The sequence below is a fragment of the Stegodyphus dumicola genome, chromosome 4 (assembly GCF_044657685.1).
Source record: "Stegodyphus dumicola isolate Sdum_Otavi_A_Nest chromosome 4, ASM4465768v1".
Classification (NCBI taxonomy): domain Eukaryota; kingdom Metazoa; phylum Arthropoda; class Arachnida; order Araneae; family Eresidae; genus Stegodyphus; species Stegodyphus dumicola.
The window spans coordinates 44,656,257-44,944,614 of record NC_140771.1 but is presented as its reverse complement, the minus strand read 5'-3'; the positions used below and the strand labels follow the sequence as shown (position 1 = coordinate 44,944,614).

Here is a 288,358-nt window from a genome sequence, read left to right as displayed (position 1 = left end):
ATGAACTTTTTCCTCCAAGAAAAGAAAAAGTATATAAAAATTATTTGTTTTTGCTACCTTTTACAATTTTCACTTTTTTATGAGACAAAACATTCGTAATAAAGTGAAACTACAACATTAGATATTTTTATTCTTAAAACTGCTATACATATCTGTTATAAATTAATTATATAAACAAATATGAATGTTTAGGAAAGAGATTCTGCATATTATGTACTTCAGTTGCAAAAAAAATTGAAATTTTCAAAATTCAGTTGTTTACTTTTTGCGTTTTTTCTGGTAGAGTTTAAGCAACTGAAACCCTGTGACATAAAGTTTCGTATACGTATATATGCAGCATTTTGTATATGTTAAAGTAGTTGACAATCAAAAAAATAATTATTTCTTGATGACCCTGAAATGAAGAATTTATGTATTAACTCGTAACCCAAATTATGAAGTTGATAAAATTCAAATTCGAAAAATTTGGAATATTTTATTTTCTAAGATTTCAAGATGGACAGCTAACTATTAAGTAATAGTTTATTATGAATTTAATTTATTTGAAATTATTTAGCTTAAAGTAGAATCATAATTTTTAATCTGATTATAAATTTAAACTAACAAAATATTTCATCAAACTAATATTACAACTTCTTTAGCGATTTACATAATAAATAATCATTATTGATATGGTATTAATATACGAAAAGAAAAGGATACAAATTTAAATTTATTAATCTTTTTTAAAAACTATTATAACCGTTTTCTAGCGTAAGTATAATTTTTAAATCTCATCCCTTTTTTATCTGTATTTATTTCAGGTGCCTCTGTAGAACGATTATTTCTTACATTTAAATGTAAAAGAGAAAAATCAGTCTAAAATTTGAATTGCCCAGAGGAAAGTGATTAATCTAGCAGAACACAGCTAAAAAAGGAAACTAAATAATTAATTCATTCTAATATTTCAAAAGATAATTCATCTTTGAAACAATACAATGATTTCCAATAGAGATATGCTATGAAAATATTCAATAAAGCTTCTTTTATTGCACAGAAAATAAAAAAATAATTTTCCAATGTCTGTGTCACTGTCGTAAAAGTTTAATTCTCCATATGGATATCTGAAATTAACAAAGGCAATAAATAATAAACAGCCTAAATACAAAGAAAGTACTAAGCTCTTTGTCAATAACGTGATTTAGCTGAAGCAGTACTTACGCCAATAGTGCCACTAATCTTGAATTAGACATTAATTGTTCCCCACAATAAAAAGACTTGCTTCTGGATGCATGACCTGAAAATATATTCATTTACTTTTCATGCAATGAATTGCTCTAAGACTTTCCTGTTTCCTCAAGCACAAAAACTGACACATTGAATGATCAATCCCACTTGGAAATGGTTTAACCAGCCCTTAACTCTTGCTTTTAATCTCCAACGATCTGTCTCGAATATTTTTTGAGCCCACCAGCGGCCGAGCGGTAAAGTCGCTGAACACTGGTAGTTCGGTCCGAGGTTCGAATCCCGCGAACGGGCTGGCTGCATGGGCGTTTTCGTGGTTTTCCACATGTGTAAAGTGTATACGAGCCAGTTTCCCTTAGAAAGTCCTCCACGAAGGCATCCCTCCCCTTAGGCAGATAGCCCTCGTGTGCTTTGCCATAATTAAATACTACTACTACTACTACGAATACTTTTTTGATGATCTTAACATTTTTATCATATTGATCTTTACTCGTCCAGTGCACGGGGAGAACTAAGCTTTTTTGACTGCTCAATGATCTCTCTCAAATTGTTTTTGATCAATCTTATTTTGGAAAAATTAATTGTAAATTTCTTGTAAATATTACTTGTAAACGTAAACCTTGATCAGCTGAATGCGTCAATAATAGTTTAAAATCTTAAAGTCAATTAATAAAATAAATAATTATTTTCTTACATACAAATTCAATATTTTTTACCATAATCTTTTTCATGTTTATAATATTTTTCATAATCTCGACTGGTGTCGAGGTTAAAATGTTTTTTTAGTAGTTCAGAATGGCAACAAAAGGAAAGAAAAGAAGAACCAATACATTTAAAATAAAATGTATCTCTGAAGTTCTTTTTTCGAGTGTTCCTTTTTACTAAATAAAAAAACCTATACTTATTATTTTCAAAACACTTCCAGCTGCAACTATAAGTCCACGTTATGCATACTTTTTCTCTTCGCTTTCCTTTTTCTTCCAGAGTCGTAGCTAGGGTTTTCAGCGCCCAGGGAAAACTGAAGATTTCGCGCCACCTACTGCTTGCCAAGGATGGAAAACATTTAATTCTAAAATGTCGTAACATCAGTTTGGCGCTCCTTGGATTCTTCGCCCGGGACAGATGCCCCCCTTTCTCCCCTCTAGCTACGCCCCTGTTTTCTTCGCCATTTTTTTTCTCTTTGCCTTCCTGAATTATATTAACTAAGCTACTAATGTCACTGTTAACGTCAAGAACAATTACTAAAGTAATAATAAATAAGAACTAAAGTAGGCAACTGATGCCTGAATGCTTGGCTTATAATAATCTGTAGATTGTATTATTGGAAACTTAAAATTCACAATTTTAAATGCATAAAAATAACATCTTACATTTTTTCCAAAATAAAAGCTTTAAAACTTAGGATTGCATTTTAAATTGTTTTACAAATCGTTGTATCTACAACTTCAAAACAAAGAAACATTAAACTAAAAATTTGATATTTTACAATGTCTTCAAGTATTAGTATTATTGTTAAAAAATTGGCCGTATAACTTCAGGAATAAATATGCCAGAAGAACAAAAAATAAATAAATAAAAACAAGAGTTTGGAACCTTTTATAACCATCATCATCATCATCATCAATATTGCCGGCATATTGCTGCTTTTACGCAATGTTTCCGGCTCATGACACATAAGCCCGAAGGGCGCATGACGGTAGTAAGCAATGACTATTGAAATGAGGCATCAGTAATTAAGCAGTAACAATTTTTACAGGTGAGAATTTTAATAAAATAGTGGTTACAATTTTGAAATACTCAAAAGCTAAGAATCTTTTGTCACAAGCTTTCACCTTCTGAATAAATGGTTTTAATCAAATAAACTCAAATATAAAACACAATTTTACGTTTTATTTTACACTTTTTAGTCTAAAGAATATAGAAAAGCAACAAAGAAAGAAAATCACTGCCCACTGAATGTAGGAAATTTTTTTTTTCAGGTTACGTTGTAAAGAACTTAATTTTTAGTCTAACAAATTATTTTTAGTTTTACTTTCCTTTTCCCCCTGATTTCAGTTTTCTGCCGGAAAGTAAAATTTTAAATGACGTAGTATGCTAATCTAAACATGTTTCAGAAGCAGTATTTAAGCTGCGTTTAAAGAATTCGAAAAGAGTAGTAGTGGACTTAGTTCTGATGTTTATGCTGCGTGTTTGAAATTAACTCTTTAGTCGGTGTTAGACACCTTTCAGTTTATATTGATATTTCTAGGCTCGACTTTGCTGTGTATAGCCGATTTAACGTTAGTTAAGCTAAGGAGCCAGTCGTTAGCCACTCATATTTATTAGAGGTTTGTTACATTTTTATTTTCTGTTAAATTTAAGTTAGCCACAAGTGGTGGTGATTTGTGAGCACCAAGTGCGTGCATCTGTTAATTTTAGTTCAAATAAAAAAAGGTTGTTTAAAACCTTCTTCTGCAGTATTTATTTTTCAAAGACATAGCGAGTATTCTCTACTTCTCCTTCTACGTTGTATGTTTCTAAACAGAACACATAGTCTCTATAACGTAAGATTGTTATCAATGCTTTTAATATCTTTTTATTTAAAAATTTGGCCTCATCATCCTCATTTAAACTTGAATTTGCTAATAACCAAGGAATGAATCTTTTAACTTAAAAATACATTGTTATCAATATGGTGCGATAGTTAAAAATTCGAATATTTTTTGAAAAGCCGTCGAAATTCAGCAAATAAGGTTTAATTGCATAGAAATTCCAAAAATCTTTATTTGAAAGACTATGTTTTGTTCTATTTGATGGCGTTAAGGTCAAATTTTAGGATGGTTATTTTGATAATTAAACAAGGACTTGTGACAAAAATTTGAAACAAAGTTGCAAAAATATGAATCTTTTCCAAAAACATGTGCCAATCATTCTCTATATACGTCAGTGTGATACTTCCGGTGAAAATATACCTTTTCATCATTAACTCATTTCAATTGAGGTCTATATTTTTTCTAAGTATATGAAATATATCGGAAAGAAAGAATTAACATATGAAATAATTAATCAGAAACAAGAACATTATTATATAAAATAAGAACAAGATATTTAATTTAGCAGTTGCCAAAGGGAAACGTCGACACATATATGCAACGGCAGAAAATCGTTTGGTTTGTATTGTCCTAAGTAAAACCATCTAATACTTGTGACAATCAATAAAGCGACTTAAGCCTGTTGTTAAAATGCTACATCAGCTTAGATGCAAATACCAAGTAATATTCTTTGTGTCGTTAATGTTTTACCAATGGGTAAAAGCAATTTAGTTCTAAAATACTTCGAAACAATATATGCTTCAGCCAGATTTCAAATGAAACATCATAGTTCTAATCTCAACATTTTCCCCGTCATTTAACATTTATAGCACTTCAAAAATCACAGCAAATCTTGCGTGCGGAACAATTTCATTACAAAAATAGAAAATTAAAGGTCGCCGCTTTCTAAACACGATCCGACCAACTTCTTGGCAAACTAACATCAAGTACTTAAAAAACGAGCCTAAGCTTTGAAAACCCCTTGTCACGGCGTTCAAAGTTTGAGACTAAGAACAAGGCACCTCTAATGAACGCGCCTGTGGTATTAATTAATCCCTCGGAGAAGGGCGAGAGCTCTGGAGAACGTCCGCTAACGATTTCAGCCAACAGAGCAATCGCCAACAAAGCGCGAAGGATCAAAAGAGCAGGGGCGGCAGGGGCACCCGGAGGCGCCCCTTTCCTCCGGTGGCGGTCGTATTTGGTCTGCGTGTTTGGAGCCTTGCAGCCACCGGAGTTGACTAACACAGAAGCGCAGGGTCGCCTGTCACAAACATCGGCCGCTGATTGCGTCAATAAGGCGGAAAACACGCGCAAAACCGTGACCGCGGGCAGCGCTGTCATTAGTGCGCTTGGCCCGTCTTCGCGCCAAGGGTTGTCGTAAATACGAGGCCCTATGTTTCGCAGCGGCCTGCTCCAAGAAATGACACATGCCCCCACGGAATCTCCGTGCAGCCCCCACCAACACAAATAATCCGATAGAATTTTTTTCTTATTCTTACCCCCTTTTTTCTTTTGCTGCCCCCTCCAGCCTTCTTTCATGCCTGGCAAGAGTGGCGTATTGGAAGTATAAGGCAGGAAAGAAACACGGTCGTGTGTTTTCAAGAAAGTTGTCGATAAAAACTATCGATGTTTCGATATCTTACACGGAAAAATTTAGGAGGAGTAAAATATTTTTGGATTCGTTAGCTTTGTGGAGTTGAGTCTAGTGGAATGGACTGAACTGTTTTGTAAACTCAAATAACATGGCTTTTAATTATAAATACCAGTACTTTATCAGTTTACAAAACACAGCAGTAATAATCTTTTTCAATAAAGTCTTGGATTCGTCTCCAAGGGGTGTTTTAGTAAGGGCTTTAGATGAAGGAATTCTCTGTTTTATGAATACTCTGGATAAAACCGCTTGGCATCGAACATGCAAAGTTATTAAAATCTTATCAAACTTATTAATCTTAAAAATCTATCTTAAATTTATCTTATTAAAGTTTTATCAAGAAATAATTTGAGATAACTAACATTTTGGTGTACGTTTCTTCATTTTCATTCCATGCTGCCAAATATATCATCACCGCTAGAGGACTCCTGTCGTAGAAAACTTGTCTGAACTGTGGGATTATCATGTTTTGAGTCGTAACGATAACAAATTTTCGACAATGTTATCACAGCAGAGGATACAACCGAAATTTTCCGGAATATGAATTAAAACATGCTTTTCCATATGCTTTTTTGTTTCATTGATAAATCAAATAGTAAAATTACGCTAAATAATTTGGCTTTCCTAAATAATTACTTGTATGGTATCCTTTCAATTTTTCATCTTAAAATTTCATATATTAATCGATTACCAAACTTTTTCTTCAAATTCAATAAAATTATTTAACATATAATTTTCAAGCTTTTTAAAAAATACCTTAATTCAAAATTTTATCTGAAATATTTATCTTTAATATTTGTTCTTGTTTGACTATATCGGTGAGAATAACCATCGAAAAAATGAATAGTAAAAAAATTATTATAACCTCACGGAAAACTCTGATTAAAATCTGCAAATTTATTGCAAAACTACAGAGCTCACCAAAATGGCTGAGTGGATAAGTCCACTAAATACTGGTATTTTCAGCCGGGTTCGAACTCTAATGAAGCGGCCGGCTGCATGATTGGTTTTCTTGGTTTTTATCACGTATAAAGTTAATACCGGGCCAGTTAAAAAGGAAGGAATTCCATTTCTTAAGCAGATAGTCCTCGTTTGCTTTGCTATAAATAATCTTAGGCAAACGCTAGGATGTTCTTAAATTTTGTCCAAATTAGTTTAGATGACCAAAATTAAATTTTTTTAAAACTATAATTCAGAATTTAGCGAGTCTACACTATAAAAATTTTAATAATTGTGACAATGGGCTTGTTGAAACAAAAAGGCCTTAATATTATTAATTATGGTTATTCACGTTGGTTATATGGTTGCTATCATGATATTTTTCATGCAAATCTTCCCGCACAAAGTTTAATAATTTTGAAAATGATGCTATACTAATAGAAATGCTATAAAATTAAAAACAAATACATTAGCCCTGCTTTCCGAGAATTTTCTGATCTTCTTTTATTATTTCTAGTAGCACATTAATTACTTAGCTTTCAATTTAATGTTATGAGGAAACGAGATACTTTTTGCGAAAACTAATTTTTCTTAAAGTCGGTTTTGTGAAATTTTTGCAAACTACGTATTAAAAAAATCATGAAAATCTTAATATGTAAATTGCTGCACATTTTTATGAGATTAAAAATAATAAAACATAAATATCCATTAATAGCAGATTATCGTGAAAATAGGAGAATTCTTTGTCATAATACCGTAGAATAAGAACATTTCCAACTGAATGATAGTTTGAACTTTTTTATGTTTCCTTCTAATTAAAGTAAGTCAGATCAGGGACCGAGTGGTTAAGAACGCTGAATAATGGGAGTTCAACCCTATTTCAATCTTAGACGAACACGCTGGTTACATAATTACTTTTCGTAGATTTCGCCATTTGTAACGTGAATACGAGTCAGTTTCCCACAAGTCGTCAACGAAGGCATCTCTTCCCTTAGACAGATAACCTTCGTACATTTTGCGCTATTCAAATAAACATTACCTAACCCAACTTAAGTAGAAAGTATAAAAAGAGACTCTTCAATCAGGAATTACAACTCTTTTCATTAGATCTTTCAAAAACAAGTCTACGTGGCCTGATTAAATCAAAAGAAAACTAAGCTGTCGTCGTACTTCAGAAAGAAGTATGCGCACTGCCTACCATTCATATGTAACAAATAAAATATATAAGATCAGAATATAAATCATAAGCAGAAAAATAGAAGTATGGTTTACTTCTGTTTCTTAAAAGCAAGAAATTTAGGAAAGAATTTCGATATCGATTTCTTTACGAATGTATGCATAATGCATCTACTCTGAAACCAGGTTTGTAGTTTCTTCACTTCTCCAATCATGAATATAAAATTAATATTTTTCTAGATAAAATAAGCTACTTTATTGAAACAAACATTGTGTATTTAGATTTTCCGCAAGTTTATGCGACAATATGAGGAAAACTTTTGTTGCACTCAGAACAATGTTTTTTTACACATCGAAGGTGAGCTGGCGCTTGCAGTTTATGCCAGCAGTGGAGAACAGAAAATCAAAGCCTTATTACCATGGTAGAGTATTAAGAAATTTGCCATTTTAAAAAGAACGTATTGAAGTTTATTTTTCAGTTTCCGATTGCAAAACTCTGACTGTTATGCGAGTTCTGATTAGCTGAAGCTTCGCATCATCCAGGATGAACTTAGAGATTATATTTTTAATTTAGCGGGAATATCAGAATCAGAAATCAGGAACATACAGCTGGTATATAATAGGAAGCTTTTAAGAATGGCCGACAAACGAAGCTCGAATAAACCAGCGCGAGTTCTTAACACAGCAATTTTTCAGGGGCATCAGAGAATAGGACTATAGATATTATAAAGTCTATTCATATATTCCAGTTCACGAGTCAAAATACAATCTTTAACAACCAAAACATTATGTACGTATTTAGTATGTTGAATTTTAGTCAATGCTCTTTCATTTCTTCCATGTTTGCTCTTCTTTTACAGTTTCAGAGAAACACCTCGATATTTATCGTTACCAACCAGATAAGCTGTCCTTTATGGCTAATAAAATTCCTGGAAGAGATAATTTTTATTACGTTATATTTCATTTTCTGAACATCATTTTCGTCAGTATTTAGAATAAGAATACCGTCCTTTCGTCCCTTCATACGAGGCAACAATAGCCCATCTGTTAGGTGGCTCTATAATAAGACTTCCGGCCTTAGTAGTGGTCAACGCCTATAAACCGCTGGAGCCTGCTGTTTGAACAAAACGAAAAATTCAGAATCACTTTGGCTGTTTAATAAGTGTCCGTTAAGTTCCTCTTTCGCTATTTCGTAAATTTTGCATTTTTACAGCAGTTTAAAATTTGTTTCTGTATAACATGGATTCTGAAATAATTATTGATCTATAATATGAAATTGATTCTTCTTTTAAAGTCAGAAACTTCCTTAACGGAATATTTTCAGAATTTTCTGGATTCCTTACGGCATGTTACGCTATTATGCTTTTATCATCCATGTGCTTTGGCAAGTACTGTCATTACTCGAAATATATCATCTTTAATTTATTTTGTACTCGAACTTGCAAACAGGGCGCTGCTATTTTCTTTTAGTTTATTTTCATGTTTAATTTTTTTTAATAATTAAAAAAAACTGAGCGATTTAAAAGCAATAAACGCAATTCTTAATAATTTAAATCTTCATTTTATTTTAATAGTATGCCTGATGTAATATAAAACAATTTATAATATAGTTAATTATAATTTATAATAAGATTTTTATCATTATTATAATTAGAAAAAGATGTTCCTTTAATGCCATGCATTACGTATACATGGTGTATCAGCACAGCGGTAACAAACTTTCAGGAGAGATATAGTGTACACCTAGACGATGGGAAATCACATAGCAATGCATGGTCGGAAACGCTTTCCTGGAGTGATAGTGACAACATAAAACGCAAGAAATGAAGAACACAAACAGTGAGAAAAAACGTGGTTTATTATGTTTAGTATAGCAGAAACCTATTACAAATAAGAGCAAAAACAAAGAATGATCGTCATTAAAGAAGTGTTCGAAATTACGACCCCGGACCGTGATGCAGGTCTCACTTCTCTGGTGGGTGGAAGATCTGCATCGCAAATGACAGATGACATCGAAGATGCATGACGTGCGGTTCCTGCATCAGATCCGGGTCGTAATTTCGAACACCTTTTTCGATGATATTCGTTGTCTCTTTATGTTTTTTTTTTTTTTTTGTTTGTTTTTTGTTTTTGTGGTACTCCGAATAATAAACATGTTTTCTCACCCCGTTAATGCCCTTTCTTTCTTGACTTTTGTGTCATCACTAGCATGCCAGGAAAGCGTTTCTGACCGTGCATTCCCATGTGATTTCCCATTGTATAAGTGTACTCTATCTCTCCTGAAAGTTTGTTACCGCTATACTGATACAGCCTGTATATACGATGTATAGCCGCTTGATTGGCTTGTCATTTCATTTATAATTATAATTTTGATTTAGAGTCTATTGTCTTCAGTTTTTAAACTTTCCATGTCGAATATTTCAGGGTTGCACTTTTCCTGCTTAAGTATTCGACAGTCAAAACTTTCTAAGACTGCTAATAGTGACGGATTTTTAAAACAAATCATTTACACTTCCTTGTTAATGATGTTAAATTATTATTAAATTCATTTTCGAATAAAACAAAAATTTAAATAAACTGAATACAATTTTAAGCGATCGCATAAAGCCGGAGACCTTGAAAGAGAAGATGACGCGTATTTCGTTATCGCACTGATTATAAAAATAGTTTTCCTACGTTTAAGAGCGATTATTTTCTTTGCTTATTTCTTTGTCTATGCTACAGGCTAAACACAATATGAAATACATAAAAGTACCTTTTAAGATATAGTTAAATGCACTAACAAAATGTTTTTTAAATAAAAATTGTTTCTACCTGTCACAATATTGATTATGGGTAATTAAAAATGAAATCATGAGGTACCTATATAAAAATTGAAGAGTGACACTAAAAAAATTTTAAAAAAAAACAGTAAAAATCATAATATAGAAGTAATATGAGAATAATAATATTCACTTTTTTTAAATTTCTGTTTGGATAATTTTACTTTAACGCCATTGCTAATAGCCCAAGATTTTATTTTTAGCCGTGTATGATCAAGAATACTTTCGAGGTTCAATCTAATTACCAGTTAAAACTTCTGTTTGTGTAACATTTTTGTGTTTCGAAAAACATATCGTCTTAGTACTTAGAAGCCTATAACTCTAAAAACACAGAGAAGGGATAAAACTTAACAAAAAGTTAATTAAGACATCTTACAGGCGCAACTAAATTTATCGAAACCAATTCACGGCTACCTGCGGAGTCTTTGAACACAAACGCTTGAATACGTACAACAGAACAAATAGGTTCAATAGTAAACAACCTAGCATCGACTACCTGTGACCTCTTACGTTCAGCACTAGGGAGACACTACAAGTAAATCGCTTAACAAAATTGGATCAGCGACCAGATGGACAACTCACGAAAGTTGCACGCTGATGCACTGCTAAAATTCTCTCTTTATATTAGACATTTGCTCGCTATTTAAACTTCACTTTATAAGGAATTTTTTCCCTTTTCAACACGTCTTTGTGATGTAACGGTAGCACACTCAGCGCGTATTTGGAGATGTTTAGGTTTGAATCCCGGCGAAAGTACTGCTCATTTTTCAAGTTTCTTGCTTTAAACTAGCCTAATATCTCTACAAACTAACATTCATTCTGTAAGGATCTTAAGTTTTACTAACGTTTATTTTATTTTAAATCTTTACTATCAATTCTTATTTTCTACTTCCGGCCAGAATTAAAAGCTTTAACTTATTTATCCAAATTTGTCTGCCGAACGTCAAGTACTTAAGTTGTGGCTTTTTGCCAAGCAAGAGAGAGGAAGGAGTTAGTACAAGCAGGCCGCTTGCCTTAACAGTTTTACTCGGTTGCTGGTTGCCTTCCAGGCCAGAGGTTTAATCCTCTTGATAATTTTAAACGTATTGTAGTGTTAACAGTTCTCTGTACTACATACGGCTTCCTGTTAATATACGGCCAATCTTCCACGTAGGCCCTTGTTTATTATTCCAAAGTTAAGTTAGAGTTTAGTTAATATTTTTATATTCTTACGTTCAGACCACAAGTGGTTGGTCTCTGTATTCCGAAGTACGGAAATCATTGTAAAGAGTGAAAAATAAAGGGTTTCGTATACCCTTCCTCTGTATCTTGTCTACTTCCCACATTTATTGAACATAGCTTTAGTAAGCTCCCTGTTCCGAGTCAGGTTCTTGAATGTTCCCCAAGCAAGTAAGGCGGAACACAGAACCTGATAATTCTAGTGAGATTAGCGGAAGAAACGGAAATTATAGGAAAGAATGTACATAAAAATAATATATTATTTAAATTATAACCTTATAAGTTTATTCTTTGTCTAAACTGAAACTTTAGCTCTAAAATCTTACTAGATAGGTTGCGAGTTATCCTCCGTCTCAAGTGGTACGCCAAAGACTTGGAAAGGTTTTAAAACAACCCTTTGATTAAACAAAACTGTAAACATAAAGCGCTTGGCTTTTTGCTACAAATAACCACTACTTGTAGAGAGCTAAATTTAACGATAATAGGCAAATAAAGCTTTAACGTTGATAAGTAGTCTAAGACTACACAGAGATAATAGCTTAAGATATAGGCTGGCTCAACCTAACTGGTGGGTGTGTTTATCGTACCAATCGGCTACTACTACAAATCTGCAAAGCCGGTAAAATTACATTTAACTAGAGCTGGCAGGATTCTAATAATGCTATGCGAGTGCCAGAAACTCTCTCAATATCAAAAGCCATCAGCTAAAATGCACTGCAAATTTGAATTCTGGTGAGGAATATGGAAAGAAGACGTTAAAGTAAAGATCAAAATCATAATAACTGGTTAGCTTAGTTTAACATAAGCACCTTACAACATTGCATCTTATATTAATTAAAAACAACTTTTTGTTGTAATTAACTCAAACTTTATAACGTAGAAATTTTTTGGTGCTACTTTGGTAGACGGTTGCACGGATTTTTGGCGATTTACGTTGGCACAATTGTTGGCGCGAATTTTACAATCGTCAGCCATCTTGAAAAGCGCTGTTTTTACGCATAGTAAAGTATTCGAAACTTAAAAAAATAAATAAATAAATAAATAAATATCGTTAAAAGTAATGGATTAATTTTTTGTTAAAAATGTCTTTTTTTTAAGATGGCAGGCAAGTGTAAATAAATACATTTACTATGAGTATAAAGTACTAAAGTAAGGCTATTATTACTTTCATATAGCAAAAAAGAGAATAAAAACACTGCTATAAAAACATTGTGCCAACGTTTAATTAGATTAAAATATTACTAAAATTGAATATCGAATTAAAAACCATCCTACCAACATTTAAAAGAATTAGAATATTATTAAATTCAAATACTTTAAAATACGTTTCATAAAATATAATTAACATTAAAACATATGTGACAATAATTATCTCAGCAATTTTTGAAAATAGTGTATTAATTTTTTTAACAAAAGTTGAAGTATACAATTATAAAATAAAAGAAAAATATGTACTTACATTTTTTTGAGTAATTTAACCTCTTGTTTATTAATAAGTACCACAAAAAAAATCGAAATCATAATTGAATCGGATCTTTTAACCATCTTCATCTGTTATCCAAATATCTCGCACTTCATTGAAGAAGCAATTAGCGAGGTTTCCTCCAAAATTTCCTCTGACGCTATTAACAATTTATAAATAAATCTTTGATTAGGAAAGACAGGTTGGCCAAAATAAAGTCTCAAAGGGCAATTTTTTTATTCCAATACCAATAATTCTTGGTAATTACCAATAACAACATTCGTCTTCGAAACGGAGATATCCATTCCATTTGAAATCCGAGGAATTCGAAGAGATGAATAATAAAATTTTAAAATGGCGCGGTAATGTACAAATATTCAGTAACCAATCAGGGAGCTGATTACATCACGCATATTAAAATTATTTAAATAATCATTCATAATAAAATAATTTTTAAAACAAATGCGAAATTAAATTTTATTTAAATATTTAACAGCCATAAATAATGTTTAAAACATTAGATTAAATTTATAGATATTAATAAAACCAATTACTTTTTAAGTAAGGTGACGTCATTGATTACATCATCCACAACATAAAATTATATAAAATATTATAAACAACAAAATTTTTATTTCAAATAAAAATGTAAAATTAAATTGATTTTCAATATTTAGAAGCCATAAATAATATTTAAAACACGGAAGTTATGTATAATAAAACGCATTATTTTTTTAATAAAATGACAGCAAAGTATCGGTTACCATAAATAACTTATCCAGCAATGGGTTTACCATAAGTTGTATTACTCGCCAAAAGGCAAATCGCCAAAAAGTCGCCAAAATCCGTGCAACCGTCTACCAAAGTAGCACCAATTTTTTATATGTATATTATATTTTACATACCTTTTACAACTTTATTAAAACTTTTAAATTGATTTGCTTCAAGATGCCATTCAGCACATTTTACTGGCTTAATTTGATATCACTTCGTTTAATGACTGCCAGATTTCTGTTATCTCTTAATGCAATTTTTCTGCTTCGTCTGTTGTTAAACTTCATCTCTCTGTCGTGCAATCTTTTAATGCTTTTCTTAAAAGTTTGTACTTGCATCTTGGTGATACTAGCGTGATTTTCCAAAATCATATAAGTCAATGATTGGTTTACTTGATTTTGGTAAATCACGCTATCACTATCTGCCTAAGAGAAGCGCCGCCTTCGTGGAGGACCTTTCTAAGACAAACTGGCTCGTATACAAATTACACATGAGGAAATCACGAAAACGTCCATGCAGCTAGCCCGTTAACCTAGAATCAAATCCAGGTTGAACTTTCAGTGTTCAGCGTCTTTACCTCTTGGCCACTGGTGAGCTGCATCTATTAATTATTATTTTCCAATGTGCATGTATATATAATATACATATATAAGTAATATATATATAATATACATATATAAGTAATATATATATAATATACATATATAAGTAATATATATATATATATGTGTGTGTGTGTGTGTGTGTATGCATCGAAAAACGATTTAATGTAATTATTTTTAACTTTATTATTAAATACCGCTTTCTTTGCACTTACGCCGCATGAAATATTCAACAAAAAAATCACAAAATATTTAAAAGCAGGATGTCTTTAGAATTTACGAAGAATGTTAAGTGTGGCCATACAATTTTTATACATTTGCTATATCATTTCTTCAAAAATAATACTTGGCGACATCTGGTGGCAACATTCTTTTATTTATCTTCTCGTACATTTTTTATATCCCTTATATTATTTCTTTAAAAATAATACATGGCGGTGGCAACATCCTTTTATTTGGAAAGTGATGCGAGTGAAAGAATGGCAAAAGACTAATAACAACTCTAAAAGGTTAACTCAAAATATCGGTGCTAAAAAAATAATAATAAAAAAAATTCAAGCCATCTTCTTAAGAAAACTAGGCATTGATATGACGAATCGAGAAAAGCTTAAAACAAAACCTCTGGTAGGAGCTTTAAAATCTGACTCCTTACAAATTTTTTTATTGCAATTCATGGAAAACCTGACTGCAATAGCCTTATTGCACTTCCATAAAATACTTATGTAATAATAATGTTAATTGGTTAATTGACGCTAAAATACAAGACCAGTACCTCGTTCACTTCATCATCTTCACAGCTCAGCTTAATAATTCTACTAATGTTTTAAAATTTTAGCTGTATGGAATCGATTGGAAAATTGTATTGATTAACATAATTTTGCTGCTGAGTCACAAACAACTAATGTTTAGATTTCACGTATGAATATACGGAATGAAAATCACAAACTGATGTTTAAATTCGTACATAAAAACATAAAAGTAGAAGATATAAGCCAGATCATGTCAGGATATTCAAGTGAATACGCGAAATGAAGAAATACAAACAACTAATATCCAAATTCTTACGTGAAAAAAAAAAAAAAAAAAAAAAAAAAAAACGCGGAATGAAGAAAGCATAAACAACTGATGTATAGATTCGTACCCTGAGGGTCTACAGAATGAGAAAACACAAAAACCTGATCCGTATATGAATGTACGGAATGAAAAAAACGCAAATAACTGATATCTGGAGTTGAACGCGTGGAATAAAAAGATACAAACCAAATGATATCAAGATGTATACATGAATACATGAATTAAGCTAATAGAAACAAGTAATGTTTATATTCGTGCATAAATGCACGGAACAGATGATACAAAAACTATTCGTAATGTATAAATCAATACATAAATAACGCAGACTAGAAAAATACAAACAATTCATGTCTAGATCCGTAAATGAATGCATGAAATAAGAAGATATGCAAATCGAATGATTCAGGATTTGTATATGAATGCGTAAAATGGAAGTCGAAAAAATTTGTTGCCTGGATCCGTATATGAATGCGTGAAATTAACACATTAGCAGCTGCTTTCCAGACCAGTAGTTATCTGAAAGCTGTCTATACTCAGGAGCTCATGAAATTAAATTTTTTGTTATTATGCAATCTCTATCATTCTCAGAAAAGTAAATGTTAAAAAAAGTATTAAAAATGTATCAATACTGCATCATAAATTTTTGTTAAAAATTGAAAGAAAACGTTATTTAATTAATTTTTATTGAATAATTTGAAAACTAATTTCTAAGTGTCATTATTATGTCATTACATAACATAATATTAATCCGTTAATGTACCTTATGGGTATATATAATGTACCATATGATTTGTAAAGCTAAATACCTAAGCTAATTAAATTATTAAAAACATCATTTAAATAGTTATTTTATATATTTAGCTTTGCGAATTATATGGTACATAAAATTCTGCCAAATTTGATACTAACTTGCGGAACCTTTGCAGAAGTTGCATGGAGTTCCTGAGTTCTACGGAAGACAATATGGAGAAGTAACTCTCTTTTTAAAATTTTTGAAAAGTAACACTTTTTAAAAATGAATCGCTCTAAACAGGGATGTATAAAACTGCTAAGTTTTCATTTAATTAACAACATCTTGAGAGAGTTCTTTCACACCTGACCCAACTCCCAGATCTCGTATCTTAATTGACTGGGTCATCAGTGGGGCTATATCAGGCACAATATATCTCAGGAATGATCATGATATACTTATTAGTGTACATATTTTCCATCGGAAGATACTTATGCCATAGCAAACGTAACTTGGTAATTTTTCTTTTGTAGTTGATCTCACTGCTCTAGAATCCTAATAATATATCCTCTAGAATATCCTCTAGAATAGATCCTAATAATGTATTCCTTGTTTGAGGAGGGGGGAATTCATGCTTGGAGGATCCCTATCACGTGCTCACCCTCAGGGGGTTCGCCGAAAACATCGCGGACGAAAGCGTCCCGGAGAAAACAACATAAAATGAAAACGTCATGGAACAAAATATCGTCGGAAAAAATAAAGTAAAGAGAAAATATTACAGTTCTAAAACATCGTGGCACAAAATACCGTTGTCGAAAATAAAGCGGTTCAAAAACATCGTCGTCTAAAATATCGTGGTAAAAATAAAGTACGTACAAATCATCGCATGCCGATAACATCGCAGACATGCGTTTTTCAGTCTGGTTTTAATCATACCAGTAGTAGAAAATCATATTAAGATATAGCAGCAAATGATTACTGCTATATCTTAATATGATTTCTATTACGTTTATTACATAAAACTGATCAAGCACTTTAGACTTTTGAAAATAATATCAAAATTTTTAAATTCGTAAAACTGAAATTAAAAGTTGTTTACGTTGAAATGTATGTTTACCCAGTGCTCTTTTTGCATTCAATATTTTCCCCAAAAAATATAAGCTTGAGCATTATTAATGTCTTTTGAGTGGGAAAATCGTGTCGTGAAAGTGTTCAGACATTTATTATTTAATAATTTTTTTTTTTAAATCTAAAAATTTTTAAATATTTTGATGGAGTGGTATTAGTTTTTAAAGGTTAGGTTATTTGAATATGGCAAAGCATTCGAGGTTTGCCTGCCTAAGAGGAGGCATGCCTTCGTGGAGGATTTTCCAAAGGATGTTGGGTCGTACAGTCAGTCCGTTCGATTGAAATAGAACCCAGATCTAACTCCCGGTATTCAGCGGTCTTAAACTGATTAAACTTATTCAGCGGTCTGGTGGGGCATAATCTTTCAAAAACTTTGTAGTCATAAGTTTTTTTTTTTTTTTTTTTTTTTTTTTTTTTTTTTTTAATAAAGCAGAAGACGGAACAAATGTGCAAAGCCCTTGGAAAGAAGGGAGAAAATACGTTATAACCTTATTTAATTTGTTTTGCATAAGTTATAAACGGACCTGTTCAGTAATTTTTCCTTGTTTTTTCTCCTTTCATCCTGTATTAGCAATTTCACCTGCTGCTTTAAGAAAATATATTTTGCTTTAAAATTCTATATTCCATGTCTTATTAAATAAATTAAATAAGATTCAGTTCAGGATACTGAGGAGATATTTTTAGTATTTCAAAAATTTTAAACAATCCAGACTGATAGTATTTGGGCTCAGGATCTTTATCTCATGGGAATTTGGAATTATTTTCCTGTTTAAATTTTTTCGCTAATGACTTCAAATTCCAATTTAAAATACATTTTCAAATGTCTATCTTGACCCATTTAACATCAGTAAACTTGAAATTATGCTTTTAAAGAACAGCGTACACTCTTATATTATAACTCTTTCTCTCTCCTTAATTTCTACTATTGGAATTAACTTCAATTTATGAAATTTTAAGTTCTGCTGCGTGCTAAAAACTGCAGCCTAATCAAAGATATTAAATTAATTTCTCTCACGAACTATTACCATCATTCAAAATTTTCATTTCTCATAACTCTAAGCAAAAATAGCGTAAGTTTTCTATTCTGTTACCGACTTAGAATTTTTAATTTGTCACTAGGCCGGTATATCCAGAATATCCAACTATTGCCTTAATAATCTCTAATAAGTGAAGAAATACCTAGTTTGGAAATATTTTTATTATTTTTAACGATACTGAATTGCATATCTTTGGTAGCCTTTTGGCCTTCTCTCATTTTGAATCCTGGCTTTTTGGCGCAATAAACAAAAAGCTGTTAAATACTCCTTTTCGGCAAACTTTCTTATAGATTTTTTAATAAATTTTTCTAATAGATTTTCTAATAGATCCCATTTTCTAGGGGCATATAGTGAACCGGTGAATTTCTAATTACACTTGCACTCTTGAACAAACCATGATAATAAAATGTTCAAATAAAAAAAATTCTAAGGAAATATTATTAATAATATTGAAAAAGACGATTTTTAGATTTTATCTATTGTGTTCCAATGCTAAACAGTTGCCTAAATTCACATAATTATTTGGTTATCTGGAAAGCTTTGCGGTTTTCCAAATCGAAGAGCGATCGATCTTTTGTTTATTTTGTTACTGCTGAGCAGGAGGGATCTTGATTGAAGCAAATGTTTAAGTACGGTTCTTTCTGCTCACGCTGCATAAGTCTAGCATGCACTGAGGCCTATTTTTTTCAAAATTCAAATGGTAAGAATGGAGAAACCAAAAGTTCATTTTCGTTATATTATGCTCTTTTATTTTGAAAAAGGAAAACTGCTAGTCAGACTCTTCGTAAAACTAATGCTGCGTATAAATAAATTCCTACTTCTAATGACAGTTTGAAGATGATAGCTAATTTGAGAAGTGCGGAAAGTTCAGTCTTGAAAATGATACCCATTTTGAATGACAATCCTCTGTAAACACGGACCTATTAAAAGAAATTAGCTCTGAACTCCCCATTATGCAATTCGGGAACTACAGACAAACAAAATATTTCTGAAAATACAGCATACGATCATTAGAAAAAGTTTGGGTATATTAGCCGTTACGATGTATGGGTACCCCATACTTTAACAAAACAGAATATATTTGCTCGAATTTCAACATGGGATTCTTTGCTGAAACTAAATAAAGATGCCCTTTCTTTGAAACGGCCCATTATTGGAAACAAGAATTCAATATACAATGATCTGGGAGTGGCAGACCAAAAAACTAATACTTTTCGTGTAGTGGGACTACAATGGTTTAGGTTATGTTATTGAATTACGGCAAAGCCTCGAGGGCTATCTACCTAAGGAAAGAGATGCCTTCGTAGAGGACTTTCTAAGGAAAACTGGCTCGTATACACGTTACACATGGGGAAAACCACGAAAACACCCATGCAGCCAGCCCGTTCGCGGGATTCGAACCTCTGACCGAACTACCAGTGTTCAGCGACTTTACCGCTCGGCTGTTGGTGGGCGTGATTACAATGAAATTTATATTATGAGTTGTTGCTATCAAATCATACAATTAATTCAGAAAATACCCTTCATAAATAGCAGTTTTAAAAGCTGAAATCGAAACATAGCCCCCATAACTGAGTAATCGTTCCATCACGACAATGCTCAGCCTCATATTTCGATGAATGTCAGAAAAAGACTTACTGAGTATGGCAGGGATGTTTTGTGTCACCTCTCATATTCATCAGATTTTGAATCTTGTGAGTTTTCCCTTCAAAATTTTCTGAAAGACCCGGAGTTCACTTTTTTTTTTTTAAAAAAAAAAAAAAAAGACTCAAACAGTAGTTCGATAATTTCTTACGAGTAAACTTTTCAAAAAAGGAATTTTCCAGTTGCCCCGGAGAAATGGCAAAAAGTCAAAGAGCAAAATTGTGCTTATATGACATGATGGAATTTTCTTATGTTTTGTACTGCTTCATTTATATTTATTATTAAAGGAAAAGAAACAAAATCTGATGTGCACACCGCATGACTTCCTTGTACGGAATATTAAATAATACGCATTTTTTCTTGCATTTCATTTAAACTTATTGGATTGAATTAAATCTACTTCGCCGACAGCGCATAAACCACAATAGAATAAATGCATTTTTTAAAACTCACTCTAGTATTTGTTTACCATAGCGACACTCTGGCGCTAAATTCACTTAACAGTATTATATTTCGTTCATATTATAACTCATAATGCACAAAATTTATATCATTTAAAGAATAGAATTATATAATCGTTGCCACATGTTCTATTCAAATACTTTAATAAAGCTAGAATGATGTATAAAATAAATTAAACAAATAAATCAAAAAAGAAACAGTTTTTCACAGACGATTGAGTATTTCTCATTCAATTAATTCAGTTCTCACTTCGCGAGAAAGCAAAAATACATAAAAACTCAAAATATCTATATTAAAAATTACGAAGTAAATTCTAATATAGATATTTATAAATTTTAATATAGATATTCCATAAAGGATTAAGCATGATTTAATTGGCAATAATAAATGAAGGCGTTATTTTTGTTGTTGCGAAGCTACGTTTCTCTAGATTGGCAACAAATCCACTATGCTGTTTCAAATGTAAACATCAATGGCCGCCATTAAAAAAAAGGCTCAGCGGCAATTAAACAACTTTAAAATTGCTGATAATTCTAAAAATATTGCACACAGATTTACTAAAGGTATAAAAACCTTAACCTGAAGATAAAAACAACATAATTCAATCATTTTTAAAGCAAAAAATGTACTATTTACAAACATATAAGAGTAAAGAAACTGAGATCACTGAGCCGGGTAACAAAGTGGATATATATATATAAATATATTTATATACGTTTGGTGCGGCCGATTGCAACCAAAATACGAGGTGCACATCTACATGTTATAGCAGTCCTTTATACAAAATTTCAACTTTCTGAGGCTACTCGTTTTTGAGTTATGCGAGATAGGCACGTACGTACATACGTTCGTACAGACGCCACGAAAAATTCTCTTCAGAATTAATTTTAAAGCAGTTTTATAATTTTTTTGGAGGAAACGAGTCTTTTATTCTGTCCTTACGTACAGATATCACGCAAAAACATCGTTAAATTGCATTCGATAGCTGTCAAAATGGATATTTTCGTTTAAATATGCTGCCAGAAACTTTTCGCGATTACTATACTTCCTTTTTACTTCGTACAAGGAAGTAAAAAAAGGCAAAACTTTTCGGATAGCCTAACATTTATTATATGAATGTCTTTATTCGCCGTTTGATTAGTGTCCGAAGTCCTTTGTGACATGATTTTCTCACTCTAAAGAAGAAATATTAATTTTCAAGCTCAATATTTTGTTTCTGAAAAACCATTTAAAACTGTAAGAAGTCTTCAAATGAACGAACGTTTTATGACTTCAGTGTCACGTATTTAAAAATTTGGCATTATTTCCCAAACCCAAAAGTGCCTCGAAACTTTGTGCTGTAAATGTTTCAGACACTGTAAATGTTCAAAAAAATTATGTAGGTAAAGTATACAACTTTGTTTCAATAAACTTGATATTAATAATATAATTATTCTCAAAAAAGATAACAAACTACTTATTTAGACACGAAGAAATTAAGAAAAATAATATTTGCATTTTCTAGTTAATCAAGTGCAACACGATTCGCCAATGAGCGCGATCAGTCGCCAACTTTAACGCTTCAATCTAAGGGAAAGCTGAGGCAGAACTCAACCCCACAACCAGAATTAACAAGCCTTTGGTTGGCTCGCTCGTTATTCGGCTCTGACACCTCCCAATCTGCGCGATATCTCGTTAAAAGAATCTCGTTCTCTGTCAGCTTACGTGACACTCTCCGAATTCCTCCCCTCTTCCGTCGTCGCAACGTACACCCCCTTTCCCCATCCCTTCATTCGTTTTAGCATTTGATGCTTTACAAAAGCGAACGCCAAATAAATGTATGCGATTCGGGAAGGCTAGTGCGTGCTTTTCGAACTGTACTCGTGACGTTTGTTACAGAATGATGAGATTGCAGACCTTCAATATGCTAACGTTCAAGTACAGCTGTAAATCAAAGTATTACTTGAACTAAGCACTTATTTAAACCAAGCTGAGAAAGCCATTAAGATGAAGAACAGTTCACGAGCTTCCAACCATTTCTGTTGCCAGAAACAAAACTGAAAATTGAAAACTGTATTAAATAATTCCTCCACCCACCTTCAAGCTATTCATTATTTTATACACATCGTTTGTATTTGCAAACCTAAGTATAAAAAAAAAAAAAAAAAAAAAAAAAAACCTTATAAGACCTCCTATGCTTCCAAACAATATTGATCTTCTGAGGAAATGGTTGTCGTATTATTGATTTATTATGTATTTAGATTATGTTCTTTGAATCTGTTAAAAATATACCGTAGCAGAAATGCGGTATATGAGTTTATTAACATCCGTCATGTTAATAAAAGTATGATTTATAAAAATAAGCAGCAAATAATGCAGGTATTAAATTTTTTTCACCCTTTTAATCTTCTAAAATTACATAAGTTACTATAATATCCTAAAATGCGAAAAAGAGATATTATGATTTTTTAAAGAATTACAATAAAATATACAATTTTTAGTTATTTGGAAGACAGTCAATGCTTGTTAAAATATTTATTCATTAAACCCTGCTTACTCGAATTTATTTTTGGGATGAAAATTACCTTACTTTAGTTACAGAATTTAGCGCTTTCTTAGAGAAAAGCCCAAAGTTCCTTTATTACATTCCTTCAACAAAAATTGTTCTGAAGAAAATGTTTAGAAACAGAATTGACCAACATTTTAAGGAATGTCTACTTATCTTTTAAAAAAATAAATAAATAAATAAATAAAAACATTATAAATTTAAATAAAATCTGAAGGCCTTCAGATTTGGCATTACGCCCAAAAGGGAGTTTTTTTAACGTTTTGTGTGCTTTCTTTATTTATGAAATATCATGTTATTCGCACTTAACCATAAAATTCCATTCAACAGCAATACCGCAAAATAATTTTAAAATGAGAATATATTTGGAATTTCCGATACACAGCCTCGGGCTTTATATATATATATATATATATAATTTTTTACTAAATAATATTGATTAATTGATTATATTATCTCCTAAGTTTAATTATAGTAGGATTATCTTAAAAGAGTGAATCCATACTAGTAAGTTATATTTTGAAAGATGTTTTGAAGTAACTTGAAAGTTAATTGTTAAAAATGTTTTAACGGGGACTGGAATTAAATCATGAATAACAAAATTTCAATTGTAAAAGAATAAATTAAAGGCAAGAATTAAATAAAATGCATGTAATCATTGTCATTGATCGGAAATTAGTTGACTTTTCAAGGGGAACAAACCAACTCCCGTTCAATGAACAATAATTAATAAATAAATACGAAGGTGTTTCGTCTTTACTCGAGCAATAAAGTTAAGCCAAACCGGCAATTCAAGCCAAGCCAAATATTTCCGTGAATAGAAAGGATTATGAACCAATGCTGATATTCAAAGAACTTATTCCTATTAAGCATTTTAGCCAATTCAATTTTGAGTGAAAAGCAATTTCTGCAGGAAAATTTCGATAATGCTCGAGTAACCGTCCCCCGACACCCTCGTGTTTATGCATTTGAGTTCAATATTGTTCGTAAAAATTAAACATTGGAAATTGTCATCATGAAATAGAATTCAAAGTAGTTGAAATAAACATTAGAAAATTACAAAATATAAGATAAATAATGCAAACTTTGTAAAAACAAATCAAAAATAAAATAAAAATAAAATGTATAAGAAGAAAAGTGAATTTACATGAAGATATAAAGGCCAGAAAATGTATTAATTAACTTACGTTCTTTCTAGTGGGGAGTGGGCAAAGTGTTCTCTTCGCGTCTGACTCAAAAGTGTAGTGTTTCCGAAAATTCTTTAGCGGCAGCGGGGTCTTTGAATAATAGCAGTCGGTAAGACTTGGGTGAAGTAATTTATGGTAGTGGGTGGGACTAGGAATGCTTGAGGGATGTATTCTGTGGAGTTCTTATTTGAGTGAAACCGTCTGTTAAAATTTTTTTGAAAATACTAGTGAATGGAAATTAATTAATTTCTGGCTAATTGTCGTGTCGAAACGATTAAGAATTTAAGAAAGGAAAAAAGTAATTTTCACTGTCAAAGAGCTATTTGACAGACTAAAGATTATGAAATAGGCCCATTTTTTTAGTAACAGCATAAGTCTGAAGACAATTAGCTTTTTACAATATATGTACAACTGAGTAATTACACTATATACAAATCCTTCAACTGATAGTCATCCAACTTATACCGCCTTCTCAGGTTTAGGAACAAATTATCATATCCCTATCAGTTAAATGATTTAGAGTGAGTATTTAACGCCAGCTCTTTTTAGGCAATAGTTAATAAATTGATTGGGTCCGTACAGTATTGCCATTGCTCGCTTTGAAATCGTTGAGTTTGTTAATCAAAAATTTGTTAAAAGTGTTACAAAATGCGAAATCGATAATAAAATAAATTTCAAATTCGGGCTTCCATATACCCATATTCAGTGGAAGATTACGTTATTCAAAATTGGATGGTTCTAGGTACCATTGTTTTAAAATAATGCGAGACACATGCATGCATTTACGTAGTTTATTCATTATATAATTTCTTTAAATGTAACGCAACGCGATAATATTTGGTGGCAAACAATTTGAAAAGTGAACCGACATTTAGTGAACCAACGCAAAATGCCAAAAAGGAATTAATAGCCCTTCTGGGTTAACGCCCTTTGGGCTAAAAATTCTTCATTTACCTAAAAAGTATATCTTGCCTCTTCTAAATTCTTAATTTAGGATTTATGAAAAAAAATTTACATCTTTTATAATTCTAACCTTATTATGAAGCATCTTAAAATCGAAAAATTCTAACTGAATATGGAATAAATTCCTACAACAAATCTATAACAGCTTTCTTGCATTATCAAACCTTTTCCTGATTTGCTCTATCTTCGGTTTTAATAGTTATAAATTATATCTCAATTTCCCATTATTTCATAATTATATCAACTACCAAACTAGTCTTTGTTTAAAAATAACAGGATCTCAATGGGTATGAATTACTCGTCGCAAATCTGCAACTTGTATCTTTTTTCTAAAGAATTTCAACTTCTTCGTCCACTTCCATATAACGATTTACAAAAATTTGCCTTCACTTGTACCCAGAATGTCACAAATTAAACAAGACCAACACAAATCAGCTTTCAGTGCATTACTTGGATACTAGTATTTGCAGTCTCCAAGAAATTAGTCTCTAAGAAATTGGGTTCGAAAGAAAAGAATTCAGTTTTCCTACCCTTAAGCTCACGGACTGGTTTAGAAATAGCTCCAAGAAAGTAATTGCTAATACTATTATGAATCAACCTAAACGGATTAAGAACATTTGTACCGAGAGAGAACAAAAGCAGCAAGAAGTATTTATTTCTTAGCAATACTTCTTTATTTAGCAGCTTCTTAGCAATTTCTTCCTTGTTTAGCAGCAAGAAGTAATTTCATGGAAATTTTATTTACTTTTAACGTTTGAATAAGTTCAAACGTTAAAAGTAAATAACATTTCCATGAAATTTATTCATGACTGATTATCAAACCTGAAATATTAATTTAGAACACTGTAAAAAAAATCTGTAAGGTTACTAAGAAAACTCATGGAAACTGGGATGCCATGGGTTATTTGAGTAACAGAAACAGGTGTTTTCTTTGTAACATTACAAGAGTTTTGCCTGTAATGGTTACAGATCTTTTTCTTGTAATATCACAGCATATAGTTATGTAAGTAGAACATATTTTTCTCATGTAAATTCCCAAACGATATATCTGTAATGGTTACAGATTATTTGCGTGTAATTTTACAGCAAATAATTATGTAAAAAGAACATGTTTTTCTCATGTAAAATCCCAAACGATATATCTGTAATGGTTACAGATTATTTGCGTGTAATATTACAGCAAATAATTATGTAAAAAGAACATGTTTTTCTCATGTAAAATCTCAACAGATATATCTGTAACCGTTACAGGTTATTTGCTTGTATTATTATAGCAAGTTATTATGTGAGTAGAAAATACTTTTCTTAAGTAAAATTCCAATGGTTGTATCTGTAAAGGTTTCAGATTATTTCCTTCTAATATCCCATTAAGTAATTATGTGTGTAGAATATATTTTTCATAGATAATACTAAAGTATATGTCTATAAAAGTAATAGATTTTTTTGTCTAAAATGATGCTTATTATAATAAAATATATTGAAATCAAGATGTTTTGAGTAAAACAAAATCTGCATGTGTATATCATTATACAGATATATGCAAGTGAAGCATAATAGTTTGGCTTTTTAAATTAGTCAATTTGACCTCAGAATAGCATTAATTTAAAAGATGCGCTTTCAACAGCAATGTTCTTTTTTCAAAAAGTAACATTAGTCTGTTGCAGAGTATTTTTGTTTTATGAAGAGAAACTTGTGTCTGATATTATTGAAAGGCCTTTCATATTATCATTTTGATTAATTTAAAAGTTCAAATTGATATGCTACTCCTTATATTTGCCCTGTAAAATAGCTGAAAAAAACAGTATGTTTTATTTGCATGTTTTAGTGTCAGTTAATAAGATATGTTCTAGAACTTTCTTTTTAGTAATTTTAGCTAAAATAGACACATGTTGCTTTAGATTTAACTTATATGAGTAAACGTGTTGCATGTTGATATGATCATATTATTACAGTAAAAGACATTTTGTGAAATATTTCTATGAAGAACTCAGAACAGCTGTTCTTCATATTTCAAAAATATATTCTCTCCTTCTAAAAAATGACATTTTCAGTAAATTAAAGAATTCAACATAGCAATGAACTTCATTTTGTTACTACAAGGAATTCAAATTTTGTTCATACGCTTGAATTACAACGTCTAACTAATTTTTTTATTCTTATCTGCACTCAGTGTTTGTCAACAGTCTGCTATTGTTTGAAATAATGCATAACTTTTTTACTTACCTTCAAATAATTTCCTTTGAATTAACTTTACAAGCATGACATTAGGTCTTTCATTAAAAACCTAATGTCATGCTTTTTGAATAAGAATAAAACTTTGCCAACTGACCTTAATTTTTAAAGCCTTGTTTCCCTTAAAATTCTTAATACAATTATGCCTTTAAGAAATTTATTTCTAAAATTAATACTTCAATTTAGCTTAAAATTTAATGCATTTTAATTTTACCTATAATTTTTTACAAACATAATATGTAATAAATCTAAGCTTAATATTTACCATTTCGAAAGTGATACTAAAAAAGTATTCCTAGTTATTATAAATTTCAAGATTCGCATACAAAATTGTGAAATAAACATGTGACAACAGAAAACAAACTTTATGCTCTCTCTATATTACAGCATGTTAATTAAGAAGTTTATTGAATTTATAATTTTATTGTGAAACACTATGAAGCAAATAATATGCTAATTAAAATACAGAAGTAAAAATAATTTATTACTTAATTCATAAACTTTACATAAAACCTGAAAAAAAGAATTAATTAAAAAATAACATAATATAATTTAATAAACATTTCATAAAAATTCGTTTCGACTGCTTGGAAAAAATGAATGGTTTTTCTCCTCTTTGTAAACCATGTCTCCTAAATAAAGAAAAAAACATTTCTTTTAAAATCATAATCATGCTCTTAAAAAGCTTATAAAAATTATTTTAATAGATGTTTTAAACATGTGCTTATAATCACTTTTAATCATATTTCTTTATAATATCTTAATTAATTAAGAACAGCTTAAATTCTTTAAAAAATTGGATTACAGTGAACCGTCTCATTACGACAAGCTACCTCAGTAAATCACTTTTTAAATTTAACCAGCATTCCTCATCAAATAACTAATTAGTAAACATAACTTCTCTAGGATGCCCACTATCATTTAAAGATCAAAATTTTCAGGAATCACGTATAGCTAGCTTAGAGAAGGTTCATTGTAGAAAAACAGCCAATATTCAAATATTTTCATAAATGAAGCCACCATAGTTATTAAATATAATATACAGTATACTTATATTCAGAATTCAGAACTTGAATAAATTTCTCGAACTGTTTTAGCATTCGAAAAATATTATATTTATTACCTTAAATTTCTAAAACAATATTACATATTCGTCCAAAGGAATCACTGGGACTCGGACAACATTTTCCCCCTAGCTTTCTTTTAGCACAAGATTCTGAATATGTTTTAAAGATTTAGGTAATGTTTGTCTTCCTTAAGGCGCTCACAAAACAAGTTACCCTAAATGTTTTGTCCGCATAGTGGTCATTTTCATCTTACTAACTGATTTGCTAGTGGATTTTGGGTGCATGGCCTATCATTGATGAAACAATAATAGTGAACAGCTTCAAGAAAATGGGGATATCTAATGCTCTTGATGCCATATTCCCACTTATTTTTACTAATTTTATCTTCCGAAAATTAAGAGGGAAAAATTAAACGAATAATTTAATTTCCAAAAGACACAGTCACAGTAGGAATATAACAAAGGAAAAGTAATCATGGATAAACTACTACTATCACAATATTATTTATTTAAAAGAAACCTCTATTTCAATAAGAATACACATAATTGCAATATCTAATAAGTTATCTCATTTCTTCTTTATAATTTGAACTTCTGTCATTCTCATTGTTGTTCTTGCAAATCCTTAGGCCTCAGATCATACATAAATAATTAGAGAAGGTTGTGGTCCGATGCTTGCTAGGGTGAACATTCAGCTGATATGGCAAAATTGCACAGTGAATAGCAGTTGGTATTTGCTTTCACTATCATAGATCATTGTTTGTATTAGGCTGACATAATATTCAACAGTTAGAAGAGAAAGATTCAACGGGGCCTTAAGTGTGCAAAAGTTTGCCTTTGTTAGTATGACGAAAACAATCATTATGTTGATAAATCCATTTTAAAATCTTGGGATATTCATTTTCTGAATGCATTAAAAGGGGGAAAATTATGTAAATATTTTTTTAATTTTCAGAATCTTGTTCTAAAGCTGGGTGGGGTGGAATATTCAACGCAATACGGTAATCCTGAAGATCATTGCTCGTGGCAGTACAAACTAAACGGTGATAACTTGCATGCTGTAGAAGAAGACACAAATTGCAGCTCCAGATGCATTAAATGCTTTGAGGTCTAGGGAGTAGCAGTGGGCAATACTAAGAGTGAAATTCAAGGTATAGGGAAGTAGGAATGAAAATTACTTTTATCAGATAACTTAAATGGTTATGTTACTAAGTGTTCTTATTGGAATGTAGGTTTCTTTTAAATAATAATACTATGATAGTTACCAGTAGTTCATTCATGAAAATTTTTGATTGTTTATGATCTTATTGTAATCACATCCTTCAAACTTAAATTGATTGCTTAATTTCCCCCTTGATTTTCATACTATAATATTAGTAAAAAGGAAGAAAAAAGTCTGCAAGTAAACATAACTCCTCTTTCTCCCTCTCTCTCTCTATATATATAGGTATGTATCTTCGTGTGCAACTAAGCAAACCAAATGTGACTTTTTCTTCTTTAAAAAAATTGTGTAAATAAATAGAATTAAATTCATTTCAAAGACTTATGACACATGAAATATACATGATCAAAATAAATTAGAAAATTAAGTTCAAATAAATTTTAAGCTAAATTACGTGTTGCAATGTAAGTTGCAATAATTCAGTTGTAATAATTAATACTAACAAAACCAAACATCATATTCCCATTCTGCAAAGTATAAAAATTCTTCTGCAAAACTGAAAAAATGACCAACACTTTGGCTTATTTGATAACTTTCAAATTCACTCCTTTGTTTGCATTTAGAATTTATAACTTCAATTTTCCACAGAAATTTGTTTTTGATTTAAAAAAATTTCACTGGCATAATTTCATTCACTTCAGCATATATTAATAGATGCAGAAGGTTTTTGTACCTTACATAATTTTAAATCTTATGTAAACTAACGTAATTAATAACAAAATCAAAACATAGATCAGAAACAGCATAAAATTTAATTAATAATTACTACTAGTGTCACACAAAATGCTATGAAATTAATTAATAAAATAAGAATGAGATAAAATATATAGAATTAATATTCCACATGTGTGAAGTTTGGAAGTTTTACGCTAAATATTTTTTTTAATTAAGTATTTTTAAAAATGACCCCTTAAAGCATGGGACCTTGCGTAATTAGAACTTGCAAATCCACTTCGCTAGTCTTTCATAACATTGCTTTAAGATATCAAAAATAATGCTACTGAAAGGCATGAATACTTACTTAAATTTGAAATTAATTTGGTTGACTTAAAATAATATTTAAAAAATAAATCTTCATATATACGTCTAAAAATCAGACCTTATTAATTTTCTTTTATTTGAACGATATCTGAATTCTGCCTTAGTTTGGACTAGTAAATCATTGGGTAGTTAAATGCCAAGCTATAAGAGAACTAACGTAGTTTACAAATGCACTGAATTTTATTTCCGGTATTAACTTTCAAAGAAAGTAAAGTTTTCTGCATATTTGCATCATTTGGATTGATAGAATATGGCAAAGCATGCAAAGGCTATCAGCCTAAAGGGAAGTATATATTCATGGGCGGTTTTTGTAAGGAAAAGTAGCTTGCATTTCCATTTATTCATGTGTGTAGATATATATATATATATTTACATTGTTAATGCTAAAATCAATGCTTCATTAAAAATTCATTATTATTTTATTTTTAATACAACATACAGATACAGAATTGTTTTAAATTCCAATAAACAATAATAATTTATTTTTAAGAAAACTTATTTTATGATTTATATATTATATTACATGAATAAGAGAAACATTTGTCAAGAAATGTATTAAACTTGTATTAGCAGATTCATGCTTTCCTAGTAACAAGACTATCATACTTCAAAACTGTATTAAAACTGGGCAAAATAAAATCAACATAAATTCTACATTAAATGTTTAAAAACTTATAAGTATGCAATGGTAGTTATATATACAATATAATATATGTTGTCATTTATAAAATATTAATGAAATGATACTTTTGGAAATAATGCACAAAATTTTAGTTTTGTTTTATAATTAGTTTAACGAATTGTTAGAAAAATATTTTAGGTCATTTCCATTTTTCCCCTGTTGATATTAGTATATTAAAATATATGGAATAATTAAGTTGCATCTAGTTAGTAAAACAAAACATTACGAAAAGTATGATACGGCATATTTTTAATCAATATAATTACTTCATTTTGGAATTATAATATTTTCGTAAGAAATTAATACCACTGAAAAAAATATTATTACACTAAAGGAATAAACGAGATTCTCGACCGCGTTGTTCAAGTTTTTGTAATTTTACTTCATAACACACTCGTACATAAACATATTAGACTGAATTATAAACCAGGTATAACTAATTAGATAATCCTAGAAAAAGAATAAACTAAACCTAGTAAGCAAAAAAATATATACATTACATTCAGAATTCTAAATGTTTATGTAAACGTTTCTCGCAAGGCCTGCCGGGAAAAAGATGTCAAACGTTCTTTGGTCAGACGATTGGAAAAGAACGCTAAAATGATTAGTTTTGTTTTGAACAACCACATTACCATTTCAATTATATACCACAAACAGTGATTAAATTTTGGAATAATTAGTTTTAAATAATAATACGGGCAATTTAAGGCGTAATTTATCGGATGCACGATGACAAAATACTACTATTAGATCTGCATTTGGAATAAATATTTTGCACTCTTTCAACTCATTAGACATTACGAACACTGATATTAATTAATCGCAAAGCTTAAACGTTTAAATACTTACTCACTACATATAACAGTGCAAAGTGCATGAGAATAATTTGCATAAAATGAACAAAAAATATTTCAAGCAGTAATTGTAAACATTTTCTTACTTACCTGCGCTATACAACCAACATGCATTCAGCCATGTTGTTTTCTGCAACTAGCTTTCAAACACTTTTCTCCTGATTGGCTAATTTCCAGTCAGTCACGTAATTCTTCTGCGCGGCTACTGAAACATTATCTGTAATGTTACAAGCAAATCAGCTGTTACCCCTACAGTTTGCTTTCAACCTGTTACCATTACAGGAAATTCTTCTGTAACTTTTTGATTTCTGTAACTTTACAAAACTTTTGCCTGTAAAGAGCGAACTTTTTTTTTACAGTGAAGTCAAACAACAAAAATCAGCGTTATATTTGCAAATTTTCACAGGACTAGTTTCGAACCATCATCCTTAATTGCCAAAGTGTCATCTTTGTGTCACAGTTTGACAGATTGTGTGTCACCTGTCACACTGACTGAGAGACTATGTCAGTCACCTTAATTAAACCTGGAATTGTCTACATGAAATTATCCTGACGATATGAAGTTTGTTCTTAAACCTTTTAGGAGGAAAAAGGCGGAGGTAGTAGAATATCTTTTCATAATGTATAAATATAAAAATTTAGTTCACTGTATAAAATTTGTATAACATCCCTTACTATTTATTGACTAAAAGACATCTTCTTTTCCAAAGTCGCTATAATATGTCGATTAGCATGAAAATTCTCTCCCTTCCTAAGATTGATATTTTCATTCTTCCTCATCTTTTAGTTAATATTAATTATTCATTTAACATGACGGCATTTATACATGGCGAGATTAATACTAGCCTACGGCAACCCAGCTACCGGCTTTCACCGCTCCTTTGAATGTGCCAACTTCTAACGACATTGTTCATCCCAAGTTCTAAGTAGTAAGTTCCTTTTTCTTCCACATGTTTTATAATTATTTTTTAAAATGTAATCTTTTAAATGCGAATTAAATTTATCAACCAAATTAATAAATTACTTCAAATTGTTTATACCTTGTAACTTTTCATAAATTTATATAACTTTAACAAATTTTTGATTAACAAACTCAGCGATTTAAAAGCGAGCAATGGCAAATTCTACGGGTGGGGGAACCTTTTTATCTCCAGCGTGCGAGACTGTGTATCGAAAATTCTAAAGATATGCTCATTTTAAAATTATTTTGCGACATTGCTCTTGAACTGAATTTTATGGTTTTGCAAAGAACATGATATTTAATAAATAAAGGTAACACACGAAACGTTAAAAAAAAAAAAAAAAAAAAAAAAAAAAAAAAAAAAAAACGCGCCTTTGGACGTAATTTAAAATCTGAAACCATTCAGTTTGGGGGAGGGTAGAGGAGCCACTTTTAATTTTCAGAGGTGCTGATAAACGTTTTATTTATTAATTTAGTACTTTGCTTAATTTAAAATGTACAGAAACAAAAACCGATTCACCAAAACAAAAGGATTAAAATAAGGAACAAAATGATTTTGCTAGCGAACAGGAGTTGTCACTCAATGGTTGACCTCCTCTTGACAAATTAAAAGTCAAAGAGTGCTAATACAGCTTTTCCGTAAGTATTTTTATTTTTATTCCCACTTCAAAATGCTTTTATATTAAAAGTTTGTTTTACCATTTTGATTTTTCTAGTTTTAATTTTAACAAAAGCAAAATGTTTTCATAACTTATATTTTTATAACAATTGTAGTATCATTACTTTAAATATATATATCTTATATTATTTTTTATATGCACGTTATATCGTCTTAAAAAAAGAACAAAGGAGGGCATATCAACATACAGATGTTTTCAAGGCGGAAGCTAAGTAAAGGAAGATGAAGTAGTAAGCTTACGAGTGCTATTTATACTGAAGTAGATGCAGTTGTAGAGACAAGTTATGATTGGTTAACTTAAGTTTCGTTGCCTTTTTCAAACGGTGTTATACAACACTGAAGGATATCGAATTTGGGAGAACAGATGAATTAAAGGCGAGAGCACAAATTCTAAAGTTAATTCTTAGTTAATTTTGAGCTCACCAATTATTTTTAAAGCAGTTATCGTATTTTGTTATATTTTACACACACAGATATGTACGTATATATACAGTGGTGGCCAAAATTGTGTACACTTTTGGAAATTTTTATGTTTTTGAACTTTGTATGCTTATATAAAATGTTACGTTTCGAAAAATGCAAACTTGTATATATCATTTTAAAGAGAATTTATTACTGAATTCAATACAAAACACAAAATTCAATTATTTGCGATACAAAAAAAAGTTATATGTACTTTAATATAAATAAAAAAACACAGTTATGAAGTGGTTTGTCATGTCTAACTTTCCTGGCCAATCACTGTTCTTGTTCTGAAAACCAATCAAATGTTAGGAACGGCCAGTAGAAGATGACATCATGTTTACACTTGAAACAATTCATTATTTTGCTTTGTTCTGTAGAAGGAGGACCTATTTCTTATACACTGCAATTACAAGTAGGAATTTTTGTAAAAATTTTTAATATTTAGTCAAGAAGCAATGATATCAAATAAAAGAGTAGATTGGAAACCTAGAGAGAGATGTAATATTATTGTGTTACGAGAAAGTGGTCTTCCCTATGCTGAAATTGCGAGACAGGTGCGTGGTTCAGTGACTACGTCTGGAGTCCGAAAGTTTTGTTTACGATATCAGGAGACAAATTCAATAAAAAACAAAGAAGGAAAAGGCCTAAAAAAGTGCGCCACATCTATTGATGACAGAAGAATAAAAAGACTATATCTCCAAGATAGAAAAATGTCATCAGCGGCCATCAGAAGTGATCTGAATGATGCTGGTGTTTCTGTGAGTTCAAGAACAATTAGGAGAAGATTAACAGATGTTGGACTGAAAGGTAGAATTCCACGAAAAAAGCCTTATCTTAATTTTCAGCAACGAAAAAAAAAGACTACAGTGGGCAAAGGAACACATTAATTGGACAGATGATCAGTGGTCACAAGTTATACGGAGTGATGAAACTAAGATATCGTTATTCGGTAGTGATGGGTAGTGATGGGTTCAAATACATATCCGAAAGAGTGTACTTGTATTTCTTGTTTGGTGCGGTATTGTACAGACATATTTTGAAGGGGTAAATGTGGAAGATGTCGAAGAAATAATTCAAGAAGCAGCGGCTAGTCTTTCTAATGATGAGTTCAAGGAATTAACTGAACAAGAAGAAAACAAAAATGTTGACAGCAGTGATTCAGAAGAAGAGCAAAAAGAACTTTCGATGGCGTTTGTAAAAAGGAGTTTGTCTACCATAACTGAAATAATGGATCAATTCATTGAAAATGATCCGAATTTTGACAGGAGCTCAAAAGTAAGGCGTGGTGTTAGAGATGCTCTATCCGTTTATGAAGAACTTTTAAGAGAACAACGCAAAAGAAAAAGGCAAACAACAGTAGATGCTTTTGTCACAAAAAGGCAGAACACTGAAAACGCGGAAGGCTAACTAAATATGACTGACTGAGAATTTTATTTGTTTTTTTTTTTAAGAATATTCGTTTTGTTATTTATATTTTGTTTTTATTTTTGCAAGAAATAATAATGTGGTATTAATTTGGGCTTTAAGAAATAAATGTTTGGTTTTATTTTTATTAAAAAAACATACTTTTTAAATTTAATACCTAACCAATTTCCTAGCCATCTTACCCTAACCCCAATATTTACATGTAAAGATAGCCTCGTTTAGCGCTGTTTCGCATTACGCTCTACTTTGATGGAACGTATCCCCCGCTATAAGCGGGGTCTTACTGTACATTGATTCGTCTTAATTTTAAAAATGAATGTACACTGCTTAAAAAAAGGGGGGGGACAGTGCTATATCTCGCGTTCTAGTGGGCCGATTGACAAAATTCAAACTGCGTTTTTCATGTCTCGAAAGAGCGACTTAGGATATATATTAGATTTATATATAGCACTATTCTAAAATAGGTATTTTGACACAAAATCGGACTTTTTCTGAAATAATATACCCTTTTTTTTACATATTTCGATTCTACCACTCAAATTATGCCAGAATGCCAAGTTTTGTAAAAATCGTACGTGTAGTTTTTAAAATATTAGCTCTCAAAATTTTAGCTCTTCAATGTTAATTGAATTTGGCAAATATTTACTAATATCTCTTTTTTTATTAAACTTTTTTGATTTTTCCTTTCACATTTCAAAATTTAGGTTCATTCCAAATAAAATTTACCCATTTATTGTGTTTTATTTTTTAAATTTCTATTTTTAAATAATTTTTATAAATTTTTCGAAAACAATTTTGAATTATAACCTATAAGATTTTTACCGTCATCTTAAAGTAGGTGTATTTCTAACCATACCTGCAAAAAATGAGACCTTTTTTATTTAAAATTTTCTAAGATATACACGAATTTACATAATTTCGCGTTTTGAAATTTGGCATCTTTTTCTTGAGCGATAAAAATGCCAAATGTGGTTTATGGACTTTTGTTACAGTGAATGCCACAGCTATTTTTAACCTTAAATTTCAAATAAAATTTTACAGAGAATTAATTATATATGAAATTTTTCCCCTCAATGATGCGTAATAAATATTTATTAATACTATATGAAAAGCTATTTTTTTTAAATTATACGTGATATTATTCAAATTTTTAACTATATTTTAATTTCTCTCTTTCTTCCTTTTTCTAAAAAAAAATATTTATAAATGTAAATTTTTATCTTCGGCGTTTTATCGTCTGCTACTTTACTTTAACTTCGTTTAAATCGAATTGTCTAAAACTGAGAACTTACTTTTGTTTTATGTTTGTTTGAATTTTATGAAAATATTTTATGACATTAACTGCATAATTTATTTCTAAACAAGCTGTTGCTTATGAAGTGGCTGAAATCTGCAACTACATAATGGCTGGATAAGTCAGCAGGTTTCTGTGGACAAGTAAGAATATAACTATAAACGACACTCAACATTCTGGATTCAATTAACAACAAGGGTACGATGTTTATTAAATGAATTTAAGAAGTTTTTAAACATAGAAAATCCACTTATTCTTTATCCTAAAATGTATTTTTATGCATAGCGTATTTTCATTATATCCTCAAAATTCTAATTTAGAATGCAATTGTCAAAAACTGAATTCTAATCATCAGTAATATAATAAGTAATTAGTACGGTTATTAATAAATCCTTCTTATAAAGTAATTGCAAATGTTTCAAAAACTTTGTGAATAAATTTTGAAAAAATTTGAAAAATTTTCTATTCTTTGTGAAAGTTTCAAAAACTTTGACTTTTCAAAAACTTTCTGAACGCAAATATTTTTCTATGCAAATATTTCTAATTTTATATTAATCAAGATTGCACACGATATTATTATTTACACTTCAATTCTTACCGGCAACTCTAGTAGAAGTTACAAATCAATTATATTTAATTAAGGTGTTGGTGTATTTAATTATGGTAAAGCACACGAGGGCTATCTGCCTAAGAGGAGGGATGCCTTCGTGGAGGACTTTCTAAGGGAAACTGGCTCGTATACACGTTACACATGGGGAAAACCACGAAAAAACTTCAGCCAGCCCGTTCGCGGGATTCGAACCTCGGGCCGAACTATCAGTGTTCAGCGACTTTACACCGCTCGGCCGTTTGTGGGCCTTTATGAAATGGAAGGCGATAACTGTATTTAAAATGATTGTCAGAAATACCAAGATTTTTCGAAAAGTTTAATGCTTTTTAATATACTTGCAGAATGCCTGAAGGAAAAGAGCCAGAATAAAGCAGAATGCCTGAAGAAAAACTGTTTAAAGCAGTGTATGCAAGTCATCCTAAGTTGAAATGTCGGTTGAAATCTCTCTTATTTATGTATCTTTTCTGAACGGAACACTAAAAGGCATGTTAACTGTGCTTTACTGTATTTTCTCTTTTAATATATGCAGTTTTTAAATGTTTCGTAGTCTGGGTCACAAAGTATTCTTCCGAAAGAAACGCAATTCAAATAAATAAAACCAAATTCTGGAAAATTTATATTAATAAATATATTTAAAATGCTCAGTTCGAATGAATAAATGGAAAATTTTAAAATAATTATCTGAAGAGACAATGCAACACTAAAACTTAAAAGACTAAAAATTTAAAAATTATCTAAAATAGTAACTATGACTAAAAATATAGTATAAAGAAAACTATTTGAAAAAAAAAATAAACGATGCACTTTTGATTTAAACTACGCAGTTCGAATAAGTAAATAGAAATTTTTAAAACTATTATTCGAAAGAAACTATGCAACGTAAATAATTAAAATGAAATTCGAAAAAGAAAAAAATTGCTTAAAATTAATAACAATTATTACTAAAAATATAATACTATAAAGAACATTATTTGAAAGAAGGAACTATTGAGTCTTTTTTTCCTCTCACGCAATGTAAAAATGGAAATGAAAATAAATTGCCACATATTAAGAAGTTCGCCAAGTGAACTAATTTTGGCGCAAACTGATTAAAAAGCGCCAACATAAATTGTTGAATTTCTCCGTAAATTTCGCACCAGATTTAACAAAATTTAATATTTAGGCATAATTGAGTCGTAGAATCGAAATATGTAAAAAAGTTGGTATGTTATTTTAGAAAAAGTCCGATTTTTGTGTCAAAATACCTATGTTAGAATAGTGCTATATATAAATCTAATACATATTCTAAGTTGCGCTTTCGAAACATGAAGAACACAATTTGAATTTCGTGAATCGGCCCAGTAGAACGGGAGATATAGAACTGTCCTTTTTTTTTAAGCAGTGTACATAGAAATTTATCGTATTTCGTTATGATTGTATTATAGAAATGTCTCGGATTTCTTTATGATTGGATAAACATCTATGGAGATGATTTTATATGGGTGGAAATAAAGACTGGAAATTCGTCAAGTTTATGTTTTGTTATCTTCATCTGTAAGCTTAACTCTCAGCCACGACGACTGCAATCTGATTCTTCTATGCTTCTTGGAATTATTTCATATAAATAAAAGTCCACAGGATATAAGTGCGGCGAAGTTTTTCTCCAATGGATGTGTAACAGGTTGTTTTCAAGTGTTCAGTGGTGTTTTCTCCGTGGTCGCTAAGTGAGAATGTTTACCAATTGGATATCAACAATTTCCAGTGACTGGACTGCGAAAGAAAAAATTAGAAAAGTGATTTAAATTAATGCCGTGTGTTGAAAGTACATTGATCGCTATAACATGATGACGTCTGCTAACGCTGTGATCTGCTTGAGTTTTTCTGTTTCAAGACCGGCTAAAGCAAAGCGAGGAAATATTAGCAAGGTAGAAGCTAGCAGAAGTGACGTAATTAGCTGCCAGGAGTATTCATACGAAGTTTGATGCACAAACCCAGCTAATCTATGATTGGTTAATTAGTAGTGTTACATAACGTAGAAAAGGCCCACCAGCGGCCGAGCGGTATAGTCGCTGAACACTTGTAGTTCGGTCCGAGGTTCGAATCCCGCGAACGGGCTGGCTGCATGGGTGTTTTCGTGGTTTTCCCCATGTGTAACGTGTATACGAGCCAGTTTCCCTTAGAAAGTCCTCCACGAAAGGCATCCCTCCTCTTAGGCAGATAGCCCTAGTGTGCTTTGCCATAATTAAATACACCACCACACCACACCATAACGTAGAAAAATGTCGAATTTGGGAGAACAAATGAATTTAGGTGGAGAGCATCAAATTTAGAATTTAATTTTGAGGTTGCTAATTATTATTAAAGCAGCTATCATATTTTGTTAATATATACATTTGGCTAATTTTTTTTGGCCTGTTTAATTATACGCTTCTAAGTTACTTCATTCAACTACAATTCTACTAACTTCCTTTACGGAGATAATATATTCAGCAATCCATTAGTAAATGTATATATATATTACTAATGCATATATATATATACGCAGAGCTTAAATAGCTCCGGTACTTCTCAGTTTCTGAGGCAAATCTTAATTCCAGCTCCTGAGCGCACAGGAGCCTTAAATAGGCTCCAGTTCTTCTTTTACGTAAGCGAAACATAGTTTCAGCACACAAATTTTATTCTAAAAATAAATATACTTCTAAAATCGGTTATAACTTCCGAATTTATGCCCGTGTTTCTCTGGAGACCAAACACTTTGGCGAAGGTTAAGACTTTTAAGGAAAAAAAAGCTCCTATCCACATAAATATACCTCTAAAAATAATAAGAATAATAGTAATAAGAATGAGCATGTTAAAAGCTCATTCTTATTACTTATTTTATTTATTTATTCCCCCCCTTCTTCCTGCCGGCCTATCAGAGGGCTCCGGCACTTCTGATTTATAAATTAAGTCCTGTACATATGTAAAACTAAAATATATACATTTAAAGTTAATAGTCTTAATTTTACTCTCGCTGAATAATTAACTATTGGGAGGAATAAGTCCATATTTTACGATATTACAAATTCTCCATCTTCACACTTATTTTAACGATTATTACTGAATATCATTTCAGAGTTTTAACGAAAGTTTCCCGCCAACGCAAATAACGTCTGCGCAAACAGTTCACATTGGCGTGTTTAATCATATTTTGTCAAACGATTTTTGAAAGAAAGAGACTTTCTTTAGAATACTGCATAGTCAAATTTGTAAAAAAATATTGTTATCATTAAGTACAAGGTATCTGAAATGGAACTATTACCCTACCAAATTAGAACCATCATTTATCTAGTTCTGTTGCAAAAGTCAGCTACACATGTCACCAAATCATGTGTACAGCTTTAGGTACTAATGTCGTATCATGGCATTCTGTAGGTTTGGTACCGAAACTTCATAAACACGCATTATGAAATTCAAGAAGCAGAGTGCTCTGGCTGGCCTACTGACGTTGATGGAGAACTTGTTGACGATGGTCAGCATGCAACTACTCGAGAGCTTGGTAAGGAGTTAGACGTTAGTGCCATGTCCATTAGTCGCGCTATGCATCGCATAAAATTGACGTACAAGTTCAAGCGCAGGGTGCCGTACGAGCTAACTCAGCTAAATAAGGACAGACATGTTCGAGCCTGCATTAATATGTTCGAATATCAACGCAAAGACAAAATTCTGGACCGGATTGTCACTTGTGATGATATGTGGATTTACTTCAACAATACAGACCGAAAAGGGGGTTTTTCAGCGCCCGGGAGCCCGTTGGCAGCGTCTCAAAGCGCAAATTGACTAACAACTAGTGGCTTTGTAACTAGTGGCAGTGCCGCGGTATGATCCACAAAGAGTATCTTGAAAAAGGTAAAACCCTCGACAGTAAGGTGTACAGCGAGATAGTCCGTGTTGACGCTGCTAACAAAGAAAACGTGGAACTGAGTTCCGGCGCAAAAAGGTAATTTTCCATCAAGATAATGCAAGACCACATGTGTCTGCATTCTCCGGCTGGACTCTGTACGGGCTAGTAGAGGAAAATGACAGTTCTGGACCGGGAGCTTAGGGAGCGGGAGTTGAGGGAGCTCCCGAGAAGGAAGGCTGAGCCGTGGGAGGAAGGCTTATCTGAAAATGGAGACAGCGAGCCTTATCAGGAAGTGGATACGGGTAGAGTAGTTGCTACGTCACAGAAAAAGGACGTGTGATTAGATTATTTTCTTTTTTTTAATTTGGTGATTTAGGCATTGAGTAGTTATATGATAATGTGTACTTATTTATATTGAGTTCTTAAAAACGTATATCAACTAGGTGTTTTAAGTGACTGATACAGTTATTATCTTGAAACAGATATTAGCATAAAATGAAATGTTTTCTTCACAGTATAACCTCTTCCGAAGATAATTATTTTCTTACTTTTATTTATCCTATGACTGAATATCTGCAAAATTGCTACATGTCATCACAATTTAATAAGAGATTATATTTTACTGATTTATCGGAGGTGATTTTCCTTTGTTAATAAATTTTTAGCCTTTGTGTTTTTTCTTCGTATTCCAACTGTTTTACTACGTATGTGATGATTATCTCCTAGTTACCCTGAATGAGGATTATTTTCGAATTTAATGATTGAGTGATCCTATACACTCAGAATGATCCTATACACTCAGAATTTTACCTTATTTCTTAAATCTTCTGTTCATAATATCATATATACTTTCCGTAATCTTCATTACATTACTCATTTTTATTCTTAAATTCATTTTACCCAGACTTTTTTCAGACTTGTTAGGCAATACTTTTAACTTATTCGTTATATTTTATGAGTGTAATTACTAAAACACGCATTTTCGTGTATTATATTATTAAATGTTAGATGTAATTTTTAACTTTTTTCGTTCTTTTCAACGTTAGCGATCTTCAACATATTCTGTATTTTAACTTATTTCATACATTTTCTAATCATATAGATGACTTGTATTTAATTTTAGATGTAACATTTCTAGCTTGTTTTGTACATTTTAACCTACACACTATTTAATATACTCAAATTTTTAACCACTTTATATTTTCACACTATCTATATACATGACTTTTACTTGATTTCTCGCATACATTTTAACCTCCATGATTTTCACTATAGTCCTAATTTTAACATAATTCCTGCATTTTCATATCATATACCTGACGTTTATTTAATTTTATGTGTAAATTTTAACTTATTTTCTATTTTTTAACGTTTTTAGTTTCCAACATACTCTGAGTTTTAATTAATTTGCTATATTTTCACACTACGTACATGACTTTTACTTTATTTCTCTCATACATTTTAACCTTCATAATTTCCAATATAGTCCTAATTTTAACATAATTGCTTTTTTCACATGATATACCTGACTTTTATTTAATTTTAGGTGTAAATTTTAACTTCTTTTCTATATTTTAACGTTTTAAGTTTTCAACATACTCTGAATTTTAACTAATTTGTTATATTTTCACATGACTTTCATTTAATTTGTAACGACTTTCATACGTTTCAACCTTCCTAATTTCAAACAGGCTCTTAATTTTAGCTTAATTCCTATATTTTCTGACCATGTATATGAGCTTTATTTAATTTTAGATTTAATTTTTAACTTCTTTTGTACATTTTAAACCTTCGTAATTTTTAATGTACTCTAATTTTGAACTTGCTTATTACATTTTTCTACCATATACCTAACTTATTTAATTCTAGATGTAAATTTTAACTCCTTTTCTGTTTTTTTTATTGTTTTTAGTTTCCAACATACTAAGACTTTTAACTAATTTGTTACAATTTCACATGACTTTCATTTAATTTGTAACGACTTTCATACGTTTTAACGCTCCTAATTTCAAACAGGCTCTTAATTTTAGCTTAATTCCTCTATTTTCTTACTATGTGTATGAGCTTTATTTCATTTTAGATATTATTTTTAACATGTTTCGTACATTTTATACCTTCGTAATTTTTAAAGTACTCTAATTTTGAACTTGTTTATTACATTTTTCTACTATACGCATGAACTTTAGATAATTTTAGATGTAATTTTCATACTTTTCCGGCACTGGGTTTCTTTCTAGTTTCCAACATACTCTAAAGTTTAACTCTGTTTTATAATTTTTGATTGTAATTGCGCTTGTGATTTTACTATTTCAGCTAAATTAACATGCTTAAATTTCTTAAACATAGAGATCGATTTCAATTAAGCATTTTATTTTACAACCTTTAACTGTTATTCATATCCAATTCGTTGAATAGTCCTTACTTAGTCCATATTTTATAGTACTATTTTAATTTCCAATTCTACAATTTATCATTCTGTAGTACTCTAACCATGACTTATCCTACTACTTTACTTCATTATTAAATTCATTCGCATTTCCAAACTTTAACATTTCCTGCATATTCTAGCATTTCCTTTTAATTTTTAACACCCTTTATATCTAAATATATATTTTTAAGCTCTTCAGTGTTACCAATGTTCAGTTTTGAATCTTGATTCTCATGAAGCTAGTTTGATAGATTCTGAATTTTTAGAATGAAATCTCAACTTTCATCCATAATTTTAGACCCATATTCATTCTTTCATGTACTCATACAAAATTCTTTCTTATTATTTTGAACGCTCAGTACCTTTTAATTCAGTAATTTGTTCTAATTGAATGCATTCTACATCACTTTAAATGTCTCGACTATGTAAATTTTCACTTTATTACCTTTTCCTACACTAAGTACAGATATTTCTGCCTTCATGAACGAATTTCATGTGAAATGGATGAAATTTGACGTTACATGTATAAAAGAAATTTCTAAGGTAAACATTTCCAGTATTGAATAAGAGATGAATGACCATTGATTTTACCCATTGGTTACCATTTCATCTCTTGAAAGTTTGTTTTATTGATATGCATTTATTTCTAACGCATAGTGTTAACACATTTTTTTAACTTAGTTCAGTTCCAACATAATTCACTAGACAATTTCATATCTAGACTATTTTTTAATTTCTTAGACTAAAATGTTCTTTTCGAAAATGTCAGTTTGCATTAATTTATTTACCAATTTATTTTCTTATGAACGAAATCTTTTGAAGTACTTTACACAACATATATAATTACCAATATACCTATATTTACAGAAGGAACCAAAGAGTAAGAGACATTTTACCCAAATCTCCACTAGAATTTCGAATATTTTAACAAATTTTCTTATCACATATACAGAAATTTCTTCGTACAATACTCATCATAGCAGTTAAATATTCCTTACTAATACACATTTAACAAGGAATAACTCATTTTCAATAAAAAAATTACTCCCAAATAAGTATTAAGGATTAGGAAAGGACCGTTAAACAAGTGATTAGGAAAGTGACGCCTGTTAAACTACCACTACTAGGATATGTACATATCCTTGTTTAACAACGCCTCACTTCCCTAATCGCTTGCTTACCAGTTGAAAATAATAAAACTACCCCTTCTTATTTTCATGGAGGTAGGAAAGGGAGGAGGGGCCAACCCGCGCTAAGAGTGAAGCACTGCTTTGAAGCTTGGGTCACCAGATGGGGTGTTCTTTGTTTACATTCAGAAGCTCTCTTGACACGGTTCTGATAGTATTTCGACACACGACAGTTCCAAACAAATCGAAAAAGGGACACTTTCGCATGAAAGAAACATGCATAGTGTGATGGATAATAGCAATTTGTATAGTTTAGTGACATTTACGCAAAAATCACATCTTGGTTATTTTTCGATAACTAACAACAGCGATTTTGATTATGAATTTGTTTCATAAAATTCTAAGCTGTTGAACTACAAAAATATAGATTTTAAGAAAAATGTTATGCTTAAAGAATGAAAAATACATTACGGTACAAATTATATACGTCTTTTGATACCCTTGATAGAGTATTCGCTACTTTTATTTTATTTTCCAAACGTCAAAATGTTTTAAATAAAACAAATTTTTTTCACATCCATATATTATTGTAACATGTACCTTTTAAAATTAAGTAACGCATTCAAGGGCTATCTGCCTAAAGAGAGAGATGCCATCATGGAGGAATTTTGAAGAAAAACTGACCGTTGAGTGGGTATTAAAAATAATACTTATAATTTTCATTCAAATTATATTCATATATATTTTTTATGTAAAACTTTCGGGTGTATGCTAAATTAGTGTAAATTACTTTACACGAAAAATATAGTGAATGCACAGAAATTAAAGATTTGCACATGCCGGAAATGAAAAATAGGAAATATGTATGGGTATTTATGCGTGTGCTTGCAAAAAGCATGCATCTGCCTTTGACAAAATACTTAAATATTCATTAAATTATTTATAAATGTATTTGAAATGAAGAATTTATTCACTTATAAACAACTGTGAAAGTACTGTGAAGAAATCTAATGATTAAATGTATCTAATTTATAATGATTATAAATGTTATCTAAACATATAATAACCTTAACATTGAATTGTAAACTTAAATTGAAATCCTGTTGACAAATACGTTATAAAACTATTTAAGCAAGAATTGTTCGTATTGGAAAGCAATCTGTTAAAAGGTATTGTAAAGCAAATGCTATGAGATGCGCACTTAAGAACGTAATAAATAGTTTTGGAATATGTATTGTTGAAATGAAGGGTAAAAAAAAATCTGATTAGTATAATTAAAAGAATTATTCCCCTTACATTTTATAATAACTCAGTTACAAGTTTTAAATAATACTTTAAAAAAAAAAAAACTTATTTTATTCCGTTTCAGAACTGTTCAGAGAAAGTCAAGTACTATTTAAAGTCTTTCGCTAATTCCTAATCATTCTCTAATTTAAAATGAACCGAATAGAGCATTTATTATAAATTGACTTACATTTTTCGATTTAAAAGATGCCTCAGAAGCCAAAAAATCCTGTCATATTTAAGAAAGTATTTTAGGAAGAAGGAAGAAGCTCTATAAATAGAAAAGAAATAATGCATAATTTTAATATTAATAATACAATAAACTTTTATCTTAATTTTTGTACCTTAACCGAATAAAATCGAATTACCTTATTTTTTTTTCTAATGTAATTAACGAAAACTTGTGAAAATATTTCATTCAAATTAAACCATTTTGAGAAAACTGTCCTGTGAAAAGTATAGCATTTAATTCCGTTCAGAATGAAATGTTGTTTAAAAATATGTTGTTTTCACATACTTAGGACTCTGAAGTGTTGTAGAAAAAGAAAATATACACATTTATATGTATATTTACGACGTAATTACAAAATATTTACATCCGAACGCGTCAAATCCCATAGAACTCAATGGTAAATGACCCAATGTTTTGGTCACCACGTAGGGATCGCCGGTGCTTCAGAGCAGGGTACGGGAGAAACTTGTTTAGGGCGACTCCATCTTACTTCCTACCTCCATGCTTAGTTTAGATGATTCACTTTCATAAGGTTGGATATATTGGCCATTGCCTTGAAGCGTGATGCTACATTTCTAAAAACGTGAAATGTGCTTAATATATGAAATATGCATAGAATTATATAAAATTTTGAAAAGTTTAAAGTATTCTTTAAGTAGGTCCTTGAGTACTGTAGTCTCTGTTCTGTATGTAATATAGATTATTCAGCTTTTCTTATAGTTTGTATTGTGTAACTGTAGTATTATGTGAAATTTATGGATGCTATGCTTCGAATATGGAACTTAAAAAATAGTTTTGTGCAGTAAAAAATGGTAAGCGATATGGGTATAAAATGTTATTAATTCGTTGTAATAGTTTGCGTATGAAAAATATAAACTTCTATTTTCGGGAAAAAATACCAGAAATGAAGCACTATCAGTAAACTTACTTTTTATTCATCATTCTGATCTCTGACAAGGTGTCTGTCCTTTTTATTCCGTTTGTATTTATAAATGTGTACGTTAGTCGAAATTGGGAGTAGTGAAGTATAAAAATGATTCTTTCTTCTTTTTGCAAAATTGCTATTAATTAAAAAGGAAAAAATGATGAATTACTCGTCCAAATGATAGTAATGCAACAGGAGGGCCCTCGTTTAAACAACCCATTTTATTTAAAAGTGTAAGTGATATAAACCAGTGGCATTTAAGACAAGCTGTATATGAAGTAACAATAAGGTTAGGTTATTTGTTATGTTATAAAGCTTTCAAGATCAATCTGCGTTAGGAAATTGACTGGAATGAAATACTCCAGAAAATTTTCGTAAAGAATATAAAAGATCATTCCTTTTATTATTTATGAATGCAGTTTTTTTTTTTTTTTTTTTCGTGTAGGAAGAGCAATTACATTCGAATAAAAGAACATAAAAGTATTTACATCTTATTTTTAGGGGACCAGAACGTCCTTCAATACTAGCAAAAGTTTTTATTAAACAAATAAAGGGAAAGAAAAGTTAGAAAAATAAACACAGACGGTATTTAAGGATAAAAATTTTATCGTAAATTCAACGAAGACATACACGAACAGGTATAATTTAATCTACAGGATTTATTGAGGGTTCCTCTTTATAACAGTAACGGACTGTTTTCATTTTTAAAGACTAGTATTTGAACAGCTGGTAGCGCCATCTGTTAATATGACGAGGAGCCATCAACAACTCAGTACGCCGATTTTTTGAAGTTTTGCATGTCCCTCTTATAAATATTTAACATTTCTATAATTTTTCAAATATATATAATTTAGCAAAATCTTAATGTAAGTATTTAATATAAATAATATTGTAAATTTTTTTAAAATCCGCAATTAAGGGAAAATGTCATATAAGTTGGAGAGAACACTTTTCATTTAATTTTATTTACTATAATAGATTTAGTAAACACAGAAAAAGCATTTAATTTTGGAATAATAGCCTAATTTTTATCATTGTTTAAAATTTCCAATGCTCACCTCCCTTTTTTTTTTTTTTTTTTTTTTTTTTTTGAGTCAATTTACGCCAATAAGCGTTTGACTGATCATAGAAGATGCACAATACTTCAAGTGGTTCAAACTGGACTGAACAGTGCAATTACGAGAATTTTATCCTCCATATTATTCATGAGCTCCTACATTATGTACTATCCAGAACAAGTTTCAATTCAATGGGACAAATCTAAGTACAATGTTGACAGATTATAATCCCTCACTAATTGAACAGCTAGTAAGAAAGGTATGAAAGTTGATTCAGAAATCTAAGCTCAACGGAGAACTCGTAAAAACGATATAAAGTCTCACTTTTATTATTCAAACACATCAATTCAATATGATATGTCTTCAAAATGTGAGTTTGGCTACACCTGCAAAGTTTGTAATAGGAAGAAATGAAGCAGCGTCCCTCAACATGGATTCAACACTCTGCACCTAAAGAAAAAAGAATTGACATTTCAGATAACATCTGGAATGCTGAAAATGCTATGTTCGTGACTGCAGCAGTGTGCTCTTTGGAATATATGATACTCACCTCAATATTGCCATAATATCTTTACATACTTGTAGCGTCTCACTTGTTTTTGTACACATACACTAAGTCAAGACTCTGATGTAGAGCTAAGCAATTTATTGCAACGTCTAGATAAGCAAACATATCATATTAAGTGTATAAAAGATTCTTTTATTAAAAACTCAAATAGGCTGAACAGAAGGCATTTCCGGTGCTTACAAACCAGCCAGCAATTATGGCATAAATTCAAAAGAAGAATTTTAAATTGAAACTAAATCTAAGTCTTTATTTAGCCAAAGGCTACGCAGAGATATTTAACACGCAAGTTAGCTCTAACTTATATCGGTGTGACAGCACAATCTGTAAGAACAATGCAATGCCATAGACAGGAATGCTATCGTAGAATATTAACTAGTAATGTGATCTTCAGCAGGAGGAAAAAGCTCTGACTAAAACAGTCTCCAATCCTCACTTAAATACACGTAAGTTAACATTTACATTCAGGCAAGAAAATGGAAAGGGAGAAGTAACAGTAAAGATTTGTAGCATAACTGGTTACATATAACATACAAGAGATAGTTGAAGACCTGGGTGGTGATGGCAAAGTATATGTGAAATGGAACCTCAGTGGCCAGCCCTTGAAATGCAGAAAAGATAGGTCATTTCTCCTGATCTGTTGAAAATACTTAAAGCTACTAAAAATGCATTGCCCCTATTAATGCATCGCCTACAGCCATCAATCAACAAAAAAGATCATGATTATACTATGGGATTATAAGAAAATTTCTTGATGTCTTGGAATACGGCCTATTTTGAGCAGTAAGTAGAACATTCAGATACTTTATAAATCCTGAGGAAGAAGAATGAAATAAATAAACCTATCCTGCTAAAGTCTACCATACTGGGCACAAACATAACACATAAATATCAACTAATAAAATCATTCCTTGGAGGGAACGGGTATGCAGTGGCATCATGAAAATGTTAAATTAGACTCTAGTGATATAGAAAATAATAGTTTTACAATATAACACCCTCCCATCCATAACACAGACCAGATCATGTGCCTTCAGGCTTCTATCGATTAGAAAAATCTACAAGGACAAAGGTCTGCTCATATAGACCAAAGAAAGTCACTAAATTGCACACCTAAAATTTTCTAAAAAAAAATTTCATGGGCTGGGCTCAATAATGATACATATGGAATGCTTACAATGCAGACTATGCTGAACAACACATTTATAGCCAAGAAAAGTAAAAACATATACAATTTGGAAAATTTCTACCAGTTAGGCAAATGTATTGACTTTATGCTAAAATTTGTAAACATACATGCTGACTTGTGCAATGCACTGATTTTCATTATCATTCATAATTTACCATTATCAAAATATAGCTTATATTTCTTATGAATGTGTGATTAAAAGTTAGAAAATTTGAAAATCTTAAATTCAAGATATCTAGTGTGAAAACAATGCAGATTGTTTTTGGTGATTTAAAAGTAAATAACATTTCCCTCATACCTTTAATTATGCTTTGCAAAATATTATTTTTTTAGAAAAGAAGACAGTAGGAACAATAAAAATTATAACACATGAAAACACTTATCAAAACAAGCAATTGCGAAATCCAGCTTAATGTTATCAGAAAGAATAATTACAAATATTAGGTATCGCTATACCTCCTTCCAAACACATATTACGGTATATATTTTATTTAAGGTTATATAAACTCAAAGAAGCAGAACAAAACTCTTAGAAATGCTAAATGTCCACCACCCCCCTCAAAGGTGGAACTTCGGCTTGGTTACAACTAAGGCCAAAAATGGTGGTTACTTTAATTATGGAGGCACCTACTAGATGGGCCACCTTTACCTTCTATGAAGAGACAGACAGTGTCAACTACAAAATGCTAAATGTTCCAACATAAGTAACAGGAAAATTAAGAAAACTATTTTTACAAGACAAAATAAGAATTTATTTCTGTATCAGTAGCATTTTCAACAATTAGAAGCCTAATGAAAATACTGCACAGTAGTTTTTAAAGCTTTAAAAAATTCTCTGGTAAAGGATAATCAGAAAACTATACAAAAGCGGCACATAAATATTTTAATACCATACTGATGTTCTTAGGTACAACAACTTAAAATCTTCGCACTCTGCATTCACATTCAGATTTTTATCTTGTTACCTCTTAAGTGATAAGCTTAGTTAATGGCTTTTGCATAAAAATTCTGTCACTAAGTAAAGATATCAAAAACATAAGATTATTAAAATAATTCTCAATATCTGCTTGGTCCTCAAAAAAGATACTCAAATTTAAAAAGTTCCATACAATTGTATTTTAATAGACATCCTGTTCAGGTGCATGATTATTAATTTTTAAATATGACTCAAATTCAATGAATTATGCCCAGACAACCTTTGTTTCCCTCTTTACAGACAATACTATTTCATACAATTTTGTGGTTTTTCATGAAAATGTTTTGCAAATTCATTCACAGCAAGTTTTAAGAAAGTTACTGCAGCGTCAAGTAATGAAGAAAATGGTTAGGATCACATCACCATGGAGGTGAAAAAAGATGCTGTTGAAAACTATGAAAATAACATATATCTGGGACTTGACTACTGCGTAGCATATGATCAGAATGGCAGTATCTATGACTTTGAAAAACAAAGATGCTATTAAGCAGGCTAATTTTGTGAAGGGACTGAAACTAATTACCAAATGAAGTTCAGAGACATTAGAGAGCATGTTGAGAAATAGTTTCTGATCCAGATTACAGAAAAACTTTTATATATAGAATATATGTCATGCATTGCATTTGTATTTTAATAAATAGTGTTATAAAAATAACAAGAAAAACTTTTATTTAACTATTTTCCCTTTATTTCTTATAAGAAAATTTTGTAATAAATCCACCTGCCATTGGTTAAGACCAAAGAATTACTCTTATTTTATTCAATGTGAATGATTTTAAATAACTGATTTCAAAATTTAATAGTCAATGCGAAAATTATGGAATATTTCATATGCTAAGTAAAACAAAAATATCCTATTTAAATGAAAAAACAGATGTTAGCTCAAACTGCATTATGCTGACTTCAGTATAATACAACATTGAACATAATGCAAAATAATGGATCTGATGTGTATACAATTTATTCCTAAAAGAATGATATCCAGTCCTAAAAAAACAAGCTACTGAAGAATGTTCTATATTTACTTTGAGATAATTACTTTTTGACTACAAATTTTATCAATTCCAATTCCATGAACAGACTACCAATGCAACACTGTGAAACATTATTAGGATTACAGCATCAAAAATGATAGATGGACTTCAAATCACTGGTAAGATATTTTGACACATCCCAGTATTTATGAAACAGAATGTCAGATTATTTTGAAAGATACAATGTATTATTATATTATTACAAATTACAGATAACAGTACAATTAAGACCTGATTTCTATTATTATATTCTAAAAATAAATAATTTGGTTATCAAAAATTTTATAATTTTGTTCTTCTGATGATAAATATAGATTTTCCCTCTAATCATTCATTACTGATTTAGATGCACATATAAATTTTACATGTATCTCATAAAATCTTTGGATGATGATAAAACTAACAACACCTACAAAAATATTCTTAAATTTACATATTTTGATTTACATGACAAAGTTAAAATTTACAACATGGTGGTAGAAATTTTCCCATCGCAAATAACTCATTTTTATTCAAGTCACCTTTCATTTCTGCTTAAGTGAAGTTTTACTCCATGTAAAATTGAACTACTTCAGTTAATTATACTAACTGTTAGTTACTAAGTTATTCACTATGCAATGAATAGTGTAATTATTCAATTCAACAGTGAATTGTCAACATGATGATAATGATAGATAATATATTATAAGCTGAATTTGGGTGTGGGGAGAGAGTATACAAAGAAGTGATTTCTAACCTGAGGAGGATGAACACATTAGCAGAGTCAAGGCATCTGAATTTTTGACATATCAAGCCTAAAAGATTTGCTGTAACTACCTCAAATTATTCATTCTCATTACATACAAATTATAGAATATTAATCCTATATGCAACACCATATTTATGAAACATCATCATTATAGCAATTTTAAAAAAGAAAAATGAACTTGGATATTGCAGTATAATATGCATATAGACACATAAAAATGCTACAATACACTACCTTAAAAAAGTATTTATTCCAAATTAGTGCCATAAAAATACTTAGCCTGTATTTGACGTTATGGATACATAAGAAAATAACTGCACTTGATTGCATTAATGTACACACATTACTCAGAGATTCTAAATCACACATTATGTCTTTAAGAATTTGTACATATATAACAGCACTGTAACAATGAAGTTAGTCTGGGAAAAAAGGGAATGGGGGGGGGGGAAACTCGCATAAAACAAATTAAATTCTAAGGTTAAAAAGTGCAATAAAGCAATTTAAGATATGACAAGCTGGAATGCTCGTTCCCCAGATTATAAACTGATGTAAAAAGTGGGGAATTTTTATAATTATTGTCGATTATAAAAAAACTTTGCATTAGTTCCTCTTTATGTCCACTTGGAAGTATAAAATAAATTTAGATTAAAGACAAATTTATGAAGACTCCATTTCTATTTTTCTGAAAAATTTTCAGATGAAACTGAAAAATATTTAAAAAAATTAAATAGGAAGAGAGTGGTGAAAATGTATAATGTTTTTAGGGATATAAAAAAAATTCATTCATTAAGTATGCTGCTCAGAAACTTTCTTTCTGCGAATAACTAGATTTAAATGAATTAAATTTTAAAATTACAGGCATAAATATTTGCTTCACACATGCATCATAAGCTAGCACATATAAAATCCGAGTAAACTATACTTTTACCAATAGGTGTGTTATTTGCTAATAAAGGTTAAGAATTAATTTTAAAAATGGGATATTAAGTTAGTAACCACAATGCAAGATATTCATATAAACAGTTGTTCTGAAACTGAAGATTATATCTGATTTAAAATGTAGAATGAAATATCATCAGCTTGAAAAATCTCTTAAAAAAAAAAACTAAAATAATAAGAACTATATGGTTCTCCAGCCTGGCAATGTAAAAGAATTAAAACCTGGCAGTGGACTTGAATCAAGATTCCAATGGATTGGTTTTAATACTCAACTAGCCAGTAAATTTAACAGTATTGTTAACTTGCTCATTAAATAGTCATTAACCATCTATAATAAAAATAAATTTGCTAATTAATACTGAAAACAGGCTAGCTTAGTGGCATTTCCTTTAACAATTGAATGATAACTAATTCAAATAAAAGACTGCCCTTTTAAAATTTTAATCTATTTACTGCTTTACATGCTTCTCAATTATGCATTGTTCTGAAAATATTTGTTACTAAATGAGACCAGTATTTACTAAAAAAATTTTACATCATATACCTTTTAAAGCTATTCATTAACTACATTAGCATTTGCCCTTTCAAGAACAAAATAAATACTATTCTTCATAATTCTCAAAACAAACAATTTTCCTTTAAAACTACAAGCAGTAACTCAATTATTCTTGTAAGATGCACTGTTAGAAAAAATTTATATTTTAATGCCTTTTAAATAATTATTCTTGTAAGATGCACTGTTAGAAAAAAATTATATTTTAATGCCTTTTAAATAATTATTCTTGTAAGATGCACTTTTAAAAAAAATTATATTTTAATGCCTTTTAAATATAATTTTTTTTTTGCACAGTTTAATGTAATGGTGTTTTCAAACAAGAACTATAAATATTAAATTTCCTTAAACCATTTAACTACAAATATCAATTTTCAAACCTGTGAAAAAAATTTACTTTCTGATTCTTCTGAGCAATAAACTTTTCAGGGGGTTCCCAGGAAAGATACAGTAATACAAATTAAATTCAGTGACATATTACACAAAAAATTAAAATTGAAGAAACATTTATATATGGCACAAATAAATTATAAAATTCTGATGAATATAAAACATAAACACATTGAAATTATAAATGGTAATACAGCTTCCACAAAGCAGAGTACATTACCACACATTTAAATATACTAAAAACTTAGCTATCTAATAAACTAAATGATTCTTTGATTTAAAAATTAGATGTACAATATTCACAATTAAACTGACTGGCAGTGTAAGTGGGCACTTTAAGGAAATGCTTGCAAAAGGCAAAACATTTCAATGATGTATTTCATTTGTTATAAAAAGTAATAAATTTCAAAATAATTTTTTTAAAACACATTATATATGGTTTATAGAACATCTCCAAGATCATTAAGGATAAAACTAAATCAAATTTAATTTTCATATAATTTTACTAAAGCATACATTATTTAGTAATGCATACATAAAAGTACAGAAATTTGCACTATTTTCTTCAACTAACAAGTTAAAAACTGTATGACTAAAACTGCAGAACAATTATTGTTTTTTATCATGAACACAACAGAAAAAATTACACTGCGAATTTAAAATTAAGACAAAATATTTAATATATGCATTTATGCACTTATATAAATTTCATACATATATATGTCTCACAAACCTATATTATTTTAAGAAAAATCCATATAAATAAGAAAAACAGATATATAAGATATTAATAGTGACCAAGTCCAACCTATCAAAGGTGTGAAACAGTATAATCTTTAAGTACAACTTCATACAAAATTGCAATACTCATCTTCACTGGTACAACACAGTAATTTAAGGCAAGTTCAGTTTGGCTCAGAGTTTAGTGATATGCAAAAAAATCACTCGCATAAAATGATATGGAACTAAAAACATAAAATTAGTTGCATTATATAAAAAATTTAACAAATAAACTGCACTTTAATGCCAGTTATTCACTACACTTAATTGCCACATCAGAAAATATACGTACATCTGAAAGGTCTTTAGGCAGTCAAAAAGAGATCAAATTCAGTATACAAAGCAAAATAGCCCATCAGATCAGATTTCCAAAATTTATCACACTATGAGCAACTATAGTACAGCCACAGAATTATTATAAATTCCAAATATTGCCTCCTAAATTAGTCACATTTAAATTTTGGCAACATTTTATCAAAAAGAACACTGTCTCATAAGAAAATAATTTATGCAGTTTTCTCCTCACTGATTTTATTTATGTACAGATAGTTAGTTTATTTCATAAAATTTAAGAAATGCATATTCATAAATCAAAAAGTGAAAATCATTCTTTTTGGAGAAAAAATATATCTGACTAAAACTTATTATGTTATATTACAACTAGCTGCCATTCATCAGTTGTTCAAAATGTAACACCAAACAAATACTGAAAAAAAAAAAAGTTTACATCTTTACACTTTTCCAAAAAATTACAAATCACTGCTCATAAGATGTCCTGCACTTTACTTTCCACTCCCCATCAATTTTTCTTCACTATTTCAAATCTATTTTAGTCTATCTTGTTTCACAATGTTAAATAAATACAATACAGTTAATAACGTACATACCCAAACCCTAAAAATGATTGTTGGAAAAAAGTTATTAAACACACCAGTAACAATGATTTTCAACACATTTTACAATTACTATACATATAACAATCCATATAAAGTTAATTCTCTTATGCAGGTACACAAAAGTTCATGTACTTAAATAACAAGGTTTCATAACAATAACAAAACTTCTTGAACCATTATTTAATACTACTACTTTTTCTTTTTTGTAAGATTCCTGTGAGATACAGTATGAGGTGTGAGTAAAGTTTCAGGAGTTCTCTCAGAAAGAATGCTGTTTGGAACTTGTAACATAGCTTGAGCAAATTTTCTTTGGCTGGGAAAGACAAACTAAAAGAAAATAGAATTAAAAAAAAAAAAAAAAAAAAATATTCAATATCAAATCAAAAATACAGATTGAAAATATGATCAGCATAATTTCTTTCAAAAAGATACCAGATTTTATATATTCATTACCTATAATTCATATTTATAAAAGAGACAGACAAAATATTCAAAACAAGTTTCACTTCACAGTTTGTTCAGTAGCAGAGATTAAAACCATAATTTAAATATATTATTCAATACATGACTGGATAATGATAAAACTTGCTTTCAATACCAAATTCCAAGTTTCATATTTGCAAATGCATTTTCATCCGGAGGATATATTCTGCAGAGAAATGCGTATTAAAGACAGATTTGATTCATTTTTTATTTCTATTATCTGCAACAATATCAGCAATGTCAGCATTTTTCTACTGATATTTTAAGAAAAAATACACAAAATTTTAATTCTCATATATATGAGAGAAAGCCATTAAAAAGGTCACAGACTGCTGTGGAATAACAAAAATAACCATGAATGTTTTGAAAGCTGTTATTAGATAGAAACACTACCATAATTCATACTAATTCAAGGGAACAATAGTACTGATCACTGATGGTGTGTCAGGGCAATGTGAAAATTTCTGTTAAAAAAAAGTGGAATACTATCCATTTCTGTGCTGCTAATGTATTTTCAGGAGTAGTCTTCAATGAGTAATTTTGTAAAGAAAACCAATGATTTTCTAGTAATAAAATTTCTAGTAATATGAATGGTATGGTTTGAAAGAATCAATGCACAATGCGACATTACACATCGTGCACATTATTTTAGTGCGCGATTCCTTCTTTTGTTGTGCAATTTATGGCACCGCCGTTGTGTTTTTGTTGTTACTGGCAGATGGTCACAAAAATTGAGTAAGCTTCGTGATGTTTTGGATGGGCGTTCAGTTCCTCTATGGCACTGATACTGTGCGTTGAGCTTTCCGGACGCCATCAAGGCTTCTGCAAGAGGTAGAATGAAATCAAGAAGTGGGGTTTTTCGATGTTTGAGTTCGCAGTATGCAATCCATGAGTTGACCACTGCGCTCATTAATAGGCAAAAAAATACTTTTTTCCACCACTTGCAAGATTTTCAATCTAATTCATAGACATTTGCCATTTGATCTGCAAGGTCACACCTCCCATGATTTTGTTGTAGAATTCGATTGCCACAGGGCACTCAAATTCTTCTTTGCTTCCATCTTTCATGGTGCGATTTACTTTAGTGTATTTAGCTTCGTGGCAATTACTTAGCATCATCACTTCCTTTGAATCAAGCCACCTCGCACACAATGTTCCATTTTTAGTTATGAGAAACTCAGCCTCACCCCTTTTGCTTAGTTTTGTTGCAAAATTAGGAACATCTTTGCATGTCTTGATGCACGTACCAATAGCAGGAAATTTCAGGGTTTCCATCAGGTGCACACTTGTAAAAAATCGGTCAAACGCAAGCATCACGTCTTTACTCGGATTGTCTCCGTTAGCTTTGATACTACCCATTCCCCGAGTTTGCCTTGAACTTCACCCGTTTCTCTTCCGGAATAAATGCTCATGTCATATACATATCCTATTTTTGAATCACATCACTGCCAAATTTTTATCCCTCTTTTCACAGGTTTCATCGGCATATATTATTTGAGGGATGAACATCCCTTGAATTTTGCCACTGATTCATCAACATCTTGATATGAGCTTTTGCTTCAGCACTGTTTGAAGGTTTGTTTCAGGCACGAAACAACCTCGTCAATATAATATGTTTTACTTGCATTTTCTGGCTTTTTTGGTGTAGCAAAATATAGTTTCGACAGCAACGTTTTACATCTGTCTCTTGAAATAGCATTTTTTATTGCTACATTTCCCAAAGAAGGATTAGATGACCAATAATGAGAGAATTTCGGCACCCTATCATAAGACATGACAAGCATGCATCCAAGGACAAGCATAATTTCAGAGGGGTCTGTAGGGTGAATTGTTTGTCCTAACTTTTCGAGTCGTTGGTTTGTGCATTGAGAGATCCAAATCGTAAGACTTTTTGGAAATATCTTGAGAAACACGTCCAATTCGGTAGCTGAACGATTTAATTTGAATAACAAACTAGGCAATGACTCTGCTGGAATTGTCATTCGAGGTTGGAAAGTTGAATCTGCATGAAACCATAAGATTGGTTTGCTGCCTGAAGCATTAGCTGATGGTATCTCATCAGCTGATGAAAATGATGCCGTATCAGTAACACTCAAAGCACCGCTGTTCTTTGTATTTTGGGGAATGGTATCATGATCGATATCCATTTCACACTCGTCTGAATCGGACGAGTACTGCAAATTATATGTTGGATCTTGAAAATCGGGATCGTCTATTTCATCATCCAAATCAATATCTTCGTCATCTGACTCTTCTAAAATTTTTTTGATTTCTTCATTAGTAAGTCCCCGGCGTCGAGTCATTTTAGACTGAATTAATATGTGCCTAAATTAAAAATAATACGCAACTATTTCAAAAGTAACCGAAAAATATAATATCTAGAGAAATGATCACATAGGACTGTTGGGACAATGTGTTCCCACTATCCAAGATGAGAGGGACACATATGTCCCGATAATAAAAACGGAAGTAAAACTTTGCCACTTACCAGTTTATTAGAGGTAATCCGCTTCGTGAGTAACTTATCTGGCCTTAGATTTATGGATAAATCAAAATTTAATCGAAAATAGGCAGTATTTTCCAAAACCAAACTATTCACGTTCGTAGAGTATGGAATGAGCTGCTACAACACTTCAAAAACGTGGGAATTGCATTATGTACGGTAGTGCCATCTATGTTCTGTGAATGAAAATACCTTCAAAAATATTGGCAGGACTGGTGGGAAAGTCTCTCATTAGACAGAGAAGCGTTTCTATCCCAAGAGTATTTTTTGAAATTTCCTTGGGAGGTATGTGTCCTGTCAGGTGCGAAAGGGTTAAATGCCTAAAACTACTGCATTGTACTGCGGTGTAATGTTGCAGCTTCAGTCAGCAATGCCTTTGATGCATCAAAAATATTGATTCCTACAATGATAATTGTTGCCTACAATGATAGATGTTGCTCTGCCACAATAATGTCAATCCTCATGTGGCATAGTCACCACACCAGTGTCTTGTGCACATTTGAGGACTTTGGTAGTCTTACTCATTGAGTTACTACAAGCCTGACAGTATTTGGTGTTATTCATGATCATTTTTCATTATCCTACAGCAATCTGTAACTTATTAACTGGATTCCCCTCATAATACTTATTTTACATTCAAATACAGAAAGATGAAAATTTATGTTTAAAACTCACCGTTTTCTCCCTTCTTTACCATTTTTAAGTTAGAAACTTCAAAAAAAGTTCTCATTTATAAAATTCAAATGTCAAGTTACAAAGATATGCTGGGAAAATCATAGTAAATGGTTGTTACAAATACTAAATTGATCCAACTCTGAACATTAGGCCCACCAGCAGCTGAGCGGTGAAGTCGCTGAACACTGGTAGTTCAGTCCAAGGTTTGAAACCCATGGGTGTTTTCGTGGTTTTCCCAACGCGTAATGTGTATACGAGCCAGTTTCTCTTAGAAAGTCCTCTATGAAGGCATCCCTCCCATTAGGCAGATAGCTCTCGAGGCTTTCCGTAATTAAATAACCTAACCTGAACATTAGAACTGGCACAAACATAACATTAGTTAAAAATATTAGAAGTATTGATAATTTAAATATATGCAACGGTTATTGTCATACTACACGTACATCCAAATGGTCTTTTGGCAACCAGAAAGGGATCAAATTCAGTATGCAAAGCAAAATAAGCTCATCAGATCAGATTTCAACATTTTACCACAATATGACAAACTACAGTACATACAACCACAGAATAATTCCAAATAAAAAATATTGCCTCCTAAATTATGCACATTGTCATGTTTACATTTTGACAACATTTGATCAAGAGTTTCAAAGGAAAATATTTATGCAGTTTTCTGCCCATCGATTTTATTCATATACAAACTGTTAGTTTATTTTATAAAAATTTGAGAAAGGCATATTCATAAATCAAAAAGTGAAAGGTCATTCTTTTTCAAAAGATTATTAAACTTTAAGTAAGAACTTGTATTAAAACAACTAAATGTAAAATCATCACTAGAAATTGTTACCCAACATGCAACATAATAAAACTGTACATAGTTAGATATAACTTTTACATATATTATTTTAATCAAAATACATTTAAATAATTAAAATGTTTAGAAATAAAGATTTTTAATCATTCTTGTCTCAAACCCAGAAATTTTAAATTAAATGCTTCATCAAAAACATTTTACTTATCTGTAATTACCCCTATGCAGTAATTAAATCATTTCATTATTACATGAAAAACCAAAAAGAGTGTTAGATTTATATTGGTACCTCAGCTAGAAGAGGAATTTTACATGAAATAAAACCACAATAAATAAATTATTAATTATTAAAGACAACTTAAATATAAAGAAAGACTGCTACAATGCTTAATCTTATTTGAATACGAATAGATAGTTACACCATGAATTAAAATAATTTGATATCAACTTCAAATGATGATAAATTAACATTAAAAGAGGAATAACAGTTAAAAATAGTTTTCAAAAAATTTTATTGGCAAATTATGCAATTAAATTAATCAGCTTACATAAATATGACAGAATAACTATGCTTTCTCATATAATTTTGAATAAAGATTGCTTTATAAATTATAAGTTATACTTTGATTGTTTTTGATGCCATTAGTTTACATTAATCAGAATATTAATTAAAAAAACTTTTTTTTAAATAAAACACTTTAGATATAAATAACATGAGTAATTATTAAATACTTTACAAAATGCTGTTGAAGGAAACTTACATTATTCAAAACAACAAGCACAAGATTGTCAATAAATACTGCAATATGCTGGTGCTGTCCAGTAAACCTATATATATAAAAAAATCAGTTCAATAGATTTTTTTAAAAAATTATTAAAAAAAAATAATGCTTTTTATTATTAAATCTATGGCATTTTGAGATTTGTGGAAATGTTGGATAAGAACATTAAAAGTTTCTAGAATGAACCTGAACAAAATTTTATTGGAAGTTTACTGACCACAGAATTTCTTAGCAAATACTCCTAAAATACTATCACAGTTACTAAACTATTCATAAGCTTTATCAAAAGCAGTTGTATAATTATAAGCCACAATCAAATTAAAATTTCAGACTAGTATTTACATAGGAACAAATAACTTGTATCTATGACATACTTACTTTTAAAAAGGGGGAGTTCATTTTTGCTTTCTTCAAAAGACTAACATAATTTTAATTAAAATTCTTCCATGCAACATGTTACATTGTGACAGTGATGTAATGTACTACTGAGCTATATTACTGTCATAATTCACATAATTCATACATATTTTATTAAAGAAAGAAACAGTGGCATAAAATCATAACTTTCATACACCCAACTATTTCATCAATGTCAAATTCTTTATTAAAGAAAAATCCATAAGGCAAAAAAATTTAGATATGCCATAGTTGCCAACCTTGAAATCTAAAAAAACAAGGAGGTTTTCTTGTTGTACAATGATGCCTTTCCAAATGAATTCCAAATATACTTCAATTCACTTTCTAATGCATAAGTCAAGTTACTGAACTGTAAATAATTTGACTCGGATTATAAAATATATTAATATTTAAATAGATATCCTAAATTTTACGTTCTGTGCCTAATTTTGATTTTTTAATGTCCTTAAAAAATCCTGAATAAGGAAGGAAGGCTTTCATTTATCAAAGTACTTTTAAAATGATGAAAATAAAATTATTAATGTACAAAGTATTTCTGAGGATAAAATTCACCATGTACTATGTATTGAAGTAAAACAAAATTAATACAAATAGACTAAACATTGCTTTATTCCTCATACAAAATTTTAAAAATGCCTATACTGGGTTAAGAAAATTTCAGACCAAACAAAATTTTAATAAGAAAAATTTAATATAAATAAAATGCAATAAGAAAAATATAAAATATGATAAAAATAACACAATTCAGATGAAAAGAAATTAATAGGAAAAATATTCCGAAATTCATTATAGGTGGGAAATGCAGTTTCATTAATTCAATAAATTTGCATTTATTGTGGGTGAAACGCTTTCCTTAGTAAAAGCTATAAAATAAAAAACTGAGATTTTCAATTATTTACAGGGAGACCAGGAGATATATTGAAAAACTGGGAGATTGGCAGCCATGAGTTACGTAATTGTTCGATATCACTTTTCCTCTATGCGACACACAATATTTTGGTATCAGTTACACAAATTTATCTTTTAGTAAACTTCAATGGTTCTTAAAATTGAATCAAATTAAATAAAAGAGTGGGGGAACCTAGCAACCTAAGATCTTTAAAAAAAGTTTCACATATTTTATAGGCTGGCTTTTACATTAAATTTCATTTTTATTAACTTACAGTGCTAAAGCTAATGTGCAGATTCTAAAGCAGAGATTACCTATATGTAGGTTATAAAACAAAAAAGCATACCATAAGCAGGAGAAAGTCATGATAAATTACCACTACACTCAAACCTGTTTCTGTGCTCTTTTTTTTGGGGGGGGGGGTTGGTATATAAAAATTTCAATCAAATTGGAACATAATTGATGAATTATCAAGAAAAAATTAAATAAATAATCAATAAAAAAAGGAGCTTCAATCTTGTATATCTGGCTACCGAGACATATGCAAGCATCTAGTGAAACAACAGTCATCGCAAAAACTGATCACCAACTACATGGTAACTGGAAAAAAAATTAACTCTAAACGAGTGCAGGGTAGTATCAAGTGATGAACGCGATTTTGAATTAGTTTGCCGCAAGAAAGTTCGTGTACAGTCAGACTACGGAGGATAATAGTTATAAGTTTTGAAAAGTTTTGTATGTGTAAAATAAGTACATATGTAAATAAAATATTTTAAAATGTTTGCATCTGTATTTTCTAAATCAGATTCTAAAAGGTTTGGTGAGATTCCAAGTAGCTGCCAAGCCTCGTGTCTTGATTTCATTAAAAAAAATCTGATGTGTACACCACATGACTTCCTTGTACGGAATATTAAATTATACACATTTTTTCTTGCATTTCATTTAAACTTATTGGACTGAATTAAATCTACTTCGCCGACAGCGCATAAACCACAATAGAATAAATGCATTCTTTAAAATTCACTCTAGTATTTGTTTACCATAGTGACACTCTGGTGCTAGATTCACTTAACAGTATTATATTTCGTTCATATTATAACTCATAATGCACAAAATTTATATCATTTAAAGAATAGAATTATCTAATTGTTGCCACATGTTCTATTCAAATACTATAATAAAGCTAGAACGATGTATAAAAGAAATTAGGCAAACAAAACAAAAAAGAAACAGTTTTTCACAGACGATTGAGCATTTCTCATTCAATTAATTCAGTTCTCACTTTGCGAGAAGGCAAAAATACATAAAAACTCAAAATATCTATATTAAAAATTACGAAGTAAATCTTAAACACTTATTTCCTCGAAAAAATTCCAGAAAGGTTTAAGCATGATTTAATTGGCAATAATAAATGAAAGCGTTATCTTTGTTGTTGCGAAGCTATGTTTCTCTAGATTGGCAACAAATCCACTAGTCTGCTGTTTCAAATGTAAACAAACAATGGCCGCCATCAAGAAAAGGATTAGGCTTACCGGCACTTAAACAACTTTAAAATTGTTGATAATTCTAAAAATATTGCATAGAGATTTACTAAAGGCATAAAAACCTTAACCGGAAGATAAATTAACATAATTCAATAATTTTTAAAGCAAAAAATGTACAATTTACAAACATATATGTTCGCGCCTGCGCATCTGTAATGTAATCCACGCATGCGCATCTGTAATGTGATGATCAAACGAGTTTGAGAATCGCCATTGACGGTGTAAGAGCTATGAGTTAATTGTAATTAATTATGAGAATTAATAAAGAATCGAACCAGCGAATTTATTTAGTGTGTGTTATTTGGGATGAGACCCAAACATATCTGGTCCGTCGAGCCGGAGCGTAAGTATCGTGCATGAATAAATAATGTTTCGTTTTTGAGAACACAGGAGTGTTTGTGTTTGCCAATATTCCCAGCTTGTTCTTTTCAACGAACATCGCTGATTTTGGATACGGATATTCATCAATAGTGAATCACTGCAGAGGTAAGTGATTCCTCTCTTGTTAATTCTGTACATTCTGTGCTTGTTCTGTTATAAATAACAATGTTATTTAAGGGTGCTAAAAAAGAAGATTTAAGGCTTATTGCCTTAGAAATAAATCTAAATGTTGACGAAAAAATGACTATAGCAGATTTGACTGATATTATTGAGAATAGTGAAATTTTCAAAACTAAACAAGATTTAGTAAAAGAGATAGCAAACTCTATTATCGAAAATAGAAAACAGGAAGAGCAAAAAGAGCGAAAACTTGTCGAGTTAGATAAAATAAAACTTGAGAGATCAAAGAATGAGTTAGAGTTGGCTAAGCTTAAAGCAGAAACTAAACTTGATGGTGTAAGCGAATCCGAAACAAAATCAGAGTCACTAGATCAATTAATAAAAAGTATCAGAACCTTAACTGTAAAAATTCCTATACGGCCTGAGAGTTGGGGATTTTTCTTTTCGTCATTAGAACGAGCGTTTATTACAAAAAATGTTTCGGAGGACTATAAAGCAGAAATTCTGTTAGGAGACAAAGCTTCGAACATAATAACCTATTTACATGATAAGGATATCGCGAATTATGAAAAAGTAAAAGAAGTAGTTCTGAAGGAGTTTCAGTCAACACCATATTTGTGTTTAGAAAACTTTAGAAAAACTGTTAAACAACCACATGAAACTCATGTGCAGTTTGCTTCTCGCTTAATAACTGCCTGGGATTATTATTTAAAATTAAGGAAGGTAACTGACTTCGAGACCCTCAAACAACTAATAGTTTCAGATAGGTTATACCAATCTTTAGATATGGGAACAGCTTCTCACATTGCAGTGAGGCAAGGTGATTCATGGTTTTCACCTAGTAAGTTAGGTAAAGAAATAGATTTATATTTCACGTCACGAGGAAAACCTCTTACTGAGAATTCTCATGTTAATCGTAAGTATAATAGCTCAAAAAGTGTAGCTAAAGTGTTTTTATCAGATGTTAAAACAGAGAACTGCATTTTATGCCACGAGAATCACGGATTGGCAAAATGCCCATCGTATTTAAAATTACCGGTACAAGAAAGAGTACAGGTTGTGAAATCTAATAAATTATGTTTTAACTGTCTACACATGCATTCAGTATCAAATTGCCCATCGAAATATTCTTGTTTTTGTCAAAAACGGCACCACAAAACTATTCACTTTCCGAAAGCAAATAATATCATAAAGGAGGATCCGGACGCTTTAGGAAGTTCTAAACATATTGCAACAAGTAAATTTAATTCTTTATGGAAACACTTAATAAAGAATCCCGAACATTTAAAATTATATTCAGATTTTTTAAAAGAATATCAACAGTTAGGACATATGGTTGAGGTGAGTGAATGCGAGGAGGAACGAGGTTCATATTACATTCCTCATATTGGAGTATATAGGGGACAAGAGAAAAGTAAGTCGACTCCCTTGAGGGTAGTATTTAACGCTTCTTCTTTGACAACCAAAGGAAACTCTGTAAATTCTATACAGTATAATGGAGGTGTGATACAAGATGATTTATTCTCAATTATGCTGAGATTCAGGAAATACATTTTTGCTTTCACTGCTGATATACAAAAGATGTATCGAGCTATTTCTATCCATCCATATCAGTGGAGGTTGCAAAGGATTTTATGGAAAGAAGGCATTGATAAGCCAGTTAAAAACTTTGAGCTAACCACTGTTACCTATGGAACTGTGAGTGCACCATTTTTAGCAATGAGAACACTTGTACAACTGTCAAAGGACAAAGGAGATAAATTTCCTTTAGCAGCACGTGTACTGAGAGAAGACATGTACATGGACGATATTCTATCTGGAGATGAGTCGCTAAGTTCAGCATTAGAACTTCAAAATCAGTTAATAGGCATTTTGAAGAGTGGAGGTATGTTACTCCATAAGTGGTGTAGTAATGCTACTGAACTGTGTCAGACAAACGACAAAACATATCCATTTGGTAAATCAGAAGGATATAAAGCATTGGGTATTTTATGGAAGTCAAAAGGCGATTGTTTGAGCTTCAACGTTAAAATCGAAGACAACGTAAAGGTTACGAAACGGCAAGTGTTATCTGTCATATCTCGCATCTTTGACCCATTGGGTATAGTTTCCCCAGTTATAATTGTAGCAAAAATATTTATGCAGAAATTATGGCTGTTAAAACTAAACTGGAATGATGTTTTGCCAGAAAAGGAGGCTAAAGAATGGAAAGAATTCTCCACTACCTTGCAGCTAATTAACAACATTGAAGTCCATAGATGTATTTTATTACCAGATAGAATCAAGATTGAATTACATGGTTTCTGTGATGCCTCAGAGGCCGCCTATGGAGCAGTTATCTACTGTAAAGCAACATCAGCAACAAACCATACATCAGTGAGATTGGTGTGCAGTAAATCGCGTGTCTCCCTGCTAAAGAAGACTACAATCCCAAGACTTGAGCTTTGCACAGCAGTGCTATTAGCTAAACTAATGCATCGACTGAAATCATCGTTAAAATTGGAGCTTACTACTATCCACCTTTGGACCGATTCTATGACTGTGCTGTCATGGATCAACAAAGAGCCACACCTGCTCAAGACATTTGTCGCAAACCGGATTTCAAAGATACAGGATCTGACTGAAATAGCACAGTGGCATCATATCGCTTCTGAAGAAAACCCATCAGATCTCATATCTAGAGGTATGTCTGCCAAAAAACTGCAACTAAAATAACTGTGGTAGAACGGGCCTGACTTCTTAATGAAGGATGAGTACCCTATAAGAGTTATACCTGAAGCAATTACTGAAAAAGACAGAAATGAACTTAAAAACTTTGCTGATTCTGAACTATCTACATGTTTAAATCTGAATGTGAATAATTTTGTTAATGATTTATTGAATTGCAGTAATAAGTATTTAAAATTAATTCGTATTATAAGTTTTTGTTTTAGGTTTTACAAGAACTGTAAGCAAGAACAAAAGGTAGGTAATTTACAGGTGGGAGAATTGAGAGCAGCTGAAGAAACTTTAATAAAATTAGTACAGGGTGAGTATTTTATAAATGAGATAAATGATCTTAAAAAATCAGGTATTGTTCCAAGAAATAGTTCTATAAAAAGTCTTAACCCTTTCATTGACAGTAATGGACTGTTGAGAGTTGGAGGTAGATTAAAAAATAGCAATTTAACTTACGAGAAAAAATTTCCTATTATTCTGCCTTCTAAACATAAATTAACCGAGTTAATAGTTAATTACTATCATTTAAAATATCTGCATGTGGGTCCTCAATCTTTGTTATATCATATAAGACAAAAATTTTGGATTGTAAATGGTAGAAATGTTTGTAGAAAAATTGTAAAAAATTGTATAATATGTTTTAAAGCTAATCCCATTGTAGCTCAGCAAATCATGGGTGATTTACCCAAGGAAAGAATCACAGCTAATCTTACATTCAATTGTATTGGAGTTGACCTCTGTGGCCCATTCTTAATTAAGTACAAAAACCAGAGAAAAAGTATATATCAAAAAGTTTATGTGTGTATATTCATTTGTATGGTTACTAAGGCCATTCATTTAGAGCTGATAACAGACCTAACATCTGTAGCATTAATAGCTACCTTGAAACGTTTCTTTGCACGAAGAGGTAAAAGTTTAACACTATTTAGTGATAACGCTACGAATTTTGCAGGTGCAGATGCAGAATTAAAGAGGTTAAACAAACTAGTGAACGAACAAGATGAGCTGGTTATTTGAGTTCTGAGAATATCGAACGGAAATTTCTCCCTCCTAGAGCACCAAATTTTGGAGGCCTTTGGGAGGCTGGAGTTAAATCTTTTAAGTACCACTTCAAACGTGTCGTAGGTAATGCAAAATTGACATTTGAACAATTTTTAACAATTATGATTCAGATTGAAGGAATTTTAAATTCCCGACTATTGACACCCTTGTCTTCGGACATTGATAATTTAGAGGTTCTAACACCTGGGCATTTTTTAATTGGTAGAGCAATTAATTCGATCCCTGAGCCAGATATCACGGAAGTTAACATTAACAGGTTAAAATTGTGGCAACAGATCACAAGATTAGTACAAATTATCTGGAAAAAGTGGAACTCCAATTATTTAAGTCATTTACAAAATAGATCTAAATGGCATAGTTCTAAAAACAATATGCAAGTTGGAGACATGGTCTTAATTAAAGATTATTTGCCTTGTTGTAATTGGGCGGTTGGTCGTATAATAGAATTTCTCTTTTATGGTAAATCTATTTTATGGTAAAGATGGAAAGGTTCGCGTGTGTAATGTAAAAACTCAAACTGGAACTTTCAAACGACCAATTACCAAATTATGTGTCTTACCAATACAAAAATGAGTATTGTCTTTATAGTTATTGTACAGTATTGAATGTGTTTCACATAAAATGTCATTATGTAACTGAAATGTTATATTGTATCGCTTTGAGTTGTGCGCTAATGTATATGGTAAATGTCTAATTATAATAATGATTTTATGTAATAGTACTTATTCAAAATTGTTTATGATATACTTGTTTAATTTTTATGCTATATCTTAATTACAATAGTTGAATGCTAAGCATTGCAACGTGGGGCGGCATGTTCACGCCTGCACTTCTGTAATGTAATCCACGCATGCACATCTCTAATGTGATGATCAACCAAGTTTGAGAATCGCCATTGACAGTGTAAGAGCTATGAGTTAATTGTAATTAATTATGAGAATTAATAAAGAATCGAACCAGCTAATTTATTTAGTGTGTGTTATTTGGGATGAGACCCAAACAATATAAGAATAAAGAAACTGAGATCACTGAGCCGGGTAACAGAGTGGATATATATATAAATATATTTATATACGTTTGGTGCGGCAGATTGCAACCAAAATACGAGGTGCACATCTACATATTATAGCAGTCCTATAAATTTAACAGCAGTCAAAATGAAAATTTACACTTGCTTTAAGTTCCACCTTTATTTTTAAGCAAATGCATATCACCAAGTTTCATTGAACCTTTTTGGAAATGATAAGTAACAAAAATCACATGTGCTAATTTAGCTAACAATGTTATAAATTACAACCAATGTTATAAATGAAAAACATTATGGTACACCTTGCACACACACACGAAAAAAAATGGGATAGATCTGTATCTCACGTTCTGCTGGGCCGACTGAAAAAATTTAACTTCTGTTTTTATGTCTCGAAAGCATGACTCATTATATATATAATATTTATATATAGCAACCTTCTGAGGCTACTTGTTTTTGAGTTATGCGAGATACGTACGTACATACGTTTGTACAGACGCCACAAAAAATTCTCTTCAGAATTCATTTTAAAGCAGTTTTGTAATTTTTTTTGAGGAAACGAGTCTTTTATTCTGTCCTTACGTACAGATATCACGCAAAAACATCGTTAAATTGCATTCGATAGCGGTCAAAATGGATATTTTCGTTGAAATATGCTGCCTGAAACTTTTCGCGATTACAATACTTCCTTTTTACTTCGTACAAGGAAGTAAAAACAATTCCTAGTTATTTTGTAAGGTTTTGAGTTATTTTCTATGTTAAATTTTTTTTATGTGGTCCCTTTTCTATGCATTAAAAAAAAGTGTTGCAAAAACTATTTTTTATAGCTAGTCGTGAAGTTTTGTGCAATTTTATGCATTTTTTTTTATACGATACCTATCCACCACACAAAAATAGGTTTGACTGTACATATGTATGGGCCATGATGGTAAAATTTCAGGGAATGCCACAGACATTACTTTTATCTCTATACTTATTCTTTTACGGTTATTTTTGCAGTGACATAACATACAACATGTTTTTAAACATTTTACATAATATCCTTAACTATGAAAGATATAAATATTCTCTCTCTCTCTTTTTTTTTTTTTTTTTTTTTTTTAATTGACAAGAAGTTTGCCTATAAACATTATAACAGAATTTTTAAAAAAAATTATCAAAATCAATGACAATTTTTTTTTTTTTTTTATTTTCCTTTTGTGCCAGTTATACGATAAAGCAACACTTAATGGAAAAAATTTAACAGCAGTCAAAATGAAAATTTACACTTGCTTTAAGTTCCACCTTTATTTTTAAGCAAATGCATATCACCAAGTTTCATTGAACCTTTTTGGAAATGATAAGTAACAAAAATCACATGTGCTAATTTAGCTAACAATGTTATAAATTACAACCAATGTTATAAATGAAAAACATTATGTTACACCTTGCACACACACACACATACGAAAAAAAATGGGATAGATCTGTATCTCCCGTTCTGCTGGGCCGACTGAAAAAAATTTAACTTCTGTTTTTTATGTCTCGAAAGCATGACTCATTATATATATAATATTTATATATAGCATTGTTCTAACATAAGTATTTTGACACAAAATCAGACCTATTTTTGGCCATATTTTGATTCTACGACACAAATTATACCAAGTGTTGCAAAAATAGCACGAGTACTCTTTAAAAAATTAGCTCTCAAAACTGTAGTTCCTCAGTGGTAATTGCATTTGGAATAAATTTATTAATATATCTTTTACTATAATTGATTCCTTCTTTCACAATTCAAAATTTAGGTTCAATCCAAATAAAATCCGCAGATATTATTTAGATTTACTGTTAAAATTTCTATTTTTTTAGTAATTTAATCAATTTTTCGAGAACCTTTTTGTACTATAGCCTATAAAATGTTTACTATCAGCTTAAAATAGATGTATTTCTAGGCTTAAATGCATAAGAGTTTTTTTTATTCAAAATACATGAATTTATATATTAGCGTATTTATTATAAGCGATAATAATGTCAAATGCGCTTATGCACTTCATTAAAATTAATTGAAAGAATGAACGAGGTGCCTTTTTTTCCTGCTTGTGCATCATGAAAAATGGGAAAAAAACAGGTTGCTATAAATTAAGAATTTTGCCAAGTGAATTATTCTTGGCACTAATTTAAAAAAGAGTGCCAAGCTAAATTTTTTAATTTCTTGGTAAGTTTCTCATCAAACTTTACAAAATTTAATATTGGCATAATTTGAATCATAGAGTCAAAATATGAGGTGGGAAAAAAATCGGTATGCATTTTAGAAAAAGTCCAATTTTGTGTCAAAATTCCTACGTTAGAACAATGTTATATATAAATCTTATACATATCTTAAGTCAAGCTTTCAAGACATGAAAATCGTGAATTGAATTTTGTCAATTAGCCCAGCAGAATGGCAGATACCTGTCCCATTTCATTTTGTGCAGAATACACATATCTGGCAACCATCTGTATTTCATTTAGTGAAGTGACTGGAACAAAATATTGCAGATGACAGTAAAGTATAAATAAATCTTAATTTGTTTCAAAAGAAATATTTATGTGCTAAGTAATAAAATGAAAAAATTCCCATCAAGATTGGTGAAAAAGTACCGATTTCAAAATAAGTAGATAAAAAGTTATTTCTTGAATATACTTTCTATTAAGAAAAATTAAAAGAACAACTTCTATTTAATTGATCTAATTATACCTATATGTTTTTCTGGATATGCTATATATAAAAAGTCATATATAGTCTACAAATAGCATATCAAAAATTAAAATTGCACAAATTAAACTGATTATGGCCAGTTAAAATATCTAATTACACATTTATATAAAGACAATCCAGAAAAGAAAATGGTTGCCAAATTTACTATACTTTCATTCAAAAGCTCCCTTAAAAAATAAATAAATAAATAAATTAAGTTATCACCTATATCTAGACTACTTGAAGGTACCTTGTTACCAAGGGTTGTTATGGTCAACTATTTTTTTTTAATGCTTTTAGTTACATCCTACAAAAATGTAAGTTAAGGCAAAAACAATCATATTATAAATTGATATAGCAAACAATGTAACTGTCACATATTTATAGTGATACTTCAGACTTCAGCTATTCAAATTTCTTGTCAAATATTACACAGGCTGTATAAGGTGATACATTTGTTACATGACCAACATCTGCAGTGAGGAGGAAATGGTTAAAGGACAAAATGGCTATGCATTCCTCTAAATTCTATAAATGTTTGCAATTTTTGTTTTTAGAGGTGGGGTATGTTTGTACCATAGCTGCCACCTGATCTTGATAAAATCTGCATTATTAATGTCATGACATTAAGTGCATCAGTTACGCATCAGCATATGTGGATTGAATTGAACTACAGACTGGATATATGCTGTGTGACAAAATGATTTCAGCATTCATGACATGCAATAAGAAATCTCAAATTAAAAATTTAATTTAAGTATGCACCAATTAAATTGTTTGCCATAATCATATGCAACAGGATAACTCTTTTTAACTTAACCTATATAATGAAAATTATTAATCCTTTTTTAATATACAGATATGATGGAAAGTATGAAATTGTTTATTGTTTATTTTCATCCATCTTACAGACACAATGAGAAATTTTTTAAGAGGAACCACAAAAGAGTTTATGTAACTTTTAGTTGAAAGGCTTGCAATAAAAGGATTATGACCATGAATTGACTAATATGAAAAAAATGTACAGAATATTAAATAAAAAAATAAAATGTATACCATGATGAACTTAAATCCATTATGCAAATCTACTTTTATAAAATATGCTTAAGGGAAGGACTAAAGTCTCTGTTAGTATTAATCGCATGAAAAAAGCTCTTGTGTGCAAAATTTAAGCAACTTTTCTGATTTTGGCTGCAATTCCGCAAAAAAGCAACTGGAAGGCATGAAGTTCATATCACAGAGGCAAAATGTAATACTTAAATGAAGAGGAAAGTATAAAAGCAGATCTAGAAAAGCCATAAGGTAAGCTTAGGCTTGTAAGGAGGGTGGAACGTGCAATACATACCTATTTATGTACAGTATGGAATGAATACAGAAAGGCTTTATTGACAAAGTGCTGTTGATACAAAAATTGTCTGCACAAGATGATGAGCAACAACCAAAGACCCTTAGTAAGGCATAGGTCCCCTCTAACTGCAATGGTTGCGTTGCACCATCTGTCAATACTCAAAACTACGTTATCTAACAGTTCTTGTGGTATGATAGCCTATTCTTCAAGAAGCATAGACTATTTGTCGTGGCCGTTTCACTGTCAATATATATTTTTCTTTACAAGATGGTATTATATCTTGATGTATTATATTGATTTAGTTTAATAATTCTGTTTATCTATTGTATACTTAAGAGATATTTTTCTTTATATGCCTATAATATTAACACGTTGAATGTCAAGCGCATTTTACGTGGTTTGCCCGTGGCACCAACATGAAGTTTTTATTATTCTATGCATACTATGTTGAAATATTATCTACAGAAGATAAGGTGAGTTATGTAATCATGTTTAATGCATTTTTCGTTGTGGAGGGTCATAGCTCCTCCCCCAAGGGGCTGCAGATCATTTTTGCGATCTAATACTCCTCAAAACATTATAGTAACAAGTTACAACATTATAGTCATGAAGCCAGACATTTATACAGCTCTAAATATTCATTAGGATTATTATTTAAAATTTATCTGTATCAATATTTACTCTAATTATATATTTTTACTCTTGGCTGCGTCACTGGTGGCCCCCCACGGCAGTCAACGTGTTAAGTTTATTTAATTTAATAATTTTATTTACCTATTGTATACCTCTGAGTGTCTTAAAATTCAAAAGAAAAAACTTTTTGCAAGTACTTTAAACAAATTGCATAAAACAACTTTCTAAATTTTTGTCATTTAAAAAACCAGATAGTTTGTTAGCATTTACATTTTAGCAAATTCCTCGTATTAAAAGCTTTTGAATAATATATACAATGTTATACAAATACATCGTTACGTATAACATATTAATTTTAAGAGAGAAGGTGCTAACAAGATTCAAATATAATTTTGTTTTCAATTCAAATTTTGTAAAAATGTGAATTTCCTGCTTGCATGAGTGATTTCTCTTAACTACCGATTAAAATTTCAAGAAGTTTTGATGAATCATATAAAAATTGTACCTGCATAATTTTGAAATCAATAACATAATTCTGTTATATCAGAGGTTTAGCCCCAGTTCTCTTTGATACTGACATAATTTTCTAACTGTGGGTAAATTCTTTATATCTCATATTTGTAAGCAACTACATATATTATAAGCAACCTTTATTATGTATACAAAAGGTAAACACAATTATTAAACTAATTAAATTTAATACAAGTATAATATGGCGAGACATAATGGCATCGTGTACAGAAAAATATGTCTTGACGGGGAATAGTCCTAGACCCGCATAGGCTTCAGTCACCTGGTTTTTTCTGGAGGGATAAGATCACGCCACCATTTATCTCCCTAAAGTATTAAACGCATGTTCAATAAGAATTAAATCAGGGGAACATGCTGGCCAACCCATTCTGTAGATATCTTCACTTTCCAGAATCTCAACAACATGAGTCCTGTGTGGCTATGCGCTGTCATCCTTAAAAACAAAGTTGGCACCAATGGTACCCCAGAAAGATGAATGTGAGGGAGGATAACTTCATCACAGTAACAATCTCTGGTAAGTGAATCTCTGTTGAAAATGTGGAACTTCCCCGTTCATAATGCCTTCCCATACAAAAAAAGCTTGCGTCGTTCCCTGATGTCTGTAGAATGAATGTGTGTCCCCACCTCTTGCCATATCAACTGGCGCTGAAAATCGTTTGTTAGACTGAGAAGACTCAAAAGGACATAACACCATTGATGAGACGTTTCTGTTCTCTACACAGTGCTGCCGATGGCCTGTTGTCAACAATATGCAGCGTTCAGGATGGCCACCCTTATAAAGTCATCTGACAGTAGTGAACCTGGATATTTGTCTAGTTGCCCTGCGCAACTAATAAGCAATGTTGCCCATTGTCTGGTTTTGAGCTCTTCACATGCAGTGGTCATCAGCCGCAGTTGTTTTATTTGGCTGACCACCACCAACCTTTCTTACAGCTATAACTGTCAACTGGAAGACTACCTAAGCTTGTGAAACATCCAAATTCTATGCCTTTCCTCAAGCTTGCCAATTACTCTACCACATATAAAAGCATCCTTGATATTTTCTTATATTCATACTGCATGGACAATCTCATTTTCATTTGCAGAGCAATGCCTGCGCAACTTCCGCATCTTGTATGCCCTGACATCACATTGCTGATATCTGCAGCATATGCGTCACCTTTTTACTGAACTGACTTTTTATTATGCTAATTGCAAAAAGCCCTTTTTAAAAATATCATGGCTGTAGGTTGAAAAATTTTATTTTTTTCTTTAAATTTTGCACAATAGTGTACCTATATTATAACATAACTAGAAATCGTTATAAAAATTATTCATAATATGAAGAAGTACTGATTAATTACATAGTAACTTTTATTAATAAGTAGCAAACTACAAACAGACTCCAACCAGCAAGTATGGACAAAAATCATAATCAAGGTGCACAAGTGCTGGCAACATGTATTTCTCTCTTTACTTTTTATTTTGATCAATACATCCCACTGGAATAGTTCAGACCACTGATAAAGAGTTAGAATTTATGAAGCAACACAAAAATACCTTACACATATTTTTTATGTGTAAGGTATTTTTGTGTTGCTTGCACATAAAAAACATTTTTATTATTTGCATCGTTTAAGGAAAAAAAAAAAAGGGCACTTTAATCAGTTTTTGTACAAATGTTATGAACAGTGGCAGATTTTGCTTTCGTTAAGAAACTTAATTTTGTTCATAGCAATTGCCACGTAGGCCTGCTTTCACTAATAAAAGTTTTTCTAATGCGTCATCACTAATATTAGTTATGCAGCTGTTGGAACTGTTTCAATTTTTCCTTCCTTTTAAAACTCCTTTCAAGATAATAATAAATATCAACAATGTTCATCCACATTTATTGGTACAGAAGCTGTCCCTTTTTCAGCTGCTAAATTTAAGAGGTGACAGGTGTATCTCATAATTTGCAAATCTCAATTTTCCTTTCTTAAGATGCCTGCAACACCAGTCTTCCCAAGCCTACCAATACTGGTGAATTATTGGCACTAAGTGCTAAGCAATTATTGAGAGGGACTGCATTTTCTTTTAAATTTTAATAATTAGCTGTGCTATATTAAAGCCTGTCAAATGTCCTTCTAAAGTGGGGACAGAAAGTAAACTGCACTCAATTTCTGAAGACTCTGGATTAAAAAAAGAAACAACAATTGGATACATTTTTGAATCGGTATTATTGCTTCCATTCGTAAAGAGGCAGAACAGAGCTGTTTTAATGCAATCAATAACTGAAGATTTATTTTTCAAACCCATTTCTTTAATAATTGCACTGTTTTGGTCCTTGTACTTGAGTATTTCTTAGCGATTTCACTATCTATCAGGAAACATTTTTCTAAATAAAGCTGCAGTATGATCCGATGCATTCGGTGGCATGTTGTGCTCCAGTAAAAATAAATTAATAACTTTTTGGGCCTTTGTTTCCAAAGAAAAATGTAATTTTTTTTTTTTTCAAAACAACTTGTGTGGTCTTTGTGTACACACATGTTTGAGAACATCCGCCCTTCTACCAGGCGAAATTGAAAAATCGCAATGACAGACGGTACATATTGCAAATTTATTACATTTGCTTGAGGAAATAATGGAAGGAAAGTATGTACGATTTTTGAACCGTGTACGAGTATTTCACCTTTCTCGCAAACATAACAAAAGAGAAAAATTTATTAAACTATTTCCTGAAAGCACGTGTACTCGCACAACTCAGAACAAATAACTAAAGAACATCCAAATAACAGCTTGCTTTGTCCTTATTTTCCAATACATGCCAGATGACACTCAGTGGAGCTCCATGCCCATTGGAGAACTGGAGAACGACGTTTCTGGATACGTATGCTCTCACTCACAAAGCAGAAATTCTCATCTGATTCGCAAGGTTTTGTTTTAGGTATAATCTAGAAAACATTCACTTGTTTTCAAATGTCCAAAATCACTTTTTTTTTTTTTTTTTTTTTGGTTCATATAACGAAGTATTAAGCCAAGTTCCTTAAAAATCGTGAGAAATTTTAAGAATAAGAAAAAGTCGGGAGAAATATATTGTAAATCGGGTTGGCGGGAGAGCGGTTGAAAATCGGGAGAGTTGCCAACTCTGTAGTATATATACTGCTATATCTATTATAGAAATAAATACCGGACATTCTCATTGTGCATTTTAAATTACAAAGAATGGAAAACAAGACTCAGTGACAAAGTAACAGGACAGCTTTTATGTTAGTTTGGGAAAAATAAATTTCAATAACAGTTTCATTAATAAAATAGCAAATTTATTCCTTGCAGCTCCATTAACTTATACTTCATTAAAAATTCATTGTGGCATTCTAACCAGAGTAACTTACCTACATTAACCAATTAACCATAATCTCTACTACTAGCTGAAAACGTTCAAGAACAGGAAAGTACTTCTTATGTAACACTGGATGAACACACTTGTTTAAAATGAAGCCAGATTACAATCGATCATATTTTTGAACTTGGAAAATGGACTGAATTATTTAATAATGACAAAACACAAGGCCTATTAGTGATACATTCATAGAAGAATTTCTAAGAAAACCTGGTTCATAGTCATGTTATATGTAAAGAAAATAAACATCACGTAGCCTGTCAGATGGCCACAAGATTCAGAAACAGCTATCATTTTTCAATGGTCTTTACTACAATTAACTTAAAAAAAAAAAAAAAAAAAAAACCCTTTTGTGGACATGATTTTCTTGTATGGTCCATTAAATATTTTTAGAATAACAATAAACTGATATTATTGTTAGACATTTACAACAATAAACTGACATTAAATATTGCTAGATATTCATTATTAGACTACCTACATATATATATACTGTTATTATATATGAAGTTACATTTCATTATTTGTCGATCAATTTAAAAAAAAAAAAAAAATTGACAAAAATACTTCTATAATTGACATATGGCTGAAAGGACACGACTCCGACCACTAATTGTGAAAATAAAGATCGGGGAAGGACTTTTAAGCCTGGAAAGGGAATCGGTCTGTGTGTGTATATAACTTTACTTATAATATATATATACACACACATATATATATATGTGTATATATATACACACACACACACTATGTATATATATAAACTCATACACATGTTTGATATTACTGATTACAGTAAAAAAAAGGAGGTGCACAACTAGATGCTATAGCAGTCCCATATACAAAATTTCAACATCCTATGGTTAAACATTTTTGAGTCATGCAAGATACATACAAGTGTCTCAAAAAATTCTTTTCGGAAAAAAAAAAAAAAGAGTAATGTATTAAGTCTGCACATACAAATATCACACACACACACACACACACAAAAAAAAAAAAAAAAAATGTGTGTTTCTGTTGAAATACAGTACCAGAATTTTTTTTTTTTTTTTTTTTCCAATTACAATATTTCCTTTATTTTGTAGAAGAAAGTAAAAAAAGGGAAAAAGGGATTTTTTTCTTTTTCTTTTAATTTGAAAGGGTTTAGATTTTAATGGTTCACTAAAATAGTCTCTTAAAGTTTAATATTATTTACCAGCAAAGATTATCAATACAGATGGCTAAGATTGAATAGCAAAACATTTTATAGGTTACTACCTGAATACACATTCAGATTAACATGGTAATGTTATATAGCTTCTGTATATTTTAAAAGTGAAAAATATACAGCAGATATTAATTAGCTATATTATGAATTTAATCAAATTAGATTCAAAGAAGGAAAAAAAAACTGAAAGGTTTCAATTTTAAATTATGTCCATAGGGGCATTTTTTTAACATTTTGTGTGTTACCTTTATTTATTAAATACTAAGTTCTTCACACTTAAACCATAAAACTCAGTTCAACAGCAATATCGCAAAATAATTTTAAATTGAGCATGTCTTCAGAATTTCCGATACGCAGTCTCACGTGCTGCAGATAAAAATGTTTTTTTCTGTACAACACTGCCACTGTTCGCTTTGAAATCCTCGAGTTTGTTAATCAAAAATTTGTTAAAGTTTTACAAAATATCAAATTGATAATAAAACAAATTTCAAATTTGGGCATTCAGATACCCATATTCACAATAGGATAACATTCATTCAAAATTGGATGGCTCTAGGTATCGTTTTATCACAATGCGAGAAACATACATACATTTATGCAGATTTTTCATTATTTAATTTCTTTAAATATAATATAGGGTGATAGTATTTGGTGACAATGATTTAGAAGTGATATAGCCTTTTAAAGCTTTCAACGCAAAATCGCAAAACGAAAACAATAGTCCTGCAGAGACAAACACCAAATTCAGATTTTAAATTACGTCCAAAGGAGCATTTTTTTAACATTTTGTATGTTACCTTTATTTATTAAATATCATGTTCTTCGCACTTAAAGCATAAAATTCAGTTCAACAGCAATATTGCAAAATAATTTTTAAAAAAGCATATCTTTAGTATTTCCGATACACAGTCTCGCGCACTGGAGATAAAAATGTTTTTTTTTCTGTACAATATTGCCATTGCTCGCTCTTAAATCATTGAGATCGTTAATCAAAAATTTGTTAAAGTTTTACAAAATATGAAATAGATAATAAAACAAATTCCAAATTTGGGCTTCCAGATGCCCATATTTGGGTGGAAACGCATGTTTTTAAAAATTGAATGGCTCTAGGTCACGTTGTTTTAACACAATACGAGCAACATACATACATTTATGCAGATTCTTCATTATTTAATTTCTTTAAATATAATAGAGGGCTCTAATATTTGGCGGCAACAATTTGAAAAGTGATAGAGTCTTTTTAAGTTTTCAATGCAAAATGCCAAAACGAAATTAATAGTCCTTCAGGGCAAATTGCCCCTTTGGGCTAAAACATATTTGGAAATTAAGAAAAACAAAATAGTTTACAAATTATTAATTTCAATCTCCTACTTTATATTTAACAAGTTATGCTGATTTAGATGATGCATAACTTTCTTTCTTAAGAAACATAAACAATCCTTAAGAAACATCCTCTTTCTTACATAACCTTTTTATTTCCCCCACATAATTTTGACCAACAGCAATAAAAAATTTTTAAATGTTCCAAAACTAAATGCTTTCAAATAGTACTACTTTATTTACCCACACTATAATGGTCACCTTCCTAACAAGTTCCTTGAAAATTTCAAGATACCATATTTTTACCTACTACTGTAACATTACACTTTAAAACCTTTCATATATATATATATATTAAAATAAAACAAAATACTATATTTTCTACAAAAATTTATCTTTTACATATTTCTTATTATTAATGAAAAGAATATTTTATATTCATTATCATAATTCTGTCTATCTTCAAAAAGTAAAACCTTTATTCAAGTATTCAAAAAATAAAAAATAATAATAAAAAAATTATTAAATAAATTCGATTTTAAATATTTTAACATTCAAAAGCTCAATATATTTAATTTATTCAAAGCTTTGGACTGTCATTTTATTCAGCATACTTTATAGTAGATATATGACATTTAACCATCAATACACTGCTTATTAATAACTATATAATGCATTCATAAATTAATAATGATTTTAAAAGCAGGCATAAGGATTAAAAAATACAAAAAAGCAAAAGAAAAGTTTCTTATGTTTTACAGTATTACTAAATTAAGTAGTTTCATTACATACCTACAGTAGACCCAGACAGACAGAGCAACCACAGCCATTATCAAGAAGAAGTTGACAGAAACTGCAAAAGTTTCTAATCCTAAAGCTCGTAGTAGTGCTGAATTCAAATAACAAATAAGACCGATGAAAGCCAAAGTACCAGGGGTTCGAATTACATGTGCTATTTGTTTTCCATCATTAAAACGAACAAAACTGCTATACATTTCATCGATTTCCTAACAAAAACAAAATTGAAGTTTGAAAAGGGTAATGTAAAATTATAAAAAGGTATTTCATACAAGTGCTAAGAATTTCAAACAGAAGTAAAGTATTGAAAAAAAAAAAAAAACCTTCCATTAAAAGTACAGAGGGTATTTTACACATATTTACAATAATTTTGCTAAGAAATTTTAAAAAAAGGAAATGTTTTGGAATAAAAATTTCTGAACATAACATAGGCTTTTTCTGTTTTCCGAAGAAAAAATTCCTATTATCAAAAAATGCTATCAAATGCACGATATTAAAATTTCTATGAGCAAAATAAGCAACATTAATAATCAGAAAGGAAAACATATTAATTCTGCACAGAAAGAAGACTTCAAAAAATATGTACTGTTTGTTCTTAATGTTTCTAAACTTAAATCATTGGTAACAATAGAATATCCACTGATGCAGAAACCAACTATAAAGTATTTAAAGATTTCTGTAGCAACAATAAATAAAATAAGATTTGCAACTTAACAAAAGCAAAAAAGTATGCAAAACGATTTGTAGAACCCAGTATGAAAACTATTTAGTAGGATATAAATGGAGACACATCTTGACCCTTAATAAAGCATGAGTTTACCTAAACGACTGCAACAAAAGAGATCTAATTATTATTAAAAACGATGAAAGAAATGTGCAAACCTGGTTCCATGAATGCAAAGAAAGTTTCAGCAATCAGTTTATGACTGTCACAAGAATTTCTTACAATGGGGAATTAAAAATAACAAGAGTGGGAAAAAATATTGAAATAAACTCAACATACCATCAAGAAAAAGTTTTATGTTCTATAGTTAAAGAAGAAATTCCATTTCTTTTATCCTAATGTCTTTCAAAGAATGAGACTTCATCAAGACAAAGCAACAAGTCATAATTCAAAAAGTATCACTGCATTCCTTGAAAAAATGAAGACGGATACAGGTATTGAACATAAATACTTTTTCAATCTATTCCCGCAAATGTTTCATCTATGATCTGTTGTGTCTTTGATCTCTTGAAAAGAGCTCTTTTGAAGAGCACAGCCACTATGATTGACTCTAGTAAGTAGTAGAAGAAGAATGGAAATAAATATCCCTGGAAATTATATGAAAACCCCTCTATCGGAGAAATCACAATGTGGAGTTGTAGTTCAGAAAAAAGGCTACCGGATCAAACATTTAAAAAATACTCTTTACATTTTAAACATTAATTAAACATCTCCTAAATCATTCTTGCACTGTCTGCATATAAGGTGCATGTGCAAAATATTCCTATAAATACCTTCTTTTCTTCAACACTGTTGACAATATTACTTCAGTTTTAGCATTGTTAGATGAGAACAAATTATTTCCCGCATAAATCAATGCTGTTACCTGATTCTGAGCATATAAAACGGCCACAAAATATTTCAACTATTTTATCAGCAAAATCAATTGCAATCATTCTTAAACACAGAACAAGACAACATTATAAATAAGTAACATACATCAAAAGATGAAGAGATATACATCCGACAGAAGGCACAGTTCTCATACTGTGAAATCACATGTTTGGATGGTACATTAGTACAGTTCTACATAATAAAAGCCAGTGGAAAGAAGGTATAACACATAGGTTTGAGGTGCTGGAACATCTGTTCTATCCGTACATCTGTAGGGATAACAGAAGAAAAATACAAATAACTGACACACATAATGGTAAAGGATCAATCAGCAACTTTTACAGCATTAACACAAGAATGGAAGACAGGTACAGGTAGAAGTTAGCAGGACACCAGAATTTCCCCGATGGCTGACACGTATAGTCTGCCACACTAACTATGCAGTTCTATCCCTATTTTGAGGGAGAATATCCTAGGGTAGGTCCAAGAGTATTCCATCTCTCTTCTCCAAACACCAACCTCTTCAGACGACTTCACTGACTTTCTATTATTGATGTAAAACTGCAATAATGCATGAAACAAAAATACTAAGACCGCTAATGGAAGCAAACTACCATTTCTGATGAGTCTAGGTATAACGATAGCCAGAACTTTATTCACTAACAGAATCACTATCAGAAAGGCTGTAATGTACAATATCATTTAAGGGCTTACCATCAGTGACATGATATAAAGTGCTTTCACATTTCATTCTCACTCTCAACCTTCTACAAAACCTATGAATAAACCATATTACATTCATGAACTATTGAAACCAGAAGTTTTACTACTCCTATAGGACCATCCTGGATCCACATTCAAACAAGGTAATATTACTGCTTATTTCCTATACAGTTCATCATTTCTTACGTAGCTACTACATGCACAATTCCAATGTACTCATAAATGGCTTGTATAATCGCTGAATTTATAATCTACAGAACACACACTGGATGTGATTTTTAGGAGGCTCATTCATATGTCATCACATACAATTACAACGGGAAAGCTACAGATACATATTCAATCTAACCACATACAGAAATCTAAACTTTGTATCAATCACTATTATACAATATGTAGTCAATTAAAAATTCTAAAGCACAAAAAAGTAATAAATCTAACATGTTCTCCTGACCTGCGATATTGAATTCATTCCATGTGACATACAATTTTGAAGTTTTAATTACTTACATTTTATCATATGCACTTTTTTCAATAAATGCTTTTGTTCACTGAATTTAAGTTTATCTTAATATTGCTATTTCTCTAACCAAAAATGTGCAACATACATTTAAATTTTCAGTTATAGTCATCATATTTTGTTCTCTTAAAACACCCAGTATGATGTTTCAAATTGATATCAAATAACTGCTATTTTAAAAAGATGTGTATTGAAACGGAAGAAAGAAATGCTACAGTAATTAATATAGGCCATGCACATATTTGCTCTTAATATATGAAAACCAATATTTAAGCAAAAAATTGCCTTATTTTTTTTTCTCACAGCTAATAAATTATGCAAGTGTCTGATATGTTAAATACATATTTTGACATCTCATTTCATTCATATCAATTATTGTTTATTTTTCTATCTCTAGAAGTGGAACATAAAGGCAAACTGTGAATGTAACATGGGAAAGAGATGATGCATATCAAATACTTTGTTAATACAGAGAATATTTACGAGACAAGCCTGACACTACTAATGTTGGAAATACTCCCTATTTCAATCAGATGCATTTTAGAAGAGTACTTTAAAAGCAAAAGTTGCTATATTAGTGATAATATATTAAGCAATTTATTTACAGCATAAATTAATGCATAAGCTCTTCATGAATACAAAATTACATAACTTATCAAATGTTGAGTAGCCACAGAACTACTGAAAAATGTTTAAACTCTCTAAAAAGATAGAAGAATACCAGATATAATATATATTCAGTTTTAGTTCAAACAAAAAGAGCTTCAGAAATTTTTGGCATTCCAAGGTTTAGGAACAATTAAACAAAATAGAAATGATCTACTAACAGTAAAACAGTTCTGTGAAACTATCACTGATACTGGGTTAACAAAGGCATGCAAGATATTCCTGTATTGCGGATCTCATATTCAATAGAGTCTGATTGTGTGCTCAGATATACTTGGAGCAACAAGGGATTATTTGTGTCACCAGCAGTTGCCGATTAGCCTTTACAAAGCAAAGAAATCTTCAATGTATGCATTCACAGATAAGACAGACATCCAGTGCTTTAGCACTTATATTGGTTCCATGCCTTTCTTCCATTTTTCATATGTACTAACAATGGTAGTTCATAAATACCAGACATGAAAAAACATTTTGGGAATATTCTTTCCTAGCCTTCAGATTATCACAATCTGGTGTTTCGACTTAAGTCAACAGTCTTTCTTATTCCTTGCATATGTAATCAACAAAATAATGCCTTAGCCCCCCCCCAAATGCTGAATAATATCCCAACCTCTCCAAGTGCAATCTACACCATTCTGAGAAGTACATTCTTATCATGTTGGAGGGGTCATAATATTTTGGTTAATCAATGTACATGTATAACAAATATGTCAGTAATTACAAGAACAACAAATTTTACGACCTTGCAAGGGGCCACAGAAAGGGATCTCATCAGTTACTTATAGTCTGCAGGCCATCAGATGGCCGCCACTGATTAAAGTTTAACTGTTCTAATTTCAATACATTAATATTCAAAATATTTGTAATATAGCGAGTATTAACAGAGTATACTTTAACTAAATAAAATTTATGGAAATACTGCAATATATTGGGAGGGGAAAAGAAATTCTCGAAACAGGCAATTTCATTAACAACCAAAATTAGATATTATTCACTAGAACACTTAAAAGCAGCAAAAATCATTTAACAGTTATGAATCACTGAACTAGTCTTGTTTGACTATAAGAATGATTTAAAATTAGGCTAAAACACAGCCTTATTTTAACATAGATTTTAAATAAAACTATTAATTTCAAAGGCGATCAGACACAGGTCCTTCTTCTTCAAGTTGGCAAACTATGTTTTACATTGCGTGTTTTTCTTCCTATAAGATACAGTAATAATGTATAAAATATTACAGCAGCTACCAAAATATAAAACACGGAAATGTATTTAACTAAGTGGACTGCCCATAAAAATTGGATATATTAAAAATAAATTAAAGAAAGTATGCTTGCATTATAAAATAGCAAATACTGCATTTACACATAAGACGTACTACTGACAGCTATTGTTTTTGTTCTTCACTTCACTTTCATTACCACCATCATTTGTGTTTTCACTTTTAAATGATGCAAGATACACTGAAATAAACTTATCTTCTGAGTGTTTTCGAAATGTATACGATTATGAAACACACAGATACCATTTTCCCTGTTATTTTTCGTTTCCATGAATTCATAATCCATATGCATATCTGAAACAGGAATGGTTACTTAGCTACTCAGTGAGGAGCATCTCCACTGCACTGTACCACAAACTGTGGGAAAAACATCATTAATGAACCTTAAAAGGACAACTGATGGATGCATCAAATACACTCATGTCCATAAATTAAGGATAATGCAAAATCAGGCAAAGGAAGAGTTAGAAGCAAAACAGATTTGACTTATTTGTAAAGCTTATTTATTAAACAAAAGGTAAAGAGCAAAAAAGATGCTATATGTTTGATATTATTAAAAAAATTAGCAATTTTTTCTCCCTGGAGCAAATTACAAAAAAAAAAAAAAAAAAAAAAAACAATATTACACAGTTGGTATGATACATTGTATGTTAATACATTGTATGTCTCCCAGACGATGCAATACAGTCCGTACAATGCCTAGGCATGCCGAGTATCAAATTATCGATCCAGGGTTGCCACTCAAACAGGAGAATGAAATTCCCTGACTTTTCCAGGTTTTCCAGGTGTGTTTCAAGAAAATTCCAGTCTATCCGCGTAATGTATGTTGGCTGTACTAAGAGGTAAATTAATTATGGTATTACTTGTATTGTGTAGCAAATTCACTTAATTATTTAATAAATCCCAGAGGACATTTATTCTTAATTATTCTTGGTATACTTTGTTTGATAATTTTGTTTAGTTTTCCACTAAGAAACTTAATAAAATTTAACATATACATATTGGATAACAAATGTATGTTTTATTTAATTATTACTCATGATCATCACCAGTTCAACACAAGGCTAATCCGGTCCTTATAAATCACAACGCAATGCTAAATAGTTAGGTTAGATTTTAGGTAAATTTAATTTGCGTGAGGTATGTTCTTAAAAGGCACCTTAACACTTGAAAACACAAATATAATTATAATAGTTGCTGTTTTCTCCACTGAAGATTGAAATTAGAATCTTCCCAATCTGGAATAAAATAAGGCTTTTTTTGCAGACATTCTGCAGCTAAACGAAAGAAAGAAATCTATTTTAATAAATTGAAGTATTTTATATTTATTTCGCAGCATACATTAGGAAAAAATATGTGCATTAAATTTGGTATGTCATCATACTGCTATAATTAATTTCAGGATTATGCCAGAGAAAATTTCCTGAAATTTGGAAATATTATTTACTAATAATAAATAAATTTAGAGGGAGGAAGCGACATTAAATTATATGAATAACATAAAAATAATTACTTAAAAATTGAATTAGAATAATCAACGATATTTTAGCGAATATAGTTATATTACATGGCTAGCCTAGATGACTGATTACTATTTTTTTATTTTACTGAAAAATGGCAAGGTATTTATTAAAAAGAAAAAAAAAAAAGGTTTAAAAAGATTTTGCGGTAAAATTCTAGTATACGGTAAGGCTTTGGCACGATTTTGAAAATTGTCGCCAAGACCAAAATGACCCGTTTACTGCGCATCAAGATGTCGCCAAATCCCATTATTATTCTAACCAAAGAACGTCTATGTAAAGAAGAAAAGGTTCCATACAAGAAAATGCTATTACGCCGCTAGAATGCGGAGGGAAAATTTGCCAAGGGATTTGGCGAAGGAACCTGGCGGCCAGAATTTCCCTCTCCGCGGTGTGTACAGGAAATTGAGAAACACGTGTTAAGAAGAAACGTTTTTTGACAAAAAGAAAACTACGAAAATCCGTTTTTAAATTATTGCGAAAAATCCAAGAAGAAACGTTTTATCAAAGGACGTTTCTTCTTGGATTTTTCGCAATAATTTTAAAAACAAATTTTCGTAGTTTTTTTCCCCCCCCTGAAAATAACTAATCTATGAATTAATTTACTTGCGTCAAAAAATATTTTCTTTTCCTTTAGAGTTTAACCACTTGCGCTAAGACTAAACTTCACGGTTGCGGTGCCGTGCGCTACAATATAACAAGCGGTAAAGTGTCTTATTTACGCCGCTCCGCATCTGCGAGTGCAATCCAGAGCTGTAACTCGAGAAATAAACAATCTCATTGTTAGGCGACGTGTGCACCACGTTATTTTCATTTTTGCGATAAATGCTTATCGACGTGTTCACGTCGCTCGCGGTTTGAGACAAAAGCATCTTGACGTGCGTGGCACGTCTTTTTAGCGCAAGTGGTTAAAGAAATTTTAAACGATATTCATTTTATGAACTCTTGATAACGTGACCTTCGAACTTCGACACCGGTTTCGAGCTTTGGCAACAGATATATCAGACATGCACAGCTGTTTTCCCTAAACCCATTTCGTTTTATACGAGAACAGGTACTTTCTTTAGTTCATGCACTGCACATGCGATTCTCGAGAATATTGGGAACCAAAAGTTGCTTTGCCTTTCTAAAAGACAATCAAATTGGAGCTGCGAAAATTGGCTCTATGCCAGCTACCCGAATGACACTCACGTGATACATAATTCGCCAAAAACGTTACCTCTTCCGACGTCGGCACAAAAATCGCTTTTTTTGGCTGGATCGTTGTATGAACTTCCCTGACTTTTCCAGATTTTGACAAAAATACTTAAATTCCCTGACTTTTCCCTGAATATTTTGGTCAATTTTTGAATTCCCTGACTTTTCCCGGTTCTCCAGGTTTTCCAGGTAGCGTGGCAACCCTGTCGATCTGATCTCGGGGGATATTACACCACTCAAAAAGGAATGCTCTCCGAAGTTCTGGTAGACATGTAGGAGGAGGTTGACAGGCTGCAACTCGTCGGGCAAGCATGTCCCACACGTGCTCTGCTGGATTCAAGTCCGGTGAGAATGCTGGCCAATCCATACGGGTGATATCCTCCGATTGAAGGCATTCACTTACGATGTTTGCATGGTGAGGACGGGCGTTGTCATCCATAAACACAAATTATGCGCCCATGGCGCCCTGAAACAAACGTACATCTTGTTCCAGAATGACGTCCCGGTAAATTTGGCTTGTCATGGTTCCAATTTAAACATGCAGATCAGTTCTGGAACCCAGAATAATTCCACCCCAAACGAGCACTCCTGCACCACCGTAACAGTGTCGTTCAATGATGTTTTCTTGGTGGTAACGGGTACCTGGAGTTCTCCATATGAAAGTCCGGCGAGAATCCGACTGCAAGCTAAACCTGGACTCGTCGGAAAACATCACACATGCCCACTGTTGCGGTGTCCACAATGCATGCTCTCTAGTCCAGGCTAACCGCAGGCGACAGTAAGTTGCAGTAAGTGGAAAGCATCTGACAGGTCTACGAGCACATAGACCAATCTGCCCTAAGCGTCTGTACACGGTCTGCCTTGAAATTGTCGTACCAGTGGCAAAAGAGAGCTGACGAGACAGGTCTGAGGCTGTGCTCTGCCTGTTTCCTATGACAGTAACTGCCAAATACCGGTCCTCATTCGGCGTTGTAACTCTGGGGTGACCTGTGCTGTAACGTCTACTCACATTACCATCATCTTGGAATCATTGCCAAAGCCTGGAGATAACACTCTGGGCAGTTCCAAGTTCGCCTGATATTTCCAGTTGGGTACACCCACATTTCAGACGGCTGATAATTCTACCATGTAAAAAATCATCCAAATGCGTCCTTTGCATCATAACTATTTGGTTATTGCACTGAAATGCTTATAAAGTGCCTGCGAACAATTTTACTTCTTTGCCTGTATTCCTTATATATCACTCTCTTACACTCTTGTCATTGTGACGTACCATCGATGTCATCTGGTTACTTCCTGAAATTTGCATATGATTCTTGAAGATGTGTGTAGCGATTTTACAGGTGATATATTTATTTTAGAGTTCGATTTCCGCGTGACTCCGAATTATCCTTAATTTATGGACATGAGTGTATTTGCATCATTTTAACCCTTTCTTCTCATATCACAACCATGTCACTTTCTCTACCTTCATCATCTTTGTTATGCTTTTAACCAAATGACAAAGAAACTGTCAACAATTAATATGAAACACTAATGTAGCAGGCCCCTTGGAGACTGAAACCACACTAATTTCTGTCAACCATGTAAAAGTTCTTTAGTCATTCAGCTTTCATCTTGAACTCGTATCAACATACCAGACAGTAGCTTTCCTTTTAGTAGTGTTCAGTTAAAAACAGCAAGGCAATTATTTGTTTCTTCAGTAATGTTGTGCATGAGTTAGTGCATAATTTTGTGTTCTCACTGTTAAAAGCCAAACTGAGCAGTCATTCAATAATAAGCATTAACCATCAATACATCCCCCTTTGTTTGGAATTTGTGATGCTGTCATATTACCGAACACATCTCAAATCTCATCCTTCTGCAAAATTCTAAGATTTCATTTTTGTTCCAAGGACATCATTTATGAATGGAGCTTATGCATACATACAACCTAATATTTTCTTTCTCCTTCCAGCATACCTTCGTTGTGTGATGGTAGCACACTTGGTGCGTATTTGAGAGATCCATGTTCAAGTCACGGCGAGTGCACCGAACATTTTTCATGTCTCCTACTTCAAAATAACCTAATGACTTTACAACATGTATAAATACAGTAATATGGCTTTTTGATAAAAGGTTATTTATGAAATCATTTAGCAAGTCATGATTATCACCTCTCTATTACATAATACATAAAAATATGGCATTACATTATAATATACTCTCATCAGTTACGTAAAAAACATTTAAAAAAGGCTTATGCTACAAACCTTTATTAGTTTTTCTCTAAATGTATTTTCCAGCTCTTCATTTCCCATTTTCTTTGTTTCAGAAAACTTCTGTAAGGCATTGTAACGTATTTCTTGATGATATTTATTTAAAGTTTCAGGGCTTACATATGCACGATCACCACCACAAATCTAAAAATGACACTACTATTACAAAATCTCAGCACATAATTAAGAATGCATATAAATTCACAAAGCATAACTAAGATTGCACATAAATACAGCAAGAGATCTTTTTACAACAAAGTTATTTTTAATACATTTTTGAGGAAAGGGATCCTAGAAACTTTCCAACTGCTATTTATTTAATAATATGCAAAAGCAATTAAAAATTTTAAATTTTTGGGATATAATTTAAAGAAGAGTATTTTCACTATCTTAGATTGCAAAATAATGTGTGAAAATTGTTAAAACTTATTAAAATTCTTGGATGCAAATCTTCATTTTTGAAAATGTCTGCAATTAAACTTGGAAATCATCTGTACTTACTCCCCAATAAAATGGGTAACTCTTATTTGTTTATTTTCTTGACTAACAGATGTACACCACAAATTTCAATATGAGCAGATAGTTAGAGTCAGCATCTAAATAATGAGTTCATAAATAGCTTACATGATATGGAAATGAAATAGAAACTGGCAGAACCAAATATACATGAAATATTAAGCTAAGTGATCTCCTGCCTGACAATGTCCGAGTTCAATTTGCATTAGCTCCAACAATTTTGAGTCTTTGACTACATTTGAAAGTTATAAACAATGTTTAAACGCCTAGCAACATAGTTATTAAAATTAATATACAACTCTATAGTATAAGAAAAAAATTTTAGACCTTTTCCATTTCACTATTGTAAAATTCTTTCGAACTGGCCACAGCTGAAAGATTATTGGCTTCTGCAGTTGCCTTAAAAAAAAAAGTAAGAAGTTTATTACAAGTTTGGAAAGTTATTAACAAAGCAATATAAAAACACACACAAAAAAAAAAAAAAAAAAAATATTGATAACGGAACTTAAAATGCATGTGAATGATAAAAGCACACAACTTTTAAACTGTACTAAAAATCAAAACTCAATTTGAATATTTTTCATTAGCATTCACAAGAAAGGTAACATAAGAACAGTGGTAAACATTCATAAAAACAGGTGTGGCCGTAGTGCAGCTCGTGAGCAGCTTCGCAAGTGGCGCAAGCTTGTAAAAATAAAATATCTGTATTAAATATGGTAAACTAAAACTACTCAGTGTCTAAGAGAAAATAATTTACTTCATTTCTTTTTACAAAGTTATCAGGTTTTTTGTTCCCCCCCCCCACCTGAAACACGTTTCACTACTTTTAAAAATTATATAAATATGAATTTGTAGCTTTTGGAAAATCCAGTTGCGGCTCTCAACCTTCCTGAATTACAACATGCAGCTCTTACTAAATTTGGCCATTCCTGCTATATATTATACTGGGAGAATTTTAAGGAATTTTATCATGCAACTTTTTTAATTACAATTCTTACATGTGGACCTTCATCCAAAAATGCCGAGTGTGACAGCCATCATTATTAAGTTTTGCTTTAAGATGTATGAATAGCAAAATCAACAATTCAAAGACCACAGATAAATGGCATCACGTAATATATTTTCTAATCACAGCATACAAAAAATCTTTATATCTTAAATGTTTTATCTTTATGACTTGAAGTAAGGCAAAATGAAAATAAGACTTGTGTGATCATTCCTATTGAAAGCAATGTTTACTAATTCATTTTATCTAAAAGTTGAAAAAAAAGGGAAAGTAACAAATTGATGCTCCATCTATTAATGTTGCAAACTCTAAGCTTGCCTTCCAGGTCACAAATGATACTGAGTATTCTTGCAATAAGTGACCTACCAAGCAATACATGCAACAACAATTGACCTACCCACTATTTGCCTTAGTTTTATGAGTATGAATCCTGTGATATACCCACCTTAGTGTAAATCATCAGATGAAATTTGTTGATGTCCATGTCGATATTTTACACAAATAATAATACACAATATGAGAGGAACAACACTTGTAATGCTGTCCGATCATCCTAATGAATAAGCAATCTATCAACAATGAGGCAAATTTCTGGCCATATTGAGAGATATCAAGATAGTGTTTGTATGAATGAAAATAAGAATGGCTAGCATTGCTGTTTCATATCTGATTATAAGAGTAAAATGATGACCATTAGACAAATATGAAGCTGAATTGCTTCACCAGACAGAATTCAAATAGGATCACTTGAACTGGACTTTTTTAGCATATTTAAAGTACAATGACGACCACCAAGGGATATGATGGGTCCTCTTCCGGACCACATGACTATGTTCTGCTGATGTTGTATAAATTAATAAAATAATCTGGTAATGCAATAGATCTTTGGGTAATCTTCCATGAACCAGTGTATTGCCAAAAACTATTAATTTTCAAATTTAATCTACTATTGATTAAACACGTGACTGAAAAGCAATAAATGAAGTTCTAAATATTGTTTTGCCTTTTTAATTTGACAGATTTAAATAAAAATGCATTTAAATGAGATGTCTTAATAAGAAGTATTAAATATTTTTTTCTCTACAGTTATTATTTTAGGTGGCTAATGCAATAAAAGTAAGTATGTATAATTTCTTTGTATTTATTTATGTACTGCTGTTTCTTCTTCTTTTTTTTTTTTTTTTTTTTTTTGTGTGTGTGTGTGGGGGGGGGGTTTATAAGGGTAATGTAATGAATCTTTGGTTTTGTTCATGACATTTGTTCACAGGTTGTAGGTTATCTGTTGAGAGAATACCTAATTTTTTTTTAATAATAAGGTCAAATTTAAATGGGAGGGAAGCATAACAAAATTTCTTATTTATTTCTAATAATTCCAATATTATTTCTAATATTCTAATAATTTCAAAACATTTACAACAATGCAAATATAAATAATATACAGCATTAAAAGAAAGCTTACATTCAGCATTGATTTTGGCTCAGGAAGTTCCCCACCTTTAAAAATTTCAACATAAGCCTAGAAATACAGATAAAAATTTTACATAAAAACAACATGTCTTACTGAACAAATTTATGGATAAAGAGTAAATACCAACATTTAAAATAACCACAGATACAGAAATGAAAGTTAGCAAAAGTTAATTTTAAAAGCAAACACGGCTAGGCTTGGTTTACCTTAAAATAATTTATTAGTTCTCCTGCAGTAACATACTGACCACCAATTTGTTTTGGAACTAATCTGGAAGGAGACAAAAGCAGCTTCACAAATTCCTGAAGAGAATCTTTAAACTCAGAGCGAATATCTGTAAGAAATTTAAAAATCAGAGCCAATTAAATCTAATTACAAAAAAATAAAAATTGTTTTCATAAACATTATTGATTAACATTTAAAAGACGGGTGGCCTAAGAATCGGCCAGAGTTGCAGTGTCTCAAAAAAACGGCTGTGGCTGAAATATCGGCTAGCGAATTCCCCTCCCCCCATCCCTCAGGGTTCGGAGATAGCCACTGTCTGAATAACCTCCCTTGCCACTTACGTAAGATGACCTTCGCGCCTCCCAACTGTGAGGTTTCGTAAATTCCCTTTCATTTCCCTCAGCAGTGAAATCTTAGCAATTTTACATTAGTATTAATTTCACCAACTTTTCAGTGTCATTAAAAATGTATTTTTTCTTTACATTTCCCTTTTTATTGTAATTTTTGTATTTAATATTGCTGTTTGAAACATGCAAAACACAATGGAGTGCAATGCAATGAAAATATAATCAATAAACAATAATGTAGTTGTAGCAATGAACAATAATGTAGTTGAAATATGAAATAACTTACGATACAATTGGGGGAATCAATAAATTAAACTGAATAAGAATACTAATGAAAAAGGTAAATGAAACTAATATAAGAAAAATACAACGGGATTTGTTTGATATATAAATATAAGCTGTTACACAATGCTTGGAAACAAATAAAAGCATACTGCCGATTTATAAGAGAAACAAATAGTTAAACATCATTTTTGAGTATAAATTAAAAGTGTTAATTAGTACATGTAATTCTAAACTAAATTCAGTTTGGAAACAAATAAAAACTGAATAAACTATGAACTGATTATAGGCGTGCATTTGCTGCTAAGGCATATTTTCATTATGACGCAATGTCAAAAGTTAATATTCCAACATACGACAATTATTTAGCTACGAAATCTGACCATAATATGTTTCCATAGTTTAGGGAAAAGAAACAACAGAAAAGAGAAAAAATTCAACAAATTCTTTTATATTTTTTATCCTCTAGTCTTTTATCTGAAAATTAACAAAGGTGACCCCCAAATGCGAACTACAGGAAAAGTTGTAAAAGAGTAGTAGTTTCCCTTTACAACAGCAGCTAAAAGGGGGGGGGGTAAAAATGCATTTGGATTTCCTGTCTTTTTAAGTGAAACCTTTCCAAACAGCCCCATCTCTTAAAGGTTAAACATATCAAAATTACACATACCTGTCAAGCGGCCATCAAAATGTGGACTAGTGGCTACCTCCAGACCTGGATGTGGCATGAGAAAACCCTCAACTTCAGAAAAACAATTTCTAATGTGTTTTCGTAGCTGCTGAAGCTGAGGATGCTGTTTATCTGATAGCTAAAAAATGCAAAATAAACATTTCAATATAACTATTACATACAAATTACATACTAAAACATAAATACAAAGAAAATATCACACTTTTCAATTGGCCCATTAAAGACATCTTTTCACTGAAAAATTACTTAAATATAAAGCTTACTGGAAACTTCTGTCCTAGTAAGCAAAAGAACACATTTTTTCAAACTTTTAATAATATTTCTTTTAAAATATAATTTCTGTCCAATGTAAACATGACTATTTATGGGCAGGAGATAATGCATTATGGGCAGAATGTAAACAAACCAACTATGCAATGTTTGAACGCAATATCTGGAAAGCCATAGCATTTTTTATTCTTGACACGTGGCATAATTTGAAAATTAATTAACCATATACGTGCAAAACTAATATTAAAAGACAATACGCACCTAAAACTGAATATATTTATACACTAATTTATTTATAAGCAAAATTCTTTTACTCCTGAAGATGAATGATTTGTGTCTAATCACCTTCAAAACTGGTCAACAAGTTTATTCAATATCTAATCCAAACTAAGACTGTTTTTTACCTAATTTTACATTGGCATGTTTTTCTTCCAATTTAATGTTCTGATTACAAATTTCCTCCTTTACATGTAATTATACAAATCGAAATATTTGTTCTGTTTACATTTGATTAATGTTTTACAAAGTATATTTAAAATATTTTCATAAATACATATTTTATTGCTCTTTCATAAGTAATTGAAGATTACAAAAAGACAATACTGACATAATTTTCTCCTTTTTTATAATATACAACAAGGATAAATAACAAATGATTAATTAAATTGGCAAGGCAACTGGCAACTTATGCCTGCAATCAAATAAATTATTATGAGCACAGCAACTTTTTCAAATTCCAGCATAAAAATTTTTTAATACATTTTAAGAGCATTACAACTATCGCAAATAAAACTTACTTAACTCAAAAAATTGTTTCAGGAATTTCATCCAGAAAAGAAAACTAAGGGTAAATGTGCTAAAAAACTTCAAACAATTTCAATATAAGCATGGCCTCTAAAATTTTTAATTTACCACATATTAATAAAATTTCCTTTTCTCTGTTTTTATTTTAACCCTCCATTATGAGTACAAAGTTCACAAAAATGTAATAAAAATACATATCCTTTAACCATCCTCAAATTGAACATCAGTGGACATTTTTTATACTTATAATTTAAATGAATTTTTTTTAATATGAAAAAATATTTATTCTCATGTAGTGCTGAAGAAAGTCATGATAACTGTGATCACAAAAAGTAACTGAAGGTGCTAGTCACAAATCCTGCAGTCATAGAGTTAAAATAATTTTCTAAGATAGAGTATTTCAACAATGTAAACTATTTATATTTCTATTACATTTTTGTTTAAATAACAGCAAATTGCAAAAGGGAACTAATCAGACCAAACGTAACATTAATGCTGTAAAAATAATTTCACATTCTAGTTATAATAAATATGGATATACACATGGTATTGATAAGTATCTTTAGATTTCATCATTCTACACAAAAAACTGTATAAAGCTATATTATGGCTAACCATGCAGATATCTTCAAGAAGGATTTTGCTAAGAAAAATAACAAATGTAAGGGGAAGGGAAAATGTTACACAGAAAACTTAAAAAACATCTCTGCATCCACTCTTTGATCTGAAACCAAGTTAGTTTTAATTTATAACATTCAGCAATTTTATTCACTTGAAAACTGATGTTTACAAGAAGTCTAGAAAAATATTCATTAACTGGTCAAAAACCTGCAATTGCATGAGACTTTGAAAATGCCTGAATTATACTACACAAGTGAATTTTCAGTGACATGACTTCAAAATTTTCTTATGGTATAACTCCTAGTTCAATATATTAAAAATATAGCAAGCTAAAACATATTTTCAAAGCTGTAGCATTACAGAATACAACACTTAAAAAATTATAGCAGTCTGAATGGTCATATTCATAGTTTCAATATGTACATTTACTGAACATATTTAGAAAAGGGCAGGAACTGAATTTGATAAGCACTGGAATTAGAAAATTTACATCTTCAAAGAATATAAATGATTACACAGGAGTAATTAGATGATTCAAATTTATGAAATATAACCTCAACTTTGTTACATTCACTTTTACACTTATTACAGAAAACAAACCAAAATAGACAGAACCTGAATGTAATAAATTTTTAAATTATTTTCCTTGATGCAAATGAGAATGAATGATTAAAAAGAATAAATTTTAATATGCAGAAAAAAAATGAAAACTTTTGTATTATTCACTTAATATGATATTGCTGAAAAGTTTCATATGTTTACAATTTTCAACACAAATTTTGTAGGACATAAATGTTCTATGCTCTGTTTAGCTTCATTTTTCTTTTAAAGCCTCTTGTAATATTTTGCTAATTTTGCATCTATGTTTTTGTATGTTATTCTATGTTTTTCTGCTGTTAATTACTGTGACACTATGTTTAACATAAAATAAAAGTGAACTTTTTCCTATTCTAGTATAGAACTCTAAAATAAAATTTTAATTTAATAGAACTTTTCGGAAACTCTTCTTTAAATAATTTTTCTTAGGTTTTTCTTGAAGAAAGAAATTGCAGAAAGTTAATTAAAGGTTGCTCGTTCACAAAGAGCAAAGCCGTCCTATATTTTATAATTTATATATATATATACTCAATCCTAAGAAAAGAAGTTATGTAATTAAGAAACTATAATATTAAGTGTATGCTTTCTTTCAGCATTTGGTACAAAATCTACAATATTTTGAATTTGGAGGGGGAGGGGGAAAATGTAAAGGATCTATGCCTGCTGCAAACATCGAAAATCTTCTGAAGAACTGGCAAAAAAACTAATCCTACAGCTAAGCAGTGATATCCAAAACAAGTTGAAGTGAAAGTAGTAACACATCTGCTCAATAACAATTCTATATACTAACTACTTCAAGACCATCCTAAAGAATAGGAAGAAGCTACTGATTTTGCACAACTGATCTACAACATATAATCTACAATATGTAGATATTTGAATCTACAATATTTTTGCAATCAGTTGGAACAGCATTTATTTCTAAATATAATCAGAAGCAAACAACACAGCAATTTGAAAAATAATATAATAAAACTACAGACTATTTAAAAAACTATGTACAATTTTATCTTAGTTGATGTAAGTTAGAAAAATTTGAATTCATTGCTTTGCCATATTTTTTACAATTTATTCAGGAATGATTACTTTCTGCAGAATATGAAAATTTTAATCCAGTCATGCTTACATAGTCAAGAAAGAAACTAATGATAATTTCTGTACTGCAGCCCTATTATTATTATCACAAAACTATAAAAATATCTTGTAAAATGTTTTGATATTCCCATACCACATCAAACACAATAAATTTTAACTTACCTCCAATCTCCTGTCCAAAATCTTTTTTCCACCTGTTGCACCATATTCTGCTTCATAAGGAAAGCTCCAATCTCGAACCAAAAACAAAAGTTTCTAATATGAGAAATAAAAATTTTCTATTCAAATTAACTACATTTTAACTTGTAAAACTTGCACACATATTTAGGAAAATACATATTTGCTAACAACAGTTTGCAAATTAATTGCAATTACATCATACATAAATGTGTATAATAAATTGCACACATTAAAATTTTACCAATAAATAAAATAAAAGCAGATTCATACACATTTTAAGATCCTGATATTCATATCTAATCCTCAAAGTATGATAAAAAAAAAACGGGGGGGGGGGGGGGAACCATCAGTATTGTAGCTGAAGAGAACACAGCACAGCAAAATTCATGCTTTATTGACAAATATTGCATAAGTCATGAAGCTTTTCTTTAACTAATGAAACAATATTGCAAACCATATATATGCACTCATAATTGAGATTACTTTTTGAAAATAGCACGCAGTGTCATTTGGGCTGCACTTTATGTTATTGCCCATTCTTTCTCAACAAGGATTCTGTAAATTATAAAACCTTCATTTCTTTTTTTAAGCTGTTTAGGCTTCAATAAACCATAAATATTGATGCAGTGGCTAAGGAAGCATAACTGTATATATCAAAATTAAATTTTAATTTCCTGTCCTAAAAATACCAATTACAGCTTTATGGTGTAATGATGCTTCACATAATGATGGCCTGGTATAATGAACATTCCATGCAAGCTGAAAAATGTATCACACAGCATATCACATGCAAATAAATACAGAAAATGCACCCATGCATAAACAAAGGCAACAGGCATAGAAGTGGCCAAGCAGGACATGAAGATGCCTAGAGAAAAGTTTCTTCTGGTGAAGAAAAAAACGCAAGAGATCTATGCCTGCTGCAACCATTAAGAATCTTCTGAAGAACTGCAAAAAGGCTAACCTGCAACCAAGCAGTGACATCTCAAACAAGCTGAGGTGAGAGCAGTAACACATCTGCTCAATGACAATTCCATGTACTAACTACTTCAAGACCACCCTGAAGAACAAGAAGAAACTACTGATTTTGCAAAATTACTTGAACATACCACCCCTCCCCAAAAAAAAAATGCTAGATGTGCAAAAGGATTAAGGACAATTTAGTGTTCTGCTTCTAATAGTAAACTCCTATTAAAGTGAATTTAAAACTAGAAAAGTGGGCATTGAATAATTTTTTATAACTAATAAATTAGTAAAATTTTAACATTTCCTACAATGGTAGTGTTTGTTTTGTAAAAGAGTTATGACTTTGATGGGGCCCAAATATGGATTAAGTTTATTCTCCTAGCAGTATCTGTATAATAATGAACATCAACAACAAAATTATTGTTTAATGCAGCACTTTTAATTTAAAATGGAAGAGATTTTAACTCAACAGACTTGTCAATAGTTTATACAATTAATTTTAACAATAAAGATTGAATGACAGAAGTTCAGACTGCCTGAAAAAGCTAAAACAATAATGGAATTTTGAATTAAAAGATCAATTTATAATTAAAATATTCTAAAAAATAGCAAATATCATAAACAAAGGAACTGATTCAATTTTTAAAATAGTTAAATATACTGGAAAACTAATTGAAAGACCAAATTAAAGAAAAGTAAAAAAATATAAGAAAACAATAACAAGTACATGTTAGTTAAATAGAACATTACAAAAAGGGATAAGAGATTTCAAAGCACAAATTATATAACTGCATCTCAAATAGTTTTGAAAAAAAAAAAAAATATTCATTAAAAATATTTAAAAATGAAAATACCAGAGAAAATTCATTCAACTCTTACATGAAATACCAACTCGAATTTATAAAATCTTATGTGAAAAATACCAATCACAATATAAAAAATAAAATTAATGAAAAGGCATTGAGCTTATTTTGTAATAAGTTCACCAAAATTGACAAGCAATCAATCAGAGACCAGTTACTAAAAAATATAATATTTTATTTCCTTCTTTCGATGGCTGCAAATCTGAAAAAAAGATACTTCTTAAAAATTACCCCGAATGAAGGCAAAGCCTACTCCGAAACTTTTCATTAGGCTGATATGGCATACAGGAGCACTTATTTATATGAGAAACATTTTTAAGCTTTCCCAGATCTCCAGAAAAGCCATCAAAACATTCAAATAGTGAATAAAACCAGAAAACAAAATTCCCAAAATCCAATCTGATATAATGGTTCTATTCAGCCTGTACATGCCAAATAAATATATTGAAGTGGAATTTCCCTTCTAAAACTGAAATATCAAGGCTCAGAGATATAAACAATGACAATATATTTTAAGCTAATTTTTTTAAGATAATGGCAGATACATATTAATGATTATCTACTTCTCCAATTATAATAAACAGAGAAGGAAGAAAAATTGATTATCAAACTATTACATAATTTCTTTAGATATAGCTGCCAACCTCGAAATCTGAAAAACTGAAGATTTTCACAAGAAAACTGGCAGAAACTGGGAGTTTCCATGATGTGCGTCATTGCCATTTCAATGCAACTACAAAATGATTTAAATTCACTTTATAATGCATGATCAAGTTACTGAACTATGTGTAATACAATTTTCATATAAAATATTTTAGAATTTAATTAGACATTCTAAATGTTATGTTCTTTGCCTAATTTTATTTTTTAATTTTCTTACGCTTTTATACCGAGAAAATGCGGGGGCAGAATAGAGAAGAAAAGCTTTTATTTACCAAAGTACATACAATGAAAATAAAATTAATAATTAGCATATATAATATTTATCTGGATAAACTATGTACCATATAATGAAGTAAAAAAAAATATAAATATTAACTGATTAAACATTGGTTGAATCTTCATATAAAAATCTACAAATATCTGCAGTAGATTAAGACAACTCGGATGAAATAAAATTTAACAATAAGAAAAAAAGTAAAAAAAATGCACTAAAACAGTTCAGATTAAAAAAAAAAAAAAAAAAAAAAAAAAAAAAAGCAAGAAAAATTATACTGAAAATTACTAGGGGTTGAGGAATAGAATTTGCATAATTTAAGTTTCATTTATTCAAAAAACTTCTTATTGCTGGGAAACATTTTCTTAGGTAAAGAATAGTCGTTTTGTTTTTGCCGAATGCTGGTCCAGGAAAAGAGAAAATTTACCATTCATCTCTCGGTTTCATCCCAGTAGCACACATCTTCTCTCTAAGAAGGGGTAATCAAAAGAAACCGAATTAATTTTTTAGTGGGCAGAGCTTTTATAGCAACTTGTTTTGACACTAGGAACGCACAAACAAACATCCTGAGTCATTAAGCCAAATCCCGTCACTGAAGGTCAGGACTAGTTTCAGATGTTTATAATGACAAGTGTTTTGTGCGATCGTTGTTTTCGCAATGGCTGATTTTCGTGAAGAGCGTGTGGCTTGGAAAAAGTGGAACAGAAACTCTTGAAATGTTAAAAATGGCATACAAGGATGATGCTGTGGAAAAAATTAAGTTTAAAAAGGTGAACTACCAACTGGCAGACCTCATTCTAATCATCCTTCCACGGCCCGAACACATGAAAATGTTGAAAAATTCATGCAATCATCACCCAAGATTGATGATCAACCACTGAAGAAATTGTGGAACTGTCGGGAGTGACTTGGAGTTAAGCGCAGCAAATTTTTGACAGAAAATTTAGGAACAAAAAGAGTGGCTGACAAATTCATGCCACGACTGTTTGACAACTGAACAAAAAGAAGATTGCATGGAAGCATGTTGTGTTTTGAAAGAAGAGTCCCGGAATGATCGAAACTTTAAAAAAAAAATTATCACAGGTGACAAAACTTGATGCTATGCTTATTATCCTGAATGAAAGCAACAATCAAGCCAGTGGAACACCTTCCAATTAGAGCTCATCAGGTGAAATCAAACATTAAAACAATGCTGACTTTTTTTTTTTTTTTTTTTCTCAATGTGAGATAAGTTTCCATTCAGAGTTTGTTCCACGGGGTCGGATAGTTAACCAGGCTTTCAACTGTTTGAAACTACTACTGAAGTTTTGAAAAGACTGTGCAACAGCATGTGGCATAAGAGACCCGATTTGTGGCAGTCAGGCGACTGATTTTTCCATCATGACAATGCCCCCAACTCCCAAGGCCTGTCTGTACCAAAAATTCTTGACCAAAAATGGCATGATCCCTGTTCATCACTCTCCATACTCATCTGACCTTGCCCAGAGTGACTCTTTTTTGTTTCCTAGAATGAAGAGACATAAAAGGAAAGTACTTTGCTGAAGTAAAGAAAAAAAATGACTGAGGCGTTGCCAAGCATCACAAAAGATGAATTTAAGCAATGTTTTGAAAAATGGAATAAAAGATTAGACATGTGTATTAGTGCAAGTGGAGAGTACCTTGAAGGGGATTCAAGGTTTGTACTTAAAATGTGAATAAATAAGTTAAAAAAATAAGTATGGTTTCTTTTGGGTACCACCCTCATATATCTTTTAATCATTTTTATTCTCATTGTTATTTCTTTTGTACTTTTTTATTTTTTGCACTGTTGTATTTTTTCAGGTATTCGTTAAATAATTGTTTCTATTTAACTCACTTTTTGCCGTTCTTTGATAATCTTTATTTTTTTTAAAATATGCCCTTTCAGTTTAAGAAAGGTCCTTAAAATCTCAGGTATGTTAAATCGTGTTAATTGTTGCAGAATTTTGTGCTTTTGAAGTTTCAGTGAACTCTTCGGTAGCTTCTCTTCCTTAAGTTTCGAAGAGAACATCTCATGACTGGAATATCTTAGAATACAATACAAAAGATTAGGCATGAAGTATCGACAATTGGTGAAAGAAACTTCTAAGTATACCCGGAAAGAACCATAAAAGGCCTGCTGATTGAAACTAGGAAATTGATAATTTTGATAAATCTATTATACAGCAGACAATGACTTTTATATCAAAGAAATGCAAATGCTATCAGTACAGAAATTGCTGTCTGTGTTAAAGGAAAACATACACAGTTTTGCATTCAATGAAGTAAGTTCATAAAGTTCTGTATTCAATAAATTTAAAGTTTTGTATTCAATAAATATTCACTGAAGAAATGCATTAATAAAAGAAAATTCTTATCAAAAGACCTGATATTGGAATTTGGAGAAATAATTACTTGCGAGAAATGATGAAACTCAGGGAAAACAAATCAATTACATCGATGAAGCATGGATCAATAGTAACTTAATGTCCAAAAAATGTTGGAAAGATGATGAGGTTTTGGGCACACAGATGAATGTTCAAAAAATAGACTGACTGTTGTACATGTTGAATATTTTACAGGTTTTGTTCCAGGTGCTCAGATTGTACATAAAGCATCAGCTAAAAGCAGGGATTACCAAGGGCAAGTGAACTATGAAAATTTCAGAAAATGGATGTTGGAAAAGCTTCATCCAAATTTATGACCCCCAAGCATAGTATGCACGAACAATGTTCCATATCACATGGAAGCTGAAGATCCAGCACCCACGGAAACAATGGTAAATTGGCTCATGAAGAAAAAGACAGACTACAAAATATAAAAAGTGAATCTATTCAATTTGATAGAACACAATTGTCCTAAAATCTAATCTATAAAATTGACAACATTACAAAATAATATGACTAGTGGTTTATGTAATTATGATACAGCCTCGAGTGCTATCTGCTTAAGGGGAGGGATTTCTTCGTGGAGGACTTTCTAAGGGAAAGTGGCTCGTGTACACATTAAGTCTACTGCAGAAAGCTTTGGACAGAGTCTCTTGTCAAGAATGACAACTCCACTGCAGTCACATGGGAAAACTTGAAAATTTTTGTTTGGACAAGAAGAGTTCCAGAAGAGTTAGCTGATGATTTAATGATTCTGACTGGACGCAGCAAATTCTGATTCAGAAGAAGCAGAATTCTGCAACACTGTTTTAAGCGGCTTTTTAGATAATACACCTCTATGAAGACCTTTAATATTAAATTATTTTTGTCAGAGTGGATATGATTACTAAACCATGTAAGCTGAATGCTGGTAAATCGACTTGGCTCCAGTTCTGGTGAACGGTCTAGCCACATTGGGTTTTTTTTTGGGGGGGGGGTTCCATGTGTAATGTGGATAGGAACCATGTTCCCTTAGAAAGTCAACCACGAAGGCATCTCTCTTCTTCAGCTGATAGCCTAGCATGTTTTGACATAATCACATAAAATCAAATCTATTAAAGTATTAGGAGAAAACTAAAACAAGAAATATTCAAGTTGGTGTATGCTCAGAATTTCATCGATATTTCTAGATTCATTTCTTTTGTATAATATTAATGAAAGACTATAAAAAGTGAGCAACAATGATCCTCTGGCAGAGGCGAAACCCCCCTTGTGGATAATAAGAAGCACTGTATGGTTGTTTTATCTTTCATTATTGTGTTCTTGGGGACCCATAAGCTATGCCATGCTTTGTGTAAACATGAATTTTTAATTTTTATTGAGAACTTTTAGAGAGAATACAAAATTACGTTAACATTAGAAGCACCACAGCAGTCATTTTGACTGCTTTCATCATTTCACCTTGGATTCCTAAAAAACTCTTAACTTTAAAAAGTAACAAATTTTTGGATTTTTCTAAAAAACCTTGAAAATTATTGGTAATAAGTAAGAATCTAATAAAATTTAAATTAACGAAGATATTATTAGTTACACCTAAAAACGCCACGAGCAGTCATATTGACTACTAGTAATACTGGGTAAATTTATCTTGTTATTTCACTCAGAAAACCTTTTTTCTTTGAATAACATCTTGCACACACATTTCTTTCATTCACTGATTATTTACAACAGGACATACTTCCCTTCAGCTCAGAAACCATCTTTCTTCGTGGACTGTGACATCTACTTCACAATAAGCTGGGCAATATAGAGCTCAAAATGTGCTAAAAGAATTGCCGAGCCCAGCATTTTATGTAGAAAGAAATTTTGGGGATAATGTGTCAAATGCTTGGAGGCTGTTCGTGGATGAATCAATGTTACACCGTATTAAAAGGTGCACGGAAGCACAGAAGCAGAGATAGTTTTGAACAATAAAGAAATTGGGACAATATCTTTAAAAGCTTCCTGCTTTTGTTGCTATTATTTATGCAAAAGGAGCATATGGTTACAATAATATGGATTGTGATTTTTTTGTAAAATAAGACACTGATCCTCCTTTTTTTCAAGAAACAATGTTTTGCAATCGTTTTCGAGATATTGAACTGTGGACAATTATTTTCCCTCACTATCATTAGCTACAATACTTAAAATGAAAAACACAAGTTTTGTGGGCACAGTAAGAAGACATCGAAAAAATATTCCATATGAAGTAAGGAAATCAAAAACCCAGATATTTGAAACAGTTTGCTAAAGAATGGTCAATGCTAAAGAATGGTCAAACTACACTAACAGTCTATCAGAGAAGAAGAAATAAAAAAGGTCCTACTACTAAGTACCTCACATCCGAGTGTCAATTCAGACTCGCAAAATAAGAAACTTAAAGAAACAGTAGTGTTCTACAACAAAACCAAATGTGCAGAGTATTCTTGACCAGATGATGCGAAAATATTCTATTCAGACTGCTTCACGCATATAGATTGTGCACATTTTCTAAAATATGCTGTATTTAGCAGGAATGAATGCCTATTTTATCTACCTTAAATTCAGTGATAAAATAAAAATAAATAAATAAATAAATAAAAAGGCACAGCCTCCTATTTCAATTAGCAGAGGAATTAAGAGGGCTTCATTTAAAAAGAAGAAAAAACACAGGATTGCCATAGGAAATTTCCAAATCTAGTAATAAAAGTTGTGTAAAAATTACGAAAAGCTACAATACGTACTTTAGGGGTAAGTTGAAATTTATAATAAAATATCTACTTTTTATAAAAATAATTTGTTGTTCTTTAAAGTAGGTCTTAATTATAATTAATATTCTTAAAAGCATTATAAAGCATTTGCATTTTAATATATACATTTAATTCGCTGAGCAGTCAATTTGACTGGCATTGGCACTTCTAGGTAGGGAGAAAGCTCGCCGCTTCTAGTGTTAATGCAACAAAGATAGGTAGGTGAAGTCATAAAATTCAAATATTTTATAATTATACATCTCTAATACACATTTTAAATTAAGACAGGCAACTAACTGACCAATTTAAAAAAATCTTAACTTTGTACTGATTTTAATATTTTATTATGTTACTTATTACAACAGTGTCTTTAAAAACCTGCATGATACTTAATGTAAGAATCAAGCTTGGTAATGCTTGGCAAACAGTTTTGATTTTAGCTCAACTACTCCACTAAAATAACCAGCTTTTGATTTTGTTTAAAGGTATGCAAAAAGCAGTTTTTGACAGTATGACATGTAAATAAACATTTTTACTTTCAAATTATTCTATATCAATTTAATGTTGAAATTTTTAGTCATTACTAAAGTACAAGCAATAAATTAACACAAAATTATGAAATAAAAAAATAACTGAATGTCATTCAAAGAATGAAGAAATTGCTTTGAATATTAACAGTGGAGCAGTCCACTGTGTGAACCATTATTTAATAAGAGCTAGTCATAGGGATCAATGAAGCATGTAATTGTGAATTTCCTACAAAATTAAATTGAAGGGGAAAAACTGTTTCCACTTGAGATGATGTATTCAAAGAAATCCCCACAAGATTTCAATGGCTACATGTCCTTGTTATACCTTTTTTATTCTGCTGAAACTTTTGAATGAAAATCATAAGTACCAACTATATTTTGATATTGGTGACATTAATAACAAAGAACTCCTTGTTAAGATAGATGCTATTTTAAGGGTTTTATTTCTGTTGTTCCTCAGAAAATGATACAGGAAAGTGGAAGGGCAGTCCTTTTGAATTTTTGCAATTTGTTCTAAAATACAAAACAAAGTTTTTAATATTGTAATACTACAATAAACTTTTCTCACAACTGCTGTTAAGTGCTACTGGTTGTGTTTTCTAAATAAAAATTATTTAGAATTATAAATGTTTATTTTGCATTTAGAAAGTCTTTAAAAACTAAAAAAAATTAATCTGCATTTAAGAAATTTGTACTGTATACATAGCAACTGGGCAATCAAGTAGCCCTTTATGGCATCATCGATAGTTTTGCAAACAAAAAAACAAGCAAAATAATAATTTTAAAATGTTAGAATTAAAAATTTTTCATCAATAATAAGCAAATAGTTTTAATTTATTTCTCTATAAGTTATTTTCACATATTTTTAGTCATTTGTATATCAAGACAGGTTGCAAATTCAGAGACTGCCTCAAATCAGAGATCACCCCTGGCTGCAAAAGTTCTAGCTGTGTCACCGAATATTCCATTAAAAAAAAATTGGCTGTAATAACAAAGGGTCGACAAGCATTTTACTTCAAACTTAAGTAAAAATTAACATTGTCAATTTGTCATCAAATACATCAGGCAAACTGAAATATAATTCTTCAAGAAGCCACTATGAAAAACGGTTAGGGCACATTTTCATGGCAACAGGCAGCCTCAGACTATCTAGCAAGATTTGTTCTCCTAGTAGACAGACTATTGCTTGTGGATCAACAAGAAAAAATGTAGAGGAGGACATATTCCTTGAGCAAACACATTATATTATCATCATATGGTGGATAAATTTGTAAACTTAGAAGTTTGTTACTTATTGCCCTAATATATGCTCATTCCACATACAGTACAAAATCTTTAATCTGGACTCGTCGTGACTTTGGCGATTCCGGATTAGGGGTTTTTCTGGATTATAGATCATCAATTTAAATCAGGTAAGATGGCATGCAGAAATTATACAATTAAAAATATGAAACCGTATTTTACGAAATAAAGAGCACTTATGATCTAAAGGGTATCAAAATTTACAAAAAAAAAAAAAAAAAAGCTTAATATTTATTTGTTTATTTTATTAAACATTTCTTTCAATGTAAGTTGTTTAAGTTGCTTAGTTTTATGTGCTAATACTTTCTCTTTAATTCTATAAACAGACATAATTTCTTATTCAGTTACAAAGTTCCGCTGTTCAAGTCCTGTAATTGCTGTACCGAGAATACCGACTAACTTGTCAATCGAAATTTTTTCATTTGCACTAACCTCTCTGTCACTTTCTTCCTGCCTTTACACATTTTTTTGCAGCAATTCCACTTTTTGTTTGATGGACATTGAAACATACTTTTGCTTTGTAGATCCTTTGACAGCTCTAGAATCGGAAACTCTTTTCGACACAATCAAAAGTTCAAGCTTACTTTTTTTAAAAATGCTCTAACAGTATGCAAAAAATAATAAGCCAGATCCAATTAGAAGATTAAGAAACAACGCAATCTGCAATATTAACTAAAATAGATAATTAGATAATTTTAGCCTAGCTTATACCGTCCATTATACATTAAACGTCCATGCATAAACGTATTATGCGCATGCATAAAAGTATTATGCGCTTGCGTAAACGTTATGCATATGCAGAAAGTTTGTAGCTTTGAGGTCCGGATTATAGTTCATTCTGGATTATAGACGTCTAGATTAAAGACTTTGTACTGTATTACATTATTCAACTTCATCAAAAATAAAGTTGACTCAATGCCAGTTTATCAGATTACTTATTATTTTAGAGTATTCAAGATCTTTCTGCCTTGGACAAATACATCATCATGGATGACTTTCGAATGAGAGCTGGCTCATGTTCACATTATACAAGAAAAAAAAAAAAAAAAAAAAAACTATGAAAGCCTCATAAAACTAATGAGGTACTAAGAAACTGGCTAAAATGACAGATGTGAAACTTTGCATAAATGGCACCCAAAGATATCAGCCCAATCCTTAGGATGGAAAACTACATTCCCATATTACAAATGTTTCAAAATGACAAAAGTTTCAGGAAAAATTTACTGCATCTTATTAATGGTATACCTCTCATGCATAACATAAATTTATGTATATAAGCCTTAGCCTCCTTTTAAGGATAATACTGATGACTAAATTACCTGAAAAGGCTTATCATCACATTCTTCCATTGCTAATCTTCCATATTCAGTGAATAACTAAATTAAAAAAAAAAAAAAAATTACATAACATAAAGATACTATTATGACAGGAAAAGCATTACATAATTTTGTTAATTTGTGAAATTGAAAGAATCTGTAATGAACTTCTCATTTAAACAGTACAAAATGCTTCTAAAAAAGTAATTTTTCATGCAAATACAAATTTATGACAGGAATCTAATATTCATTTTATTTGAATTTAGAACATTTATTACCTTTTGAAAGTTTGAGTTTCATTGCTACTCTGTGCAAGAATGAAAATTTTTTCACGTAACAAAGCAGTTCATTAACAGATTTTTTTTTAATATTCAAATTATTCACTATGATATTCAACGTAGCATTATTAATAATATAATTTTAACAGCAAAAAAGATATTTGTCGGTTTTACTGGTAATCAAATTTTCAAGGAAAAAAATATTACTAAGTTTAGACTCGATGGAAGGAAGAATAAAGAAATTTTAGTGAAAATGTTTAAAAAATATTATCAAAGAATATAAATTTCTATTTAAAGAGAAGTTTGATTCATGCACATTTTCACAGATTCAGGAGGAGGATAAAATAACTCTTCCTTAGAAGAAAAGATTCATTTACCCTTGGAGGGCAAATTGAAAGTTATCATATTGAATCCGGGTGGGATGAGGGGGGAATAAAAATAAATAAATAAATTACAAATGAAAGCAACAATTTTACATTTCTCATTACTTCGATTTAGTCCCGAGTTTGCAATGTCATTTGGTGATTAATCATTGCTCACCATTAAAATTTTTAGCTTCACCAATATCCTTCCCTCCCCCCCTCATGATACTGGGCTTCATTTGTAAAATACAGAAAACTTAAATCACAATAAAAGACAGAACTCCAAATAATATTAAATACTGCAACCCCTTTTCTTGGATACTTTCTGATTATCTGTACCCATATCGAAAATTTACTCATTGTTAACTTTCAAGAGATATGTTTATTGGATACCTTTATGTCTATTTTAATGATGCATCTAGTAGTGCCAATTTTTTATTCTTTTTCGGTACAAAACATGCTTGTTTTTGGCCCTTTTATTATCTCCACGTAGACATCAATCTATTTTTGTAAAAAAAAAAAAAAAAAGAGAGAGAGAGAGAATTGCATAAACTTGGCACCAAAAAATCCTAAAAAAGAAGGAAAAGCCTCCACCAAAGATGGTGCAAAATGTAGCATGTGATCTGCTTAGCAAAAATATGGAAATTCCTATAGAAGAAATGATAATCTGCAGTCACACTGGCAAAAATATCCACAGAAGTGGAAAGTCATTTGGGGGGGGGGTCAATGCACATAGCAAAACTGGATTCCCACATAAATACTTTTTGGTAACACTGCAGATTGCAACATAATTCCCTTTTTGGTGACATGACATCAAAACTTTTTTGCAGCTTTTCGGTATAGATAGGAATAATTTAAAAGTACTTTTTTTTTTAACCTTTAAGAAGATAAAAAAAAAAACATACAATCTGATGTTTGAGATTATAACATCGGAAAATGATTTTAATAAACTATTTTTATCTTTGTATCTCAGTTTTTTATTCTGTCATATAATTTTGTACAGTTCACTAAAGAAAGGCACGATAAATGTACTTAATTTTTCATAGGTAGCATTAATAATGTTTTTTCTCCAAGTCATAAATATTATATCAAGGGTCACAGTTTTTTTTTTTTTTTATTTCCTTTTTTTAAAAACGTTCACACAGAAATACGCACAAAACAAATAACACATTGAAATCAATGATGAGAAATGCAAAAGCTTTAAAATACTATTGCAAAATTTTTACATGGCTTAAGAAGTCATTGTTGAATCAGTAAGCATTTCAGCATAAAAAACTGAGAGTCCATTTAATAACCACTAACTCTTATCAGAATTACAAAAAAAAAAAAAAAAAAAAAAAAAAAAAACATAAGCACAGAAGCCATAAGTTAACTAACTCTGCCCAATGGCTAACATAAAAAAACTAGCTAAATTGTCAGATACTTCAATGATAAGTACATATTGTTTTTATAGGATTCTTTCTATTTAGGTTGTACAGAAGTGAATGACACAAATGCTGCCACAGAATGGAATTAACAAAAAACTGATAGTACATCAGAAATAATCCCCACCCATGTCAATACACTTCTGCCATCTGGCTGGGAGGTTCTGAAGGGCTTTGGTATAAACCAGTCTGTGGAGGTGATGGTCCACTAATTATGGACAATTGCATGCAATTCGGCAGAAGGTTCAACATGTTGGCCTCTGTGTCCTTCATCTTGTCAAGCAAGGCATAGACTGAGGTCTTAGTTTGAGGTCTGAGGTCCACCCACTTTGCACACACATTTGTCATCTTCAAATCCCCATGCACAATCTCCTGCAATGTTCCTTGCGCAAGCTCCGTCTCTTCCTGCATCTTGTTAAACGTTATGCGCCTGTTTGCCATCATCAAATCTGACACTGCTGCCACATTTGCTGCTGTATGCAATATTGCTGGTCATCTCTCGCTGACACCTTTGGCTTTGGTCTCCACTACACTGTGAACTTGACCACCCAACGGGATATGGTACGCCTTGAGGGTACTTTGTTCCCGCACACCGAAATCATGTGATGATGGATCTCACTACACTGTATCCCTTCCTTCCATAGGAACCACGCTGTCCAATGCTGACCATGATAATCACCTTCCATAACTGCTGTCCCTGCTCTCAATGACGACAGTGAAAGGGACGGGCGCTGACTTATACCATTCGCTTGCAGCCAGCTCCATCTATGCATCCTGAATAATGCATGCTCCCTTGTGTCTATTTCACTTCATAATGTAACAGTTGTATTGTGAGAGCCATTGTGTCAATCATTTCTGTACGATCCAAGTATTACACACTGATAAGTCATCAGCAATAATAATTTCAAATACAGATGAAAGACCAATATACTATGTAAGTTTGTAGCAGGTTTGTCTTTGATGAGATAGGGTGGAAAAAGAAATCACTTAAATTTCAAAACAGAAATTTAGGAACTTCAGACAAGATCACACAGTCAAAAAAAAAAAAAAAAAAAAAAAGAGGCAGGTAAAGAAATTTTGAATCAGTAATATTTTTCTCTACATAAGATAAAATTCATCTTCTAAAAATTATTTTTTACAAATTTAAATTGTGTTATTCTATCACTATATCAGATGTAATTTCTTTTATGATATGTTTTGCATATCATCAAAGACATTTTTAATATTTTTTAAAGTTAATACAAAATTTGAGAACGCTATTTTTCATATTTATAAAAGTATATAATAGTCTATTTGCAATTACTGATATTACAAATCGAAATTAAATTTATGTAAATTTTAGCTATGGTAAAGCCGTAAAACATTTGTACATTATAAAACTGTCTAGGAATCTGCATTTTAACCATATACACAAAATTATGTACTACACAGCAAATTTTTTAGTTTATATATATCTCCAAATTATCCATGCTAATTAATGTAGGAGCATGTATGGGTGTCCAGAAAATGCAGACAATTCAAAACAGGCCATGTTACAATTCAATTAATGGACATGTTATGTTTAAAAAAAAAATGAATTCTTCTGACATACAGTGTAAGTTTACAACAGAGTTAAAATTATTAAATTAATTAAAATCATATACACAGATTTGTTTCCGTGATCCCTTGGGGGAATTATGTTTTTTCTTCTGAGAGCCAAAATTATATTCTTTGAGAAAAATGGCAATAGATTGCTGTATTCAAACCCCTTAAATGATAAAATCTTAGTCCATATTGTTCTCAACTTTTCTTATCTACACTTTTGTGCTTTCTTTCCATTTATAAAATGCATGAATGGCAAAAATAATATGAACACAGGCTTGATGTTATTACCCAGGGCCAGCTTCAAATACAGGCAACAGAAGCAGCAGTTAGGAAACTAATTACATAGGGAACAGCAATTGTGTTGTCTTAGATCTATCACTTCTTTTTGACCAACTTCTGGCATCTGAATCTAAAAATAGTCTGTTTTTGTCTATCATGTCAACTTTTTTAACTACAGGAGACCCTTTCTTTGTTCTAACAGAAGTCATATGAAATATTCACATAAAGGAAAATAAAGGGAAAACTTACCAAATCTAGTGTTGACAAAGAATAGTTTTATTCATATAAAAGCTATATATAGTTAGTTCTGCAATTTAAATTTTCTTCATTCAAATAGTAAAGTTTTTTAACCAAATGGTAAACATACATGTTAAGGTAAAAATTTTTGCTTATGGCTCTTTTGGAATATTTTTTAGGGGGAAAGGACATTTTTGCTTGATACTCTTAACAATAGTCAGCCATCATATGTACACTCTGCACAAGAAAATAAAAAGGGGGTACAATTCTATATCCCCCATTCCACTGAGCTGAATGATAAAATTTAAACCTCTGTTTTTCATGTCTCAAAAGCACGATTTAGGATATTAGACATATATATAGCTAGCATGTATATTTTGACATAAAACTGGATGTTTTCCAAATTGACATACCGATTTTTTTTACCATGTTGTGATTCCAAGACTCTAATTATGCCTAAATATTAAATTTTGTAAAATGTGATGAGAAATTTAAAAATTTAAGTAGGTGCACTTTTTTCAGTTTGTGGCAAGAACAATTCTCATGGAACTCTTAAAAAAGGTGCATTGTGCATCCTTTCAAATAATTTTAACAAAGTGCATAAAGCACATATGGCATTATTATCACATAATAAATGTGCCCAATTTCAAAATGCACTAATATATAAATATAATCTTTGGAAATTCTGAATTTTTTTTTTTTTTTTTTTTTTTTTTTTTTTTGTTGTTGTTTTTTGCAGGTATGCCTAAAAATACATCTTTAAGGTGATGGTAAAAATTTTATGGATTATAATTAAAAAAATTTTCCCATTATGTAAAATTCATAAAAAATACAAATTTTAAAAATATATCAGTAAATATCTGTGAATTTTATTTGAAGTGAACATAATTTTGAATTACGAAAGAAGGAATCTAGTAAGTTTAATACAAAAAGAGATATTAATAAATATATACCAAATTCAATTAACACAGAGAAGCTAAAATTTTGAGAGCTCATTTTAATAACTACTCATGCGATTTTTACAAAACTTAGCACTTTGGCACAATCTGAGTCATAGAATTGAAATATGGAAAAAAATTGGTATGTTATTTCAGAAAGATCTTATTTTGTGTCAGAATACCTATGTTATAACAAGGCTACATCTAAATCTAACGTATCCTAAGTCACACTTTTGAGACAGGAAAAATGAGAGTTAAATTTCGCCAATCAGACTAGTAGAACGGGAGATACAGAACTGTCCCCCCCTCTTTTGCAAGGTGTACATCTCATCTACCTTGGTACAATGCCTTCAAATTTTGGTGGAATCACTCACCCTGCTCATCACTGACTGCACTAAGATTTTTGCGGGAAGTTATAAAGAAGACTATGTAAAGAATGCAATTTTGTGCCTGTGTCGCACTAAAAAATTTTGAAGCTCTGCAAAAGCTGCTGGTCAATTTTGCTGTAATTCTGTCCTTGTGTATTTCCAAGAAATTTTTGACAATGTTTTTGAATGCCAACAAAGCATTCTTTTGAAGTTCCGTTATTATATCAATGAAATGTTCACGTTAAAGGAGCTGCCAAATCTGTGGACCATCAAACGTATCAGCCTTTATCTTTTCAAATGACAGGCTAGGAAATGCCGAAATGAAATATTTCAAACAACATCTTCAAGGGCAAAGATTTAAACAAATTGCTTTGCGACCCAGTTTTATATGCAGAGGTGGAAACATAATGTTCTTTCTGCTGACAACTGCTGATGTAGAATGTTTGGATTTTCAGGTCAGATCTTGGCCGCTAATTCAACTGCACTCAATGCTTCTCACAAAATTTGCTGTCCACACACAAAAAACAGGGATTCTTGATATATCCACAATTGCTGGCCATAGAGGAATCAGACCATTTTAGGGTCAACATAGATGATCCATTGGTGTATACAATATTATAACAAATCAATGATGACTTTTTGTGTCTTCATACTCTTTACACAAACAAACTGAATAACCTATTGGAATTCCACCAAATAAATTTCCAATGTAGAGGAGGACCCCCTTCAAGCTCCGCTTTCAGCTATCGATGAACAGTCACCATTGAGTTATGTTATAAGCTAATTCTTTCATTAAACCATGTAGATTATGGCAATACATAAATCCATCATCACTTTGAAAGTATTGCAGAAATGCACTTTCTCTTGTTTGAAAGTAGGATATCTTAGCTCCTTTTTTGAAGCTTTTTTTGGACAGTCCCAAATCTTGCGCCAAATCATTCAACTCATGATTCAACTTTACAAATAGAATCATCTTCAATTTCAAAATCTTCATCACTGGGGGTCGATTTGATATTCAACAGAATCGTATTCCTGTATTTTCAAAGAGAATACTTCTTTCAAAATTGGCACTAGAAGTTCAGCTAAATGAGACACTGGCATACTTGCCATTCTATGAGACTCAAAAATCAAGAGATTTTTCACAATGTTAAAAAGACTTTTTAAATGATAAAAATAATTTTAATAATGAATTAACTTTAAAGAGTAACTAATTCTTAAATGCAAGCAACACAAAATTCCTTACACATAAAAAACATTTTTATTACTTGTATTGTTTAAGAAGAAAAAAAAAAAAAAAAAAAAAAACTTTAATCAGTTTCCGTACAAATGTTATAAACAGTGGCAGATTTTGCTTTCTTTAAGAAAGAAACTTCATAATTTTGTTCATAGCAATTGTTATGTAGGCCTGCTTTCACTAATAAAAGTTTTTCTAATGTGTCATCACTAATATTAGATCTAAATTTAGTCCACAACAACACTGAAAATCCTCTCACACCCTGCATTACTATGGGGAACTGTCAAGATGGCCAACATAATTCTAGACAGTTCACTATATTTTAAAATTTCATCAGCATCTTTCAGTTTTCCAATTAAACTCCACTGGGTGTCAATCCTAGCTGATTTTATAACTTCATCCAAGTTTTCTAATTGTAAACTGCATAATTGCGACCGCAATATTAATCAGTGGCAACATCAGTATCATCATCTTTCATGACTAAATGAACACAGGAAATCTGTTCAAAAAGTACCTTATATCAGAAAAAGATGCATTTGCTAGAGCAGAAACATCAGCAACTTTAGCATGCAAAACCACTTCATTATTGAATAGAAATTTATGTAGTATGTAATGACATACTCGACAGAAGTAACTTCTAACATAAAGATAAAACTTATTTTTGTCTTCTTCTGAAAGTTTTTCCACTACTTTTGTAGTTGCAGCTCCTATTATCAAATCTTCATCTTTCTTCTGATTTTCTATTTCACCATAAATAGAATTACAAGAATTACAAAAGAGACTTTTATCTTAACTCTCGAAGCATTTAATTCTTCTTTAAAAAATTCAAGAGAAGTGGGTTCCATTGATCGAGGATTCTAGATAAGCATTACTTTTAAGACAGCCAGCGTGTACAAACACATTTCAAAATTTTTCTCATTTCAGTATTATGCAGCTGTTGGGAACTGTTTCAATTTTTCCTTCCTTTTAAAACTCCTTTCAAGATAATAATAAATATCAACAATGTGTTCATCCACATTTACTGGTAAAAAAGCTGCCCCTTTTTCAGCTGCTAAATTTAAGAGGTGACAGGTGCACCTCATAATCTGCAAATCTCAATTTTCCTTTCTTAAGATGCCTGCAACACCAGTCTTCAAGCCTACCATTACTGATGCATTATCGGCACCAAGTACTAAGCAATTATCCTGAAGAACTACATTTTCTTTTAAAGTTTTAATTATTAGCTGGGCTATATTAAAGCCTGTCGAATGTCCTTCTAAAGTGGGGACAGAAAGTAAACTGCACTCAATTTCTGAAGACTCTGGATTAAAAAAAAGAAACAACAATTGGATACAGTTTTGAATCGGTATTATTGCTTCCATCCGTAGAGAGGCAAAACAGAGCTGCAATCAATAACTGAAGATTTATTTTTCAAACCCATTTCTTTAACAACTGCACCTGTTTTGGTTCTTGCACTTGAGTATTTCTTAGTGATTTCACTACCGGGAAACATTTTTCTAAATAAAGCTGCAGCATGATCCAATGCATTCAGTGGCAGTTTGTACTCCAATCAAAATAAATTAATAATTTCTTAGGCCTTTGTTTCAGAAGAAAAATTTAATTTTTCTTTTTCTTCTTCTTCTTTTTTTTTTTTTTTTTTTCCCTCTTTTTCTTCAAAAACACTTATTTGGTCTTTGTGTTTTTGTCTACGCACATGTTTGAAAACATCTGCCCTTCCACCATGCAAAATCGAAAAATCACAATGACAGGCGATACACATAGCAAATTTATTACATTTGCTTGAGGAAATAATGGAAGGAAAGTCTGTACGATTTTTGAAACATACACGAGTATTTCACCTTTCTCACAAACTTAACAAAAGAGAATAATTTCTAAAACTATTTCCCGAAAGCACGTGTACTCACACAACTCAGGACAAAATAAACAAAATAACTAAAGAACATCCAAATAACAGCTTGCTTTGTCCTTATTTTCTAATATATGCCAGATGACACTCAGTGGAGCTCGATGCCCATTGGAGAACTGGAGAACGACGTTTCTGGATACATATGCTCTCACTCACAAAGCAGAAATTCTCATCTGATTCGCAAGGTTTTGTTTTAGATATAATCTAGAGAAAATTCACTTATTTTCAGATGTCCAAAATCACTTTTTTTTTTTTTTTTTTTTGGTTCCTATAACGAAGTATTAAGCCAAGTTCCTTAAAAATCGTGAGAAATTTTAAGAATAAGAAAAAGTCGGGAGAAATATATTGTAAATTGGGTTGGCGGGAGAGCGGTCGAAAATTGGGAGTCTCCCGCCTAAATTGGGAGAATTGGCAACTCTGCACTGGGCATATAGTTTTGATGACAAACTAGGAAACTCTATTCTACACATTTTTTTCCTTGTTATATCCTGACATTTTTCACTACACAAAAGTAACAATCACTTGAGTGATCTTTGGGCTCTCACCAAATCACAAATATACCAAATGGAAATTCTGAACATGTTCCCTTCATCCACATCCGTAAATTCTTGGGTTCTAGGAAAAAACCCACAGGAATAATGCTCACAGGTATAAATGCTCACAGGAAAAAAGCCCACATAGAAAAAAGCTCACGTGGAAATAAGTCCACTGATAAATAAAATACGTAGAAATATCCTTACATTAAGCAATCAATAATTAATCGATTTGAACATCCTGAACCTACTTGAATTTTTTGAAGAAAAATTATTTAAATTACCAAAACATCTATGATATATATATATCGAAAACTGTATAACTTATGTGTAGATTCAGTTGCTATATAAGATTAACAAATGGACCATTTTAGGTCACGAAAAGGAAAGAAGGAAGGACACCTACTTAATTTATAAAAGAAAAATTATTTAATCAAAAAATTATTGGACAAATGTTAATGTGTATCTACAGTAATTGATGTTTGAATGTAGTTATTTAGGTTTGGAGACAAAAAAGTTCTAGAAGACCACAGTTTCCAATCGAAGTGAGGAATCATTATGAAGCAGCTTACAAAAAAACCTCCTAAAACCACAAATTGTTGCGAAAACTTTCATAAGGTACTAAATTCATTATTTAATTGTAGCCATCTCAGTATGTGGTTTTTATTTGACACACTGAAAAAATATTTAGCCTGTCAATGTTTATTACTAGCTATTGTAAATACAGGGTGTGCTGAAGTTTAAAAAAAAAAAAATGAAAACTTACATTTGGTAATTGCGAATCATGTAAGAGCAACTACGATGAATTCGATAAAATTAGATATTTACATACATTAGATATTTACAAATATTATTACATAAATTAGATATTTACAAATATTATTTGCATAAATTAGATATTACATATATTTACATATATTATATTACATTCAGTAATTTTATGTATTTATAACTTTTTGAAATTTATATTTATGATTTACATATAATAAGGTATTTTACGTAATTTAAATAAAATACTTATTTATATTTTCTTATTTTTCTAAATATTTATATTATAAAATGTGTAACTGATATTGACTATTTTATTTTTTTAACAATTAAAATAATAATATTTTTTCACTGTATATTCTGTTTAATTTTTCTTTCTTTCTTCTCTTCTTTTCATAATCCAAAATGGCCCATTTGTTAATCTTATATAGCAACTGAATCTACACATAAGTTATACAGTTTTTGATATATATACCATAGATGTTTTGGTAATTTAAATCATTTTTCTTTGAAAAGTTCAAGTAGGTGTATGATGTTCAAATCAATTAATTACTGATTGCTTAATGTAAGGATATTTCTACGTATTTTATTTATCAGTAGGTTTATTTCCATGTGAGCATATATCTATGTGAGCTTTTTCCCATACGAGCATATTTCTAAGTGAGTATCTTTCCATGTGAGCTTTTTTCTATGTGGGCTTTTTTCCTGTGAGCATTTATACCTGTGAGCATTTTTCCTACGGGCATTTTTCCAGTAACCAAATTCTTGATATACACTGCTTGCAAACGTTGTGAGAAATCCATGATTTATCTTGATCACTATTTTTTGCTTTAAAATAGGCAAAATCGGCCTGGCTGACAAATGTACTGATGTTTGTTCTTTGGCTGGGAATGGAAGAAATACCACATATGTAACAAATCAAATCGAGGCTGTTTAAGCACTTACAACATGAACTAGCAGAGGAAGACAGATGGAAAGGTTTCAGTTCATATATAAATAAAAACTAAACAGTGCTAACTCTGTATATATGTGCCAGAACTTGGACTCCTCATTGGACTACACTTCATTATATCACAGTGACATGCAATATCTCACTAAAGTATCTTAAGCCTAAATGAACTACTCTAGACAAGTATGCACCTGTTGCTGGTCTCCTGCGTCACTGACCTAGCACTAATTGAAAGGTTTATGTAGGGCAATAGGAGAGCTGAAGTACATCACATGTTTCATTTCAATGCCGCGGAGAGTGGTCATATTTACCGAATATGCAGAGAAAAAAATTTAACATGGTGGAAGAAAACAAACTACAGTTTTGAAATCAGCATGCACATTTAGCTTTAAAACATCTCCAAAATTGAATTCTCCAGAAACTGTGTTACAAATTGCTCCCTGGCTTTATCAGAGGATGTTCTCTGTTCTCACAAGCTACAAAGATCCAAGCTCTTTTCACAAACAAAAATAAAACGTTTTACATGAATTATTAATATGTTTAATTTATACAGGGTACCACAACTGCACTGATTGTTTAGGTCACCTGAAATACTGGAGCTGAGCCTGCTGTTACCTCTTCACTAGCAGAACTTCCATTTTATACCCGGGTAATTTAAATTAGCATTAAATTTTTTAACTTTATTTCAAGTATTACTATTTAGATTTACAGCATGCAATATTCACATGTTTCTTGTCTTCATATATCAATCTGTAGACTCTGTAATAAAATAACACATCCCTCACAAACGTTGCTCTCAAACAAAGAACTGACACACGAGAGATAAGGAGCTCAACGTATTTGCAGAAAATACCTCATACCTCCTTATAAAAACAATGCAGTTATATTTTCAAATCATCAGCACTCAAGATATGTATTATAGATATTTAAATTTAAACAAATTCAAATTCTTAACAAATACGTATAAAAGTAAAAAAGCAAATTTAAATTCTAAAAAAAGGAAAAAGCCAAAATAATTTAAGGGATTTCTAAAATACATTGGTTTCTAGATTTTTTAAAAATTATTTTATAAAAAATTAATTTTTAAAAAATTTAATTTTTTAAGAAAAAGTTTAATTCTTGACTTTGCTTGCTTGTTACTCAGGGGACTTCATTGGTATTTTCATTTTTTGAACTTTAATTCTTAAATGTTAATACTTAAATGTTGGTTTCTAAGGGAGCCACTTTATTGGAATTACTTTTGGTTTTGACTTTTACCCTTGCCTGCATGAATGACGAAACACGAATTGAATGATTGGAGAGTTAGGTTTGGAGGCAACTTCCCCTTGATGACTCTGTCTCCTGCCTACTCTATGGTCATTCACATATGCATTTTTAAAAAAAAATGTTTAATTTAATTTTAATTTATTAAATTAGTAGATTTATTTTCATGGATAGATTTTGCACTTGATTTGCTTATTCTTCTGAATTTAAATGATATTGTAGATTAGTTCTAGAATTAAATCTTTTACATGTTTGCACATTTTTTTAAAATTATTTTAAATTATTTTGGCTTTTTTCAGAATTTAAATTTGCTTTTTTACTTTTATACGTATTTGTTAAGAATTTGAATTTGTTTAAATTTAAATTTCATTCCTTGCAGCAATGGCGCAAAGAATATTTAATTAAATATGTATTTAAATTTAATTTTTTTAAATTAAATTCAATTTATTCTTATGAAACAATATTATAGATATTTTATACATACTTCTAAATGTTGAAGATCATCTTCTTGAATATTTTGAGACAAGTTATAAACCTATAATAACACAGATAATTTTGCATATGTTTTAAGTGTGAAATATAAGAAATTATATATATATATATATATTATATATATATACACACATTTTAAATACAATAATAATAAACTCATCTTAAAGCTATTAATAAATATCCTAACCTGAATAGAGCTTATCATAGTGCTTAAAGCAAATACTGTTGCACATTCTTTGACAGTTGAAGAACTATCAAATGCCCCCTGAGTGTCCATTAAAAGAACAGCTACCTAAAAAAAAAAAAAAAAAAAAAAAAAAAAATTAAAAATCACAAATTGTTAATACAAGGTGTGTTTTTTGAGTAAGGGCCATTTAAAAATAAAACCAAATGAAAGGAAATTTTTAAAAACCAAATTTATTTTTAGATTCTAAATACTATTTTTCAAATTTTCTCCATTTTTCAAATCCAAAGTTGCCAAATTTGTTTAAATACTTATCCTACCTTAGAACTAGATACTGAATAACCTCTTCAAAGAAACTTGTCGCCTGCTTCGATAACCAAGAGATCATGGCCGGTTTCACGTTCTAGACTACACGCTTCCACTTCAGGAAGTTCGTTTGAAAGAGTGCTTATGATGAAGCATTCTCAAGAATTTTCACTTCAACTGAAGCCATCATATCGTCTGTGAACACAGATGGGCGACAGGAACAGGATTCATCAGGGACATTGTCGCAGCCAGCTTTGAAATCTCTGACTCAGTTACGCACTTTGCTTCACTCATGGCAGTTGCTCCGTAAACTTCACAAATCTGCCAGTGAATGTCTGCAGTAGACAGGTTCGGTGAGTGCCGACAAAAAACGTATCACAGAATAAACCTTGCACGGGCAATTCGATAATCTTGAACATTTTAAAGACACAAAAACGACTCTACAGGTTACCTACACAGCTGCAACTGAGCACAGTTGTTTCCATGGAATGTCAGAGCATGGCGCAAGCAGTCGTTGCCACCATTGTGAGACGTATTCATGTATATAACAAAACGGCCCTCACTTAAAAAAAACATGCAACGTAAATATTACATAAATATTCTATGGAAGTTTATAAGATCAAATCAAATTGATAATGTTATACAATTTAATTAAGAAACGATGAAAAGTGGGACAATCCAGTTATCTTAATTACATACGCAATGATGTAAAATTTTTTCGAAGATCTTAGTTGTTCTGGATATAGAATTTAAATGACTTTAAATACTACCATTTTATTGGTAATTACAACCATTTAATTAATATTACCATTAATAATTACAACCATTTTATTGATTTTTTAATATCTGAGATATGTTGAACATTTTCTTTCGAAAACACTTTTATCAAAAAGAAATTTTGATGAATTAAACTAAGCATACAAGGTTTTATTATTATTATACATATTAGGACACTCTATACATACCTAATAATTCATTGTCTCCTCTTAAAGCAAACCTAAAGCAATTCTTTTCTCCAATGATAAAAAGAATTTGTCTAATGACAAAAAATATGCCTCTATATTCATAAGCTTCAGATGCACTTCCAAGAAAATTAGAAATCATTCTTTATACAATATTTCATATATAAAACACATTGCTTAGAAATGAATAATATGTACATAATGTAAAAGAGTGCATGTCTCTTGGCCAGCAGAATGGTATACAGTACAATGTCCGTAATCTGGACTCCTCGGGACTTTGGCGATTCCAGATTAGGGGTTTCCCAGATCATCAATTTAAATCTGATAAGATGGCATGCAGAAATAATATAATTAAAAGTATGAAACTGTAATTTATGAAATAAAGAGCAATCATGATCTAAAGGGTATCAAAATTTACAAAAAAAGCTTAATATTTATTTGTTTACTTTATTAAACATTTCTATCAATGTAAGTTGTATAAGTTGCTTCGCTTTTTGTGCTAATACTTTCTCTCTAATTCTATAAACAGACATAATTTCTTGTTCAGTTATAAAGTTCCACTGTTCAAGTCCTGTAATTGCTGTGTCGAGAATACCGACTAACTTGTCAATTGAAATTTTTTCAGTTTCAATAGCATTCTCTGTTACTTTCTTCACTATCGGAAGCGCGCATGGGTAAACGGTTTACTGGCTTTAGCGGACGCACGCATCAAACGCGCATGCGTAAACACTTTACGGGCATGTGTAAGTTTGTGGCTTTGAGGTACGAATTATAGATCATTCCGGATAATGCATTTCCAGATTAGAGACTTTGTACTGTACTAAGTTCTCATGCTTTATATGTAAGGATAAACAATAAAGCAAAAGGTTAAAACTAGTACAGTACAAAGTCCAAGATCCGAACTCATCAGGACTTCGGTGATTCCGGATATTAGATCATCAGTTTAAAGCTTGTACGATGACATATAGAAATTAGAAGATTAAAAGTATGAAATCATGATTTATGATCTGAAGGGTAACAAAATTTACAAAACAAAAGTTTAATATTTATTTTTTAACTTTATTAAACATTATTTTCAATGTAAGTTGCTAAAGTTGCTTTTTGTGCTGATATTTTCTCTTTAATTCTAAAGATAGACATAATTTCTTATTCAGTTACAAAGTTCCCTTGTTCAAGTCCTATAACTGCTGTGTCGAGAATTTCCACTAACTTGTCAATCGAAATTTTTTCATTTTCTATAACCTCTCAGTCACTTTCTTGGGAGCAGTATTTTCTGGATCGAGAACCATTCTACAGATTTCGCCTTCCGTTAATTCATTGATAATTGGGGCATTGTCATTGCAATGAAAAACTTATGTTAAATCATCGTCATTTATTATTGCTTCTCCATATTTCTTTAAAAATACATCAATTGGAAAATTTAAGCTTTAAATTTAACTTTTTTTCTGACCATAAATTATGGCAAGCATTTTTACAAGTACCTGGAGACACATTCTCTCACGATCTAGCGATGCTCCACAAAGCAGATTTTGCACTAAAATATTTCAAAAATTCAAGAATAGTTTTGCTAATATTTAAAAAAATTTAACACGAATTTTAAAAATTCTACTTTATATTTACATTCTCGCATGCACACTGTTCCGATATCCATAAGATAAACAATTGACGTACAATTTGGAGTAAAGAATAATATGGATACATTATTTTTCACTAAAACTTTAAGTATTAACTGAAGTATGAGCCGAACAGTTGTCTACAGTCAGGGCAATTTTTGCTTTATCTGGTAAACCAACCGAATTCTGCCAAGCCTCGGGTATGAAATGATTTTCAAAGCAATTATTCATTAACACTTGTGTCATCCGTGTTCTTTTATTTGCATGATATATAACTTTTTACTCCTTAAAATGCTAGAGGTCATATATTTTTCCCTGATTACGACACATTTACATTTGTGCGTTCCTGCCACTATTTGAGCACGCTGAAATTGCTAGTCTCGCTTTGGAATCTTTGACACGAGTTGGAGCCTTTTCTACAGAAGTTGCCAAGTTATTTTGCGGTACATATTGCCAGAAAAGACCAGTTTCACCAGCATTGTAAATCTGTTTTGAAGATAAAAGTTCAACTATTAAAGAGTTCAATGAATTCATCTGCAAATAGTTCAGCAACTTCAGTATCAGCTGAAGCTTTTTTCCTTGAAATTCTTAACTGCTTTATACCATAGGCATTTTAAATTTTATCAATCAATGTGCACTCAATTAGCAACTTCAGTATCAGCTGAAGCTTTTTTCCCCTGAAATTCTTAATTGCTTTATACCATGGCCATTTTTAAATTTTATCAACCAATGTGCACCCAATTTTTAAGTTCATTTCTTAGTGAAATATTTTAGCTTGCGCTGTTAGCTTGCGACCCCTCAACGGTACACACTCGCTGCAATGCTGCCTACCCATTAAATAATCACTTTGTCATGATCGTCTCTTTTAGCATAATGATTAATTTTTCTGTTATTTGTTGCGAGCAGGGTGTCCATAAAATAGAATATATAGAATCCATAAAAATTAAAAAAAGTTCCTTTTTCTGTTTTCTTATGTCATTTACAGTTGACTCTCCAATGCCATACTCCTCGCATAACTTTGAGACGGATATACATTTATCCATTTTTTGCAGCAATTCCACTTTATGTTTAATGGACATCGAAATATGCTTTCACTTTGTAGATCCTGTTTCAAAACCTCAACAAAGCTGCAAAACTACTACACATTTCTGCTAAGATATTGTAATGAATGTGTTTGTCAAATTATGCAAGCATTTTCTGAATAAATCTGGTAACAAAATTGTTACTTTTGCTGCTGACTGGTATTTCCGTAACAAGCATAAATTGCATGAAATCAACCTGAAAGAAAACGGTGGATTTTTGACTCCAGGGATAAAACAATCTCTGAAAGTTGGTACACGCAAACCCAAATCAAACGACATGATGAGCTAACAACAAATAAAGAAAAGTTCACTTTTTTTTTTTAATGGAATGAGCAGTGAAAAACCGTGATAAGGTGGTTCTAGCTTTGTGCGAGTTCTCAAGTTAGATTGTTTTGATGTATAGGGCGATAAATGTGGCATGGTTGAAAAGGCACAGCGCTGCCAGCTCGTATTCACAAGAATATTCTGCCTCAGCAACTTTACTTTTATTAAAGGTTCAAGCAAAAACAAGGCACACACAAAAAAGTCCAGATATTTTTAGCTTCTCAATTTGTTTCTTGTTTTGTTTGGCCCAATGTCTTGGTTTAATAATTAAGCTTTTACAATATTTTGCAGCATCCCTGTGAAAAGGCCATGGCTCCCCAGCACACAGTTTGAAACCACCGCCTTAATCTCTTATCCAAAATCATCAATCTATGCAACTAACTAGTACTAAAGATCCAGTTATGCTCTAAGTATAATTAACTGCTTTCCTTTTTGATTCACAGACTTCTCACCCAAATTTTGATATTTTTTAACTTCAGTAAAATATTTTTAAAGAAATATAGTCATTTCTTAAGCATACTGTCCCTTCTGTAGCCATTATTTTCTGCCAACACTGTCCGATTGCTCCTCTTTACCACAAAATTCCTTCAGATATACAGATAGGAGCTGAATGCAGTCTGCAGCAGAGCTGACTGACCTTGAATGTCAATCAAAATAAATTCACTTGGTTAGAAAATCGCATACATACAGCATATGCATCACAATAGAAATAGTAGAAACTGCCATCAGATAATTTATGATGAATTTTAACTTATTTCCAAATTCAATTAATTTGGAACATTTGGTCAAACAAGTTTTAATGAATTTAGGAGAGAATTAGGCCCCGTTCAGACGAGGGCGTAAAGAGCATAAGTGGTTAAAGCCGAGCTCCGTTGCCAAGGCAACCAGTCATTGCTACGTCACAGAATCTGGATTAGGGCTCATGGCATAGGGTTCCAAGTTTTCAACTTTACGCAGAGTTTGGGATAAGCGTCGACCAATCAGAGCGAAGCTAAAACAAAGCGGCTTTCTTTAGACGATTTTGCTGTCACATCGAAGGCGACGTTTTTTTTAATATGGAACACATCGTATCCGAATGAGTTGTAATCGTATCCGAACAAATAATGAATTGTAATCGTATCCGAACGAAATAAAGAGTTGATCTCGCAAGAAATCTATGATGATGACATGCATTTTTTAATGAGTTTTTCAATTTATATTGAAAAATATGGATGAAACTTGTAAAGCGAAAGTTAAGCTCAGGATTATGCAAGCTGTGTATGATCTTGTAGCTTGCAGGATCTTTCCTTCTTTCCTTTTCGTGACCTAAAACAGTCCATTTGTTAATCTTATATAGCAACTGAATCTACACATAAGTTATACAGTTTTCAATATATATATATATACACCATCCAATATTTTTCATTTTATTATGAAAATTCTTTAAGAAATGCGTGCTTGCATAAATTTTATTTTTTCTGTGTAAATTATTATTATTACTTTCTTTCTGTCTATAATTATTTTTAAAATTATTACTATAATTTTTTCCTGTTTAATTATTTTTGTATTTAAGAATAAATTTATTAAAAAAGCTGGAAATATTGTATTGCTATTTGCTTCAAATGCTGATTTTCTTTCCAAACAAACCTTCACGAATTAATTTTACTAAAACACCAAATCAATATCATGAATCTGCTTTTTTTTTTTTTTTTTTTTTTTTTTTTTAACAGTAAAAATATTACTTTAAAAAAATTTTTTTTTTCACTTATTTAAGAATAGTCACAATAGTCAATTCAATGGTATAAGCTTTGTATAAGTGATAAAAGATTAATCTTTTGCGAAAATGCTCTTATGAATTCCAAGAAAGAAAAAATGTAATGAAATATCCTTAAAACAACAGTCAACAGTCTAGATAGTTTTGCTTCCTGTTGAAGTTCTGTTCTGTTTTTTAATTACGTTCTCTATGAAAGGAATTTACTTTAATGAAACTAAATAGCACACACAATTCATAACATGGACTATAATTTAATGAATAGTATTTGTTATTATTATCCACTCTTTATTACTATCATTTGAATGGAGTTTTGATCATTAAATTCATGCTATTTCTCTGGTAGAAATTCCTGGATAAGGTATGAATGTTTATAATTTTGATGCATTTGAAGACTTGGGTACCTAAAATTTGTCAATGTGAAATTACGTTTGAGATTTGGTCGTAAATAGAAATGACAGCATATGTTGAAATTAAATTCAGGAGTGTGGCTTATACAATCAAATTATTAAAAATAGATGTATACAAACAGTTGGCAAGACAGCAAAATGTATTTAATGATTGAGCATAAAATACATTGTTGGGTGAACATTTCCTGGTATTGTACTAGTTGTGGTTGCTGGACATTGTGACCAGTTGTGGGATACTAGTACTAATGATAATCGATACTGGTAGTGCAGCAAACTACTATAGTGATCGACAGGGACAGTGAATAAGGAGTGCAAAGCACACATGTTTCACTGTCACAGAAACATGTTCCTTTTGACTGAAAATTAAAATAATAATAATAATAATAATAATATATGGTAAGTACTGTTTTTAGCTTAACTACTTTCACACCTGCAAAATGGAAAAATATTATATACAGGCTATCTGTTAGTTATCCTCAAGATTTTTTTTAATTATGCATATTTAGATTATCGTATTTCTCCTAAGATAAATTATATATAAAAATTGAAGAAGGTTTTATATAGTATATGCATGTGCATGTTTATAGTATAGAGAGTACTACAGTACAATGCAGAAATATTCCATATCCAAAAAAATATCTCTAGACCATTTCGTTATTTTTCTTTTTTTAACCTTCTTCTGTTGCCTCTTGGCTTACAAGAAGGGCAGATAAAAGCATTCTGTTGAACCAGTAAAACTTTGTGCTGAGCTGAAAAAGCCATGACACAAAATAACAAAAACAAGCAGAGCGAGTGCGAGAAATCAACTGAGCTAAAAAACAGCGCGCGAAAGGTGTAGATACATCCACGTATGCGCAAATTTAGCTTCTCTCATTGGCCACAGCTTAGACCCCCTTCTCGCAGGTGTGAACAGATGTCCCGTATTTTATGCGCTTATGACTATGCCTCTATGCGCTTTACGCCCACGTCTGAATGCAGCTTTAAGTGATTAATAAAAATCATACCTCTTCACCCGTTGGCATTGTGATGTTGAAAACTTCACTCCACAGAAGTATTCCTGTAGTATCTCTTTCTGACCCACCACGCCATGAGAAGCCTTTTAAGGGTTCATCTTCTTTTCCTAACCAATCAGGGCTACCCTATTTAATAAAATATAAATACTTTTAAAAGGCATTTTGACTTTGAAAGAGCTTTAAAGGAGAAAGAATTTATTAAAACTATTTACACCTTTTTCATCACAAACTTCAAATTTTTTCTCTAATAAAACACACTTAAATGCAGATATTCAGACCTTAAGAAATTAAAATACAATATTTAAAGTTGTTTCATTACAAGATGATTAATATATTTAGTTAATCCACTTTTCAGAAAATAACTTTTCAAAAATTTTAAGTAAAAATAAGCTAAATTCAATTTATGATCAGATACACCTACAGATTAAAAATGAAACTGAAGGTCCTATAAGCTTTTTGTTAAGTATAGCATTCAACTAGTGTAGTATTATTTTCTTTTTAGTTTTCCTTTGAGCGGCAACAGTTGTAAAAAGTTATATTTTTGTAGAATAAACTTGTTTTGTGTTTAAATTTTTACAGAGATTATTTAGGGTAGAAATGAGTTTATGAATGGACGAAATGGTGAACATTTACTGTTGTATCTAACATTTGGTGACCTGCAGTACCTGATTAAAATATAAGGTTAAGTACTGAATACTGAAATTTACAGAATAATTATTGTTCATTGAACGGGAGTTGGTTTGTTCCCCTTGAAAAGTGAACTAATTTCTGATCAATGGCAATGATTACTTGCCTTTAATTTAATTACTTGCTTTTAATTTATTTCTTTTTACAATTGAAATTTCATCATTCATGATTTAATTCAAGTCCCCGTTAAACACTTTTAACAATTTACAATCAAGTAACTTTAAAGCATTTTTCGAAATTGAACTTACTAAGTATGGATTCACTCTTTTAAGATAATTCTACTAAAATTAATCTTAGGAGATAATATAATCAATATTCTTTAGTAAATAAATTATACATATATATATATATATATATTCTAGTAAGTTGGTACTTAACTTATATGTTTGTTTATAGATTTGTCTGATAATTAAACTAAGCATTTATTTATAGAATTTCTTTCTCAATCCCCATTTTTATATCAGTTCAAAGTCCACCAACAAATATATTTTATTTTTATTAACTTAGAGCACAGATGATTTGGTGCAGCAATACTTTTTAAACTGTTAACAATCATCAAGCAGCTTTATTTTTTAATCTTTAAAATCCAAAACAATGTAAAAACTTAAATGGCATATGAATTTCATATGCTTGTCTTCTACATGATTTTGTTCCCTAAAACTTTATTCATTTTTACTATTTCCCTTTAGTTCTCTTTAAATTTACATTCAGTTTCAAAAATATAAAACATACAACCTCTCTCCCTCCCTCAAAAACAAATTAAAAAAAAAAATATTGATCAGTTTAAAATTCTGTTCTTATTCATTAGTCAAGTTTTAAGTCAAATGACTGTTATGCATCACATATTTATAAAAGGCAGAAGAAAACTTAAAATTTATAACCTTACATACATGTCTATAACTCTATACAATGGAAGGAATACTTATTAAAAAATTGCAAGAACTGCTTTAAAATAATCTGCTATGGAGATAGACACTTCATAAGACTAGTTTCTTTTTAAGTGCTTGATATTATTATCAAGAAAATAACACTATGTTTAGATTAATTTAAATCTTTAAAAAAACTATATGCTCAGTTAAGTGCACCAAAACACTTTTCATAAATAATTTTCTTCAAATACAGATTTTTAAGAAAAATGTTCTTAATTTTTAAAAGAGGTTATGTTTAATGAATTTGAATAAATATAAAAAACATATTTACAGCTGAGTAATTTCATAATTTTTTCCCATAATACATATAACAGAATAATAATTGTTTTAGTGTTTAAATCGAAATTTTTCACAGTATTCAATGCAATGAAAATTTTTATTAATGGAGAATTATGCCACTTAATTTCATAATCTACAGAAAATGTGATACATAAATTATAATCATACATCTGACATAACCATTATAGTTATGCTTCTATTTAAATCATTACCAAAAAAATATAAGTAAATATTGTTGATCATAAACTGATAAAAATGCTTCAAACAAATGCTATGAGAATTATGTTTTAAGAAATTATACATTTTATTAATTCACTGAAATGTTAAAAAGGCTTCAGATTGCCCAAATTCCGGCTTTTATTTGTGTCGACTTCCATCCAGAAGCATTCAAATATATTATATCTGTGTATTTATATAAGTATTAATATATATAAAAGTTAAAACTTACTTTTGCTTCCAAATATCTCAACATGAAATTTAATACAAAAGATTTCCCTTTACGGAAAGCTCCAGCTACTGAAACAACAACAACTTTTTTATCTCTGATGTTCGGTTTCAAGAGAACGGAGATCAAATTATCTTCATTCAATTCAAATGTATGATCTTGGGCAGTAACAATCGTTACAGCATCATTTTTATTCTGCTCCATAATTCAACTGATATGCACCTCCTGCTAGAGGAAAAAAGTTATGTTCAAATTTCTGCAAATATATACACTCTTCTAAGAACTTTTTCATATTATTTATGAATATAAACTGTTCTCACGTTTGAAATAAAAAAGATATAAGCAGAACTCGATAAGAGTCCGAATGTGATCTTGTAATTTATAAAAAATATTGAAAGAATTTCGTTAAATTAAATACTGAGAAATAGTATACCTTTTCCAGACACTATGTATGAATGTAATATCAGAAACAAGAGAACAGGGAAGTAGGAAAATTTATCATTTAGCTTTACCCTTATTCCTGTACAATACTAATAAACTTGGAAAATAAACTGCATAAATTATTATCTTCAAAAAAATTTTAAATTACACATTTTAACGAATTTTTCATTTAACTTGAATTTTGAAGCTATAGTAAATTATTTACAATTCGATAATTTCATAGCATACGACGAAAGTGCTCTCACGTGCATTTGTTTGACTCCGTCAGCACACCATGATACGTCATTTCCCGCTATTCATACATGAAAATTTAAGAATATAAATTATAACGTTTTGCACTTACTAATTGATATTTTTTGTTTTGCGATTAACGTGCAATGAAAATTTCTAATAAGTTCCAAAAGTTCTGTCATTTAGAAAATAACAACTAAAATATAACAGCATAAATTCCCATCATGCAATACACACGAACAACTGTGATATCCAATATAAACAACTTATGTTGAGTTGAGGATGGAAATGTATGTCTTCATGTAGCGTTACTTGAGTTTTGTTTTTGTCTGTATTTCATGTAAAAGATATTATTTTTATACGAATAATAAAGTAAAATTCCTTATTAAATAATTAAAACTTTTAAAAATCATATATTTTGAATGTGATACTAACTCTGTAATCTACCATGTAGTAAAAGAAACACGATCCCATAGAACACTAAAATTAATCGAACTATTCAATTTTGCGGATTATAAAATTGATTTCATGATTGAAAAACGATTTCAGAGTTGTTTCTGAAGCACATTTAAAATATGACAGCTGTTTATACCAATATTAAAAAAAGTTAACTGCATTTCAGAATTTACCGCAGGATGAGGGGGAATTATTTTATGACGTCATGTGCATATTTCGAGAGAGTGAAATAATGAATTATACACTTGTTTCGATGCGAAAAAATATTTACACAACCATTGCATATTTGCATGCATAGATATTTCTCAAGCCAGTGTAATATTCGTTACTAAAATTGTATTTGTTGTATACGAACTGAACGACCTTGGAACTAATTTTTGGATGCTCTTAATGTTGATGTTCATCAATTCGACTTCATGGAGGAAGGCAGCTTTTATAACAACTTGAATTTTATTACATTATATTTATTTTCCATTAAGTTGGAAGAACTAAACGTAAGTGAATGTTTAAATGCATTAGGTCCTTATAATACATGTGAGCCAATTTTTTATAGCATCTTGTCACAGTGTTATGTTTTTGAATACATATTATTTATATCCAAAATTTTCAAGTGGAAATTTTTCGAATTACTGCACTATGTAGTTTTAAAAATAAAATAGCATGATGCAGTAATATTTATCGAATTAGCTCAGATCGCGTTCTTTGGTTATGCCTGAGGTTCCTGTCAAAGATATTTATATACAACTTAATATTTCTGTAGCAATCGGAATTTCCAAATATACAAAATATAATTTTAAAAAATGAATTGTGCACATCGAAACAAGTGTACAATTCATTTTTTTTCAACACAATTGTCGTTTTAATTTGTGTCTTTCTAGATATTTCCTTTTTAATTTTAATTGTTCAATAAAATTGTTTGATGAAGCTTTTTTCTTTTTCCGATGTCGTCTACTGTTCATACATAACCTTTCTCTTTTTAAAGGCATGAAACTGTGCATATCTATAGAAATAGCGTGATGACAGCAGTTCCCATATTATTAATCCATCATTATTAATGTGACAGCAAATTTCAGTTGCAGAATGCAAGTTTAAAATGCTGAAGTAAATGCCTTTTATACCTTTTGAGGATTGACGTCGATCTGCAGTTTTAAAATTTTTTTTTTTTTTTTTTTTTTTTTTTTTGTCCGTTGGTTTAGTTGAGAATTTAAAATTCATAAAATGTTAAAAGTACTAAATGGGGTAAACAAAAACTCTGTATTTAATTACCGTGTAGAAATTTGATATGTAAAGTAATCGATCGCCTCTAAAATTACGGATAGCAGCTGTTTTTTAGTAAACAAACTTCAAATAAAAAAAAGAAAGGTTTTTTTTTAATTAAAGTTTTAGATGAGCACTTCTGCTTTAACATGACTGAATTATCTTTAAATGGCATATGAAAAAAATAAGTTCTTCATTTAATTAATAGCTCTCCTAGTTTAAGCTGTATATTTAAATTAGATTTATTTACATATATTACATTTACTATGTTTGTGAAGTTTTTTATTTGTTTTAAATTGTAATCAACATATGTAGAAAATAAACCATTTGACTTGATTTTTGTTTGTTTGAAGAGTATTCTTATTTGAAGTAAATGCATATGTTGTTCTGATGCAATGTATCTCACTTTTATGCTTTAAAATCTTGTATTATTAAGGGTGATTTGAAAGAAACTTGTAATCTGAATATCTAGTTCTCTCCCCTTTTTCTTTTCTTTCTTTCACTTTTCTGTTGTGTACATAAGCTTATCTTCTTTAAATTTGCATTTGATGTTTTTTATATGTCCTTTATTATTTTATTTTTAAATATTTTGTTATCCAAAAATTGTAAAAAATCTTTGATTGAATGTGATTTGTTTGTTTTTAGTTTCATAAATTAAGTTTTAAAAACAGTTATTGATATTATCATTTGAAAGAACTTTTTGCATATTTCATTAATGATTTTGGTCATTTCTGACTTTTAAAACTTTGACTTAAAATTTCTTCTTAAAAATGCTTGGTTAAAAATTTTAATCTAATGTATTGCAAGACATTAATAATTATGCATATATATTTATTTTTATAATTAGTAATTTCAGTTAATATAGTGCATAATTAGCATAGTAAATCTATTTAATTTATCTTTAATATGTTTTGAAGTTATAAAATGATATCTATTTAATTTTTTAATACATATAATTTTGGGCATTAATGATATGCTGAAGACTTTATTCTGATTTAAATATGTGACTTTTATCTGTTGGCATATGATTATTAAGTTTTAATTTACATTTGATTATATTTATTGGAACTTCTTTTAATTTACCTGCAGATGTTTTCAGGTCTAAATGATTCTATGTGACAATTAACATTAATTCCTAATTAGCATTAATTGCTTAGGACTAGGTCACCAGATAATCAGAGTGATCAGTTTTTCTCTTAGTTTTTTTTTTGGGGGGGGGGGAGGGCTAAAGACAAAGCATGTGAAGGGTGTCTGTCTAAAGGAGGATTTTTAAGGAGGACTTTCTAATACATTTTATTAATAGTTTGAAGTGCTGAATTATATTTTGTAATATATTTTTTAGTAAAATAATTACATCTAGTTGTCACTTCTGTGATATATAATTCACCTGACAAATTTTAAAGCAATAAATTTTACAATGTGTCCATAATAAATAGCTAACATCTTGGTCATAAACCAATAACAAATAAAACATTTAGTTCTTTTAATCCTTATGGGTAAAATAATCAAAATATATTATGTAATTGTAAGTTAAAAAATATAATATGTAATAATTTCATGGCTAATCTAGTAGATGCAATCAAAATAATACAAATCTGAGAATGGAAATGTATGAGTATAATGAAAAAGATATTAAAGGCCATATCCACCATTTTATTTCAAAGTCTTTTTCAGACCTTTGCCTATGTCAAAACTTATTGGCATGCATCTTTCGAAACAGTTTGGCATAGTTGCACGATAAGAGCTTTGAAATTGCACTACATTTGCAAGTTTTCTTATCAGTACCTTATCATTAAAAGAAATCTCTTGGATTAATAGTCAATGTTGGAGTCACTATCTCTCATCTTCATAACATTCAAGAACCCGATATAACATTACAATCGCATCAAACATCGGCTAATCTTTGGAATATGGTAACAGGTAGTTTGGCGACATTTTGGTATGGTAATAAAGGTTGCTAGCTAGGACTTTAGCAGTGTACATGGATAAAGTCGAGTGTGCGCAATGCCATTTTTGTGCAATTCTGGGATATTTTTTTTAAGTGAAAATAGGTCAACGTATACATGGATGATACCGTGTATGTGCAATTCTTAAAAACGCAGCAAGCAGTTTGCGATTCTGCACTTTCTCCTAGTTTCGCACCAAATCTTTGTCATGATTAAGCACGTTTGTTCTATAAAAGTTCTCGCATAAGCATAATTCGGCTAGCAGATTGTTGGAAAAAAATGTTGAGTAAAAGGGAAAAAAAAAAAAAAAATGCCTTTACTTCGTGAAAACAAAATGGTGTCCAAACAAAAACTAGCAGGTTGCTGTAGCAGGGTTGGTCGCCAAATTTTCGCCAAAAAATCGCCATGTTCCCATAATCCAAAGATTAACCCAAACATCTTGTACAGAAAATCAAGAATAATATTTTGCAATTTGTGAGTGGGTTCCATTTTCCATGAATTATTGAGTGCATAAAAGGAGACCTGTTTCTATTTTCAGGTGTTCAGACACTTTACGGACACCATCAATTCTTCTCCAGTACAGAGCCAGTTGGACAAACAGAGCATTTACAGCCTGTTAATGATCTGTTTATAAGGAACCCATCATTTGCCAAAGTGTGCATGAAAACATATTTATATCGCCATCAAATTCTTCCTTTCTTCAAAAAAACATTATGACTTTCACTTTTTGTTCAACACTAACTAACAACAACCATAGTTATTTTTGAATCCTTTAAAATATTGGCATCCGTGGAACATGACTATGGATAATTTAAAACGGGAAAGAACACAATCACGGCGATATTTCACAACTTCTTTGAAAGAAGTGGACACTGTTCTAAAAGATGAAGCAGTAAGTAAGATGGATTTGATATCTGTGTTTAACATATTTAATGATAAAGCTGACAGATTGTTTCAGTTAGATAAAAAAGTAAGTAAAATGGCTAGAAATGGAAAATTTTAATGAAGATGAATTTTCTAATGATATGGAGTTAACGGAAAGCTATCAAAATCAGTGGGTTGCTATGAAAACGAAAGTTGATTTAATGTTATCAACCACCGAAAGAAAGGGCGATATTTCCAGTGTAGTAAATGAAACCAAGCGAAATTTCTGTCTTCCTAAGTTAGAATTGAAACGTTTTGATGGTAATATTAAAAACTGGCTAGGATTCTGGGGACAATTTAAAAAGATTCATGATGATGATAGCATTGATGCAGATGATAAATTTCAGTATCTTTTACAAGCAACTGAAGAAGGTTCATCGGCTAGAGATTTAATTGCAAGTTTTTCACCATTTGGTGAAAACTATTACAATGCTATGGAACAGCTGAAATCTCGTTTTGCTAAAGATGAACTATTAATTCAAATTTATGTTCGTGAACTTTTAAAAATCTAGTTTTAACGCAAGCGAGAAGTGGCGAAATTTTTACTTTGCGGATTCTTTATGATAAATTGGAGACTCAGCTGCGAGCATTAGAGACTTTAAGGGTAACGTCTGAAAAATATGAAGCAATGTTATATTGCTTCATATTTTTCAGACCTTACCCAGTTTACGTTACCTGTTTCAGACGTTACCTAGTAGAATCAGCTCTGCCAGAAGCTCTTATCAAGGAGTGGGAACGTACACATAACCGTGTAGAAAATAAAGACAAGATGAACATGTTAGGAAATTTATTAGAATTTCTTCGTTTGGAAGTCGAAAGTGAAGAGCGATTACAACTTGCTCGATCAGGGTTTGCGAATGATCAATTTGAAAAATTTAAAACGAAAGAAAAAATTCCTACTGCAGCTTGTATTGTATCTAATGAAAAGCAAAGAGCTGAGAAAAATGACAAACGTTGTTTATTTTGTAATAAGTCATTTCATAATACCTCAAAATGTTTTAAGGCTGCTGAGATGTCATTGGAGGCGAAAAGGGAAACATTGAAGAAAAGGGGAGCTTGTTTCGTCTGTTTGAAACCAGGACACAATTTTAAGATCTGCAAAGCTTATTTAAAGTGTATTATATGCAATAAAAAACACCATAGCATTATGTGTCCAAATATAAATCAATCAAAACAAGACAAACAATTTGAATCAGATGTTCAGGTTCTTTTGTCACCAAACAAGTCTCCGTTATTGTTAACTGTATTGGTGAAAATCATCAATAGTGACAAGTTCGGAATCGTTCCTGGATTATTTGATACTGGTGCTCAGAGATCTTTCATACGAAAAGATATTGCGGAGAAACTAGGATTGAAACCTGTAGATCAAGAAATGATGAGTCGTGGACTTTTGGGGAAACTAAACAAGAATCCCATATTGTTACAATATTACATTACAAAGCTTGTGTTCAAATTTCAAGTACAGTATTTCAGTTTTGGATGAAAAGAAGATATGTGGTGTGATTCCACGTGTAGAGGATCCTGATATTTATCCAATTTTGAAAAAGAAAAACATACGCTTAAGTGATACAGGAGAATATGTGCCTAAAATAGGTTTATTAATATGAGCTGATTATCTTGGCGCATTATTGACTGGGAGAATTGAGCCCATTGATAATAATTTGGTAGCTATTAAAACAAAACTTGGATGGATGCTTCAAGGTAAACAAAGAAACTACTTAAAATCTTTGGAGAGTATTGTATATGCTAATAATTTAGATTTGACGGAATTATGGAGCCTAGATGTCATCGGTATAAGATGTCCTGTAGAAGTAAAGTCAAAGCAGGTAACCGATGAAGAAACGGTAGATTTTTTTCCGTAAAACTATTAAAAGAAACTAAGACAAAAGATATGAATTATGTTTGCCATGGAAGAGTGGACATCCAGAATTAGAAACGAATAAAGAATTAGCCACTAAACGGTTAATGTCAACTACCAAAAATATCATACGATCTGGACATTTAAGCGAATATGATGATGTGTTTAATGAGTGGGTTCGGGATGGAATTATTGAAATTGTAGATAAAGACGAAAAAAAGGGACACTATTTACCACATCATCCTGTGATGAAAACTGGTGTAACAACAACGAAAATTCGTCCGGTTTTTGATACGTCGACGAAAGATTCCAAAGGAAATTCCTTGAATAACTGTTTAGAAAAGGGGCCAAGTTTATTAGAATTGGTACCCAAATTGATAACGCAGTTTCGGAAAAACGCAATTGGCGTAACGTCAGACATCAAAAAAGCATTTTTACAAATCAGTTTGAATCGAAGGGATGAAAGTGCCTCTACGCCCTGCAGCTAATGCTATAGATTCCAGTGTAGATGATGATTCATCACCCAAAATCCCAGATTTTGTTACTAGAGCTGGTCGACGTGTTAAAATTCTCAATAGACTTGATTTATAACTTTTGTTGTAATTTATAGGTATCCTATAAAATGCAAGGTGGGAGGTTGTTTGAGTAATACCAGCTACAACTCAACTCTGTTTAAGTTTTTATGTTTTGAAAATAAGTTCTATCGTTTCTGTAAGAATAACTGCTTCTAAATTTTTTGTAAATATCTGCAATTAAAGTGTTTTTCCATATTAAATCCATAGTTATTTTCGAATCCTTTAAAATATAGTATTAAAAATTTTACAGGATGACTCTGTGGCATGACATTTCATAAGCTGCAGCAGGAATTAGTGATTTATTTATAGATCTTTATTCTACTTTCTGTGATGGCTATACAATTATAGTTTTAAATTGAATTGGAAATCTAATCAATTTTGCAACAATGATTAAGAATTTTGAGTTACTTTTCAGCTATCTCCAGTTGCTTCTTTTTGATGACAGAAGAGTCATTATCTTGATCACCATACGTATCATTTCTGTTTTCTGCTTTTTTTTCCAGGATTCAGTTATCGTTATTTGTGATCAATGAGCACATCATTTTCACATGCTATTTTACCTACAGTTTTTCATCCAAGTATTTATTAATCATTAGTATTAACTGTGTGAAAGTAAATATGAAATTTTTTTGTGTCACTAAATCAATTTTTTTCATTTGCTCTAATTTAGGACAAAAATACGATTCACAAGCTGTTTCTTTTGTTGTAAAACCAGGCAAATATATATTTAGGCTAAAGGTGTTACAAGATGATGCAAATGAATCATATAGATGTACCATTTTTTTATGATATATTAAGTTCCCTTTCATGGTATTTAATAGATGTCATTTAAAACAAAACATGTCATTCAAAACAAAACTGTAAATGAATCATGACGTGATTTCGAAAACATATTCTACTTCCTCAAAACCAGTTCTTAAAATGGAGATAGGATTTCTGTCTCTTACACTGCACTGTCATGTATTCTATAAGTTGCTTAAGCTTTTTTTGTGGGGTGGGGGGGGGCTAATATTTTCTCTTGAACTTTATAGACAGATATACAGAGGCTGTTCACACATTTTTTTAGATGATGTATATTGTATTTACAAAATTAAATTACATAAAATTCTTGTGTTTTAAATGTTCTATTTGACATCTCTTATTCTGAACTATCTTTCGACACCGCAATTTCCAGGATAATAATGCCTTTTGAAGTGGCAGAAGAGGTATTCTATCCCATTCCTCCCGAACAGCTTTCCACAGTCCTGTTAGGATTTTGGGACAACGTTTGGATAATGCAGTTTTTAAAAGTCCGAAACACAAAAATCCATAGGTGACACATCGGGAGATTTAGTAGGGATATCAGTGAAGGGTATGGCCTTGATACCAGTTTTTTGTTCCATTTCTTTTAGGAAATTTACAGTGGATTTTGATGTGCGACTGCTAGCTTTGTCCTGATGGAGTCTCACAGATTGATGGTACTGTGGGTAAAGCGATGGTATTTCATTCAGAAAAATTGGCGATAAAATATGTTCCTTTTAGTATTTGGAGTTTTGCACTTTCTTTATTTTTAACTATAAGAAAAACCAGCAACAATCATGAATCCCTTGGAAAAACTTTCTTTCAATTCTTTGAACCATGTACTAACATTTTTTTCTCCCCTTTTATTATAATAAATGGCTTTTTCTTTTTTTTTTTTTTTTTTTTTTTTTTTTTTTTTTTGTTACAGTCATTTAAATACACCCGTGCTTCATCTATTGTGACAATTGTTTTCCATTTTTCTTTGGATAAGTGTTTCTCGTATAGAATTCTGCAGCGTGTCCTGCGTTGAGCGATATGCTTTGGAAGAAGACGATGCACATTGAGTTTTTTTTTTTTTTTTTTTGCTTTCTTAAGATTTAAATAAACGTTTATCATTTTTTTTTACAGTAGACAGCGAGCATTTTAATGATTTTGCAACTTTCCTTTGACTAGGGTGATTTTCTTTTAATATTAAACAATGTACCTTTGCAATAGTTGAAGATGTCCGTTTTTTCCTTGGATACTTGTTTGGAATTTTTGTCCCACTTGAGGCTTCATTTTAACGTTTTTTTTCCTTTCTTGTTGATGATATTACCTGTCGAGGCTTTAGATATCACAAAACTATGACTCTCACATCGTTTTTGGATAATGGAGTATGCATATTTCTCTTCGGAAAGAGCATAAATGTAGCCTTCGAACCACTGCTTTGTTATTCGCCAATTTGAACAAAAACAAAACTTTCAAGCCACAGACGATAATTTTGACTTTTAAAAACATAGTACAATTGCAATTACTTCTTTTGCAGCAAATGATTTTTTATTACCGCTTACCAAAATCGTCTAAAAAATGTGCTATTAGCCTCTCTTATAAGGGGGAACTGTGTGTCGGATATAGATGGAATTTCGGATTTTCAACTTTCGTGAATCCAGAATTTTCGGATTTGTGAAATGTTCACTCACTATCTGTCTCAAATTTTATTTTAGGTAAAATATGGGTACTTCTTTGTTATAGTAGTCTCCAATCATATTTGATGATTTTATATTTGCATCAAGCTCTCGGCTGTAATTTTGCTGAGCTTGTGAAGCGTAACTGTAAAAATAAATAACTCATTATATAATAATATCAACACTACTCACATATCTTTTCCTAAGAATACTTTTAAGAATCATTATCTTTATTATTATTATTATTTTATCGCATATAATTGTTCCAGTCAACTGCAATACTTTCTCACATATTAAGCTGTTACACCATTTCATGGATGTCAACTCCTCTGCTCCAAAATATCTGGACGGACAGGGCTATTCGTTTTCCAAGTCTGAGACAGCCGAAGTCCAAAAGATTTCGCACTTTCACTAAATTTTTGTCATTTTTTTCCATTGAAGGACATCTTGAAAGTTGTTCATATTTAACTTGTTCTCCGAAAATCAACTTTAACTTCCCTCCCAAAACAGTTGATGCCACTCAGATACACTTGATTGACCTCACTCCCATAAGCAATCTTGATCATGTCATGGATCTCATTCACAGTTTGACATACAATTTCACTGTATAATGCTGCTCTAACAAACGATTCATTGCGGAGATGGCAAGGCACCTTGAAAGGGACTCACCTTAAACTCGATCTACATTCGTTGGAGGCGGCTGGTACGTAGGTTGCTATGATCCTCCACAACCCAACCAGCGCAATAACATTCCCATTCATTTGCCATGTTTTGGCAGAAAAAAATCAGACCTATTACTTCTCAAATAAACCCTGTAAGTTCCTTGAAATATAATTCTGTTTTCCTTCCTCGCTACTGTGCCAACAAAAGAAAAACAAAATAAGCAAGTAGTATCTTTCTCAAAACAAATTTATTTATCTTCACCTACTATTTAGGTCACGTCAAAATGCTAACTCCTTCCCTATAACCACCCAAGAGTTGAAAGTATAATCATGGCCAACATCAATGCAACAACATTCTGTGAACTGTTATTTGACCATGCAATGATTTCCAAGCCACCATGTATTTGACAAAGACGCACTCAGATAGTCCGAATTAAAATCACTTCTGCTGCACGCCTGTTTAGTCTTGAGTATTATTTTTTCCTATACTTTTTAAGGGAAAACAAATTCTTAAAAAAAAAAAAAAAAAAAAAAAGTGTATTTCATTTGGCTGGAGGTAAGGTTATTGGAAATCTGTATTTCAAACTTTGTGTTCAGAGTTTGTGCAATTCATAAAAGTCTGTGATCTTTTTGATAACAATTTTTGATCCTTATAAATCCCTACTTTCAGCCAAAATTGGTAAACGGTCCATAAATTTACTTATCTGGCATTTCTATCAATATTTTCCCCCCTGTCTTTTTGAATGTGAATTTACATTTTAAAGGAATGCTTTTTTATATTCATTGACAAATATGTGTTTGGTGGGTAATAACTTGAATTCATTCTGAGTTCTAGTCAAGGTCAAGATATGAGATACATTGAGAGACAACTACAAATTGCTCTAAATAGAATCATAAAGTGGTCCAACAACAATAGTTTTAAATATTCTAGCCAGAAGACAGTTTGCGTGTACTTCTGTCGCAAAAGAAATCTACATCCTGATCCAGTGCTGCATCTGAACGGCTCTTTGATCCGTGTTGAGCCAGAAGCAAAATTCTTAGGAGTTATCTTTGACAGAAAGCTCACTTTCCTTCCGCATATCCTAAATCTAAAGAAAAAATGTGCTAAAGCTCTCAACATACTGAAAGTCCTGGCCAATACCTCATGGGGAGCAGAACGTTGTTCTATGCTCTGCATTTATACTGCTTTAATCCGTTCCAAACTTGACTATGGCTGTGTTTTCTATGGATCATCAAGACCTTCCGTGCTCCTGAAATTGGATCCAGTCCACCATCAAGTGCTAAGGATTTGCTGTGAAGCCTTCAGAACATCTCCAGTCCAAAATTTATATGTCATCTGTTTTGAACCTTCTTTGGAATTCAGACGCAAGCAGTTGTCCATTGATCTTCATTATAAAGTAATGTCACAGCCCGAACATCCTGTCCGACTCATGACATCTAATTTACCATGCCCGTCCTTCATGTATCCCACCTTTTGATCTTCGCATTCACTCACTGATTGAAGAATTTAACCTAAATGATCTGCATTCCAAAAGCTTTGACCTTTTCGGTATTGCTCCCTGGCAAGAAGTGAACATTCACCAACTTAACATTTTTGGAGAACTAAAGAACAGCAGTACCAATGATATCCATTACCAACAAATTTTCCTAGAGCGTAGAAGCAGTTATTCTAACTACCAAGCAATTTTTACTGATGGCTCGAAGAATCATGACCACGTCTGGGCAGCTTTTGTTTGCGATAAAGAAATAAAGAGTAGTAAACTTCATAAGGCTGCATTTGTCTTTACAGCGGAAACTTTTGCTATTTTGAATGCCTTAATCTTTATCTCTAGGCAGAATAGCAGAAAGTTCATCATCTACTCTGACTCTGGGTGCTCTTGAATCAATAAATAAAAATACCAGCCACCCTTTGGTCTTAGAAATTTTAAAGGCACACCTCCATTTGAGAAACACAGGTTATTATTTCGCTTACTGCTGGGTATCTGGACACGCTGGCATCAAAGGCAATGAACTCGCCGATAATGCAGCAAAATCTGCTGATATTACCTCAGAAAACGATGTCCCTTTTACAGACATACGAAATTACATTAGAACAAAGGTCTTGTTCAGGTGGCAAGAATTCTGGGAATGCGAAACTCTGAACAAATTAAGGCAGGTAAAACCCAATTTGGAGTACTGGCAGTCGAGAGGGAATTGGAAGGAGGATGTACTACTGACTCGCTTACGAATTGGTCATTGCAGACTGACACATCAGTACCTCTTGAAAGGAGACAATGAGCCTATTTGTGGCACTTGCAACGTTCTCGTTTCAGTCAATCATATTTTAACCTGCTGTCCTGCTTTTAGTCAGAAACGTGAATTTTATTTTAACTCTACAAATGTTAACTTAACAGATCTCATTGGAAGAAACCCTCACATCAACCTCATAAGTTTTTTAAAAGACATCTCTTTTTACCATATGATTTGATACTACATTTTATCCTGCTCTACCTATTGTTAGAGCATTTTTCAGTCATTTCTGCCTGGACGTTTTAAAGTCATTTCTCCATGCCTTCATCTGTCTTTCACGTTCATTTCATCAATTCACTTGATATTTGTTTATGCATCTTGGATTTTACTCACCATTTGTCTGGTGCATAATAACCCTCGAGGTTTTGTGCCATTTAAATAAAACCAACCAACCAATCATTCTGACTTCTAATAGAAATGATGCAATACTCAAGTTTCAGGGCTCAATACTTTGAATGAAACATTTCAAAATATTTCTTTTCTTTCTATTATGCAATACATCGAAAACAACTTTTCTCTTTTGGCAATATGAATTTTTTTGTAATACTGTGCTAAATTTTCCAACTTCTTAAAATTTTGATGATTTTAAGATTAATTTGTATACAAAATTTTTAATTTGGAGATTTACGATCTTTTGAATGATATTTTTGTATGAACTTACTAAGCATTGAAATGATAATATAATAAAATTATAGTTATCAAGTAATGTGCACATAAAACCTTTTTATTTTTCACTGTCATATTTTAAAGCCAGAACTCCTGTATTAGCATATTTATTACTGTTCAAAATTTTGCTACATTAAAAAAATGCTCAGCTAGATCATTAGTTAAGTCTACTGGTATAATAATGTTTTTTACTATTCTGTAAAATATATTTTAAGTCCATTAAAATTTCTTTTTCTTTACAGGAAACGAAACAAGCTGATAAAAATTGGCACTGGACTTCCATTCACAAAGTCATGAAACATGTGAGAATTCTATGGGAAAATTCTTTATGTCTGCACAAAGCTAAGTGGAGAAACACTGTGTGGACAGATTCCCATTTGTTTCTCAACAATCATGTAAATGCATTTCTAATGTAGAATGTCTGCTGGTGGATATCAGACTGTTTCACTCTCAACTTCCACCATCCCTGTAACATCATCAAACCATCTGGAGAGCACTAGTTCTGATCCAGATAATCTTCCTGCTCAAGAAACACCAGCAGCTCAGTTAGAATCCCAAATGCTTCTCAAGAGAGAAAATTCACCAGAAGCAGCCGTAGGCAGCCCTGGCTTTGTTGTAGATCACTCCCATAGCCAGTCACAAACTACAGCGCTGCCACATAGTATTGATGCAGACTACAACTCAAATTCTTTTAATTTTTCATATGGTAAATATGGTCCTTTTTACAGCATTATCTGCAACTGCCCTTCACCACTATATTTATAGATATGTATTTATATTTTTTATGATTATTAAGTTTTTAACTTTAAGAAAAATAGGTATTGAGGATTGATATGAAAATATTTATATATTTTCATACCATACCTCAATACCTCAATCCTCAATACAGTCAAAAGTCGTTAATCCGGACTCGTCGGGACTTCGGCGATTCCGGATTATCGATTTTTACGGATTATAGATCATCAGTTTAAATCTCGTAAGATGGCATGCAGAAATTCTAAAATTAAAAATATGAAACCGTAATTTATGAAATAAAAAACAATTATGATCTAAAGTGTATCAAAATTTACAAAAAAAGAAAAAAAAAAAAAAAGCTTAATATCTATTTGTTTACTTTATTAAACATTTCTTTCAATGTAAGTTGTTTAAGTTGCTTCATTTTATGTGATAATACTTTCTCTTTAATTCTATAAACAGACATAATTTCTTGTTCAGTTACAAAGTTCCGCTGTTCAAGTCCCGTTAATTGCTGTGTCGAGAATACCGACTAACTTGTCAATGGAAATTTTTTCGTTTTCACTAACCTCTCTGTCACATTCTTCATGCCTTTATCCATTTTTTGCAACAATTCCCCTTTTTGTTTGTTGGACATCAAAACATACTTTCGTTTTGTAGATCCTTTGGAAGTTCCAGCATCGGAAATTCTATTTGACTTAATCGAAAGTTCAAGTTTACTTTAATAAAATTGCTCTTAATGTCTGCAAAAAATAATAAGCGGGATCCAATTCGAAGATTAAGGAACAACGCAATCATTAACATTAACTGAAATAGATAATTAGATAATTTTAGCTTACACCGTCCGTTATACATTAAACGTGCAGGCGAAAACGTATTCTGCACTTGCGCACACGCATATGCACAGTAGTCAAGGTCTTACGCGCATGCGTAAAGCGCATGTGCCAACGCGGCGCATGCACAGAAAGTTTTTAGCTTTGAGGTCCGGATTATGGGTGCCCGAATTAACGACTTTTGACTGTATCATCATTTATATATATTTATATATATATATGTTTATTTTTTTATACAGAGCCTTATTCGGCAATTACCGTATTTGATGGCATATAAGACGCACCCTTATTTAGACGGCCACACACAAGGAAAAAAGTTTCAATAGCATGGTTTCTTTTAGTTCTCACGTTTCGTAAAAGCCAAATAAACGACTATTGAATGCAATTACCTTCACGTATAAGATGCAGGTAACTTTTTTGAGACCAAATTTAGGAAAAAAAAGTGCATCTTATATGCCGTCAAGTACGGTAAAACAGAATATTTTCCATGTTTTCTATAAATGCCCAGAGATTTTTAAAAAGTATACGTTTAAATATGAAATACTTATATTTTAGAGAACAGAAAACAAAGGATTTTTTTTTTTTTCCTAAACATAATTCATGACCATTGCATTGCATATAATTGGTTTGTACTGTAGGTTTTGCACTGTATGGTGGTACAGTTTCAAAAGATTTTGAAATAGATTTAACTTCATCATCATTAATTCCAAATAAGGTTATATTCTGAGAGACTGAATGTAGTTTGTTATTTTTACGGTCTAAGACAAAATTGTATTTCCATAGAAAGTGCAATCCAAGTATGTAAGGTCTGTAATATTTGTTACATATGCCTTGTGATTGTGGGCAGCCCGATTAACGTGGTGTTAACGTTTAATTTTCCATCAATTTTATTCCCGGACACAGTGTGTAGGTTAACACAGAGTGGTGTCTGGATGAGTTTTACTTTCCAGTTGTTGACCCAAATCTTTTTGAGTGATGGTAACATTGGCTGCTGTATGATTGATTATATTGCAAGGAACTGTATTGATATGGCCTGCTATGAAGAGTCCATTACTGCTATCGCTCATTGCAGAAATCTGCAGTGCTTTTAAAATGGGACTTTTCATTATCTGGCAAGCTCTGCTATGTGTGATGGCCACTAATTTGTTTCTTGTGTCCTTGCTGGGAACCGGTCTTGTTTTCTGTGCCCTGGGATGTTCTGCAGTTTCTTTGTACATAGGCTTCAGCACCACAATTCCAGCACTTTAGGGTCGGTTTCTTGTCACTCCTGTTCCATTTCAGGGCATTGACTTGTTTGGTTAAATCGTTTAGACAAATAGTCACTTGATCCACCGGCTCTTGGACTGACTCGTTGACGGTGTGGTACAGGATTTCCTGTGTTTCTGTCAGGCACTCTGAAAAGGTGAGATGAGACAGCTTCCAACATCCATGGCGAGCTCCTAGGATGTTTCCATCAGCTTCTGATAATGGGATTTTAATGGAATCTTACTGTAGTCTTGCTTGAGAATCCCATCCATTCATGTCTGCTGCTATATATAGAAAATTATGTCTTGTGCACTTACCGGGAGGTCTTCCCAGCGTATGTGGATAGCTCTAGAGAGTTACAAGAAGGCATGGGTAAAATTTAAAACCATTAGAATTACTTCTATCGCTATGAATTTCTTTAAGGTATCAATTTTTTTGGAAACTGCCAAAACCATGTCATCTATTTAGTGTTCGACCTTGTTCGTGGAGAGCAAAAACTCTTTCTTCGGTTTATGGCAGACACTCTTTATTAAATTTCTTCAACCATGTCTATTCTGCCTTCCATAGCCTCCAATTTGATTTTCTGTTATGGCAGAAATTTCAGTTTTTATTTCGTTTTGACCAACTTCAATCTTTTCTTGGCTCACTTTTATCTCTTCTTTGAATGCAGCAAAGGCTGCCACCAGCTGTCTTAATTGCTCATTCATCACTTTTGTCACTGGCATTCAACCCCACTTCCGAGACCAAGTTTGTTGCATGCGTGCGGGTTCGTAATAGATTGAATGCACACATGTCTGATGATAGGTTAATAAGATTTATTTTATCAAAAAGAACACTTCAAAGTTTTGCAACTTTCCGCAGAAATATTCGTACAGGTGTTCGCAATATCACAGAGTACAAATAGTACTCTGTTCGGGGCAAAATATGAAACACCAGTATTTTATAGAATACATAGGCATTCCGTGTAATTCAGGTAAGGTATGAGAAAAAAAGGTCAGGACAAGGCTTTTATTTAAAAGACATTCATTTCTCAAAAATAAAAATGTTGTTTTGAAAAATAATTAAATAGTGCCATTGAAAAAATATTTTTCAAAAGACATGGAAGAAAAATGTATACATAATTTGGTGACATTTTGTAGCTGACTTTTTGCAACAGAACTGGATAAATGATGATTCTAATCTGGTAGGATGATAGTTCCATTTCAGAACCTTGTACTTGATGATAACGATATTTTTTTACAAATTTCAGAACAAAGTGTTCTAAAGCAAGTCTTTTTCTTTCAAATGCCAAAAATCATTTGGCAAAATATTATTTGTGCAGACATTATCTGTGGTCGCAGAAAACTTTTATTAAAACCCAATAATTGAATTTAAATTTGTTTTAAATCAATATATGGCATATTAGTGAGTTAATATGTGCATAAATAAAATTAATAATTAATGTATGCAGAGTAATATAGACATTAATTATTAATTTTATTTTCTTTGTTTTTAAATGAACTTTCGGCTAATCTTTGGAATATGGTAACAGGTAGTTTGACAACATTTTGATAAAGCGATAAAGGTTACTAGGTAGGACTATAGCAATAATCTGAGAAGTACACAGTTCGAATCGCAGAGTCTTTTGTCTTAGAGAAATGAGAGATCATGAGACATGTCATGTAACATTTTCCGGAAAATTCCGATTGTGATTTTAGCTAATAAGCACTTAGAAACAATTTCGCTGCTAAAGTGCAAAATCGCCCACTTATTTGTTTGGCGCTTTTTACAAGAGTAAGAAGAACTGGATTTTTGTCAATTTTCTTTGACTTTTAAAGTGAAAATAGGCCGTGTGTACATGGATAAAATCAAGAGTGTGCGCAATGCCATTTTTGTGCAATTCTGGGATGTTTTTTTAAGTGAAAAAGGTCAACGTGTACATGGATACCATGTATGTGCAATTCTTAAAAACGCTCGAAGCAGTGGGCGATTCTGCACTTTCTCCCAATTTTGTACCTAATCTTCATCATGATTAAGCACTTTTGTTCCATAAAAGTTCTAGCATAAGCGTAATTCGGCTAGCAGATTGTTGGAAAAAATGTTGAGTTTAAAAAAAAAAAAAAAAGCCTTTATTTTGTGAAAACAAAATGGCATCCCCCCCCCAAAAAACTAGCAGGTTGCTGTAGCAGGGTTGGTCGCCAAAAAATCGCCAAGTTACCATAATGCAAAGATTCACCGAACTTTCATAAATAAAAGTTTTTTTTCTTCCCTGTTTAGGATTTTTAGTATAAAATTCTAAGAAAATTACAAAATGAAATTAGTCAAAGAACATAAAATTTAAAATATGTAACTCATATATTTTATATCAGAATCATTATGAATAGTTCAGTAATCTAAATTAATTCGTTATTTAACGATATTTTTATATCGTTAAATAACGAATAGATAATTTAACGAATAGTTCATTAATTCGTTATAAAATGACTTTAAGTCAGCTTAAGAGTTCCTTGAAATGGCACCGTATAGCTTGAAAATCTACTGGAAACTAATATTTTTTGTGCAAGAATCTCCCAGTATTTTTATATTTCAAGGTAGGTAACTATAACACAACACTTTTTCCCCCACAGTTTACAGTTTCCCAAAGTTGCCACATCTGAAAATAAGTCCATCAAATTTAGAAGATTAACTATGTTGAAAATGTGCAAAGGTAGGAGCAGAAATGATGTCATAGATGAAATCTTAAAATTTGTTAAGCTAATGCTGTTGTTTATTATTTAGTTTTAAAAAATTAAGGTGAGGAAAAAATTGTGTTTATGTAATTAATCAAAATACATAAAATTTTTATAACCGAAAATAAGGAGTGAAATTACTAATCATATCATGAGCACTTTCATTCGTAAATGTAATCATTCTTTTATCCTACAGTTCTCAAAGTTAGTGTAATGAAACTGCTAAGAAGTTGCACAAAGGTAATTGAGAATCGCATAATAAATTATTTTTTTTAAACTCTAGTTGCGCCGAATATTACTAGGTTGCTTTTTGGTGTTTATATGTATTCAAATCTATGTTTTTTAAGCTTAGTTTTTTGTGTTATGCACTTGTAATTTATTTTTGAAAAATGATTTTTAATAAGTTATGTAAATATTTGATTAATGCATTTCAATTTTCAACAAATTAGACCTGAGGGGATTGTAAAAATTTTCATCTATTCATTAGCATTTGAGAGTAGAAAAAGTTTGAAAAGCTTAACACTTAATTTTTTCTAATAATGGTTATGGATGCAAGCAGTATACTATAGTGTGATTCCACTCTTATAAATTTTCTAATAATGGTTATAAATGCAAGCAGTATACTATAGTGTGATTCCAGGTTTATACATTATTTTGAAAGATTTTGGTTTTAAATAATTTAGATTTTGCTATTTTATTTAGCCATATAGCGATGGTAGTTTATAGAATACTTATATATTCCAGTCCTCGAAAATGATAGAATTCTGATTGTGCACTCAGAGAATCAACTAGCCAGAACTTTTTGATGGTAGCTTATTGCAGTTGTATTTTCTGCTCTTAAAATTGTAGAGTTAAAATCTAATTATAAATGATTTCAAGAGGCAAAATTCTCGATGAATATAATTTAATTATATTGCATATTAATTCATTTTATGTGCATTATTTATAATACATTGTCGGTAGCTTAGAAATGTTGCCACCATTATTTGTCTCATCTCAGGATGGAATACCATTCTATGACCATTTCTGTACTACTGTGCCAGTGGTATGCTTTCACATTATTGAAAACAACTTTCATTATCTTTTAAAACTAAATCTGAAGTTTTAGTCTTTTTCTTCCATCTATTCTGAATGAACTATTGCAGACTGCAATTTGACACATTTTGGAGGGAAACTGAAATTTTGGATGAAACTGAAATTGACACATTTTGGAGGCAACTAATCCTTTGCACTATGTAAATAAGCAATCATTTGTACAAAATCGGTGGTTAATAACTTCAACATTTCCAGGTCCATAAATAAATACAATATAAAGTTGTTGTATTTATAATAAATGTTCACTTTCCTTGGAAATTATCTTATAATTTTTCATAATAGTTTATTTAATCAATTTAGCTATCATGCCATGTAACTGTAGATTAATGTGTGACACCAAAAGAGATTAACACATTTGCTGCTGATCATGCACAGGTGTGATCGCTGATGAGACGATCACGCTGTGCCTTGTAGTGTAGGGTGATGTCTCAGATGCCAATCACGTGCTGGCACGAGAAAAGCAGCAGAAATTAATTCTAAATGTATGTGGTTTGGAAGAAAACAAAGTTTCATTTCATGCAAAGATCATATGTGGATAAGATTCTGAAATATATAGTTTGCAATAATATCATTGTAACTGTTGCACTAAATTCATTTTTAATATATGCATTTGTTTGTGGTATATTTTTATACAAAAATAATGCATGTTGTTACTTATTTTGATTCATTTTTAAATGCCACGCACCATCGCGTAATGCGGCATTGCAGAAATAATTTTATCTCTAGTGCTGGTCATGCACTGGCATGTAGTCATAAAATTCTATGCTTAAAGGCTTAGTATTCAATATGGTACACATAAAAATCTTTTATTACCTCTTTTAAATCATATTCCTTATAATAAGTCAGTATATGGGTACAATCTATTTCTGTGACAGCATTAACTATCAACACAGCCTCACATGACCAGCAGCGAAAGTGTTAAGTACATAAAATTAAACAAATGAATGAAATTACCAGAATTAAGTATTGTAAAAATGTGTGAAATATTAGTTCATAAATGGTATTAATTTTTCAGAGTTTTATTGCATTAATCTGTTTCCCAGTATTTTATATAGAATTTATATGTGTGTATAAAATTTTAAAAAATAAACAAATTACTATAGTCAAACCTAAAATCTGTAGACTGTGGCTGTATCAATATATGATAGATATTAGAGGATGTTATGAATTCTAAAATTTAACTTGTAAAAGGAAATTTTTAAAAGTTCATAATAAAATAGTTATATTCATCTCTTTTCAAGATTAAAGAGGGAAATGCTTATAATTGGGTGTGGTATTTCTTCTTCATATCTTCCTGCATTAATAAGTATTATGTTTGAAAATTCTTTTTAATAACTGTAACTAATTTCCTTGGATTTGGTTTTCAGATGGGAGCTTCTCATTGTCACCACAGCAAAGCGTGGATATGAAGGATCTCGAAAAGACTGATGCTGCAAGTGTTATACTGTCTAGCCAACCACTGAGTAATTCCTCTTTATCAGCAGGGTCGAATGCCAGTCCAAAGTCTTTCATGGCCCTCAGCATAAATGAAACAAAAAGTGATAAAATGATCTCTGGGTTTGATGGTAGAGTAGATGGACTCTCACCATTATCAGTGATAGCTGTTTCTGCTTACCAAGATGTTGGTCATCCTAGTCCTAATGTACCAAGCAGCATTCTTCCAAGAACTCATGTGCTAAGGTACCATCCCGGTAGTGACACAATGCTGAGTGCTTTAAACTATAATGAGAGTGACATGCTTCAAGAAGGAGGATTTGATGTACCCTCCTCGCATGCCTTTAGCACCCTAGATGGGTTGTTGGGTTCTGCTAGTGCACCTGGCATGCGATTACCAGATTTACTTGATGGAGACATGAACCAGGAGGCTTATATTGAAGCTGGGCAAGAACTACAATTGTCACCTCAAGCTTTTCCTAACAGTGGTGATACATTCCCTGTAAGGGAAAGTTCTCCATTGACTGGGTTGAATGATTCACATGTTAAAGCTGGTAATAAATATAATTATTGAATGTATTTAGTATTAATTTAAAATATCAGTATAATAATTTATTGTGCATGTTATTTTATATAACTGGTAGCAATGCTGTTACGTGATAATTAATTTGCTTATTTTGACAATAACCATATTCCTCTATGTATAAGGCATATCTTGATTTTAGAATGCAAAAACTGAAAAAAATAAAACTGAAATCAACATTTATTCAGTATACAACTCATCATCACTATCAAAATTCCCATCCATTAGCTGGACTCATCTGTGTCTGATGACAAATCACTGTTTTCATATATTGCCTCATGCTGAGTTCCTTATGTGGAATTTGAGATGCCACACATCTTAAATGACTTGACAACAGTCTCGACCTTGATATTATCCCAGGATATTTCCACCCAGGTACAAGCTTCTTTTATAGTTGTCTTCTTCACTCTTCCACTAAGTGGCAAATTGTTCTCAGAAGATTTCATCATCCATTCATTCCTTTCATCTCGCATGCTAGTTTGAAGTGCTTGTTTGAATGCTAACACTAAGAGATTCGAGCTGGGATGTCAAGCCACCAGATATCGCAGCAAGTTTCGTTAGCTAATCTACAACAGAGGTTTTTTTTTCCCTTCCCCTTATCTGTTATGTGTGCCCAGAACTGATCAAGTACAATAGAACAGATTTGCACAAGAGTACTTGGGTCGTCTGTTCCAAATTTTCTCAAACTATATCTTTATCCCATCCTGATTTATCCAACCCTGTTATGAACATGGCCAATCACTTCTCGAGGAATGACTTTTTTGGCATTATTTTGCATTTGAAAATTAGCATAGCAGCAGCTTGGTTCCATAATTGCAACAAGTTAGAAGAACTGTATAATAATTCTTTTCATGTCCACTTGTCTTCATAGTTACAGTCTTCGCTTCCTTCTTATCTACACTATTCTGTTACTTGGAACATCAAATTAAAAAGGGACTTTATCCATATTTGCAACTCAGATTGATGTTTTTTCCAACATTGAATGACAAAATTATGAAATTCAGTTACCTTCTATTATGCCTTCTTTGAAATCTGTAACTTCTTTGTCACGAAAAATAATTTTTGCCTCATGTTGAATCATTTTAGCGGATGCAGAAATTCCGATTCCTCTTTGCTCTTCAGTTCTTTCTCTATTATCAGGTCATTTTGCAGACTTGCCTCTCGTGGCATTCTTCAGTAGGTTTTCTTTTTCATGTAGCCACACTTGGATTGTTTTCTCAGTTGGAGCAGGGCCAAATCTACATTCAACAGCACAGTTTTTATTCACTTTTGCAAACCGGATTACTTTTAACTTGAATTCAACATTGTACGATAATCTTTTATGAGCCATTTCTGAGCAAAACATAACATTTTATAATAAAAAGCATGTATCGCAGGTTTAATGTGCACACCATGTATGTATCATCAACAATCTTTCCCCTTGTTTTTATTGGCATTTCTGTTGGTGGCAGAGCAACCATTGTATAAGTTCCACTGAGTTTTTAGATGTGATTTTTTTTTTTTTTTTTTTAAAAGGGCATATTGTACATGGGTAATATTCTATTTTGTAGATTGAATTATTAAGTGGCTTAATTGCCTTTATCCTGTCCTGTATAATTTTAATGGAGGCTTATACGTTTAAAATGGCATTTACTAAAGATCTTTCAGTTTATTTGCTGTATCTTGAAGAAAATGAATCCTCATTTAAAAAAAAAGAAAGAAAAAACATGAATCTAAAACATGATAAAAGTGCATCTATACGACTATACTTTGATCTTACGCAAAAGGCCAAGAAGCGATTGCATCTATATGACCGTAGTTGTATATATACAGTCCCGCTGCTTACTAAACTGATTGGTTAATAAACTCGGGCACATATTACATTCAAATTTCCAGGAACCAAATGCATAATAATTAATAAAAAAACCACAGTTTATTAAATGCATCTCCACCACTTTTTAAAACTTAAATTGGCGAAAAACTTATTCCTAAGTGCCAGAATACCATACTTTTACCTATCAAAGCATTTTTTACTCATCCATTTAACATATTATGGACTGGTCTTTATTGTTGAGGTCTATAGAGCTTCAGTAACAGACTTGATTGAAATTCTGTACTGTCTTGTCCCTGTGTACTTGTGTGAGTGAGCGTTGCTTCTCAAATGCTAGCTGATAGAAGGGTGTAAGTGCAACTTTTGTATCCCACCTGCTAAGGTTTTACAGTCTTGCCTTTGGGATAGACATGTTATGCTCACAGATAGTTTATCAAATAAGTCCACGAAATGCTTCTCATCATTACCATACATTAAGAATCTTCGAATGGAAAGGTGCAGGTAATTGTAGGCTGAAGAAAGAAGGAAAACTTTGATCGTGCTTGTAATCATGAAGTGACAGATCAACTAAACATAATTTTGATATTTGAATACCTTACTGGAAGAAACATATTTTAAATTTGTTGTGTGCTTGACTTGTACCATGTCGAAAATATAAAGCAAAAAGACTTCAGAAAAATTATAAATTGTTCAAAGATTTTAATGTTATTGCCAATTGCAGCTAGAAAAAACTACATTTAAACTGGGAATTCCTCAAACAGCATTGTGCATGATCCATTCTTGCCATCAAGTGGCTGGCCATTCTATTTTCATGATATATTCATATTATTTTTGACTTTGGAGTTTTGGCATCCAGAAGTCATTATCGTCTGGCTTTGTATTTTTTCTAGGCATAAAGAGTTTAAGTTAGAATTAGTCACCTAGATAGTACAACTGGGACAAGAGCTTTCATCTCTGAGCAGCTAATTTCCTGTCTTTTACTGTAATCGATAGCTGTGATTATTTTGACAGTGATATAATTCATCGCTGAAATGTTCAAGTTTCTTCCTGTAAATGACATGTAATAAATGTTTGTGTTGTAGAGTCTGTGACTCATGAACTTGGAACAATGCAGGTGTTGACAGAAAGACCTGTCAGGTAAATGAGATTTATTCATAATTACAAATTTGGGAATTTTCTGACAGGATATTGCAATTTACTTGAATAAGGAATTATAATTAATGAAGAACTAATAAAAGTGCAAATGTTTAATAGGAAAGAATCAATCGACAAACTTGCAATTCAGTATGTCTTCTCAACAATACTTAGATAATTTTACGCATGGCTGTATTATTGGCAGGATTGAAAATGGGCAAAAAATAACAGATGTTGCTAGAAAGTTCGTCAGCCACAATGTTGTCTCAAGGCTTTGGAAATAATTTCAAACAAATCGAATGTGTAGCAAACATCACAGGGGAGGTCGTAGGGGATATATCCAATAAACTAGTTTCTAAGAGCAACAGGTTTTACTTGTAAAATTGGTACTCCATACAATACAAAATTTGCTTTAGGGAAATAATGGAATAGATAAAGTGTAAATTCCTCAGTAAGGAAACGATGAAAATTTACCATATCTTATGTACTTTAAATGCTTATATATTTAGTTCAACATACATCAGTTACGAGCCATATACATTCTAGTTGTACATCAGATATGGAATGTGCTCTTATAACAATTAGTGGTAGAAGTTTTTGTAATGTGGTTTGTGGGATCAACATGCATTTCATATTTATGATAAAGCTTTGGAAATAAAATAGCAAATGGGGCCTCCTTGGGACCTATGTTGTTGAGGATGTAACAGTCTTGTTTGCATCAATTTAACTAGTCACCAGAAATGGTTATATCCAGGTAGTATTATAAACATAATTGAGCATGGAGATATATAATCTCTTGTTTTTATTCAAGCTGATGTATGACACATTTTGCAAGCAAGTAAAGCTGCCTTATTTTTAAAAAAAAAAAAAAAAATATCATTGAAATTTGCTAAAATATTATCTCAGTTTGTAAATATGTCTGTGTGAAATGTTATAATATACTTTTGTATTTGACATACTTCGGATTTAGATGACTAAAATTTTAAATTTTATTTAAAAGCTTCACTGAAATTTATCATGATTTTCAAATTGAATCATAGTACTTATTGAATTTGACACATTTATTGAATTTTTCTGCAGTAAAAAAACTATTTTTATTACTTAACTTTTCAGACATCAAAAGCAAAGCCAGTGAGAATACAAATACTCTAGTGGTTGATAAATTAAAAGTAAAAGGTGCTCGACCTGTCAAGGCTACATCACCGAATCGCCCTGGCACCCAGCCATGTCCTACTTGTGGTAAAGTGTTCAGTAATTCTAGTGCTCTCACAAAACATAAATTGACTCATAGTGATGAGAGGAAGTATGTGTGCCAATTATGTGCCAAAGCTTTCAAAAGGCAAGATCATCTGTAAGTATAAATGATAACTAAAAATTATCATTTTTTTTTTTTTTTTTGTAAATCAGTGTATAGTTTTTACTTTTGGGATCATTTTTGCTACACATTTAATATTAAGTGTGTAATTAAAACAAAATTATACAAATTTAGGTATTTTCTGATTATTTGCAATCCCTTCCGAACGGCAACCAAGTTAATACAAAAAGGGCAATAGGAATGATAGCGCACTAAGAATTCTGTAAAAGAGCAATGATTCAATAAAATTAATTGGCCATGCTAATACATAAAAGGCTACAGGAATGACAGCACTCTAAGAATATCGTAAAAGAGCAATAAATCAATAAAATTAAAAAACAAACAATTGTAATAAAACTTATCTTTTTGAAGAAATCCGTATGTAATTTTTTTATCAGTGTTGCTTTCCCCATGTATGCAGCAATCTGTTTTTGCTTAAAATAAATCAGAGAATTGCACAAACATGGTATCATATTAAAAAGTCTATTGTTTAAATAGTTCATTCTATATTTCTATTCTGGAATATGAGTTTTTGCATTCTCTTCTGTTGGGTAAAATGCCATATTTCTGAAAATATGCAACACATTTTCATCAACCAAGCAAACTCCTCAGACGCATTATGATTCCATGTAAGGAAAAAAAACATACTCAATGCAAAAAAAAAAAAAATCAGAAAAATGGCCATTTAATTTGAAGGTAGAAATCTGTACTTGTCTGTTCACACTGGCACATACCTGGGGTGCCACTCAAATACATTTTGATGATGCCATTAGTTGCTGTTTTAGCAATAGATATGTATATTGCCTCACAGATGAGAAAGAATCCAAATTTAAAAAAGAAAGAGTTACTGATTTATGAATTTAATGAAAATGTTATGTATTCTGGGATGTATGAGATTTATGTATATGGGAATCTTGAATGTTTTGGGCCAGTCAGTAATTTTATGGTTTTGGCAGTGTAATTTTCATTTTTGAATGTGGATTCAAAGGGGAGAACCAGAAAACAACTATATGAGCAGTGCAAAAAATATGTCTTGTACGTCTGTCACCTTTTATTCTCAACATATAGTCTGAAGCATGGATTTTTAGGTTTAATCAATAAACTGAAATACCATATTTTTTCGAATCTAAAACCCCTTCACATACGATATTTGTTTCCGGAACAAAACGTTTGGTGGAATAGTTTTGAGAAACGCTCTCTGGCGAAATAGGTTTACCACCTTGACTTGGTAAACAGACTGAAAGCCAAACAAGAATCAGTTATCGCTCAGATTGGCGAAAGTGACGTTTCCTTTCAAGTGACGTTTGCTTCTTCATGTTGTTTTCTATCGCTCACACTCTTTTCGTTTTAAACTTTATTGTTAGTAATGGAAGATAATAGAAAGGTGATTGCTATCAAGTTAATCACTTTGATCTCCACTCTGGCACTTCAAGTAACAGATAAACACACTTCTGGTTATAGCAATCAATTACATCAGTAATAGCCAAATTCTGTATATGCTAAGAATAGTTTAAAACGTGTGCTAGATAAGTCTATTTATCAGACATTACTTATGTGTATTTTCTGTTGTCTCCGTTCCAATGAAAATTTGATGGCTCACTGGAAAATTGTGACCTGGTGAAAGCATGTTCTTGACTAACTTTATGGCTCATAATTACTGTTTTGTCCATCATTCAAACAAACAGACAAAAAAAAAAAAAAAAACCTTCTATGACAAAAAAAATCTATATGGCTGATATTTACATCCTCACAGCCAACAGATACTATTCAGCAAAATGAAGATCAAATAAAGCATATAAATACATGAGCAATCAAACATGTGCGAGTTGTTTACTGTCCCATAGAACACTCGGTAATATACCTAAAACACATTAATTATACCAACTCTAGAAATAAGGTTGTGCACATCATGAGTTTGCTTTATGTGATTACGGCAAAGCCTCGGGGAATATCTGCCTAACAGGAGGGATCCCTTTGTAGAAGTTTTTTTAAAACTGGCTCGTATACCAGTTACAAATAGGGAAAACCAAGAAAACGCTGCTCATGTAGCCAGCCCATTTGCGGCATTCTAACGTGAGACAGAACTACCAGTTTTAAACGACGCTTCGGCCACTATTAGGCTCGTGCACATAATTGGAAAGTACAATTCATTATGTAAACAGACATGAGGGTGATAATCAGTTGTGCACTGTTTTAAGTAATCAAATGTTATAAATGCACAGCTGTTACATTTCTTATTATTTATTAGTCATGTTTATATTACGTAGATCATACATATAATTATGAATTAACCCAATAACAAAATGTGTACACTCTTTAGTACTCAAATGCTCATCAATTTTTTTCAACTGATTATTACATATCCATAATAATTTGCAAAGAACCGATGACTACAGTTGCTGCCAATTACATGATCGTTATATGAATTAAAAGTAACTTCAAATACACTTTTTGGCAATGTTCATTTTTGTATTCATACATACATATATATATACACATCTAATAAGTCATATATTTACATACAGATAGAGAGATGTGGTGGTTTAGAAGTTGTTAATATATATTTATTAGTATTAATGTAATGAATAAGATTTATATTAATGAATGTTTTTCATCATGCATAATAATAAATCCATTAATTTCCAATGTTTCAATATGTAGCATTTACAATAAAAGTATAGTTTCTAATGTATTTATAATTCAAAAAATGAAATGAAATTCATGAAAATAATAGACAAATTTAATGAGTATTCTCATTATTACATAAGCTATGCTTTTCTTTTTTATGCATCTTTTATGCTGTTTAAAATGTGTCACTGATTATGCAATTAACAATTTAAAAGATAAGTAATTTGGAGAAAAGCTGTGCATATACAAACAGATTTTAAAAAATTATTCAACTTAAATTTAAGAAATAAAATTCTATTATATAACAGTGATAATACACGATCAGCATGAAATAATGACAAATCTGGCGAACTTTTGGCGACGAACAATTTGTAAACAAATTTGAACTGCAAGAACGTCGTAAAATACTGTCAACTCTGAAATTTCCATGATTATATATTGAATGAATATATAAACATTTTTAAAATGATTCAGGCAGTTATATTACAACAAAACAGCAATAATTAAATCTGCCTCTATTTCCAACGTCCATGACTTGACAGTGAGAGCCATCGCCATATTGAAAGTTACCCATGATCCTTCAGAAGCAGAACGTTCATCTAATTGGTTGAACGTTCGAGGAACACGTCTTCAGCCGGAACATTTTCGGAAAAGTTTTAAAATGGAACTCGTAGCCGGGACATGCCGGGGAAAAATAACACATTTGTTAAATTTTGACTTAACTCAAAAAAGGAATTTCAAATAAAGCTGTTAAATTTTTATTGCCTTTTTGCACAACCTATTTGCATGAACAAGTATTTTCTTCAGGGTTTTATTTGAAAAAGAAAACAAAGTTAATGTTGGACCTTAATTTATGGTTAAAGTTAAGTGAAATAAGACCAGACATAAAGAAATTGATCTCACTTAAATAGGCCCAAGTTTCACACTAAACTTTAGAATTAAAATATAACTTAAATTTCGATAATTAAAATGGTAATCAATTTTTAATTTAATATATTTTTATGCATGCACATTTAATATAGAACCGCTGAACTAAAGTTTACTTTAAATAGATCATAACGTAACAATTGATTGCATAATTTCATTAGAAAAGTATGTGTGAATTCTTGGCATTAAAATCAGTAGATACAGTGAAATCATGGAAAGAAGTTGAAAGCTTATTCGCAAAAATGATGTAGGTGTGTTCTTCCCCTGCAGTGACATTTTGAAGAATTTTGTCATGAAAATAGAGAATGTACCTTGTTGCTGTTCCAAATAGTTCAGTTTTGTCTTGTAGCATGCGAAAGATAGGGAAAGAAAAATAAGCTAAAATGCATAAGTGTGGCACAGAAAATGGCTTTGATAGAAAAATACCAGTAAAAGTGTACGTAATTGTATCTCTCAACATGTGAAAGTATTTCTGTTCCAGCTGCAGTGAAAAGAATTTTCAACACCAGTAAATAAACAAAATAGCTGTCAGAAAAGAAATACATACATTTTTGAACTAGCTTACACTCTGTAGACCTTTCTTTTCATAGTATGACCTTTTGATGCAGTATCATTTCTATGACTTAGTAATAGTAAAATACCAAATGAAATCCTCCCATGTGTGTGATACCTTTGTTTTACAATGTAATAGTGCAAAGTTTCCAACAACATTATAAATTTTAGCCTCCACTGAAGTATTCCAGCTATAAAATGCACTATGGTCAAAAGTCGTTAATCCGGACTCGTCGGGACTTCGGCGATTCCGGATTATAGATCATCAGTTTAAATCTGGTAAGATGGCATGCAGAAATTATAAAGTTAAAAATATGAAACCGTAATTTATGAAATAAAGAACAATTATGATCTAAAGGGTATCAAAATTTACAAAAAAAAAAAAAGCTTAATATTTATTTGTTTACTTTATTAAACATTTCTTTCAATGTAAGTTGTTTAAGTTGCTTCGTTTTATGTGATAATACTTTCTCTTTAATTCTATAAACAGACATAATTTCTTCTTCAGTTACAAAGTTCCGCTGTTGAAATTCTATAATTGCTGTGTCGAGAATACCGACTAATTTGTCAATTAAAATTTTTTCGTTTTCAATAACTTCTGTGTCACTTTCTTCACTATCGGAAGCGAATTATAATGACGAGGAATTTGATTTAAATCATATCAAAGACTGGGTACATCGAGATGAAATACTACATTTAGTAAGGAATAATAAGCCAAATAAAATAAAAACATCTGCCCTGAAGATAAGGATAGTGCTGACAGATCAACTTCCAATTCATTGCGCGCGGTAGTGTACCCCCCCCCCCTCCCTGCCGCTGAGCAGTGTGAAATTGATAAACAAATTTCTGAATGGTTAGATAAACAAAGGATCCATTATCCATTTTTTGCAGCAATTCCACTTTTTGTTTAATGGACTTCGAAACATACTTTCGCTTTGTAGAACCTTTACATATTAGTAAATATATATCGGAAATTCTATTTGACATAATCGAAAGTTCAAGCTTACTTTTATAAAATTGCTGTAACAGTCTGCAAAAAATAATAAGCCGGATCCAATTCGAAGATTAAGGAACAATGCAATCGGCAACAGTAACTGAATTAGATAATTTTAGCTTAGCTTATACCGTCGGTTATACATTAAACGCGCGTGCGTAAACGTATTATGCGCATGCGCACATGGATATTCGCAGGCGTAAAGGTCTTACACGCATGCGTCGTAGAAAGTTTGTAGCTTTGAGGTCCGGATTATGGGTGTCCGAATTAACGACTTTTGACTGTACTATGCATCAAAGTCCAAAACCATTTCAGAAAATAAGTGTTGAAATTGAACCACTATATTTTTTCTTGATAATAAATAATTTCTTGATAATAAATGCTTTAAATTATAACATGCCGGCACATATGTTTCTCATCTGGCTGCAGCATTCATTAAAAACCTGCCAAAACTCAACTCTATTAAAAAATTTGGTAATATCATATGGTCTGTATTTCTGGGATCTTAAAAGATAGCCTGTATGCTATTTTGCTCTGAATATGTCTGGCATATATATTGTAATTTTTTGTGTGCGTTTGAAATTATAATATTGGATGTGTTTACGAGATGGTATAAAAAAAATTTCAAGACTAGTAGTGTAACATTCCAACAAAGGACAGAGCAAGGCCATATCCACAATCACAGGAGCACCGACCTTCGTTTGTCAATGAGCTGAGAGATATTGTGCTGTTTCCATCCATAGTTGTGCGACTCGTGTGTTTTGAGTGACACATATGCTCCAAAAGCAAAAAAAAAATCTCAAAAACAGTGAAAGATTAGGAAGACCTTCAAGAAAAAATGTCGATGACAGTGCATCATGTTATCATTCTGCCCAAGGAAGTTAGAATAAATGGAGTAAGCCTTCCCCGTGTGTTCTGTGCAATGAAAAGGAAGCCATGATACGTCACTATGCGTGATGTCACGACTGATAATGGCAGCTTTCATGGGTGAGTCATCAGCCATGTTGTTGAGACGCTTTAGGGTTACAATTTCAGTTGGGGGCCATTATTTGGCTCTTAAGCGGTGTTCGTTAAAACTTTAATTATTTAACATTTTCGAGAATTCAAAGTTCCGATTTTTCACACTCATATAAAGATGTGTGGCTTCTTTCTCGTGTTTTTTTAAAATGCTGAATTTCTCATATGATTCAAAATAAGTTTTTAAAACATTTTCACATATGATATTTCAGATTCTTATATAAGTTACAAAAAACTTTCTTTTCAACTTCTGAATTTTCAATTTTTACTTTTAAATACATTCATAATGTTAGACAACTCTAAATGTACTTTTTGATGAGATTTCTCGCAGCTGTATTCTTAATTTTGCATGAGGTTATAATGGGTTTGAAATCGCATGTGCATATTTATTTAACTACTTTTCTTTTATAATTCAAGGTAGTTTCATGTATTATATAAAATTATAAGCCTTTCAATACAGTACTTGTATCATAATTCTTAATATCTTAGCTATGCCATTTCAGTACTGATGGAGTTAAGCATATTACTTTTATTTACATTACACATTAAATTATTTAGAGGACATTAAAGTTGTGACTACAAATGGATATGGATAAAACTCCAGTATTTTTTAAGTTTCTAAAGCTTTCCCGAATCAACACTTACTTTTCTAAAATTGTAAACAAATTTTATACAATAAGTACATAAATACGTGCTGATGCTTTAATATATCTAGCCAATTCATATTTTAAACTTTTGAAAAATTTAATGGCTAGTCTGCATATAATTTTTGTTTTTAATTTTCAAGTTTGAAGTTTGCTCACATGGAATCGAATGTTTATTATTGCAACAATTTGGTTAAAAATGTTATTTTGTGTGCATATCCAGAAAAAGGCAGCTAGAAGCTTTATGATTAAAAATACTGATTTGAGATATACGTTTCTAAATTTTGATATTTTTCGCAGAATGCTATAAAAACTATTTCAATGCTCTAATGGCTGTGAGAATCTATATTTAAAAATCAATTTTTATATAGATTTAGCAATGTAAAAATTCCACATCAAAAATACACTTTTTTTCCCTTTATTTAGCTAAAAAGAAAATTTTAAAAATGAATACACATAAATAAATAAAAATAAAAAGAATACTTTTCCATACCAAATTTACAGACACTGTTTACCAGTACATTTGCTATTGAGAGTTACTTTATATAATATATAAAAAAACTGGTAAATTTATAAATTAAACGAGGGGAAAAACATACATATGTTGTTAATATCTTATTATACAGATCTGAATATTTAACAATTTGGTACACTTCTGTTATCGGAATGGGAATTAAAAATGTATGTATATATTTATTTGAATAATATATGTGTGTTATGTATACACACGCATACATACGCATGTTCATATATACATGCATTCATATACACATACATTCATATATAGATTTCTGAATCCGGTACCGATAATTCCATAACATACTACGTAAGATTTAACCTATAGCACTGCAAGGACAATCTAAAATCAAATTCTTATTAATTAATTTGCATAAGTAAAAACAAAAATATTATTTAGCTTCAGATCTACATCTTCTGATAGCAAACATATGCAAAACAATTGTACTTATAGTGAAAATAGAGCAAAAATAGTAATTTTTTCACTCTTTTTTTCTAATGTAGTGCAAGTCATTCCATTACATTAAAATTTTATTAAAATATAGTAACTGGATTTTTCCATTATAAGTCAACAGCTTTATATAGAATCACATAATATTAGTTCTACTTTACTGAATTTTTATTTATGTGAATTTATGGAGAAATGCTAGAATAACTTTTTAAAAAAATCTGATTGTTTTCAATATAAAGTTTTTAAGGTATATCAATTTGGTTCAGTTTTTTCCCCCTTATTAAAGGAGCTAACCTAAGAGACCTATTTCATTTACATATATCTCATTAATATGTTAAAAATATAGCTTAAGTAAGTTGTATGTGCATACTGAAAGCAGGGGAAAGCCTTGATTCAAAACCTCTTTTAAAGCAGTAAGTAAATTAATAAAATGCACTACTTCTATTAGCATCTAGAAAAATAGTGTTTGGCCTTCTAAAAACAAATCCCAAGCATCACATCATGATAGATAACAGTCTTATGAAAGAAGAAATATCTGATTAGCAATACACTCTTTATATTTATTTGATAACGAAGACTAAAACATATATGCAACATCACATTATGAAAAATCATGCAAATCATTACAATACTGTAAGACATTGATTAGTAAGATAAACATCAGTTGGTCATTCTTTCACAGTACCAAAAAATTTTTCATTTAAAATTCTTAATAATATGCCAAAACAGACTTACTATTGGTGCTTAAGATTTAAGTTCACACAAAAGTAAATTTGATTTAGCAGAGCATGATATCTTCCATAACATAAAAGTAACTATTACATGATGGAAATTTTTGTGAACAAAATATAAACATTTTATAAATGCTTAACCTTAATTACTAACTTCACTTCAAATTAATCCAATAATGATGGAAATAATAATGTAATTGGGTACTGCATATTTACTTTGTATAATATTTCTAAGTAAAAGGTGAAATATATAATAAGGGAAAACAATCAAGCCCCATTTCTGAAGAGGAGGACTTAGACGAGACATACAGGACATTAAAACATGCATTACCATATTCTCAAAATTATTACTCTCAATGCTGTTCTTTTGCTTACTCAATGTATATTCCTATCTGTTTATCTAAAGTTTAAAATTAAGCAAAAAAGCAATATTAATTTAATCCTAATTTTGAACAAAACTCTGTGGACTTAGAAGGCAATCAAATACAGGTTTCTGTTTTTAGGAGCAATTCTGAAGAAAAGAGACCTGTGTCTGATTGGCTGCGAAATCGATAATTTTATTCAAAAACTACATCAAATCGAGGTTGTTTCTTTGTCTCATTTTAAATATGATTATAATAATAAAATACACATTTAATTGTATATATAACAGCGAAATTTAAACCAACATTATGAATTATTATCTATTAAAAATTTCAATTTATTCTTCAATTTATTCAATTTATTAAATTTCAATTTATTTCAATTTATTCTTTAATCTATTCTTAGGCACTGAAATTAAAGCTTATATAATGCCTTAATTTGAATATTTTTATTTATTTATAAAACTAATTAGTCTGTTTGTAATATGAAACATATTTTTTATGAAAACTATAAAACTAAAAAAAAAACATATGTTTTAAAAATTGGATATCATTGAATGATGCTTTGGTAAACCAATGCCTCTTAAATGCTGTAGGGTCAACAGTTGTGTTGTGTGTGGCACATTAAACCGGGCTTTAGTTTTTTAAACCCATCTTTCCTAGAACATTCAAAATGTACCTTCAAATTTAACAAAAGCATGTATGAAGTTTAACATTAAAAGCATTAGTATTTAATTACAGTTACATGTATTAAAGGAATTTAATCACACTATTAAGAATGCAATTTTCTGAAAAATTTTAACTTTTATATGAAAATAGGACAAAATTAAAATTAAATAATTAATGAAGCTGCTTAAAACATATTTCCTGTTCACATGTCGAAAATAAATTTAAAATAACTAGAATTAAAAATACAACACAAAAGTTTACTACTACATAAAGCATGATAATGGGATCAAAATGAATCATAAGTTATTTAAATTAATGCTTAAATTCTTCATATTACTTGAAAGACTCAGAATATATTTGTCTTACTATACAGAAAAACATAAACAATTTATAATTTATATTATACTAACCAAGTTTTAACACTGGTGCCAACAGATAGATTTGGTGGCAATACGTCAGAATCAAAATACAGCATACGACTTTTTAATTCACTATTTGTACAGTAAAATTTAAATTAAAAAACGCATATCACAATTCCAACCGAGACAAAGTTTACATAAAGTGTAGTATACAATTTTACAAAAAGTATAAAATATTAGCAATAGTAAAAAACAGTATTGGCGATATTTTACTGCAAAAATGCACACGCATTCCGCAATTGATTTTGTATTTGTAAAATTATTTCACTGGCAATATGTGACAGCTAAATGAAAGTAAACATTCTGAAGAAATAATAAAGTAGTTTTTCTAATATTCTAAGGAAAAATATGAAGCTGCACTTACCTCACAAAAACATGCTCATGTGACTGGAATCCATTAATCTCGACCAGAAATAATTGCCCATGTTCTTCGTCTTTTTTCATTTTTTGTGAAACAAAACATCCTAAAGTTATTTCTAGAATGATATGAACAATTTGGTGCAGCACATTAGGTTGGAAGTGATCAACAAATATGTCAACAAAAGAATGCTGAACTAATGGCAAGTAGCAACAAAGTCAGAATAATAGAAATACAAAAATGACCTGTTTCTGGCATTTACTTATGAAGTTAGCTGCTACACAGCAGGAATGATTGTTACATCCTTCCTTGCATTCATCCATTTTATCTCGCTGAGCAGTTTCAATACAATTATAATCAAAACTTTCGTCTTATCCGTACGCCACACGGAAGCCATGATCATCAGTTGTGACGTCACGCTGTGGATACTTCCTTGGCTTCAATTTTGTGACATAAAGCATACTGCATCTATTCTAACCTTTTTGATTCTGCCCTCCCACACGAGTTTCTTGCAAAGCGTCACGTGATCTCATATGTCATACTGTTTCTATATATTTCTCTTCAAGTGGTTAAAAATTCAGGTTAAAGGGCACCATTTTAACTTTGTTGCAAAGATCCAACATGAAAAATACTGGGAATACTTTATGGCTATGCAAGGGGATTACTTTGAAAGCTGATAATGTGTACAAATAGTTTCTTGTCATCATAGTTAATCTCGAAACCTTTTGATACCCTTTTGTATTAGCATAGAATTGATGGGAAAATACTCTGGTTATTAAGGAAAAAACACAAAAATGGTGATTGCCAAAAAGTTACATGTATAATTTAATGAAACTGACCCACAGTATACAACATACAGTAAGATATAAAATATCATTAAAAGAAATTACCAGACAATTATGATATTATACAAATTAGCATATGTATAAAATGATCAAACCAGATGTGTCAATTTGGTATAGGAAAATTATCTTCAGTGTTGAGTGTGATCTTCCCTAGAAGCAGTATAACTCGTACAGCCATGTCCGATGCTGTCAATTATGCAGTCACTGCCTCCACCATATGCATCTCTTTCATGATGTTTGATAGATGAAAACGGGGGACTAAACCCGGATTCAACCGTAAAGAGAACAACCCTCCATTGATCAACTGTCCTGTAGGCATGTGAACATGCTCACATCTAATGTTCCCTTCTGTGATGTGACGGGAACAGCATGCAAATGGCTGGTTGCCTTGCATGTATAGACCTCCTTTGTGAAGCCTTCTATGCAAGGTTGATGTTGACACCAAAGCACAGTGGTTGGTTGTCCTGGATGCTATATCTGTAATTAGAAATTGTTTATAAAGTCAATGAACAATAAAAGGACTCTCATTTAGCCATCTGGCCTCTTCTGTTTGACTTTGACCTGCCTCTAGTCCCCCAGAAGCTCTCCATCACAGTTTTTCAGGCAAATGATGCCTGGAGGTCATTGTTATAAATTGGCCATTGCAGATTTCTTGCCTCAATATAACATCAAAATTTTCAGGCTTTCTCTGAAACATGCAATTTTATGCTGCTCTCAGATGATGTTTTTCGATTGCAGCACCACTAATTTGCATACTGCAGTTTTACTCAGCAATTCTTATTTGACAACATATTCAAATTTTATATGGATTAGCTAATTTCTGAAAGAGTTATCTCTGTATCTGTGATTTTTCTATAATTTTTAGAAATCAGTGTAGAAGATATTCAGACTTGGGTGATAATGTTATGGCAAACACATTGAGACTGTACTTCAAATGTTTTTAATATTGAAATATTGAGAATACTTTTGTAATGATAGGTAGAAATTTGTGGTGTTCTAATGCTAAGTAAAGCTAAAAGCTGTCACTTTTACCATACAGTGTGCGTGCCTGACTTTAATTAAAAGTACACTCGTAATTTGTTTTTATTTCAGTTTGCTTAAAATTTAGTCAAGTTTCAGTTGATTTTTTTTTTTTTTTAAATTTTATTTTATTTAATGATGATAAGTGTATACAGGAAAGCTCAGAAATTTGCTTGTTGTCTTTGGTAGTTTTACCTTGTTTTTGTTTTCCCTTTGTGTGTGTGTGTATGCAGTAAATTGATATACATGCTTAATTTCTGGTTTAAAGTCTTCAGTTTACTTGCTTTAGAGGCAAATTTTTAAATTTCTCCTTTCCATAATCTGACCTTGATTATTTTCATTTCTTATTTCAGGAATGGTCACATGCTTACACATAGAAATAAGAAACCATTTGAATGTGATGCCGAAGGTTGTGGGAAAAGTTACTGTGATGCAAGATCTTTGAGGAGGCATAAAGAAAACCATCATTCCAATACATCATCAAATAACTTATCTGCATCTTTGAGTAGCCAAGTGTCTGTGATACCAGGTTTAGCACACTTAGGCTTCAACTCTCTTCAAACGTCTTTTCCTGCAAGTGTTATCACCAGCAGTTCTGGACCTGCTTTTACAGAATCCTCTTTGGCTAACAGAATACAGTACGCACCTCCTCCAACTACAACATCTCTCTCAGGTCGTGCCTCATCTGCCAATACTGAGAATTTATCTCGGACAGTTAGCAGTTCTGTTGTTAGTTCTGTGATACCAACAGCTGCATCACACCTTCAATTTCTTACATTCCAACAACAGCCTTCTAGTAAAGGACAACAGCAAGTAGCATCATCATCACCAAAGAATATTACTCGATCTGATAGTAATACTGTTCTCACTTCATGGCAACCCCAGACAATCAATACTGGTGCTCTGCTCCTCGCACAAAACTTTGGAGCTTCACAATCCATTGGTCAGACACAATCTACACAGCTGCTAGCTAGGAGCTTTGAAACATCTAATACAGAACAAGGGAATTCATCAGGTTCGGAGCTTTCTCAATCACAGTTAGGAAACACAAAGCAGGAGAAATCGGATATATTATCTCAGGACACTAGAGATCAAAATCGTTTAGAACAACCTGTTTTATCAGAAACCTGCTTTGAAGTTGTAAATTCATCATCAGGAGCAAAACAAATTGTTGCCCTTACTCCTCAAGGATCAGTGAATTTGCAGTTTGACTCGGGCTCCGGTACAGTGGTTCGACTTCAAGAGCATGCTGCTGATTCCCTCTATTCTCGTTCGTCGATGCAAATTGTAAAAATTGAGACGTCTGATCAAAGTAGTACTGCCTCTTCAGTTCCAACCACTCCAACTTCCAAGGAATCAAACAACTGTACTCAGCTTGGAAGTCCTTTGTTACAACAGTTGCTTAACCAGCAGCAAAATGCAGAAGTTAGTACTGCAGGCATTGTAAATTCTCGTTCTGAACAATCATATCTGCCCTCAATGCAAGAACAGCAGAAACAGTCATCTGCACAACAGTCATCAGTTTTAATATCACCATGGTCCCAGGTATAAAATTTATTATTATCATTTTTTTGTATGTGTGTATAACTAATTTAATTATAGTATACATGTTTACATACTAGGATCATTCCAGGAGTTTTGTCACTTACATAAATAAAGTTTAAAGTAATACCATTGGGTTGTTTAATTATGGCAGAGCATATTTTGATACATACAAGATATCGGAGATCACTAATAACACAACAGCTGGCATCATCTCTCTGCTGATGCAAGATGGCCCATATCCTGCCAAACTGTGTAATGCTGACTACATGAAGGTGGACTGTATGCATGATGACCTGTGGTTTGTGCTTCTTAGTCCCTGTCGCATATCAGAACATGGTTGAGTGTGAGCCCGTGGATGCTGTTGGACACCAGAACAATGGTGTCGCATACTGTTTATGGATGAGTCTTATTCTAACATCCAGAACAATTCCTGAAGTGTAATGATATGGCAAGAGCCAGAAACATATTATCGGGTGCCAAACATCATCAAAAGAGACAGAGGAGGAGGCTTACTTGTATGGGCTAGGATAGCAATGAACGGCTGCGCCAACCTCTGTGTGATTAATAGTGGTTCCATTACAGCTGGTTGATATCGCAATGAAATTCTACACCCTTTTGTATGTCCTTGTATCCTTGCAATAGCTACCGACGTGATATTTATAGACAACTAACAGCTTCGCTGCCAGCCTTCGTCTGGCTTTTAAATGTACCAGAAAAATGGCTGAAGGGAACACCAAACATTAAATTTAAAAACTGCGTAGAATTTTACTCTGCAGAACAACTCCATACAAAAAAAGGTATTACGTATAACAAAATTACAATGAAATAAGCAATACCCCTTAATACAAATATTAATTATCCTAATAAATAAATTAACCAACTTCCCTTTGCAAAATCTCAAGAACTGAAATGGTATAAAGGAGGTTAAGAACTTTGTTTCCTAAAAAATCACTCAAAACTTTTCAATATCTTAAAAACAGTGAAATGAGCAATAAATCACATAAAAGAATACAAAAAACAAAAAATTCTGAAAAGCAAAGTATAATTAATGATATTTTATCTTATATTTTCAAGAGAAAAAAATTACAATGAAATAAGCTATATCCTTAATACAAATATTAATTATCCTAATAAAAAATTAACGGTAAAAGTATAGTTTAGGGTACCCTTTGGTGAAACTTTGCGATTTTTGGCAGTACATGGATACCAATTTTGTGCAATTGTTTGTCTTGTTATTTTGACTTGTGAAGTGGCGATTTTTGGCGCAAAAATCGCCGCTACACAAAGCCAAAATAACAAGACAAACAATTGCACAAACTCGGTATCCATGTACACATTGACTTATTTTCACCTAAAAAAAAAAACCCCAGATTACACAAAAATGGCATTGCGCACTCCTTTGACTTTATCCATGTACACGTCGACCTATTTTCACTTTAAAAAAAATCTCCGAATTGCACAAAAATGGCATTGCACACTCTTTTAACTTTGTCCATGTACACGTCGACCTATTTTGACTTAAAAAAAATCCCAGAATTGCACAAACTTGCATTGCGCATTCCCTTTATTTTGTTCACGTACACATCGATATATTTTCACTTAAAAAGTCAAAGGAGCACCAAAGTCTACAATATAGGCAAGCAAAAAATACATAATCTCAATAAAATACATTTTAAACCAAACAGTAAAATAACATAAAAAAGGAAAAACATATTATACATTTAAGCACTACCAAAAGCAAATATTCACTTACCATGATTTTCGAGTTCGCTTCGTACACTCAGAGCCATGTAAAACACGTAAATCAATCATACTCAAATGACTTTTTTCAAACCAGGTACTCTTTCTGATCAAGCGCTTCACATAGTGACCATCTGAACCTTTCTTCTTACAAATCCATCTAAACGGTTTTAACACACACCACAAAAACGCTTACTAAACATCCCATGATTCAAAATTTCCCAGAATCATGCACCCGATTACGTCACAATAGGGTTTCCATAACATTCAACTACTCAGGCTACCATAAATGAAACAACAACTTCGCCATAATACAAGGGGTACTATAATACAAGTCTACCCTACCCAAATTAACCAAATTTCTGTTGAAGAAAAAAAAATCATGCAAAACCTTTCAATATCTTACAAACTGCAAAATAAGCAAAAAATAACATGAAAGCAACTCAAAAAACATAAAATTCCACGCAGAATTTTACTCTGCAGAACAACTTTATCCAAAAAAAAATCACTAAAATTGTATTATATATATATATATATAAATGACAATGAAATATGCCAGTCTCTTAAAAACAGTGATATAAGAAATACGATGAAAAATTGTTGCCAAACCCATATTTCTAAAAGAATGAAACTATTCAAAATGATGCAATTTCATCAAAAATCTATCAGCAACAATAAGACAGGAAAATTGTTGCCAAAATTCCATTTTTAAAGATGTGAGATGTGAAAAGTGTACTCGGAAGCTTCATTTAAAAAATTTTTTCTTTAAATACGAAATATTATCATTTTTCCAAAATTCTTTTTGTAAAAGCAGTCGCAAGGATGAAATTTTAACGTGTCCAAAAATCAAAGAAAAATAAACTTTTTTAGAAAAAATCCCATTAAAAAGGTGTTAAGCTAACTTTGTTAAATAAATTAGTATTTAATCGATTTATTGAAACACAAAATTTCTTTTAAGTTCGTAAAATAGCTAAATACCTACGTTTCATGACGATGTGAAAATGGAGTGTGTAGAGTAAAATCTTGCTTTCCTCTAACCCATTATGTCTCAAAATGACGCGAATACTCTAGAGCGGACCTGAATACTCTAGAGCATGTGTGGGACATATTGGTATGATGGATAGCAGTTTGCAGTGTGGCACCAGGCACTTTCCACAAGCTTTGACATGCATTACTTCAGGAATGGGCACTACTGCTACAGCAAGCAGTGAGCAATACTATTGCCAGCTTGCTAACTGTTGTCAAGTAGGTATTTCAGCTAAAGGGTATCATACTGTAATTATTGTGATATTTCCATTGCACATTCTTCCAACCCATTTGGTCTTCAGCAGTGGGATGGTTGTAATACATATGTTTTTGTATCTGATGGTTGTAATGCATGTGTTCTTCACTTTGCTTTATGGTTCACTGTGTTTTCTGCTAATGCCACAGCAACCTTGTGAATTGATTTCAAGCATATCCACTAAATAGTTTTTGTCCTCCACAAAGGCATCCTATCCCTTAGGCGGGTAGCCTTAGCATGCTTTGCCATAATTAAAATAAGCAAAACAAACTAAAGTTTGGGATATGGTAACTTAAAGTTATCTGAGGCAATGTATTCTTCACTTGGTAGACCACTTGTATTTGTCAAATCACCAGTCATAAAATTTAGAATCTATTTTAATAAAATTAAGACATATTCCTAGGCACAATCAATTTAAGTGCCAATAATTTGCTAACTGTCCAGGGTGGAATTTTGGAGCACCTTTCCCCCAAAAAAAGGAAAGAGTTGCCAACAGATGAATAAAACATTTGGAATGGCCTGATAATACTCCATACCTATACTTGATCAAAGCCATGTGCAAATGATTTTGTGCTCACATATACTTATGTTGGCTAGAGATCAAAACTGTCAGTTGTTGTAACTGTAAGTGAAAAACAGCTTGATATGTCAAATTAGTTTCTAGTAAACTATAATTCTGCACAGATCATATGCAGTCTACCCAGGGTCATATGAGAAATGGTGGAAACAGTGTTTCAGATTTTAAGTCAGAATGTCAAAATAGGCTAAAATTTCTCTGCTTAATTTAGGGAGAGACAGTGGAATGATATATGTCCATGAAAAGTTTAAAATCAGTTGTGAATCCTGTTTCATGGATCTAAGCCCACTAGCAAATGTAGCACTGTAGCTTCTTACTTTGGGAAGGTCCCATATTTGACACTTTCCTAAAGAAAGAAACTAAAAATTTCTTGCTTTGCACCACACAATCATTTTATGCATAGCATTTTATCGTGAATGAGTACGGGAAATTAAATTCATAATTTTTTTCTCAGAAATCACTTTTTAACTTAATATTTAAGAATTTCTGTAGCTTCAAAGCAATTGTATCAAAATAATTTGAACTGAAAGTAGTTTGACATATAACATCATGAATTCTACTTTATTGATTAAAATCTGTCCTATGGAACTAATAATGAGTAATGTTATTATATCAACTCATGAATTGCTGTAAGAAAACAAAAACTTATCGGTAAATAAAATTAAATGTTTTGATAAAAATATAAGCTTAAAAAAGTACTGGAAATTCTTTTAGCATTAGATACAGCTTTTATCTCTAATTACTTCATTTTGTTATATATTTAAGAAATATGAGTGTAAAATTTTTTCTTCAGTCTGTTCATCTTTGTTTTAGGTGCCATATGCAGTGCCTAATTCTGCATCAACATCTCGCTACAAGTAAGGCATTTTCATTGTTGTGTAAAAGTGTTAATGTGTACTTAAAATAATTGTCTAAATCAGCGGTTCTCAGCCTTTTGACTAACACGTACCATCTAAACAAAAATTGAAAAACCTTAGTACCACCACTATATTTTACAATGATTATTTTTCAAATTCTCAAAAGAAATAGTTAAAAATATATATTTTTTGCCATTTGCACAACTTATTGTCTATTTGTATTAAATATGCACATATAAAAAGTGTAAATTAGATTAAAAATTGGTTAACATTTTAATTATCAAAATTTAAGTTATAATACTTAAAATTCTAAAATTTAGTGTAAAATTTGGATTTGTATGAATCAGAATGGCAAAACTCCAAACTCAGATGAATGCTTGTACAACTATAATGTGGCATCTCAACTCTGTGTGGAGAGGCATTGTCCTCTGGGATCAGGCTCAGTTCGTCAGCGTGAATGCAGGGCATGAACAATTATACTTTCACATGTTGTTAACTTGTCACAGACATTTTTGTATGTACCAGGGTATCTCAGGATTTCAAGCGATTGTATACAGTGGGTGGGTTGATGCAGGTATTATCTCAATGGCAGGTTTCTTGCTGGCATTTTTTCCATTGAGTATAATTGATATGTAAACAAGATATTTTATTACACAGATTTATCACATAACATACTTACTTTTACATATAACATTGCCTTACTCTGTAAAGTTTGACTTTGGCTTTGTTGCTATACCTCGCCATATTGCTGAGCATGCACATATGAAACTACTGGATCAGAGTGCATCACATTTATAAGACTTAGAACTAAAACTTGGCTGTGTCTTTTAAAAAAACTAACGATACTCGCTATAATAATAATGAACAAATATTTGATATTTATAACCATTATATATGTTTACCTAGTTATGGTTAATTTTATTTAAATATCATTTAGTTATATAACTTTATTAATTAACTAAATAATACCATACAGTCAAAAGTCGTTAATCTGGACTCATCGGGACTTCGGCGATTCCGGATTATCGATTTTTCCGGATTATAGATCATCAGTTTAAATCTGGTAAGATGGCATGCAAAAACTACAAAATTAAAAATATGAAACCGTAATTTATGAAATAAAGAACAATTATGATCTAAAGGGTATCAAAATTTACAAAAAGAAAAAACTTAATATTTATTTGTTTACTTTATTAAACATTTCCTTCAATGTAAGTTGCTTCGTTTCATGTGATAATACTTTCTCTTTAATTCTATTAAACAGACATAATTTCTTGTTTAGTTACAAAGTTCCGCTGTTCAAGTCCTATAATTGCTGTGTTGAGAATACCGACTAATTTGTCAATCGAAATGTTTTCGTTTTCAATAACCTCTGGGTCACTTTCTTCACTATCGGAAGCGAATTATAATGACGAGGAACTTGATTTAAATCATATCAAAGACGGAGTACATCGAGATGAAATACTAAACTTAGTACGGAATTATAATCCAAATAAAATAAAAACATCTGCTCTGAAGATAAGGATAGTGTTGACAGATCAACTTCCAATCCGCCGCGTGAAATTGATAAACAGATTTCGGATTTCAAAACATACTTTCGCTTTGTAGATACAAATTACATATTAGTAAATATATATTGGAAATTCTATTTGACATAATCTTTCTAATCTATCATAATCTAATAATGACGTTTCTGCCCCCCCCCTCTGCCGCAGAGCAGCGTGAAATTGATAAACAGATTTCGGATTTCAAAACATACTTTCGCGTTGTAGTAAATATATATCGGAAATTCTATTTGACATAATCGAAAGTTCAAGCTTACTTTTATAAAATTGCTCTAACAGTCTGCAAAAAATAATAAGCCGGATCCAATTCGAAGATTAAGGAACAACGCAATCTGCAACATTAACTGAATTAGATAACTTTAGCTTAGCGTATAACTCCGTTACACATTAAACGCGCATGCGCACAAACATATTCGCAGCCGTAAGGGTCTTACGCGCTCTCGTAAACGCCTGTGCGCATGCGTGAACGCGACGCATGCGCAGAAAGTTTGTAGCTTTGAGGTCCGGATTATAGATCATTCCGGATTATGGGTGTCCGAATTAACGACTTTTGACTGTATTTAATTGTAACTATAAACAATAAACATTCTAGTTATGCTTATTACATTCCAATTATCAATAGAAAAAATGCACAAATTTTTTTCAATTACTGTTTGTTACATGTATTCTGTTCTTTAAATAATCTCATTTTCATATGCATTTTCTTTTGCATACATAAATGTATGCAAATGTAAGTAATGCTCCTGGAAGGAAATTAAAAGAGTTCTGGATCAGTCCAGTGTTTTGCTTTCAATTTGGAAAGAAAATTGGCATACTTTCCTTACTGGTATGTAATGTCAATTTGGAATTTCATCATTGTAATCTAGCACTATGTGAAAAGCACTGGCATAGAAAAGTTAGCAAATTTCTTTAAAACATAAATTATAGCAAAAGCTTCCTTTTCTTTCATGGTGTAATTTCTTTGTTCGTTATTTAGATAGTTTTTTACTTGTAAATGCTCTACACCATTTTCATCTTTTTTGTCCTAAGCATGCTGCTACAATGTAAGATAAAGCAACTGAGTAGATCATGAATGATAGGTTATAATTTGGTGTATAGCATCCAGGAGCTTCACCAGTAACCTTGTTAAGTGCCATGAAAGAATTTTCATATTCTTGCCATTTGATTTTATTCAGTACAGTCAAAAGTCGTTAATCCGGACTCGTCGGGACTTCGGCGATTCCGGATTATCGATTTTTACGGATTATAGATCATCAGTTTAAATCTGGTAAGATGGCATGCAGAAATTATAAAATTAAAAATATGAAACTGTAATTTATGAAATAAAGAACAATTATAATCTAAAGGGTATCAAAATTTACAAAAAAAAAAAAAAAAAAAAAAGCTTAATATTTATTTGTTTACTTTATTAAACATTTCTTTCAATGTAAGTTGTTTCGTTTTTTATGTGATAATACATTCTCTTTAATTCTATAAACAGACATAATTTCTTGTTCAGTTACAAAGTTCCGCTGTTCAAGTCCTATAATTGCTGTGTCTACCGACTAATTTGTCAATCGAAATTTTTTCGTTTTCAATAACCTCTGTCACTTTCTTCACTATCGGAAGCAAATTATAATGAGGAGGAATTTGATTTAAATCATATCAAAGACGGAGTACATCGAGATGAAATACTACATTTAGTAAGGAATTATAAGTCAAATAAAATACAAACATCTGCCCTGATGATAAGGATAGTGCTGACAGATCAACTTCCAATTCATTGCGCGCGTCGGCGTTAAAGATAAACAAAGTTTAGATAAAGAAACGTTAAAGTTTAGATAAACAAAGGATATGCCTTTATCCATTTTTTGCAGCAATTCCACATTTTGTTTAATGAACTTCGAAACATACTTTCGCTTTGTAGATCCTTTACATATTAATAAATATATATCAGAAATTCTATTTGACATAATCGAAAGTTCAAGCTTACTTTTATAAAATTGGGTGCTACTTTGTTAGACGGTTGCACGGATTTTTGGTGAATTTTTTTGGCGAGCGACACAATTTATGGTAAACCCATTGCTGGCCAAGTTATTTATGATAACCGATACTTTGTTGCCATTTTATTTAAAAATAATGCGTTTTATTATCTATAAATTCCATGTTTTAAATATTATTTATGGCTTCTAAATATTAAAAACCAATTTAATTTTGCATTTTTATTTGAAATAAATTTTTTTTGTTTATAATATTTTATATATGGTGTAATCAATGACGTCGTACTTTAAAAGTAATTGGTTTTAATATCTATAAATTTAATGTAATGTTTTAAACATTATTTATGTCTGTTAAATATTAAACTACAATTTAATTTTGCATTTTTTTAAATGCTTTTATTATGTATGATTATTTAAATAATTTTAATTCTATGGGTGATGTAATCAGCTCCCTGATTGGTTACAGAATATTTGTGCATTAACGAACTGTAATCAGCTCCCTAATTCGTTACCGAACATTTGTGCATTACCGCGCCATTTTAAAATTTCATTCTTTATCTAGTCGAATTCTTCATCTTTCAAAGCGAACGGATACGTCTCTTTCAAAGATGAATGTTGTTATTGGTAAGTACCAAGAATTATTGTTATCGGAATCAAAAAATTGTCCTTTGAGATTTTTAATTTTTGGAGGAGACGTCGCTAATCAGCAATGACAGCTGATTAGCTTTAAAAATAATTATATCCTGTAAAACTTATTTTAAAGTATTTGAGTTTAAGTAATACTTTAATTCTCTTAAACATTGGTATGATGTTTTTAATTCGATATTCAATTTAAGTAATATTTTAATCCAATTAAACGTTGGCGCAATGTTTTTATAGCGGTGTTTTTATTCTATTTCTTTGCTATATGAAAGTAATAATTTAATCTTACTTTATTATTTTATACTCGTTGTAAATGTATTTATTTACATTTGCCTGCCATCTTAAGAAACATTTTTAACAAAAAATTAATCCATTATTTTTAGCTTTTTTTTTTTTTTTTTTTTTTTTTTTTTTTTTTTTTTTTTTTTTTAGTTTCGAATACTTTATTATGCGCAAAATACGTAAAAACAGAGTTTTTCAAGATGGCTGACGACTGTAAAAATCACGCCAACATTTGCACCTACGTAAATCGCCAAAAATCCATGCAACCGTCTACCAAAGTAGCACCTAAAATTGCTCTAACAGTCTGCAAAAAATAATAAGCCAGATCCAATTCGAAGATTAAGGAACAACGCAATCTTCAACATTAACTGAAATAGATAATTAGATAATTTTAGCTTAACTTATACCGTCCGTTATACATTAAACGTGCACTCGTAAACGTATTTTACGCACGCGCACAAGCATATTCGTAGCCGTAAATGTCTTACACGCATGCATCAACACGAAGCATGCGCAGAAAGTTTGTAGCTTTGCGGTTCGGATTATAGATCATTCCGGATTATGGGTGTCTGAATTAACGACTTTTGACTGTATTCTACTATTGGTTAATTGTATTAACAGAGTGACTAAAATAATGAAAGAAGGAATGTGTGAGTGAAACTGTAAGAATAATATACTGTGAACTTCATTCTTTGTTTTTGTAGATTTTAAACTTTAAATAGCATGAACTTCTCTAGATCAGGAGCAAACTTATCAGAGCATTCTATATATCCACAAAAATTTGACTTCTTGTGTAAAACTTTATTTTTTCAAATTTATCATGAAGGTCAGCTCTATCATAGTGTAGATATATCAGAGATACATTTTAGATGATGTTTCCAGTTATCACGGAAAGCAGCATCATCATCAGTTTATGCTTTATTTATCTTTATGCTTATTTTGATTCCTCTGTTTATATCATATTATGTCCACATTTATTTTAAATGGTTGATTTGTTTGATTAAGTGACGTAATTCAAAAATTATTAGAATGTCTTCTCCTCCCTCCTCTGTAATTGACAGGATTCACAATTATCACATTAATCTGAAATATTCTTTTTATTTTGAGGCTTATATAGAATAAAGTTTGCTGCAGTTTTCTTTTTCCTTAAATGTCCTCCGTACAGATTATTATGTGCAAGTTGTTGTTATCTTCTAACTTAGGCATGTTACCTCTTCTAAGATTTTATCCTGATGATAAAGCAACGCAAAGAGAACAGTTTTCTAAAGATTCATAATTTTCCCTCTCTTGTTTAAATTTTGTAAAATCTGAAAGATTCTCCTATACTTCATTTTAAGTATTTAGCTTTTCTTCATTAGCAGTTTTATTGAAATATTACTTCTGTGAAATCATGATTAATAGGTTCAGTAATTGCTTGGTTCTCAATTCCAGTGTTGAAATTTCAGAAGATTCTGTCTATATTCTTATGATATATACTTAGATTATTTGCTATAGGATTCACTACTAAACTCACTCACTTAATTCAACTATTATTTTCATTATTTCAGCAAGAACCTTTTAGATCTTGATATGTATTTAATTAAGACACAATAACTAAATTAAGACACAAATATTGATAATTAATAATGTATTTAATTATCAATATTTGTGACCCTGAATCAGTTACAGCATGTAAAATGCAATCTGTACATTCAACTAGTAGTTCAGTTCATTGGTTATGAATGAATAACAGAGTTGTTTTTGTTCTCGGTGAGACTGCTAATTTCACCAGTAACATTGTGTGAGATTTTGGCTGGGACTTAGGTTTTGCCTGTAGAATCATCAGTCTTAATGAGTTTTAATATCTGCACAGAACTTTAGAACGATGTACAGGGATAGTATATTTTCCTTTCAAACATAAGAAACATAACTCTCAATGCTCTAATTTTACTTTCATATTTTCTACAGAAACTTCTTCACATTCCTTGGTGTAGTATATATTTTCTGTTTCTCATTATAGACATTTTGAGTTAATAGAAGCTCTAGCTAAATAATTTCTAACCTTGGTACTATTCTAGTTCTTTCCCCCCCCCCTCTCTCTCTCCTTCCTGTTGGAAATCTCTGGTTTGTTTTCAAGTCATATGAAAGGACTGTAATTGTCTTTATTTTTATTTTATTTTTTTTTCCCATGTGTAGTTCATAGCATATAAATTCTAGTGGTTTTTCAATGTCAAATTATTAATCTGTTATATTCAGACTATTAAACTTTAAATAAGTTGAGATAACTTTCATTATAATTGATGACAGTAAGTTCACATAAGTTTCTGCTCTTGTATCTGATAATTTTAAACTTATTATTTAAGTTTGAATACTGTCATAAAGATTTCTCAATTTTGAAATTTCAGAAGATTTATTTATGGGTTTAAGACTTAATAACCTATATATATGTGCATTAATTCCTGAATCTTTATGGCCAAATCTTTCTGTAAGTAATTGCATTGTTGCATCAGAATTCTCACCAGATAAAGCAAATCCTTGGATTGGTGGATGTACCAACCAAGTATGATTTTAGATTGTTAAATTTATCTCATTTATTTGGCAGGTTGAATTTATCTCTTTTATTTGGCAGTTAATTCTGTCATATTATTGTGCAGTAAAAACTCCAGAACTACTGTTTAGTGCTTACATCATCGTAAAATTCTGTTATTAAACGCTTTATTCTGGGCTTACTAGTTTCAGTTAGCTTGAAGTGTTTCAACTATTCAAACTAATAGCTGCTGTGATCTAATTATATTTTCTTTAATCCTCTAATTGGTGTAAAATTCCAGAACTTTTCTCTTTTTAAATTTTAGAGTCTTAAGCAGTTTGATTTCAGATTCCAAATCTTCGTCATTTTCTGTATCTGAATCTGGGTTCGAGTTCTTTATGTTCAAATAACTGTTCTAATTCATTAATATCAAATTGTTCAGAAGCAAAAGTTAGTTCTATTTTACCTAGTACCCTTGTGATTGTATTTTGAGGTACCTCATTCTTCCTAAGTTATGCTATGCTATCAGCCATTACTAATTGAATTTGAAATAAACAAGTTTTTTTTTTTCATTTTTGTGGTTTGTTCAAATCCAAACAGGTACCATTTCTGACACCTTCTGTTACAGGACTTTAAGCAGTATGTGTAATGGATGGGTTGGTGCTGGTATTACTTCAATAACAGGTTTATTGTTGACACTTTACTCAAAAAAATAAAGCTGATACTTAGATATTTATTACGTGGACATATCACATGGTACATGCTTACTGTTATCTACAGTGCAAAGTCTGAAATCCAGACGTCCATTATCAGAATGATCTAAAATCCGGACCTCAAAACCACCAACAAAATTTTTCTCGTAGGCTTTACGCATGCGCATTTGATTTCTCTCTCCACGCATAATAAAACATCTGGAGAGTCCTGATTCTTAATTTCACTTCGACACTAAATAAAATATCTTGTTATTGAAGAAACAATCATTTTAGCATAAATTTGTACAATCACTAATTTGGCTCCGTTGCTGTGTATTTGCTTGGCACTCATCTCAAACCGAAGCATTCCACATAGATACATCATTGATCTTATGCCAACCTGGCAAATCATTATTTATTATACTTTCCTTTCATCATCACATGTTTATCAAAACATGACAACTTGACTAATGACTCAAGATGTAGCGATGCCTAAACATTTTTTTTTATGTTAGTAATTGAATAATAAAGGAGTATGGAAACCTTTTATGTTGACATCACGCTTGGCGATGATTACATATTTAAGTTAAATGCACTAAAAAATGTTGATGAGGAAAAATTTACCAGAAATTTCTTTCCATATGCTGAAAATAGATTTTGTTAATGATACTCATAGACTCAAAGATTACATTTAGGGCTATATGAATTAAGAATAACTTATTTGTTATTCGCATAAACCCAGAACCAGCGCCAGGGCTCGTATGGCCACGCCAAGTCCCAGAATTTAGGACCCACAGAAACTGCATCAGGCGGTAAGATATCCAGCGCCGGCCTTCAATAAGGCTTAAGTATATGTGGGAATTTATTTATCTGATAAGCCTTAAGCATGTGCAAGAAATAAACATAAGTATAATAAATAACTAAACTAAAACAATTCAGGCTTAATTGTCTCAGTGCGCAATAGAAGCAAGATAAAATTTAGCGGAAGAACTTGTTGTTAGTCGCCAAGCTCATGATGCAAGGCTAGCCAAATTTGATGATGGCAGCTGCTAATTTTAAAGATTTTCAGACATCGCAAAACAAAGGTGAAATTTTCTAGTTAACAGATTTTGTAAAGAAATGTGGAGAAGCGGTAATAAATGAGGATGATATAAAAGAAGTTTTTCATTGTGATGATAATGCTTCTCAATCATCAATCATATAATGAATGGAGAAATCTGTAGTATGGTTCTTGATCCAGAAAATACCGCTACCGATAGTTAAGAAAGTGACAGAGATATTACTGAAAATGAGAAAATTTCAATTGAAAAGTCGGTCGGAATTCTCGAAACGACAGTAACAGAACTTCAACAATAAAACTAAATAAGAGATTATCTCTGTCTACAGAATTAAAGTATTATCACAAAAAACGAAGAAACTTAACTTACATTGAAAAAAATGTTTAATAAGGTAAACAAATAAATATTAAGCCCCCCCCCTTTTTTTTTTTTTTTTTTTTTTTTGGTAAATTTTGATACCCTTTAGACCATAAATACTTCAGTATTTCATAAATTGCGATTTCATATTTTTAATTTTATAATTTCTGCATGCCATCTTACTAGATTTAAGCTGATGATCTATTATCTGAAAAAATCCCAAATCCGGAATCGCGAAAGTCCCGACGAGTCTGGATTCCGTAATTTGTACTTTGTTACATAAGTTGCAGTCATACAAGTTTGAACATCTCCTTACATCATTCCATGCAGTTTGACTCAAACTTCACTACTATATCTCATCTCGTGCTGCTGCACATTGCAGAACTACTACACTGACTACCAATAAATATTTGGACACCTATGCAAATGACGATATCTGCGGTCCTAAGGTATGTCACGGACTCCGCCGGTATATATCGTGTAGGAAGCAGAATCGGCTTTAGTCGCATGCAAGATGCCTTGCAATTCGGGAGCTCTCTGATTTCGAGAAAGGTATAATTATCGGGTATCACAAATGTGGCCGATCCTTAAGGGACATATCTAGCGATTTGAAGTACCCAAAATCGACAGTGGCCTATGTGATTAAGAAGTGGAAGGTGAGCGGTGATTGTCGGAATGTGCCCCGAGTCGGCAGACCAACGAAACTGGGAGATAGAGACTGGCGAGTGCTGTCCAGAGAAATTCGGAAGAACCGCACCTAACCGATGGCCCTCATCCGCGAGGAGTTTCAACAGGCATCCGGGAGTATTGTTTCAATGAATACCATCCGTAAGGAAGCACATCTGCTTGGTTTTCATGGTCGTGCTGCTGCCCATAAGCCTTTGATCACAAAAGCCCAACTGCGCTGCTCGGTTAATGTGGTGCAAAGCACATCGAAATTGGACCATAGATCAGTGGAAATGGTTTCTTTGGAGTGACGAATCAAGGTTCACCCTTTACCGTTCGGATGGCTGGGTCTGGCGTCTACCTGGAGAACGTCTCCTGCCAGAATGCATTGTGCCAACAGTCAAGTTCGGCGGAGGTGGAATTATAGTCTGGGGGTGTTTCTCCTGGTATGGGCTGGGACCCTTGGTCCCCATTCATGGTAAGCTCAACTCCGATGCCTGCACTATTTTGGATGACAATGTGCTTCCTACGTTGTGGCAGTTTTACGGGTTGGACCCCTGTTACTTTCAGGACGACAATGCCAGTTGTCATGTTTCGACGTTAACTAGGGCTTGGTATGGTGCCAATGGAGTTCATCGAATGGACTGGCCTGCCCAGAGTCCAGACCTGAACCCTATCAAGAACATCTGGGACGAGTTGCATCACCGAATTCAGGGGTACACTACCCGTGCAAAATCGGTGAAGGATGTTGTTTCTTTAAGACGAGTGGGAGAAAATACTACTAGCTGTCATACAAAGACTTGTGGAAAGTATACCTCAGAGGGTCCACGCTGTAATTACCTCTCATGGAGGCTCTACCAACTATTGATTTTGAATAAAGTTAGTTTTTCTTTTCTATCACAGGTGTCCAAATACTTATTGGTAGTCAGTGTATATCACAATGCGGCACATTTACATATATGCATGACATCACATTTTTATAGAGCCATAACTCAAGTGTTCCAGTGCTTTCTAGTTAAACCATCCTTATTGCTGTTACAGGTCTTCCACCAGCTAATACAGTGTCTTATTGACAGGTAGGATCTGGAACTAGAGTTTTGTCACAATTAACAAACTATATCGGATAGCAAATCCTTCTGTTTACCTAATGCAGTTAGAAATTCAACTTGTCATACTATACAACTTGTTGTTTCTATTCATCAAGTGCCCAATATTATTGTTATAATTATGTACAGCATAGCATTATAGTACCCAGGTGAGATGCATAGTTTTGTATGATGCAGTTATCAAGGTGATTCGGATTAACCATTGGCATTTTAAGTCCATATCCTGCAGGGTATGTTACATTGTCTAGATGCACTAACTATGACACCGCACTGAAAATCACTTAAATAATTGGTTACTTTCTGATTTCGTTCTTGTGTACACAGTTATCTATTTTCACTTAAAAAAGTTAGAGAATTGCACAGATTTGTCATTCTGCTAGCTGTTGTTCTTCCCTTTGTACATAGTGATCTATTTTTGCTTAAGAAATATGAATTGTAAAATTTTGTTGTTTAAAAAATACAACTTCTTGGAATGCAAATTTTTGCGTTGTCTACCATTGGACAAAGTACTGTATTTCTGAAGAAATGCAATGCTTTCTTTTTCACAAGGTGAAAACTGAAGGTACTTCATAAGGTGGAAATCTGCACTTGCCTGTTACATGTGCACATACCTGGGTTGCCATATAAATATATTTGGCAATGTAGTTCATTGTCTCATGAAAACTTTGCAGGGGGTTGCAGATATCAGAAAGAACCATTAACTGTTACTTGTTATTCTTGAGCCGTAAACAGTTTTCATAGCTGGCAGAGATATCTACATGCTGGAGGATGCAAAAGAATGTGCACATAGATCATGTATCTATGTATTTTGCATAAGCTTCTCTGTGCCAGTTTTTCTGGTACTAAATTTATGTATAATAAAAATTTATGTGATTTTATGAGCAGTACTGAGCAACAAGTTGTATTTATGTTGTAGCGACATTAGGATTTTTGAAAGCAGAAAACATAAAAAATGAGCAATGCCTTGGCTGGGACTTGACCTCTCGAAAACGCTTCGAGCGTGCTGACCACTGCACAACAAAGACATGCTAAGAAGGCAGGAGAAATATCTTATATACTCCCCTTTTAGAGGGCTACTAGGGATTAGGGGACACATTTGCCAAATCCTAGTGGTGGAGAATCATCACCAACCACCTTTTTTAGTTCGGGCACCGTTGTAGTGACATTAGGATTTTTGAAAGCAGGAGACGTGAAAAATGAGTAGTGCCTTCGCCGGGACTCCAACCACGGACCTCTCGAGAATGCGTCGAGCGTGCTGACCACTACATAGATGCATACTAAGAAGGTGGGAGAAATACCTTATAATGTAATATTTGTGTATATCAGTGGTATTTCTGCTTATAATATTGATGTTGCATTATAATGTTTAATATTGTTTATTAATAATGCATATTAATAAATCAAATATATCATTTAAGTATGAAAAGGTTTATCCTAAGTTTCTTATGAAATGTTTTTAAAATAAATCATGGAAAAAATATGTGCAAGAGAGTAGAATGATGAATGTATTGAAAATTTTTAATTTTTTGATGAACCCAGATTATAATTACAGTAAAATTTCCCCTGATGAACATATCAGAAAGTAACTTTTATTTTGCAGTATTTAATTATATCTGAAAATATAAATAAATGTTGTAAACTAAAAATGTAATGTTGGGTACATGGCTTTTACTTGTTACGTATCAGTATCCAGATTTTTATCATTATTGTTCAGAATAAGAGTTAAAATAATGTGCTTTTCTGTACCTCAAATTCATACAAAAAAAGTTGTTTGAATGTGTTGACTTTTTCAAATGATCTTTTGTGTGTGATAGTATTAGCATAAGTCAACCCTTCATGGAAAATTAAATTAATTTGGGTGGTGTTTAACTTTTTGCAGTATTTCTAAAAATTCTCTAAATGTAATTGTATTTTCTGAATAATTTATGTATATCAGGGTTTCTTAAACTATTGGTCACGACCCCCTTAGGAGTTGCGGTACCTGCAGCAGGGGGTCGCCAAAAATTTTAGTAGTTAACTTATTATAATAATTTTACAATTACCAAATATTTTTACACAATGTATCTGAAAATAAATAAAGATAAGACAATACAGACAAAGAAAAGAAAAACGTTTCGATGCATTCCTTTTATAATATAAACGTTCATTTTCCTTGCTTTGCACGTGATATCTGTTACTTATTTAAAATTTTCACATTGCTCTATGTCTTAAAATAAGAAATTAATGACCTAAAACTAGTATATTACAGTACAAGTGAAAAAATTGAAGGTTTCACTCGTGCGTGTGTCGGATTTGTGCAATGCTTATTCGGTCCCACAAAATTTTTTTTAATATTATGGGGTCCTGGGGGTCGTGACTGAAAAATATTTAAGAAACTCTGATGTGTATCAATCCTGAGATGAATGATTAGTGCTGTGAAACCTCTTTGGCCATCACTCCTAATAAAAACAAAGTGTGTGTCTGGGAATGTACTCCAAAATGTTATTGAACATCATTGATACTCTTATTCCCTAAGGTTGTCCTCAAGACTAAAATCTTCTGAAACTTTGAAAGCTAATTTTTTTAATAATAATTATATAAATTTTGGGGCTAAGCATTAACTTTTTTTCCTCTTAAATTTGTTCTCATGCTAATTTTTCCCCCTTTCAACAGCAGCCAAGATCCAAAGCCAGTTGAGTGCAGTTTGTGCCAAAGAAAATTTAAAAACATTCCTGCTTTAAATGGTCATATGAGACTTCATGGTGGTTACTTTAAGAAGGTTTGTTTTATTTCAATTATCAGATTTAAAACTAGTAATTTTGTTGCAGCTCCTATTAAATGAAAAATTGCTTACTTTTGTTAAATATATTCGTTCTTGCAAAAGAACATCCCAAAGAAATAAATTCTAAAATATCCAATAATAAGCTATAGGAATCAGCATAATGTGAGTAAGCTTAAGGAACTATAGTTTCAAAGTTTAAACTAAATGGTTATTTTCTCTTTCACAGTTGAAGGAGCCTTTGTTTAACTTTTAAAGCTATTCCTCTATACATTTGATATAACTTTAAAGCTATAATATATCAAATATTCTCTACCTATATCAATTAATTTTCCTTATTGGTTTCTTTAACATTTAGTGCTTTCATTTCTGAAATTAACCTTTAATTACTAGTAATGTGTTCTGTAAAATCTATGTTTGTGGTGCACGTTAATTTTATGGATTCCTTGTAGCATATAATAAGTATAAACTCAATTAATAGTTCTACATTGTAATATTTTATTATCAATAGCATAAATTTGTTTAACATTTTTTTTTAATTTATTCGGCACTACAGATCTTTTTTTTTTTTTTTTTTTTTTTTTTTTTTTTTTTTTCCCCCATAGAACTATATGTTGAGCTCTAAGAGGGTTAAAATAAAAGATTGTTGATCTTAAATGTTATTTGAAAGATCTGATGATGCAGTAATTGTTATATTATTTGGCTGTATCAGATTATATGTAAATGCAAAAAAGTTATTTAACCTGTTTTCATTTGACACTAAAACAGCAACATTCTAATGTTACTGTTATGATACGCATTTTGATATAATTATTGAGTATGCATTGTCTTGTTGTCAAACTGTTAGTTTCCATTTTAAGTCGGATATATTTTATTATGATGCAATGCTTTAAATATGTTCAAGTGTTATATACTTTCCACTTTCATATGTAAGATCGAATGTTACTTCTTCAGAAATACTCTCTTCCATTACAAAACTGAAATTTTGCTTTATTTTTATTTGTAGATCTTTTACTACTATGAAATTATTGTTGAGAAATACTTTTCGGTTGTCTCCACTCACATTTTCTTGACAACAAAGATATGGTTTGTATGGTCCTTAAGAGTCCTGAGTTTTTTTTTTAAGCGATTTGTAGTCCTTAAAAGTCTTCAATTTTTGGAAAAACTTGCAAACAGTGTATAATTTTTCTCATCTGACATTTCCATCTCTTTTTCTCCGATTGTCATTGTGAGTGCAAATTGGCATTTTGGATGAATATCAATGAAGTCATCACAGCTTCATTTTGTAAACTATGAGAAACAATCAGCCATCCCCAAACAAGAGTTTTGAAATTTTTGATTGATTGTTCACCCAGTCTTCTGAAATAGATGTTATCAATAAAAGTACCATAAATCTGCAATGAAAAAGAGCAATTTCTTAAACTTGACCTTAGCCTTATGGCTGCACCTCGGCCTACATGTGATTGAAAATCTGACCTTCAAGAAAGTTGAAGGCAGAATTTCATAAAGATTGCCCCTCTATCATCAAATAAAATATTTTCCACTCCCTATCAATGAATTCAGAAATTCTTCAAAGACATAAATAGAGCATTTGAAAGAGTGGGAGGATATTCTGAAAAAATCTACTGAAATTAGAGTTATATAAATTTGGAGAGAACCACATAGTTATGCAGAAAATTCAAGCTCTAGTGTACTAGAAAAAACTGGGGCCAATTTTAGAGCATTCCTTTGGAAAAGTAATGATTAGTCAAATAAATATTTTAAAAAAAAAAAGATAAAAAGGGAGCAAGTGTTGAAGGGTTGACTGTTGAAACCAATTTATATATATATGACAGCTTTCAGAAAGATTCATAATCCTCCCATTAAAGCATATGCCACAGTTCATGAATTTTTCATAATTTTTAAACTGTGCTAAATTAATTTTTGGCAGATTTTGAAAGTTTTTGCAAAGGTGCTAAAAATTGTTCAAATTTAGCAGTTTGTCATCAGATTTGTATTTAAAGTGCATACTCTTGACAAAAGTTCAGGTTACCATTTAAGTTCACTCTTTTTATTGGTATATGAATTCTTTTTTTGTACATTGCTAAGTTAGGCAGTTTATAATGATTTTGGCAGTTTTAAGGTCAATTTGACTACAAAAATGTTGATTTGGTGATTTGTAAATTCCATGATGATTTCTTAATATAACGTTGTTATGATAATGTAAAATAATAACAGTATATTAAGCTTTTTAAATAATTTTGAAATCTTAATTTTCATTTATTATGTTTTAAAGTGCTTTTGTCATTCATTTTCACAGTTTTTGAATATCTTCATACTGAAATTTTAACAAAACATCAAAAACATAATTTTGTCATAAAACAAAATTTTTTAATTACTTTTCAGCACATTTTACCGCCCTCCTTTTTTTTAGATCTAAATTATTTTTTCTTACAAAATTTCAGAAATTTTAATGGCTAATAATCTAGGAAAAGCCTATGATAAAATAGAAACTGTAATAATGGTATTACTACAAAATAGATATAATTTGCAGTGAAATTGTGATAAGTTTTTTTCTGTTTGGAGAATTTTCGCAAATCTGCAGTGAAAAACTTCTTCTTCTTCTTCTTCTTTTTTTTTTTTTTTTTAATTTGCTGTGTTGTTTATTATCATGGTTTCCATTATTTAAGCAGCATCAGGAGACATTTGGATTATATCAAAATACCTTTAATGGACTATCAAGGCAGCAACTTTCTTCAGAGCTCTTCTTACAACAGGCAGACTATTAATATTTCTGGTTAGAATTGCCGCCTATTTGGCAGTGGTTTGCAAAGAGCTCGCAGTTTGCTAGGAGTAGGATTCCTTCTTTTCCGCAGCTCACTAATGAAAATGCTGTTTGTGCCATTTAAATAACGAGAGCTGGATTATTAAGGCCTTTTCTACTTTTGATTCAAAGTCTTTCTCTTGGCATATTTCTCTTTCCTTTATTTACTCATCTGTTATTTTTCTGGTTTTCAGTATTCAGATGTATGAAAAACTGAAATAACGATTCTAATCTTGTTATATGAGTGAGAATCTATAGTTATTAGTATTCTCTGGTAATAAAGGTTATTAAAAATTCACAATTTTAAGATTCATCTTATATATTGGAATATGTGTTATATTATTTCATAAAGTATTCTGGAATTATTATCATTACTGAAATTATTAAGGAAATAAGATTAAGAATTGCTCACTCAAAATACCAGCAGCTTTTTAGAATCTTAATATCATTAGGAATAGACAAATCCGACGGGTCATTTAGCCATTTCATCCCCGCGTATATTGCACAAGAATTTTCTTCGAAGAGCAAAAATGATTACAGAACGCATTTCTCTTTTAAGAACAGGATTTGTGTGAACTGTACATGAAATGTATAGCATTTCTGTAAAAGTCAGGATCATAAGTGTAACGTTGAATTTTGCTTGAATTCAACATTATTGTGCTTGTTCACATTTTACATGAATTCTGAAAGAAAAAAAATGAATAATGCCAAAAACAGTGAACTAAATTGATCGTTAATTGAACATTTTGAAGATTTGGGGTGTTAATATCTATGTTGTGCTGTGTGTTCTCTAAAGTAAAATGCATTTTTTAAAATTTATTTATTCTTTATTTATGTGTGACAAAATATCCTTGCATGATTTTGAAAAAGAAATCAATTAAATATTTCAGTTCAGGTCCCCCCCCTCCAAAAAAAATAGTTTAATGGTAAACTATTAAGTTTTGGACATATCTCATAAAACTTCAATTATGAATTTTTTTTTTATGTTAAATGAGAAAAAAGAAATTTAAATAATATTAAAAGTTGAGTTCAGAATTTCAAATGAATCTTGTATTAGTATATCACTTAGGATGATTTTTGCCATGTTTTACAGAAATGTAAAAATAAATTAAGATTTTGTGAAAACACGTTCCTTGAGTCAAATGCTGTATCAACTAATATTTGTAATTATTACATTTAAAAATATATGTCTAAACTGTGAGTGTGTATTTATTATTTGGATGAAAATATTCAGTATTGGGCAAATATAATTAACCTGCTTATTTCAAGTTTATCATTATGGTAATTTCATTTTTTGCATTGTATAAATTCAGTATACGTATTTATATGAAACTGCAATTCATTTCTCCCAAAAAAATTTCCTTGATCATTGTTGTTGTTATTATTATTATTATTATTATTATTATTATTAGAAAAAGAAATATATTGTATTCAGATTCTCTTAAATGTTTCAATATGATCTCAAGTTGTGTTTTATCTTAATTTTTAAGGAAAATGAAGCAAAAAAGGGAGAAAAGAAGGGAAATGGTTCTTCCCATCATCCTCCATTACAAACTGCAAGTACAAATGTTAGGGCACTAATTGAAGAGAAGATTAACCAAAAACGGAATTTCTTGCCACAAACTACTGTTCAGAACACTGCTCTTGATAGTAGTCAAACTCAAGGTCAAGCATTTAGTTTTCAATCAAGTCAGTTGCAACAAAATCAGCAGCAAAACTCTAATTATATCTCACAAGCTTCACCAATTCTTAGTCCAGTTTCTCAGGAAAGTTCAGTTTTTAATAATTTTCCAACCACTAGTCAACCCTCTGATCTCGATACTCTTACAAGTAACAATTATGATGAGCAGACATGTGATATACTAAAAAAATTAGATCTTAAGGAACAATTTCGTGTACCTCATCCACCTGTTGAGAAGCATCGACGACATTCTGATTCTGATCATTTTATTCTTCCTAAGCGTCCTTGCACAACTTTCACAAACAGTGCCCTGGCAGATTTATTGCGGAACAGAGTTGTTGCCAAACGCACATGTCGAACGGGTTCTGACCCTGGGGAGCCTTTAAATATTGATACCCCTACACTTTCTGACATCTCTGATTCTCTAACATCTGTCTCTGTGAATGATCTTCCAAAATTTTCATCTTTGGTCCCGTCATCACTCAGCAGTGCTATGGAGGATGCTGCAACAGAACTGCACCAGCATAATCTTACTGCCCTAACCCCTGAAGATTCTGCTTTACCTGTTTTGTCTGCAGAAGATATACCAGAAGCGCAGCCAATGATTATGGGAATGCGAGATATTCCAGAACTAGACACTCAGTGCTTGGAGAGGAATGTCTTTTTTGATGGATCCAACAATGATCTGAGTGTTGGTCAAACCTTTCCTGAGATTACTGTTAGCGAGCTAGAGATGATGCAGTTTGCTTCAGTTGTAACATCCTCTGCAACAATCAGCAATGATATAAAGCCTGTGAATGGTGGGAAAGTGCGTGCTGGTGAGGACAGTAATGATGATGATGTCTTTTTAAGCCCGACGAGTCTTCCAACCAGTCCCATGAAATTGAAAAAGAAGCGGAGACCAGAGGTTAGTATTTTACAAATTGAAATTATGATATCTTGTTTGCTGAGATCATTTTCTTAGTTATACAAGTAAAGTTCTTTTTAAATTGGAATAATATTTTTGGCGTTCATATTTCTCTTTTAAAAAATTATTTATTCTTTGTATATGTGTCACAAAATAGCTTTGCATAATAAAAGACAAAAAAAAAGAAGGAACTCAACCGAACAATTCAATTCAGCTACCCCAAAAAAAAGGTTTCACGTATTTTAATTTATAGAACAAATAAAAAGCAGAATTTTTTTTAACTTCATTTTTATTGAACTGATAAAAATAACTAAACACATTTATTCGTTCTTCAGTGGTTACTTTAATAACTTCCCCCCCCCTCACTACAAAAAAAGAAAAAAAAGGTATAAACAGAGCATTTTTGAAAAATCATACAAAATAAAATTCAGTGTACATTTATGCGTTATAAAACTATACCTTTGCTTCAGGTCAGGAGAGCTTCAAAGCATGGAGGTAGGAAATTAGATGGAGTGGCTCTAAACCGGTTTCCCCATACCCTGCTTTGAAGCCCTTTCGATCCCTTCATTTGTGACCAAAACATTAGGTAATTTACCATTAAGTTCAATGGGTTTTGACACGATCGGATGTAAATATTTTGTAATTATGGCGTAAATATGCATATAAATGTATATATTTTCTTTTTCTACAATACTTCAGAGTCCTAAGTATATGAAAAGAATACATTTTTAAACAACATTTCATTCTGAATGGAATTAAATGCTATACTTTTCACAGAACAGTTTGCTCAGAATGGTTTAATTTGAATGAAATATTTCCAGAAGTTTTCGTTAATTACATTAGAAAGAAATTTTAAGGTAATTCGATTTTATTCGGTTAAAGATTACAAAAATTAAGATCAAAGTTTATTGTATTATTAATATTTAAATTATGCATTATTTCTTTTCTGTTTATAGAGCTTCTTCCTAAAATACGTTCTCAAATATGACATGATTGTTTAGCTTCTGAGGCATCTTTTAAGTCGAAAAATATAAGTCAATTTATAATTAAAGCTCTATTCGGTCCATTTCAAATTAGAGCTCCTTTTATTTTAATAGTGAAATGCTTTAAATAGTACTTAACTTTCTCTGAATATTTCTAAAAGAGAATAAAATAAGGATTATTTTTTAAGTATTATTTAAAACTTGTAACTGAGTTATTATAAAATGTAAGGGGAGTAATTCTTTTAATTATACTTATCAGATTTTTTTACCTTTAATTTCAGCAATACATATTGCAAAACTCTTCTTTATTACTTTCTTAAGTACACATCTCATAGAAATTGCTTTACAATACCTTTTAACAGATTGCTTTCCAGTACGAACAATTCTTGCTTAACTAGTTTTATAACGTATTTGTCAACAGGATGTCAATTTAAGTTTACAATTCAATGTTAAGGTTATTATATATTTAGATAATATTTATAATCATTATAAATTTAGATACATTTAATAATTAGATTTTTTCACAGTTGTGTATGAATGAATAAATTCTTCATTTCAAATACATTTATAAATAATTTAATAAATATTTATGTATTTTGTTAAATGCAGATATATTGCTTTTTGCAAGCACATGCATAAATACCATTTTTCATTTTCGGCATGTGGAAATCTTTAATTTCTGTGTATTCACTATATTTTTCGAGTAAAGTAATTTACACTAATTTTAAAAAAGTACATGTTACAATAATATGTGGATGTAAAAAAAAATGTATTTTATTTAAAACATTTTGGCGTTTGAAACATAAAATAAAAGTAGCGAATACTGTATCAAGGGTATCGAAAGATGTATACAATTTTAAAGGTACGGTGAGGTATTTTTCCTTCTTTAGGCGTAACATTTTTACTGAAATCTATATTTTTGTAGCTCAACAGCTTAGAATTTTATAAAACAAATTCATAATCAAAATCGCTGTTGTTAGTTATCGAAAAATAACCAAGATGTGATTTTTGCGTAAATGTCACTAAACTATACAAATTGCTATTATCCATTACACTAGGAATTTTTCTTTTATGCAGAAGTGTCCCTTTTTTTATTTGTATGGAACTGTCGTGTGTCGAAATACTATCAGAGTGCTGTCAAGTGAGCTTCTGAATGTAAACAAAAAACACCCCATCTGGTGACTGAAGCTTCGGAGCGATGCTTCACTTCTAATGCAGGTTTCGTCACACCTTCCTTTCTTACCTCCATGCTTCAAGGGGGGGGGAGTAACACACCATTATCATTGTGCATTATGATTTTCATTAATTCTTAATTTTCTGTTGGTCATGAAGTTGATTAGCATTGAGTTTATAATAATGACAATATTAAATTAAATTGGTTAGTTGGCATTAAATTGAAATATTTAATTAAATGTTAACTTGTATTTTCGTACTCAAAACTTTTCATTCCTCTAAAGAAGAATCATTTGCAAAAACAGAGACTTATACAATTCACTACTTCATCTTTCCCTGAATGGAAAACATTTTGATCATAGCATCAGCTTATAATAGAGCTCTGTTTAGCTGAGTTTAAGGGTTTTAATGAAATCAGAGAACCTACTCACATTTTTTGGTTTAGTGGTCATGTACATCAAATGGTGTCCTTCCAATAGACAATATAATAGCTTCCAATAGATCACCAGATCTGGCAGTTTTAAACTTTTAGTCTTTGCTAAGGAAAATGAGTAGTTATGTATTAGCACAACCACCTTAGCACAGTTTGTCAAATTTTATGGGAGGAAAATGACTTTACGTTTTTAAAAATATATATGTATATTTTTTATATATGTACATATTACTACATATATAGTGTTATGGATTTGGTATTTAAATAGCTAATGTTAGTAGACTCATAAATTAAATTGTTTCTTCTCCATGCAGTGCAGCGCGTGACAAATATTAAAGGAAAGCTAAGTCGGAAAATTAAAAGTACAAGAGCACGTGTATTTAATATTTAATAAATAAATATCTCTTTTTGATTTCGAGAAAATTCTAGCGCGTTTAAAAAGTTTATATAAGCGGCATGGAAACCTCTCAATTCGTTAGTTGTTGTTTTAAGAGTTTGTTTAGAAAACTGCTCTTGTTGACTGTACCGAATTCGCGGATTAGCTTTCTCTAGCTGTTTTGAATTAAGTTCTCTTGAACGTTTGAGTAGTTAAAAGATAACCACTGTGAGATATTATAATACTGCATAAGGGAAATCCTGTCTCTGCAATACTTCATTGACGGCATCCGGAATACTGAAATACAGAAAGCTCTGCAAATGGCAGATGTGGAGGACATAAAAAGCTCTCTGTTGTATGCCATAAATGTCAAGGCAGGCCTGCAAGCAACTCGTAGAGATCGCTACCCAGTCAGAGCTGTGCGAGTCACGAGCCAGTGGATCAATTGATGGCTCTTTTAGATGATTTATCCAGGCAAGTCGACGCTTTGATACGGAGTAGCAGTGAGAACAAAGTGGCTCTAAAGTATTGAGATGTCGTTCTGAAGGTCACCTACAATGGAAGCGCATAACACCTCGGGGTACAGAAAATAAAACAGATGATTTTACCAGACAAGTCAGTGGCTTGAGACAGAACAGAAGTGAAAAGAAACCAGCTCTAATGTGCTGGAACTGCAGAACACCCCAAAGCATGGAAAATATGACAAACGAGTTGAACAGACAATTAAATGCCATCGGACGAAAAAGGAGTGACAAGAAACAAAAGTGCTGGAACTGTGGATGTAAAGGCCACATGCGAAGGAACTGCAGAACACCCCGGAGCACGGAAATTGAGACCATTTCCCAGCAACGATGGAGGAAACAAATGAATGACCATATTGAGGAACGGAGGTCGCCAGAGAATGAAAAACCTTGTTTTAAAGTGCTCAAGATTTCTACAGTGAGTGGCAACAGTAACAGAATGTCCATCAATGGGCATATCGATGGAGTTCCTTACAATATGATCATTGACACAGGAGCTAATGTTACCATCATTCGGAGAGATTTAGCTCAACAGTTTAAAGATAAACTTATTTGGACACCATCCTGTGTTACCCTTCAGACTACATCTGGTGATAAGATCGACATAGCTGGGAAGTTAAACGTGAACATCATGTTTGCAAGTGCCGCCTACCATCACATGGCATATGTGGCGGATATTACAAATCCATGAGTACTCGGATTGGACTTTTTAAGGAAATATAATTTTTCCTTAGACCTTCAAAAACAATAAGCTGTTCTCAACATCTGAAGACATGGCGATCCATCTTTAAAAGGGATCATCGCCTGGAAACGCCGACGTCTCATGTGAAAGACCGTACTCATAAAGCTGCCGAAATCATACTAGGGTCGGAGAGAAACGCCAGACTACCTGCTATTCTCCAACTCAGATGCTCTTTGGTCGAGACCTTTGCCTACCTTGTGACCGCCTGTTTGGTCGCCTCATGGATGCGCCTTCATCGCCTGAGGAATACATCCAAGATGTCCAGGCCCGGTTTGAAGTGATGCACCATTCTCCATGAGAGTCAATTTGGCGACGGAGAAGATGAAGACCAGATACAACACAAGAGCTACTGAACATCAACTCCACGAAGGAGACAAGGTGTGATTGCGGAATCCGACTCAACGGAAGGGATTCTGTCCAAAATTACAGTCACCTAGGGATAGTTCGTACACAGTCCTAAACAGGCTGAATGATGTTGTGGTTCGGATCCGTAAGTCTTCAAACTGTAAACCTAAAGTCGTTCATTACGACAGGTTAGCTCATTACTATGCCATAGTACGTGGTATAAATAATTGTACATAATGTAAGACCATGGTCCTATTTGTTTCTAAATGTGTATTTTATTTGTTTTATTTATTGCATTTATTGTTCATGTTGGTTGTTATTGTAATGTAATTTTTATTATTGCATTTATGCCTTAGTTGTAAGTTTGGCTTCCTGTCCAGGGATTGTACTGCCCGGGACGTGAAGTCCTTGATAAGGGGGCAGTGTTACGGATTTGGTATTTAAATAGCTAATGTTAGTAGACTCATTAAATTGTTTATTCCCCATGCAGTGCAGCACGTGGAAAGCTAAGCCGGAAAATTAAAAATACAAGAGCACGTGCATTTAACATTTAATAAATAAATATCTCTTTTTGATTTCGAGAAATTTACAGAAAATTCTCGAGTGCGATTTAAAATCTTATAAAAAGAGGAATACCTCTCAGTTCGTAATGATTTTAGTTAGTTTGTTGTTGTTTTAAGAGTTTGTTTAGAAAACATCTCTTTTGACTCTAGCGAATTCGCAGATTAGCTTTCTTTAGCTGTTTTGAATTAAGTTCTCTTGAACGCTTGAGTACTTAAAAGATAACTACTGTGAGATATTGTAATACTGCATGAACATCGGAGGAAATTTAAGCATTTTTGTTGTGTTAATAATAAATTTTGTTCATTTTTCAACGGACGTGTGCATTCATTTCATTACGAACCCGTACACACGCAACAATATTTTACATTTTGGCTACATATGTATCCCAGAAAAGAATCAACTTTTTTACAAGCAGGTTTGTTTTGTTCTGGTGGGGATTTCTTGGCGATTGCTCGAAGAATATAGGAAACATTGTTCCTTCAGTGATTTTGTGAGAAAATACTGCAGTTTCTTTTACTGTAGGCAAATCCCTCAAACATTCATGGTGTTTTAAAGAAAGTTTTCCGCCACTACAAATATCATCAGTGCAAGCAGTTCACATTACCATGTTTAATCACACTTTGTCAAATGATTCTTGGCATTTGAACGGAAGAGACTTCTTTAGAATACTGTATTGTGAAATGTGTAAAAAAATATCATTTTCATTAAGTACAAGGTGGCTGAAATGGAACCATCTTCCTCCCGGATTAGAACCATCATTTACTTCCAGTTCTGTTGCAAAAAGTCAGCTATAAAATATCACCAAATCATGTGTACAGCTTTAGGTATTAGTGTTATATGGCAATGTGAAGGTTTAGTAATGAAAGTTAACCCTTCAGAACACGCGCATCACTGCGCTACGTTAGTACACGCGCAGGACAAATTTCACTCCAGTGTTTGTTTTTCGGAGTTCACCCCCCCCCCAACGTATAAATAAATGCATTTTCTTTGTTTTCAATGAATGTATAAATGACTAATAGGTTTGTGAATTCTGTTAAACCTTTTCTCCAGTTTTAATTTGAGATAATCTTACTTTAAGTTATGCAAACATTTCCATACTGGTTACCTAAAGTAAGCCATAAAAATCGAAATTTATGCAAAATTACTAACTTATATAAAATACATATGTGATTCTTTTATATTAGAAAAATCCGTTTTCATATATACATATTTTTTAACATAAGTGTTTATTATAAAGAGTGGTTTGATAAAGTACTAGAGGAATATGAAAAGGCTGCATTCTTACTAGCTTTTTTCCTTAAAACTCAATATAATGTCATTAAAATTAATCATATCAAAGAATAGATTCTAATTAAGAATATTAAAAAATATAAATAACACATAGTTTTTCCACCACCCCCCCCTCCCACCTGAGTTTATAATTCAAATAATCTCCTCACATTGAACAATCCTCACATAGTGTGACAACATATTTTTACAAACAAGTACATATTTTTAGCATAATATAATAGGGAAAACAACGCCTTCAATTCAGCTACATTTGTCTCTTGTGCATCACGTTGTCTAGAGAATTTGTTTCTTATTGATGAAATGTAAATGTTTGTTGATTTCATCAAATCTTCCATTATTTATTCATCAAAGATTTGCAATAAACACTCAGTTGGATTTTTTAAATTTCTAAAGCTTTTCTTGACACTATATTGTGCGGCCGTGTCCGAACGTTTTTCAAGGGTAATTTTTTACTTCAAATTGTTCCATCTATTCAAACATAAAAATCATCTGATGTCGAAGAAGATGATGTGAATCATCATAATACTGGTCAGAATTAGTTTCGTGAGCACTTTCAGAAATATTATCGCACTCAGAATCGGAATCTTCAATTTTGCTATCAGTTTCAACACTAGCGAGAAGAACCCGCAGTCGTTACTGTTATCTCTCGGACACACTAATCTCAATGAACGTCTCCCTAGAAATGAAACGTTAGTACACGTGCGGGGTAGCTACAATCCCGTTGCACATGCCTTCCCCGAAAACACAAAAATCCCAATGACATGGGAAAAATTCCTCTGGGCGACCACTTCCTAACCTTGATCTTGAAAGGTACATAAAGTACTAGAAAAAATCACGTATGACCTTCCCTTATTTTCTAAGAAAAGACTACACGTGGGGTGGATACATGTGGGGGGGACAAACATCTTTCATTTATTACAATATTACAGCAAGGAATATAATAATAATATCATAAATTAAATAATTATAAAGCATACCAATTGTATTTTTTATAAATGACATCAATAATAGTCATGATGTCTGAACTAGACTGGAAAATTTACTAAAGCTGACTAGCATTCAAAAGATTATTCCGTATCAAAGCGTGCTAGAAATATTTTTTGTTATTTAAAGTAATCACGCAAATGTCTGCAGAAATTAATAGTTAAATTTAAAAAAAAAAAAAAAAAAAAAACTTAGCATGAAATCTATTATAACAACATTGGTGTGCGTTTGGAACTCTGAGGTATAAATTGTAAATACATTTTAATTTTTATAAGTCCTTAATTTTGGCCGAAATGAATAGACGGTCCTTAATTTTGCTCATTTGACATTTCTTATCATTTCTAATGATTGCCATTCTATGTGTGAATTGCGATTTCTCATGAATATGGAATTAAAATTGCACGGCTCTTAACCTATCTGTTGGCGGATTTGCGTTGCAAACGATAAAAAAAAAAAAAACAATTAGCTACCCGAATGAAAGTATCGGTGTCTGATTGGCTATTCACCCAATCTTTCGAAACAGGTGTTATCCATAAATTTAGGCAGATTGTGACGAAAGCGTGAAGCCGGAAGTTCTTTAAGAGGCGAAAGTGATGATGAAGGTGCTCGAGAAAAAAAAGGGGGGGGGATTCTGAAAATATTTGCCAAAATTAGAGCAATCCCAACTTGGAAAGCCACAACCCTTCTGACGCCAATAGGAACGAGATGCCTGAAAAGTGCATTTTCAATAAACTGTGGCTTCATCAAGCTGACTACAAAGACTGGATATTGATGAATGACAATCCTTATAAAGCTAAATGTGGTTTTTGTCTGAAATAAATTGAAATTTCTATAATGGGAGAGTCAGTGCTGAAAATTCACATGAAAATTAAGTTTCGTTTTTTTCAATTTGTTTTTACACGGTTTTGCTTAGCTTAATTTCTGTGTTTGTTTCAATTAAGCCATAAATTAATTTTTTATCACCTTCTACGGAGTTTATTCTCTTTTGCACATACTATATGTATGGGATATCGGGATTATTAGTTTATTTCTGCAGAGGGTCTGTTATCGATTTCGCGGGAAATCTGATGGCTCCATTTCGATTTTAGGTCGCCAAGGGCAAATTCGGTAACGCTAACCGAGAAAGAGTGAAGTTCGGAAATACGTTTTGAAGCTTCAATAGACAATTAAGTATATAGTAATGCATTATTTTTGCTAATGGCGATACAATTATTAGTTGAAAACAACTAACTAATTAAAAAAATTTTAATATTTTTAAAACTGAAAACAACTAATTGAAACTAATTTTCCTGAATTAACTAGACGCAAAATTAACTTTCATGAATTACTAAAGTTATTGGGTAGAAGTTTAACTGAAAATATACATTCCGTATTATATATATATATTTATACAGTACAAAGTCCGAGGTCGGGAATTCGGCAATCCCAGATTTGAGATTTTTCCGGTTATTAGATCATTTTAAATCTACTAAGATGGCACGTAGAAATTATAAAATTGAAAATATGAAGTCGTGATTTATGAAATAATGAAGCATTTAGGATTTAAAGACTAGCAAAATTTACAAAAGAAAAGAGCTTAATATTTATATATTTACTTTATTAAACATTTCTTTCAATGTGAGTTGTTTGATTTGTTTTCTCTGCTAATACTTTAGACTAATACTATAAACATATAATTTCTTGTTGAGTTATTAAGTTCCATTGTTCAAGTCCTGTAATTGCTGTGTCGAGAATTCCGAATATCTTGTCAATCAAAGTTTTTTCTCGTTCAGTAACCTCTCTGTTACTTTCTTTACTATCGGTAGCTGTATTTTCTGGATTTAGAACCATACTACAGATTTCGCCCTCCGTTAATTGATTGATGATTGGGGCATTATCATCGCAGTGAAAAACTTCTGTTTAACTTCCCTAATTTCTGCCGCCTGGTGCGGCCATGCGAGCTCTGGTGCTGGTTCTGGCTTCATGTAAATAACAAATCCGTTATTCTTAATTCAAATAGCACTAAATATAATCGTTTGTCCTATGAGTATCATTAACAAAATCTATTTTTAGCATAAGGAAAGAAGTTTTTGTTAAATTGTCAACATTTTAGCGCATTAAACTTAAATCTGTAATTGGATAATATTCTGTAATTTGGCGTCGCTGCATGAGTCGTCACTCAAGTTGTCATCCGTTGATAAACATGCGGTGATGAAAGCAAAATACAATAAATAATGATTCGCGATTTCGGCATCAAGGATATAAAATATTAGTTGCTGTAAAATTAACAAATGTTTCGGTTTGAGATTATGCCAAGCAGATACGCAGCTATGGAGTCAAGTTACTAATCACACAAATTTATGCTAAAATAATTATTTCTTCAATAATGAGATATTTTATTTAGCGCCAAACTGAGATTAAGAATCGGGATTTCCGGCATGTTTTTTTATGATGAGGGAAAAAATCTAATGCGCATGCGTAAAGCATACCCCTTCCCTCCAAAAAAAGCCCTAAAAAATTGTTTGGTGGTGGCTTTGAGGTCCGGATTTTAGATCATTCCAGATATTGGATGTCCGGATCTCGGAATTTGTACTGTATATATATATATATATGTACTATATATAAAAGTACTGATATATATATATATAGTAAAAAATGTATATTTTCAGTATACATTTCTTATTATATATATATATATATGCGATACTTAATTTTACTAATGCCTTGCATGTAATGCCCCGTTTAGCTGCAAAACATCTTTCCGTTCTCAACTGCAGAGTTTCTTCTAACAGTATCATGAATTGTGTCAAGTTAGAAGAACCATCTACTTCAGGAAAAGATGTAACTGCTAATTCAACATCAATAAGTGTAGAAAATAATAAAACCAATTCTTTTCTTTTCAAATCTGAAGTTACAGATGCAGAAAAATATTTCTGCATCTGTAACTTAAGTAACTTAACTTATAGGATCACTATAGTGGGCTTAAAGTGCATCAAAAGCCACTATTCTTTTAAATCGTGCGATGATATTGGGCCGTTATTCACTAAAATGTTCTCGGATAGTTCCATTGCAAAATGGTTTTCATGTGGTGAAAAGAAATGTGCTTATATCTGTTATTTTGGTCTAGCCCTTATTTTAAAACTTTGTTACTAAAGCATTGTAAAAATGCTGAGTTTTTTACATTACTATTTGATGAGACTCTTAATCTGACAAATCAAAAGAAGCAACTAGATATTTATGTGAGGTACTGGCATCATGAAAATAAGGTCAGAATTCAGTACCTTACTTCTGCATTTATAGGGCATGCAACAAGTGAAATTATTTTATCCAAATATTATGAATGTGTTGAAAAACTAGACTTGTCAAAACTCTTACAAATATTGATGGATGGTCCTGCAGTAAACTGGAAATTTTATGATTTATTGCAACAGGACTTGACAAAGGAATATAACGTTCAATGCTTGACATTAGGGACATGTGGTTTACACATTCTTAACAATGCTTTCAAGCATAGGATGTCATCCACTGGCTGGGACATTCCATCATTCTTATCCTCCTTATATTGGATTTTTAAAGATTCTCCTGCAAGACGTGAAGATTTTTTAAGTATATCTGGCTTAAAAAAGCTACCTGTGAAGTTCTTCTTTTACCGATGGTTGCAAAATGTCCCAGCAGTTGAAAGAGCCATTGAAATATGGGATGACTTGCTACTGTACATTAAAGAAGTTGAAATGGGGAAGTTTAAAAAAAATTCATCGAAATCCTTCTCAAATATTTTGGAGGCAACTAAAGATAAAACATTTCTTATAAAATTAAATTTTTTCTCTCTCTATCGACAATATTATTGCCTTTCCTTGAATATTATCAAAGTGATAAACCACTTATTCCCTTTTTTGCTGAAGATATCTTAAAACTTGTAAATGATTGCCTTCAGCACTTTAAAATTTTGAAACTAAAATATTCAAAAATAACTAAAGCAGAAAATCTTTATAAATTTAATTTTAATGATCCAAATTGTAATAATGATAAAAGTAAAGTTTATTTGGGATTCATTGCTGAGCAGTTAATAAATGATAAATGCCGCAAGAAGGACATTTCACAAGCTGAAAGTTTTGCATTGAAACAAGAAGGTCAACAATGTGTCTTAACAATGGTACAACACTTAATGTCTAAATGTTCAATAAATTATTCTCTTATTCGAAATGCATCTTGTGTAGACCCGCGATTGATGGTTAAAAAGTCCAGAAAAAGCCGAGAACAAAATGAAAATTGTTCTAACGGTATTAATGCAGAATAAACGTGTTTTACAAGATGATTGGGATGAAATTCTGCTGCAGTTTGGAGAGTTTCTATACAAAGTAGTTAAGACAAATTTACATAATTTTCTACTTTTGATCCTCAAAATCTTTCTCTTGACACATTTCTCACTTCTTATTTTCATGATTTTCATTATTCAAAAGTATGGAAAATAGTGAAAATGATTCTTATCTTGTCACATGGACAGGCCTCTGTGGAAAGGGGCTTCTCTGTAAATAAAGCAATTGAAATTGAAAATTTAAGTGACTCATCATACATTTTTCAATGCACAGTATTTGATTACATAAAATTTTCTGGAGGTGTTCTTAATATCGAAATTAATAAAGAAATGAGATCAGCAGCAGCTTCTGCAAGGTCTAACTATATGCAGTATTTAGAAGAACAAAAATCTTTAACTAAATCTGAAAATTCAAAGAGGAAAAGAAATATCATTGAGGAAGAAATTGATTATATGAAGCAGAAGAAAAAATTTCTTCAAAGGGACATTAAAGATATTAATGAAGAAGTAGATGCTTTAGCAGATGAAGCTGAGACCAGCATGAACATTGATTTGTTTATTAAAGCAAATGAACTTAGAAGAATAGTTAAAGAAAAGGAAATAGACATAAATAAATTAGATGTTAAAATAGCTGAAAAGATTTCAGATTTAAAAAAAGCACAAATGTTTTGTATCTTTTATTGTACAGTTTATTATTTTAGTATCTTTCAAAAAACCAAGGAAATAAATTGTATGTTTACAAATCAGTTATTTTAATTTGCAGAATATTTTTACATTGTGATTATAATAGTAGTTGACTGTGTTTAATAAATATCAAATAAGTTAAATAATAATCATGTAAATCTCTAAAATAGTGACTGTTAGTGTAAAATACACTTATACATGTTTTTAAAGAAATTATGTTCCTAATTTAAAGTTATCTACTTCATAACTTGTAGGGAGTAATAATCACCTGTGATTATAAGTCGTCTTCCTTTTTCTCTTGTAAAAAATCATCAAACTGCGCAAAAATGGTTAGACTAACACACAAGCACTTTTTAATAAATTTCTTAATTATTGAAAGTAATAATTACTTAAAGTTGGTGTAAATGTTTATGTGCATTGAGAAAGGAAATTATTTATGAAATGGAAATAAAATTGAATCTCACTGTCCATTAATGGAAAGTGTCTATTAACAGATGTTTTGGGGACCATCTGCTGTATTTAGTCTGAAGAACCGTAAAAACACAGAGAGATTGATATCATTTCTCAATGCTTTCTAATTATTGACATCCTCAAGAAAAGTTGCAAACCAATTGGAGACTTTATAAATGGGCAGAAAATATTTGTTTGGCTATCTTTATGGCTCATAGGCATTGTTCCACTAAACAAATAATAAAAAGAAGCATTTTATGATAAGAGGAAAATTTACATTGCTAATATTTACATTTTTATGGCTGTGTTTATCAAAATAACAGTTAAATATAAAGAATGTAAATCTGTATATACTCAAACATATATGTCATACTTGAATGCATGGGCTATTTATTATCGCATGTATACTTGAAAATACACCACAGACAAGCGGTTACTCTGAAAGTGGAAACTAGGAGTGTGGCTAATAAGAAACTACCCGTTTCTCAGTTTCGGAGTTTCTTCATGAAAATTTTTCTTGCTGTACTGCTGTAAGAGAGGTAGGGAATAAATCTTGTTGATGTCACATATCTGTGTGGATAGGCAAATCAGAGGTGCTGTAATTAATGGTATTGCATCAAATGATAATCCTTAAAACCCAGTTAGTTAGTTATAACACATAACATTAATTATAATATATAATGTCTATGAGTATGTTGGTCAGAGTATCAAATGCATGCTCAAGTAACAATGAAAAATTGATGGAAATTCATCTCCATGATTAAAATTTACAACTTAGTTTCCAGTTAAACTGGAAATTTGAAGTGGAGCATAAAAAACATGACTCAATAAATAAAAAGAAGGCTTATAAACAGAAGTAAACACATTTCTCTAAATTTCTATGTACCTGTGTATGTAATTTCATCTTGCATATTTTCACATTTTTAAGCAAGTAATGTCATTAAAAAGCTGCAGATTATAGAAAAATTTCATATGCAAATCTAAAACCAGTGTACTTGAATATTCATAAACCAACTTTGTTTATCTGGTGATAAAATCTTCATTGCTGAGTGTAATTACTAATTTATAACTTTAACTAAACTGTTGATTGTTAAGCAAATTAATCCATATCACTTTATATTAATAAATATCTGAATATGAACTAATAACATTTGTATGATAATTCCAGTAATTAGCATTTCTTTTTTCTTGTTATAATTAACAAATAACAAACATATGTTATAATTAACAAAAAAATACACGGGGATCCAAAACTCCAGACATTTTAAAAAATTAATAACAAATAAAGTATAAATAGAAGGACAAAGTTTACAGCAGTTATTACAGTAATGATTATTATTTTAATTTTGTTATTTAACTTTAAAAAAACTTATTGTTGCAAAATAATTTAACTTAATCTAAAATTTTTTATAAAAATATAAATTTTAGACATCCAATTTTTTTCATTTGTATCTAATCTATGCAGGCCACTCTATCATTAAGGTAAATTTGTGCAAGATTATCTACATAAAGATTTCTAGAACCAACAGATTTAATGAGATCGTGGAAGCTTATGCCAGTCTCATTCTGTTTTTTTCTTGTGGATTATATCAGAAACCAAAGTATTCATTAAAAATGATAGATACTGAAAAACTGAATAAATGGATACATAATCAGCTGAGACTGTTTTGTAATCAGTTACAGGAGCATAACTAAACTGAAAATCATTGTAGATTACCTTGTTTTATCCAAGCAACAAAGGGTTCTTGCATTGTAGTTTGGTAATATATATATTTTATCAGTTATTGTGTTAATATTTGTAAATTGTTCTGTTATTTATAATTTTTTTTCAATTTTATTCAAATGTTTCAAGAACTTTTACATATTTGATATCTTATTTCTCGGATTAAAACTCTAGACGCTGCTTACAAGATTACATTTTACCTGAACCATAATTGAATCATAATTTTTAACTGAGTATTTTAAATGTATGTATTTACGTAATGTATCTAAAAAAAATAGTTTTTATCTTAAAAAACTTTCATAAAGGTCATATTGATATTTTTTTTAATCAAAATTACATACAATTTTCTGTTTCTTTTAGCCACTATATATTCCACCCTACGTCAACACCTGTGGTTTTACTAGCAGACTCAGATCTCCTCGCTTATGGGATCCTTCAAATCCTGACCATAAAAAATTAAGTCCTCCACCTTATACACCCCCACCAATGTTAAGCCCAGTTCGCAGTGGGTCTGGCCTGTTTTGGCACATAATCAGTGGGTCTGGAAGTTTGACTCCAAAATCAGCACCTATAACACCAAGTTTTGGATTGGTTCGTAAAGGTAATTCTATTATTATTTTTTACCCATTCATAGGTATCAAAGCATAAAATATTTCATTTAAAATCCAATTTTTTAATTTCTTTTATTTCAAATTATTTTTTTGTTCTTATACACAGAATTAGTTGCAAGTTATGTTTGAATTCATAGGATAAAATGTAATGTGAAGAGAAAAATTTGAATTAACTTTAAGAGTTGCATAATCCAAATGTTGGATCATATTTACAGTTGCATGCACATTGAATAAGTTATATTCTACTTGCAAAATTGAGGTCCATTGACTTGTTACATGCTGCATTGTGAAATATTTGTAAACATTACATATGTCCATTTTATTTTTATACAAAAACAAGTGGGGCTGTAAATTTAGATCATGTTGACACTCTGTGGTATTTTGTTTTGAAATTAATATTGTTATGAGAATTTTTGTTTTGATTTCATAAAAAAATACATTTTCAATTTAAACATGATTTAGAATGAAATCAAAGAAAATGTTTTAATTTCTTTTATTCATCTCTTCAATATATTACATATCTATGGAAGATCTATAAATTCAAAAGTAAAAAATACCAAGTAAATTCAGTTTTTATGATATAAGACAAAATTTCTTTGAATGTGATATAGTATGTATATCATTTACGCTAAATTGAAATCGGAATAGTTGCATATACTATTAATTAAATTTAGCAATACTAATTTAGAGCAAAAATTCAGATCAAGAATTTTAGAGTTTGAACTTTATAGCCAGTGAAGCAGGAAATTCCATTATCACTAGAAAACTTTGCCCATGGAAAAATATATTTAATTTTCAGATTTTTTAATGTTGTTTTAAAAATTGCATAATGTATTATAAAAAAATACATAATCTTTAAGTGTTTTTTTTTAACTCAAAGTTTGAGAATTTAATAAAACTCCTATAGATGCATACTGTTTTAGTTTAATTTATTTTATCTAAATTTATGTAAGATGAAGAGTGATTTGAAGGGGGGAGAAAAAATATTAACAATCGTAAGTTTCTTAAATGTTTCAAATTGACTTTTAATTATATAAAAAATTTTTGACTAGTCTGTGTTACCTTGAATTTAATATATTAGCTGTGACTGAGAAACAAACCCAAACTCCGCAATTTGCTTTTGCTGAAGAAGTACTTCTTATACATTCTTTAACCCTTTTGATCCTAAAGGGCACATACATCCCAGAGATTAGATTTCATACCCTATTGGGAATAAATAAAACCCACTTTTAAATGGTTTTTTACATTTACAATGCTTTTAAGGAATTGGGAACAGATATATGACTAAAGAAACCTGGCAACACTTTTAGATTGCAAATGGTACACTTATGTTTTTGAATATGCTGATTACTCAAGTTTTGATTTGTCTATTTTTTTAATTTTGCAGTAAGTACAAGGATATTTAAAGCATACTTAGTATGAAATAGTTCTTATTTTTCTTATTAAGTAGTAATTTAACATTTTTAATGTCAAAGTTAAGAAATTTTGAATAAATTCTTTTTCTAGGATATATTGTCTCAATCGTATTTAACAGTAGGTTGATGTGTCCCACCAGTGATCAAATTACTACATGCTGATATATTATGTTTGTGTTTATGAAACATATATGAAAATTTATGTTGTATATGAACTAGTTCATGTGACAAAGTTTATGTTTTGTAATATTCACATTATATATTACTGTAAATTTTAGTTTTGTTTTCTGAGAATGGGTAATATCCTAGACCAACGTTTCTTAAACTGTGGGTCAGGATCCCCATGGGGGTCGCCAAAAATTTTAGCAATTTGATATTTCTTTAACTTATGATAATTTTACAATTACCAAATATTTTTGCACAATATATCTGAAAATAGATAAAAGATAAGACAATATAGACAAAGAAAAAATGAAAACGACCCACTTCTTTTTATAATATTAAAAGTTCATCTTACTTGCTTTGCACATGATGCTGTCATTTCATCTGTTACTTATTTAAAATTTTCACATTGTTCTATGTCTTAAAATTAGAAATTAAAGTTAATGACCTACACCTGCAATAGTATATTACAGAACAAGTGAAAAAATTGACAGTTTCACTCATGTGTGTGTCGTATTTGCACAATGCTTATGGTTGTCGCAAAAAAAATTCAGTGATAAAAAGGGGTTGCAACTGAAAAAAAGTTTAAGAAGCCCTGTTTTAGACAATTGGGACAAATAGTTCCTGTTGACAATATGATTGGGACATATTGTACCAGGAGATTTTCAAGAAATAGCAAAAGTTAAAAACTTTAAACTCATATTACACTTCTTTTAGTATGTCAGCATTAAATTAAATTACTTTTCATAGTTAAATATTAAATATTAATCTTGCAAAATTCGGGTCGAAAGGGTTAAGGTATCCATCATTATCTTTTAATAAACTGTAGTTATCTAGCTACTTATGTAGTTTTATAGGAAAATAGATTCATGTTATGCTAAAGGCAAATAAAAATTTATGAAATAGCCTTTTTTTTAAACATGACATAATTTTTTCTTATGCATGGTCATTCTTTATGAATTCTTATCTAGCTACTTATGTAGTTTTATAGGAAAATAGATTCATGTTATGCTAAAGGCAAATAAAAATTTATGAAATAGCCTTTTTTTTAAACATGACATAATTTTTTCTTATGCATGGTCATTCTTTATGAATTAACCTTCCATCAAATCAGTTTTAATGCTTTTAACTCATCTTGATAAGAATTTTTTGTTACAATTATTATTTTATGAAATTCATAAATAATTTAATAATCTTCTAAAGTTTTGAGAAGTTTTTTTTTCATTGTTACCATGCAGTGAATCTGATGGCATAATGGCTTTTATTGGTACCTTTCAGCTAGTACAGGTGAAAGTACTCCAGAGGTAGAAGAAGAATTAGTGGAAGCACCTGAATCTGATATTCTCCCGTAAGTGTAATATGTAAATGTACACCTTTTGTTATCTGTATCATTAAAAATATGTATTATAGAACAATTTTGTTCTTTCATGTTCTGGATGTGTAATTGTTTTTATAATTCTAGACATGTAAACATTGGTTCCAACTACCAAGCCAAAATACCTCCTTTCAATCGTAAGTTTCTGAGATGTTTCAAATTGTCATTTAATTATATTAAAAATTTCATACTACTTTGTATTAGCCTGAATTAAACATATTAGAAATATATAGTATTTACCACGTTCAAGATATATTAATTTGTATATTATAAATATGTTATTGTTTTAGATATATTTGCTATTGTAACAATTTTCAGTCTTTTGTTTGTACATGCTTTAAAAAGGGTCTGTTGCTGAGGTTGTCTACTGCCATTAAATGGAATTTTACCTGTGCTGATCTAATTCTTAATTATATATATAAAAAAAAAAAAAGTATAAATCAAAATGTTCATATTAGATTCCCCCCCCTCCTCTCTCTCTCTCTCTCTCTCTTTTTTTTTTTTTTTTTTTTTTTTTTTTGTAAAAGTTGGGTAAAATTTATTAAGTACATAATTTGTATTTCATGGAAATGAACATGAAATTGTGTTTTCTGCATATGCAAAACTAAGAATTGTGTAATTTATTTGCTTTTTTGAAGGATATAGACTTTTGATTGTCAAACCAAATAAATTTGCATTAAATTGAAAATAAAAGTTATTTAGTTATGAAAAGATATGGCTATTTAATAATTATTAAATTTAGAATGCCTAGCTATATATATAAAAATTTCCTTTGAAAATTTCATGTGTAATCAGTAGAAGCTTTAATTTGCTTTGTAATGAGTGTTAGAACTATAATTCAACAGCAGATTGTTTCACTTCCCCTTCCTGACATTTATTTTTTGAAACAGTTATTGCAGTAGCTTTCAAAAATGTAATAATTTATTATGTATATTTGCTATGTAAGTATGCATTATTTCAATATTACTATTTTGAATTTTATTCGTTTCAGCTAATTTCAAAGATGCCCTCTTAGTAGAGCATGAGGCAGATAAACTTTGGGACCCTTCCACTCTCTCTTCAGTATCTCAAGAAGAAGGTAACAATTCTATGCTTAGACTATTTTTTAAAATAGAGGTTGGGAGAAAGATATTGTTGTTTTATTGCCAGATTATTAATTTTATTTTATTTATTATGGTGGAGGCATATCTGTTTTGGTGCATACCTAAACTGAATTAAGAAATGGATAGATTTTTAATAATTTTTCCCACTGCAGAAAAAAACCTATTTGTATCATGTTTACTTTTGTCAATTCAAGGAGAAAAAGCCAGTTTTATGATCTAAATTTAGGACTAATCTAAACTCATTTTATATGGTATTTTTTAATTACTTATTTAAAGTGACTAAAGATGAAATTTTTAAAGAAGTACAATATAATTGCTTCTAAGTAAAAATGTAGGTCTCTAAATTCTAGGGCATAAAATATTTAAGTTGCACATTTATGCTTGAAAGTACTTGCAAAGACAAACTTAAAACCTGATTATTTTGAAGGGAAAAAAAGGATTCAAAATGTTTTGGCAAATAAAATAATTTATTCAAAAAGTTCTGGAAAACAAGACAGTATTCAGACACTTGTAATAAATAGTTTATATTTAATAAAAACATGAAAATGATCGGCTATTCAATATTTAATTGTCTATAGCTGTAATATTTCATGTACAGTAAATTATCTTTTTTTAATAAAACATGCAAATTCAATATTTAATTGGATACTCTATAGCTGTCATATTTCATGTACTTTCACATGGATTCAACTATTTTTTTATGTAAGAGTATTCCATTTTTCCCCCTTTCTTTCCTAAGAATTACTTTTAGTATAATTTTTCCTTATTCTTTCTCTAACCCACTTCTTACATGTTCAATAGGATTGAAGTCTGAAAAATATAGAGGAGTTTTGATAGTTTGAGATTGAATGTATAATAACCACCAGTGGATATTTAATGCTGTTTTGGGATTCCAAGTTTTCTTAAAAACTGTTCCTGGTTTTCATTAATGATATTTATGTGCTTATATTTTCTATAAAATCTAAATTTCCTATAACAGAGACAGCAAAACATCACAAACCATTATGCTTCCACCATCATGCTTAACAGCAGACAATAGGTATTTTTTTTTAATTTAATTCTTCATTCAACTTTTGCCACACAGTAATTTGTCAATCGGGCTCTTTTTTAAAAAGCAAACTTATTTTCTTGTTGAAAAATTTCCTTCCAGCTGATTGCATATTGTGTGCATATGCTCTTTTAAAAATTTCACAAGGAAGTATTGTAATCGCGAAAAGCTTCAGGCAGCATATTTCAACAAAAATATCCACTTTGACCGCCTTCAAATGCAATTTAACGATGTTTTTGCGTGATATCTTATATGTAAGGACAGAATAAAAGACTCTTTTCCTCCAAAAAAACTAAAAAACTGCTTTAAAATTAATTCTGAAGAGAATTTTTCACGGCGTCTGTATGAACATACGTACGTATCTCTCATAACTCAAAAACAAGTAGCCTCAGAACGTTGAAATTTTGTATATAAGTAACATGTACATGTGCACCTCGTATTTTGGTTTCAATCGGCCGCGCCAAAGATATATAAATATATTTATAAATATATCCACTCTGTTACCCGGCTCAGTGATCTCAGTTTCTTTACTCTTATATGTTTGTAAATTGTGCATTTTTTGCTTTAAAAATGATTGAATTATGTTGTTTTTATCTTCCGGTTAAAGTTTTTATGCCTTTCGTAATTCTGGAAGCAATATTTGTACAATTATCAACAATTTAAAAGCTGTTTAAGTGCGGTTAAGTTTTAAATAACATGGCGGATGTATTTGTTTACATTTGAAACAGCAGAATTGTAGATTTGTTGCCAATCTAGAGAGACTAAGCTTCACAACACAAAAATAGCGCCTTCATTTATTATTGCGAATTAAATCATGCTTAATCCTTTCTGGAATTTTTTCAAGGAAATAAGTATTTAAGATTTGCTTCGTAATTTTTAATACAGATATTTTGAGTTTTTATGTATTTTTGCCTTGTCGCGAAGTGAAAACTGAATTAATTGAATGAGAAATACTCAATCGTCTGTGAAAAACTGTTTCTTTTTTGTTTTGTTTGCTTAATTTCTTTTATACATTGTTCTAGCTTTGTTATAGCATTTGAATAGAGCATGTGGCAACGATTAGATAATTCTTTAAATGATATAAATTTTGTGCATTCTGAGTTATAATATGAACGAAATATAATACTGTTAAGTAAACCTAGCGCCAGAGTGTCGCTATGGTAAACAAAGTGAATTTTAAAGAATGCATTTATTCTATTGTGGTTTATGCACTTTTGGCGAAGTAGGTTTAATTCAATCTAATAAGTTAAATGAAATGCAAGAAAAAATGCGTATAATTTAGTATTCTGTACAAGGAAGTCATGTGGTGTACACATTAGATTTAAAAAAAAAAAGTATAAATCTCGGATTCCTAGATGTGAATTAGGAATGTGATTCATGCTTCAGTGCACTTTTAACAGGTATATGCAATTTCCATCATTTTATAGCATCAACAGTAGTTGAGTGCTTTATATCAAGGATTTTTTGGATATTTCAAATACTTTTACCATCTCTAAATGATGAATAATTAAATTTCTAGCAGAATGTTTTGTTAACTTGTAGTGTCTGGCAATGTTTGTTTCAGATATGGGATCAGAAAATTTATTTTAATGAACAAATAATAATTTTGAAATGCAGATGATAATTCCTATAATATATTTTCATTTAAAATAAAAATTGGTGACAAGAAACATCATTATGCCAAAACATTTCAACAAAAGTTGCGAGTGTGTGAATTATTATGCGAGTTACTGATAAACACTTTTTGAATAAATTATTTTATCAAAATAAATATTTTGATCATATTTGTTATGCAATAAATAAGCTTTAAAGTAGACCAAAAATAATGTGTCAGAAAAATGTATGAAGTGTCTATTTCAGTATTTAGTATAAGATCTCTGCAAATAAATTTCAACAGTACATGTGCCTGAAAACAAATGTGAGCTACTGTATATTAAAGGAATGATGTAGTGCATGTTTTTTTTTTTTTTTTTTTTTTTTTTTTTTCCCCTTTACTAATGCATTCTGTATAAAAGAATATCTGTAAATTGTATTTTATGGAAAAATTTTGAAATTTTGTAATTTATGGCATAATAACCGCAGTATTTTATTAAGTGTAATTTTTTATGAAGTTGGTTTGTAAAATTTCTTTTGTATTTATATGTGGCTATATATGAATGCTATAAAATTGGTGTTTGTTTTCAAATAATAGGAATTTTTCTATTTCTAGTTGATCTATATCTAGAATTATCATGCTGTGCTGTAATACCTGGTAATGGAAGAAATAAGGAATATGCTCTGCATTTGTTACAAATATGTAAAGGAAATATCAAGGTATGTTTGTGTATCAAACCATTAAGTCATGTTTTAGATAAGTCCATACAGCATTCAACTGAACTAACACATATTCAGGAGACTGAAGTCTTTATATGCATTCAAGTTAACTTGTTCAAATTTAATAGGTAAAAATCAAATATCTTTGCTAGACACCCCAAGCAACTTTGACAACTTGCAAATGTTCAGTCTGTTGCCACTATCAGTCTACTTTCACCAACTCATTACCATCTGTTCTTTATCATCTTTGTTTTGTTCCCTTTTGTGATATCTTGTTTAAATAGATTTATATTGGTATATACTGTTCATCCTCAAAGTGCATATTTATATTGCATAATATTTTGGTTTATCATTATACAGTTGAATAGCAATAATATTTTGGGGGAGTTTGGATCCATATTAGAGTAATAAGTATGACATCTCCTTTATTTATCATTCTGTCATGGGTAGTGATCAAGGTAGCTATGTAGTTCAGATAATAAAAGCTTAGACCATATTCAAAATTGTTGCTATATCTTAAGACAAAAAAGTGGATGTCAACTATCATGCTGTAATGCTACAATAGTATCCATTCTTGTAAAACATTTATCCACCAACACCAATTTCATTCACTGCAGCTCCAGGTATAAATATGATTGGTGATCACAATTATAACTCTAAAGTTTTTTTAAGCTCCCGTACATTTTCTCATGATTAATGGGTTTGTTTTGTTATGAATTAAACTATTGTGCAACAAAGTATGTTTGAGAAAAACCAAATGCTGGGTGCTTCGCATAGTCTGAGTGATAAAAAATGAATAACTTTTGAATAGGAAAGAATTTTATTTCAGAATTTACATATGAGAATATAGGAAATTGAAAGGTGAGTTTCTCAAAATGTAGTCATTTCCAGAGACTACAGGAGAAATTCTCAGCTTGAAGTTCTTGATATCCCATTTGAATTTGTCTATTGAAACTGACCCTTTCATATTTGATATTGCTGTTTTCAGATCATCTATAGTTCTACTTCAATCTCTTCAGACTTCAATATGGCCCCATAAGAAGAAAACGGGGAAGACTAAGGGGGTGGCCATGTCTTTTGCTAAAATGATTCGGAAAGATGCGTTTGTTGTAGTGGCTTCTGAACAAATCCAGGGTGTTACATTTTGAATATGGAAGAACTTCAAAGCTTCATCCTCTAAAACTCTGTGTTTAGATCCTCTGTTTGTATTAGGCATCAGGAATGAACCTCATTCTCGTGAATATAGCATTCTGAATTCACTGTCTGGTCAAACAAATAAGAACTCAAGAAGCCATCAACACACAAACCAAATCAAACAGTGATGTTTAGTCAATGAAGAGGCTTTGTAATGACTACCGTAATTTCTGGAAGAAAGGCTGCATCAGCGTAAATGCCGCAATAGATTAAATTGCGCGTGACATCGTCGGGAGCCGTATACATGCAAAAACTCAACCTAAGTCCTGATATATGTCATACCAGTTAAGAAAAATGCATGAAATGAAACCATAACTCAAAAATAAATTAAAGGTAAGAAATGTGGAAAATATATTTACCTTCACGTATATACTTATATTTACCTACTAAAGAAGTCCATATTTGTAATACTCAGATTATATTATAAAAAAATGTTGCAACAATGAAATATTAAATTTGGATGACAAAAGGAAATTTTAAATTTTACTTACAAAAGGAATTACAGGAAACTATACATCATATGAAGCCATCAAAATCTTATTCTTCACTATCTGAATTAAAAAGATTTAGTAAATCCTGTTCTAAGTGCAAGTCTTCCAGATCGTCACATTCATCCTCTTGGTTTACAGTCTCTTTATCTAAGGATATAATTTCAGCTTCTTTGAACCCTGCTATTATTGACGATGTTTTTACCGATTTCCACGCACTTCCTACCCACTTTGCAACTTCTTCATAAGATGCTGTACGCATTTTATCGCTTTTGGTATACGTATGCAATCCTTCATTCATCCAACACTCCCACAGCTTTCGGACTTCAGCTTTAAAGGATTTATTACCCGACAAATCTAACGGTTGTAAGATTTTTGTCAAACCACCAGGAATTATTGTTTTGGTCGTAGACAATTTTTGACATCTGGTTTTCACTGACTCAAGTAAATGAGCACGCATGGAATCCATTATCAAAAACCCTTTTGGTTTGAAAAAAGATCCCATACGACACTAACAAACTTTTTTTAGCCACTTGTGCATGATTGTTTCGCACAACCAGCCGTTCTCGTTTGCACAGATAATTACATCATTAGGAAAATCTCCCTTCGGAATAGTCTTTCGTTTAAAAATGATTATCGGCTTTAGCTTGTCACCGTTTGCTGCACAAGCTAACACACATGTAAATGACATTCTTTCATGCCCCGTCGTAAGCACAGATACAGTTTTTGCACCAGTTTCATCAACATCTGTTTGCAGGAGAGTCGAAAGCTAACGGCATTTCATCCATATTTATTATCTGTGACCGAAGAAGTTTTTTTGTCAATAATATCTGTCAAATATTTTAGAAATGATGCCTTTTTATCCTGTCAGTCCATTGGTAATTGTTGCCCGACTGTTGTATGATATTTTTTCTTTTCATAAATCTGCTACACCTCCTTTGAAATCATTTATGTTCATTTGTTTTGCTATAAATTTTGCTTGTAAGCGAATTTTTACAATCGACATTGCCATTCGCTTTCCTCGTTCCTCCTTTATCCAGTTTGCAAGGTTGTCCTCTAGATTCGGCCACCTTACAGTACCACTTCTTTTGGCTCGTTTCTGTTGTGGCATATTTTCAAGAAGTTCCTTTTCAGTTCTCCAACGTCCAATACATCTCTCGTCCACTTCAAACTCTCGAGCTGCTGCTCGATTTCCAGTTTGTTCAGCACATGAAATTACATTAAGCTTAAAACCAGAAGTATAGCTTCTGTGCCGTTTAGGTGACATTTTCAAAAATTTTCCACTCCCTTCTTACTTAAAAACTATCCAACAAGTACTTGCACCCAAACTGATGGGATCTGTATCTGACAGAATGCCAAGAAAAATCGATTCATGCTGAACGGGAAATATGTCAGAGTTCGTTATTGCAAGGCAGGTGGAGTCGTGTCCGCCTTTGAAAAAAATTGCAGAAAAGGCAGGGGTGGGAAGAGGATGGGTCCTGGAAGATTCATCGAATGGCAGAGGAAAGAGACTATTCGAACTGATGAGAACGTTGATTTGAAAGGGGGAAGAATGTTATTGTTCTGAGATCTCGTTTAGGGTGAATAACGCATGTAGGTCCGTTCAAGGGAAAGAATGTAAACAAAATAACGTTCTCAAAAAGCAACTGAGTGGTATTTTGTGTGGGAACAGCACCAGTCTATGCACAATGACAAGGCCATCCAAGCTATGTACAATGACCATCATAGGAAATATTTTATTTTTAGTGCACCTAAACGCCGCACCTGCTGAAAATTTAAGTTTTAAACACATAAACGCCGCGGCGTGTCTTCCGGAAATTACAGTAATACACTCTACATGCTCCTGGGACATGCCCAGTATCTAGGCTATCTTTTTGGCAAATATATTCACTTGTCCTCTAGAATCAGCGAATGGACTGCATCGCATGTTGTAGTGTCAGTTGTGATTTGAAGGTGCCTACTGCAATGCTAATCTTCAACAGTAAAACAGGCAGTATTGAAATGAGATATCCAAATTTTCACAGTGCTATAGAGAGGGTGCTTCTCTTCCAGTGGGAATATCCTTACTGCATAATGATCTTTTATCATTGTGGCATAGTAGCGTGAAATATCTTTGTAATAAACCAAAAGTCTTACAGTAAGAATGTATAAACGAACTTGATATATAAAAATATAATTGAAAGTAAGTTTCTTTTCCATTTAATTAAATATTCTAACATATCCCATCAGTAAAATCACTCACCTGGTTTTTCTTTACAAATCTTCATTTAGTCAGGTTAAATAGATTTGATCTCTGCTAAACAAAACTATGCCATTAAAGAAATAAATTACAATCTAATTTAGTGAAAATTATTAAAAGATTTAGCTACAACAGTAACATATTTACAAGGCTTAATTAAAATCAGAATATCATTTAATTACACATTGTATGTTTTCAACACTGTTTCAATTTTGCATCTCTCAGCTTCTATTTCTCAGTTTGAGAGGTGGTTCTGTATACACTACAGTCAAAAGTCGTTAATCCGGACTCGTCGGGACTTCGGCGATTCCAGATTATAGATCATCGGTTTAAATATGGTAAGATGGCATGCAGAAATTATAAAATTAAAAATATGCAAACGTAATTTATGAAATAAAGAACAATTATGATCTAAAGGGTATCAAAATTTACAAAAAAAAGCTTATTATTTATTTGTTTCTAAGTTGCTTCATTTTATGTGATAATACTTTCTCTTTAATTCTATAAACGGACATAATTTCTTGTTCAGTTACAAAGTTCCGCTCTTCAAGTCCTATAATTGCTGTGTCGAGAATACCGACTAATTTGTCAATCAAAATTTTTTCGTTTTCAATAACCTCTGTGTCTATTTCTTCACTATCGGAAGCGAATTATAATGACAAGGAATTTAATTTAAATCATATCAAAGACGGAGTACATCGAGATGAAATACTACATTTAGTAAGGAATTATAAGCCAAATAAAATAAAAACATCTGCTCTGAAGATAAGGATAGTGCTGACAGATCAACTTCCAATTCGTTGCGCGATGCGGCGTCTCCCACGCCGCCGCAGAGCAGCGTGAAATTGATAAACAGATTTCGGAATGGTTAGAGAAACAAAGGATATGCCTTTATCCATTTTTTGCAGCAATTCCACTTTTTGTTGGATGGACATCGAAACATACTTTCACTTTGTAGATCCTTTGGGAGCTCCAGCATCAGAAATTCTATTTGACATAATCGAAAGTTCAAGCTTACTTTTACGAAATTTCTCTAACGGTCTGCAAAAAATAATAAGCCGGATCCAATTCGAAGATTAAGGAACAACGCAATCTGCAACATTAACTGAAATAGATAATTAGATAATTTTAGCTTATACCGTCCGTTATACATTAAACATGCATACGCACACGCACATGCGCAGCCGTAAAGGTCTTGCAACTAAGGTCAACGCGACGCATACGCAGGAAGTTTGTAGCTTTGAGGTCCGAATTAACGACTTTTGACTGTAGTTAAGAATTGTACTGTTCATCTGCTTTTTGTAATGCAACGTATGTCCAGTTCCGAGATTTTGAAGGAGCTCGATTAGATAAAGGTAAGTAAGTCTCTGTGGTGTTTTCAGAATAGAGCTAGGTCTGGTCACAAATAAAGTGCTGTTGAATAGTACCACCAAAGAAGTCTTATCTGGAGATGCAGATGGATGGTTCTAGAGTATCTATCTGAAAATTTTTTTAAGGATAAAAGTGTTGTACTTGATAAAGTTAAATCCCAGACTGTGTCTCCATCTTAGCAGTTCTATCAGTGTTGTCTGTTCCTGCAAAGATGTTAATGGTTTTAGCTGAAGGCCAATGGATTCATTGTTTTTTGACAGCTTCCAAGAGTATAACCTCTCCAATATTTATCTAATTCTAATTCTGATCTTCTAATGTAGAGTGTCGTAAGTGTCCCAAATATTTGCTGCAGAAATGTTCTTAAAGAATATCTCTTAATCATTGCTGATATTTGCATCTTTTGCACACTTCTTTTTTACTTCCTTGTGCGAAGTAAAAAGGAAGTACAGTCAAAAGTCGTTAATTCGGACACCCATAATTCGGAATGATCTATAATCCGGACCTCAAAACTAAAAACTTTCTGCGCATGCGCCGCGTTGACACATGCGCATAGGCGTTTACGCGTGCGCGTAAGACCCTTTACGACTGCGCATATGAGTGTGCGCAAGTGCAGAATACGTTTTCGCGTGCGCGTTTTATTATAATGGACGTATAAGCTAAAATTGTCTAATTATCTATTTCAGTTAATGTTGATGATTGCGTTGTTCCTTAATTTTCGAATTGGATCCGGCTTATTATTTTTTGCAGACTGTAAGAGCAGTTTTATAAAAGTAAGCTTAAACTTTCGATTATATCAAATAGAATTTCCGATATATATTTGTTAATATGTAAAGGATCTAAAGCGAAAGTATGTTTTGAAATCCGAAATCTGTTTATCAATTTCATGCTGCTCGGCGGGGGGATCGCCGCGCGGCGGGCGCGTAATGAATTGGAAGTTGATCTGTCAACACTATCTTTATCTTCAGCGCAGATGTTTTCATTTTATTTGGCTTATAATTCCTTACCAAATGTAGTATTTCATCTCGATATGCTCCGTCTTTGATATGATTTAAAACAAGTTCCTCGTCATTATAATTCGCTTTTGATAGCGAAGAAAGTAACAGAGGTTATTGAAAACGAAAAAATTTCGATTGACAAATTAGTCGGTGTTCTCGACACAGCAATTATAGGACTTGAACAGCGTAACTTTGTAACTGAACAAGAAATTATGTCTGTTTAATAGAATTAAAGAGAAAGTATTATCACATGAAACAAAGCAAAACTTAAACAACTTACATTGAAAGAAATGTTTAATAAAGTAAACAAATAAATATTAAGCTTTTCCTTTTTGCAAATTTTGATACCCTTTAGATCATAATTGTTCTTTATTTCATAAATTACGGTTTCATATTTTTAATTTTAGAATTTCTGCATGCCATCTTACGAGATTTAAACTGATGATCTATAATCCGGAAAAATCGATAATCCGGAATCGCCGAAGTCCCGACGAGTCCGGATTAACGACTTTTGACTGTATTGTAATTGCGAAAAGTTTCAGGCAGCATAGTTCACCGAAAATATCCATTTTGACCGCTATTGAATGTAATTTAACAATGTTTTTGAGCAACATCTGTATGTAAAGACAGAATAAAAGACTCTTTTCCTCCTAAAAAATTATAAAACAGCTTTAAAATGAATTCTGAAGAGAATTTTTCTTGCCATCTGTACGAACGTATCTCGCATAATTCAAAACCGACTAGCCTCAGAACGTTGAAATTTTGTATATAGGACTGCTATAACATCTAGATGTGCACCTCCTATTTTGGTTGCAATCGGCCGCACCAAACGTATATACATATATCCACTCTGTTACTCAGCTCAGTGATCTCAGTTTCTTTACTCTTATATGTTTGTAAATTGTACATTTTTTGCTTTAAAAATGATTTAATTATGTTGTTCTTATCTTCTGGTTAAGGTTTTTATGCCTCCGTAAATCTGGAAGCAATATTTGTACAATTATCAACAATTTAAAAGCTGTTTAAATGCGGTTAAGTTTTAAATAACATGGCGGACATATTTGTTTACATTTGAAACAGCAGAATAGTAGATTTGTTGCCAATCTAGAGAGACTAAGCTTCACAACAACAAAGATAATGCCTTCATTTATTATTGTGAATTAAGTCATGCTTTATCCTGATGCAAAACCAAAGTTTAAAGTTATAAAAACATTTAGCAGAAATAGCAAAAGAAGATCCCTAAGATTATATATTGTGCAGACATAGAAGTCAATTTTAAACTTAACCAATTTATTGAAAATATCTATAAATAAAAATACAATAAATAAATTTAATCACCAAAAACTTAAAGAGTGTAACATTATCAAAAATTACAGTTAGTTGACTATTCATTAACCTCAAGAGTTTTTCCTTTAAAGAATATTACACTATTAATGATGCAGCAAATATATTACCTGATCTTTGAATACTGGCATTCAATACATGAAAAACATATCACAGAACAAAAACTACGCAGTTAATATAAATTTCACTTCACTATAAATAGGTCCATGATTTTGGCCAAGAAGGCGCCTGAAAAATTAAACTAAACCTTGAGTGCACTTGAACTGGCAAAAGCCGCTTACTGTAGTTACTCATAAGAGGTCACAGCTCGCAATTTATCGCTGCCACACCATAGAACAGATTGCTGCCCTCAGCAGTTGCTCACCGGAAATCACAGCTTGGAATTTGACGTCCCTTAACTTTGGAAAAAGGATACTGTCCACGGCAGTTGACCACCAGGAACCACAACTTGAGATCTATCGTCGCCGAACCATAGAAACAGGTTGCCACCCATGGCAATTGCTCACATCGTAGCCGCTTTGCAGAATCCAGGAAAAATCATCATGGACTGGAACCACGGTACTTATCGCTGGACGGCACGCATCCACTGCGTCTTCCAATGAGCACTGGAACGGCACACCAAGGAGCAATGAAACAGGAACCAGAAGGAATAAGCCAGAGCTATGCGAGATACTTATACCTGAAGTAAACATGTTGTCATCTCACGGCAGCCAATCAGCTGTCGGCTCGACTCAGTTTTCCAGATGACGTAACATCAAGTTTCGTTTTTGCGTCTTAATTAGGCCGAAACAGTCTGTTCTTAATACAAACAGTGGCAGTGAAAAAGAAGTAGAAGTAATTGCTATATCCCTCTAAAATAAGAACTAAACCTTTTTTAAAGTTAGAGTTATTTCAAGGGGGAGAGATGATGCAGAAAAAGGGTTACGATAGGTCATATTTTCAACAAATGCCTCCCACATCATCATCTCCGACCTGAAACAAAAATTGAATGCCAGTATTTTGTATAAAATTCAAAACAACAATAAATAAATATAAATGTAACAATACACAACTCTACTCAGTTCAGAATCTTTAGGGACAATGTGCACATCTTATCACATTTTTCAAAGTTTTAACATAATACAAAAGTCCATCATGTTACAAAACAATACAAAGATATATGTATGATCATACATTCAATACATTTACCCAGGGCCCTGGTCAACCACACAACATTCATTCTATACAATTTTACATTATCACAATACTCATCATAATATGACTTACAACATATTTTTTTCCTTTAATGGTACAGTCCAAAAAAGTCAAAAAATTGAAAACATCTAAACAAAACTCTTAATTTAAAGTTAAATACACACAAAACGAAATTTCACAAGAAAATTGCTCCACAAAAACTTATCAAGTTATGTTTAGTCTGCAGTTTTGTCATGGGATCAGCCAGATTAACTTTGCTTGGAACATATTTTAGATCAAAACTTTCCCTGTTCTGTAAATAACGAATGAAGAATAGCTTTACATCTATATGCTTCGTCCTTGAGTTTTCAGTGGGTGATTTTGTAAAACTTATAGCAGTCATGTTGTCTGCAAACAATATAGGTTTTGAAACATACTTATTTGCAATTTTAAACTGAATGCATTCATCCAAAATGTTTTTAAACCAAACCAATTCTTTTCCTGATTCAGTCATGGAAATAAATTCAGCCTCCATAGTACACAAATTCACTCCCCTTTCTTTAAATGTATGCCAAGATACAGGTGATTCTCCCAAAAAAGCTATTTGTCTGAAAACAGACACCATATCGTCTCTGCTTGAAGCAAAATCCGAATCTGAATATATATTGAGCTTCAGTTCCTTGCATACCAGTTTAAGTTTGTGATGTCTGGTATTTGAAATGTATCCTAAAAGTTTAAGTAATCCTTCCCAGTGAAACTTACCAGGATTGCTTTGAAACTGAGAAAATATATTAACAGCATAGGCTATATCTGGATGAGTACGATTGCAAAGAAACGAGAGGCATCCTAAAACATTTCTATAAATAATTTATCATTTCAGTCGTTTCTTCTTGTGTACTGGGACTTTGAGATATTGAGTATTTCACACCTTTAACTATTGGAAGGGAAGTAATTTGTATTTTAAAAGACTTGAATCAATTAACTATGTCTTCTATATATAATTGCTGATGGATTAGGACACTATTGTTCTCATATTCAAATTCTACACCCAAGAGTTTTCTTATTTTACCCAAAATTTTCAAATCAAAATATAAACTCAGGACTTTTAATATCCTCTTAGCCTGAACTTCACTTTTTCCGAACACAACAATATCATCAACGTAAACCAACAGAATGACAAAATCTTTAAATCGATAGACACAATAACACCAGTCAAACTTGGTAAACCCTAGGTTACATAGTGTTCTATCTAACTCGTAGTACCATAATCGCCCACTCTGATGCAGACCATACAAGCCCCTATCTAAACGACACATAAAAGTTTCTTTCCCTCGCTCTACAAAACCCTGAGGTTGGAACATATAAATTTCCTCAGATAAAGGAGCGTAGAGATAGGCACTTTTTATGTCGCACTGTATATTTGCCCATCCAAGGTGTGCAACTAGGAGAAAGAAACTATTGCCTTATTAACTGAAAAGTTGACTACAGAAGAGTAGGTTTTATCATAGGTATCGTATTTAATTTGCCGATAACCCTGAGCCACCAAACGAGCTTTAAAACGAACAATGTTTCCAAATTCGTCACGTTCAATGTTGAACATCCACCTGCAACCTAGTGGAATCTTGTCTTTAGGAAGTGGAACGAGATGCCATACCTTATGCTTTCGCATGTTCGCCATTTCCTCTTCCATCGCCTCTATCCATTTATCCTTTTCTGTGGATTTCATTGCTTGGTTATAAGTGTTCGTAATCAAAGCCTCTAGACCGCTATAAGTATTGCTTCTCTTGAAATCAAACAAGGTAGGATCATGGATCATACTGAATATTATTCTCATTGCAATACTTTTCCACATCATTTGGTGATCGTAGTCTTTGATTAGACTCCTTTTCAAAATAGTACACATTCGTACGAGTGCCTTCTGGCCTTGGAACAGGTTTACGAAGCCAAGTTACCTGCTCAATGTAGATTGAGTGTCAGTGCTAGGTATAGAAGAAGGTACACTGGTATCAATTCTTTCCTCTATTTCAGGGGAGTAGCCAACTGGAGTATCAATAGATTAGAACTCAACCCTCTCTTCAGATTCCAAATCAGGAAGGGTGCCCAGTGCAGCTCCACTGCAACTTCTCTGCATTCCAACTTATTCTTTAAAAGTAGCGTTTAGGGTTTGTACTACTTTTTTTTTTTTTTTTTTTCCCAATTTTCCAAACACATTTTGTACCCTTTTGTTCTTACACTGTATCCAATCAATCGGCCCTTCGTTGCATTTGGATCAAGCTTAGAGTTTCTTTTAGCTTTTGGAATTCCCACATAGGCAATCATTCCAAATGCCTTATGATGACGCACTGATGGTTTTCGCTTAGTATACAATTCGAATGGGGTTCTAGCTTGACCTTTATGACAAATTCTGTTAAATGAATATGCAAAATACATTACTGCCTCTGACCAAAATTCAGGACTCATACCACTATCATGTAAAATTGCATGCACATTGTGGAGAGCTGTTTGATTGAATTTCTCAGAAGCTGCATTTTCGTTCCTCAGTATATATATATATATCTGTAAATTCGTGCTTTACTCCATTTTTATTACAGTATATCCTGAATTGTTCATTGTCATATTCTCGTCCATTGTCAGTTCTAAAATATTTCAGCTTAAGGTTCAGAGATCTTTCAGCACATGCTATATGCCTTTCAAAGACTTCAAATACCTGGCTTTTCTCTACAATGGGGTATACTACCACATAAGGAGAATATTCGTCAATAAATGAAATAACGTTCACTATTCCTACCTGGAATGTTAATAGGTCTCCATACATCAGAGAAAACCCTTTCAAGCGGTTTCTTCACTTGAATACCTTCGAAAGGTCTATAGGAGATCCGCTTTTCTTATTGATTTGGCAACACGGGAAGACCTCGAACTGAATGTCTCTTACTAGTCCTGACAATAGCACCATAATTTATCTGACCAAACCGACCATGCCATAATTCACTATTGTTATGTTCAACTATGGATGCCTCAAATTTCACAGATTTGCCCCCCTTTTTCACTATTTTTGGGAATACGTAATAATTACCTTCTATCAACTTAGCCTTAAAAAGCATTAATTTGCCCATTTTTACCATAAAATCTTGCTCCATTGATATCCATCTTAAGTCTAGATATTAAATTTCGTCTCAGTTCAGGTGAATATAAAACATCTTTAAACAAAATAATTCGATCCCCAAATTTCATTTTAACAGTGCCTTTCCCATTAATTGGAAAAGTTGCTCCATCAACAGCTACTAGCCTGTTCTCATTTTTCACAGGAGAAAAAGTATCGTACAATTCACGATTTTTACAAAAATGATGAGATGCAGCAGTATCAAAAATCCAACTATCATCATTTTCCTCCAAGTTCTTAACATTATCTTGAGCTATGAAAAAGGACTCAGCATGGGAATTCTTTTTACCTTTACATATCTTGGGTTTAGATTTACATTGGGGGGGATGTTTTATTACTACTAGATACAGCTGAGGAAACAGAAGAAGCAGGCGAGGGTGATCTAGAAAAATTACCTTTCATTCTACAGTACTTTTGAATATGACTGGACAGACACATTTATAACACTTGAACCCTTTATTATCCTTAAATTTGGGTTCAAAGTGAGTACTTTGAACTTCTACAGTCTTGTTAGAATTTTCCCTATCTGTCTTCCTTAAATTAAGACGTGCTTCCTCTGCAAGTATTTCCAGTTCAACATTTTTAAATATAAATTTTTCATCTGGCCACCTCAAAACATTCTGAACTACCTGATCATACTTTTCTGGAAGAAACCTAAGAAACTGAAAACATATATAGACATCTCTTACAGCTTGATTAATCCGTCAATTGTTCAGTAATGCATTTTAATCTAGAAGAAAAGAAACTAATACTTTCATTTGGCTTAATTTTACAAATTAAGAACAATTTAAGAATTTAAGAAAGAATTTCGCAAGCATATCCCATGCCACTACAGGATCATCTATTTGACATATTAAGTTCCTATATTCAGGGCTTACATTCATATAAATCAATGATAATGCCAAACAACTTCTATTTTGATAGTTGGCAACAATTTCTTTTGTAATACACTTAACATCATTTAAATCAGGACATTTTTCAATACCTTGAACCAAAAGCCAAGCATTTTTCTCATTTAAGACAAACTTCATATCTTTAGACCATGTAAAATAGTTATATGCATCAAGTTTAGCAATACTGTACATAACATTAACAGTAGCCATATTTGAAAATTCAACAAAAACCGCCCCCAGTCTCTTAAGTTTTAAATTAATTTTAAACTTCAAAAGTCTGCACTAAAGATAACTCAAGGACTGGGCCCATAATCAAAATGATGCAAAAGCAAAGTTTAAAGTTATAAAAACATTTAGCAGAAATAGCAATAGAAGCTCCCTAAGATTGTATATTGTGCAGACATAGAAGACAAAAATTTTAAACTTAACCAATTTATTAACAGTATATATATAAATAAAAATACAATAAATAATCAACACCAGAAACTTAAAGAGTGTAACATTATCAAAAATTACATTTAATTGACTATTCATTAACCCCAAGGGTTTTTTCTTTAAAGAATATTACACTATTAATGATACAGCAAATATATTGCCTGATCTTTGAATACTGGCATTCAATACGCGAAAAACATATCACAGACCAAAAACTACGCAGTTAATATAAATTTCATTTCACTGTAAATAGGTCCATTCTTTTTGGCCAAGAAAGCACCTGAAAAATTAAACTGAACCTTGAGTGCACTTGAACTGGCAAAAGCCGCTTACTGTAGTTACTCATAAGAGGTCACAGCTCGGAATTTATCGCTACCACACCATAGAACAGATTGCTGCCCTCAGCAGTTGCTCACCGGAAATCACAGCTTGGAATTTGACGTCCCTTAGCTTTGGAAAAAGGATACTGTCCACGGCAGTTGACCACCAGGAACCACAACTTGAGATCTATCGTCGCCGAACCATAGAAACAGGATGCCGCCCATGGCAATTTCTCACATTGTAGCCGCTTTGCAGAATCCAGGAAAAATCATCATGGACTGGAACCACAGTACTTATCACTGGACAGCACGCATCCACTGCGTCTTCCAATGAGCACTGGAACGGCACACCAAGGAGCAATGAAACAGGAACCAGAAGGAATAAGCCAGAGCGATGTGAGATACTTATACCTGAAGTAGACATGACGTCATCTCACAGCAGCCAATCAGCTGTCGACACAACTCAGCTTTCCAGATGACGTAACATCAAGTTTCGTTTTTGCATCTTAATTAGGCCGGGACAGTCCGTTAAAGATAAAAAATCTAAAAGCTTACAAAAAAATTATGTATTCTTAAGTTTTATAAATTCTTGCTATCCCTAAACTTTCTCGAGCCATGTGGCTCCCTCTATTGAGCATCAAGTTTACTACTTATGCAATTTTCCTATTTCTGCTCGCTTTTATGTAATTCTGATGAGGAGGTACATGGTTTTAAATCATAGGCACTCCGCAATTTTTAATCGTTGGCATTGGCAATAGTCCGTTCTTAATACAAACAGTGGCAGTGAAAAACGAAGTAGAAGTAATTGCTATATCCCTCTAAAATAAGAACTAAACCTTATGTTAAAGTTAGAATTATTTCAAGTGGGAGAAATGATGCAGAAAAAGGGTTACAATAGGTCATATTTTCAACAAATCCTTTCTGGAATTTTTTTGAGAAAATAGTTTAAGATTTACTTCGTAATTTTTAATACATATATTTTGAGTTTTTATGTATTTTTGCCTTGTCACAAAGTGAGAACTGAATTCATTGAATGAGAAGTACTAAAACTGTTTCTTTTTTGTTTTGTTTGCTTAATTTCTTTTATAATCGTTCTAGCTTTATTATAGTATTTGAATAGAACATGTGGCAACGATAAGATATTTCTAAAATGATATAAATTTTGTGCATTCTGAGTTATAATATGAACGAAATATTAAGTGAACCTAGCGCCAGAGTATTGCTATAGTATACAAATATAGAGAATTTTAAAGAGTGCATTTATATTGTGGTTTATGCGCTGTCGACAAAGTAGATCAGTTAATTCAATCCAATAAATTTAAATGAAATGCAAGAAAAAATGTGTTTAATTTAATATTCATATTCCGTACAAGGAAGTCGTGTGATGTACACATCAGATTTTTTTATTGGATGCATCCGTGTTTGGGATACCTGATGAAAGTTGTCCGTGAATAAACATCAAAGATATTGATGTAGCTGCATATGGTATTGTCTCCTGATACATATGTATTGGTTCTTAAGTTAGATAATCAACATGACATCGCATATTATCATATTCATTCCCTTTAGTTTATGGAAACTTGACTTAAGACATCTTTAAATTTACTTTAAATCTGTCTGTCCCATCATGCGGTAGATAAAGGGTTGAATTTCTATCTAATTTCCTTAATAGTATTAGCTTGATAATACAGCATTCCAATCAATGTTATAAAATGTTCAATTTGTCCCAATGAACGCAGTTCTGTTAGAATATCAGCAATTTTCTCAATATATCAACAAATATTAGTGTCCATCCAAGCTTGGTCCTCTTAGCAGTTACCAGTCCTCTTTGAAGGTGTTCAGTTTTATTTCTAAATAAACTTCCCACAGCATCTGCTCATGGCAAATGTAGTTTTTTAAACTCATCTTGAAATAAGTCAGAATTAACATTTTTGAAAATGTCAGTGATATAAATTTTGTGGCTAAATTGCCTAATTAAATATACATTTTTAATTTTAAGAATAAATGAACAATTTTTTTTTTTCTTTTGTCCAATACATTTCTTCACAACTGTACTGTTTATCTGCTGTGTTTAAAAACCAGTAGTGTTTGTTTGTTTCAAAGTGTTCTGAAAGGAATCCATCCTGAAAGGTCCATGGTTAACTATATCTTCCTTTAAATTATTTAGCTGCATCATTTCCATTGCATATTTACTGATGTAAGAATTTTGGCTTCCTGTCCCCATTAAAACAGTATTGCCGCTTTTTCTATGGATGTGTATTACTAGCATTTGTAAATACACTTAAGTAAAACTACATTGATTTGCTAATGCATTCTGTACTGTTGTCATTCTGTGAAGTCCACTTGGTTCACTCCTGTGTGAAAACTGTAAAAATTGTAACTGCACAGAAGAAGGGCTAAAAGCACCCTTTGTTAACTCTTTAAAATTTACAATGCGTCAACTTGATGCTAAAAACTATGCCCCTGCGTGGGTGGTAACTGAAATCAAAGAACTAACTAAAGATTTGAATATATGTACAAGTTATCGAACTAAACTCTACAGGGGTTACAACTAGTGGCAGCAAGTAAATGCAATTAAGCCATGCAAACCAACAATAACTCTGGGAGCAGAGGCTTAAGCAGCAGAGCTGACGGCAATAGTCTAACTTTTCTTCTTTCTTACTGAACCTTGGTTTTAAACCTCTTTCTTTAAGGTAGAATTTGTATTCCTTCACACATGCTACCAAATTTAAATATTCTAGCATTGACAATTAGGGGAATGAAGGCTTATAGGAAAGAATAACAAATTAAATAAAATTGATTATTTAAAATAAATATAAACACTGCAATTCTTTATTTCTATTTTCAGAGAGGAAACATGTTTCAGAAAATGACATGTTCAGTAGATGATATTACTACCACAAACAAAATAGATTATTTTAGCTTTGCAATCCCCTGCTAAATATTTTGACCGTAGACAATTTTTTTTAAACAATTAAAATGAACCATTTAAAACACACCAAATTTTGTTAAAACAGCTTTCTTTTCATCTAAATTTTAAGCTATGTTTCGTCATTACTTTGTGATTTATTACAAAAAGTTTTTTTTTTTTTTCCCTCCCTTCTTTTAATATGTATGTTACTTGGAAAGTGTGTAGGTATTTGGTATGAAAATTTAACACTTTGATGATTGATTGATTCATAGCTTTATTTCTTTCATGTGATGCCATTGCTTTCGATAAGTATTCCATTAGATCATTTGTATCGAAACTTGATTCTGTGCATTCAGTTTTATTAAATTCAAAACCTAAATTGTGTGATAATAATTTCAGAAACAAATGACAAGATTGAAGATCTGAAATTTTCAGAAGCAGCTCCCGAAGCTTCTAAACTTAGCATTTATGACCAATACCTCTCGAATAAGCCCACCAGCGGCCAAGCAGTAAAGTCGCTGAACACTGGTAGTTCGGTCCGAGGTTTGAATCCCGCAAACGGGCTGGCAGCATAGGCGCTTTTGTGATTTTCCCTTAGAAAGTCCTCCATGAAGGCATCCCTCCTCTTAAGCAGATAGCCCTCGAGGGTTTGCAATAATCACACACACACACCCACCTCTCGAATAAATAAGGAACGCTATTATGTTATTTGAACTTTCCATGTTTAATAAATTGCTCTTATGTGCATTTGAATTTTTTTACCAAATTATTCCTTTAACAATTTTTTAGCTAAATTATAATTTTCATATGAAGCAAATAATCCCTTGATAGTGCATGCAGTAGTACCTTTTAAATCAGCTTTCAAATAGTTGAACTTCCCCCCCCAGCAGTTTATTTTTACATGTAGCTCATCCATAGGAATTTCCAAAAACTAAGCCACTGGCTGCATCTGTATAAAATTTTAGAATGGATAATTTAGGAACTTCACGTTGACAGCTTTGTTCACAATTTTTTCAAATTTTCCTTCGCAATTTTAAGAAGTTTCTACGATTTCTTTTTAATTCATCTAATTTTAGATTTTGTTCTAATACTGTATCTGTATGTTTCAAGGTTTCAGATTTATCATTCAACTGGAAGCTATTTCCCAATTTAATTTTCTTATAACACTTTGTTACGACAATTCTTAAAAATTCAAGTTTATTCTTTAATATATTGATAGTTTCTTCTGCCATTTTTTTTAATATTATCATGAAAAATAATTATCTAAATGTCTTTGACACTTCATTTTCAAAGTTTCTCTTATGCACACATTTCTCTTATTCTCACAGCAATACCATTTATTTTTGCATATCAGTTAAATATTCTATATATATAAGTAATATCATTTACGTCATTTTTCTGTGTAAATCTTCATTTAATTGGGTTGTGTATATTTATATGTGCTAAACGAAACAACGCTACTGACGAAATAAACTGCATTCTAATCTAACAAAAAGTATTTAAGAAATGTTTAGATATAAGAGTTATATACTTACAAGGTTCGGTATCTAATTACAATCATAACTGTATTAACACTTTACCAACCGCTAGCAGTTCAACAGCATGCACGCGTCCAACCGGCCACTCAGCCACAGATTCTCCCTGTTTTGAATAACTGTCAAGACAATCTGATAAATCATCTAAATAAAACTCTCCAGTACCATTTTTTTTATTGCTCATGGTGAACAGTACAGTGTGAAAACAGTTAAAAACAGTGTGAAAATGTGGGAGTTTATGAAGCAACGCAATTAATGCAAGTCAACCTCAATACTACTAATAAAATGATGATATAGCAAATGACAATTGTTTACCACCGTGGCTACCAATTGATTGGCTGTTTTTAGGTGGTAGCCCTGAGAAAAAAGCAATTAATAGTCTATTGGTCAGTAGGTGTTGGCAAAAAAAAGCTGATTAATAGGCGATCGTTTGGTAGGCATTGCCGATAAAAAGCTGATTAATAGGGTATCGGTTGGTAGGCGTTGGCGATAAAAAGCCGAAGAAGATTGAAATCGACGACCCTGTAAGCGTCTTGCCAGTTAAGGAAATAGGAAGAAATTGTAGGGTGCGAGATCAGGGAAGTATGAAGGATGAGGCAGAGCAGTTTTCATTTTTGCAAGAAAGTCATTGACGAGTAAAGATCGGTGAGCATGAATGTTGTCATACAACAGCACCAATGACTGTTCAGCCCACATATTTGGTCTCTTCTTCCATATCAACTCACACAAACAACGCAGGATTTCGATGTAGAGTTCTTTGTTCACAGTGTGTCCTTCAGGGATAAATTCCAGATGCACAATGCCCTGAATATCGAAGAATACCTCTAGAGTGTTCTTGGCAGAATTTCTGCTTCTGTGGAGATTGGGGTGATTTTCATGTTGCTGATGTTCTCTTGCTTTGCTGGTCGTTCAAAAAACACCATTTCTCATCTCCAGTAAATAGGAGACAGAATAGGGAAAGATCTTTGTCAACAGCCCAGATTAAGTCTTCTGCCATTTCCATTCGAATTCCCTTTTGGTCTCTGTTTAACGTGTGAGAAACAATGTGTTAACACACCCTATGCATGTTAAGATCTTTAGTCAGTATCCACTAACATGTGGCTTCTGCTATTTGGCAAATTTTTTGCTGCCTGTTGGCACGTACCACCACAGACACCTTTTTGATGTTTTCATCGGTGTGTGAAGTGACGGGACGGCCACACTGCTCATCTTCTTCAGCACTTTCCCTGCCTTCTCTGAAATGTCAATGCCACTCAAAAGCTTGCATTCTCGATAATGTTTTCACTTCTGTACACATACTTCAACATTTCAAAAGTCTCCGTAGTACTCCATCTCAAACGAACACAAAATTTGATATTGATTATCTGTTCAGCTGACGTCATTTCTTTCTATCGCTGTTACTAAATGCACCTGCCTACAAAAAACACTGTCATGCAAGCTTTCGACCATGTGATTTGGGACAAAACACTTTTCATAGAAAAGGGGGAGAACGTAATAACACAAAAACATTCTTGTAGTTGCACTACTGCAAAAAATTTTACATTATATACTCAGTCTGAGGACTTTTAAATCCTACAACATATTTAAAAAAATAATTAAAGACAGTATTTAAATCAAATTAGGAATATTTCAGTACTGCTCTTGGTGGTATGGGAATCTTGAGGACTTTTATTTTTTATTATTGTTGTCCCCCCCTCATTTCATGACCTACTCATAACTGTTTAATTTTGACTAACAAATGTATCATTACTTTTCTCAGTTAAAGTTGCAAAGGTACAGTTTTTGTGATTAAAACTATTTAATATTTCTTTTAGAAAGCTTCTGTAGTAGGCTAAAAAAAAAAAAAAAAAAAGAGGTATATCTTATTGATTTATTGTAATTACTTTACTCTGTGTATTTTGTATAAACAGGCTAGCCTAGTAATATTAAAATTAAAGTATCTTACGTGAAGGAATTTCTAAAAATTTTGAGTTAACATGTTAAACCTTTTACTGTATAAATGTGTGAAATTATTATTAATATTTCAAGATGAAATATTTTATATTGCATTTTACTGTTTTATGTTATTATTATTTATAGTAATGTATGTGAAAATTACTAGTTTATTTTCATTGTTGTCTACAAATATGAATATCTATTTATCATGATACAGTACTATAATTGCATTTGCTATTAATAATAGTATGAGTGTGTAAATGTTTTTAATTTTAAAATATTTTATTTTAAAATATTCCAATAAATTGTAATCAATATAATTTTAACTTACATTCCTGTAATACATATTGAAGTTTTTTGTAATTAATACAATTTTTTTTTCTTTTTGCTAATGTAAATGCAAGGACATTATATGTATTATAATATTTATTGCATATATTTGATTTAGGATGCTGTATTGAGCCTAATGGATTCTGATCCTAAACTTCCGCATGATCATCCTCTTTTAACATACCAGTATTCAGGTGAGATTTCTAGCATTTGAAAGAATTCTTCAAAACAGTAATATAAAATTTTGCACATCATAATTATTGTGCTAAAAACAAAAACTTGTATTTTTTAGAAATTGGCAGGATGTAAAATTTCATTTGGTGTAACCTTTCTTAATATGAAAAAAATGCTGTGAAACCAGAATAAAAACTGGATAAGAAAAAAATCAGAAAAGTAATTATAGTGCAGGTGGTAAAAATAATTGTAAATGTGACTAAAAGCCAAGTCAGAGTTGGGCAAGTGAGGCACTTAGATATATATATATATATATATATATAAAAAAAAAAAAAAAAAAAAATAGAGAAATTTCACAACTTAATACCGATGTGGAAATGATAAATAGAAGTTTCTTGCATATCAACTATTATTGATAACTTTGACTGGCATCAAAGTATAGCACAACTTTTCAATAAATGTTTGCTTTATTATTGCAGAAATGTCACTTTTCATGTTGTTCATTATTCAGGGTTCATACAGTCCTTAAGAGTCCTTAAAAGTCCTTAGATTTTTTGGAATCAATTTTTGGTCTTTAAAAGTCCTTAATTTTTGCCAAATTCAGCAAAAGGTCCTTAATTTTAATCATCTGAAATTTCTGTCTGTTTTTACGATTGCCATTTTGAGTGTAAATTAGCATTTTGAAGGAATATTTTTGGCGATTCACTGACGTATATGGTTATCTTTTGAATGGTTTCATGGGTTCTAGTTTGTTTCTATTTCTAATATAAATGATGGGATACTCGAGGTTCTGAGCAAGAAGTGAAACATAAGCATAACGAAATTCAATTTTTCTAATAAAGAGCCCATAAACAACTTTTCGCTTTTGGTGATAGGAATTCTTTTGTTAAATGGTTCTAAATTTGGCAACTTATCAAAATTTTGGCAATTTTAAAATCAGTTTCTATAGAAAATTTTTAATTACGAGATCTGAGAATTTTTCGATGATTTTTTTTAAAACATCATAATATTGATAAATTTTATTAAAATAATGGCAATATATTGAAATTATATTAAATAAACATTAAAATAAAACATTTTTATTTTCCACTGTCATATTATAAAGTTTCATTTTGGCAACTTATTATACAATATTTTGAATCTGAAAATAAACAAGGTATAATGCTATAAAGCACAATTTACGCAGTTCTTAGCAAAAGCAAAATTATCTATGTAGTTAATTAAAAATTTTTTTTTTTTATTTTTTCATAGTAAGAGTTTTTCCCATGTATTAGAGTATTCGTCTCAGAGTATTTAGAATTCTCAGAATGTGCATCAGTTATCTCTATAAAATTAATTTTACACTTTTTCCCTCCCCCCCCTTTCCCCCCCCAAAAAAAAATATTTCTGGCCTTTTGCTGTTACAGAATTGGTAGGGATAGTTTTTTAGGATTTTAGACATTGCAGCTTGGAAAGTTTAGAAGGATTTGAAGGCAAGATTTATAGAGCCATGATTCTAGAAGATTCGAGAAATATGTGACAAAATGAAAAATGTTTCCATGGTATCAACACGTAATGGATGTATTTTACAGAAAGTTTGCAATGAATTTCTTACTTTTTGGAGAACATCTGGAAGAACAATGAAAACATAATATTTGAATGTTTTACTTCTGATACTAGAATCTTAACATGTTTGTCTTCCCTTTATTTTCTCTACTTTTCACTAAACACAAGCATGGAAAATATCAAAAATGCATCTAATCTTATCACATGGGTAGGCATTGTATAAAGGGATTTTTTTTTAATTAATAAAGAAATTGTAAATGTAAAAGATTAATCTAATATGTCTTAATGCACCATACACATAGCTGGCACTAGGGATTTCTAAATGCTTCCAATGCCAGCTCTAAATTCTAAAAGTTTTGCCATTTCTAGGTTTTGTTATTCAGTGTGTCATTCAATTATAAAAATTCTGCCACATCAGCTCTGTAACTGGCCTTTACCATATATATTTCATATTTCTTCTGAATATTGAATATTCATATTACTAAAGAAATAAAACTAGCCGCTTTTTCTGTACATTCTAAATGCATTTACTGTTTTTTAGAATAACAGAAATCCTTAATTAAATTCTAAAATGAAAAGGAAACGTGTTGAAGAAAGAAACTGAATACATAAAGAAAATTATTCTTCAAAGATACAGTGGATGGACAAAAATATGGAAACACCTTGTGAAATGCATGTTTGAAAAGAAAGATTGATTTTAATGAAATATGTAGGTGGCGCTGGTGTTTTTGACTACTGACGCCACCTATACAACTTCGTAAATAAGCTAAACAGTTCAGTCGTTGTCGGAGTACTGTTATGTGAGGTTGTCATTACATTATGTCAGAGTTAACAGACTTCAAACGTGGGCAAATTGTTGGAGCACATATGGTAGGTGCTTCCGTAAGCAAGGTAGCCGAGGTGTTTAGTGTTTCAAGAGGTACCGTATCGAAGATTTATTCCGCATATTTGAAAAGTGGAAAAACATCATCTGCTAAATCACAGCGCGGACGAAAGTGTGTCCCGAGTGATCGTGACAGACGATCATTAAGGACAATTGTGACGAAAAATAAGAAGACCACAGCTGCAAAAGTTACTGCTGAAATGAATGTTGTGTTACCGAACCCTGTGAGTACCAAAACAATTAGAAGGGAGCTTCATAAACAGTGAATTGCTGGCCGTGCTGCAATTGAGAAGCCACTCATCAGTGATGCTAATGCCCGTAACAGGAAAAGGTGGTGTTTAAGTTATAAAGCCTGGACTATAGAGCAGTGGAAGCGAGTAATATGGTCTGACGAGTCTTCTTTCACATTGTTTCCCACTTCTGGCCGAGTTTACGTCTGGAGAACGCCATCTCAAGCCTATAATACAGACTGCTTGTTGCCAAGAGTGAAACATGGCGGGTGTTCTGTTATGGTTTGGGCAGCCATATCGTGGTTCTCTGCTAGCCCCATGATAACTGTGTCAGGGCACATGACTGCCAAGACTTATGTGAACATTTTGGCCGATCAAGTTCATCCCATGGTACAAACTTTGTTCCCCGATGGTGATGGTGTCTTCCAAGACGACAAAGCCCCTGTTCACACAGCTCACATTGTCCAGGACTGGTTTTCTGAGCACGAGGATGAGTTGTCCCATCTCCCCAGGCCACCACAGTCACCAGACCTGAATATCATCGAACCTTTGTGGTCTACATTGGAACGGTAAGTGCGTTCTCATTATCCACCGCCAACATCGTTATCTGAACTTGCCACCGTTTTGCAGGAAGAATGGTATAATATTTCCTTGGCAAACATACAGGAACTGTATTTATCCATTCCGAGAAGACTGCAAGCTGTTTTGGATGCCAACGGGTTTCCTACACTATATTAAGCAAAGAAACATGTTTTTTTAAAGGTGTTTCCATATTTTTGTTCCAACCCCTGTATGTGCAGTTATTACTATGTAAATTACCCAATTATTTATGATTTCAGCCTTTACTATAATTTCTCATTTCTATTTCCTCATATGATAGAGTTACTGAGCCAGATTAAATTAAAATTAAATTGTATAATCTTTGACCACTAGTCAACATTTTTAGTTAGAATTTGACTGTTCTTGTTTAATTATGTCACTGTGAGCTGTAATTGATTTTGTTAGCATCAGAACATGTCTTTATCTTTTAAGTTCTTTTTAAATAAGAGGCTTATTTAAACCTTTGTCTGATACTGTAGTCACTTTCAGACATAGCGATCATATGCTTCACGTCTGTCGGGGTTTTGGACTATTTAACTTTTACCAGATTAAGTAAACTCTCATAAGTACATTGTGGAGAGGTTGACAAGTTAGGAGAGAAGGCATGCAGAAACTAGCAAGAGCACTGGTTTGCATATTGAAACAAATCTAGTTGTTAGAAAAGAAGCTTAAAGAGGAGGAAATCAATATAAACTAGCCAAAGTGTCTGGAAAGGCTTCAAATTAAAATGACGGATAAGTATTTTGTTGAGTGTTGTTGTTACAAAACATAGATGTTTTGTAGCTTTTAATGTGTAATTATCCTAAGAATGTCATAAATTACCTTGTATTTTAAACTGTGAAATTTTATTATATTTTGATTTTAACAGGGTTTTTTTAATAAATATTGTTAAAAAATAAAATTTAATAGTGGCCATGTAAATCCATAATTACTAAGTTTATTAAACTACTTAATTTAATTATTTATAACTAACTGTTTACCCTTAAAAAGCCTTTCACTAACACTCACTGTGGTCACAAGATAAACTACAAAAATGTAAAAATTCAAGTAAAACTTTCTCTTTGCATCTAGTCAGACTTAAAATAATACAAAACAACTTATGACCTGTGGTGCTTTAATGGCTTATTGGAAACCTAAAGTATATTAACTGGGTTACAATCCCTGGAACTCTACATAAAGCTATGACACTAACTGCATCAAAAAGAGCCTGACTGACTTTCAACACTTGCCAACCGTGCCTACATCAGGCCTTTCAGGTTTGTTGAAATCAGCAGGTCTTTCTCTAAAGTTTATTTTATTCTCAAACTTATTAATAATTTTGTTAATTCATGTTTAGTAATAATGTATAATACTTAGGGATCGATTTTATTTTTAGGATGGTATTATAAAAGTGAAATTCAGGCATAGATAATATTTTAAATTGAATTTATTCAGTTTTCATTTGCTCATAGGTCCTTAATTTTTTTCATTAATAGTCCTTAAAAGTACTGAATCTCTGTGTGCAGAAATGTGTACGAACCCTGTTATTGCTTTTCCATCTTAACTTCATGGCTGCTTTAGTGCCTGACTTGGAATTTTCTGTATTTTTATTTTCGTGATAAGATTCGGGAATTCACAAAATAGTGAACTACAATTTGTCTGTCTTCCCACCCCTCAGTGCAGATCAATTATGCAGTTAAAAAAATGTTCGGATTCCCATATATTTAAATTATGTTGCTAAAGAAAATGTGTGTGATGTGGAAAAGTGCATAGAGTTTACAAGAATATAAGCAGGAAGTCATTTTTACAACAATTTGTACATATATACACTCTTTTGTAACAAAATCGAAGCACCATGAAGGAAGTGGTTGTTTTTGATGAAACTGAATATGTGTATAGCTCATACATAGATAATAAAATGATTAAAAAGTCATAGTACGTATTCACGGCTCTCAATCACCCATTGAATGTTAAAATCAATAGTTGGTCGAACCGCCCCTGAAGGCAATACATGCTTGAATTCGTCAAGGCAAGGAGTGGTAGAGGCTTCTTATGACGTCCTGCGACACATTCTGCCAGGCACTTATCAGTTATCGCTCCAGATCTGCGATATTTTGTGGTGCCTGAATCTTGCGGCTGCCATGTTCTAGACATGCTCGATTGGTGAAAGGTCTGGTGACCTTGCTGGCTAAGGAAGAGTATCAACCGCACAGAGACAGTCCAAAGATATGCAAGCGGTATGTGGCCTGGCATTATCTTGTTGGAAAATAGCCCCATAATGACGTGCCATGAAGGGTAATGCAACCAGCTGCAGGATGGTATCAACATATTGTTGAGCTGTTAAAACGTACGGAGGATGACTAAAGATGACCTGCTGTCATAAGAAATAGCACCCCTTACCATCACACCATGGGTTATGGCTGTATGCCTTTAAAACAAAGGCTGATTAGGACCGCTGGCCCCGTCCTCTCTAGACACGAAAACGGTGGTCATCAGCTTCAAGAGTGAAGCGGGATTCATCGCTGAACACTGTATGATACTAGTCTGATGGCAGCCATGATGATCAGCTTCGACACCACTCCAGACAACTCTGCCAATGTTGTGGGGTCGAAGGCAAGCGTCTTGAAGGCCCCTGTGAGCGTAATCCCGCCTCAGACAAGCGTCGTGAGATGGTGAACTGTACCACGGGGTGTGTAGATGTGGCTGTAATGCGTTGAATAGTCGACAATGATACCATTGGGGGTGGTTCGAGCCTGGTGAACAATCATCCTATCTTGCCTTGCATTTGTGCTCCATAGCCTTCCAGGGCCTTCATTTCATCAGCAATTTCCGTGTAGCAACCATTGCTGCCAACATCTTTGCACAGCAGAGTCTATGCTGCAGGTGTGGCCTATTGCTCAATACGACCACCCAGCTTCACACAACCCTAGAATGCAAAACAAAGTCGTTTAGTTTTCTGTAAGGTTTTCAATATCGTTGTAATGGCGTCTTTAGTTACTTCTTTATGGAATTACAGTGGGAGCAACAAAAAAAGATAAATTTTCCACCTCTGTTACTGATTTTATGCTTCGCAAATTGCACACTATGATCGCAATTCCTGTTCATTTGCATATTCGATCAAGATGTTTCTACGTACCAAATTTCACCACGATTACAAAAAGTCTTTCTTGGGGCTTCAATTTTTTTTTTTTTTTTTTTTTTCCCCCCAAGAGTGTATATATGTAGGGTTACGCAATAAAGAGCATGTGATAAACATAACTAAACTAATTTATTATGAAATTAATGAGATGAATGGAAGTATGATAAAATGCTGAAATAAACATATAACTGGTGATAGATGAAATTGGCATAAAGAGCCGTAACCCCACAATTAGGTTCAGTCGACGAACAATCACAGTTCAACTAACAGTTCATGTAATAATGATCAAGTCCCACAGAACTATCAAATACGATGTCTTAACTGAAAATCCTCTGACAATCTTCATTATAAACCTCAAGAGAGCCGTGGCTGGCTATAAAAAACCATTGTAGCTTGGACCCAGAGCTTAAGCCTTGGAGGAATGCGTCTATTCCTCAGTAGGTCCTATACTCTTCTCAGCACCTCCACAGAACTGCAAGCAATGCTGTGCTGGCAGTAGATGATGTCACCTCTCTGGGTATTCACTGACTCAGCATTGGTTTTCTATGAGTATGCTTCCCACATGTATGTTAGTGCAAAGTATTAACGTAAATACAGTTTTGCGAGAAATAACTGGCTATGACATATAAAACTGTCGCAGACTGAAATAATTGTGTTCCAAGAATTTGCCTTGCTGAAATAGGTGGAGAACTGAGAACTTGTGTCTGAATCCATGCTTAAGTTACCATACTGCCAACCAAATTCCATAAGACTTGCTACAGTCCTGGGAAATTAAGTACAAATTAATCTTCTTGAATAACAAAAATTTCATTTTTTAAATAATCAATAAACAAAAATTGCCTTTCTTAAAAGTAAAGTAAATGATGAGGGTACTCTAATCTTTGTTTAAAATGTAGGAATGTATTAATTTACCACTCCTCATATCCAATTTTATCTTATCAACACATAACTCCGCCCTCTTTGTTAGTGAACTGTTCCCCCCCCCCTCTTGGAAATATAAATGTTGTGTTCCCTTTCTCTAGTGTAATTTAGAAGTTATAATATATTTATGGTTGTACTTCGTAATAAAAACTGTATTAATTACATTTTTTCAGTCTAATATAATTCTTTTCTTCATATTTTGTTGTGAAATGCTATAAGAATGTTTATTATAAATGATGCAAGGTAAATTTCTTGCTGAATGAATACTGTTTTCTACAATTTTATAATTTATTTTTAAAAAACATGCCTAATTTTTTAAATGATATAGATGCATTTTTCCTCAATCCTTATCTTTCTTTCATTTTTTTATGATAATCAATGATACAAATTCAATTTTTATAATGTTGATATTTCTACGTGTTTTGTGATACATATGCAAAGTTATTTAGTTACACATATTTAATTTAACTGGACATTTATGATGAGCAGTAAATGGGTCATTTTGGTGTTGGTGACAGTTCTCTAAATCGTGCCAAGGCAGTACCGTATACTAGGATTTTATCAGAAAATCTTTTTAACTTTTTTTTCTTTATAGTAAATGCCTTATTTGTCATTTTGAAGTTAAAAAAAAAAAAAGAAAAGAAAAAAAGAAAGAGAGTAATCATTCATCTAGGCCAGGGGTCGGCACCCTATTGAAACGGAAAAGCCAAAAGTTACAATTTACAAAATTTCCAAGTTTTTAAAGAGACACTAAAAAGTTTTGTTTCAGTATTATAGTTTTGCTTATATATAATTGATTTTTGACTTCAAATTAATGGCTTTAAATACAGAATAATATATATATATATATATATATATATATATATATAAACACAAATATAGATAGTTACATCAAGGCTTTGCATGCCTTTTGAATCTGGCTTATAACTTGTTTTAAGTTTCAAGCACAACTCTAGATTTTTATTCATTAGTTGATTTCAAACGTTACTTTTTATTATATTCATGCAAGAGAACGCTTGCTCGTACGAATATTGCCAACTTCTTCACCTCACTGTACCATTCTGGAAGACTATTCCATGCCCCGAATATGAGGGCCTCAACTCGCGAAATTTCTTTTAGAGCTGTCCTCTTGTGCTGCTCGATGTGCATGCATTTCTGGACCTCCAACTCTTCAAACTTGCTCTTGACCTCTGTGAACTTGCCACTCCACAAGTCTTTGGTTTTCAAATATAGCAGTTGCATTTGAAGCAATCCAGCGTCAATTCCAAATGTCTCATTGTTGATATCATTTGTATTTGCGTTGAGAGGATTTACTATGAACTCAAGGGTACTTTTGTTTGTTTTGAATTGCTCGAATCTCTCAGCGAATCCATCCTTCATGTTTTCTAAAGCTATGTTGAAGCAATTCATGTCAATAGTTGCCATGGTCTCATTGCGATATACTTCAGATTTTTAAAATGAATTAATATACCGCTCTTCATGTCTTCAACAAAAATAAGTAATTTGTTTTCGAAACAAATAACTTCTTCAAGCAAGCCGTAGGCTGGGTTGCCCTTTTCTTGCAGTTTTAGATTTAGTTCATTTAGTTTCATTGTGATATTTACCATGAAATAGAAGTTTTGCAGCCGTTTGTCTTTTTCCGATTCGGGATGGTCAGTGCTTTTTTCATTGAGGAATGTTTTTATTTAACTCAAGCACAAAGTAAAACATTGCAATACGTTACCTCTAGAAAGCCATCACACTTTATTGTATAGAAGTAGGTCAGAAAACTGGTTATCTGTCAAGGAAATCTTTGAACTGGTGATGGTAGATTGTTTTTGCCAAATGCTGTTAATAATCTTAATTACCAAGTTCATGACTTCAACAATTTTGGCCGGAAATGTTTGGGCACAAAGCACTTCTTGGTGAATTACACAGTGAAACGTTAGAGTTTCATGGTTACTTTTTTGAAGAATTGATGTTACACCTCTGTGTATTCCTGTCATACTTCTGGCTCTATCAGTTGCTATCGAAACGATTTTATTTATATCGATTCCATTGTCTTCCAGGCATTTTTGCACAAGCATTTGCTACAGCTTCTCTGCAAGAATTTGCCCTGAGAGCGATAGCAATCCTACAGTTCTTCGTTTGGACCTTGGAAGGACATATACCCTACGAAAAGGGTAACTTTTGTCATGTGTTTTATGTCACAAGACTCATCTATAGCAAGTGATAAGGCAGAAGCCAGCTGAATGTCTTCCACTTGCAAATGTGTTACATTTGAAAACATCTTAGCAGTTCCATCTTGTACTGGTTTTGCAGATAATTGCAAATCTTTGATTTTTTTCATGATTTCTGCTTTGATTATAATATCATGAAATAATTATTCAGATGCTCGTATAAAACAATTTTTGATGTGAATGATTTTACTCTTTTTGCAATTTCTAATGATACTGCAGAGCTTGGCAGATTTACATTATTGGAAGATTGTGCCACTTACTTAGCATGGAACTTGACTTTTTTTTTAAGCTCTTCAAGAGCTTTTTTCGTGCGTCCCCGTTTGGATATTTACCAGCAAACTGGGTATATTTTGTAGTGAAGTGTCTCCCCAAATTTGACTTCTTATTGTGTGTGTGTTTTTGGTGACAAATCAGACAACTCGGAAGGTCATCTGTGTTGTATATGAATGTGAACGACTCAGTCCAATCCTGATTGAATTCTCGGTTTTCTTCTTCAGTTCTTCTCTTTTTTTGCCAGCTGCCATGCAGACAGCGGAGCTGAAAAAATTAACAATAGTTCAAATTAAATACCACTATCTATGAAAATTTGTGCATATTCATGAAGACGCTGCTTTGAACTGACATTACGTTTTCGTAACACTTTTAAAAATACTTATTTATACCAACAAAGATAAAATAATAACCTTGCATTTTGACGAAGTTATACAATTTAATGTTTGAGAAGATTGGTGTGGGTTCATAAAATTATTTGATTGGTCGTGCCTTATATGAAATCTAGTCAAAATTAAAAGAAAAAAACTTTACCAAAAACATACCAAAGCAATAATTTATTTTTAATAAAAAAAAATTAATTTGAAAGAACAGTCCCCCCAGAAGCATTCAAGTTTTATTTACAATATAAAAAAAGTGTTTAAGAAAAAAATACTATTCAGAAGACAAATGAAAAAATGTGTTGACTAATGTTGCAAAAATGCAATGTCAGTCATTAATGGATTAATAGACCCATTAGAAGTGGAATCATCCATGTAAGTATGCAATCAATTTTCTGGAGTGTATATTTCTTTTGATCGTGTCAAGAGTAGCCATCTTAAGCTCTGTATCTGTAGAAAATTTCTGGTGTAAAGCAAGGTAGATTTTAATCCAAGCTAAGCGAGTATGTATGTCAGCTAAAAATTGTCATGTCTTTAAAAGTTTTTCAAACAATTTCAAAGCAGAGCTTTGTCTGGGATCAGCCAGTGGTTTCAGATCAGTCTGTAGTTGGTTGCTTGGCTTCATTTGTCTGAGTGAGTAGTGCCTGTGATTATTGTAAGAGCATTGTTTTAAACACTTTCACACTTCTTATTGGTGGTCTCAGATGCAGTAATCAATACTTAGCTCTGTTTTTTTAATAGCAAGTCTGGTATAGGTCTTAAAGATTATGCAAAGCAAGTCCTGTGGAGCACCTTCGTTCATTCTTGTTAATCTCTAATAATCTATTTCTGAACATATCAACTTCTGCAATTTTTTGAAAAACCCTCTCCAGCTCGGTCTGAAATCTAAAGTGATCCCAACTATCTAACGCATTCAGTTGTATTTAACTGGTATAGTCCATGTAAATGTGGTTTTATACTTAAGATAAAAATTGTATAATTAGTCTTTTAAATATTTTTAATCATTTCTTTTTCTCTTGAACAGAATAAAAGACTGTCCAGAGCCTCATTAAGGGAATCTTTTTTTTAAAGTATTTTTATCAGGGGATCATGATACCAAATCATCTGCAAAAAGAGTCTTTACTGCATTTTTTATGTTCATAAGCCTCTTAACTGCATAATTGATTGTGATGCTGAACATGATCGGACTTAACAGTGAGCCTTAAAACACTCCCTGCTGAGTTTCTGTAAAGCAGATAGTGAGCTTCTAGACACATTAAGTTAATTGGAAAACTTGGAGAGATGAAAAAATAGCAACCACCTTCACCGGGAGTTGAACCACTGACCTCTCTGGAATACCGGCCCAGCGTGCAAAACCACTATACCCTGAAGGCATGGTAGCAAAGTGGGAGAAATACCTTATATACTCCCCTTTTTAAAGGGCTACTGGGTTTTGGGGGGACCCAATCACCAAATTCTGGGTGTGGAGAATCCTTATCCAACACCCTTTTAGTTTGGGCTCACCTGTAGAGACATTAGCTATTTTTGGAAGCAAGAGAGATGAAAAATGAGCAATCGTCTTCACCGGGAATCGAGCCATGGACCTCTGGAATACCGGCCCAGCGTGCAGAATCACTATACCACGAAGGCATGCTAGGAAGGTGGGAGAAATACTTTATAAGCTGTTGAATGTGGTTATAATAAATTGCTGATCCAAGAAAGATTTTATCAACTGTACACATTTCCACATGTTCCCAACCTGATAATCTTAAGACTTTTTCTGCCTGTATGCCATACCAGAGTGGTAAAGTTGCTGAACACTGGTAGTTTGGACTGATGTTCGAATTTCAGCTGGCTGTGTGAGTGTATCTTAGTTTTCCCCATGTGTAACATGTATATGAGTCAGCTTCCCTTAGAAAGTCCTCCACAAGGGCATCCCTCCCCTAAGGCAGATAACCCTTGAGCGCTTTGCCGTAGTCAAATAAACCATCCACATCATATCAAAGGCATCATATCAAAAGCTCCACTACCATCATGATGTATAGCCACATTACATACTTTGCATCTATAAACACTTTGGCTATGGCACTCTTTACAATGAAGTCTTTTGTTATCATCGTACTTTACGATAAAATTCTACCATCTCCATGCAATGGTTTTTGAATGCTGAATTTACTAGGTCTTCCTGTTGCTGATCTATTTCTGGCTAATTCTACACTAATGCAAACTTGCATCTGAAATCTAAAAGACACTTTTTGTTTCCAGTAGTAGAAAGTCGTGATATTTAGTAAGTTTAGATACGGTCTCACCTCATATAATTTATCAGTATTGTCAAATGCAAATTCTGCTTCATATTCCTGTACTGCAAACGTGATATCAATTCTCGTACAACAGGAACAGAAATGTCCTTATCAAAAGACCAATACATTTTTTTCTTGAGGTAAAGATTGATATCCTGTAACCAATAATATTCTAATAAATCTTCTCCTATAGGCTTCAAATGCAATAAATTTTAAGTTTTTTTTTTTTTTTTTTTTTTTTTTTTTTTTTTTTTTTCTGAGCGTATATATTTGTCTGTTCAACGAGAAGAGAGTAAATGTCTAAACCAAAAAGAAAATCGAAAATCTGTGCACTAGTTTTACCTTGTGTTTTGTCTTAATTATAATTTCTCTTCTATCTCTTTCTTCATGTTCTTCCTGAGACATAACTAACAGTTCCTTTTTTATCCACTTCAAGATTTCAGTCTTCTGCTTTTTAAACTTTTTAGTATGATTATAACTGCTTTTAGAAGGCTGAAACTTACTTCTTACGTGAATTTCAACTTCCCCAGCAGTATCATTTGGTAAAATCTCATTATCATTATTTAAAACATTGCCATTCCTTTCTTCTTCGTCACTAGCCTCTGCAATTTCTGGGGGAAAAACAACATCAGTTTCATTCTGGTCATTATTAACATTATCATCATCTGTTTCTTCATCAAAAAATCTTTGAAGGGCTTCTTCTAATGTAAGATACCTTGTTCTAGGCATTTTTAAACAACCAGAACATCGAAAGGAATGAATGAAAAGGAGATTGACTACCCGTTTCCTGCTGACGTTGCATCAACGCAACACCTGTTTTTCCTTCCTGTGCAACACAAATATAAACATCTGACTGATGTAATGTTCTGATAAACTTGACTAAAAATAGATCACTCATAAAGACAGCGATTCTTTCGTTAAATATTTTCAGCAAAAATACCGGGTCGAAAATTTTGCTTAAAGTATGAGATTAATTATTATAAACAAAATGATTGTTGAAGGCAAATATTTTTTTACAGAAATAATCTTCATAATATTCCCTACACAAAATCATCTGCTGGTGTAAAGTATCTTAGGTAGTTATATTTATATACGCATTTATTGTGACCTTTGCGTCAACGCAACACCAGTGGCTTATGGGTTAATGAAAGTCTTAAAAGTTGTTGGCATGTCTTTGTTATCATACAAAAATTTATCAAGAATTTTTTTTACATATCAAACATTTTATGATAGTTAGAATGGGTTTTATTTAACTTTATTGAAGTAATGATCATGCTGTTTCATTTTCTTGCATAATTGACTGTGATTAGGAGTATTCAGTTTTTGATTTTGTAATGTCTTTCTTTATCGTGTGCTTTCACACAAAACTGTTTCTTTTCCAGAAAACGATCGGTGGAGTCCTGAAGAAATAGAAGCATATCATCAGGGATTATTAAAATGGGACAAAGATTTTTTTAGCATTGCCAAAGAAGTAAGTGTATTTTCTGGTTTTTTATAAGGTATTTAAAAATTAACTTATTTTCTATATATTTAGTTTAATTTCAATAATACCCCATTTAATGAAATTGTTTTCGTTGAATTTATAAAAGAGTTTTATTTTTAAATTATTAAATTTATTGCTTAGATCCCAACCAAAACTACCAAGCAGTGTGTTCAGTTTTACTACCTGTGGAAGAAAGTTTGTCCTGATGAGTATAAAAGAATAAGACTTATTAGAAGACGGAAGGAGCAAGAGAGTTTATATTATAATCTAAGATCAAAAGAAGAATTCCAAGAAAATGAAGAAAAAAGTGTTAAACAAAACTCTTCTCCTACAACTACTCCTAATCGTAGGCAAGGAATTGAGGTAATAATTAACAGATTTCAGATATCTTTTTAATTACCATTCTTCAGACCTTGCCTTTTTATTTTTAAACATGTAGTATGTTTCTTTTTTCCTGAAATTATTGCCAAATATTTGGCATGTATTTTTTGCAAAAATAGGTGAGTTTTTTGGAAAATTAAGGTGCATTATTTATGATGTAAAATAATAAGATTAAAAATATGTAAATCAAAATTCAAAGTTTAATTTGCAATAGTCCCTTAATTCTCTGTTTTAATTTGATTATTTTTCCTTTCTGTCTTTACAATAGTAACTGCTTATAATAACAGTGTTCTTACGCTTCTTAAAAGTCCTTAATTTCGGCCAGAATCAGCAAAGGATCCTTAATTTTGTTCATCCTACAATTCTGTCTATTTTTAACACCTGCTGCTTTATATGGAAATTTTTTGGCAATACATTGGCAGATGTGTGTTTGGTGGGTTATTTGAATTCTTTCTTACTTCTAATATAAATGGTGTCGAATCCCTACTTCAATCAAAATAAGCATTTTGAAATTTTGTTTTTGCTGATGAAAAATTCATGAAAATTATACCAAAAACACTTTTTTTTAGTAAGAATTCCTCTGTTTTAGGGTGCTTAATTTGGTGGCTTACCAAACTTTTGGTGATTTTTAAGACCAGTTTGTATATAAAATTTTTTATTCAAAGATTTGTGAATTTTTAGCCATTTTATAAATCAGTGTAACATTGATAAATATTATTAAAATGATAATATTTTTAGTTATATTTAAGAAATAATATTGTTACGAAATATCTGTGATATTCTGTGATATCTGTATGTATAGACAGAATAAAACACTCTTTTCCTCCAAAAAAATTATAAAACTGCTTTAAAATGAATTCTGAAGAGAATTTTTCGTGGCGTCTGTACGAACGTATGTACATACGTGCGTACGTACGTATCTCGCATAACTCAAAAACGAGTAGCCTCAGAACATTGAAATTTTGTATATAGGACTGCTATAACATGTAGATGTGCACCTCGTATTTTGGTTGCAATCGGCCGCACCAAACGTATGTAAATATATTTATATATATATCCACTCTGTTACCCGGCTCAATGATCTCAGTTTCTTTACTCTTATATGTTTGTAAATTGTACCTTTTTTGCTTTAAAAATGATTGAATTATGTTGTTTTTATCTTCCGGTTAAGGATTTTATGCCTTCAGTAAAATCTTAAGTAAAATAAAAAATTCAGAAGCAATATTTTTAGAATTATCAGCAATTTTAAAGTTGTTTAATTGCCGCTAAGCCTTTTTTTAATGGCGGCCATTGATGTTTACATTTGAAACAGGAGACTAGTGGATTTGTTGCTGATATAGAGAAATTTAGCTTCGCAACAACAAAGATAGCGCCTTCATTTATTATTTAAATCATGCTTAATCCTTTCTGGAATTTTTTCAAGGAAATAAGCGTTTAAGATTTACTTCGTAATTTTTAATATAGATATTTTGAGTTTTTATGTATTTTTGCCTTTTTGCGAAGTGAGAACTGATTTAATTAAATGAGAAATACTCAATCGTCTGTGAAAAAGTTTCTTTTTTGTTTTGTTTGCTTAATTTCTTTTATACATCATTCTAGCTTTATTATGTTATTTGAATAGAACATGTGGCAACGATTAGATAATTCTATTCTTTAAATGATATAAATTTTGTGCATTATGAGTTATAATATGAACGAAATATATATTACATTTATATAACTTGTTATAAATTATATAACAAGTTATGGAACAGTTAACTTAGTTTCCGTTATAAAATTATTATATAAGTTAACTGTTATACAATCCAATAATTATATAACAGTTAACTTATATATTTCGTTCATATTATAACTCATAATGCACAAAATTTATATCATTTAAAGAATAGAATTATCTAATCGTTGCCACATGTTCTATTCAAATATATATTATATAACAGTTAACTTAGTTTCCGTTATAAAATTATTATATAAGTTAACTGTTATATAATTATTAATACTGTTAAGTTAATCTAGCGCCAGAGTGTCGCTATGGTAAACAAATACTAGAGTGAATTTTAAAGAATGTATTTATTCTATTGTGGTTTATGCGCTGTCAGCAAAGTAGATTTAATTCAATCCAATAAGTTTAAATGAAATGCAAGAAAAAATGCGTATAATTTAATATTCTAATACAAGGAAGTCATGTAGTGTACACATCAGATTTTTGTGCTAATACTTTCTCGTTAATTCTATAAAAGACATAATTTCTTTTCAGTTACAAAGTTCCACTGTTCAAGTCCTGTAATTGCTGTGTCGAGAATACCGACTAACTCGTCAATCGAAATTTTTTCATTTCCAATAACCTCTCTGTCACTTTCTTCACTATTGTAAGCGCGCATGGGTAAACATTTTACACACATGCGTAAGTTTGTGGCTTTGAGATTTTGATTATAGATCATTTCGGATAATGGACGTCCGGATTACGAACTTTGTACTGTATTTAGCAGGAACTAGAATCGAAAGTTCGAAAGCAGAGCATATTTTGGTGGCAGCAAATGAAAGCAGTAATTAAAGAGGAGTGGCATAAATTAAGTCCAGAAATAATACAAAAACTTGTGAAATCAATGCCCAAGAGTTTAAATGAAGTGATCCCACAAGATATTAAGAAGCAAAAGCAATGCAAGTTTTTGATCATTTTTTACTGTTACTAAAAGTATCCGATTAGTTTTGTGAGAATATTTTTCCTCATTAAACAAATGATACTGATTTTTTAATTTAATTTTCATCTTTTTGAAAATGTATTTACTATAAAAAAAAAACGTTTAAATATGTATAATTAAAAGAAAAGCCTTTCTGTATTAATTTATTTTGGTGTTTTTGTTTAGTAAAGAACACATATTCAAAGTGCCCCATCACTTGTGAGCCACTGTATGTCTCAGCACAACATATGCAGGGCTGGCACTATTAATATTGCATCTTGGTGCAATCTATTTGATCCTAAATTTTGTTGCTCGGTGTTCCACTAAAATTTCTGCAACATTGGCTCTGGCGATGGCGTCTGACTACATATCATTTCATTGTTATTCTCAATATACATTTTATTAAACACAAAATTAAATTGGCAGTTTCTTCTGTACATTCTAAATGCATGCAGTTTTTTTAGAATAAAAGAAATCTTTAATTAAATCCGAAAATTCTAAAATGAAAATTATACTTGAGAAAGATATTGATTGCATGAAGAGAAAGAAAATTGTTTTTCAAAGAATATTAACAACATGTTGAAACATTAAAAAAAATTAGGAGATGAAGCAGAGATTAGCGGGAACATTGATTTGTTTATTGAAACAAATAAACGTATATTCTGAGAAGAAATTGATTATACGTTAGCTAAAATATTTGGAAATTTTTCAAATTAAAAAGATGCATAAATATTTTGTTATGTGTAATTGCTACAAAGCATGTTTTGTAGCTAATGTATAATTATTCTAATATTGTTTTAGAATCAATGTCACAAATGATATGTGTAATTATCTGTTATTTTTTTTTTTTTAATTGTAAAATATTGTTAGATTGGGATTTTAGTGTTTTAGTTTTTTTAACAAATACATTTCTTAAATAAAAAAAATCAATGAATTATGTAAATCTGTAACAATTAACAGTTAATTACCTAATTTAATTATTGGCAATTAATTGCTCACCCTCGACGTTATCTCTATATTTTAAGGTAAGTTATTGGCTTTCCTTAATCCTAATTGTGGATGCAAGATACAACTTAAAATTGTAAAAATTAACATAATAATTTTTTCTTTACAGCTAATGAGACTCAAAATAATACAAAACAACCTCTAGTTATCATCTCTAGTGCTTCAAAAGCTTATTGGAACTTTACAGTATATTAACTGAGTTGCAATTCTACATAAAGCTATGACACTGAGTGCCTCAGACAGACAAAGCTTACTAACTGTGCCCATGTTAACAGCAGCTTTTTTGTTACGAATCATGCTATTATGTAAATTTCCAAATTTTGCAAATAGTTTAATTTTAACATTAATTTTTAATTAATAATTTATGTGTTAATTACTAGATTGTTATTGCCTTACTAAATAAACTCAAAGTTACTGCTGTAGTATGCAGTATTGAAATAAAATTTATTAAATACAACTGCTTAATAAACTTGAATATGTTTGAAATGGATGTGATTTTAATAACTGTCAAGTATACTGTACAAAGCGTGAATCTGAACAATTGGGCAATACTTTAGGGGTGATAGAAGGCAGCTATACAAGCAATATTCATCACAGAATGTATGGTCAAATGCAAGCGATGAGTTAAAGAGTAGTTTTTTGCAGTCACATTTAAAGAATTAACACAAGAATGGGAGGAGATACTTCAGAAAACATTTTATTAACAGAATATGCTCATAGAAATTGCTCAAAAGACCTTCCACCAGCTGTAATGTAGGCTTCACACTTGCAAGGTAGGGATTGATGCACATTTGCGAAGACAGCAGGCACTTCCTGAATATCAATAGCAACAACAGCTATCCTGGCGACCAAATACATATTGGTTTCAACAGGGCTCTCGTAGATTAGGCTTTTCATATGATCTCGCAGTAAAAGTCAAAACACAAGAGATCTGGTGATCTTGGTGGCCGAGCTACGAGACCACCTCAACCAATCCATCGCACTGGGAACTTTGCATCTAAAGTGTTCCGCACATCTAAGCTGAAGTGTGCAGGTACACCATCATGCTGGAACCACATTCTCGACCTGATGGGTCTTGGAATCACATGCAGCAGCTCCTCTCATAGGAATGTGTGATACTATTCGTCATCCAGACGGTGTAGCAGGAGGTATGGACAAACCAAATGGTTATGGAGATTCCCTGCCTGAACATTTATGAAGAACCACCACTGAATTAGACACGTGACATGCGGGTTTGTAGATGCACATGTGTGCGATTTACGAGTATTAAAAATACCCTTACTAGTAAAAGTTAACTTGTCCATTAACAGAATATGTGCACCGAAATACGGCTGCTCTGCATTCTAATGGTACCAACTTGCAAAATCAACACGTGATTGTCACTGACATATAACCAACAAACAGATAATGCTTGTGCCTTCTGTGTATGATAGGGTTGCATTTCTTCCTCCTGTAGCACACTGCAAACCGTCATTTGGGACATGTTCCCAGTATGGGAAACCGCTCTTTCACTGTACACAAAATGTCTTCAAGTTGCGGTGTCCTGACACCCCTTTCCTGCCCTGTGTCTTACTTGACTGTGATAAAGGATCCCGTTTCACACAGCTGCCAATGTAAACACTTGAATGTTTCCTGATTTGGAGTGCGTCTCATGGGAAACCAGTCCCAGTAAAGTCTGTGTGCATCACTCGTATTCACGTCTGCTTCACTGTACACAAAGTGCATATCGGCTGTTCATACAACTCATATAACTAGCCATCCTCTTGGCAATCCACAGTAGAGCGCAAGGACTGACCGTATTATACCATTTACAGTGCCACATAGCGGCTCGGTGTTTATATTCTGACCATACATTCAATGGCAAATATTGCTCGTATAGCTGCCTTCTATCACCCCCTAATGTTTTGCCCACTTATTCAGATTCACCCTGTTACATAATGTAATGTATACAGGGTTGCCACGCTACCTGGAAAACCGGAAAAAGTCAGGGAATTCGGAAATTGACCAAAAAATTCAGGGAAAAGTAAGGGAATTTAAGTGTTTTAATCAAAATCTGGAAAAGTCAGGGAATTTCATACAACGATCCCGCCAAAAAAGGCGAATTTTGCGCCAACGTCAGAAGAGATCACTTTTTTGGCGAATTGTGTATCACGTGAGTGTCATTCGGGCAGCTGGCATAGAGCCAATTTTTGCAGCTCTAATTTGATTGTCTTTTAGGAAGGCAAAGCAAGTTTCCCGCAACTTTTGGTTTCCAGTAACCTCGAGAATCGAATGTGCAGTGCATGAACTAAAGAAAGTACCTGTTCTCGTATAAAACAAAATGGGTTTAATCCTAGTATACGGTACGATGAAGAGTAGAATAAAAAAATATGTATTGTAAAGAAGGAAAACCTCTCTGCAACAGACGTGGCTCCATACCATCATAGAGGGAAACAGCTGTGCATGCGCGATATATCTGTCGCCAAAGCTCGAAACCAGTGTCGAAGTTCGAAGGTCACGTTATCAAGAGTTCGTAAAATGAATATCATTTAAAATTTCTTTAAACTGTAAAGGAAAAGAAAATACTTTTTCGCACAAGTAAATTAATTCATGGATTAGTTATTTTGAGGGGGAGAACTACGAAAATCCGTTTTTAAAATTATTGCAAAAAATCCAAGAAAAAATGTTCTTTGATAAAGCGTTTCTTCTTGGATTTTTCGCAATAATTTAAAAACGGATTTTCGTAGTTTCCTTTTTTGGCAAAGAACGTTTCTTCTTAACACATGTTTCTCAATTTCCTGTACACATCGCGAAGAGGGAAATTCTGGCGGCCAGGTTCCGTCGCCAATTTCCTTGGCAAAATTTCCCTCCGCTTTCTAGCGACGTAATAGCATTTAAGTGTATGGAACCTTTTTAAGTAATTATCTTTATTTTTATGTTATTCATATCATTTAATGTTGCTTCTTCCCTCTAAATTTATTTATCATTAGTAAATAATATTTCCAAATTTCAGGAAATTTTCTCTGGCATAATCCTGAAATTAATTCTAGCAGTATGACGACATCACGAAATTTAATGCACATATTTTTTCCTTGTGTATGCTGCGAAATAAATATAAAATACCTCAATTTAGTAAAAAAATATCATTAAATAGGTTTCTTTCTTTCATTTAGCTGCAAAATGTCTGCAAAAAAAGCCTTATTTTATTCCAGATTGGACAGATTCTAATCTCAATCTTCAGTGGAGAAAACAACTCCTGTTATAATTATATTTGTGTTTTCAAGTGTTAAGGTGCCTTTTAAGAAGACACCTCACACAAATTAAATTTACCTAAATTCTAACCTAACTTTTAGCATTGTGTTGTGATTTATAAGAACCGGATTAGCCTCATGTTGAACTGGTGATGATCATGAATAATAATTAAATAAAACGTACAATTGTTATCCAATGTGTATATCTTAAATTAAGTTTCTTAAGTGGAAAAGTAAACAAAATTATCAAACAAAGTGTACCAAGAATAATTAAGAATAAATGTCCTATGGGATTTATTGAATAATTAAGTGAATTTGCTACACAGTACAAGTAATACCATAATTAATTTACCTCTTAGCACAGCCAACATACATTATGCGGATAGACTGGAATTTTCTCAAAACATACCTGGAAAAGTCAGGGAATTTCATTCTCCTGTTTGAGTGGCAACCCTGTGTATATTTGAAATCTGTTTTCACATTGATGATGCCAGATAATAATGTAATGTTTACAGTCAAAATTGTATACATAATCAATAAAGCCTTCATAAAAGCTGATTACCCTGTAAGGACGGTGTTCCAATTTCTTTGTTAATCTACAAAAACACGTTCTCTGCATCCTAATTGTATTAAAAATAATGGTAAGAAAAATGACATTTAAGAAAAAGTAAATTAAGCAGAATTTTATTACATTTTAAGATATACAGAACACCATGTTGCATAACTGTGTCCTAATAAATTTCCTTTTTTAACAGGATACATCTGAGAAGCGTGTGGCTGTGAATGGCTCGGTGTCATCCTCAAAATCCTCTGAAATTAAGACCTCTGTACACAATAATACCTCTTCTGCTGCTACATCTACTTATAATGGCTCTAATGTTGCTTCTACGTATGACTTTACCATGGAGCCTCTTGAGGAATTTCCATGTAAAATTTGTGGCAAGTAAGTAATTTTAATGATTATTATTATTTAACATGTTCATTATCTAATTGTGAAATATTTTCATTCAACATTCTGAGAAATGTGACCAAGAGAACTCCAAATATTCGAATTAACAAGGCCATTAAGTTCCTGGAGGGTTTATTATTATTATGCTGTTGAGAAGGTTACTATTTAATGATAAAATCTCAAAGCAATAAATAGTCATTTAATCATGAAAATTGTAGCAAAAGAACCCCCCCCCCCTCATTTGCTTGCAATAACCTATTTTGAAATTTAGTGATGAATAGATAAAATAGAAAAAGAGGGGGAAATGTGCTCTAATCCTACTGAATTTTAACTACATTACTCATTTCATGAGAAATTTCTGAAATGATATATTCTTTTCTACTGTATAAAATTTTATGTATTGGCAATACTGTTACCCATCAATGCATTCTCGGCAAGATTGGTAAGTTTCTTCTGCGACAAAGAAAATCCGAAGAAATCGACTTTTTTTACTTGTTTAATAATAATGCATTAATATTTTCATGTATAGCACTAGTGTAATGTTAATTAATTTGAGTATTCTCATTATATGTATATTTAATTTCATTTTTATGCTTATAATAACATTCTTTAGTGATACGTATGTGTGTGTGTGCATTTTTGTATTTGTTTTGAAACCTTTTTTTTTTTTTTTTTTTTTTATGAATTTCTCAACAGCAATAAAATAGAAAATTTAAAAATCTGATTCTGCATCATCAATAACGCAGTGTTAGGTATTTATAAATGAATAAAAATTCTGCCTCACATTTGCTAGAGTTTTAGGCAAAATTATTTAATTTGCATTTTATTGCAGAAAATGAAACATTTATTTTCAATTACAAGCAAATTATTATTAGCAAATTTATTATCTTTAACAGTTTTATGAGTGCATCATTTTCCATTTCTTTCCTTTTCTTGTAGTTTTTGATATTTCTTCCATTGTCCTGGAAGAAACTCCACCCCGATTTATGTATAAAAAAGTATTTTCTGTTATTGACTTTTTCTGCAACATGGCTACATTTTTAACAAAAATCATGACTAGAAAATATAATAATAATACTCTTTTCTCTTAAAATATTTTGCATTCTTTTCTTTTATTGTCTAAAAACCATTCTAATGATTTGGAGCTAGTGTAAACAATTTATTCAAATGTAGAAAAGTACAGTGCAAAATCAAAAACCTCGAATCATTTTGATTTCAGTAGTTCTGGATTTGAAAAATTTATGGATGTTAGATTATTGATTTAAATTTAGTTAGATAACATGTAAAAATTATAAAATTTAAAATAGGAAATAATGAAGCATTTATGATCAAATTTATAAAGCTTGAAGAAAAAACACTCCATTTGTTTTATTAAATATTTCTTTCAGTGTAAGTTATTTAATCTGTTTCATATTTTTGTATTAGTATTTTCTCGTGAATTTTATAGATAGACATAATTTCTTGTTCAGTTACAAAGGTGTATTCTTCGAGACCTGTAATTGCCATGTCAAGAATTCCCATTAAAGTGTCAGTCAAAATCTTCTCAAAATCGCCTCAAAAACCTCTTTGTCACTTTCTTTACTATCAATAGCTGTGTTTTCTGGATTTAAAATAACACTACAAATTGCTCTCTTTGTTAGTTAGTTGCTGATTGAGCCATTGTCATCATAATGGAAAATCTCTGTTATATAATCTTCATTTATTACCAGTTCTCCACATTTCTTTACAAATTTTACCTTCCATAGTGTTCAAAATCTATACACCCCCCAAAAGGTTATTTTGCTACTTTTGAATTTCTACTTTCTTAAGTCTGAATTGCATCAAAGCAATTTTTTCTCACTAAGGCCAATACAGAGGGTAAATACCAAATAATGTTTTTTTTCATTGTATATCCTGCTACAGCTTCTTAATTAGAAACTTTCTTCAACGTAATCAAAGGTTTAAACTTTAACAGGGTTCGTACAATCCTTAAGAGTCTTTAAAAGTCCTTAATTTTTTTTGAATCGATTTTTAGTCCTTAAAAGTCCTTAATTTTGGCCAAAATTACTACAAGGTCCTTAATTTTAATCATCTGAAATTTCTGCCTGTTTTTACGACTGCCATTTTGAGTGTGAATTAGCATTTTGGAGGAATATTTTTGGCGATTCACTAACGTATTTGGTTATCTTTTGAATGTGTTCATGGGTTATAATTTATTTCTATTCCTAATATAAATGATGAGATACTCGAAAGAAGTGAAACATAAGCACTTCAAAATTCATTTTTTGTAATAAAGAACTCTTAAGCAATTTTCGCTTTTGGGAATGTGAATTCTTTTATTAAACGGTCCTAAATTTGGCGATTTTAAGATCAGTTTCTATAGAAAATTTTTAATTTCGAAATCTGAGAATTTTTTTATGATTTTTTTAAAACATCATATCATTGATAAATTTCATTAAAATAATAAAATTGGAGATGTATTTAAAAAATAACATTAAAATAAAACATTTTGATTTTTCGCTATCGTATTATAAAGTTTATAAAGTTTCATTTTCGTATTATAAAGTTTCATTTTGGCAACTTATTATACAATATTTTGAATCTGAAAAATAAACAAGGTATAATGCTATAAAGCACAATTTACGAAACAGCTCTTAGCAAAAGCAAAATCAACTAATTAAAAAATATTAATTAAAAAGGCTTTCTTTTTAATTTTTTCATAGTAAGTGTTTTTTCCATGTAATTGACTCCGAATTTTCAAAATTCTCAGAATATGCATAAATTTTCTGTATAAAATTATTTTTACACATTTTCCTTCCTTTTTTTTTTTTTTTTTTTTTTTTTTTTCCAAAATATTTCTGGCTTTTCGCTGTTGCAGAATTCGTTGGGATAATTTTTCTTTAGTATTTTTGACATTGCAGTTTAAAAATTTAGAAGGATTGGAAGGCAAGATTTATAGACCCACGATTCTAGAACATTCGAGAAATATGTGACAAAATGAAAAATGTCTCCATGGTATCAATGCGTAATGGATGTATTTTACAGAAAGTTTGTGATGAATTTCTTACTTTTTGGAGAACGTCTGGAAGAACAATGAAGACATAATATTTGAATGTTTTACTCCTAATACTAGAATCTTTTTTCTTAACATGTTTATCTTCCCTTTATATTCTCTACTTTTCACTAGACACAAGCATGGAAAATATCAAAAATGCTTCTAATCTTATCCCTTGGGCAGGCATTATAGAAAGGGATTTTTTTATTAATAAAGAAATTGAAAACTTACAATTTAAAAGATCCATGTAATGTGTCTTAATGCATCATACACAGAGCTGGCACTAGGCATTTTCCCATCTGATGCAATCCCTGTGGATCCTAAAATCGACTGCATAGTGTCTTTCTAAATTCTGCTTCCAATGCCTGTCTAAATTCTAAAAGTTTTGCCATTTCTAGATTTTGTTATTTGGTGTGTTATTAAACTCTAAAAATTCTACCACACCAGCTCTGTAACTGGCCTTTACCATATATATTTCATATTTCTTCTGAATTTCACATTACGAACAAAATTAAATTAGTCACTTTTTCTATACATTCTAAATGCATTTAGTGGTTTTTAGAAAAACAGAAATCCTTAATTAAATCCAAAAATTCTAAAATGTAAAGGAAAGATGCTGAAGAAAGAAACTGAATACATAAAGAAAATTTTTCTTTAAAGATATGTGCAATTATTATTATATTATTATGTAAATTACCAAATTGTTTATGATTTCAGCCTTTACTATAATTTTCTATTTCTGTTTCCTTATATGATAAAGTTACAGAGGTAGATTAAATTAAAATTAAATTGTATAATCTTTGACCACTAGTCCACATTTTTAGTTTGAATTTGACTGTTCTTGTTTAATTACATCACCGTGAGATGTAATTGACTTGATTGTAGCATCAGAACATGCCTTTATTTTTGTTCTAAGTTCTTTTTAAATAAGAGGCTTATTTAAACTTTTGTCTGATATTGAAATTACTTTCAGACATAGTGATAATTTGCTTCATGTCAATTGAGGGTTTTGGACTATTTAACTTTTACCAGATCAAGTGGACCCTCATAGGTGCCTTGTGGAGAGGTTGACAAGTTAGGAGATAAAGTACGCAGAAACTAGCAAGAATATTGGTTTGCATATTGAGACAAATCTCTAATTATTGTTAGAAAAGATGCTTAAAGAGAAGGACACCGATATAAACTAGCCAAAATGTTTGGGAAGGCTTCAAATTAAAATTAAAAATTAAGTCTCATTCTAGACAAGCAGCAACGGTGATAATATTCAGTCTTTTGTGTATGAATGATGCTGATTATGATCTCATTTTAACTTATGCCGTTTGACATAAAATCTACCTGATATTTTTACTAAACTCTAGACCAGCGGTTCTCAACCTTTTGACTAATGTGTACTATCTAAACAAAAATTGAAAACCTTTAGTAACACCACTACAAAGTAGTACTACCATCACAAATCTTGAACAAAGCTCAGATTGCATAAATTTTGGAGTGTTAGAGAAAAAACTCAATCAGGATGCTGGGGTTTTAATTTTTGAAACAAATAGTTAAAAATACTTTGCTTCTTTGTGTACTACCTATTTTTTCTTGTGTACCAGCGGTTGAGAACCTCTGCTCTAGACTGACCAAGTATGTGACAAAATGATACATATTTAAAAAAAAAAAAAAAAAAAAAAGTCAACATAAAGCTAACTATTAGTAAAACGTAAATGTCACTTATCTTCTTTCAAATATGTCCAACCTATTATAAGTGTAAACTATTTAATGCTACTTGATAAACTACATGAAGTTGATTTTATTCTAAAACTTATTAATAATTATGTTAATTAATTCATGTTTAGTAATAATGCATACTATTTAGGGATCTATTTTATTTTTAGGATGGTATTACAAAAGTGAAATTCAGGCATAAAATAATATTTTTAATTGAACTTATTCAGTTACCATTTGCTCATAGGTCCTTAATTTTCTTCATTAAGGGTCCTTAAAAATCCTTAAAAGTGCTTAATTTCCGTGTGCAGAAATGTGTACGAACCCTGTTTAATTTTAATAAGAGATTTGTAATAATAGCCTTCAAAAATGAATAAGTTGAATCAAATTGCAAAATTAAGGAAAAATGCAATATGCTATGCACTCTTGCTTATTTTTAAGAAATTAACTTAAATTTTTCAGAATCTAATTCTTCATCTTTTACTCCTTTGCTATGTCAACAAATGAAAACGAGTATGAGCAACATCCCACTCCATGTACATCGTGAATATACAATTGTTTAGGTCAAATCGAAAATATCAACCCCACTACTATCATACACACACATACAAACAAATCTGCTCAAGGGTCTAGAGTATTGTATTATCACATATTAGTGATCATCATCATAATAATAATGTGTTGTCATTGATCATGGATGTGATTCCCTAGTTAGCAGTTGTTTGAAAATGGGATAATTGCTTTAATGCCACATGTGTATTCTTGGAGGAAATTTGGATATTATATCGCCCGTTCCTAGACTTTGTAAAAAAATATGTTGAAAATATAACCTATTGTAACCCTTTTTCTGCATCATCTATCCTCCTTGAAATAATTCTAACTTTTACATAAGGTTTAGTTCTTATTTTGAAGGTATATAGCAATTACTTCTACTTCGGTTTTCACTGCCACTGTTTGTATTAAAAACGGACTGTTCCAGCTTAATTAAGATGCAAAAACATTACTTCATATGGAAAGCTGAGTTGTGCTGATAGCTGATTTGCTGCCCTGAGATGTGGCCATGTCTACTTCAGGTATAAGTATCTCGCGTCACTCTGGCTTAACCCTTTTCTCGTTCCTGTATCATTGCTCCTTGGTGTGCCGTTCCAGTGCTCATTGGAAGATGTTATCGCGATGCGTGCCGTCCAGCGATAAGTACCGTGGTTCCAGTCCATGATGATTTTTCCTGAATTCTGCAAAACGGCTACGATGTGAGCAACTGCCGTGGGCAGCATCCTGTTTCCAAAGTTAAGGGACGTCAAATTCCAAGCTGTGATTTCTCATGAGATGATGCAGCTGCATGCTAAAGTCTGCAAGCTGTACATTCTTACAGCATTCCATGCTCTTCATATGGTGCCTATCGCTTGAATAAGACAATCCTCACTTTCCACTAGCCCTTCCCTGTACAGCAGCCCATGGCGGCGTACAGTGGCATTTCTGGGCATGGGTTTTTATGCAATTCTTAATTCTTATGATGTGCTCTGCCTCTCCCAGAAGTGTATCACAACATTTACGGGACATACTGTATATGTATATATAAAATGTAATATATATACTTACGTACATAAAGTGATTCTTTATAAAATCAATATTAAAAAAGTTAGAGTTACATACAGGATTCATCCAAAGTGTGAGGGATTAGAATGTATTAATTGAAAAAAAAATTCTTTAAAAAGTAAAGAAAGCTATATATCATGCACAGAAAAGAATAAATGGATAAAGGCGATGGAAGAGGAAATGGCCAACATGCGAAAGCATAAGGTATGGCATCTCGTTCCACTCCCTCAGTAAAATAAAGACAAGACTCCACTAGATTGCAGGTGGGTCTTCAACATTAAAAGTGACGAATTTGGAAACATTGTTCATTTTAAAGCTCGTTTGGTGGCTCAGGGTTATCGTCAAATTAAATACGATACATATGATGAAACCTACTCTCCTGTAGTCAACTTTTCAATAATAAAGCTCTTTTCTCCCTCCTAGTTGCACACCTTCATTGAGCAAATATACAGTGCGACGTAAAAAGTGCCTATCTCTACACTCCTTTATCTGAGGAAATTTACATGTCCCAACCTCAGGGTTTTGTAGAGCGAGATAAAGAAACTTTTGTGTGTCGTTTAGATAGGGCTTTGTATGGTCTGCATCAGAGTGGGCGATAATGCTACTATGCGTTAGGTAGAACACTATGTAACCTAGGGTTTACCAAGTTGGAGTGGTGTAATTGTGTCTATCTATTTAAAGATTTTGTCTTTCTATTGGTTTATGTTGATGATATTGTGTTCGGAAAAAGTGAAGTTCAGGCTAAAAGGATATTAAAAGTCCTGAGTTTACATTTTGATTTGAAAATTTTGTGTAAAACAAGAAACAGGGTTGCCACGCTACCTGGAGAACCGGGAAAAGTCAGGGAATTTAAGTATTTTTGTCAAAATCTGGAAAAGTCAGGGAAGTTCATACAACGATCCCGCCAAAAAAAGCGATTTTTGCATCGACGTCGGAAGAGGTAACTTTTTTGGAGAATTATGTATCACGTGAGTGTCATTCGCGTAGCTGGCATAGAGCCAATTTTCGCAGTTCCAATATTGTCTTTTAGAAAGGCAAAGCAAGTTTCCCGCAACTTTTGGTTTCCAATATTTTCGAGAATCACATGTGCAGTGCATGAACTAAAGAAAGTACCTGTTCTCGTATAAAACAAAATGGGTTTAATCCTAGTATACGGTACCATGGAGGTTAGAATCAAAGAGTATGTATTGTAAAGAAGGAAAACCTCTCTGCAACAGACGTGGCTCCGTTCCATCATAGAGGGAAACAGCTGTGCATGCGTGATATATCTGCCGCCAAAGCTGGAAACCGGTGTCGAAGTTCGAAGGTCACGTTATCAAGAGTTCATAAAATGAATATCCTTTAAAATTTCTTTAACCACTTGCGCTAAAAAGTCGTGCCACGCACGTCAAGATGCTTTTGTCTCAAACCGCGAGCGACATGAACACCACGTTGATAAGCATTTATCGCAAAAATGAAAATAACGTGGTGCACACGTAGCCTAACAATGAGATTGTTTATTTCTGAAGTTACAGCTCTGGATTGCACTTGCAGATGCGGAGCGGCGTAAATGAGACACTTTACAGCTTGTTATATTGTAGCGCACGGCACCGCAACCGTGAAGTTTAGTCTTAGCGCAAGTGGTTAAACTCTAAAGGAAAAGAAGATATTTTTTGGCACAAGTAAATTAATTCATGGATTAGTTATTTTCAAGGGGGAAAAAAAAAAAAAACTACGAAAATCCGTTTTTAAAATTATTGCGAAAAATCCAAGAAGAAACGTCCTTTGATAAAACGTTTCTTCTTGGATTTTTCGCAATAATTTAAAAACGGATTTTCGTAGTTTTCTTTTTGTCAAAGAGCGTTTCTTCTTAACACGTGTTTCTCAATTTCCTGTACACATCGCGGAGAGGGAAATTCTGGCCGCCAGGTTCAGTCGCCAAATCCCTTGGCGAATTTTCCCTCCGCATTCTAGCGGCGTAGTAGCATTTTACTTGTATGGAACCTTTTCTTCTTTACATATACGTTCTTTGGTTAGAATAATAATGGGATTTGGCGACATCTTGATGCGCAGTAAACGGGTCATTTTGGTCTTGGCGACAATTTTCAAAATCGTGCCAAAGCCTTATCGTATACTAGAATTTTACCGCAAAATCTTTTTAAACCTTTTTTTTTTTCCTTTTTAATAAATACCTTGCCATTTTGCAGTAAAATAAAAAAATAGTACTATTTAGCATTGCGTTGTGATTTATAAGGACCGGATTAGCATCGTGTTGAACTGGTGATGATCATGAGTAATAATTAAATAAAATATACATTTGTTATCCAATATATATATCTTAAATTTTATTAAGTTTCTTAAGTGGAAAACTAAACAAAATTATCAAACAAAGTATACCAAGAATAATTAAGAATAAATGTCCTCTGGGAGTTATTGAATAATTAAGTGAATTTGCTACACAATACAAGTAATACCATAATTAATTTACATCTTAGCACAGCCAACGTACATTACGCGGATAGACTGGAATTTTCTTGAAACACACCTGGAAAAGTCAGGGAATTTCATTCTCCTGTTTGAGTGGCAACCCTGAAGAAAGCTCTTGGGTGTAGAATTTGAATATGAGAACAATAGTGTCCTGATTCATCAGCAAATATATAGAACACATAGTTAATCGATTCAAGTCTTTTAAAATACAAATTACTTCTCTTCCAATAGTTAAAGGTCTGAAATACTCAAAGTCTCAGTACACAAGAAGAAACAACTGAGATAATAAATTATCCTTATAGAAATGTTTTAGGATGCCTCTCGTTTCTTTGCAATTGTACTCATCCGGATATAGCCTATGCTGTTAATATATTTTCTGAGTTTCAAAGAAATCCTAGTAAGTTTTACTGGGAAGGATAACTTAAACTTTTAGGATGCGTTTCAAATACCAGACATCACAAACTTAAACTGGTATGCAAGGAACGGAAGCTCAATATGTATTCAGATTCGGATCTTATTTTATTCCAGATTGGGAAGATTCTAATCTCAATCTTCAGTGGAGAAAACAACAACTATTATAATTATATTTGTGTTTTCAAGTGTTAAGGTCCCTTTTAAGAACATACCTCACGCAAATTAAATTTACCTAAAATCTAACCTAACTATTTAGCATTGCGTTGTGATTTATAAGGACCGGATTAGCCTCGTGTTGAACTGGTGATGATCATGAGTAATAATTAAATAAAATATACATTTGTTATCCAATATATATATCTTAAATTTTATTAAGTTTCTTAAGTGGAAAACTAAACAAAATTATCAAAGAAAGTATACCAAGAATAATTAAGAATAAATGTCCTCTGGGAGTTATTGAATAATTAAGTGAATTTGCTACACAATACAAGTAATACCATAATTAATTTACATCTTAGCACAGCCAACGTACATTACGCGGATAGACTGGAATTTTCTTGAAACACACCTGGAAAAGTCAGGGAATTTCATTCTCCTGTTTGAGTGGCAACCCTGAAGAAAGCTCTTGGGTGTAGAATTTGAATATGAGAACAATAGTGTCCTGATTCATCAGCAAATATATAGAACACATAGTTAATCGATTCAAGTCTTTTAAAATACAAATTACTTCTCTTCCAATAGTTAAAGGTCTGAAATACTCAAAGTCTCAGTACACAAGAAGAAACAACTGAGATAATAAATTATCCTTATAGAAATGTTTTAGGATGCCTCTCGTTTCTTTGCAATTGTACTCATCCGGATATAGCCTATGCTGTTAATATATTTTCTGAGTTTCAAAGAAATCCTAGTAAGTTTTACTGGGAAGGATAACTTAAACTTTTAGGATGCGTTTCAAATACCAGACATCACAAACTTAAACTGGTATGCAAGGAACTGAAGCTCAATATGTATTCAGATTCGGATTTTGCTTCAAGCAGAGACGATATGGTGTCTGTTTTCGGACAAATAGCTTTTTTGGGAGAATCACCTGTATCTTGGCATACATTTAAAGAAAGGGGAGTGAATTTGTGTACTATGGAGGCTGAATTTATTTCCATGACTGAATCAGGAAAAGAATTGGTTTGGTTTAAAAACATTTTGGATGAATGCATTCAGTTTAAAATTGCAAATAACTATGTTTAAAAAGCTATATTGTTTGTGAATAACATGACTGCTGTAAGTTTTACAAAATCACCCATTGAAAACTCAAGGACAAAGCATATAGGTGTAAAACTGTTCTTCATTCGTGAACTACTGAACAGGGAAATTTTTGATCTAAAATATGTTCCAAGCAAAGATAATCTGACTGATCCCATGACAAAACTGCTGACTAAACATAACTTGGTAAGATTTTCTGGAGCAATTTTCTTGGGAAATTTCTTTTTGTGTGTATTTAACTTTAAATTAAGAGTTTTGCTTAGATGTTTCAATTTTTGTCTCTTTTGGACTGTAACATTGAATGAAAATAATGTGTTGTAAGTCATATTATGATGAGTATTAGATAATGTAAAATTATACAGAATGAATGTTGTGTGATTGACCAGGGCCCTGTGGAAATGTATTGAATGTATGATCATACATATGTCTTTGTATTGTTTTGTAACATGATGGACTTTTGTATTATGGTAAAACTGGAGGGCATTTGTTGAAAATATGACCTATTGTAACCCTTTTTCTGCATTAGCTCTCCTCTTTGAAATATTTCTAACTTTTACATAACGTTTAGTTCTTATTTTGAATAAATATAGCAATTATTTCTACTTCGTTTTTCACTGCCACTGTTTGTATTAACCCTTTGACGCGCGGTGGTCGCGCCCTGAAACCAATTTTCGAATATTTTTCTTCTCTTCCTTCCAAAATTTTTGAGTGAAAATCAATTGACTACTGATCTTTTACCTCTAAATAACACAAAATGTCTGCAGAAATCATACATGTTTTAGATCTTAGTGCTTCAAATCGGATGCCTTTTAAAATTCATTTTTAACGAGACAAAATAACTACCTTTTATTACACACATCAGGATTTCTATCATAAACAATAAAAAATAACAATAATTAAACTGCATATATTAAAACAACCTCCAAATATATGTGGCATTTGCTTTGTGGTTTCAGGGTGCAACCACTGCACCACTAGAGCATTGTGTCACAGTGCTCTAGAGGCTCGGTGGTCGCACCTTGAAACCACTGCTCTTCACAAAGGCGTTTACTTGCTTCTCAGATAGAAATGTTTATTTTTACTGGATATAGATAAGGAGTTTTGAAATCACAGAGTTATTTTATTACTATACAATACATGCACCTGCCCAGTAAAAAGGTCTTTCTTTTCCAGAGACTTTTCTCTGACCTCAACACACTTGCTCCCCAAGCTAGTATTGTGATTTTATAAATTATTTCCTGTGGTTTAATTTTAATGTAAATATACTTTGTAATTAAAAATAGAAATCACATAAAGTTTTATTTAAATTAAAAATATTTTCTGAATATTTTGGGATGAAATATGAATAAAATAAGTATGAATGGGAAACGAATGATCTGTATCAAAGGCAAAAAGACCAAGCCCCTCCTCATTAACATAAAAAACCACAAATTTCATGTGCCAGATGAAAAGAAACTAAATAACGCTTGACATATACCAGTGACATTTAGATCCAATCAGTGTACATTTTGTACCTCATAGAAGCAACCTCATAGAAGAAGATACATGTGGCGAAACGTGCAATGTGGGCATGCATGTACCAAAAAGACAAAACATGCTTTGAACAGTGTCACAAAAAATATTTGTTGTTTGAAATTTTAAAAAAAAAAAAAAAACTGAGTCTTTTTTTTTTTATCCTTATTTTATTGAGTTTTTTAATCCATTTATCCAAATGTGCTTATAATGTAGGTACTTATCTTTTCACTGCTATAGAAAAATTACATAAATGTTTATTTTTTAATTTTTCTGACGATTTACTTTATAAAATAATGTAAAAAATATATATATATATCATATATTATGCAATTCCTATATGCATTTTGTTTTAAATTCGTAAATTTAGTCATTTATTGGAAACGCGCTCGGAGAAAGGTAAGTTTTTTTTTCCTACTTACCTCGGTAAGTTTCAAAGTCCTAGACGCGCTGTGGTTTCACAGTGCGACCGCCACCCACAGAACAATGGGCAGAAGTAGATTTTTTTTAAATTCATATATTATTTGTCTCTAGGATCATAATATTCAATTTCTAGAGCTTTTAGTTAAAAAAATTATAAAAATAATATTGTGCGCGTCAAAGGGTTAAGAACGGACTGTTCCAGCTTAATTAAGATGCAAAAACGAAACTTGATGTTATGTCATATGGAAAGCTGAGTCGTGCCGATAGCTGATTGGCTGCCATGAGATGACGTCATGTCTACTTCAGGTATAAGTATCTCGCGTCACTCTGGCTTAACCCTTTTCTCGTTCCTGTATCATTGCTCCTTGGTGTGCCGTTCCAGTGCTCATTGGAAGATGTTATCGCGATGCGTGCCGTCCAGCGATAAGTACCGTGGTTCCAGTCCATGATGATTTTTCCTGAATTCTGCAAAACGGCTACGATGTGAGCAACTGCCGTGGGCAGCATCCTGTTTCCAAAGTTAAGGGACGTCAAATTCCAAGCTGTGATTTCTCATGAGATGATGCAGCTGCATGCTAAAGTCTGCAAGCTGTACATTCTTACAGCATTCCATGCTCTTCATATGGTGCCTACCGCTTGAATAAGGCAATCCTCACTTTCCACTAGCCCTTCCCTGTACAGTAGCCCCTGGCGGTGTACAGTGGCATTTCTGGGCATGGGTTTTTATGCAATTCTTAATTCTTATGATGTGCTCTGCCTCTCCCAGAAGTGTGTCGCAACATTTATGGGACATACTGTATATGTATATATAAAATGTAATATATATACTTACGTACATAAAGTGATTCTTTATAAAATCAATATTAAAAAAGTTAGAGTTACATACAGGATTCATCCAAAGTGTGAGGGATTAGAATGTATTAATTGAAAAAAAAATTCTTTAAAAAAGTAAAGAAAGCTATATATCATGCTATAAAATCTGTTTATATAGCTGAAAAGGCTGAAAGATTTGCAAATGATCCCTAGATGAAATAAGTAGTTGTTTATGTATGTGAACCATAAACAAGATATCAGGCTTTTTTATGCTTGAAGACTGAGAGTAATTAAGTGCTGTGAGTTGTCATTTACTCAATAGAAGATTGTGTTTATGATTGACAAAACAAGGTATGGGGGGGAATCATCTCTCCCATTATGAGGGCTGTCTGAAAAGTATCCGATCTCAATGTGTAGATGGCAACTCAAATCAACTGAAGGTGGGGGGACTTGTTTGGGCATCACTTGGTAACTATCAGTCAAAATTTCAGTTATTTTGAACACGAATGTTTTGTTTGAAATCACTTTTGTGAGTTGATGTGACCGTCATCATGCTGTCATTAGATACTTGTTTTTGAAATACACTGTGCCCGACTCCTCTTTAACCTGGTATGGGGAATCTGCACCATCATTTATTACTGTGAAATTTTGGCAGCTGAATTTAAACATGGTCATACCAGCTTGGGTGACAATGAACATTCAGGATGGCCAAAAGCTGCAACCACTGATGAAAACACAGCTAAAATCCACCAAATTCTGCTGGACGACCATTGAATCAAGGTTAGCGAGATAACAGAAGCTATGAGCATATCTAAAGAACGTATTTGCCACATATTGAACCAATATTTAGATATGCGCAAGCTGGCTACCTGTTGGGTGCAGAGTTTGCTCACTTTGGACCAAAAACGTGTCCGAACAAATATTTTCACCATTCTGTTGAGGCAACAAAGAGTTTTTCAACTATTAATCACTGTAGATGAAATCTGAATTCATCATTATAGCCCAGAAACAAAAACGGCTACGATGTGAGCAACTGCCGTAGTCAAAACAGTGGACTGCAAAGGAAAAATCAACTCCAAATATGGCAAAAACTGTTCCTTCTGCTGGAAAAGAGATGACAACCGTTTTCTGGGACAGCCATGGGATTGTCTTAATATATTTCTTAATATACAAGATATTAATATATAATATAATAATAATTGTCTTATAGATTATCTTGAAAAGGGAAAAACCATTTTCAGAGCATACTATACAACGTTACTTAACAAAGGCAGAAATTGCGGAAAATGGCCACACTTGCAAAAGAAAGAAAAGTTTCACCAAGACAATGCTCCATTTTCCACAGCGGTTGCAATGACGAAAATCCATGAATTACCGTTTGCACTGCTTTGCCACTCGCCCTATTCGCCAGACCTGGCATTAAGTGACTTCCCCCCCCCTCCTTCCTTAAGCTAAAGAAGCACGTGGAGGACAAAGATTTTCATGAAATGAGACTTTGCAGAGTTATTTGGGCAGTTAAAAGGATGGGAGCATCGCTGGAAGAAATGTATAGACTTACAAGGAGATCATGTTGAAAAATAAAGATAATTGGAGAAATAAATATCTTTTTTCTTTGGGAGGTCAGAAACTTTTCAGACAACCTACGTAACTTTAAAAGTTGGCAGATAAGCATTCTGGCAGAAGTATAAAAGAACAGATCATTCTTTTTGTAGTTACTCACAGATTGCTGTTTATTTAATTAAATAATCTTTATAGACAACTTAGAAATAAAGCATATAAAAAACTTACTCAAGCTTTGGAACTATCTGATAAATAAATTCATAAAAACTTATAATTGTTGGTATAGCAGCTAAAATTCTGTAATGGCATTAAAAAGAACAACAGAATAGTCATCCTCTTTGTAAAGTCGCATGAATTCTGCTAATTGCAAATCTATTGGAGGTTGTAAATTATTTTTAACCACATCGTTATACTAAACTCCAAAGTTTTTCAATATTTTGAGAATGTGTACCAGTATAACTAGTCCCGTAACATTAAAAACACATTCCCAATTTAAATCACTCCCATCCCCCCAAAAACAATCGCAAGAAAAACAGAGAAATAATGGTTAGCTTTATATCCTTCTTACAAAAACTAAACTGGCGTATTATTGGATTTGCAAAAAAAGCAAAGGGAAGATATTATGACTGTGATGTCATACTTATCTATTGTTGGTATGAATCACACTATTTGGTGACAATTTTCATTTGTCAAAAAGGTTCAACAGAAAAGTATATAAATAGCCATTTCTGTTATATCCTTGGTAGATGTTTTTTTAGGAAAGGAGAATATCTGCCCTGAAGAACCTACTATTTGCATGAAGGATACTAAGATTTTTAGCTGATCATTTAGCAGGATAGTTATATCATTACATTTGACATTAAAATTTCCTAATCAAATGTTTTTGACAATTTTTTAAAAAATATTACTGTTTTAGAAAAATAACTTTAATTTTCCTTTCTTTTTACATTTTACAGTATATGTTTGTGATGTTAATGTTTATAAAATTTAAATAAATAAATAACATTTATTTTCTCATTGCAGAGTTTTCCCTAAGGTTAAAAGCAGAAGTGCTCATATGAAAAGTCATAGGCAACCAGATAGTGAGAAAAAGAGCAAGTATGAATCTTAAGTAGAGTTTTTATCATAAAACCATAGACAAATTTTACTGATGCCAGAAGAAAATGAAATTGCTGCAAGATGTGGCACATCTATTAATGAATATTTGCTCATTTTGTAACTTTGCTGAGATTTTAAAGTTCTGCAGGTTTGGGGCTGTGCTCAGATCAAAAACAAACTTGCCTTCTTTTGCCTCAATACCTTTGTTCAATCTATGATGTGTATTTTGTTACAGAAGAAATTTTTAAGTACTTATGCAGATTTTTAATGATTACAAATTCATTATTACTCATGTTTAACTGAAAAGCATTCTTAGTGTATGACATTATGTTATTTTGCTGAAATAGTAACAATGTAACTGCACAACTCAGTTCCCCCCCCCCTGACATTACAGAGAACATAAGCTTATATACTTGAACCGTCCGGACCATTTTGGTGCCAAATTTATTTTTCCCCATTTTTAAGTTACTAACATTTTAAAATGAATTAAATGATTGACAGAATTAAATTACCTGTTATATAACTTTGGGAAGTTTTACGCGCAGTTATTTTCCAGTGGCATTTTTTAGTTTCAAAGCTCAATGGCTTGATTTGAGATTGCTGGGATCTAAGTTCAAATGTGTTATATGCTATTGATAAATAATGTTAAATTGTACTAAGCAGATTGGAGCTTAATAAATTTATAAAAGTTATGGAATAAGAAAGGTTGACACTTTTATATTATATTTTAATTGCAGTTTATTCCGTTTTGAATGTTATCTAATATAGCAAGTGCTTTTTCTGGGCATAAAAAATAAACTTTTTAATTAACATCCTGGCTTTTAGTTTTCTAAGATTACTAAAAATTTGCCACTGGCCTCTTTTTTTTTTTTTTTTTTTTTTTTTCTGTTCACTAATGGAACAAATTATTTTCAGTTGCAAGTGTATAAATTTTAAAGCATGTTAGAATTTAATTTTGTTATGAATGGCTTTCATTATAGGAATTAAAATAATGTGTCAGGTTCTTAACAAATCTGAATTTTTTTCATGCAATGTGTTTTATTGTTGCTATTACGTTTCTTGGACTTTGTGGTGGCTATGACAATCCATAGTTCTGAATGTGTTAAAATTCCTAGGAGATTGAAATATATATGTATATTAAAAAAGTATGCTGTTTTATGTTTTAAATGTGTGTTTGCCAAATATTAAAAAAATTATGTACTGTTAAATGCAGATGAGAAGCTTGTTGTATTAAAAGTTGCCCTATTTGTAGCATATCTGATGTATGAATATCATTATATAAATTTCCTTTTCTGCAAAATACTTTTGTTTATTAAATATTTAAATTTAAAATTTAAATTAAATTTTTTGTAATAAAATTTTGTATTTTTGATCTTATAAATATTTCTAGATTTTTATGTTTTTCACTAGCAAGGCTATAAATTGTTGCAACTGCTGTTGATAAAAAATATAGTGTAACAAATGGTTAAAAATTTATGCTGAAATATTTAAATTTTAGCAAATATAATTATATTGTATTTCTTCCAACCAATCTGTGAAGTTTCATTAATTACTTGTCATTCATTTCTATGAACGATCCATTTTTTATGGTAAATGAAAATTATTTCTTAAAAATTGAAGTTTTTGTACTCTTTATCATAGGTACAAAAATTTTTATCTAATATTTTAAGAATTATAGTTAGCATTAATAATTTTAAAGAGATTAGTTTATAAAAAAGTTCATCAAAGAAATTAATGCATTTGAAATAAAGTTCTTTAACATATATGGCTTGCACATGGTTTTTTGAGAAAAGCTTTTGGGAAAAAAATAGCCTCAGAATTATATGTATATACATAAATATATAAATATATATATTGTGCAGAGTATTATTGATACCGGTGAATATTTTATTCGACATTTAAAAAATGAAAAAGAATTTTAACTCTGTGATCAGAAGAAAAAACTTGATATTGTGTGTGATGATTTAATTCCAAAGAACATTCTCAGATATTTATATTGATTTAAAAAAAGGTACTAAACTTAAATATACTGTATATTTGTACAAAATAAATGTTTGTAAAGTGGAACATCAGACTTGCCACTTTTTGGTCCAAATTTGTTTTAAAGTTAGACCATGAAAGTGAAGATAATTTTATTTCAGGAAAAAAAAAAAAAAAAAAATTCCTTTTGTAAAATCATTTCTCTAAATAAATATGCATGTAATTTGACTGGTAACTGACACTTGTTGATACAACATTTGAATTTACTTGTCTGCTTTCTGTAAAATATCTTTGTAAAATAGAATAATGATACACTAGTGAAGGAATTAGTATTGCATTAGAAAGCTCACATTAAAAATGCTGCATTAATTTTTTTTATTACTGGATTAAAGAATCATACCAAGGTCAATTTAAAAAAAAAAAAAACTTTAAACTTGGAATTATATTTTTTTGAAATTCGTGCTCAGTGCAGAATAACTGAATTCATAATAATTATCATTAATAGAGTGTAATATCATCATTAACCATGTAAAATAAATCTAAAGAAAGTAATGGCTTTTAATTTTTAAACTATCTTTAACTTTTCTGCTTTGCACAAAGTGTGTTACATATCATCATCCATATTTCATACTACTTACTTGTGTATATCTATGCATATATGCATATTCACTTAGAGATTCATAAAAGCATAGTTCTGTATTAAATGTAGTCCATGCTTTGTTGTATGTATTTTTTCACTCTATCTAAATTAATTTGATATCAGATAAAATAAAGACTTGGCAAGTCTGATGATAAAAAAATGCAATGTATAGTCAGTATATTTTCCCTTAATTTATTTTTTCTTTATCATTTTATCTATGCATGGATAAAAATTTATCCTTTCCCCCCCCCCCTCTGGAATAAAGCAGTAAGTATGAAGCACTAAAGTTCATGTTAAGTATGCATAATTTTTCATAAATGTTGCTGAATTGCAACTTTTTTATGTTGTACATAGAAATGATTGTATGTATTAAAAAAAACTGTAACATTGTTGTCCATGTTTCTGATGTATTAAACTATGTTGCCGCTTAGAATTCAAACTGTAAAGGTGCATCAAATCTAAGTATACTATTTTTTATTTTTGTTTGTTCTCTGTTGAATATGTGTGCAATATTGTTGCACTGACTAATATTGTGTAAATAATACAGTTGAAATTGTAAAATGTGAGTTGTCAGGAACTGAATACTGTTGTATATAAGATGTTGCTTAAAATTCACAGAAGTATGTCCTGTTAATTTTGTTACCTGTAACCCTTCTAAAATGAGTTTTATTTTCCTGAGCTATATAAGTATGTGCATACTTTTCAAATATGCTTTTTAATGCATTTGGCTTGCTTCTTTTTCTATATTCATTTATCCATACTTATCTGTTTTCGATATGTATTTGAAGCGTAAATGAACAGGCAGAAATTATATATTTTTTGTAATTGAAAAAAGGAGTCTGATTTTCTTCACCCATTCTAACAAGAGAGATAGTATTGGATTTCACGTAAAATATTCTTTTGATGTTTTAATGATTAATTTTCCTTCTGCATCTTGTAAATTAAATCATAAAAAAATCAGCTCCCTATAAAAGAAAAAGTGCTTTAAATATTTACTCATTTTTCAACTTTATGTAATTAAAAAGCCTTATATAGTTCAGAAATTTTAATATTTTTTAATGTAGATTTTTGCTGTCTTAATGAGCCTTTTCAGGATTTGATGTTCTTTTAAGTAAAATTTTATTTTCATTATATTGCGTAGGGAGTAAAATCTTAAATTATATATATAATGGGGATCTGGTTAATGTATATTAATTTGCCAAATCTTTAAATCAAAACCAATTCTACATGGTGCAAAAATTGCAAAATTCCGAGTTGATGTTCTTTTAAGTAAAATTTTATTTTCATTATATTACGTAGAGAGTAAAATCTAAAATTATATATATAATGGGGATCTGGTTAATGTATATTAATTTGCCAAATCTTTAAATCAAAACCAATTCTACATGGTGCAAAAATTTCAAAATTCCATTATGTTCTGGGCATATATAAATTGTAACTATTATTTTTGTTTATAAATAAGGGATCATTAGTTAGTGTCAAGCACATTGTGTAGGATCACTCTTTTTTTTTTTTTTTTTTTTTTTTTTTTAGGAACAGAAAAATTGTGTTATTTAAGCTAGTGGGAAAACCCCTCCACATTCCCCTTCGGACCCCCTTTTTTTAATGAAAGTTCAATGACTGACATGAATTATATAGTGACAAAGAAAATTTTTGCTTTACTGCTGCATGAATCACAGATTCTAGTCATTTAGTCATTCTACAAATACAATCGAAGTTAGCAGGAGTTTTGTTGTTTTCAATAGTTATGTGAAATTATTTTTAGTAGTTTTGAAAAAATTACATCATGAATTATTAAAATGTAATATATTTTGAACACATAAAATTTCAAATTTTCCCTTTCGTTGTTACTGTTATTGACTTTAAAAAGGAAGAGACATTATTGAAAATTTCGAAGTTTTGTGTGTGTTTATATATATGTATAAAAAAAAGAGCCATTCTTCATATTTATAATAAATGCATATGCTCACAGACTTCATCAATGATTTGTTATTCGTTTCCTTTCTAATCTTGAAAAATATAGTGCTTTATAATTTTTCCCTGTCATCATTGATATTTTTATCTTTTCTAGAACAGGGCAGCTATTAATGGGACATCCAGTCATTACTCATATGATGTGGCAGTATATAGCTATACTTTTTTCATTATTGCTGAATGTGATTTTGCTGTATGCTACATGTTGTATGATATGTATTTGATTACTTGCATATCTTTAATATACTTGAAAAATGCTCTGTGCTTTTTCATTTTCTTGAAGGAAAAGTTCTACACGGATATCACTGTTAATTACTGTTGCTGTGACCTTTATGCAGTTTTTTTTTTTTTTTTTTTTTTTCCCCAAGTGTTTTAGATAGTTTTGTCTAAATATTTCTTTTAAATTATGTAATTTTTACTGGTTTCAGATGAAAATACATTGGGGCAAGATGGCGAATCATTTCCAAATCTATGTATTAATTTGAAATTTCAGGACTGTAACCTTTTCCATCTGTGTTAGCTGACACATTTATTTCAGTAATCGAAACATGTAACTATAACCTTAATAAAACAGTAATGTAGTATGTAAGATAGTTATAACATTTAAAGAGGAATCACTGAGTTGAAGAATAAATTATTATTTATGAACTGCCAATCTTCCCCACCACCACCACCGTCCGGGGTAGGTAAACTGTAGGTACAGTCAAAAGTCTTTAATCCAGACTCGTCAGGACTTCGACGATTCCGTATTATCGGTTTTTCCGGCATACAGAAATTATAAAATTAAAAATATGAAACCATAATTTATGAAATAAAGAACAATTATAATCTAAAGGGTGTCAAAATTTACAAAAAAAAAAGCTTAATATTTATTTGTTTACTTTATTAAACATTTCTTTCAATGCGCACACGTGTAAAGCATACATTACGCATAGTTGAAATTAGAAAATTGCAACCAGAAAACTATTTGATGTGTATTCGTGATATTTATAATGAATTTGATTTAAATCATATCGAAGACAGAGTACATCGTAATGAAATATTACATTTAGTAATGAACTATAAGTCGAATAAAATAAAAACATCTGCCCTGAAGATAAGGATAGTGCTGACAGATCAACTTCCACTTCATAGCGCGCTGCGTCGTTCCCCTTCCCTCGCAGAGCAGTGTAAAATTGATAAGCAGATTTCGGAATGGTTAGAGAAACAAAGGAGCCTTTATCCATTTTTTGCAGCAATTCCACTTTTTGTTTGATGGACATAGAAACATGCTTTTGCTTTGTAGATCCTTTGGCAGTATCCAGCATCGGAAATTCTATTTGACATAATCGAAAGTTCAAGCTTACTTTTATAAAATTGCTGTAACAATCTGCAAAAAATAATAAGCCGTATCCAATTCGAAGATTAAAGAACAACGCAATCTGCAACATTAACTGAAATAGGTAATTTTAGCTTAGCTTATACCGTCCATTATACATTAAATGCGTAAACGTACTATGCGCATGCATGAAGGTTGACGCATGCGCAGAAAGTTTGTAGCTTTGAGGTCCGGATTATGGATGTCCAGATTAACGACTTTTGGCTGTATAATGTTGTTTCCTTTCCTCTTTGGTCATTGAAGGTTAACTAGAACAATGGAAGAAAAACTTTAGTATTTAAAAATTAAAATTATTTTCTTTAATGTGAGAGGCATTTAATTTTTTCAACTAATTCTTGAATCATCATTTATTAAAAATATAGGAATTCAGTTTAAATTTTCAATATTTTAATTTCCTTTCAGTATATAAAAATTTGTTATTGATATGATATAGTTTGTATGCTTATTGAGAATATTAAATTTAAAAAAAAAAAAAAAAAAAACTTGAAACATGCTAACTGCTCTTTACATTTTGTTAATGAACCAAACCCTAAAAAACCTGGTGGTTCCTTCCCCCATTCATGCAAATTTTGTATTTGTAGTCCTCATATTTTGCTGACAAAATTATTTTGGATTATCATACTTTTAAACGTGTATGGATTGAGTTGAATTTCTTTTAGAAATTAACTTCAGAGAGCTTCTTCTTTGTTAATGAGGTATGTGCAATAATTTGCATTAGATACATGCATACAATTTATGCAATTCATTAGATATATGCAAACAATTTATGGGATAAAATATTTCTGCCAAATATTACTAACCCTGCAGCTATCTTAAAAATAAATATTTGTTTTTTCCCTTTTGTGTCTCTTTCTCCCGAATTTCATTTTTCCAGATGTGGTTATTTTAGATTTTATTTAAAAGCTTTGCTTCAGTCACTTATTTATAATTTTTATATCTTTGTGCAGAAAATTATTAAATCAGCAAGCAGAGTAAAATTACAGTAAACAAAAAATAGTTTTAGATGATAAAACAAATTTTGGTTTATCAAAAAAAAAATTTTTCCCCCCCTTGGTGTTTGTGTGTGTGTGGTAGAAGAAAATATTCTTTCATTGGGTTATGATTTTATAATTTTTGGCTGCAAATTAAAAAGAAAAATTGCTGCTTCAAAAACTTATGATGTTTCTTAGTATGAAAGAAATTCCTTCTGATCTCATAGCTGCCTGTAAATCGTAACTGCAGGATTTCTTTAACTGGATTCTCTAACTGGAATACATCATTTAGTAAACACGTGAATTGTTGTTTATGTCAACAAAATTTTTATGTGCCACATAATTAAAATAAAATTTTTCTCAAATAAATAAATTATTAGAGATAATCAGTTCTTGAAATACTTCATGAACAAGTAAATTAAAAAATATTGACTGTTTGAACCTCATTAACTGATAATTTGTACTCATATTTTTTCATTCATTTTTTACTCTTCTTATTTTTATTAGAGCTACATTCACTTGACTTAAACAATTAAAATGAGATGAACTGAAAATGATGTATGGGGAAAAGCATAGCTAATTTAATATTTTTTATAGTGTCATCTTAGAGTTATGGCTCTAAACGTAGAATTTGTGATATTTCATTCAAACTATGTTATTTAATAATGCTCTAATTGTGAAAGTGTGTAAAAGTTTTATATAGTTTATTTTTCTATGAACCTTTTTTAATATCTTGTGTTTTAGAGCATGTTTATCTTTATTGCATTTTCTTTTAGCTTTGATTTTCAGTCTTTTTTTTTTTTTTTTTTTTTTTTTTTTTTTTTTTCTCCCCTTTTATTTTTTGAAAGAAAAAAAAAAAGAATTATAATGCTTTTTGAAACGGAGTCTTGTCCCAAGGATTTTCTGGTTGTCTAGTTGCTTGAGTTATAAAGTAGTTATAAAGTAGGTTAGGAGTATTATTAATGCATTTGAAAAGGGGGAAAAATTGAACTATTTGTAGTATTTCAGGACATCAGCATGTCTCTGATGTTTGTACTCCTTACAGTGAGGTCTTGTAGATCTTGATTTCAAGTCAATATGGAAATGCTTACCATGTAGGCATTTGTTAAATGTATATAACTCTGCTGTGTATTCTCTTTGAGCTTTTTTCTCATGAGATCAATTTGTGATAATAGTATTGTGGTTTTAGATAACTTGTTACCATATCAATTTTTTTATATTGCTTAATAATTTTATATTGCTTTATTCTCTAAAAATTTGATTTATTATCAGTTTAACTGTTTATCTTCTGCATCACATTCAGTATAATATCTGAATTTGATTTTCGTTTAGTGTTATAAGATTTATGTTAAAATCTCTGTTTAATGAACATTCTCAAAAATTTTCCACGAGAATCTCTGTTATTTATAAATGCTGTATCTCTTAGAATATTTGATTTATTTATCTAAAGATATAATTGAATCAATGAATAATTTTGTTTTTCTTCTTCACTTTTTCAAAAGTTGTCATCAGTGCATTCTTTATATATTTTACTGCACAGAGATTGCATCAAAAAGTAATTATTTTTACAGTTATTATTTTAAATAATAAAAAATGCATGTGGTGTTAACAGCTAATAAGAATAGCCTTTTAAGTATATATGCATGATTTTATAGTAGTTTGTGGCTGTGTTATATATATATATATATATATAAATGTATGTATTTGAGTGCATTTCAGTTTTCAAGCACAAATGTATACTCTATTCATGTTAAAAAGTATTCTAAGAGTTTATTTTTTGACAAGATCACTATGTTCTTTATTTTAGTGGTATAACCATGAAAGTGAAGTTATGTAAAGAAAAATAGTTGAGGTGCTTCTTATTGTTCTTGTGCATGCTGTATTTGTATATGTGTATATGTATGCATTGACATAGAAGGTTATACATACACTATATACTCCAAACAAAGATGCCTAAATATGTAATGTATTTGCTTATACAAACATTAGATACAGTAATGATTATTTAAGTGTAATTAATAGATTATTGTGACCTTCCTAGAGGATTTTAGTTAATAAATATTTTTATAATGTGTGGAGTTCCTTTTATTGTTTTACATATTTTAAATTGGATGGCTATTTATTATTATCAGTGCAACTCTCAAAAATAGTTGTAAGTTATTATTGTTGTTATTTTTTAAAATTTCTTATCTTCATTAGTAAGTACTATACAGTTTTATCAATTAAGTAGAGATTTAGGAAATAATTACCAGTTTCTAATGGTATTAGATAAAGTTAAAATTACCGTCAGCATAAAATATTATTACTTCGACGTTCTCTTATCTTATATAACTATTTTGTTTAAACATTATTTGACATGTAGACATTACATGGAATTTTGATTTGCTGTTTTTAAAGAAACTTAAAAATATATTAAAAAATATATTTTGCAAAAAATTACTCCAAAGTTGCAGAAAATGCATTGGAGAAACCTTTGTTGAATGATGTATCTTCATATACTTTTACTTCACATACATTTAACTTTAAATAAAGTATTACAAAGATATCTTGGTACAGATTGAATTTTTGTATTAATTAAATTAAATTATGTTTATATTTGACAGAAGATTCTTTTGTAGGTATACTTTTCGTCATCCTTTTTATTTACTTTAATCCATTAATTCATAATTAATTTTAATTTTTTAATGTTCAGATTTATGTAAATGAGTTATTTTATAAAAATTCAAATAAGTAATAAGTAAAAAAGTGTAATTTTTTGTCAAAACATAATATTGTCATTTATAATCAAAATTTAAAATTTTAAGAATTAATTTTTTAAAACAGTGTTGTTTATACTCTGAACTATGTGTATTCCTTAACTCTCATATTGTAGATGTGCAAAATCAAACGTACCTGA

The 288,358-nt window shown here is 31.4% G+C and overlaps 2 protein-coding genes and 1 long non-coding RNA gene across 8 annotated transcripts; 1 reads left to right on the top strand and 2 right to left on the bottom strand.

The window, feature by feature from the left end:
- Positions 1-27,903: 27,903 nt before the first annotated feature.
- On the bottom strand, positions 27,904-32,491 carry LOC146997540 (uncharacterized). Of its 2 annotated transcripts, XR_015040487.1 has the most exons (3): positions 32,396-32,428; positions 31,952-32,046; positions 27,904-28,072 (listed from the first exon to the last, which is right to left on the bottom strand). It is a non-coding gene; the product is annotated as an uncharacterized LOC146997540 (long non-coding RNA). The 2 variants fall into 2 exon arrangements; XR_015040488.1 differs by lacking the exon at positions 31,952-32,046 and having other exon boundaries at positions 32,396-32,491.
- A 20,907-nt stretch (positions 32,492-53,398) lies between these two features.
- LOC118193813 (atlastin-like) lies at positions 53,399-134,502 on the bottom strand. 5 transcript variants are annotated; one of them, XM_085814786.1, is made up of 15 exons: positions 134,348-134,502; positions 133,567-133,791; positions 131,215-131,349; positions 123,767-123,871; positions 123,572-123,622; positions 110,968-111,024; positions 99,902-99,994; positions 96,332-96,470; positions 95,017-95,144; positions 94,802-94,858; positions 92,664-92,735; positions 91,815-91,964; positions 82,052-82,266; positions 61,962-62,028; positions 53,399-57,055 (listed from the first exon to the last, which is right to left on the bottom strand). In XM_085814786.1, exons 2-15 carry the CDS (start codon positions 133,765-133,767, stop codon positions 56,918-56,920), a joined length of 1,608 nt encoding a protein of 535 aa, XP_085670912.1. In that variant the 5' UTR covers positions 133,768-133,791; positions 134,348-134,502; the 3' UTR covers positions 53,399-56,917. The 5 variants fall into 5 exon arrangements, with proteins under 5 accessions (XP_085670912.1, XP_085670914.1, XP_085670913.1 ...); XM_085814788.1 differs by having other exon boundaries at positions 133,567-133,788; positions 134,348-134,500; XM_085814787.1 differs by lacking the exon at positions 134,348-134,502 and adding an exon at positions 133,997-134,243.
- Positions 134,503-134,729: 227 nt separating this feature from the next.
- Positions 134,730-280,018, top strand: LOC118193812 (uncharacterized). Its single transcript, XM_085814785.1, has 18 exons — positions 134,730-135,185; positions 147,555-148,018; positions 155,296-155,916; positions 160,003-160,240; positions 172,730-173,921; positions 178,334-178,377; positions 191,883-191,988; positions 196,282-197,379; positions 212,302-212,542; positions 215,408-215,477; positions 215,592-215,641; positions 216,496-216,582; positions 219,865-219,968; positions 240,410-240,485; positions 254,293-254,381; positions 254,535-254,756; positions 262,446-262,633; positions 278,445-280,018. Exons 2-18 carry the CDS (start codon positions 147,730-147,732, stop codon positions 278,530-278,532), a joined length of 4,803 nt encoding a protein of 1,600 aa, XP_085670911.1. The 5' UTR covers positions 134,730-135,185; positions 147,555-147,729; the 3' UTR covers positions 278,533-280,018.
- The last annotated feature ends 8,340 nt before the right edge of the window (positions 280,019-288,358 follow it).

Bases quoted from the DNA above. Each gene is read 5' to 3' on its own strand.
- LOC118193813 (XM_085814786.1), bottom strand. From the start codon at position 133,767: ATGGAGCAGAATAAAAATGATGCTGTAACGATTGTTACTGCCCAAGAT. The intron at 95,145-96,331 runs GTATGTGTAATT...AATTTCTTACAG, and splicing joins TTTTGATGGCCGCTTGACAG to ATATTCGCTCTGAGTTTAAA. The intron at 82,267-91,814 runs GTTTGTAGCATA...TGTTTTTGTTAG, and splicing joins TTAGAGAAAAACTAATAAAG to GAAATCGATGAAATGTATAG.
- LOC118193812 (XM_085814785.1), top strand. From the start codon at position 147,730: ATGTCTGCTGGTGGATATCAGACTGTTTCACTCTCAACTTCCACCATC. The intron at 148,019-155,295 runs GTAAATATGGTC...TTTGGTTTTCAG, and splicing joins TTCTTTTAATTTTTCATATG to ATGGGAGCTTCTCATTGTCA. The intron at 197,380-212,301 runs GTTAGTATTTTA...TGTTTCTTTTAG, and splicing joins AAAAGAAGCGGAGACCAGAG to CCACTATATATTCCACCCTA.